This window comes from Corvus kubaryi, unplaced genomic scaffold (genome assembly GCF_017639235.1).
Source record: "Corvus kubaryi isolate FWS band 111438036 unplaced genomic scaffold, C.kubaryi_AGA036_p1.0 37266, whole genome shotgun sequence".
NCBI classification, from domain to species: Eukaryota; Metazoa; Chordata; class Aves; order Passeriformes; family Corvidae; genus Corvus; species Corvus kubaryi.
The window spans coordinates 7,393,928-7,682,285 of record NW_024581081.1 but is presented as its reverse complement, the minus strand read 5'-3'; the positions used below and the strand labels follow the sequence as shown (position 1 = coordinate 7,682,285).

The following is a 288,358-nucleotide window of genomic DNA, read 5'->3' as shown; positions in this document are numbered from 1 at the left end:
GGCCCGGTGACTCCAGCGGGGGGAGAGGGTTGCAGACCAGCCAATATGGTTGATAAGAGCAAAACTCCGTTTATTAGCAATCCAAAGGCACTTATATCGTATACCAGCTTGTTAATTCCTAAGTGGCTTAAAGCTTATCAAAGCACATTTCTACTTCTACATAATTGGACTTACATTGGCAAACTTCTTCAGTTATGTTATGATTAAAAGAATTCAGTGTTCACCCTCTTCCCTCCGGGTCTTATCTCCACAGCTGTACCTTTTCAAAACTCCCTCTTTGGTCCCAGCCCTGCTTGTTTTCTTCACACCAGAATTTTCTCATGGAGATTTTTTTCTCACACACAGGCCCTTTGCTTCCAGGCCTATTGCTTGTACAGTTCTTCTATTGATCCCATAATTCTATCAATGATCCATGCCCCGGATCCTTTAATAATTGCAACAGAGACCTCCTTCTCTTGGTTCTTTCTACCCACCATGTATGGTCTGTGCATGACTTTGAATTATGGGATGTGGTTGGTATCAGTAGGAATCAAGTACTTCTAGAACCAGGGCAAAATACCCAGGACCACAGATTTTTAAAAGCCTCAGCTTTGGGTTAACAACAGGGTAACTGCTATGGCAAGGGTTTTTTCTGTTTTAGTTTTTGAGTGTCTTTGAAAGTATGTCAAGCTCAAGAGGTGATATAATGAATTATTTGTGCCTACATTACTTTCAGGAGAAACTGAAGCACAGATTCCAGACCTCAGGAGTTTCAGAATAGTCACATTGGATTATATGATAGGTGGGGACATGTGCTAGGCTGCAGCTGGGAGTGTGCCTTTGACTGCTGTATGGCTTTTCTGAGCAATGTTCCCTGCCAAGACACCTCCCATGCTGCCATGCAGCATCCTGGTGTCCCTGCTGCTCCAGGGCTTCCCCATGCATAGTATTGCATAGTTCCAACCCCCAAGTGATGACAGGGGAGTTGGAACTAGATAATCTTTAAGGTCCATTCCAACCCAACCCCAAAGCTAGGGTTCTCTGATTCTATGCCAGATGGAGCTACTCGGCACAGCCATTGCCCTTTAGGCTGGCTGGATGCACTGTGGGGCTCTCAGAGCCAGACTGGGCTCTGTGCTGCAAGCATGTGAGAGGCTGCACGCTCAGCAAGGAGTAGGTTCAGTACCTGAGATTTGCTGGGGCCTGCATTATATTGTGCACTTTGTAGCTGAGACTAATCTGCTTGCATGAAACTGGAACAAATGGGGCAGAGTCCACCTTCTATTGCCCACAAGCAGTTCTGTTTAAGAAATGCAAAGAGCCACCCAAAGACAGGAGAAAGGTTTGTCTAATCACTATCCTGTCACATGTGATAGCCAGCTGGGGAAGCCTGGGGAGGAACATAAGAACACAGCAAGCCTGTAGTGATCCCTCCACAGAATACCCCCCAAAATCCAGGGATTTATGGCTCAGGTACTCCCTAAAAGCAATGGTGGTAACTTTGTATTCAGGAGTCCTTGATGGATTTTCATTGTGAATTTTCTGATTTTGAACATATATACACCTTTACACCTATTCCTGCTAAGATGTTTTGCAGCTTTAACCATGTATTGTATCATCGAGAATCTCTTACTTGCTTTGAACTTCTTGCCACCTGCTAATTTCATTTAATGCCCACAGTGGGAATTATACTTTGAGACCAGAAGATCCCTTGCTGAGCATGTGATGTGTACTGAAATGTGTGCTGCATGGGCAAATGGGAGTCATAAAACGGAGATGCCTTTGGTCTGTGCTTTGTGAAGGCACGTCAGACTACCACTAAAACTCCTTTTCCACTGCAGGAAGAGCTTCCAAAGAGTGACTCACTTTGTACTATCAGGTACAAAAATTTAAATCCTGAAATCTAGTGTGAAGGCTAGGGGAGGAGGTGTGGGAAAGGAATGATAAGGAAGTTTCAGATGAGACCTTGTCTTGATACATGCATTAAATATTGTAACCTAAAATCCATTTATAGTTATGTCAAAAGTTCAAAAGAAAATAAAGCACTAGAGGAAAAATACAGCAGGGATTTCCCTTACAAAAATACATCTCAAAATGTGAAACTGTCCTTGAAAATAAGAACAGTAAGATATAACAATGGAGCACAAGACTGGATACATAAGTTATTGATGGCAGCAGATGTTTAAATTGCATACAGTGGTGGGGAACACCCAGCATTGAAAGATAACACATGCATATCTGCATATTGACGCGTTCTTTTCTAAAATCTGGCCTCCTGTGTTGGTGTTTTCATTGGCAGCAGCAAAATAAATTTTGCCTGATCTGATTTTCATTCCAGATAGCATCTTCCTTTTCCAGCTGCCAGTAGTTACAAGGATATCATGCAAGAGTAGTAGCTTACTGGTATGAACTGGTGCCTTGGCCTTGCAAATCTCATAGTTCTGACTCCTGTTTTCATGAGCTGTGCAGCTGTGCTGTTTCCTTTGTAGGTTCCATACCTTCAGGTTAAAGGGCATTACCTGCATGAGTGAGGCTTATGGAGCTGAGATAGTTGTGAGTGAATGCTGTGTGCTCAAATTAAGTTTTTGTGTTAGAAAAGCATATCATTAATTCCTTCTATATCATAGTTGTGTGTGAGTGTATCTAACCCTTATTGCAATCCTAAAATCAAAAGAGAAACCACTCAGGGGCTTCTAGGATTGAGGTTTCATTATGCCTAACATTCATACATTTTTCCTTACTTACAGCCCCACACGTTTTGAAACAGAAAAGCACTGTTTTGGTGGGCTAACACATTAAACTTTGGGGTGTTTCAGTCATCACAGTGGTATGCAAGCAAATGTGGAAACATCCATTTTGAGCTGTTTTACCCATCACTTTTCTTGAATGTCATCCCTGCCAGCAGGAGTCTGAACCAGACAGCTGCTGCTAAAACAACCCAAAAAATCTTTTCTAGGATTGTAAGTGTAGGATCAGTGGATACTGTGAGAGCTTCTTGAATCCACTCCCCTTAATTGTTCTGACCAGATAATGTCTAATCTCTTCTTAAAACCTCTACTGATGGAGATTCCACATTTTCCACATACAGTCTTTGAGTGCTAAACTAACCTTCCCACTAGAAAGCTTTCATTATGTCAAATTTGCATCTGCCTTGTGCAATCAAAGCCATTAATTCTGTTCCATTGCAACAGGCAATTGGGAAGAGTCAGTTTCCTGCTTTACAGTAGCATTTTATGTACATGAAGCTTACAGTTTTCCCTCTGCCTTCTCTTTTCCAGATTAAATCTCCCCCATTCCTTTGATCATAACCTGCTGTTCTCTAGATCTCTTCCTTGAAGTGGGCTACCAAAAATGGATGCAGTAATTCAGACCTTGCTGGAACATCATTTCATGAAGCAGAAGCTTTAGAAATTTCTTTGAATGTATTTCTATAGTCTAGTATGACATTTAGCTTCATCCATCTAAGGGTAACCTTTGGCTTCTTTGTGGCAGAGTGGAACCGTAACAGGAATGGCAAACCTCTGTTGCTGAGTCACGTGTGGTCTGCAAGGGGAGCATGTATTGGGCTGTGCAGGGTACTTGGAAGCATTCCTTGTGAATGGAGCCAGAGAAATGGCTTAGACACTAGAATTTGTTCCTCAGACTGAAGTGTGGAAGACTCATTTTCAATTTGGATTGAATCCTACAGTTCTCCTTAAGAAACTGAGCTTGAAGAACTGGGATGAATGCTGCTGCCAGTTCAAGGCAGCCAAGAAGTCACCCAAGCTACCATTGTAAGACAGGGCAGTGGTTTTCCCTGATCATCCCTGCTACAAAGAGTAAAATCTAGCCAACCACTCCTCATTTGTAGTACTTGTATTTAACTACAAAAGCAGCACTGTCCAGACAGAAACTGTCTGAGCTGAAGATATCCGAAGGGACAACTTCTGCTGAGTGAAGACCATTGGTTATCACTGAGATGGAGAAACAGGAGCAAGGAATCACTGGGATCCACTTTTGTGATGCATAACACGGCAAGTATAAAACACTGTCTAGAGCTAGTCTTACATACAAAGTACTGAGCTGTGTGTTAACAATCAGCACCAGTGATCAGCACAGCTCCATGAGAAACCTGTGAGGACTGCTTGTCTTCCCAAGTACAGACATGCATTTGCAGCTGTACACAAGTGCTTCTCTATTAGTCCAACCTGTGAATGAATAAACAGTGATAAGAGACGCTGAAATGTTGTGCCTGAGCTATGTTTTGACAGCTGTTGCTTGTACTGTCTCCTTCTAGGTCTATCTTTTAATTACATCAGGTTAACACAATGTTTCATCTGTCACCCTTGGCTGATAGCAGAAAGGGACAAATTCAGCCATGGAATGAACAGGTTTAGCTTTTCTCACTGCCAGGATGCAGTGCTTGCTGCTCTCCTCTTGATTCAATCCTCTTGAATCACTCACTACCCATAGGCAGCTATCATGGTTAGAAGAAGAAATGGCCTGTCTGAGGGTTGAGCAGTGGTTCAGGGAATTGGGATGTGCTTAATGTGGCATTGTGGTCCAGCAGCTAAAGCATTTTTAGCTGAATCTGTGGCATGTGGTAGAAATCTAAATCCCAAGGGTTAACTGTATTTTCATCACTTAGAGGCATCTGAGAACTGACTAGAGAATGAAAAAAAGTAGTCTTAGCTCTTGAGCAATTACTTAAGCTATGTACATGTCTTTCCATAGCCACTTTAGTGTTGCTGGAAGTAGGAATTGCTCAAATATTCCCAGAGAATAAAATGGAGGGCCTTCAAAGTTAGTGTTCCCTCTATGTGCATCTTCTAGATGGGGGATGTAGGTAATTACCTTTAATGGCAAATTTATGAAGGCAGGATCAGTCTTCTGGGAAAGTGATTCCATATCGCACATCTTTAGTGAGTTCTGTAGTGTTGCTGGGATCTCACGTGTGAATAACAAGTCTTGGAAATACTCTTTGCAAGTGGGTTGGCTGCTGGAGAACAAACTTTGAAACCAGTTCAAAGAAAAGTATCTGCTAACAGCTTGGAATATAATATATTTTTTAAATGACCCTGGAAAATGAATTTCCTTTGGAAAATTTGTAACTGGGAAGAACTCTGAATAGACTCTTTGCTGACTGCTGCAGAACTGTATTAAGATGGAGCAAAATATAGTAAGGTACAAGTAGTAATGTTACAACTTGAATATAGAAGCTCAGAGTATTGAAAGGTTTTCCAAATACAAGAATTCTAAATTTAAGGAAGACTGGTTAGATTTTCCCTACCTTCTACCATGCACTAATGTGCACTAATAGAAAGTAATGTGCACACTTAGTAGTTTCTTTGAGATGCATCATTAAGTAAAAATAAGGACATTCATGGTAGTGATAATTCACTGGAGCTGACAATTTGTTATCCTTATGCTCCAGATTTTATTTTACCTTTGTCTCTCCCAGAAAAGGGAGAGGGTTATTTTTTAAATGAAAAATGAAAAGTAGTTCTACTTTCATGCATTCCAGCTCCAGCCAATTCTGCAAAGGCCACTACAGTGGCAGTCCTATGGCTGGCTGTCAGCCTGACACTCTTCATGCTCAGCTAGGTAGGTAATGGTGACACAGGACAGACCACACCGAGGGGCTGATGTTAAACAGGGCAATTGCAACGGACTGTCAGTGTCTTGTGTTGGCATGAAAGTCTGAGTTTCCAATTTCTGTCACACAAAACTTCACTAATTTGTTCTTACTCCTTTTCTCGTTTACATTCTAACATTCCTTCTTTGCTTTTGGGATTGTTCTGACATTGCTGAGATAGCAGACAGAACACAGGTAGTTTTTCTCAGAGAAATAATGACTCTTGTGTTTGTCTGATCTGGCAGATTCTCTCTTTTTTAAATTTTTTTTTTGGTTGTTGGTTTTTTTGTTTTTACACAATTTGTTTTGGTAGCAGATAACTTCCCCTATTCACCATCACTGCTATAACAGGTCTCCTGTTTCCATTCTGGGCTGCAATCTCTCTCATAGTCAGAGGGGAAACTGTAGATGACTGAGCATTCTCTATTCCAAGAAAAATCATGGAAGCACAGGATATTTGTAGTTGGGAGAGACCCACAAGTATCCTCTGAAGTGAATGGCCCATATGGGAATCAAACCCACAACCTTGGCATTATTAGCACCATGCTAATATCCCTAAAAGAGATTGTCCCCTCTCCTTGCTGGAAGGAGTTGTCTGCAGGTCAAATGGGTGAGTTGAAATGAATCACAGAGGAGAGAGTGAACAGTCGGTTTGGGGTCATCTTTATTCTACTTCCCTTGTCTCTTTTCTTCCATTTTCTAGTCTCATTGAAGTTAGCTCTTTCAAGATCTTTCCTGAGAGCAAAAGGAGGCAAAGAAAGCACATCTCTCTCATTTTCTCCCTAGTTGTCAGCCAAAAGCTAGTCAGACTTTAGCACCCGTGAAACTGTTGAGGAGTCATTTCTCTGCTTCTGTGCTAGTTCCTGCTCATCTTGGTGAAATGCCTCCTACCTTTCTACTTTTGTAGAAAGGAGAAGCTATCTGAAATGCTCTGCATACTGACATAAACCCAAAGCACTTTCCTGGAGTGAGAAGAGGTTTGTGATAGCATGAGTGTTATGGAACCTGTGTGTGCTGCAAATCTGAAACTTCCCAGCAACAAGAAAGGAAAGGCCGGGGTATGCAGTGTGTACTGTGGCTGCTCAGCAGACTTCAGCTTCACCTACCTGCAGCCCTGGAGCACAAGGGCTCAAGGGCCCTGTTCCAGCCAGAGGGCTGTGGCAGTCCATCGTGGCACTGGCACTGGTTTGCTCTTGCTCGCTGTTCCAAGAAGTGGTAGCCCTGCCCTTAAAAATCTTACCTGCCAGAGCTGCTTTGCTGCTGCTCTGTGCTGCAGTGGGCAATTGCAGCTGCACCTAGGTCTGGTGACATTGCTGCAAGAAGCATTAACTTTGACTGAAAAATGTCCTGGTTGTTAAAGGTAATTCTTTTTCCAGGGACTGCTGGCTGGCTTCTTGAACAGATTTCAAACTGCAGTGTAAATATGGAAGAAATTCTGCAAACTTACCAGGAATATGGGGCAAAGCTCTTTCCCATCTCATCTGTGCTTTTGTCTTGTCCTTTCTTCCAGTTTGCAGAGCCCTTTGCTCCTTTTCTCGCTGTGTAGTAGATAGGAACATTTGGCTTTTTGCAATCAAAGCAGCTGGGGGGGGGTCTCAGTGGGATTATTTTTACATGTAAGCATTGCACAAGTTCAGCTCCAGGAAAAGAGGCCAATATTTTCTTTAACACATGCTGGTATAAAATAGGAACAATTCTTCTAAAAACTTCGGAACTGAGATGGCCTTGAATTAGATCCAAGGGCCTCAGATTAATTACAAAACTAAATCAGAATGAATGTTCTTTTATAGTTCTGCTGCACAGTGGTCCCTGGACTTAGTGAACCTGGATGTCAAATATATAGATAAGGATGATCTATACTGAAGCAGAATAAAGGGCATATTTATCTTACTGTGAATTAAGGGTCCATTCTTTGTGGAATTCTGCTGTTACTTTACTGTATTTTAACAAATCTAAGAGCAAAATTAGATCTCTGCTACTGAAGAGAGGAGTTTGCAAGGCATATGCAGCTTGTTTCACTCAGTTGTGCTCCTTTGCCAGAAACTTGTCTCTTCTCTCCCAAAAATGGTGCTGTAATGTTTTGTGTGCTACAGAAACCTACAGCACATGCCACAAAGGTCATCTGTCCTCCTTCTCATTTAAAGGCTGTCAGGGTAGAGTGTCTATTAACATTGTAAGTTTTAACTTGCAGAGTGAGAACCTGAATAAATTGTAAAGAACTCCCATTGCCTTTCACAAAGAGATGAACATTCCTTTTGTGCTTTACGTAACTGCAGCATGCATTGGAAACAAGGTTACATCTATTTCAGTCTTTATGACCGAGGCAATGCAGGCAGCACTAACTGCAGGCAGGTTTCCAAGCAGAGAAAAGAGTTGGGGCCTGCAACATTTTGGGAAAGACAGCATTTGGGAATGAAGGAGCCCCAGGACCTACACTTGCCAGGAGCCACACGTTCACACAGATGCCCGGTACGCCTTGTAGGTTGATTGGCACTGTCACCCGCTGAAAAGGAAGCATCTCCTGCTGGCTTCCTACCAGCATGCAGAGTCTCTAATTTAGGAAAGCAGAGTACAGTCTTGCATGCCAGTCCTGAAAAGCTACCAACCCTGATGTGGAAACAAGGACAGGCAAATCTGTAAATCTCTAGCCAAGAATAAAAGCACACTCGCTTCTGAATGGAAACAATTTCAGCACATGGTGAGATGAAGGGACTTTGCTAAGCCTGGAGGAAACTCAGGGAGATCTGCTTGCAGCTAGAAGGGGTGAGGAGATGGAGCCAGGCTCTTCCCAGAGTTGCACAGTGACAGGCATGCAGTGGCATCAGTCACACACTGCAATGAGAAACACCAGCTTGATACAGGGACAGAAATATCACAGCCAGGGGGATGCGGCATGGGGACACATTGTCCAGGGAAGGTGAAGGGTCTCCATCCTTGGAGACCAGTAAAGCTTGCTTGACTGGACAAGGCTCTGAGCAACATGCTATCCTTTTGAAGGTGTCCCTGCAGGGACTGGAATGCTGCATGAGACAAGCTCCATACCTCAATTTTTCTTTGATTCCAAGTTGCTACTTATGTTATTTTTAAGTAAAGTGACTGTGGAAAGTCACCTTGCTCTGTTTCTCTCTGCTTCCTTACTTCCACATTGGAAATAGTATTTTACTTCCATGAAGCTTATGTCCTTCATTTTTATTGAGTTTTTTTAGTTCCAGGCTATGCTTGAAGGTGTATGACTCATAAAGAAAATGCCAATCTTTAGGAAGGCAAATACTGAAAAAAATGGCAGGCCAGTAGTTCAAATACCCTGACACTACTGTAACACTTTAAAAAAATGATAGGGATTGAAATTTTAAAGCGTATTTGTCAATTTTCCCCCTTTTAGGTCTCCAGATAAGCACCATTAAGTGGAGCAAAAATAGTGCCATCTGGTTATTCTCAGTCATGTCCACATGCACATTTGCTTGAAATGATGTAGAATTGGTCCAGTCTTAACTTACACAGAGCTTGTGGGCATTTGCAATGTGAGGCTGAATTTAAACAACAGCTGCAGGTGGAAGGCTGCATAGGACAGGATGTTCTGGTTACAGATATTGAGAGACAGTTCAATTTCCTAAAACATCAGTGATGTAAAAAAAGACTTCTCCTATGTAGCCACAACCTCATCCTTTCCCCTTAGACACTTCACCCTTAGAAAAAGCAAAGCTTTTTCCAGTAGTAATGCTGGAAATATTTCATTGGCCTTCTTGCAGGGGAAGTTTTCTCAATGTATGGATACATGAGTATGGTCAGATAATGAATGAGCCAATTGGCTGAACATCTGTAGGTGCTCTATAATGACAACAGTTAAGCTATTCTCGAGTCATTACCATATTACATTAACTTACCACAATACTATTAATTAGAATTCATGTTCTAGAAAGGAAACAGAGCAGCAATTACATTGGTATTTAATGACATGTAAAAGTAAAATATAAAAATGGTAAATTTCCTCATGTAATTAATTTAAGGCTGGAAGATGGTGGGTCAGACTGCTCCCCAGTGTAACTCCAGCCCCTTCTGTACTTTAGCAACATGAAGGATTATGATACTTGTTATGTTTTGTCTTGAAAAAATATTATTTGCATCTAAATAAAAAGCTCTTCTAAACAGCTCTTCAACAGGTGTGCCAAAAGCTGGGTATCAGGCAAAGTTCAGTTGTTCTCAGAAGTCTGAAATTTGATATGATTTTGGGAAAAAATAACCTTTGAGTAAGGTTTGTGACTAAAGCTGTCAGTCGACCTCAGCAATGTACATTTTACAGACAAGGTTTAGCAGTGATTGCTTTATTGAATAACATTTAAAGGCTTTCTCTTTACTTGTTTTCTAGCCCACCACACCTTGACAGAAGTAAATATAAGTGGTTTTGAGTTATTATTTGATACTGGAATTCTCAAATTCTGTGTCACAGTGATTTCTTCAAGGTACGTCCTTGGAAAATGAGACAGATGTGTCCTGCCTAGCTCTCTGAGGGATTATAACATCAGGGCCTGTCTGTCCTGGGGTGCAGAAGCCTTTGCAGCTGTGTGAGTTCCATGGAGCAATGGAGTTCTCTCTCCTTGTGTGCTCAGCACAGACCTGCTTGGAGCCCTGAAACAGAACTGTTCGGGTAAGCCCAACCAGTTCAGTCAGGAACCCCTGAAACAGCTCTTGCTCATTATTTTGGGCTCCCTTACAAGTGGGTACTCTGGATACCATCCAGTCATGAATCACAGCATTGTGAAACAAAGTAAAGAGAATAAGCTGGAGCAACTGGAACACTTGTGGGTTGCTATCTGTAACAGCAATAGAAACTGGGCTAGACAGCTCCTATCCATGAGCTATCATCCAGTATAGGCTGAGTCCACAGAGCACCACAGGTGCTGCTTTTGGCCTGAGGGAGCTCTGAGCCACAGCTTCTTCCAGCTCTCCTTGATGATGACTGTTACAAAAGGGATAGTTGTGATGCACATTATACTTCTGTAATGTCCATAGATCCTGGCTGCTTGTCCACACATTTTCTACTGCATGTTTTTCATGGAAAATGCAGAACCATGGCCCTGGGCATTTGCAAAAAATTATCTGGGTGAGAAGCTACTATACTTACCCAGGGATCTTCCATAACAATGCCTATTTTCAGACTGATTTTCTTCCCCTGGTGAGAGAGAAGAAACTGTGGGATTTTAATGATTCATTTTATTGAGGGACCTGAATGTTTATTGTTGTTTTAACTATAAAAACGTACAGAGGCTGGAATCTATCCAGAGAAAAGAAGGCGATTTCTTTTATTTCCTTACACTGCATGGGGCAGTTGCAGGCGAATATTTCCATCCTTATTACAATAAGAATTTTCCTGAGCAACAGTGGGGCACTGAAGTCTGCAAACTTGAAGAAAAACAGGATGACAGTCAAAAGTCAGAGATGAACGTTGTGGTGTCTTTTCTTACTTAATGTAAGTCCCTGGTTTTCTAATTTTCTATCTATGCAGTAATAGTCAAAGCCATTAAAAATACTATCTTAGCAACTCAGAACTTCAGGTTGTAGTCTCCTTTACATCTGTTTTTCTAAGGATTGATGCAAGGATTCGGAGTATTTATTTTTCATTGCAGTAAGTTATTGTATGTGTGTGTCATGTGCTTTATGTGCAACTACAGATATAACTGACATAGCCTGTATGAAATCCCAGGAAGGCAATTTCTGTTGAAATATTAAACATAGTTTAGCCTCAAGTGTTTTAAATCAGGCTTAATCCCTTTTACCTCTTAACCAGGCTATAGTACCCCATCGTTTTAAAAATAGTTTCATATACCTGAGCAGGGCAATGTAATCTTGACATGCTGCCCTAGTTGTCCTCCTAAACTTTTGAGGCAAGCTTTCAAGAGCAGAGATGGAAAAAAAGTCAGAAGGCCCATGACTCTCTTCTTGAATATATATAAAAAAGGACGATGTGGTGTTGCAAAAATGAATTAAAGGATTGTACGTAGAGGTTTGTGATACTTCAAACTAAGCCATTATAAACGTTCTGATTTGACCTTTTGCTTAATCTCTCTTGGAACTTTTCCTGTAGAATCTGTTGGAGCAGAGCTGTGAGACAAAAGTTCCTTGGTGAGGCTCTCATGTGGGGCTCAATTTCCAAAACAAATTGTGTTCTGTATTAGTATTATTTTAGTTGTTATTTCATAAAAATGGCAATGTGCTTGATCAACTTTTCCTTTTAGTATGGATGGTAGAGGCTCAAAAAATAAAATTGCTTATTGCATCTTGGGGGCTATTTGTCCAAAGCCCAATATATTTTGAAATGTGTATTAATAATTGAATCAGACCTGAATTTGTTCCTTGCAAATTTGGCACTAACTACTGTGTCCCTAATTACAGGAAGTTCCTTGTGTTACGGTGCAAAAGTTTACTGGGAAAAAGGTGTTTCAGGTTCCACCATTTGTTGTGTGGATTTTCACAGGATGCAGACAGAAATCCCAAAACTCTGCATAACACAATGGTCTCATGGTAAAATCTGCAGTGGATTCCTCATGGATGCACCTTGCCTTGGCAGGCTTGTAAATTCAGAAATATTTGGTGATGGATTCTCTGAAATCTTAATGTTATGTCCCAGGTGTCTGTCCACCTCAACAAAGCCATGCTTTTTCCTCTTACTTGCTGCTCCTGGTGATTAAACAGAGCCATCAATCCATGAGACACAAGTATGGGAAACAAAAAGCTTAAAATAATTTTTCCCTGCCACACAAGTGAGAATTTGGTGTAAGGATCTGAGCCCACACAGCATTATGGGTACTAATTTTAGACAGTCACCTTTTTGAAGCTTATCCTAACCTAATTAAGTCTCTGTTTTACCCTTAGGGTTGGCACTTTTAGTAGATGAGATAACAGCTGCATCTCTGTGAGAAGCCTTGTGAAGGGCAAAATATTTGTTAGCAGTTGCTATTTTCAGCCTTGCCAGAATAAACAAAGAACGAGGCACCTGCAGTCATTTCTTTTGAAAAGTCAGCACAATTTGTACGTGCTCTGGGGTCAGCAGAGGAAGGTGCAGGGAGGATGGGCAGGCTCACCCGTGAGGCTTCAGGAACATGCTTCTGGAGGGAGAGATGGGCTCTTCAGTTTGGAGACATATGGGACTCCTAGGTGATTAATAACTCTTGTAGCAAGGGTGAGGAATGCACAGAGGAACAGAGTGCTTTGAAATCATTAATGCATCTCAGGACAGCCCACTGTGAGATCCACACTGGCTATAAACAAGAGCTAGCACAAACAAACTGGAGGAGTTCAGTCAGAGGCGAAGAAGAAAACAAGAGATTTTATTTCTTACTCCTTTTTATAATTAACCACAACTAGTCTTTAGAACGTATCATTTTAGACCCTGATTGTCTAAACAATACATTCTCATCTTGAAAACAGTTAGGCATTGGGCTTAACATGCTTCAGAGGGTTACATAAACTAGATCCAGGATAACTCCTTACCAAAGAAAAACATTCCTGACTGTGTGGGAGAGCAGATGGCATTGATGTAAACTGTATTTGCAGGAAACCCCCCTGTGCCATGAAATGGCAAACGGCTATTGTCACTGCTGTTCCCTTGCTTGGGTTTGTGGGAAGCTATGGAAAAAAGAAGAGCTTGATAAAGTATGCCAAATGCTGTGGGGATGAAGCAGGGTGTTAATCTGCAGACAGATTATTCCAAGGGTCAGCACTGTTGTACATTTACAAGTGCCTGTGGCTGGTGTGCCACATCATACTCTATCCTGGGCAACGGGGGAGGAATTAAGGGGGATTTGTGTGCTGGCAAGGAAAGACCAGGAGTCAATGCAGCCACAGGTAGGTCTGGATGGGGAAGACGGACCTACAGCTACTCCCCATCACATGGCTGAGGGCATCTCATACTGGGAAGAGCTGTACGGATTGGGCTAAACATCTGAGACTCTTAAGCAATCTCATTTTGAAAGGTAGTAGGAAGACTATACCGACGCGTGGCTCTGAATTTTACACCAGCTGTTCCTTCTGTGGGAAGATCTATGTTGTACTGGATAAAGGTATGTGAAAGAAGAGTGTCATAGCCCTGGAGGCACTCACAGGTCTTAATGGCCCTTGTAAGTCTTACTTGGGATCACCCTGCCCATGATCCAGAGCCCCTTTTGAATCCTTGTTGTCAGTCCCTGCTCTAGTCATGTTGCAGCAGTGCTGGTCTCCATGACCCTGTTGAGGTAGGCCCATGTCCTAGCTTGTCCCTGTGGTGATAGTCAAAGTCCAGGGAAGAAGTCACTGCTTTGAGTGAAGGTAGAATGATGGGCCTGGAGTGGAGATTCAATGGATGTTTCTGTGGGTCTTAGGCTATTTACTTCTGTGTATTGCGAGAACTAGAGGAGACTAAACGGGACTGGAGTGGAGCTGATCTCTCCCAGCTACTTTGCTGGGTTGGGTTTGAAAAAAAGTTATTAGTGTCTGGTTTCTGCTGCTCTGCTCACCTCGAGACTAAATTCTTTATTAAACTTTTTTTTCTGTGATAGAATTTATGAATTAATAATTAAACCCTTGAGACTCAGTAACCATGAGAGACATTTGCCCAAGAAGTTTAATTCATCTCCCTGGCTTTGGTCCCTCATGGTCTAATGCCTTTCCCACAATAACCCTTCCGCCTTGATTTGTTGCAGTTACACAAGGGTTTGGATTATTTTTGAGCCTACTTTTGTATTATTACTATTGTTACCTGTAGTATTTTTATAGGAGGATGGGTATTTGAGGGTGGAGAATATGCAGACAAAAATGCAGTATTTGATTGTGTTGCCATGAGTGAAAAAGCTTACCAAAAGTCAGATTTTCTAGGTCAATAAATGAATATTTATTATTAAAAAATCTATTGTGAAGAGGAAGAAGTTCAGAAACAATACAAGTTATTCATCATTGTCCAGTTTTGAACTCACAGATATCGAAGGGAAAAATAAATATCTTTTTATAGAAGGGGACTAAAAGAGACTGGCAGAAACTATATATTCTGCCTATTTGTAGAACCAGTGCTAAACAAAGAAGATTTTAAAGGTCTAGTGATCTCTTTCTCCCTTCAGTTAGTTTTGCAATGTTTCACAGCCTTTCATAACTTCATAGTAGGTTGGGGCATTGTGCGAAGGTAGGGATGAAGGTGCCTGATCACTGAGCTTTCACGTTGCCAGCAGCTGTTCCAAAACCAGAGCTCTTCCAGCATGCTGTCAGTAACTCCATCTCTTCATTTGCTCAGCTCATCCATATAAATGAGCTCATCTTGCTTTCAAGAGAGCATGTTCAGCTGAGCTTGTGGAGGAGCAACTTTCCCTTTGGCTTGTACCTCATGGCCAATGCCAGTGGTAGGAACTTAGGAAAAGAATCAGTCATTTAGAAAAATAACATTAACTGAGTGCCCAATGCTTTTGGCACCCAAGAGATGGACAGAGTACCATTCTTGATCAGGCTAGAGAGCAGAAAAGGATGCTATTCACAGGCTTCCAACCTATCTTTATGTTAATCCAGCATTCATCTAAGGCCCAAAGTTCACCACAGTAGCGCTGGAAATAAAGACTGACTAACGGTTTGTGTTGATTGCCGAGAACAATTACTATAATTTAAAGGAACCTAATTTAAACTTACAATCCTTCTTAGTTGATCTGGTGTATCTTAACCATCAGGTCAGCCTTAAAGTATCTCCAGTGTTTCAAATCTAGTTAGCCTGATCTAATTTCTTTTCCAAAATTGGAACTAAAGTGTGTGCTGTGAATTATCCCTTTGCTTTTGCCATCTCTCTTTTGGTAGAAGGGCTGTGTTTCCACCACAGGTCCTTGGACAATAAAGTCAGAAGGATCTGAGAGAATCCCATATGTGCTTTCCCACAGGATAAAAGGAAGGAGCAAGGGTGTCTGGGGTGCAGCTGGCTGAAATGATTACTTTAGCACTGCAGGGATCATCAGTATGTTGTCAAGGTTGCATCATTGGGCCAATGCATCCAGCAAAGGCTGCAAGTACACTGAGGAAGGGCTATTGTACATATGACCTTTTCTTAAGAGTTTTTACTGGACCTTTAGTTACACCCAGTACAGCCTACTTTGTAAGGTCTTAGATAAAACAGCTTTTAAAACTCAGTGTATAATTATTTAAGTAAGTGGCTAGTTCCCAGTGGAAAGGTCTTTTCAGCTTATCTTTGAAAGACAGGCTTTATTGTGCTCAGGCTCTGTGATAACTTCTCCAGTTTGTCCTCTGCTGAAGGTAAATGTGTTCCATAATTTACAGCTTCTTACTCTTGAATTTGTATGCTCTGAGGGCTAACACCTTTAAATGTGGTGCATCCAAAGGAAATTAATCTAAGAATAGCTGACTTGAAAAATATGCTTATTAAATGCATTAGTGAGATGTCAGAGTCTCCATATTGTTGTCAATCTGCATCTACCCACCTCCTTGCTTGCACGAAGTAATTCCAGGACTTGCTCCTGGAATTCAATGCTACTTCTGTTGTTAAATCTGATAGGTTCCAGCTAAGAGTTGACATCAAATGAGTGTATCTCCATGCTGTAAAAGCAGGCAACTCGTCTTTTTTTGCCTAAGGGAGAGTAACACAGAAGGCAAAGCTCTTGTTTTTGCCAAGAAGCCTCCAGTCCAAGTGCTTGAGAAGTCTGACTTAGTAAAGAATTTTTTTATCTTTTGTTAACAAGTTAAAACTTCACTTTTTCTATAGTAGATTCAAGCCTGAATAATGTAATAGGAACTGTATTATAAGCTTTATATCCATGCTTAAAGCAATAGTTACTGGAATCCCAAACCATCTGAGCAAATATGCTTCAGATTTTGCTCATTGTATTTTATACTTTTGAGACCAGAAACCAAGTTTAGAGTCAAAAGTTAATTTCTTATGATGGGCTATAGAAAAAAGAGCATATCACACAAATGTATTCTGTGCTAACCCAGTCACTGTGGAATAGCTTTCTGTAGAGAAAGTATTAAGAAAAAATGTAAGAAGCTCTTTGTATCAGATCTAATGATTATGCAGGAACAGTGAAATCAAACTGAATCACAAAATGCAAAATACATTTATGGGTGGTGCTTTTTCCCTTGTGGAATAGGAATGGGCTGATAACGTTGTGGGGCAAATTTAAAGTTAAAAATTGCAGTTCCTACTCCAGTCATTACATGTTTAAGTGTGTATTTAAAGGATACATTTTGGATGGTTAAAGCAAAATTAGTTCTAAATATAGAGGTTAAGTACCTATTTGATAGATATTTTTAAAAATTCACCATGAATACAATACAGAATGATTTATTAAGCCCACTAAAGCTGGAGTCATGCATAAGCAATGAAGGAAGGCATGCTCTAGCTTTGCAAATTCTGCTGCTGGTTTTAAAGTTCATAACTTTTAAAGCTCTCTTCCTTTATTGAAATGCAAATGTCAGTCCATCTGTTGTATGCCATATGCTTTTCTTAACAATATTATTGTTTGAATGTTGGTTTATTTTTAAAAAAATCTTTAAATACTCTCTTCTTGTGCTTTGAAGACTCTTGTTTTAGTTTTTATAGATTCTACCAGTGTTTGCTGAGACATTAAACCTAACTTTTGACTTTGATCAAGCTGTCATTCAGCTTTATTCATACTGGTGCTCAATATACAGTAGTGTTTCAGACAACAATAAATTGAAAATCTTCTCCTGAAGAATTATTTTCTAGGCATGAAGGTGCCAACTGAATTGTCAAAATGAATGAATGGAAAACTCAAAAGTTTTGCAAAGCTATCTGTCTTTTGCATGAAGTGTGTGACAGTGAAGTCTTGAATCCAGTTTTAAAAGTTAAAGAAGGATGTTGCAGCTTTTTATTTGGGGAAAATATAATCTGTGTCCAGCTGTGAAAGACCATGTCAGTTTTGAAAAGAGAATGCTTAAATGTTGCTAAGAAGGTAAATGTAATAAAGAGATACACAAATGAAAGTAAGTAGTAGGGGGAGGTTCAATTCAATGATTTAACTGAACTGGTTCTACTTGGTTGAATGAAGAGCAGTTTTGGAGGTCTCAGATACAAAAAGAATAAAGACTGGAGACAGTGGGATCTGTAAGAGTGAACGTTTTAGTTTCACTTTCTGCTTTATTTTCGAAGTTCATGAGAAGAGCTGCAATATCTGCCCTTCCAGCTACATTCAAGGCTCTCTAGCACAAAACCTGGGATTGGGGGGCCCTGTCCTTTGGAGAGAAAAGATAACTTTGAGATTATGCTCTTCCCTAGGGAAAACTGGTTTATACCAATCTCTCCTAGATTGTGGACTGGAATCTGCCATAATGTGAAGAGGAAAATGCAGTTCTTGAATGGGAAAAAAGTGAGGTATGCTGCTCTACACAGGCATGCACTAAGATCTGTGGGCAAGGCTTGTAGGGATTTGGCTCCTTTTCCCTGCCCTTTCTATATGAACCATTGGATGCCTAGCCTGACCTTTTGATGTGAGCAGAGAGCAAGCAGCTACTTCCAGGCTAAACCAAAAATACAGCATTGAGATGGCACTGAGGGATTGGGTAGATACATGCTCTGAGCTTGTCCCAAATTCTCAGTAAGGTGCTTTATGCTACTTTGGGAAACCTTTTCTGTTTCCAGTCTGATCTCCAAGGCTACATGTATAATAGTAAATACAGCAGGCTGTATTTACTCTACCTTCCAACCTGTCATCAAATAGAAGATCATTTAAACATCTTCACATTCTTTTTCTTCTAGACAGGGACAGTCTTACGTGGTCTGTTTCCTGGCAGCTGGCCCAGTCCATGCTGTCCCCCAGCCCAAGCCTGCACATGTGGACAGGGCTGCTGGGTGCAACTAAAGCCCAGCTGGTGCGCTGCAGGCTGTTAAACAGCATGGCTGTGCATGTACCAGGGCACAGGGCTGTGCCCTGGGCCTGCTTAGTTTATTATTTTTGACGTAGCCCAAGTACTATGTCCCCATAACCATTTGAATTCCTTTCTGATGTGAGCTCCTCTGTTGCCAGCAAGAGCTGGTGTTTGATGCTCTTCCTGATTACACATGGAAGGAAACTTCTTCCTAAACATTGATGGTAAGAAATATGTACCGTAAGTCACTTCCAGCATACATAGAAATGCATTTTCTTTTAGTGAAAATGCAACTTCTACTCTGACTCATGTAAATATTTACCTCTCTTTAGAGCTTCTTGAACTGCATGTCTTGTTAGTGTAGTTTGATAGCAGTTAAGTTATCCTTCTCATGCAAAATTGTTCAGGCATTTGAAGGGTCTGATCATACTGCTATGGTTTCATGTTATCATTAAGTTTTTGTGTGTTCTGGTGTGGAGGGGTTTTCAGCCACTGGGAGCTGGCAGAAGGGGGTTTTACCCCTTGTGTGCCGACACAAAGAAGCCCGGAGGTCAGCGCTGAAACCCCTCTGGAAGGCAGCACTCAGTGCCCATCACACAATGAAAACGGGGTTAGAGCTCCTCACCCAAAGGGGCTGCATCCTTCTGTTGCTGTTAAGCAGGCACACAGGCGAAGGCAAAGAAGTAAAGAGAGGGGACTCTCTGTATGTGTTCCACGCAGGTTTATTCCTGTGAAAAGACAGGGACGAAGAGGCCAATTGGTGGGAGGGTCCAGGGATCTTATACTGGGTACAGAATAGGTGGGGAAAGGGATTTCAGCCAATGGGATAGAGACAAGCAGGTGGGATTGACGGGGAACCAATGGGAACAACACATAGGAGGGACTCAAGGAAGGATCCAATGGGGCGTTGAGGAACAAAGAACTTTCTAGAACTAATACATATTACAGAAGGAAAATGACTATACATAACTTCATACATAAAATAAGGAGACAAAATATTAACCAGTCAGGGGAAAACATGCAAAAGGCAAAACAAGGGAATCATGGGTTCTCACCATGACTGAAAGTTACATGCTAAACTGGGGTTGCTAACCACCACAGGTGGTTGTCTGAGTTCTCCTCAGGAGAAAGAGTAGCTGCAGCCACGTGCACCGCTACACTGGTGGGCCTAACTTAACAATGACTGAAGATGAGTAAGGGACCTAAAGGATTTCTTTAGTCTCACTTAAAGGGTTTTTTTTTCCCATTCAACTGCACTTTGTTCTACTAGAGTTTTGGTTGTTTATAGACATAAGCCACCAAAGTATGTTTTGTTCCATTATTCATAATTTGTTTTTCTGGATAGAATGTCCTTACTACCAATTACTTGCATGTTGCCTGACTGGTTTCATTTTGAAATTGGCGAGGGGAAATCCTGTAACAAATAATCACATAAACATTGTATTAGTGCTTGAAAGTTGACAAGGAAAGGAATAATGGCCAGCATGGACTTGTCAAGAGGAAATTATATCAGACTAATCTATTTTTTTCTATGACCATATAGACAGGCTGTTTTGATGGGGAGAATCAATAGATGTCACAAGTCCTGACATTAGAATGCTCTCACATTCCTGCAGATAAGCTGGGGAAACATGCTCTGGATGTGAAATTTCTCATGTGACTGGTTTTGTGTTCTCAGTCTATAGTTCTCCATGGGTCACTGATCAAATGGTGGTAAGCAGTAGTGAGGCATTTTAAGGGTCTGTTATGACTCTGGGCATACTGGAGCTTTTCATTAGAAACTAATTGATAGGAGAGGGAGCATGGGTATTATACTTGCAGATAATACTAAACAGGGAGAGACTGAAAGGTGTGAGAGTTCCTATGAGGTCCTAGAGAAACTTGCACTGGAGTAACAGTGTATAGGTTAGGGTGCTGTATTCCAAGAAAGATGTGTATGGCTCTTATTGGAAAGCAACAAGAACGACCACTGGCCTGTGAGGGAAGGCTGAAAGAGCTGTCATTGCTTGGTCCAGAGGAAAAAAAAAAGAGGAAAGACAAGTCTTAAGTATACACAAAGCTCTCCTAAGAGAAAGGGAAAAAATTGCTTTCTTTGTCTGTGGCATATAAGAGGGAAAATAATGGACTTAAATTGTATCAGAGGACACCGAGGTTTGACACTGGGAAAACCTTTTAACATTCAGGATAATTAAGCACCAGAATGTCCTGCCTCGGGAAGATGCATAATCCCTCTTACTGACTTTTTTTTTTATTTTTTTTCCCCGTAAAAACAAGCTAGACAAAAATCTGTCAGGACTGATATAGTTACAAGTTGATTTTTGCCTTAGGGGAAGGGAATGGGTTAGATGAATTCTTGATTTCTTCAAGCACTATTGCCTGTAGTTCTGTATGTCACTGCTGAATTCAGCACTTCCCTATTCACATCTAAAAGCTAGCTGAACATATAGGGAGCCTGAGTTTTCACTCAGACCTTTCCTCTGTGCTTTCCTCTAATCCATAAAATGAAGCTCAGAAGGGGTAGATCTAATTATGTTTTAGTTTAGAGGCACAAGTATTAGGGAGGCAAGAGATAAAGAATCTCGGGTGAGAAGTGCCTTGCTTTCCTAGTGACGTCCTGCCAAGTGTACTGAGTTCAGTGTTGTTATGCTCCCAAATGGCCCATCTATGATTGCCTTAGCACAAAGTATCGCCATCTGAGAGGAGTTCACATGCAGAATTTGTTGAATTAAAATTTAAGGCAATAAATGAGGGCTTAAAATGTATTGGCAACATTACCAGTAGCAAGATTGCCAGCATATTGGTGACTATGATGGATTGACTACTGGGGAATTCATTAAATTTACAAGAGTCTCCTCAAATGAATCCACTGGCTAAAATACTAATTGCTGCCCTTGGGAGCACTTTGGCCATTTAGTTTCCAAGCAGAGTGTACTCTGAGAAAAGGATTATGCTACTGATGTTTGCTTGAATTTAGGAGCAGAGTCAATTTATGTTAGCATTTTTCAACATTGACAATAGTTTCTGTTTGTACAAAGCTTGCTGCCCTACTAAACATAGAGCCTAAAAGAAATAATTTTAGAGTGAAAAATACATTATTTAACACAAAATGCTCCAAAAGCATAAATATAAACAATAACCAACGTTATATTTGTGCAATGAAGCTTAATCTAAAGGCTGTGATTGTTTGGTTGCACAGAGGATGGCAGTGATTTCTGTCTGCGCAGTCACTTTTGCTAAAAGAGAATTGCTGAAGCTTTAAAAATGAATGTAGAGAAATCCTCTGCTTCTTAAGCTGATGGACACTTCAAGGTTAATGTTGCAAAGTCAAGTGTATCTGCATATTTGTGAAAGTGCACTGGAGAAATTCTCCAAAGATTGAAATTGTAACTCTCTTCAGCAATGTGGATCTGTGGAATTTTCTTGGATTAACCCAAAGTGGAAAGGTCACAATCTGGATTTAATTTTCTTATTTGCAAATTCTGATTCTGGTTTAGACAACTGGAGAAGGTATAAGCAGAACAGACCTTCTCCAGGTGCTTGTGATTGAATCGCAAATTGGTTTATTGACTGCAAAATTGGGATCTTTAATAACTTTCATGGGTCAGTACCTGCAGAGTCAATCCCTTCAGTGGAACTAGAATTAGAACTCAACTGTAATATAGAAAAGATGAACCATTTTTGGATGAGGTGACATTTTTTTGATAGACCCTTAGTGTTATATACTAAATGTTAAAGATAGCAGTAATAAGTTACCAATGGCTGAGAGAGCACAGGAAATCTAGGGCTTGTTCATTTGGTGCTGATGGGCTGCTATTCTGGGACCCTGAAGACCCACACGTGAATGAATCACTGTCTGATAGTAAGGTGAGTGCTGGGGCAGGAGTTTTCTTACACTTTTGATCTTTCTTTCACAGCTCCAGGTAAACCCAAATGCAGGTGCAGTGGTAGCTGGAATAGTCTTATTGTTACAAATACAGTCTTTCCTTTGGGCTTTTGTTTTGCACAAGATGCAATCCTGGCATGCCAAACCTGGAGAATCAGTGACTCATCTATTGTATTGCCCTGTCCTCAGTAAATTGCAGTGTGATTCCCAATTTACCTGCCATATGGTCAGTTCTTAAAATTCCAACTGCACAAGCAATTTATGCCCAAGAAGATAGGGAAGGAGCACAATACTTATGAAGTATGTAATCAAGCAGTGTGATCCAACCCATTAACTGTGTGACATCCTTCTCTTTATCTGGACAGTTTACTGGCTCTGAGGTTTCAAGTGGGAGCTGTCACTTACACTTTCTGATAATAAAACTTAATTAAAATTTCATTCCGGTACCAGCAAGTGCCAGGTCACCAGATGGTTCCTAATAGTAACGTCCACATATTTGGTGCTGGATTGCAGCAGGCGATGTTTGTGCTAATGTTACTGGGACAATTGCTACGTGTACTTTGGAAATGTTTGATATGCATACCTTAGTGTTTAAATAATGTAAAAAGAATTGCTTCAGTATTAATCCACGTAAAGTAATAAATTCCCACAAGACCTAAACAGCTTTTTAACTTCAATAAACTAGTGAGTCCTCATTAAAAAATCGGAATTTGGGAGATTGTAAAAACTGTAATCCAATCAGGGAGGTAATTCAAGTCACACTGTCTTGTCACATCAGTATGTGCAATATAAGTAACACTTGTTCTGAGGCAAATGCTTTCCACAGTATGGGATAGGATACCCAAACTAGGAATTTAGAGTAGATGTTAACAGGAGAAACAAATGCAAGAAATCTCCTGAGTATAGCAGGTTTATGAGAAGCAAGAAAGAATACACACGGAGAGGATGTGCATCAACACACTTCATACTTCTGGAACTCTTGCTTAGGACCTTTTGGGCCCAGAAATACACTTACTGTGCTGGGCTTAGAAGTGTGTGTCATGAGCTCCAGGCCTATCCTTGGCAGAAAGGGAGGATGATCACTAAAGCTGGGTAAAATTGCCGGCATGGATTGGACCCTGCTTGCCTGCCTGCCTGTGTCCTTGGAGTTCTTTTCCCTTTTGGTCATGCACATGAAGTGCCTTTTTCTTGTCAGTTGGCCTTTTTCTTGTAGCTGATTCTGTGACTGTATGAGGGATAATGAAGGAGCAGAAGATAAAGTGGTTGCAGAAGATTCTTGTAAGAGCAGACTTGAATTTGAAGTGCCTCTGAGTAAATGGCAAGAGGGAGCTGTCATGCAGAAATGGACACAATTATTTAGGTCTCTTCAGGAGTAACAAGCATGGTACTGACAGAACCAGCTGCCTTCTTAGACATAGGAACTAAAGACAATCACAAAGACAGCTTTTGGAAAACAGAGTGTAATAATAGATGATGTGGTGATTGATGGATTTCCTTACCACTCCCTTGAGTGGGGACAGGAGGTTTCCTAGCTGATGCATGTGCTTCAAGACACAGTTTTGCACTTAACTTCTAGATGTACCTGAAACTCTTGCTGATGTTCCCTAATGCTGTCAGGAAAATAATGAAAAAAGAACAAGGAATCCCAGTCACCACTGGTGACTTTCCAGCAATTTCTAAACTTTGAGTGGCAGGGCTTTCCTCTTTGCTTCTTTGGTTGTTTTTGCTTTATTTTGTTGTCTTTAATTGGGGTATCAAAGGATGTGTGGTGATATGTGTGTTTCTGTGTGTACTGCTTGTTTTTATCCAGAACAAATCTCAAACTGAAAAGAAAGAAAAGATCAGCAAATTGTGGTGTGTTGTGCAGGAATAGTCAAAATGTCATTTCTGATATATTAGCAATTTTTATTCAGATTGTCTTAAAAGACAAATTCTTCCTTGTACAATCAGGAAGGTAATTGAGAGACCAGTTGAGATGCTTAAGTTAGCCAGGGGAGAAGCAAATGAAATTAGGTTCCATCCAAGAGGGACTCATCCCTAAAACTTACTCCCTCCTTCCTTTTATTGTCTGTCTTCATTTTAATGTCCAATGAGTCAAAATGCAAGGCCTATGGAGCTGTTCCAGAAACACATACTTTCTTTGACCAGGAGTGCAGGGATCAAACTCTTGTTACTATTGCATCAGTAAAGCTTTACTCTGCTTTCTGCTGTACATCTGATCCATAACTTTGGTATTTACTCCAGTTGAGGAACTGTTGGCAGGCCTGTGTGAAATGGCTCCAGTAAAAGCAGGACTGCTGGGATCTACACTATTGCTAAACTCAAACCAAAACAAAATGTGCATCTTCACAGTTCTTCCTGTTGAGATCAGAAGTAGAAATAATAAGTACAGTGAAGGACGCTGTTCTCAAATTATTTGGGATGTTAAGTGGAATGGGAAAGTGCTTGGAAATATTTCTCAAATGGTTTCTGTAAACATTCCTTGAATACCTTTCCTGTGTCTAGGTTTGGTATGTGTTTAAGAAGATAGGGACACTTCCTAGAAAATTAGTTTTGTCTTTCCATTTGTTTGTTAGAAATCTCATAGAGGCTGGGGAAACAAAATTTCAGTTCCATTTTAAGACTACAAAAGAAGCAAATAAAGTTTCAGAGTAACATCTGGAACTTAGCCCCCAACTTGACACACTTCTCTAAGTTTGGCCATGACTCACTGTTCTGGACATAAAAATGCGATGCCAGTAGCTGACAAGGGATGCTTCTTTGGCTGACTAACTACTGTGCTGCTAAAAGGTTTCAGAAAAACAAAAAGCAAATTTCAGTTAGGACTTTGTTGCAATAAGTGCTTCCCAAGCACTGGCTGTATCAAGGCATACTAAATTCACATGGCATGTGTGTAATTTACAGAATTTAATCAGTAGCTAAAAATTTGAAAAAAGAATGTAATTAAAAAGTGGTGTTGTAACAGTGATGAATACAAAGGAAGCATCGTATTAGTAAATCTGCTGCTCTGATTGAAAATGAGCTAAATCTCCTGTTGATAAAAGGTTTTGATAATGGTGTATGTGCTCCAATATTTTGTTATTAAAAATGGGTATGTAGGAAACGTACTGAAGTACCTTGAATTCGAGTTCTTGTCTTTTTATTGAAGGATCCTGAACCCTGATGAAGGTTGTTTTGAAGAAACCCTAAGCATCTATTCCCCTTTACAAATAAAGCCACACAATGTTTGGAGGGCTGCAGAAGCAGCAGGAGATTAAAGACCTGCAACAATCAAAAGGCTGTTAACAAACAGCTTTTCATACACACTGTAATTCTATTGCTGAATCTTGTTAGAGTTATGGATAAGAAAATTAAAACTGCATCCCATGGTACATCAGAGCTTTCCTCATACTGTGTTTGATGTTAGCAAGGTTTGACAATACATCCTAAAGAGTTTCCTTCACTACACATGCCATTAAATTTTGATCATTACCTTAGTCTTATTCCAGTGTTGACACCAGCTGTCAGGAGTAAGCATATGAAATGTTAAGGACTGAAATGTAGAGAAGATCAGACATGATCTGATGGTTTCTATCTAAAATTTTATGTCTGGCATGTTCCTGTGGACAAGAACTCTAGGCAATACAGGTACCCACAAGGCAGGAAGATCAGGGGTGATATGAAAGAAGGAAAAACAGATGTACAGCAATTTCCATATTTTTAAATTTTTTTTTTAATGGATGAAGGTAGAGTTACATAGAAATGGGTGCAGAGAAGGAAACCAAAGTTCACAGAAGGTGGAAGGGGATAAACCATGCAGAGCCCAGCAGACAATGGTCAGAACTTTAGTTTGATATCAAAGATAAGAACAAATCAGTGAAAGTGTCTGAGAAGTGTTAGGAGTTTTTCTGAATGATAAGTAGGGCAAGATGAATTCTAAAGATGGCATGAAATATGTGCTGAGAAACTGGAACAGGCAAGGCATCAAGATGAAAGCCATAATGGGGCGGGCAGGGGGAGATGTCTCTGAAATAAGGTTCTGGATATCCTCTTGGCATTGAAATTCAGGGAGGAGTCAAAGGTTATGTACTCAGTACATACGCATAAGGGACAGGAAAAATACTGACTCTGACAACAGTTAACTACAAGAGAAAAAGAGCTGGAATATCCTTGACACCAAGGGAGTTTCTTTCAATCATGATACTATTAACTTTCCAAATGCCTCTGAAAATATTTGTTGAAACATGACTTACCTTCTTTCAAAAACATTTTTGTGTTCCAAGCGATAATATGGTTAGAGTCCTCTACATGGGTTTCCACTCCACAGCCATTTTTGAGGTGACTAATTCTCATGGAATTTCAGGGGATTTGACAATTTAAATACCTTTACTTCCTTTTAAAAACCTGCTACCTTCTGTTAATAGATACATAGAGAATATGAAGGCATGAAGGAAATTTTTAGGCTAATACCCAAAATGTTTGTAAAATCTCTATGATTAGAATAAAAATAGTAATAGACATCTGAAATTGTTTTACTTAGCATTTTAGTTTTATGGAGGTTTTTTTGTTGTTTAAGGAGGGAAGGTGGGTTTGTTTGGCTTTGGGTTTTTTTATTATCTGTACCTGAATCAACTTTTAAATGTTCATTTAGTTAGGAGTAATATGTATTTCAGATGTTATTTAATCACTTCCTCTACCAAGCCATGCTATTTTAAACAATTGGTAAATGAATCACTTGCAGAGGTCTCTGCAGAATTGAAGATTAATACTGTTTTCTCCAGCATGAGACACTCAAATTTATCCTCTAGAAAACAATAGAGAACACTGACTACACTTCTGGGAATATGCAAGCAATTCTGTAAAGTCAGGGGAGGTTTGCATTACAGTTGTCATATAAAATTCAGACAAGTGAAATCATAAAAGCCAAACCAAAGCAAAAAGAGTTTAATGCAGGTGAATGTCAATGCCAAACAAGAAAAAGACAGTGAAGTTGCAGCTTGTCTGGGTGACTTCAACATAACAGAACTGCACGCATACAAGGGATTAAACATGAGGGAAGAACCTCAATGTGAACAAAACTGAAATTAGAATTGAGCAGTATACTGACTGAAAGAGAGGATGGAAAATGCAAGCAGCTATCTGGTAGCAAACATTAGTTATAGCAGATGCGATAGCCATTAGCTCTAAATGCATGTTAAATTAAAGCCAACATCTGTTCTCACAGAGATGGCCTCAGTCATCTTAGAAGAAAGGTAATTTGGAAATTAAAACTTTAGAAAAGGATTAAAGGCAGGGTTTGCTAGAGGTAGAGAAGCCTGATGGCTGCCACAGCAAATGATAACTACAGGCAAATGTTCACAGTCCTGGACAGTCGTTCTACAGCTCTGAATGAGTGGTGTTACCCAGCAGCTGGTGAAGGTACTGCATGTAGAAGTCAACAAAAAGGGTTAGGTTAAGTCACCTTTTAAGGGTGTAAATATAGGATTCAATTATTTGACTTCTTTTTAGACAATCAAAGATGAGCAAGTAGTAGATGCTGGTGACAAATGCTGATAAAAGCAAAGCAAAGTTCCAAAGATTTCTAAATGATGACTAGCATTTAACTCTGAGCACCACTTACACAAAGAGAAACAAAATTATTACAATACCAGGCATGATAAAATACTGGGACCTAGAAAATGGAAAGTAGCAAGAATGGGTCAAAAGTTCAATCACACAGTTACCAAGGCTGGATGGAATTTCAGAAAACTGAGGGAAAGAATTTCCAAAATGATGAAGGGATTACAAGTAGTAAAATAGGTGGTAGGATCTATCATTAGAGAAATCACAAACAGAGAAGAAACTGTGTCTTCCAATCAAGAGTGCTGAGAGCTGAGGATTAAAAAAAAAATGAAGTGGAGGAAACCTACCTGGCTGGGACTTCTTAGCACTGTTCTTAGCCACCAAGTAATAAGACTTGTAGGAAGTACTTAGCAGCAGGAAAATATGACAATAGAAGGGGAAAAGTGCCAGAAACGATCAATATTTGGTATCCTGCTCTTCCCATTCCATCATCAGTTACATAGTACTTTAATAAATAGTATGCTGAAATAACTGTTTAAAAAGCATTATAGCAACAGTCATAAAATCTGAATTAATGTGTAGCTCTAAGAATTTATTTCATGTTTTGGGTCTTGTTGTAAAACATTAAGTTCAATTTTATTTGGGCAGATTTAACCACCCTTAATTTAAGCAATGAAACTGTTTTTGAACACCCATCTAACTTATTTCTAAAATATCATACAGATTTAAAGCAACGTTACAAAAATAACAAGTCTAAAGTAAGAAGTTAGATGCTTTGTTTAGTGAGGATCTATAATAAGTAATTACTTCTCACCTTTTAATTTTGCTGTAGTAAAGTTTAAAGTTTAGAACAATATAAAACTTGAAGTGACTATAGTTTCCTGTTTAATAGTGTGGAGCAAGGAAATTTTTAGATGTAATGAGTCAATGAGACCATGTACTCTTAAGTATTTATGCTACTGCTGGGACAGTTACATAGAAATGGGTATAGAATTGCAGTGTATATGCTACTATTATTTGCTTCTCCCAGCATATTGTCCTATCCCCTGCACAAACATCATCCATGCAATTCAGCCCTTAAAATTTAGAAACGATGTCTTTATGAAAGAATGGTGTCATACCTCCATAAGAGAAATCTCTTATTAAACCTCTGATCTTAACTACTTGATAACAGGGGTACAGGATGCAAGTTATAATAAGAAAATTGGCTAGCTAGTATCTGTAGGTGTAGAATATTACAGGAATTGTACAAAAGGGAGTTTGTTGCTGCCATTTAAAAAATATTTTATATTGGTAGTAAATATCTGTTTTGTTCTGTTGGGTTGACATAGAGTCCTCTTGTCATTAGCAGCTATTTCTTGTCAATATATTGGTTTATGAGTTAATAATAAAGTTATTTCCCATTTTTGTTGACTGAGAGTTGCTGTTTGAATGTTAAGTAAAAATTCATTTACTCTCACAAGAAGATAGTAATATCTGAAAAGATTATTATCCCTGAGGGTAGAAACTATCTGCTAACCTCTCCATGCAATAACTACCTGGAGTCTGTATTTGAAAAGAAAAAACCAAACTAAACTATGCAAGCGTGATGCTGCAGTTTTGTTCTTGTGTAATGTCTCCTATTGTCTTCCTAGTACGCGTTTTCTGTCATTTTCATTGTTCTCCTGATAAAATTATAAATGCTATTACATAGTAAACATTAGAAATGTTATTTCAAATAAAATTAACTGAAAAGAGATTAGTTTCATTATTTAAATAAAAGAAATATTCCTCCTACCTTATTTGCTTCTGGAAATTGAAAAGTGGAGATGGAATAGGGGATAGAAAAAAGACTGGAAATTTGCCCTATGTTTCAACCCATTTAGGGTTGAAAATAAACTTCTGTTTTTAAATTAAAATTTTCTTAAGTAATGTTCTTCAAATTGTAGACTTGTAGCATTAGCAACTCATTGGTCAGCATTGTATTTTAATGATAGTTTTGCTCATGAGAAGTGCAAGACATTATTCCATCAATAAAATCATAATTACTGCCATGTATAAATGACAGTCTGAATCCATCTGTATCAAAGAAGTCCATGGCATTAGAGGAAAAAAGAAAAAAAATATTTTGGTCTAAAATTGTAGCTGATGAAAGACACCCTAAATAACATTTAGGAATTGCTCTGGCCAGAGATTCCTTTGGTATATAGGTAATTTCAGCTGCTTACCTTTAGATTAAAAATATTAGTAGTGGTGTTCTCAGAAGTCAACACTAGATACTCCAATAATCCTCACAGATGTTCATACTTTAAATAGGAGAGGTACTGTCATTCCTACAAAATAAACACATAGTAGGAGGGAAAGGAAAAAAATCCCTCCAAGATGTTAGAGTGTAAACACCGGCTCTTGCAGTAAAGTACATGGAAAATTACAGTGAGAAAGTAAAAAGTTGTGGAAAAAAGTCCGATTGTAAATTATAAAGAAAAGGGGAGTCAATAAACTTATCATTTAACCCTGAGGGTAACTGTCCTAATTCATAGTTAGGAATGTAAAGCTGACACAGGAGATGAACTACTCAAAGAGAAGAGAAAGGGGAGGGGGGGGGGGGGGGGGGAGAGGGTACATGAGACTAAAAACTAAGGCAGGAATTCAAGTTAAAAAAACATTTCTAAAATTTCTCATAGGGATATGGACTCTAGAAAAACCTCTGTAGTTAAACAGAGGACATTAAGTTCAGTGATCAAACTGGAAGCCATAAAAAGCAAACCTGAAATCAAAAGCAAACATCAGTTCAGTTATCTTAATGGCAAAGGAGACGTGGCAAATTTCTCATTACCTTGCACCTTTACATCATGACATAATATGCTCGTTTATTCCAAGTTTCTGGACTGTGGGTGCTGACCCCACCTCTTTCCCCAGAGTCAGAGAATGCAATCAGGGAGTTGTGAAGCGTTGAAGATTTACTGGGCTCTTCCCCTACTCCTTGCACCCCTTAGTCTTCAAGGTCAAGTAACTTCCATCCACTTCTTAAAGCTTTCCCAGATTATATAAATTTACTCTTACTGACCAATAATTCTTACGCTATTCTATAATAAATTGTGAAAATCTGACTTAAATGAGGAACTTCAACCTAAGGAACTCTAGAAGGGATTATCTAGTTCTGGTCACTGTATTTAGTGAGGGAACAGGCAAACAAACACATCATTATACAGACTGGCTGATAAAATTCTGTGTTGCTGCTCGCTGTGACTGTATGTTTTAAGTAACTATTTGTAATGAAAAGGAAACTTGGAAATTTTCAGGAGAAATAAAACCTTATGTTCGGTTAGCAATGAATTTTGTACTTGGCTGCTTTGGTAGCATGTTATTACTTCTACCCTGGACAACTTTTGTGGATGCTGACTGTTTTTGCTGCTTCTGTCTTCATTTCTGCTTTGACAGTAAGTTATGTTTCATGTGCTGTTTGGATTACTTTTGGGTTAAGATACTGACACTGAAATCACGCTGTAGACACCAAGTGTTAGAGATTCAAATAGTAGTTTATTTTAAAAAAATCTCGTAACTAAATTCATTGATGTAATAAATGTGCATGATAAAATCTTAAATTAACTAGCATATAGTGCAGCTAAATGTAACAGGATTAACAAAGTTTAAATATTTTATCTTAATCCAGACAGTAAAAACTTATAATTACATTGTGTATCCTGGGAGCTTGTTTATTACAAGTTCACTGATGTCTTTGTACTGATTAGGACCATGTAGTTTTTCCAGAAAATCATCTTCTTTGTCTGACATACTGTTTTCCAGGACACTAAGTTCAAGATCAGACATGTCAGATGGCAAGTAAGAGCTAACTTCAGTCACTGACTGCTTTTGTCCTGCAGAGATCTGCCCCTTTCCTATAACCAGATCAGTATCAGATTTAACCTGTTTGCTTCTCAGTGTAGATATTTCTTTAGTATGTCGATCATGCCTGTTCTCTTCCTTACTTATCTGTTGGGCTTTCTGCTCTTCATCTAATAATGATGCCTCCATCTCGGCAAGGTTAAGTGAATCAGCAGATTCAGCACTAGTTCCCTTGCTGGTTTTAAAGTCGCAGTTTCTCCTCAAAGACTGGATTGGAGATGAAGCTGAAGGAACTGGCCCAAGATCTGAAGTACTTTGAGCTCTTTGACTTGTCTTTGAAATTCTGGACCTGCTGGATTTTGGCTCTGTATCTGACCTATCTCGCTTTGGGCGTTCAAGCCACAGAGGTTCAGGACTGCTGTCAAGAACTTTCGAGTCTCTGCCTGTACACTCATCATTGGTGAAATTTTCTGAATAAACTGTGTTCTCTAGACTAGCAACAAAGTCATCTGAGTATATGAATTCAGAGTTGTTTTCAACACTCCTGCTGGGGCTTAGTTTATGACCGCTTACAACAGACACATCATCGTGCTCCATGGTTTTATGATGGATTAATTGTATTCCATCGTCGTTACTTCCTTTTGCATTAGCATCTGATGGGAACGCTGCTGGGAGTTGAGCTTTTGAATACTTTTCCTCAAGAGCAGATTTTAACAGAGTTTCCTCCAGTAAGGGGGCTGCAGTTACTTTGTATGGACATTCCTTGCTTGCAATTGAATTGTTCCTGGATAGACTTGCGATAGCCTGTTTCTGCAAGCCAGGGGAGACATCTCCTGTCACAGAAATGGTCTTTGAGAGAGCACTGTTTTCCAATGAAGTCTGAACAATTTTATCCAACTGATTATTCTTCTTTGAACTGCCTCCCATGCTACAATGCCTGCAAGACACATGCTGTTCTTCAGTGTTTCTGACCAGCTTTCTCTTGGGTAAGGGGCTTCTCTCCTTCAGCATCTCTATTTGCTTTTTCCTGTATTGCTCTCTCCTTTCATGAATTATCAGCTTATCAGGGTTGGTCTGCTGCAGCCGTAGCCTCAGTGTATTTGTCAGCCCATACAACAGTTTCTTTCTGGGAGGTCTGTTCTCCTTAGCTTTGCAGGTCCTTTCAGAGGCTGGCTGTCCCTGGGGCACAGCTTTCTTGGGTCGTCTCCCAACCCCACAAGACCCTGGTGCGCTGGCCTCCTGACAGCCTTGTATGACTTGAGGGGTTGTGGCTTCACTGCTCCTGCCAGGCCCCACAGGTGTCTCTGCAGGCCTGACGGCAGCAGAGCAACTGGGGGACTGTGAGGCCATGTCCCCACTCCCCGGGGCCTGGTAGAGCCAGGCAAGATGGGGGTGGACAGCAGCAGCAGCAGGCTCAGCGCTGCGGGTGAGCACCGACAGCTCCGCCAGCAAGGCACTGAGTAGCGGCAGCTGCACCAGGGCGTTGTGGGGCTGTCGAGGGCTGGCGGGGTGCAGCAGCGAGGGCCCAGCACTGGGACGTGGTGGGCTGTGGCCCTTGTCCCGTTCCTGCAGTCTCTGGGGCTCGACATACTCCCATTGCTCCATTGCTGCTGGCGGCCGCTGGGGCTCAGCCGGCTCACGGCTGTAATAGAGCAGCGGAGGGCAAAAGACGTTGCCTTCCAGCTCCTCACCCTCCTCCTCTTCTTTCTCCTCCTTCTCCTTCTCCTTCTCCTTCTCCTTCTCCTTCTCCTCCTCCTCCTCCTCCTCCTCCTCCTCGTCTCGCGGTTCAGGGGTGGTGGCAGGCGGTGTGGCAGCGCGGGGGCTGGCGGGATTCGCCTCACCGGCCTCCAGGCTGGTGAGGCGGTAGCCCAAGACCAGCTCTCCGACGGAGCGGCCCGCGGTGTCCCGCAGCACGAAGCGGCCGCGGCGGCCGCAGGAGGAGGGCGCCCCGGGCCGCTGCAGCAGCTCGGCGGCGGCGGGGGCCAGGGACACGGCGCAGCTGCCGAGGAGGCGGGGAGGGCCCGGGGCGAGCCCAGCGGGCAGCGCCAGGAGCAGAGCGCGGAGCGGGCGGCGGCGGAGCGCGGCGAAAAGCGAGTGCGGGCGCCAGCGGAACAGGCAGCGCTTGCCGCGGCCGAAGGGGAAGGGCTGCCCCGGCCGCAGGGGCGGCGCGGTGGCGGCGGGGCGCAGCACGAGGGTGGGGAAGTCCAAGAGGCGCAGCGCCACGGTCGGGAGCTCCGCGGGTCCCGGGAGCTCCGCGGGTCCCGGCTCCGCCACCCGTACCGCCTCCACCAGCAGCTCCAGCGCGAAGAGCGCATCCATTCCGGCCCGCGGACCCGGCTCTCGCGAGAGGCTCCTCTGGGTGCGGGGTCTAGCCGACGCGGGCGGCTCTCTCGCGAGAGTCGCGCCGCAGCACCGCTGCCCGTGCGGCGCGTCCCGGGAGCCGCGGCCTCGCAGCCCGCAGCACTGGGGAACTCCGGCCCAGGGGCCCTGAGGGGTACTCGGCCCCGGGTCCCGCGGGCAGGGGCTGTGCCTCTAGCAGCTCCGGTGTGCCTCCAGCAACCGCGTTGCCGCCTGCCCTGGCGGCTGGGTCGTAGCCCGTGAAAACCGGGTGCTCCCTGGTGTCTGCTCACAAGTGCCCTGTGTGTCGTGGCAGCAGCCGTCGTGTCCCTGCCCTCGGCTCTGAATACCGTGGTCGTGTGTTCCACACTGTAGTTCTCAAGAGACAGGAGTGGGAGCGAGATGGGCCCTGTGCTCAGGCAGCAGGAGTGGTGTTTGTGGAGGCATTGAGGGACCTTAAACTGTTTGCACCTTCACAGAATCACCGAATCAATTGGGTTGGAAAAGACCGCTGAGATCATTAAGTCCAATTTTTGACCGACCACCACTGTGTCAACCAGACCGTGGCACTGAGTGCCATGTCCAGTCTTGCCTTAAACACCTCCAGGGACGGTGATTCCATCACCTCCCTGGGCAGCCCATCCCAATATCTAATCACCCTCTATGTGAAGGAATTCTTCATAATGTCTGTCTAAACCTCCGTTGGTGCAGCTTAAGACTATGTCCTCTTGTCCTATTGATAGTTACAGCCTGTTCCTGCTCCAAGAGAAATACGGGGGTCTGTGTCAAGGGCTGTATGCTGAAAAGTCTCTCCACACTATCTTGGATAGGCATTGATAAACTCATATTTTCTCTCCTGTCTGCCTGTAAAGTGGAAGTTGAAGTGAACACACCTGTGAAGAATTTGACTCCTCAGTCTCCTGCCTGGCAAAGAGAGTGTCCTTCCCTCTCTGGCTGTCCTTCCCTTACACCAGTCTCCTTGCCACAGGCACAACAAACACTTGTTGAGATAGAAAGAAAATTGTGTTTGTTGTTTTCTTCAATTAGTAAGTTGACTCTAAAACAATGTGTCCTAAACTGAGGGCGTTGGGTTAAAATTACAGTATACCCCTCACCAGTTACCAGCAGGAAAGTAACTGAAAGAAAGACCAGTCCCCTCTCTCTTTCTGGTTATTTCCTCCTTTTTTCCACTTTCCTTCAGCTATCAATTGACAATTTTTTAGAAAAGTAGAAACCAACAGGAGGTGGTCAAAGAATCCAACTCTTCACTGTTGGTCAGGTCCCTTGCTTATTATTTAAAGGACACCTTTCATTAGCTGTTGCATCTGAGAAGAGAGTTAAGAAGTCTGACTTCTGTATTGTGATCAGGACTTAAGAATTACATAAATGAGTTCTCAGTTCCTCCACTGCCACTATTCTTAATAGTGCTTAAGCATATGAGTCTGAGAGCTGCAAGTCCTCTGCCATCAAGGCTGCCAGTGTTCACGTGTGGCATTGTACTGGCATTGCAGCAAACAAGACAAAAGGCCAGTCCATTTCACTACTGCATTCATGTCCTGCCATCTGTCACCTGCTTTCCTTGTGTTTCCTTTTCCTCCAACCAGTTCCCACATCAGGAGGGCCTGACAGTTTAGTAGACATTCTCCATAAAGGAGAAATGGCAGAAGAAAGACTTACACTGAAATTGACAGAGATTTCACAGTGGTCAAAGGTTGCCCAGAAAGACAATGGATCGGCATCTTGCCTATTTTATAGACAGACATTACTGTGACTATGAGGTTTAGTCCATGATTTCTATTCTCTTATATTTGAAACTTCCAATCTTTGTAGAGGAAGATGCATCTTTCTGTGTGGTAACTGCAGCTGGAGTTAGAGGGTGAATTATGGAGGAACCATATTCTTGTTTTAAGATGCTGAGCCTTTGCACTCTGAAGTTTTCAGTTTCATGGCCCTGAAAGTCAGATGATTCCTGTATTCTCTTCTGCACAGACAATATGAATAAAAAGTACTGAATACTTGTGTAAACTATAGATGTTAATAAGCTGTGAAAGATCAGTCAGCAAGCTAGTGACAAAACAATTATTTAAATAGAAAGGAGTAAGGAATTTTAAGTTTGTTCCAGTTGGTGTGTTTTTAAGTCAGTCCTCTGGTCATGAGAGTATATTTCTCTTCAAAATAAACAGAAAACAACATTTTTGTTTTGAGTTGCCAGTTAGGAAAAAAAAAGGTGGTTTTCTTTCCAGCAGTCTTAGTTTCTACTAACCACCATTTAAAGGATAAGAGTTGTGATAAGACTTCTTTAGATTGCATATCACCGAAGGGTGATTTAGAAAACAGTCATGCTGTGGAAGTAGGGTTATGGAGCCAAGTTTCATGACCTGTTACCACCCCAAATACCACAGGTACATATTCAGATCTACATTAGTTATATTTAATAATCTTTTTAAAATAGCTCTGCTTCTTCTCAGTCCTCCTTTCTTACAAATAGATTTTAAATCTTCTGGGTTTTTTTTCTAAAAGACTGGAAGACTGAGGAATTTTTGCTGATTCAGTGAAGTCTTTCACTGACCTTGTTTGTATGTTTGAAGTACCAACTTTCTGTCTCAAAAAATTCCAACCCGGACAATTGGTATCATTAGCAGCAACTCAGCAACTTTGGTTCAAATCTATCTTTTGAAGGCTTTGAAATGTCTTTTTTTGCCCTTAATTCCTGTACAATTTCAGATTTATCGATCTCTCTACACAAAGAGATCTATCTATACAGTTGTATGTCTGTTTATGGATTGAGACATATGACACTTAAAAAAAAATCTTGAGAAAGCATGGATTTTGCTAGATTCACAATTAAATCTGTCTATTCTGGTGTTGTTCTAAAAATTGCATTTTTTAGAGATCAAATGCTAGTGTAAAGAGCCACTGCTTACCTGGATATAAAATTGCTCTTCTCTGTGCAGAATGTACAGGGCGATGCTTGGAATTTGTGCAAATATTTAGTGTAGTGGCACTCTGATGCAGAAAGGAGTCAGACAGTCTGCTGGAATATTCAGCTGCAACATAATAGCAGTTCTTAAAATACTCCAGCTTAAAATGCCACCCAGAGAAAACTTATTTAGTCTTTTCTCAGTTGTCTGTTGAGTCAGCCACTTGTGAAAGGGCAATAAACATGAACAAATTCAGGAATTAGCTTGGCAGCCTTCGATAACTCTCTTCTTAAGTTCAGAAAAAAATGAAAATTTGTAAAATACATGAGCAAAGCATTTGAAGTTTTTGCAATATATTTAGGTTTCTCTCTTGAAGAATCTAGAAACAGTTTTGAAAAGGAATAAGGTCAAATTAAGAAAGCTAAATCTGTTCAGAAATTGCTGTTTGCATATGTTGCAGTATATTGTGCAGTGTCTTACAGGGAACTTTGCTGTTTCCTGTGTCCAGATTCTACTTCATGATCCTTAATTTTGTGCTGACCCATATCTAGTGATGTATGGAGCAGTCTAGGAACAGTTGCAATAGTATTATTGGCATAGCCATTTTGTTATCCATCAAAATGAAGGATACTGTGCTTTCGCCCCACTTCTCGGTGTGTACCCTCCTGTCCACAAAGTGCCCCATTGTTTGGGTGGTCAGAGCAGCTGGTACAGAACCTACTCAGACATACAGCTCCAAAATTCCTCCCTTGTTGCTACCCTGAAGATGCTTGTGAACTCCTCTTACTTCAGTGTGATAGCTCTCATGTTTATTTTCACTCTCTACTATCTTTAGCAGACTTTGGGAGTGCTAAAATAAACATTCTTTGCCTAGTCATGTGGCCCTTCTCCATTTGGCAAACATCCATCTGTTTCCTGTCTTTTTTAATGATTTCATTGTTGTCCTTAGTATTTTACTTTTTCAGAGTGGTGAGAGTTGGGGCTTATGGCAGAGTACTTCTGCCAAGTCAGCAGGGGTGGCACACAGGATTGGTGGGGGAAATGATTGGCCTTTGAGATGCATGTGGCTTTCACAGCCAGCTTAGAAATACAACCTGTGCCAGGTTGTCTTCTGATTCCAGATTTCTTCAGGGATTAATGGGACTGTGGCAAAACACAGCTTCTCCTTCTGTACTGAGCAGTCATCATGGTCTTTCTTACATGCAGTGAAACTCAGTCCAAGTAGACACCTAAGGGAAACATGGAAAAATCTGGCATATACTGTGAGAGCCAACAGGAAGCAGGATGTCACAAATACAGGAGCTCAGACAACTATATTGAACATGACAGTGATACATGTCCATAAGGGTTGCATCTGAGGTGATTTCCTTTATTTTAAAAAGGTTCTTATTAAAGCAAATAGACATTTTTGCTTAAAACAAAACAATAGTGAGGGGTCAACCTCAGGATTCAGCTCATTGAATATCCTTTGTATAATGCCCAGCAACATTTAAAGCCAATTTCCTTAAATATCTGGGTGTTATTAGCACATGGAGGCTTTTCTATCAGTTTCTCATTTTATATAAACCATCATAAAGTCATTTGGTATTAACAGAAATTCCATGGCTTCACATGCTGTCATTTATAATTAATTAATGTATCATTGTTTAAACTGTGTTACTTCCCATCCAATAGCTGTGAAGCTCTCAAAAGTCCTCAGAAGAATTTGATTTATTTACTTTGGCTTCATGGTTGCAGCCCATACTTGTCATGCACATATGTAGTGAATGAGGAGAGGATTCCAGGTGCTTAGCCAGCCAAAGAGAACAGCTTAATCACACAACAGAGCAGTTGCCTGGATGTGTTTGAGAAGCACAGAAAACCTGCAGCAAAAGTTTTTGTCAGGGTGTGGGGATCCTTACAATTCCTGTGGCAACTGTACAGCCAGAGAGGTCCTCAACTTCTCTCAGAGACATTGTCTTTGCAGGCAGTGATTTTTCAAACTCGTCATCTCCTAAGAGGATATGTTTACAGCATTTCTCTGGCACAAGCTGGGAACCATTGGGGGCAAATTGCAGTTCAAATATCTGACAGAGCTTCTGACAGTGAAAGCTCTTGTGAGCCTCAGGATGGTTCTTAAAGTCAATTTAATAGTTAGATGAGATTTCATTAAAATAAAAAATCGGAGATGTCTGCAAATATTTGAGTAGGAAACATTATTGTGTGCTTTGTACCATCACACTGATGACACTCATTGTTTATCTGTCATAATTACCATTGTAAAGTATGTTTTTTCAGAGCTTTTTTTCACAGTACAGCTGTTTTGTTTGCTGCACATTTTCAACTTCTGCTGTTTCCCTTTTTCCCTTTAAAAACAACTTAAAACCAATTTGACTTTTTTGAGAGCTCTCCTTTAGAGAGAGCAAAGTAAAAAGAGATAGGGATGTTGCTGTGCAGAGCTGAACCAGATCCTCCTCACTGGATGTACGTGAGGCTGAGTTATGTCCAGGTGCCTGTGCCTGGTAGGAAGGAAGGCAGGGAAATCCCATCCCACTTAGTGAATTGAATTTATGAAGCTGCTTGTTGAGGTTGCAGAAAGAGGAACCAATTAGTCCTGTATTTTTCATGTCCCTTCTTGTTTTCCAAGGAGACATGATGGAAATCCCATGGTTCAGTAAGGTGGATTGTGAGAGAGATAGCTCTCTCGTGAATGTTTGTCCCTGGCTTGCCTGACTGGGATTTCCAGTCAAAAGGTGAGGTCCTTTTCTTGGCAAACTTGTTCCAGGGATCTCAACAGTGATGTCCCTCCATCATGCTTCATCCTTTCTAGCTTCTGTCCTTACTCTTGCTTTGTCAGGCAGAAAGTGTGGAGTACTTCCCACTGGTGTCCTGCTAATGTCGGTAACTTGCTGACTCTTTCTCACTGTGGTCATGGCTGTGATGTGAAACTTAAATGTATGGACAGGGAAAAATCATGGCCCATAACATGGCTTTATTGGTTAGAAAGAAAGAATAAATTGTATTTTAGGATGATAAATGTGAGAATCTGTAGATCTAGCTTCAATTTTCTCTTTTGACATAGATTTCCTTGGGAAGATTTAGTTTCTCTGTGCTTGAATTCCTCTTAGAAGACATGACCAGTGTTTCACAGAGGTGCTGAGTGATTAAGTACCCCCTGGAAGGGAACAAATATCTGATTTGCTGAGAGCGCAGCATCCCTGCCCACCCCCCGCAGGCCCCTTTACCTGGGGAGTGATGGCAAGTGGCTATCATCTGGTTTGTTTTGCTTGCCCCTGAAATGCAGCACCACAGCGCAGTGGTGAGGCCGCCAGCCCTCCACCGGCAGCAAAGAGCAGCTGGAACCAAGCAATTCCTTATTGCAGGACCCGCCCAGCTCTTTCCCGCGTTTCCGAAGTGGCACTGCAGCACAAGGGGAGCCACTGAGAGGCCGGTGCATCGGCGAGGCTCCCTGTGTTGCCATGCAGGGCTCTTAGGCGCTGAAAATGTGGCAGCCTGCCTGAGCTCATCACCTTCCGCACTCCTGAGAGGGCTGGTCCGGGCACGGCACTGTGCTGACACAGCTGCGCTGCCGCTGCTTCCTCAGCTGGCCCGGGATGGGGATCCCAGTGCTGCGCTCTCTTGCGGAGTGTAGCTATGCCTGTAGGGACTTTTTACAGCTAGTCACAAAAGTATTCATTCACTGCAGTGCAAACAGCTAGGGAGGAAAATAGACTTGTTTCTCTTGTGCTATGCTGTGTAGTCTGTGTGGCAGGACAACAGAGTGCTGTCTGTTGTAAGCCCCTGATGCAAGCTCAGACAAAAGCTGTGCCAGTGCAGAGGCCTGGCTGGCCAAATTCCATCCTTGTGAGCTCCATTGACCTTTTGTGAGCTAATTCAGGGATGTTTTTGGCCCAGTAAGTTCAGCTAAAGCATCTCTATTGCCCTAACACAAAACTTCCTGGGTTTGCTGGTATGTATTTTAAGCTTATTGCTATTTTAGTGCAGTTTCTTGCATTTCCTATTTGCACAGTTCCTGTCGGAAGCTTGTATTGTTTGGGAAGACATGGCATTAATTACTGTGTGAATTATTTGTTGTGCGGGTACCATGGAAGAAATACATGGGACCTGTTCCAAAGAGTCTTTAATGAGTTCAGTCATCCAAGATCCTGATTTCCATCTCATAAATAATAAACTGTCCTTAATATGCTAATTTAAATTTGCCTTTAAATTGCTTGTTTTCATTTTGCAGGGGAAATAATCAAGAAGAAAAAGTTCTGAAAAATGCAGGCCTGTTCTGTTTCTGTGCTAGGTCACTGAGAGGTGCAGTGACTTGTCCTCTTCTCCATGCTCAGTCCTGAGACAGTGAACGTATGACTTGACTGGTTATGGTTTCATGTTGTGAAGAGTGAAATTTGAAATGCAGTGAATGAGAATATATATGAAATCTTTGCTCCATAGAGTGTAACCTTATGAAGTGAGCTCTTTGCCATCTCCTTTTGATGGGATCTCCAGTCTCAATTTCCACACTGCTCATTTGCTGTTCGGGCCAATGGAGGCCAAAAGTGTTGCTCTGACAATAGACCCAGCCTCTGGCAAGGTAATAAATAGTGTGTGCTCAGCAGTGACCCATCTGCTTCATCAAATACAACATCAACAGTCTTTTAGATAAGTCTCATCCAGTCTTGCAGTAGTGGGTGAAGGTTTTTCAAAAAGCCCTCTTATATTTGCAGACACTTGTTCAAGGCATGGATGTACTGGTAACCGGACTAATGATTTCTCACTGTGCTGACTATAAATAAAAACGTTTCTGCTCCAGGCAGGCAGATCATTACACTCAGAAGGTTTGGTACCAATATAACAGTTACCCGTGAGATTTTTCTGTTCTGAAAGCATCCTTTTAATTCCCTTTTTTTTTTTTTCTCCACTCAGCCTTTTAGCTTCAGTAAACACATTTCATGATTTTACATGAACCTGTGTTCTCTGGGCTGTCTGTAAGTTCAGACTAAACAGTAGTGCATAGCCTAGCAAAAATACTTCAAGAAAAGAAAAGTAAGTGTATTTTGCACATGTACTAGCTGATCACACATCATTCAGATTTGTTAAAACTCAGTACCAGATAAATAGATGGAAAGAGGTCTGGATGGCTGTGTAGACACATCTTACTGGAAATACAGTCACCAAAATTTCATTTCAAGAGCCAAACCAGTGAAAAAACCCAAAGTGGTTATTCTCTTTCCCACCCTGGAAGGAATAGCAGCTTTTTAAAACATTAATATCCTCAGTCAGGCATCACAAATACTAGTTCTCAGTTCCTTCAAAGGGTAAGAGGAGATAAAAATAGAAGCCAGTCTGAGACCTCCCAGAAGCTGACAAATGCATTAATTCATTTCCTTATAATGACATCTTTCATTAAGGCCTTAACACTGGAAATTCTCAGAGAAAGATTCCTTTCCCCCAATAACTTCTCACTTCTGTTGAAAGCTGTCTGTATCATTGCAAGCAGGCAGTGGGTAAAATACTTTCTGAAAACTCAGCTATACTTCTGTAGGCTGATCTTAAACAGGAAAAAGTCTCGTTCTGCTAAGTGCACTGAGCAGGTGGTGCTGTGAGCTGTAATGGTGTGGAGTGCCTGGCTTGACAACCCACAAGAGAGGGGATGGCTGTGTGCAATTCTTAGCAAGAGGTGAGCAGACTGAAACCCCTGCACCTCTAATCTGTGTGTGGAAAACACTGCACAAAACAGATGTCAACTTTGCAGTAGCTTTCATTTCACTCTCTGCTCTTCTCATCTGCATGTCTACCCTGTTTGTTCATCTCCGCTCTAAGGCCTGCTTAGAGGAGGCAACCTGGCCACATTAGCCCTCTGCTGAAGGGAAAGAGAGGCTCTTCCAGAAGTGTCACATCTTCACATTAGCAGACTGCCTCCCTGAGGAGCCTCCTGTTGCGTGTTGGTTGTTCAGGAGCAAAGACATGTTTAGCTGCCTTGGTTAAATATCTGCAATTGAGTGGGGTGATCTTGAACCTACACTTGGATCTTTGGTGAGGTTGGCAGACAAACAGAGCAGTAAATTGCTTTATTTTTCTTGCACTAAATTTTAAGAGTATTTTTCACAACCAGAGCATAAAGTGAAGCCCAGCACATTGATGCTGAGAGTTAGAGATGGAGCCTGAAATGGTACCGTTATTGCAGGTGGAGCTCGTCTGATCAAATGCAGGCTGAATATAGAGATGAATAGAGATGAATCCTGAAATATTCTGTTTCACTTGTTACACTATAAATGAACCCATAGCCAATAGCTATGGGGTAGTTATGTGCATCTAGGATTGCATCCACAATTCCCTGCAGAGCTCCCTCCATGGCAGTCTTTCCAGAACAAGGGATCAACCACACAGATCGACTGAAGACATAGGACTGAATGGCACCACCCAAGTTGTCCTGTCAATGTCTCTCCAAATGCAGAGAGGCATGCCGCGGATGTGCAGTTATGTGCTCTGTAGCTCATATCACCCCAGGATGCTGTACATTTCCAGGCTTCTCACTACAGACTCCAAGGCTGTGTTAGAAGACAAAATGCCACAATAATCATGTCACAGGAGGATAACAGGGGAGATCAAGGGCACTTCTAAGTCCTCCTGACTAGCAGGAGATTTGCTGGGTGACATTTGCAGATGCTTCTGGACCCCGCATTATGCTGCAGAGAAAGATAAACAAAACCCAGCAGTGTCTGTTGAGCTAATCTGAAAGGGAGTTGCTTCCCAGTTCCAAATCTGGTGATTAGCTCAGCCCTGAGCATGCAAACAAGCACAGACAGCTGATGGATGCTGATACCACAAGGAACACTGTTGAACCTTGCATCTCTCAGTGACCATGTTTACGCCCTTAACTGACCCAACATGAAGTAAAATGCTCTGTCTTAAATTCCTGTGCAAAAAAAAAATGGGATCAGGAAAAAGTATATTGTTCAAGAAAAATGCCAGCCTTAATTATTGAACTGCTCTAATTTTAGTCCTATAGTTTCCCATGTACACAAGATCTTCAGTAGGAGCTTATTTTTTCTTAATAAACAAAGGCTTTGCTTTGTAATGTACTGCAGATTGGCACAGTTGCTGTATAACATACAAAGGCAGATCTTTAAACAATGTGCTGTGTTCTTATCTGATCTCCAAGCTGGATAATATATTATCAATATAATTTGTGGCAGGATATTTGTATAGATGTGGTGAGGTGTGTTGGAAACTCCTCTGAAATCACACAGACAAGAAGGAGACAGTATAAAAGATGCTATCAGCTTTACAGCTCCATGAATATGTGTTCTTACTAGAATAGGAAATCACAGTTTGCAGATACTTAGAGCCAGCTAAGAGAAAACGCTGTTGACTATGATTTTCTGTCACTAAAATGTTGGATCACACAGGGAACCAGTAATTACCTACAGAGATTTTCAGCTGTTGTTCACAGGTTTGTATGTGGCTCTGTAGTTCCATCACTTGTATCCAAAGGCTGGTTTTGGCACCAGAGAAAGAATGACTTGAAGGGCCTGGCCCCAGAGCAGGGCGCTGCTGAAGTACTTAGTAGTTGAGAGGTGGCATTCTGCAAACAGTTGCTTCTGCCACAAACAAAATTAATTGGTTCCTCTGCTGGTATTCTTGAAAGGATGAATGGACATTGCCAGCACTGTTCAGGAGACCAAGTTAAATTGTCATAATAGACCCTTCTGGCCAAAAATTCTGTGCATCACTGAGAGGTGCTCCTTTTGTGTCAAGGGACAAGACACCTAACAGTATAATTTAGGTACCAAGTGCTGATCATGGTGTCAGTGACTCTACTCATACTATGGATGAAAATATACTTTAGCTTTTACAGCAGTAATTTCAGCCACTTGCACATACTCTGTGTTTGCTTGAAGAAAATAAGTTGTGCTATATAGTTCATAATAAAGGGTTTCTCTTTCCTGAACAGTACTTAAAGTTGTAACCTATTAAGAATACTAGGGAGGCTGGAAACATCAACTTTGCCCAGACGACCAAAACTTTTCTTTATATCGTGCCAGTGGTTGCACCTTCTGGAGCCCTGATGCTGTAATGGGAAGTGTGAAGGCTAGAGATAGAGTAAAGCTCCAGATCTGGAGCTGAAGCTTCCCCAGTGTGAGAAGTGTTGGTTATGGTTCCTGTCTAGCTGCTTTTTAAGTTGCAAAAGGTTTCCATGTCTAGTATAACACCCTGTAAAACAAGAGCATGCGCTGACTTCTCTTGTTAAAATTCCGTTCAGTTTCTTAGTTCTTTTTCCTCCCTTTATTAGTAAGGAATGGTAGAGGTCAGTGGAGCTTTGTAAAGGACCTTTTCATCAAGGGCAAAACATATTAATCATGCTGCAAATCCTGCCTGCTGGCTGATGGGGTGCTTCTTTGTGCTGGTGTACAGGCCTGTCAGAGCCCCAGGAGAGCTGTATGCACATGTGTGCACCTGATGTATGGGTTATCTTGCAGGGATGGAGAGCAGCTGAGAGTTGAAAGAGTGAAAAGCAACAGTTCTGCCAGATGCAAAAAGTAGAGTAGAAGAAAATCCAAAACTACACATTTTCTTCGTCTGGACAAGTGTGATATCCAAAATAGCCACATTGTCTTTTTTTTTTTCTTGTCCTTGACTGTATTTGTATCTTTGCATTCATTACTAGGTTTTGTCATGTTATCAGCTTCTAAGAGTGGTATCCCAAATCAGACATTTCTGCTCAAAGCAGTAAGTCTCCAAATGAGACAAATGAGTTTGATTTCTTCCCTAAAAGTTAAAAATGTCCTTGCTTGTTCCAAGGGTCCTCTTTGGACCGCTATTCGTGTTAAATTCAAGAGCTTAGTTCCGGAGTCTTTACTCCATGAGGGAGATCAGGCTTCTTCTTTGAGAGTTTGCTCCTGCCCTGAATAACAAAGGAACTGAAACAAGCGCAGGGTGAGACTAGGGAAGGTTTGCTCACTGCTGTAGCTCATTAGAGGACTTCTCTGCTTTGCTACTAAGCCTTTTGGTTCTGCCAAGTTTCTTGACAAGAGCTGCAGGACTAACAATGGAAAAGTAGGTCAGGAGTAGATCTTGTAAATCTACTCAAAGGGCCAAGAGCATAGTTTGTGTAGGAAAAGAAGAAAAGAGAAAGGAAAAAAAAAGAAAGATTTTAGGGTGAAGAGGACAGGAAGGCCAGAGGTTGGTAGGACTTCTTAAGTGAACCCTGATGCGTAATTATACATCTGATTACAGATTACTTTCTAATAGGGTCTGAAAAGTTCTTTGGTTTCTTCAGCAGGGCTTTCATTAGCACTTCAGAATCTTTTATTTTGCAATTGCTGTTAGCAGTAAGGCCAGCCTGCCTGCTTGTCTGCCGGGATTTTGTCTCTGCAGTGGGTGAGCAATGTGCTGGCCTGCTGTATACACATTCAAGTGTGTAGCTGCACCCCTACTGAGACCCACAGAAAAGCAACAGCAGAAAAACAAGAGTTTTTGCAGGATGGACACTTTCCTTTGTAATGTGGTAGGTAAGTGGCTTCTTTAAATGGAAGAAAAAAATCAATAGAAGGAGTTTCTAGGTTGGAAAAAACACCATCCCCAGTGTTGTCTTTGGGAGTGATCTTCGAAACACATCTCAGTTTAGGCAATGTGCACTGGTTATCCAGAACACACACAGCATCCACCTCAACTTTTTATTCAGCTGAACTTCTTGCCACACTGGTGAAATTTCTAATATATAGCTGGTGTCATGAGTTCTTTATACTTAGGCCTAAATTCTTAGGAGGTTTCTGTAACACACAACCCATAACACACTGAACTGTAATCTGATTTTAAGCAAAATCTGACTGTGGGTTTTCCACCACTTCCATAATTCCAGCTAGCTTCCAGCAAATATTGTATATGTCTACATTCTATATGTATTTCTTCTGCTTTATAATATAACTCTTGTTAACTGCTAGAGTTTTTGCCATCCTTTTTGGTTGTGATTGTTTTTAACTTTTTACTTTTGTTTTCCTAGCAGTTAGGATACAAGTTTAAAAAGCATGCTAATGTGATACACCATTTCAGCTGAAGTAAAAGCCCTTTAGCATACACCTTTACTCAGAGAAAGTGAGAGTGAGAGAGCAGCAGGAATTATTCTTACAAATGTCATCCTTTCATGTAGAAATTTCCCCTTAAAGATGGTTTTGCATTTGGAACAGTTTCCTGTGAATCAGGCACTTTCTGCATTTGGTTTACAAGCCAGGATGTTTGCCCACCCTCAGTCAAACTGAGTGCAGTGCTGCCTGCTGGTTTTCGCCTATCAATAATTAATACATCAGTTGATGGGCAGTGAACATTTTATAGAGGCCATTTTAACAAAACAGAAGAATGCCTTCCTTGCATCTATCAGTGAGAGACTTTTTCATCTGTCTTCCTGAAATTCTCTCATTTGCCTTCGGAATCTTGGAAGCTTCTTCCAAGAAAACACAAACAGGAGACACTTCATTATCATCGTGACACAGAATTTTGAAGGAATGCTCTCAACTTAAAAATCTACATTTCTGCCTGAAATGTTTTACCTCCTAGTGTTACAAGGACAGCATGAAATTCACTGTGAGGTTAGGGAGATAGCTTTCTCCTTGTTTTCCACTTACTTCTTCCTTCTGACAGTTTTCTCACTACCTAGCCTCAAGGTTTGCCCCCAGCCCATCACCAAGCTCCCTGTCCTTGTACAATAAGGGCACAGGCCAGTTTTAATCATAAGAGAAGATGCAGAATTCCAGTGTATGTGCAGAAATTACAGGTGTACAGCACCAAAGCTGTTTTGAAATTAGGACTGGGGTTTATTTGGTTTCTAGTTTATCTGAAAATCTTGGTGGTTACTCTTTAGACAGCTCTTTATTTATCTGGAAAATGGATTTGATGTGGTCAGGGATAGTTTTCGTCCACAAATTCCCTCCTCCTGCAACTGCACCCTGCAACATGACTTGGAGGCTTGTGAAAAGGCACAGGCATTCCAGGGAAGGCTAGGGAAGTCATACACTCCAGAGGTAGCAATCTGCAGGAGTGGTAGTGATGGATAGGAGCTATTTATGTTTTGGGAAGTGACCACAGAAGTCCACTGTGTGGAGGCCTGTGACCACTGACCGCACTTGCTTCTACACTGGAAGAGTCCCCAGGGAGTAGCATGCTATGAGTGACCTCACACAGTTGGCAGAACCAACCAGCCTTGTTGCATATTCTCATATTCTGCATATTCTCACTCTCCCTACCACAAGTGACAAAATGTATTTTTACTCTCCTGAAAAAAGGTTCTCTGCTTGGGTGAAAATTTGAAACACTAAATTTTTTCTTGGCCATCACCTGGACTTGTAACATGGCCTCAGAGGTGCTGTGTGCTCTTTTCAGATGGCTGGGGGTATTTGACCTACCTGCCAGGTTCCTTCTGTACCTGCTCCACATGCTCTTGGTGTAGGGCTGTTTATGTGTTGTTTGGTCCACTCTCAGCACTCCCATGTGCAGTGCCAGTACTTGAGCTGAGTCACAGGTTTGTAATAACTCTCACTGGCTGAGGATCTGGACCATCATGTGCTGTAGTGTCCCACCAGAAAGAGTCCAATACATGAATTGCAAGTACATAATCTGTGCTTTGCAATGAAGGGTTTAAGTCACTTATTTCTTGGCATTTTATGCTTGGTTTTTGCATGCTTTTCAAATAAAATATAACAGTTTCTGGACTACATCAGGCTCTTTTCCATTTTTGTTATGTTTCATGTCTTTTCCTCACACTATCTTTCAATGGCTGGCATTTCCCAAGTGTTTTCTAAGACAGCTGTAAAATTTTAGGATTATAATAGGTATGTAATAGTTGATGCAGTTTTACATAGCTTGCTATTTGTACTGTACATTAACTTAATGTTCCTTATGAATTATAAGATTGTCTTTAATAATGAATTATGTTCCTTACTGAGTCGGTTTTCTTTCCATGGAGCTCAATGCCAGGTTTTAGTTGAAGAAAACCTTGCGTGTCCATTGTCTTTCTCCCTCTCTTTTGTAATTATTATAATTTCTAGGTTGTTTTCAACCAAAATTATGTGGCAGGACAGTGAGGAGTTAAGATTTAGACCAGGCAGAATTGATAAACCAGCAACTATTTTGGGGATAGGCACAGAAATATTTGGAATGTTATCAAGCAGTTGTTTTGGTCTTTTAATCCTCTAGGGTGGGAGTTGCTTGGGTAGGGAGACAAAATTATTTTTCTCCCCATTAGTGGGATGATGCATGTATACAGATTACTTACAGCTGTACGAGCAGAATAATAATGATGTTACTGTGTTCTCACTGAAGTATTTCTCAAAGATTTCCCATATACCTGTATTTTGTCCCCCATCCCATTGCTCAGTGTTTTAATTAAATTTTATCCTGAATTGATTACATCTACATTTTCCCATGGGGCTGTAGATGTGAATTTGCTTTTCTTCTCCTATCTGTAATGCTTGTTGTTTAAATCTTTTCTCTCAGTCTGTTTTTTTTTTTTTAAGAAGATTTGCTGATTGCAATTTGATTACTTGTTCACCATTTTACAAATTATGTTACTCTAATTGAGGCCTAGAAATAGAAGTCCAATAGATGGCTTTATTCAGAAATGTTTGATTTTATATTATTCTATTCTGTTGATCTCAAAATTCCATGTTAGAGTAGATGATTTTTTAAAGTAGAAAGTACTAAACTAAAAAAGCCAACAAGGCAGAATACTTGCATTTATTTATTCAGTAGCTCTTCTTAGAGACTGCAAATGTGGACAGATACTGAGTCTATTGTCATTTTCAAAAAATACAACTGTTATCTTGGTGAAAACTGGGATTTTTAAAGAACGATTTTCAAAACAACTCCTTAGGAGTTTAGAGGCATGAGTTTCATTCAAAGGCAGATTTACACCAGTCAGAGATTCCTCTTACATGGAGGGGGAGGGGGCAGGGGGAAGGACGTTGTCAGAAGGATAGGCGAATTCACTTTGTGTATGTCTCTGAGTGAATTTTGCTTGTGGGCAAATCTGGCTATCTGCAGCAGAAACTTGATATTCTTCAGCGTCCCAAGCAGTCCCAAATTCTCACTTCAGCGCTAAGTTGTGCATAAACACTTGTCTGGCTGGAAAGGCTTTTCTTCACAGCATGCTTTCCCAACACAGTGGTCCCAGCAGCACCGTCCCCAGAAGCGTGTGCCCCACGTGTTTCACCCAGAGGCATTTCCATATTAACCAGGTGCTGTGGGACACCATGGAGTGGGCTGTTCCATGGCTGTTCACCTTTTGGTTCCATGCTCCTCTGCCTTCTGATGTACAGTACAGAATTCATGTACTTCGCTGCAGCTTAACTGAATTACTCTTCTGTCACCCAGGCTCTGTAATGCTGTAAAGGCTGGTTAACATATATATGAAAGCCATGGCTCACCACTGCACTTTCTGTGACACGTGCTCTTGTCAAAGGCTTTCATCACAAAAAAAAATTAAAAAGTCGTGGTTGCTACTGAAAAGATCCAGAAACAGGGCTAACAAGTAAAGAAGTCAAGAAGTACCCTACCCCCTCCTTCACTGGGTTTTGAATGGGAAGAGAAATCTCTCGGTTTAGCCACTTTTTATCTTCTGTGCTCCCTCAGTGCACAGTGATACAGCAGTTAATGCCTCACTTGGTTCACATGAAGGCCTCTTGCTGCCGAACACCTGCAATCAGTAGCTCACCGTTTGGCTGGGAAGTCAAAGGCAAGACACATGCGATGCTGAAACCACATCACTCCCTTCTCTGAATGCTGCAAAGCTGCAGGAGGGGCACCCAGCAGTGCCTTAGGGTTTGCAGTCAGCTCTAGAGCATGTGTTGGTCTTACATGTGCTCAACAGTTATGTACAGAGAGTCTCTGTGGAAAGCATTGCATCCCTCAGGATCAGAGATAGTGTGCTACATGGACAGGATGGTGATAACAGCCCTGCTGAAGCACACAGAAGGCCAATTTGTAAGATGTTGCTCCTGTTGTTCTCTTGAACAATTATTATAAGCCATGTGTGTGTAAAATGTGCTTTCTGTGGTTGTATCATTAACTGTAGCATGGTCAGTGTGCTCCCCATCTGCGCTTCCTTTATCCAGCTTGGCAGGGTTAAAGCACGGGACACACTGCAAAGGGGGAGGAGTGTTCACAGCACCAGCTTTGCTGGTGCCCGAGGAGAACAGAGAGACCTATGGATGGAGCCTGGCTGTGGAGAGGCACTTGCTTTGCTGCAGAGGGACACGGGGAGCCACTTAATCTGCTGCTGCTCAGTTGATGTGGGGGAAGGAGGATTTTCTGCCAGAGGTGTGAGTCCTAGGAAAAGGCCATATCCCTAGGAAGCGATGGTGTCCACATGGTAGTGTGGGCAGAGCAGCTGCAGCCATATGTGGGAAATACTTCTTTCCTCTTGTATTCAGCAGTGCTACTGCCAGTTAGTACCTGTGGAAGTGAGAGAGGAGACAAGCCATGTTTTCAAGGTTTTGTGCTTTTCAGTGCTGTGAATGCAAAGAGGTTGTTTTGAGGCTGTTAGCCACTTACACATATAGCAGAAATTAAAACATGCAAACTTTAGATTGTTCTGCAAAAGGTCTGCCTACAGGACTCTGACTGTATATAGAGACTTTACAAACATTTAAAATGTAACAAAAATTTTGGTTTGTAAACATAATCTTTTCTCAGAGCTCACAGTGTTGCAATGGTTATTTTTTTCACTGAAGTAGGAAAAACCTTTATACTTGTTCTCTTACCTCCAGATAAAACCCCATCAAAATGGTTTCTGTGTAAAGATGGTGACTATTTACTGTATTCAAGATGTCTAAGTATATTTAATATCTTACCTAAAGGGCTAGAGAACACTGGGTCTTTAAATGAAATCTATGTGATGCTGAGGGATTTAAGACATTACTGAGCAAATGTCTAGGCTAATAGAGTAAGAATAGGGATTGAATTGATTTGCAAAGTGCAGAAAGACTTCTTTGCTCTCAGTGTCTAGCTTGTGCTGTTAGAAAATAGTGTCCTTTCCTCAGGTGTACTCTGACAGCCTTCACTGAACTGCACAGAATCTCGCACCTCTGGCTTGGGGCTTGTCTGCAAGTGCCTGCTGGGGGATGATGAGGGTACGTGCAGCTGCTTCTTACACCATTGGTCGTAAGGATAGGCACTGGATGTTTTGGGGATTCCTTTATGCCTCTGTGGCTTTCCTTTCTTACAGCACTGAATTAGAGCTGGGAGAATGGATCTCAACCTGTCTTCCTTCCTTCCTACATTTTGGAGAATGCCTGATCTCACTGTGGGGATCTGGACAATGCAGCTCAGAGGAAGATGCCCAGCTTCATTCTCACAATGTGCTTATTTGGCCCTAATGGTTAATGGTAGCTGATGTAGTCACTGATGGTCATCTGGGATAGAAGTATTGCAGTATTGTGAGGATGGACTGCAGGCAGACTTCTGAGCACAGTGCTGCCCAGCTTCCTACTTTCACCTCTGCCTCAAGATGTTAATGATTTTCCTGTGAGCTGCTATTAACTGCTGGTTTCCTGTGCAGGGTAGCAGGCCAGGTGCTCATCTACCTACTGCCACTGGCTGGGGCGAGGGGGTGTGTGGCAAAGGGCAGGGCTGCAGCAGTTTGCCCTGATCTGGGGAAGACCCTGTCCTCTAACACTGATGTTGACATTAGTCTCAGCACAGTTTCAGTCTATTGGTTCACTCTCTTCTACCCCAAAACATGTACAAAAATAAATTGAGAAGTTTTAATTGGCCTTTCAGAAGGCCTGTCACTTAGCAGTATTGCCAGGCAGTTGACCATGGACAAGTTTGCCAGTGACCCAAAGGAGGGCAGAGTCATCTTTCTCTCTCTCTTGCCTAGCCTCCTACAGATACAGATGCTTCAGCTTTCCTGCATGGCTGTTGCAGGAGTCTGGTCACGCACTTGAGTGCAGTGCAAACTGTGAGCAGGAGGACTCAGGGCCTGGGCAAGGTGGCGTGTCTGCTTAAACCCTACCTGGTGAGCAGGCACTGGAACAGATAAGTTGTGGGTACCCCCTCCTGGGAAGTGTTTAAGGACAGGTTGGATGGAGCTCTGAGCAACCTGGTCTAGCAGAAGGTGTCCCTGCCCATGGCAGGAGTGTTGGAACTAGATGATCTTTAAGGTTACATCCAAGCCAAACCATTCTATGATTCTATGAGATTCTTAACCCCATGCTGTGTCTCTTATCAGCAGAAAAGGGATTATTGATGAGATTCTCAAGGCTGAGCTGTATAGCTGCCATTGAAATCAGTGACAGTTGCACGCCTAAACCTGCCAGCTGGCTTTGGGAACACAGCTTCCCTCTGTCTGTTTACTGGAGAGCCCTGCTATAAGAAGCTGTAAAGTAACAGAGGATGCCTTAGTATTTAGTTGCTGCAGAAGCTAAAGACAATTAGGTGCTCTTTTTTTGCCAGATTCTCCAGCTGTTGTAAACTGGCTGCTCCCTGCCAAAGTCAATAGAGCTATACCAATTTGCTCCAGCTCAGGATTTGACTCTATCAGGCTGTAGCAGAGTATGTGTCACTTCCCTTTGCAGGCAGGTGAAACAGCAGTGAATATAGAAAAAGATCTTGCAGCTAGGGGAATTTAATAAATAAAAGTATATTAACAAAAATCAATGCAGGGCTGTGCCTCTGTCAGCATTTGTTTTGTGTGTGTCTGTGTGTCTGTCCCACCCCATTCCTTCTTTGTTCACTGTGGTTGCATCTGCATCACTATGGCAACTAATGAATGATTATTTAATTTACCAATCACTGGATGCAGCAATTTAGTGTTTAAAATATTCCAGCCCTGTCTGTCATACACATATGCACAACCACATACAATCTGTCACACAGGAAATATTATAGGTGCTTGATATTCGTATTTTAAGCTAAATCTATTTATCTGTCTCTCCAAATGGGACATGAGAACTTTATCTACTCTGACGATGGTCACAAGCTAAGTAGTATGTGCAGATAATCATAGTTGTATTATTTCATGTTTGCTGTCTGTATGTGTCAGCCGACAGCCAGCACACCAGAAATAAAGGTGGCACTGTTTACATCCCAGAGGATTTCTGCCTGACTCCCAGGTCTTAAGAGTTATTTAGTGTTCACAGGAAGTTTTCAGAAGAAAAATGGCATTTTGTGGTTTTGGGAGCCTGTCTAAAACTGTAATTTTGAAGGAATGAAAGGGGAAGGGCGACTGTCGCTAGCTTTTCAAAGGGATGGTGGGTGCCTTCAGCCATTTGAAGTCTTCAAGAAAAGGATAAGTAATTGCTGGAGGAATGCTAGGGCAGCTGCATGCTCTTCTGTGGGGCTGATGTAGGTGGGCACTGGCTGGGAAAGGTTGATTAGCATCTACTTTCACTGTGTTTTCTCTCAGCTCTCTACTTACTTCAGTGCTGTGGTAAGCTGGAGATTTTCAGGAGATCCCTAGACACCCAGGTACATTTTTGCTTGAAGGGGACTTGGTTTTATTCTACCCTACAGAATTGTGCAGCTGACTTCTAATCTGCAAAGGGAATACATCCTCAGTGGAATATACTCCTGCTACAGGTGAAGCAGATAGTTTTAATAAAGTTACTGGTTTCTTTTTTTTTCTTTCTTGGACTGCTTGAGGAAATGGGTGTAAAAGAGTGAAGGGAGAGGAGTGACAATATGCACCCAGGCATGAAATCCATTTATGCCTGCTGAGTGGTTGCAGGAGAAATGACATTTCCCTCATGGAGATGATGGGACCTGAGACTTGACCATAGGTATTTTGCTCAGGGCCTGGGGAGAGAGGTTTGCCTGGGCTTGAGGAGAAGGAGGAGATTTCAGATACTCTGAGAAGAGTTATGAGAAGTTTAATGCTACACAGTCCTCCATCTCTGCTGTAGAGGGCAACCACAGTAAATTGGACTGCACATATGCTTTGTTGCCCACGAGCTGTGGAAGGTAGCCTCCTTCTTTTGTCCATCTCTTGAGCCATCCTGGAATGCTCACAGGTAAAAATTCCACACTGCAGGCAGTTGTTCCCACATCACTTAGCTGGATGTGCACATATGTGTGTATGCAGACTGTATTTGCAATGGCACAACTCAGAAACAGCTGGTTTGGATACTCGAATCTTCTGGGTAAACACCACTTTGCCTAAATCCTGGCCCTAAGAGCAGCTTTTGCCATGGTGGCTGTGCTTCATTGTGGTTTCATATCTGAAACAGCAGGACCACGGACTCCTAAATCATGTCCTGTTATTGATATATGTGTGCAGTGATCCAGGCAGATAGTTTTACTGCGGGTTACATGAAACAATAACTGGTTGTATGATGGCCCCCAGTTAACCTGTGCTAAGGTGAAAGCAGGGGCACTGGACTAGAATGAACTGTTATATCCCAAGCTTGATTTAAGGCTAAAATGGGACTGAGATTCACCCAAACTGCAAAACTGTGTGCTCACTCTACAATAAATGTTTTGTTTCATTGCCCATATCCAAAGCAGGTTGCCTTAAAAACCTGCCCTGTTCCTGAATCTGTATCCTGGCTGAGCATGAAGCAGAAGAGCCCTGGTAAACAGACTAAATACAAACCCTGCAACTTCTTAGCTCCTGCAGCTCTCTCCTTCTATGTCCATGTCTGTTCCCAAACTCCAAGGAGTTTCATTTAATCTGGGCTTGCTTTAGAAGCCCCTCCAGTTCAGGACATGTCCATTATGTGCTGCACTGCTGCTCACTTGGAAGCTATTGAGGAAATTACGGCCATCTCACAGGGATGAGTCATCTCTGACAGCTGGGTGAGAGATGATTTTCTAGTTGTACACAACTTCAAGGTTTAAAAAAACCCCAAGGCCTTTTTTGTTCCACATGGGGCTGAAACCAAGTTCCTTCTATTTTTATGGAAAAAAAATGGAGAAAAAAAAGAAAGATCCTCACTTAGCACAGCCAACAGTTCATTAATCAGCTCACATCAGGTGAAAAACATTCAACATTGCCAGCCTCCCACATTCCAGAAACGTTCTCTGACCACAGAAATATTAAGGATATTCTTCACAATGTTGTTTTTTTGTTTTTTCTTTTTAATGCTAAATGGAATGGTGCCAACCTGTGAAAGTAAGAGACTGGCTTTGGTAGGTAGCTGATAGCTCGGTGATTTATACTACCTGCCTAGTACACAGGGGTCCTAAGTTCAGGTCTGTGAGAGCCCAGGACTTTAGGCTATTGTTAGTTCTAAACCTCTCTTGGGTTTTGATCATAAATCACACCCTAGAGATGAAAAATCTTTCTGACAAAAGATTTGGCAATGCTGCTATGTTTGCCTGCAGAATGCACACTTGTTTCAGTCACTTGCCACTTTCTGGTGAAAAAACATTTCGTTGAAGACTTTATGAACTATCTCTAAGTGTTTGACAATATTGGGTCTTTCAAAGTTTTCAGAAAAATTAAATGAATTTTACTGTATTTTGGACTGCGAAGTCTTTTGGTAGATTTCCAAATACCCTTTTTTTCCAGGGTGGTCCATTTTATATGGCTTGCTAGTATTTGATATGCATTTTTGATATCTTAGCTTTTCAGAGTACTTTGGAACACAAGACCCTGGTGCACTGTGTAATAAGAAGAAATAGAATTTCTAAAGCATGAGGAAATTTACACTTACTTGTGGATGAAAAATGAGAAGGAATAGCTATTTTCTCCCCTTTTTAGTAGAGTGAATTAAGAGAAATCTAGTAGAGTATTTGATGCCACATAAGCATTTGGGTTGGCTGATTACAAAAGGTAATTTTGGTGTCCTACTGGGATTCATGGGGACAGATTAAAAATTGCATCAACTGTAAAAGCAGAGAGGCTGTTGTAGTATCTGTGGTGACCTCTGGCATAGCACAGACCTGGCTGGGAAAGGAGAAAATGGATACCATCTGAAAAAGTGTAGCTCTTTTTGCTCCTAAGCAAACTGCCCCACTTGTTTTCTCCCCCAAGAGCTCTCCTCTGCCTTCAGCAGAGGTCTGCTCAGAGGGCTCCTTTCTGGGATTTCCCAGTTCTTAAACAAATGAGAAAGGTTGATGAATCTTTAACAAATCCTTCCCTTCAACTCTTTGCCAGGCTGCAGACATAAATAACACTGGCAGCCCCATCCCAAGTGTTTTTACCCAAGACAAATCCTATCTCAGTTACTGAGAAGTGGCATTTTTCATTTTGCCCAAGAGACTCACTTAACCCATTCTTGTCTGCTGGCTGCAGCCCATTATTGGGATTTGCGTTCCTGATTTCAACACAGAGCTGACTGAGGGCTGTAAGGTGATGCTTGAGCCTTACTTTTATGAATAAGCCTAGCAAGAGAAAGCAGAAGAGAATTTAATCTGCCTGTCTGCTTGTGGATACTGTACCAATGGAGAGAAAATCAGTTTAAGTAGAACAGTGAGGGTGTAGGCAGGCTGAATCAAGGAACAAGAAAGTGTGATCTCAGCAGTGCTGACCAGAAGGATATTTCAGAAGGACTGCCTTCATGCAGTGAATTCAAGGGGAGAGCATTTCCTTCTCCCCGCACTAAGGCTGTCTCTGGGCTGAACAGCAGCAAGGTGGTGCAGAGATGTGCACTGGGCTTCTGTCAGCCAGGTGTTTTAGCACAGATGCTGTGCTCCCTGTGCGTTTGCTGGCTCTGGAGCTAGCTCGGGCATCTCTGCTCCATATCTCGACATGTCCTTGGAGTTGAAGAAAAATCCTTGGGGGACTGCATCTTGCATTGCTTAGGGGAATTGCCTGCATGTGTGCGTGAGTATATGACTGTTCTGTGTGTAACTAAACTATTTTGTGCCTTGAGATCACACCTGAAGTGTCATTTCTGTGCTATTGCTTTCTCCTTGGATTTGAGAAAGAGTGAGCTCACTAGCTTACATATTTTTGTCTTTACTTAAATATCCTTAAAATTAATCTTTTACTTAACTATCTTTGCTCAAAACTCCAGTGGTCATGACCAGAGTCAGCATTTTTAGCTAGTTTTCTACTTAGGAAGTGCTGACAAAACATGAACAAGGGCATAAGGGTCCTTTCCCCTTCTGAGCACAAGCTAGCAGAGCTAGTCTTTGTTTGTGAGCTCCTGAAGTAGCCAGGGACACAAGAGAGAGGAGTACACTTTAATGTTGTTCCTCTCAAGTGTCGCCTTGGGGCGACTTTTTGCTTATAAAACTGCTTGGGGTTCTCTCAAGCTAAGATTGCTCCAAGGCAGCAGTTTCGATCAGGCATGACAGTGAAGTGCATCCACTGAGGCAAACTGTTCTATGCGTCCTGCACAATAAGTAGCAGCTGGATACAGGGACAATCCATGGCAAATCACTATGGCTGTCACACAGCACTGCGCTCTGTCCCACGGGCATCCCACAGCAGTCAGGATGTGCTAGTGGCCTTCCCCAGTGCCAGTTGCCAAACTGGGTGCAAGTTTCAAAGACAAAAAGAGCAGTGTCCTGAAATGCTTGTTACATTTTGTCTGTCTGTTGGAGTTTCATTTATTTCTTAACACTTCAACAAGAAACAGCTTTGCTTCGCTCTTCCCTGCCCATCGCTGTCTATTGTTGCTTGGTGTGAATATTTTCAGTACTCTTTCCTTCTTCTTGCCAAGTACAGTAACAGGGGAGGAAGAGCTGGCTTAGGCTGCTAGCAGTCTCTCTGTGCCTCCACTTCTTTGCAGAATGGGGAAATTATGCTTCTTTCTTTTGCCATTTTTTGCCACATCATGTTGAATTGCTGCTCCATGCAGAGAAAAAAAAGATTAGTAATTTTCCCTTTGGCTACTGCTGGGCTGTAATACTGAAGTGTAACAGTCTGAATCTGTTTCCAAGTTGATGTGAAAAGGAATGTACTGTCCAACCAGGATGGTGTGTACTGAGCACAAGTAAGGGTTGATGTACACTTTAAACAGTATATTTAAACATGAGTTTCTGTCTGAACATCAGGAAACACTTTTTAATGTGAGAATGACTGAGCACTGCCACAGGTTGCCCAGGGAAGTAGTGGAGTCTCCATCCTTGAAGATATTCAAAAGCCATCTGGACAAGGTCCCAGGCAATCAGCTCTAGGTGGCCCTGCCTGAGCAGGGGGTTTGGACTAGGAGACCTCCAGAGGTCCCTTCCAACCTCAACCCTTCTGTGATCCTGGGTTTATGGACTTCAGGTTGTTATAGCCGTAACTCTTTCAGGTCAGAAGGGAGAAAAAGTTTGTGAGTAGAGGAGTTTTATCTTTTATAAGACCAACAATATCTTTAGAAGAAAAATGGCCAGAGCTTTAAACAGGTGCTTTCATCACATTCTGTGCACCTAAAATCTTAGGTTTTTTTTAATAAATATGGTAGATGTTTTAATAAAAGATACTGACTTTATCCACACAATTTTTTGGGCTTAGTATAAACACATATATACAATGCAGATCCTGATAGCACTCCGAATTTTGGAGAAAGGTGAATTCCTTTATAACTTAGGAATGTGATCCATGTGGACCCAGACCAGAGTGACCTCTCCCTGATCCCAGTAGCTCCTTTTTCCAAAGGAAAACCCTCAACGTTCAGATGTGGAAGTGGAAAGCCCTCAGGAAGTAAGTTTAAAAGGGGCACTGTTGCCAATCTGAGTCAGTTTATCAGACAGTTTCTTTGGGTTGATACAGTCCATTATGATGAGATATAAATGGTCTGAAGGAATAGGGAAATTTTTAGCAGAATTGTTGGCTTAGGTTTTTTGAATCAGCAAAGTAGATCCTTAGGACATACATGTGACCAGAAAGATGCTCCAGTGAACGATATGAATTACAAACATGAGGAACTTGCAAGTTCTAAGTGAGAGGCTTAGTCATGAACTTTACAAAATGCATAGCAAAGCAGGGTCTACTTTGTACTTTCCAGATCAGTGCTGCTGGAAATTGCCTCACCTAGAGCCAGCCAGTCACTGTAGTCTCCTCTTCCTTGGCCTTGCTATTTAGTCCCATACCTACCTGGTGTGTTTCTGACACATTTCCACAAAGTTTAAATAACACCACCTCTCAAATACGACCAGTTTGTCAGAAAGTGATGCTTCTCTTCAGGGAAAGCTGTGACTTGGTGCAAAAAAAGATTGATAGGAGTGAAATGTACCCAGAGATGCAGAGGTGTTGAAGACAGGAACAGAAAAAAGGTAAATAGGCTATTTTGTGGCTTGCAGATTGACTTATTTAATGACATTTTCATTAACAGTTTTTGCTGCTAAATGCCATGAGTTTGTCTCTTTAGAGCTGCCTACAATAATAATGAGTGACTCCACTGGGAAGTGATTTACATAAAACATGCTTCTCTTGTTGCAGACAGGAGCTCTGTGCTGGGCTAGAGAGGGAGGGAAAAGAAAGGTGAGTGCACTCTGTAAATGAGGGGCAGTTTTGTAAGTTGAGTCCTGAGCAGCCATGGAAAATCACCCTCCCCTCCACTACCGCCTTGGGCCGAAATGTCTCCGAGCTGAGTCACCACACTGAGGTGAATGTTTTTACGCAGGTGTGACACACAGTACTGTGGAGAAAAGGTCAGGATGAGCTGATGCAGTCTAACCATGCAGAGGAGCTGTAGACAGGAGCAAAATCAGCTTTCCCTGAAGGGCCTTTTCTGCACATATTGTATCACTTCAGCGCAAAGCCTCTGATCACAGCCTTTTGCATTTCTCCAGATTTAAGTGTCAGAGAAATAGATTCATATTTTGTGGTCTGTCAGGTTCCAGACAGACACCAATGTGAAAACATGGCAAATAGAAAACAGGAAATGAAATACCGATTTTTTTTGAACTTCATAAAAATTTATTTATTTATTTTCTTCCTTAGTAGGCCTGAGACTTTACATTATGGCTTTTTCCCGAAGTTGGATACAATGCAGTCTGGACCAGTTGTTGCTAAGTCATCCTCAACATCCTGTGTGGTTTTTTGTTGTGGATGAAATAGTTTATGTTGACTCATAAATAGAGATATACAGCTTCTTAGCTTCTTCCTCTAAAATTGCAGTAAATTAATAGAAAACATATTGCTGAGACTGTGCTCTCGAAGTGGATTCCAGTTAAAGCAGATAACAAGTGAGATCTCAGTTAAGTTGAGCTTTCTAAGAGTTACTCATCTAAGCTGGCCCGTGCATACTTTCCTAGAGGGCAAACTCCAAAATGGCTTAGGTCCTTTATCTAAGACACCTATTTTAAGATAAAATTTGTTTTCTGAGGGTTCTTATTTCTCTTCATTGACTATGGAGAAAGCTTAGTGACTTAGATCTGAAGAATTTCAAAGACTATTTTGGTAGCTTGAGATATGTTTTTTTAAGAGATGACAGAATAGTTTTGAAATGGAAGTATAGCTGCCATGAGTCTAGTTTAATTTTATATTTTAATTTATATATATATAAATAAACTATATACAAAGAAAATTTATACATGTAGCATGCTTTCAAGTTTTTTCCCCCAAAATGTCCTTGAAAAGGCAAAAATTACCATCTATTGCCTATGGTAAACATTTATGCCATTGAAATGAGGCTGTAGGCACAGCCAAACACTTTGATTTCTGAAAAAATTAACATCTCAGACCACTGGAAAGTTGCCTACGGGAAAATAAGGCATCATTTGTACATAATTAAGTAAACAGTTCCTGTTTCTCACATCCCCATGGAAATAGGCTTGCTGTTCAGATCATTAGAAATAAATATTTTGCTGGTACTTCGACCAGGAGGACTAGCCTGACGGTGCTAGTAAGAATCAGAGAAGAAATCAAAGGCTTTGGAAGGTAAGAACTTATGTTTCATGGACTCTTGTTAATTTGATAGTTGGAAGTTAAGGACTGTTGATGAAAACTTACACTGGCACCTGTATTCATCTCACATAAATTGCCAATAAAAATTCTGCTTATGCTTTTTAATGGTAGATTTTATTTCGGAGTTGTTAGAAGGGCAGTCTTGTGTTCCCAGTCATGATGTCTTCTGTGAAACTTCGTGCAGGCCAAAATGATTTGTCCACATAAGTTCATTTGCTATGTTTGGGCTTGTACTGAATACAAACTATTCTTTCAGCAGAACAAATTAGAAGAGCTGCAATTCAAATAGTTTCATATTTTGCCTTCCTTTTCTTTGCCTAATTTTTATGTCAACTAAGAACTTCAAAATCTAAAAGGTAAAGTATCCCAAATTTTCCTGGGAGATTGTGCAGATCAAAATTTCTGGGAAGTTGACTGAAATGTAATGTAAGCTTTTTATTCTTTAAATGGCCTCAATGAAATGTTCACAGTTCTTCTGTACTGTATCTGTAAAAAAGTGAGAAGATTAGATGTGAGGTTTGGCTTGAGAAAATCATATTGTTGTCTTTTAAATTAGTTCTGCTGTGGGCATGGTGCCTGTAGTTTTCTTAATCTGTTAAACCTTTTTTAGAAATTCGTATTTTGGACAATGATGAATATAAATAATTTACATCTACAGCTTTCATGTTGTATGTTCACTGAGCTGGATTTACAAAGGCATCAAGCCAGGATGTAATGCCTGGCTTTATTAGGTTATGCAATAGAATCTAGCCAGAAGATATAATGTCCTTAAGCTGTAACATCAGCAGCAACAGACAAACCTTAATGCTGCTGGACCTAATGGAATTAAATTTCATGTATGCTTAATGAATGCAAATGCCACTTAATTTTTACAGCCTGAGTTGTAATACATTGTGTGTGACACCTCTACTCCTGAAAAAAATATTCAAATATGCGATTCTTACACCCAGTGTCCAATCTCACCACTGTAAAATGTATCGTCTTAGGGAAGAGGGAGTGGAGAAACATGCCAACAATATTACTGCATAATTTAAAGCAGCCACCAAAGAGAAATGTTAAAATATGCACCAGGCAATTACAATTGTTGTATATGTTTTTATTCTCCTTTGCTGCTTTTCAACAAGGAGCAGTAAAAAGATTTAGAGCAAGTGGCAACCATAGCAACAAGGAATTTTTGGTTCAACCTGGTGCTGTATAACTTCTGGCAGAGAAATACATTTCTGGATGCTCTGGCAAGCGTTGATTCTTCCAAAGGATATGTGCAGCACTTCAGTTCTGATTCTCAGGGACAAGTCCCATGGAGATACATGAGAGCCAGTTCTGGTGCAAACCCGAGCTGAAGCAATTACGAACAGGTTACACCAGAGCTGGGTGTGATGCTTTGTTCAGTGATCCCTTGGGCTTGTTAGTTATCAATAGAGGTAAGAATTCCCATTCTGCTCCCCATGAGAGAGAAGGGAAATAGAGGTGATGTGGAAGAAGGTTTCTATCCCTTACCAGTCCCTTGCTCCATCTAGCTGTGGCTGTGAGTGGTCCCAAGCAGAGCTTTGCCCCTCTGACCTGATCACACCAACTACCCTGCTCTGAGGGGTACAAAGACCCGCTTAAACACAGCTCCTCAGGAGTGGTAACTCCCAGAGTCAGTGTGTCCTTAGGCTTTTGTGTTTGCTTGCAGACAGCCAGGTGGGCAATGACATTGAAAACAAGTAAGCAAAAATTCAGGGGACGTGGGATGGGTGGGATGCAGAACTCAATCATGTATGCAGAGAGCCCAGAAAATGTATTCAGTTGATGACAGTGTGAGAGGTTTTAAAATATAGCCGGTGTTCAGTCACTGTGCCTTTTACAAAATAAAGTGGGTGTCATAATATTGAAGATTACGGCAGACACAGTAGTTACAGAGAAGTCTAGCTACTGATTACAAACTAAGCTGTGCAAGGTCAAAAGGATCTGTGGCTCTCACTTACGTGAAAATGTTGACCTCCACAGCTATACACCAAAATTAAACATCCATCTCTTCCTGTGACTAAGAGTAAATTTGCACAGTTAATTCTGAAATGAAAATGGCAGCAAGATGACAGTACAATGAATGGTATGCAGTCTGAAAGATGAGATCGATGTTATTCCAGAGAATATGTTAGAAACAACTATAATTAAATGTCATTTTTTTCTAAATCTTTTGGAGGCAATCCTTCTACTTTACTGTATAAGATGGAACTGTTCTACAAGCTGACTTAGAGTAGGTTGAGGGCTCTTAACTCTAATTTGATGGCCCAGACACATCCTCCAGTAGATGTATTGAGGTATGTAAGCCTCTTTCATTGATAGTCTTGTTTTCCTTAACCTTTTCTTGTGGTCACCTTAAGAAGATACTTTGCATGCCCCATGTCTGCAGATCCCAGGCTGCAAGCCACTACATGATGAGGTGCCCCTTGAAAGCCCCTTAGCTAGTCAGTAATTTCTGCCACTGAATAAGTTTTACAAGTAATTTGCCCATTGCATTCTTCCAGATGTGGGGAGTTGGGGATAGATCCCAGAGACTATGCAGGTAAAATACACATCTGACCATTTTATCTAAGAGTCCTTCAAAGGTTAGTTATCACAAAAAGCTGTGATAGCACATAGATCTCCTCCACCTCATTACACCTTAATTTGGAAACCTGAGACTATAAAATCGTTTTGTAAATTACCTGGAAATAGCTATGTCTGACTTTGGATCCCAAAGGGGGAAACCTATTGCCCTTTGGCAAGACATATGAAGTTACCTATAATCAAGGCAGTACATTTTTAAACACCTTGTCTCTGTATGTGCAATCACTTTATCAAGTTGCAACAGTAGGAATTAGAAGAAAAGTATTGCCACTTAAGAATATAGATGTTTACAAAGGAGTGAATTGAGGCAGAAATCTAGGGTCTGCTACTTTCATTTTTTTTCAGTAACACCATTTCTTTGACAGCCTGGCATAAAAAAAGCAGAAGGTGGGTAGTATTATTTGAACAAAGTTCCCAGCAACTGTTGCATATGGATAGTCTTCATAGTGTGCAGATTGTTTTCCTCCACACACATTTTGTTTCTTGCACTGGAGCACTTAAAGCATATCCAGCAGAGTTATAAATCTGCATAAATATTTGATAACTCTAATTGGGCAGCCTGCACCATACTTTCACCCTTGGGCATGTAGTGCAAGTAAATGTGCATAGCACCCGTGTATAAAACATTAAGGTGATCAGGGAATGTGTGAGACTGCCTGAGGCATCAATTTAAAGCAACAGCTCTATTTGTGCTGTTTCAAAATCAAAGGAAAAATATGTTCTTATTTTATGATTAAAGAGAATTTCTGTTAAAAGATTTTACAGTATTTGTTAAATTAACATGACTATCATCAACTTCCCATTGTCACTTCAATTATAAACACGTGTCCTCCAAGGAATCTTTCACATGTGAAAGAGTCTCATCTTTAGAAATGTACACAAGATAAGAAAGATGTTTGTGGCATAGGATGGTCTAAATGCCATTTTGATTCTTAGCAAAAGCATTGTTAATCATGGATTTAGTTTATTTTGAAAAGAGATGAACTATAATTATAGCTCCTAGAAATACATACCGCAGGATATCGCTCTTTTATTTTCTGCTAAATATTAATTTTTAATTTAAAAAAATTTAAAAAGCTAGTTATATTATGAAAAAGCTGCCTCTGAATGTCTATCAGTTGACTCTGTTTTTCCTGAACCATTGACAAATTGAAATACTAATATTGAGAAAGAAAAATCTCATTTTTTCACTTCCTATCCACATCCATCTTAAATGCAGAAAATCTGAGGTGATCCTTGTGGGTGGGCATAAGACCAGAGTTCTCATCCTGTGAAAAACTCTGATACTTCTAATTTTTCTTATTCATGACTTGGAATGAAAAGTTGAGACAGTTTAGGGAAGTCCAAAACTTTCCAGCCTCACATTTAGTCATAGCACTTGTTTAACTGAAATAAAATGCTTCTTTTAGTCTTTTGCTTTTTTGTTTGTTTTACCTTCGATGTGTCCAGAAGGCTGAGAATATGAGTCTTGTGGGACTTTTCCTCCAGCTCCTCTGCTTTCAACTTTCCTCCCCAGTCTGAGTGTCTTGATTGGATTGAACCTGCTTGACCACACCACAGCCATGCACTGCCCATCTGTGTGTAATGTTCTGGCCAAAGGGGCGGCACAAGAAACTTTCCCCAAGAGAATGCTTATGTTGTGCTGCAGTCTTGTGTGTAGCCCTGCAGCAATTCAAGAGGACGCAGCTTAGTGTTGAACTGACGCTCCACAAATTCATCTGAGACATTTCTATCAAGGCTGACATGATTCAAAGACATTTCATTTCTGTGTCTAATGAAAAAGTGAAAAATTACTTGTACCCACAGAAATTTTGACTTTACGAAGAGCTGTATTTCCAGTTATAAAGACAAAGGCATTTCTCCTGAACAGCATAAATCAAAATTGTTGTCCTGTTTGCAAACATTCCAGCCTTGCCTCCGGGTTGTTCATCTGTATTTCAGTGTAACTGCCCCCCCTCAGCTGTCCTTCTCAGCTTGGTTGAGTGTAATGGGAAAGGACCTACATTAAAAAAGTAACAATACTCACTTTCTCCTTTTCAAAAATAAGAAAATGTATGTGGAGAGTGGTGCTTCTTTAGCATGTCTCAGATAATCTAGGCCAAGCCCTTGGCCTTCTGCTTGCATATCTTCCCCTTCAATGTGTCATAGTGCCTGGGGCCATTACCAGAATGAAGGTAGCAGGCACTCCCAGTGGGAGTCTTCTTGCTGCATGTGAAAGTCTCCAGTCTCCGTGAGCTGGGCTCATCACCCTGCACACCTTTTATTGTTGAGGGAAGAAATGGTCTCTTTTATGGCTCTTTGCCAGGTTCTTTGCCCTGTCCTGGCACCCATATCAGGACAGGAACAAGTGCCCTGCAAGTGTTCCTTTGCTCTGCTGTCTGTTCAGAGACTCAGGGCAGCTCTAATAAGGTCTGTGTTTTGTTAAATTAGTCAAGGAGCCTGAGAAGATACCTCCTAACTCCAGACATAAGGAAGTATGACAAGTATTTCAAAACTGGTAACAATCCATCATTATAAGTGCTTCATTGAAATTGGTTTGTTAGTTGTTACATGTTGTTACATTGACACTGTTGTACTCTTAGTAATATACTCTTAGCCTGAGAAATGTTAATTACTGTGAATAAGTGAGTTTCAGATCCAGAAACCATCAGCTTATGAAAGTTAAACATTTGCCCTCAGTTTTAACAGAGCTTTTTTGATAGTAAAAATAACTGGATATATGAGGCTACTGCTCAATATACTGGAACACTTAAGTAGTTTTGGCAAATGTCTAATTTTTAAATGGCCTGGCCTGTTTTACATTGAGGCATCCAAGACCCATCAGAGCTCTTTCACATGCATCCATAAATCTGAGAAGGTACATTTACAATCAATTATCTATTTGAGGTTGTTAAGATTCTTAATTTTCTTCGGAAGGTTAAAACCTCAGTGGCAGCTCAGTACTAAATCATACGAACTGAGGGGTTTCCAGGTTTCTGAACACACAAATGAACTTAGCAGCTAAGGAAATGTTCTTTTGTCCCTAGTGTAAAATTGGCTTTAAAATGAAGCAGAGGGAGAGATGGGTTGGCTATTGAGTCTCCTGGGATAGCTAGCAGAGATTTTTTCAGCTAGGAAACTGCCTACTTTTCTTTACTGGAAGAAACAAGATTTATGAAACTATTCAGCAATTTGCAATCATCTAGCATCATTTGAAATGCTCTGACAGTATCCTACTTAACCTCTTTCCTCTCTCTCCACTGAGCAATGGTCTCAGAAGCCCTGCATCGGATGTGACTTGGATGTCCTAGGAGGTCTGAAATGGTGCTAGATATGTCCAGAATACTTTATATCTCACCCCAACAGAAAAAATCCAAAGCTTGCTACCTGAGCCAAAGAAAGGTCTTTGTAGCACCTGTAGAATGTTCTTTTTAACCATTTGCCATCCTGCCTGATACTAGTAACTTTTTCCTGTACTAAAAGAAAAGCAATAAAAGCAAATGGCATTTCAGTTAATTTTTATACATATGAATTCTAAATCAAATATTCTGAGTGCACAAAATGTGCATTTTTTGCTTGAGAATGACAAATATATGGGAAAATGTTAGGTTTTCTCTGGCAGAGGAAGAGGGCAGACAAACCTCTGAAGTAGAACAAACCTTTAAAGGCTTTTGTTCAGTAGCACCATATTTTGCTTCCTATAAAAATTAACTGTGAGAAGTGCAGATGATAAGTAGGATGTTTCTAAAAGCATTTGGCGATGTGTTGAGGCCTAATTTGCTGGGTTAGGGTTGCAATTCAGCACTGTGCTGCACCCTGCAGTGCACTTGGGTGGTGTTTGCAGGCTGCCTGCTGCTTGCTGGGTGGGGAGGGTGAAGCAGAGGAAGGTGGAGACCAGTCCTAACTGTCTCACAGCCAGGTTTGTGATTGGAGTCAGCCAGGGTGCACTTAATGTCAGCTACATAGAAAACATTTGAAAGAAATCAGAAATTGAAATGTTTTTAATGAATTTAAATCATTGGTTCCTTGAGCACATATAGTTTAATTTTAGCAAAGCATTCCCGGGAACTGTCACTGTAAAAGGAGGAATTGTAGGGCATATATTGGAGCAGGGGTTGTGGTACATTCCTGGAATGTAAGTGACCAATCTGATTGCTGTGAGTTAAGACCAGCAGTCTCATATGGAAGTACCTGATATCAGCCCCAGTAAAGTAATATTTAGGCTGCTTTCTATATCTGACACTAAACATAGTTGTCTCCGGAGGCAGCCATGGTGCAGCCACCCTGCCTTCATAAGTGCTTATTAAGGACAGAAAGTGCTGCAGTGCCACTGTGTTTGTTGCCTTTCATCTCCAGCATTTGGATATCTTCCTCCTATCAGGAGAAGTAAAGGCTAAAGTTATGCCAACCTATGGCACCCTGACACCAAAAGCAGTGCCTGCTGCTCTGGTTAAAGATCTCTGGGGTATCTGGCAGGCAGCAGTGGATGCTTGCCCTGCCAGAGGTGCTGTGTGCTGCCTACAGACAGTGGACTATAGCTTGTTCCCAGGTTTGCTTATCCCAGTGCAATGGAGAGCAAAGGAAGTGGCAAAAACTGACACCATGCAGTCACAGAGTCATTGAGGCTGGGCAAGGCCTGAGGAGGTCATATTTTCGTTGGATATAGAGGTCTTAGTTTTGGAAAGGGGTCTTGGAAAGGGTCTACAATTTTTACATGGTTTACATAGGTGTGCCTGTGTGATTTGGATGAGTTCTGGTAGCACATGTTTAAAAGGAGGGGTCCTGATACTGGGGCCCAGGACTTTTCCTAACTTGAGCTGTCATTGCATCTTCGTCTGGATCACCAACATTCCTGCTTTTCCAGTCTTGGGTTTTCCCTCAGGTGTGTTACAGGTTGATGAATTTATGGTGGCTTAAATGCTGATGAATGACTGATTGCCAACATGAAACAGATGCTACTCATGATATTAGGCTAGAATTGGGCCCTTCTTTTGAGAGCAGAGTGAATGGATTAAGCCCTTTCATTACTTTTGCCCTCTTGAGAGGTAAAATATCTGCTTGTCTTCTGGCAGACTGGCTAGAATGTGTGACTTCTTGTGACACATTGCTCTGATTTTGTTCACCGCTGCAATCTCACGTCGCTTTGCAGAGTTTTAGGTACGTGTTGTTCTATGCTGAAAATCTATTTGATTTGGGCAGGCTGCAATAGAGGTTTACCACTGTTCTGTACTTTATTAGACAATCATTCTGGCAGGTTGCCATAGCTGCAGGTGCCAAATAATCAGACTTTTCCATTTTCCATGTAGACTTCAACTTCTTTGTCAAAAGAAAGGAAAGATGTTTTTTCTGTCGTTTGCAGCAGTAGTTTAGGTCATCATTACTGAAGTGTGTGTAGCAAGAGTGCAGGAAGTGATTCACCAGTGTGCAATACAACAGATAGAAAGAGAGTTAAGAAAACTGTCTAAATTACACAGACCAATGGAGAGGTCCAATTTTATACTGTCTTATTTTCATTCTCTATTGTTTTCAGAAAACAGTTGTGTAAAGTTGCAAGACCTTCTATTCTAATTTCTTCATACAATGTTTTTCTCCAGTTCTAAGTAGCACTAGTTTAATGAATAGTTCAGGTTTCTGATGCTCATTTTGTTCTATGGACAGTGACAGAGCCATAATGATAACAGCCTTCTTGAAATCATCACTCTGTCACAGTTGCCTCGAGGGAAACATTTCGAATCAGTGGCTAGAGAGGGAGTTTTACCATCGCATTAACCAGAAAGTCACAACTAGTTTGAATTTCCACTAATGTAAATCAGAAGCGAATCTGCTTTACACCAGTGTGATTTCATTGCCAAACACATTGTTAGTCTATGTTTCTCACATTGACTGCTCTAATAATGCTCACTTATTTTCCCGCTATAGTAAAATAAATCCACATTTCTGTAGGAAATCCTTTTGTATATACAGTTACCATGCATATTACATTAACTCATTGCATGGATAAAATCAATGGCTAGTCTTTTGCAGTTTGTTTTCCCTGAGACAGGTTATATTTTTACCAATACATTCAAGACGTGTTAAAGTAAGCGTTGTTGAGTAGATATAAGTCAAGTCTGTTCTCCAAACTAATTCAAGAGATGGGTTTTTAATCCTTGACATGGTGTACTTTATTTAAAAGCAGACATAGTGGTGGATTTTATGAGGATAGCTTTTGCTAAGGTAAGAAATAATGGAGAAAATAACTATTCAGTTTTTCCAGGGTTAGTAAAACAAACAACAGTAGAAGGACAGGTATTTTATTTTCCTTTGCTCTGTTTCACTAGTTTTAGACAGCTGACTTAGATGAAACCATCTTTTGTTAATATTTCTGAAACAACATGATCAAGCTAGATTTTCCTTGTGAAGTAAACTTCACTACTTGTAGACCAACAAAGCCAAGAGAACCTTAGTGTGGATGGTGATACAATAATCTGGCCCTGAAGAGGTTATAAAGATTAAACAACCCAAAACAAACAAACAACACAACCAAAATTCAAGTTCTCATCACACTGAAATAAGGAATAAAAAACCCTCCATGAACTGAAAGGGAAAATAATTTGCAATAACAAAGCTATTTCAGTTTCGAAAAGTTTGTTTGTTTTGAATGAGTGGTCTCATTTCTGTTTGGTGGGACATTCCTTACAGATGCATTGCTTCTCTGAGTATCTGATCACCAAGACACTCCTCTCCCACTGCCTAAACTCTAGCCTTCTCAGTGACCTGGCTACACGTGTCCTGCCCTTTGTTCAGCTGCCATCTTCCTCCAATTTCTGCCTGTAACAACTGTCTCATGCTCCCTTTGTCAGATGACTGAAACGGTACCTTTTCTCCACAAACCATCTCGTTGGTGCCAAATGCCCCTGTCTGCACACCCTAATTGTAAGTGCCACAGGCCTGTCAAGTCTTGCACATCTGAAGCTTTGCACCTTGAGAGCTCTGAAGCAGAAAGAAATGAGTCTGTTAATAATGGACTCTGCTTTCCCCTCCGGAGCTGATTCTTCTGGATGACCTACTGCAGCATTTCTCTAATCTTCCAGCTCGCCCTCATCACTAGTTTTCAGACATATGAGTCCAGTTTGACTGGTACATGTTTGAGAAACTGTGGATATTTCTCATCAAGCCCAGAAAAGAGGGCAAGGAGGCAATGAGCTGCAAGGGTATAGGGGGAGGAATTGGGAAGACATATTAATTACTTATGTTGATTAAAATGAGGGCAGGGTGTACTGTAGCAACACACCTGGTATTGTTCACAGTCTGTGTTATGAGATACAGAAATTTGCATGACAAATGTCTGCCCTGAGGCCATCAGGTGACAGCCACATCCTGGCGATCCCCTTTTTGTGTATGCATTTGCTGATAACTCCTGCTGGTGAAGGTAAAAATGGAAAGACCTAAATGCAGAGGGGACTGACTGCATAGCAACATGAACAGAGCTTCATAAATCAATCTTTCCTCGGGAAAAAAAATCTCTGGAGACTCCAGCCTGCTACGGAGGGAGCATAAATATCTTTTAAATACAGGAAGCAGATCACGTTTCTGGAAGAAGCTTTACTCTCCAGAGTTTATATGTTACAGATCTTCTTTCACATAAGTTAATGTAAAGCTGGGCTAAAATTGTTATAAGTGAGATCAGGCCCTTTGTCAGAAGCTGAGATATTTATAAACATCTTTGTCTTCAAACAATGTGGGCCACCCATCATGTGTTTTAGCCTTAGAAAGTAGTGCATGGTTCTGAGGAGAGGGACTGGAGTTTAGTTTGCTTTGAAGGAGGCAATGTTCAAGAAAAAATGTCTTCTTTGCTCAGAGAAATTGTTCTGATTTCCATGGTACCACACGGAGCATGTTCTAAGGGGATTGTTTCTCCCCATCAACCTTAGCCACTGCTGCTGCTTCATCAGCTGTGTGAGGGCTCTTATTGCCTCAAATATATTAAGCTACATATTTCTCCCTGGCAAGCCCAAGTCATCTAAGAAAACCAAAGGAATTCAGTAAGTGAAATTTTGGAAGGAAGAGTGTCATGGCCATAAGAAAAGAACTCCCTACAGAAATATACTTCCAGCAATAAACTCTGAGTGAGCTGTACGAATTATTTATTAAATGGACAAAGAAACAGTGAAAATTAGATAGTGCCATAAGGCACTTTGACTGGCAAAAATTGGTTAGAAAGTAGAAATTCAAGTATTTGAAAATTCACACTCTAAATAAGAATCAAAGTTTTGAAAGTATTTAAAAGGAAATCCCTGCTTTAAAAATAATTTGAAAATATTTAATAATCTCATTCTGGTTGTAGTGCAATAGTTTAATATGAATTATTAAATGTAATGCTTTAGTATTTCAAATAGAAAGGTAAATAATACGGTTAAATGTAAACACTTTAGCATCACAAGAACAGTTTCACATTAACTGGATGGAATAGCTGATGTAAATGCTGTGGAAATTTATTTAAGCTTTCACTTACATGAAACTTGTCCCAAATCACTGGATTCCCTTTCAGAGTTTCACTTCTGGAGAAGCTTTGTAAAAACATTTGGCCACCAAATATTTTTTGACCAACACTAGCGTAATAAGTGTGTCCCACCAGTGGGGTGTTCTTACCAGCAATCTGGCTGCTCACAATTACTCCATGAAATGGTGTTTCTTACAAATAGGCAAGTGTTAAGGCACCCTCTCACCAGTTTGAGATTCAGCCTCACAGCTGTCCCTCCAGAGCAATAAATCTCTGACCAAAATTGTTCTACTTTCTGCAAACAGTCATTTCAGGCCTTCAAAATTGTGCATGCTTGCAATAACTAGATGTCTGGCTTGGCTTGATCCTCTGTGTCAGAGCAAAACACAAGCAAACCAGCTTCCTTTCTGTTAGTTAAATTTTACTGTTTCCTATAAGTGTGACAATTAACAACACTCATAGAAAGAAATCCCTCAGGTCACTGGAACTTTAAATAGTAAATGTGATAATCCTCTTATATTTATACTTCTCTTTCTGAAAGGAAATCCTTGAACTTGTGGTACTGTTCTCATTTTCCACACAGAAAGTGCAAACGGTCAACTAACCTTAAAAGCCAGGTTTGCAGAAATGACCAAAACAGACTTTTGATGAAAGAATGGGGTAAAAAAACAGTTTGGAACCCCCTCCTTCTCACACTTGCAAGTAAGAAAACTGAAGCCCTGGGATACATCTCCTCTGCTGTTTTCTTCATGGGAACAAATAATGTGAGATGTAAAGTAAGCAGATATAATGCCACTATGTGTTCTGTTGAATATTAATATATATCTTTTCACATGGATAATTTACTCCAAGATTTTATGGAATCTGCTGTATCCATCTTTATCCTTTTTTTTTTTCTTTTTTTAGCATGCCATAAAAAGTAATTTTAAGAACTTATTGCTTTAATAGGTTTTATAGTAGCTTCTATAATAGAAATATTATTTCTTCTGTTGCTTTAGCATATTTTTATTTTCTTTTGCACTTCAACTTTATTGCCTACAAAATTAAAATAGCATGTTACCTCCTATGAAAGGCAGTATACATGGAGCAGTATAAAAGATCAAGATATTAGTGCTCTTCCTGTTTTTATCCTTTCTGACGCAAGTGTTCAGCTAAATATAAAGTGTCATGATAGATTGTTTCCATAGCCAGAGAAAATGGTAATGGAATCAAGGGTTTCTTTTAATTTCTTCTTCTCTGTCAAGCCAGAGTCTTGGTTTTTTGATGGCAGAGGGATTCCAGTTGATTGGTGCCCTTGCCTGTGGTGTTGAGCCCCTTTCCACTCAGCATGTAGGTGGAGAAGTTCCTTTGTTTTAATTTTCTTTCGGACTGTGCGCCTTGCGTTGTCCTGACTCTGAGCTGCTGTTTCTTGGCAGCCTTGTCCCTCAGCTTCTCTGTTTCTTTTCGTGTCTGTAATTGATACTCAAGCCTTTGCAAATAAAGAAAGTGTTCTGCACACATCTGTCTTTGTTTTGGGAGACCTGGGCTTGCTTGTGGGATTGAGGAGGCCTTGGACCCGCTGGCCGGCTCCATTAGGGCTGTCCTGGAGCTCCCTGAACTCTGTGGTAAGTGATGGGCAGCAATTACACCCAACCTTTACCATTGTTTTAAGATGATAATAACTATTGTGAAAAAAAATTATCAGTGACACTGCTACAGCATCTGATCACCTAATTGCATATTTCATCTCCTACTTATATAAATAGCAGCCATGAAAGAAGTATAATTAATATTGCAGCAAGGAAAATGTTCTAGCGGCTGTAATTAGGGCTGGATAAATCATTAACTGTGAATAAATAATCCAAAGCATTCTTGATCCTTTTGGTTTGTGAATCACTTAGGGAGTTCTAATTTCTCTCTTTTCCTCTTTTTCCCTTTTTTTCCCCCCTTAAATGCATCTCCTACTAACATGGCAGAAAACATCAAATTTCCATGGTGTTCCAATTGTCTATTTCATGGGGTAGAATTGCTTAGCCAAACTTCATGGTGCTGGTGTGTAAAACTTTCTGAAGAGCATAACAAATCAAAAAACACCAGTAATGGAAGGGGAAGGGTGCAAAACCTCACAAGGTGTGATTTTTGAAGGTAGCTGAAGATGTAACTTCAGATGTCATTGGTGTTTTTGCCAGCATGGAAGAGTGAGCACTGGTCCATATTCCCAGGGCTTCCCAAGCTTTGAGGTGAACGGACTCTCTTGTGAGTAAATAGCAATTAATAGCAGAGATGCGTGTGGTCAAGGTGAGCTATGTTTGGAGTTCAGGTGAGCAGCCATCATGGTGACTGATCTGGATTGCTACTGCTCTGTGTTTTATGTTAGTGTTTCTACCAGCACAGAAGGGATCCTGTATGATGTTACAAAGTAGCAGAGTAATTTTTACAAGTCTTCCTTGATGTGCATATCTCTGTAAGGTCCATGATAGTGAAGGGTTCGACTGTGCCACAACATTTTGCTTTAGGTCTGGTGTACCCAGCTAGCACACAGACACTGCACTGTGTTGGAATTTTAGACTCAGCTACTCTTTTTCTCAGAGAATCAGAATCACAGAATATTCTGAGTTGCAAGGTACCCACGAGGATCATTGAGTCCAACATTTAAGTGAATGGCCTATACAGGGATTGAATTCACAACCTTAGTGTTATTAGAACCAAGCTTTGACAAACTGAGCTGAGGAAAGGCACACAGAATGGTACTCCAAATTTACTGAAATGTACTGAAAATGTTTCCAAAATTGTTATTGTTTTACCACAGTGAACCCATCCGTCCAGTGGCTGCTCCAAGTGGGTGATTGGAACCACTTAAAAGCAGATGCTGCTTCAGACAAAATTTAGTCTGAGAATACTCAGTAAGTTATGAGTCCCTCATTTTCCCCAATTTCCCACAAATGTGAGATTTCAAGCAACCTGCGCACAGCATTGGCAGAAAAATCACAGAAGGCAGTTCAAGCTCTGGCTGTCAGTTGGGAGGACTGGCTTGTCAGCAGTGAACCTTGAATTTTACTGTTGTTCAGTACCAGTTGGTCCAGAAGAATGCAGAAGGCATGCTGAAGCATTCTGTTTGTTGTTGCAATTGCTGATATAAATTGGTTAAACCTTTAATTACCCAAATCTTGGGACTAATAATTTACATACTCTATTTTCCACTCAGTAAAATTTATTTGAGATCCAGAGGAGCACAGACTTTAGCTACTTAAACACCAATTTTGAAAGCCAGAGGCTAACTACGTGTACTTCAACATATGTGCGGGAGTGTCAGAAGCATTCGGGCTCAGCCTTGAGCTGACTACGCTGACTTTGCAATTTAGCCTAGAGCTTATCTCCTGGTTTTGGCAGAAGCAACAAAATTTATGATCTGTCCTGGTGACATTGGAAACCACCTCATGAACATGTCTGAGTTGTTTTGTTAGCTTTGCAAATTCATGGCTGAAAACATCAGGTCTCATCTTGAAGAAAGACCTGAATACATCCCATTTCCAGGTTCTGTAAAAACACCAAGAGAGTAATTATTTTTTTAATATATAAGAGACTTTAGGCAAGCTATTCTGCAGAGATAAGTAGGATATTCTCACGTGGTGGGACAGGTGATGAGAGATGCTAGTTGTATTGATCAGAGATACTGTGACAGAGGAAACCAATAGAGTGGTGTCTTTGCCTGACCTGTGTTCCTTGCTCCTTCATCTAAACCACCAGCACTGCTACATTTGGTATTCAGATATGAATGTTTATTGACTCTGACACCATTACAAGCAAGGGAGTGGTTTAAGACGTGGCCTTCGCTACAAAGGCTGCTGGGCAGTTCAGTCTGAGAGATCCATCATGTGTGCTTTTAAGCCTCAGCCGCCCTGCAACTCACAGTGAGGCAACTCAATGAAACAAATGAAAACAAAATCAAAGCAAGTGCAGAGAGGATCATTAATATCATCTTGGTTTCCTTTACATGGGCATGATTAACATTTTCACATAAACATGCATTTGTTGACATATTCTAAACAGTATCTGAAAAATATCTGCTGGGTGGGTGGCTGGCTGTGATGTGCAAATGGAGGGGTGGCAAGATGTGATGCTCACATGTCATTCATTTGTTCACCTTGTCCTTCTGAGATGTGTTGGCTTTGCCCTTACTTGTTGTGGGGGAAGTCTTTCATGTACCATCTAGCATGGCATTCCTATCAGCAGGGAACAAATTAAAAATCCCACCACAGCCGACAGTTTTTAGCCATTACTGCTACACAAATACCTAATGTGCTTTCCTGGGAAGTTTGGGGGTGTGACACCCCATACACATGTGTGAGTGTGTTGGACATAAACCTATGCAGGTAATCCGATGAGATTTTGGTCTCAGTAGTTCCTGGACTGCAATAGCATCACGGTCTGGGCTCCTACCTATTCTTTCTTCCCAATAAGTCAGACATTTCGTGAATCCATCTCATATCTTCCCAGACTAAAATTTCTTGCAGCACTTTGAAAGGAACGCATATCAGACAGTACATATGGTTTTCTGCAGAGGGACGTTGCAATGTTTGCTGATTTTTTCCTAAGTCTATGATACTGGTTTTCCTGCCTTGCTTCCAGCTTCCAAACTGAACCAAGAGAAAATATGATATGGTTGAATATTTATGACTTCTCTATATAAAAAAGTTCTGGAGATGACCTGAAAAAAGCACTCCACAGTTATGAACAGGAAGAGGCAGTTTTGCAAACTGAAGGTGAAGGAAAGGTCTTTTCACCACTGTTAAATTCCAGCCTATGCAAACAGTAGCTATATTGGAAATCAATAGCAAAACCCCCATGGACTTTGATAGAAGAACAATTAGGTCACTGCTGGTTGTCTTTGAATTCCCACACTGGATGTCTATTGTTTGCTTGGCTGGCATTGTCTTGAGAGACCAAATGGCTTTTTTTCCTTAGTTTTGGGTTGCTTATATACATTAACTGCAGCAAGTAGGCATTACAAGCCTACTTGTAATGGTCAGGAATAGACCAACTTTTAAATTGTATGGGACTTGTTTCCTGGCCCTTTTGTGGTTTGAAAGGCTGCTAGCAGAGCTAAGTGTTCATCTAACACCTTACAAAGAGTTAATAAGCACAGTTACATGAATCTTACCGTGTATTCCTGCATGATTATTGGGAAAAGAAGAAAGATAACAGCAGTTTGCTCTGAAAATATGACCCTCCCTTGAGGCACTCTTACAACTATCTGGTAGTGGTTTGTACCCACTTATGGTATCCTCGCAAGTTCCTCAGGTGTGACTAAGAATTGAAGCAAGGGTTGGGGGATTTGCTCATCTGCTGCAAAGCAGAGGGTGTGGTGACCAAGGCTGCGCTGTGTGTACCCCTGCACTCGGAGTTGGGTTGGGGAACTGAAAGAGTTGACAACTATGTTATGTTACGTTATGTTATGTTATGTTATGTTATGTTATGTTATGTTATTTTGGATCTGCCCATTCCCTTGGTTGCCCTGCAGCCAGATGATCACTAATGGCAGAGAGGAGGAGGGAGTGGGGTGTTTGTCAAGGTGGGAAGGAAGGTGGGCTCACCCCCTTTCACAGTAAAGCTCCAATAAGTTTTTTGAGATAGGTACGAGCCTGGGCACCTCATGGGAGGGTGCAGGAGGACCCTGGTCCCCAGTGGGGTGGCTCCAGCTGAAGAGAGAGCACTGCTGGGTGGGACAGAGGCTGCACGGTGGCTGCTTGGGTTGAGGAGACTCTTGCCTGCTTGGGCTCTTGCCCTGGTGGTGGGTGAGAGCTGAGACAATATATCCTCAGCTGGCCTAACTTAGGACAAAATCACTAAGTCCAGAGGAGTTGCCCCATCTCAGTGAGCCGAAGATATGCCCCTTTGTGGCTGTGTGAAACCCAGCACTGGTGAGCAGCAGGGGTAAGTGTGAGAGAGAGGGGTGATGTTCATTCTCGTGTGGGTGGAAGGCACATTTTCACACATGGGGTTCCCCTTTTGTTTACTGGTCTGGTCTAACGGGGTCCTCTGAGCAGGGGGTAAATTGCAATGCCTTCATGTTTTGCCAAGGCAAGGCTTTATGGTGGTCTCTGTGGTTCCATGGGGATGAAACTGAATGTAAGAGTGTGGGTAGGCTGCTGGGGTCTCATCCCTCTCTAATGGGCATGTATTTATTGTTTTCCTTTGTGCCTCAGGTTTCTCTCATATCCTGTGTGTTTTTTAAAGCTCACACGAAGCCTTGCTGTGGCATTGCCCTGGAATTAGGAAAGAAGATAAGAGAGGTTCCTGTTCAAAGATACAGATAATGATAAATGTGTCTTGGTGGTTTTTTCTGCACAACATCCTCTTTCTATGTGTGTACTTGGAGAAGCTGTTCTTCACTTCTCTAAAATGCTTCTGTGCAGCATTGCTGATGCAGAATGGTTGCCACATCCCCTGCAGAGGGGACTGATTGATCCCCACATACACATATATAATCTGTTGAGGGATTCTTCACAATAAGAGGCACTTTGCAGAAGTAAATTATTATTACTATTGTACCATTACTTCACTCCTTTGGAATAAGGCCATCTTCCCCCCACAAACTGTCAGCATTCCCTGCTAGACAAATAGTAGTGCAGATACTCTCAGTATGAGTCACTGGACTGCTGCAATAGAAAGGCAGCTCATCCTCAGATAAGAAACACATTACCAGTGCAATGCCTCCAGTGACACCTGACTCAGAAACTGGAATCCCCAAGGCTGCTTTTGAATCCACATTGGTATGATTGTCACTACCCTGCCTTAGCTTGCCTGAGATTGTCACTTATCATGATGTCAAAGCGGGACCTGTGTGTCTCCAGTGGATTCTGGATGACTACTCTAATCCATTATCCTTGTGAAAATAATTCCAGGGTAGGTGCTTCCAAAGCTGTGTTCATACAGAGCCACCCCCTGGGTGAAATGGCAACCTGAGAGTTATGCTAAAAAATTAATCTTGAAAGTCATACTTTTCCATCTGGTTATATAAACAAGTATTTGTCCTGAAGCTGGAGTCCCGGTAATGGGATGCCCTGGCAGCAGCTTGGTGCTCTCACCCCCAGATATCCCCTTAAGGAGTGACTTGCAGACTCATCATCAGTTGTCCCATTCTCTCAAGGATAGGCACAACTCAATTTCTGGGCCTGACTCAGAAGCTTCGCTGAAGAAGAATTCAGGTCGGTTTGGGGGTTTGTTCCTTAAGCAATCCTGTAGCAGTAATGTCTGCTTTAATGTATAGTGAGGGATATCTTTAGATCTTTACTTCCTCCTGACTTTCAATGACCAGGGCTTTCGCTGTTGTTAATTTTCAGGTACTTTTCATACTTGGGAAGACTGTGGCTTGAACTAAACTGGGAGAACAAAGGTACTTTGGCTTAAACTAAACTGGGAAAGCAAAGGATGCCTACCTTTTCCATTGTATTGTCTTTAGTCACTGTGGTATATGGGAGAGTGCACTTTTTCCTGTAGTGACAGGATTCAGTTCAGTTCAATGTGCTGTGGTGTCTAAGCTGTGTGGGGCAGTCATTGATCTGTGCCCAAAGGCCTTGGCAGACAGTGGTTTGAAGACTGAGTGCTGGTACCTGCATGTTTGCCTCCTCTGAGGTGTGATAAAGGACCATATCTCTACATCCAGAGCCTTGTACAAGTATGTAATGAAAATGAGCACAATGTACAGAACAAGCCCGTTCTGAGGAGTATGGCACACTGACTCTTGCCAACCAAACTGCAAGAAGGTTTGAAAAAACAGTTAAAACCATATTCAGAAACCAGTGATAAATATGAAACCTACTTGCCCTTAGGAATTTGGCTGATTTCACTACCTTGATTTAAGAATCAGCAATAAAAGGGAAAAGGCCAGACCTGCAAGATGGCACAAGTCAGTGCAATTTCACTGAACTAAATGGAGCTGTGGTGCAATGTGCATCACTGAGTCATACAGTTCAAGGCCTTAAAAGCTTTAAGTTGATGGATATTCCCTGCTGATGGCTGATTATTATTGGTACATTTTGGTACATTGCCTCTGAAGTGCACTACTTTATCAATTCAGCACATTACATGAGCCTCAGGCTTGCTTCACTTTTATTCAACTTTTTTTTGGGCACCAGAATTTGCTCTCATTTTATGGTGATGTAAGTTTGGAATAAAGCCACAACACACTGGCAGCACTCCTTCATGTACGGATTTGTGCAAACAAGAAGTATGTTTGTCCCAGCCTGAAAGTCCTTGCTAGTTTGATAAGTTGGATGTTTTTCAGGTTATTTTTATTTCTTTTCTTTTTCTTATTGCTCACTCGCTAGAGCAAAAGGGCTAGCCACACTTAGAGTATATAGAGATGTACATGCCTTGGCCTCGGATTCCCTGCAGCAAATGATGATAAATGTGGAGGAAAAAGAAAGATGGCTTTTAGACAACGACCTTAGGAAACAAAATCTGCAACAATAGTTGCTGTGCCTCATGTTTTGCTTTATCAGTGAATACCCAGCGAAATTAATTGAAATGCAAATGGGAAGCACATCCATACCTTTGGGTAGAAGAAACTGAATATTTTTTGTGCAGCAACTGGTCCTTTGGGGCCAGTCTTCTGGATGTATCCATGGGTTCCTCCATTGAAAGGGAAAAGAGGTCATTTCTGGAAGATATTTTAAATATCAAATGTGCAAAAACTCTTTTTTTGCCTAGTAGTACTTGTGTTTCTTATTACCTGTCAGATCTCCCCTTGGCTTCAGAAGCAAGTGTCTCCTGAGGTCAGTCTCCATCACACAGCACTTGGGTTGTTTGTTTTATTAACTATTTTCAAGATTTAAGTCTTCTTTTTCTTTCTGTGAAATACATTTACAGTATATTTGGTCTGATTGCCTTTGGCATGGATTCTGAATGGTACGTTACCCAGCAGGATGGTTGCATCACTGGACACTTATATAAAGAATTAATTTTTGTTTCATTAGTTCCACAGCCAACGTCGGGATCCTGCAGTAAACCTACTCTTGCCTTTGGGTGTTTCTTCCAGAATGTTTTTATGCATACAGTTCTGACATTCCCCTTGTCAAAAAGGAGAAATGGAAAAGTGAAATTGCTACTGACAAAAGCCCAGAAGAACATTCAGTTTGAAATCTCGCTTTTCTTTAGGAGCACAGTTTTTCAGTGAAGGTTAGCTATGCACACAGGGAGACAGTTCTGCCTTGCTCTTTAGCAGTGGAGGCAGAAACCCTTTCCTGTGCTCCTTTTGATTTCTGGTGTCACCTGAACATTTCTAATTTCTGCAAGTGCTGCCATTTTCTGACTGCATTTCTTGCTGAGGCTGAGGGTTATTTGGCAAAAGCACATTTGAACCTTATGGAAATTACAGCTTTTTCAGAACATAAAGAAGCAGGGCCTGAAAGTTATCAAGGAATCTTGAAAGTAGGAGAGGGAGAAATAGTACACAATAAAATGAAAGTTTTTTCTGATCTTTTTTAGCTTGTTTTTAGTTACTTTGGATATAGTCTTGTTTGTCATTGGTCATATAGATTGGATGCTCATCATCTTTAAATCTACATCACTTTACATGTGTCTGTAGGAAAGTAAATTCCATCTTCTAGGGAATCAATCTCAGCTTGTGCTGGGCTATGAGAAATCAATAGATGTAGTTCATAAATTATGCTAGGAAAGAGCTACTCTGAATAAGCACCTCTGAGTTAGTAACCTTAACTTCTCTTTAAAGTCAGAGAAGTGTTTTCCTTTCATGTATCCAAAACTGCTTAGATGACTCATTCCCTAAAACTATCGATTTCTCTCCAAAGCTTATGAAGAGATCCTAGCTTAGCTTAGCTCAGTTGTAAATGTATGTTGACAGATGCCTTAAGGTCTGGTGAATCCCACTCTTGATAGCTCTAAGAATGCAAAGGGGAGCTGAGGATACTTGCAGTTTGTAGGAAGTGCCAGCTCCAGATTTAGAACAAGGGAATAGCTGTTGAAATTAGATACAACTGACAAATCAGCCTTAATTCATCAAATTGCTAGTAACATCACACTCAGCACTAAAAGAACATGATGTTTCCTGCTCTCCATAGGCTTTTTTAGACATGGGAAAAATTCTGATATAGCATAAAATTGTCACAGAAGACTGCATATGGCTGATGCCTTATATAGTTTTAAAGGAAATTCCCATGACCGCATTTGACCTCTTTTTTTTAAAACACAATCACCTTCCATAAAGTTGTGCACCTGTGTATTATCATGTATTTTGCACATGATGAAGCTGCTGAGTTATGTTAAAATTGGCAGGATGCAAGTTAATATTCCCACCAAGGCAGGAGAAAAATAAGTTGTCTGTAAAAAAGCCTTCACTTTAACAAACTTGGTTCAGCTGTGGTGTAGAACTCATCAGGGTACTAAATAAAATGGTAAATCCAGTCAATACAGAAAGAGTACCAGAGTGTGTTTTTCGAAATACACACTCTCGATGCAATTCCCTTGCTTAATACTTTCTTCTGGGAAATAAACATTGTTGTACATGGTTCATTTTGCTAACAGCTCATCTCATTTATTCACCTGAGTTTCAAACAGTTCAGTTTTAATTCTGCAGGAGAAAAAGTTACCATATAAAGGATGGGCTCTAAGCTACTCTTTGACTACACAGCATATCATACAATACCTTGAATAACAGATTTTTTTTATTTTTTACTTATTGATTCTTTATACTTCAGGAAAACAGAGTAGATGACATGAACAGTTTTCCTCATTTTAGACTAGGGCCAGAATGTGCAGAACCTTGTGGGATTGAGTATCTAAGAACCAATCTGAAAAGATTCATACCCCTAATTAGCATCAGGCACTGTGCACGATCCTATTGACATCTCTGGACACAGATGCCCAGCATACAGTTAAGAAGTCTTTGGCCAGCCAGAGTTTTAGCTTCCAGGTTGATAAATGTGTTTTTTAAAAGCAGCACTGAACCCCACAAAGGCTGAGTTTTAGTTTTCTTTCAGTTCTAGATTAAGTGTTACTTCACCTGGGACATGGCTCATATCTCAGAAGGAAAGTGTGCTGTTTGACCAAATGGAGCAAATTGAATGCCCAGGATATAATATACTCTAAATACAATAAATGCTTTAAATTTAAGTAGGAATAAGTAACACGTAGGAATCAATTGGCCATTTATTTGTTTATTTACTTATTGACAGGATTGTATTTTTGGCACTGAAGAGTATAGATCCAGACAAGTGATGCTGCACTTCACTGGATTTGGCAGACATTTTATTTCTAAATGTTTTACCAAGTTTTCTTGCAGCTGCAGAATTTCTGACTGAACCCTGACAACACATCTGGTCTCAGCTGCTGCAGTTTGTAGTGTCACTGTCATAAAAGAAAGCGTGGGCAAGTACACACTGCCAGTGTCATGCTCATGTTTTGGGATCTTTAATGACATAGGATCAGGAAGGAGGATCCTAAGTAGGACGAATGACTAGAGGCAAAAGTAGGATCTGAAACTATTTCAAGGAAAATACAAATGTGATTCCAGGCCTTTGTGTAAGAGTTTCTTCCCGGGAGAAAAAGAGGATCTAATCTCACCTAATATTAGACAGGTGCAGTGTAGGTGGCTGCCTTTGGGATAATCTCATTCATAAGTGGAGTGAGGGGCCTAAGGATCGTAATTTATTTTCTCTGTCCTACCATCTGTCTTAGGATGAAATTGACCACAGCTGCACTTACAAAAGCCTGTTTGTCCATTACCTGCAGAGAGACCTTGGAGGATAGTTGAGGTGTACATGTCTACACTGCAGTCCTATACAGTTAAAGGAGGTGATTTTTACCCCTGCACCTCTGGTCCAAGACCCTTCTCTATCCTTGCAACTGAGTAAGGTAGTGATGTTCATCTGCTATGAAGTACTTCCCTAAAATTTTCCCAGTCCTTCTGCTGAATTTTCAGCCAGCAGGTGACAGGAGAACTGCTTTCAAGAGGCCCCAGTTTGAATCAGATATGTAACTTAAAGCTAGGCAAATATTGAAATTACCTGATGAACCTATGTCTCATTGACTTAGACATGACTTATTCACCTATAAGCAGACTGTGGAATAAAGCTCTCAGACCCAAACCTATCAAACACTCATATGTATAAAATACTGCATCATAGGTAGAGTCATTTTAGATTGTTGCAAGCAGTAAGTAGAAGAGAGTTTTATCTACTGTTATGGAGAAACTGGTTAAACCAATTGTTCAAAGCCTTTGTTGTAAGCACACTGCACTATTATTTTCCCTGGAGGTGATAATGAGGATGCAATAATGCAAATTCCTTTGAAAATTAAAAATAACACATAAGATCGTTGTTTCTGTGCCCTTTGGTTGCAAAGGCTAAAATAAAGATCTAACTCTTCTTCCTCTTCGGTAGTCTGTCTCTTTGCAAGCTTACTTTTATTATATCCTCAAGTTCATAAATCTCATGCAAGCAGTAAGGATTGTGAGGAGGGGAAAATCACTCTATCAGGTGAGTTTACATCCTTCCTCCTTGTTGCCCTTGTGTTCAGTTATTTTCATCCTAATGGAATTATTTTCCCTATTTACAAATCAAGCTACATACACACGCAAAATTAAGTATAGTAAAATCAGCTGCTTGCTTTTTTGCCTCATGAGGATATGCTACAGAGGTATCTGATGCTCCTAGAATCCAGGGAAAAGCACCTGAAAAAGAATTGCCATTTTGTGCAACATTTTCTTGATACTGTCTGCGCCTTCTAACTTCCATCTTTAAAAAGAGGGTCAGTATGTATTGGCCTGTATATCAGTGAGTACTTTGACCACACCAGGGGAAGATGACAGATAATAGGCCAAATTCCTTAACCTCCATGTCTCTTTCTCATCTAAGTACTTGCCTTTTAGAAGGTTCTCATGTTTCACACCAATAAGGCTTCATATTTGGAGCTACAACTATTTTGCTATAGCATTTTTCATAAGAAACTTAATGGACAATTCTAAGGAGAATGAAGACCTTAATTTATCTTTTTTACACATGAGTTTTCCACTCAATAAGTTGAGTTGGAATGTAAAGTTCTGCTTTTTGGGTAAGTGCATATGATTCCTTAAAAGAACTGGCAGGTTTTCCTACTCCACTCCATTTTACCAACCGGAATGGTGTTTCAAACTTAGCATGAGCTGTTGGTAAGCTTCCCAGTTCCCTCGTTTGAACAAGCCCAATGGTGTTTCTTACTCCTTTGATTGTAAGATTTTCCTGACCCGTTTCCTTTTCTTGTACATTTACAAGCCCTAAAAAGAGCGGGATCCTGATTCTGGCAGAGGCCCTTTTGCATTGCTATATGAACAGTAAATATTCAACTGCTGCAATCCTTCAGGTCACGACAGAGTAGGTCAAATATTTGAACTGAGGTAGGAAATATTAAATGACACATTGATTTGGAAACTATCTGATAGTCTAGAAACAGCACTGTGTTTTAACTGGTATAAGTCATAACTTTTTTGAGGTCAATGAGTCTCATCCTGATTTAACTATTACTGGCCATTTGGAATAGTTTGGAATGAATAAGACAGCTGAAGATTTCTCTACTATAGATGATACCCCTTCTACAGATCTGAAAAAAGCCAGAGCTTAGAAGGAATGAATAAGGCAGAGACCATAAAATAGCAAAATAGTTGAGAAACCAAAGCATGCATCTCAGAGGGAAAAGAAGTTGAAGCTGGAGGGCTCAGTATTTGTGCTCAGGTTTGGGATAGTCTACTTAGAGGAAGACAAAATGGCAACTGTTTAGCTGTGTGCAAATCAATGGGGTATTTTCTATACAGAGATCTTGGCAGCAGCACTCTATGAGTCAAAGAATATTTGTTTGTTTTCTAATGATTTTTAAGAAGTTAATGCTTTTTTTGCATTGCTAGTGCCTAACTATCATTGCATGCAGTTCTCTTGGGAAGGTCACTCAGCTTTGTAACTCACCAGCTTTGACTCGTTTTCTTTGGTTTGTTTATTTTAATTCTTCAATTCTTCTTCTGCTGGGGTGAACTTCATGCCTGTGCTTCTTAGTCCACAATAGTGATCTTTTATTTATGCACAGAAAGCTGTGATACTGGCCACATAGGTGCAAGCTTCTATGCTTCATCCTGGCACTTTGGTTTTGGTCACCACTTTCCAGTTATCTACACAGCCCTGTCCTCTTAAGTGATCATTTGACAGTAACAGGGAGAACCAGTTGTGACAGCATCTTGACCACTTACCTACTTTGTCTTGGATTGACACTACCAATTTATTTCGGGCAGAGCTTCATGTAGGCATGCAGTAAAAATACATTAAGTTTTATTGTTTTGAAGCTGTGACACTGGATAAAAGAATCTGTAAGCCCATATGGCCATCCATACCATTCTTCTTTGACTGAGAGGTGCTGGTACAGTCACACCAGGGAGGCTGAATTACACTGTTCTCTCTCCATGCTTTGCTGCAGCACTGATTATTTACTGCGGTAGCAAAGTTCTGAGGATAGAACACTGGACCAAGATCCAAGAGAGATGAGGTAACTCTTGCCTTGGCCACAGATGGTCCCTCTGATCTTGGAGAAGTTGTCAGTGTCTCTGTGACTGTTACAAGAACTCTGACCTGTCTCACCGGACTGTTGACAGAGAGTTAACTTGTTTGTAGCAATTAGGACCTGCTGAAATTGTGCATTGGCTGAGGTGCGGAAAACAGCAAATGAGAAGGAAGGCAGAAACTGCTGTAAGGGATAAGCTGAACACATGGGCCCAAGGCAACCAGGCTACAAGACTTGTTTTTGTAAAGAAAAATTGATTAATCCTTATGAAGTGCTGAGATATGTAAAATCCATAGAAAATCCCAAATATAAATACACTGAATAACAAAACATCTGCTTGCAGTCCTATGAAAATCCCTGCCAGTTGGGGCTTTTTTTTTCTTTTTTTTTTTTTTTGAAACTGAACCTGGTGTTTGCATCAGTTTTTTTTTTTTAATCTGTGGAATTACATAGTGCAAAATTCAGAGCTGGGAAAAAATGTTAAATTCAAATAAACCTCAGGATTGAATTTTTGGCTATGAGATAGACTGAGCTGAAACTTAACTGCATGGTTGGAAGCTAATCCAGTGGCCATTTGCAGTGGGGAGGCACATTAGGGAGTTTTTTTCCATTCACAGCTTTCTTTTCTAATATATATTCAAATGTAAGAGAAACTTCTTATTTTAGAAATACATCCAGAAATAAATCATATTTCACCAGTGCAGTAACAGAGCCAGGCCAGGGGAGTGAGGATTTACACTTTCAGTTCTCCATTTGCTGCCTTTGAAGGTGTCACCTTCACACAAAGCATCAATCTCTTCCCACTGAAGAGAACAGGATGGCCTTTGCTACCTGCAAAACGCACCACACTGCCACTGATCCCCCATTTCTGCACTGTGCACTGATTTCTCTAATTGCACAGGTGAAATTTGAATTAAAATGGATGTCTCATTAGTTCCAATCTGACTGAATTAGCCTACAACAGGATTCCCTCGGTTTTTGAAAGTGCTCAAAGTCTTTCAGACTCTTAAATGAGAGAGCCATTTTTCCGCAGGCACTCTTCAACTAGAAAGAACGGTGATGGAGTGAGGGTTGTCTGCATTTTTCTGAACATCCAGCCAGAGACATGCATGAAAAAAGTCATCTGCCTGACTAATGAGAAAAGCAACCCCCCTCACATACTTAGTTTATACTTTTATTAGTGTTTCTGGGAGGTGATGTACATAGAGCGGAACACTAATGACTTGCATCAGTGACTTAGAGCTTTGCAAATGTGCTGAAGTTTTTGTAGCATAAACAGACTTTGTAGGTGGACCCCTGGCTGCAAAGAACTTTTCAAAAGTGCTCTGAAGGTGAGAATTTCTTCATGCTGGCATACCACAAGTCAGTGCTTTTACACTAAGTAAGGACTTGGTCTGTAACCATTGTATGCCTTCAGCCTTCATAACTCAAGTAACCAAGGGTGGAATAAAAGGCCATGAAGAAAGAGGCCCTTAGTCACCCGGCAGCCTGCAGGGTGAAGCCAAGGCAGGCATGGGCCATGACCATGTGGATGTTGAAGTGGTGCCAGGGACTCCCTGATTTCATTGTGCTCTACTGGGCTCAGAAGCAAATGGGCCCCTGTTCAACCTTTCTCTCCCACCTTCCGCCTTTATTTCCCTCTTTTTCTCACCCTCTTTTTCCTTATTCTCACAAGTTTCTTCCTCATCTGCTAAAAATCCGCTTGCCTCATCATGACATCTCTTGGCAAGTCTGTGTGAACAGCACAGTTACCAGAGCACAGACACAAAATTTGGCCTTCCGAAGTGCTTTGTGGGCTTGTACTCCATGCTCATGAACTCTTGTAATGCCATTGCAGCTTGCCACCCCAGAGAGCAGAATTAAGCAGGGAATGTACTCTACTCTCAGCAGCTGTGTTTGCAGAGAGTTAGAACATGTCCAATTTTTTATCTCTTGCTCATGTATGATAATCCCATCTGCCCCATGATTTATTTCTCTATATTCAAAAAAATTCATTGTTTATGAATTCCAATTTGCAGAGACCAGAGAGCTGAATCCAAAGGACTTTCATAAAGAAATCAACGTTTGCATCAAAGGTCAAGGGAAATGATCAGACAAATCATCTGTCTTAGTCCATCATGTCCATTTTGCCTTGAGAAGATCAGATAATAACACATACTTACTTTTGAATTCAAACTGAGCTAAGATCCTAATTTCTACCTACTTACTCTCGGTAGAGAGTAATTAATTTCTTTTCTGTCACACAAAATAAACTTTAAGTACTTCGTGAAAGACTTACTGAGGGCAGATGTAAGTCCTAAGGTTTCTGGTCAATTCTGATCAGAGGAAGTAAGAGAAATACAGGTTTAAAAAGGAAAACTAACAAGCAAAAAAGGAAGCAATCGAAGAACCTCTCCTTAGAGTTACAAATCCCATTTTGATAAGATGGCATTTTACATAGATACTTGAATGCTTCTCTTTTGCACCCACCAATACATTTATTTTACTTTTTTTATTACAAAAAAAAAAATTGCTCTGCAAGTAACTCCACCTGAAACATTGGAAATATCTTTTTCCCATAGTGAGAAAGAGCCTTATCTCCATTGGAATTGGTAGCTCACACCCCATGAGCGCCTCTCACCTGGAACTGAGAAGCCTACTGCACTTACTCCCTTTATTTCTGTCCTGTTGATGGTGACAGGACAATTCCACGTGTTGTTTTTTCAGTGAAAGGAGGTCAGTTTTAATTGTCATCCTAAATGTAGTTGCAAATTCCAGTTGAACATTTGAATACCTGTTTTAGACCTTTTTTGTGAGTGAAGCAAATTTCACAGCCCCAATTTCTCCTGTTTTGACACTATCTTTTATGAAAGTGTCAGTCTCTGACTTGTAATGTAATTATTGCAGTGACACTGACACCTGTATATTGGTGCTATTAACACTTCCATTTCATATCGTCTAGATAAGAGCTGGCTCTTGGAAATCCTTCGGTTGAGTTATTTGCCTTAGGATGTGCCTGCACTGCCAAGATAAACAACCAATAGGATTTCTGGCTTTTTAAAGCTGATATTAAAATCTTAGTTGTCTTTATATGTGACACATTCAGTGCACACTAATTTTCAGTTGAAACTGCATTTTTTATAGGTGTTAGTTAATGTGGGGTGTTGATTGAGAGACACAGAGGACTAGAATAGTTCATATTAAATTCCTGCAGGAAACTCCTTTGTAAAATACAGGAATTGGTTCAGATTTTTGCAGTAGGTATAGAATTTGGCACTTTCTGGCTGACTAGCTCTACGAATTTGTATATATTATTGCTGCTCAATACAAGCAGGGGAGAGGAAGAAATGCTCTTGCCATGGAAGTTCCAAACAGAATTTCTCAGTGTCTCTAGGACACTAGTAAAACTATAGCAGCAGACATTCTCTCGAAAGCTAATTAGAAACAAAACCCACAAAAAGTTTGCATTTCACTAAGCATGGTGCTTTAAATGGTTGCTTTAATCCAAATTAAACTGTGCTGCCATTTGTGCTGCCATTTGTGCTGCCATGAGGTCATGTTCCATCTTGTAACCCTTGCTAACCACCTGTGCCTGCTGCTGCCTCTTTTGTGGTGACATGAACATTGATATGATTTATGATGAGTCAGATGGGAGAACAGATGGAACTGAAAAGTACCTCACCTGAAAATATGATCTGCTGGGTCACTTGCACATGCTTGCCCAACACTGGTGTTGGTACAAGGGAGGCACTGAGAGCAAGGAGACAGATGAAGAAACTGACTGGCCTTGGCCTTGGTTCTGCCCTACAGAAAAAAATACTTCTATCACAAATATTCTCAGAAAGAGTTCAGCTGGTCCTGCTGCAGAGAGCAGTTTGAGTACAGGCTGGTTTGTCTAGTCAGAAGAGTGGGTGAGGAAGAGTCAAGGATCCTCAAGTCCAGAATCTCATGCCGGTTCATGACTCAGATACATAGAGATGTACCAAGCTCAGCATCAAGCTCAGACTTTCTCATGGTTCTCATCACGATTCCCAGTCAGCTTAGTTCAGTCTGAATCAGAAGCAACTCTTTCATAGTCAGCAGAGTTATGCTGTCATAATACCAGCATGACAGGACAATTAAGCCTTATGTCAATAATTATCCAGTTTCTTCACTTTGAGCATTCCCAACCATTTTAGTAATGCTTTCTGCATCTTCCCCTTGTGTTGTTATCTTGTCTGGCAAACTGGGGTTGCTTGATTTTCCCCTGATGCCAGCCATTGCCTTCAACATGGCTTTTGTGGCTTTGTTTGAGGAGCAGAGGGCTGCCAGTGCTGTGAGATGGGTTGGCATCCTCCCCCTTGTGCTGTCTGGGAGAATGGATAGATGATGCGTTATCTGTGATGCAGATGAGGAATCCTGGTGCTCAGTCCCCTGCTCTGACAGGCACTCCAATGAAAGTCTTTTAATGTTCTCTCATCTGAGTTGTCCTTTTGAACTCCAATTTCACCAGTTTGGAAATGGTTTCTGCATTAATTAGTAGGTCTCTGTTCTTGAAATTTTCAAGTCAAACAATTGACAACACACAGAGAGATATAGACACAAATATATCTATGTTTATTCATTGCTATTAGTATTTAAAAAAAAAAATCCTGGGTAAACTGGTGTTTATGAACCTGCATAAGGTACCATAAAAAGAGGAAAAATTAGTAGTCCTGGTATAAATCTCTTTTGCAGCAAAGTACATTCCTTCATGCTGAGAGCTGCTGAAATGACAAGTTTTGATAAGCTTGCATCCACAATTTTTTTTTTATACATCTTCCACTTTCCACAGTGCCGGTTGTGAGGCTTATTTAACAAAATGTAGCACGTACACATTATTCTGCACTCCTTGCAGCCTCTTGGCAAAAGAGCCAATGTTCATCTCAGAAAAATCAGAGGTGCGTAATCAGAGTTGCTGAAGGGTTTGAGTCAACTTTTTTTGAGTTCATTGAACAAATATTTTATTTACCTGGAAGAACCATCAGATGCAGAATAGCAGATGGCTAGATATTAGTGCTTTGCCTATAAATATTTTAGAGACAAAATACAGTGCGTAGCTTTTCCTTAACTTTTCCTTTTTTGGGCGGCTTAAGCTACATGAGATGATTGTACCCACCGTGGCTTCCCATTGCTGCCAGATGACTGAAAAAGAAAACTTGAAGCTAAATTTGGGTGTGCTTTCTCTTTTGGAATACATTTAATATGCAGTTCCCTTTCTTTCTCAATTCAAGCATAGCTTCTAAAGCATATCCGTGAATCACTCTTAAAAGCATCAACCACAGCCATTTGAAAGCATTGCTGCTTAACAAATTCAAAGCAGATTGACCTGTTTGCCTATGCTAAAGCAGTTTAACTGACTTGTTAATTTTAGGTGATGTTTCCGGACAGTAGCTTACTTACACCCTCAAGTCAGTAATAATTTATCCTACGCATACTAACATAACATTAAGGATGAATAAGTGTGTCACCGTCAAGCCTTACGTAAAATTGTTTCAGGCTCACTCAGTACACTAAATTCTGTTCTCTCCCCATTCTCATTTCTCTATTTCCCTTTGATTTTCTGATAGTCTTATCAGTTGTTTCAACAGCATATTCTGTCCTCTAGAACGACTCTGTTACTGCTCCTTGCCTTTCCAAATCACTCCATATGGGATCTTATAGTGGTGAAACCTGTTGTCAGTCAGGTGCAAAATTTAGATACTATTAGAGAAGCAACACATGTTGGTTTTACATCACCTTGAGGTTTTTTGGTACTGGCTGATCTTCCAGTGTCCAGAGCCTACAGATGTGAGGCTGGCAGAGAGTAATGGGGGGTTGCTCATACAGAGTCACTATGATAGAAATAGAAATTGCCAAGAAACTATTTTAGGTACCGAAAACAACATAACTTAAAGAAAGAACAAAACAAAAAAGGCAGCATAGAGCTGGTCTGCTGCCTAGACCCATAGGAAGCTTCACTGGGTAGAGGATCGTGGCTCTGCAGCTTTCTGGGCCCAACGCTGCCCTCTGCACAGCCTCTGCTGAATCCCAACACTGCAGCCTGAGAGAGGGAGGAAGCAGGGAGAGACCACTGGAGACCTGTGTTCAGTTCTCAGCTGTGTCAGGGATTTACTCTCACCTTGAATATGTCCTTATCTTCTGTTACTATTTCCATCTGTAAAATAAGGAGAATGTGTTCTAACTCCTCATAGAATATTTGGGAAAGTAAATCCAGGAAAACATTCAAATACTGTTATAAGAACTAATAATGCTGATAATACTATTTATGAATGGGGTGGAACAGAAGTTCCTATTTCTACAGAGGACAAAGCTTATTCCAATTTCCTTTTATAGTAGTCTTTACTTTTCCAGAAGTGTTTCTGGTTTCCTAATTAAATATTTTCATAAAGAGAACTCTTCTCCCTTGCTAGTGCATTGTAACCCAACAGTAGAGCACTCTCAACAGGTGAAGCTCCTGGGTATCATCTATTGGTCATGGATCTCTCGTGGTTCAACTTCAGGCAAAATGTGTGTGCAGCCATTTAAAAGAAGACCATAATATGTAAATAAAAAGTTGCATTTTGGTGTCACTGAAGACTCGAAACACTACCTCTGTCCTGTGCTTGATCCTGTTCCCACTAGAGGTGATAGGACCTTTGCTGCTAATTTCACAGGGAATGGGTCTGGGGTGGGCTAACTGTGATATTTAAAGAGAAATATTGCCAGCTAAGTAATAACTCCCAGAGCACTGGGGAAGGCAAGCATGTTTTGTATGTTTCTGTCTGAAAACACAAGACTCTGACTAGTCCACACAGTCAGGGGCAGATTGCAGAATTAACATCTCCCATGCTGGGGTTTGCTAAGCCATTCTGCAAGAAGGCTTCATTCCCCTAAGGGTGCTTTTATCTTCCTCTACACTCCTTCCTTCTTCACCAGTGCAAAGCAGGTTGGCACCTGGGCTGCCACATTGCATCCAGTGAAAGGAACTGTGCTCACGGAGGTAGCCAGAGATGGCAGAGCTAAACCTGGTTTGCTATATTTAGCACTTCACAAGAGTGAGCCTCAGTTTGCATGAGGAAATATGGATCTGCTCAGGACAGATTTAGGAGTGTGCACAGAAGCATTATCTCATGTTACTATGTCTTCATTATTTCAACAGTGGCCTGTTTCAACTGGCTGTAAGACAGCACTTCATGAGGCATTAGGCATAATTAAAATTAGCTTTTTACTGCCAAAGCAAATAGCCAGACTAAACGCATTTTCCTTTCTTTTTTTTTTTTTTTTTGAGTTGTCTTTGTTCCTTTACTGAGTGGTACAGTGGTCCTTCAGAGCTGTTTTCCCAATCCTTCTCAAGTTAGAGTAATCTGAAGCAGAGAACGGATGATCACCTGCAGTATCTGGGCTCGGTTCCATCCAGATGCAAAATGAGGTGGGAGTTCCTGTTTGGGGAAAAGTGAAAAGCACAGTGCCAAAACAAAAGCCAATTTACAGCTTTTCTGTAACTCACCATGGAGGAACATTGTTTTGACAGGTGAGAGGCAGCACAGCTCACTGTGCTGTGGGAGATACTCTGAGTAGCCAGCATATCCCTTTGTAATGTGTGTGTGAAAAGGAAAGTAGGCCAGAGGAAGTCTCCTAATACAGTCATTCTTGCTCAACAAAATTAGAAGATAGTATCTACCAAAATACCAGCCTTCCAAAGCAACACTAATTAGGAGATTACCTGAGTATCACTACTTCATTTACCAAATCTGTGAAAAACTGGAAACTCAATCCACATGCCTGCTCATTTTTGGCTATTATGCTGAAAGTAATTACATTATCAACCAACCAGTCAAACAGGCAAAACCCCCCGGTGAATGCTACCATTTCAAGGATCTATTTAATGGATGAATGACCTTTCCGTTGCATCTGCATCTGACTTGTAAAGTGAAGTAAAAGCAGAAAAATTGTGAAAAAAGGGGATGGAGATGTTTGCTTTGTTCTGAGGCGCCATGCAAAGACACACTTTTGACCAAGTTTGCACTGAGAAATGCATGTGACTGAATACAGCCATGCATGGATCTCTGTGCCCTGAGAGCACCACAGCCCTGTGATTGTTACTCTACCAGACTGCACAGACCGACCCCTCAGCAGGGCTTATTTTGGGTACTGCCCTGCAAAGCGTGGCTGGCACAGCTCCTGCACTGGTGCTCAGGCAGCCTCCTCAGGTTTACACCAACTCCATGGTGATTTGTAAATGTACCCAAGCTCTGAACCAGTATGACATTTTTTATGCAAAGAGAAGAGAGAAGAAAAAGACCTATTATGTCTGATATTTGAAAGCTGTGTACCTTACCTCTCTTTCCTTTTCTGTCTACCAGACTCTCGCAGTAAGACTACAGCAGAAAACACACTAAGGAAAGCGAAAAGATTTCTACAACACCAATGAGCTTTCAATCAGGCCAAAAGAGCAAGGTTATTGTGGTTGTCTGTCTGTTCCAGTTCTCCAGTGTCCACCGTGGCAGGCTGTCAAATCTAGTAATCCACATTAAATAAGCTTCTAGCAAAAAATGGAAAAGCAACACTAACAAATGATAAAACCAAGGGGAAAAAGAAAAAAAATCTAAACCAGTTTATTTGTTCGTAAGTTTCTCAATTACATAAGTAGTTAAAGATCAAGTAGCTACAACTGAAAATATCAAGGCTCAGCTAAGGCATTGTGTGTCTGTCATAATTTCCCTGTGGTGCCCCACTGGTGGGATCAACCAGCCCAGAGAACCTCTTTTCCAGGCGTGGCAGAGTATGTGTGTCTCCTAGTGACTGGATTTTGCACACTGTGGCCACCTGAGTAGCTGTGGGTAGCAGAGCTGCTCAAACTGACATGAACAGGCTGAGCAATAAAGCTTCTGCTGTAATGTTCCCTCTTGGGCTGACTATCGCAGACTTTCATTGCTCAAGTTTGTTGTTGCCCCTGCAAAGAGAGTCTGCCCAGAACAGGCACGCAACTGAGAAAAGCTGACGTTGCCCTGGCTCTCCTGGGGTGCCAAGCCTTGCTGCCAGAGTAGTGCAAATAACTCATTGGTGCAGCAGAAAATCAGGTCTGAATCACAACTTAGGCACAAAGCAGCCAGAGGGTATTGGCAATGTTTCTTCTGTGGCCAGTTCATTTCTGAGCAGAGTGCCCAATGAATTCACAAGTTTTAATGCAGTGTCAGAAGAAACATAAAGGTAATGTTATACTACTCCAAGTGCCAGGTGCAGAGTCATAGCAGAAAAACAAACCTCACCAAACTGTTAGATGACTCATGATAGATGAGTCAGAAACTCTGTCTTTCCTGCTATACTGTTACCAATTTAGCAGGCTGCAAAAAGAGAAAATGGAGCTGTGGATGACAAAGAAGAGATAATTTGTGAAAAATGCCCACAGCTTGTGGGGTAGATGAAAGACAAGATATGGCAATTAAAAAATACCAGCAGACACACTGTGTGGGTACAGGGCGTGTCCTGGTTCTCCAAGTATTTGAGCAATTAAATCCAAGTTATCATTCTTTCCAGCTGTTTTCAATGAGCAGGAGCAGGTGCCTTCTCCAAAGACCATTAGTAGGTGCATTAGATACAAGCAGTGTCTGGTACCAAATTAAAAGCAAACATGGATTCTCTAGTGATCCCCAGTTTGCATCCTTTGTGAATTTTAGGGGCAGAAAGTGTTTTCTGCTAGAAAACTGTAGAAGACAGTGCTATCAGTGGATGTTGTAGCACTGAACAAAAGTAGAAGTTCAGAGGTTATTAGGAGGCCCAGGTTCAAAAATAGTCAGCTTTGCTTCTCTCACGTGGGCCAGATTAACCAGTGAAATGTGTTTCATGTGTACGTGATCCAAGAAAGGCTTCCTCACCTACCACATAACACCAAAGAGTTAAATACAGCTTTGGGCCATGTGAGAACCATCAAAAGTAAGTGAATTTGCATTTTGATTACACTAGGAATGTAACTAGTTTGGTGAACTAAAACAAATAACTTCTCTAAGATCTGTGATTCCTCTTGTGAATTAAAATATTCTGTATTTACACTCCAAATGGTGGTCAGCAGAACAATGCTATATAATAGGCCCACAAAATAAGTCATGATTGTTTCCTGTCATTCTACTGCTTCAAGTGGAATGCTTTAAAATGAGAATTGGGAGATGTGAGATGGAATGGGAGCTTAGATTCTAATGGCACAATCTGAGAAGTAACAAAAATGGTTCAATAGCAACTTAACAAAGATCCTTGTTTGCAGAAGGCATCTCCCTGGGGTTCTTGACAGTATGGCATCTAGCTTCTCCTACATTTCAGGAATTTAAACCAGCTCAGAGGGAAAACAATTCAGAGAAAACCCATGAAACTTATTATGGGAAATGAGAAACAGATCATAGCAGAAAACTCTCATCGCTGTATCTATTTCCTTTATAAAAGAACTGACTGAGGAGTAACACAGTTACTGTCAGTAAGTACCAGCACTGAGCACACAGCGTGAATGAACTTTTCAATATAGTGGACAAAAGTATAACAAGATACATTAGCTGAAAGGTAGACATTTCAAACTAGGAATAAGGCACACATTTTTAACAGTGAAAGTAGTTGAAACAATATAGCAAGAACTTCAGTGCATGTTCCTTTAGTGAGAATATGTATAGAACGACTGGAAATTTTTCTAGACGACACCTAATTGAAACAAAAATTAATTCACAGAAGTTCAATGACATGTCATATACAGGAGGTCAGAGTAGATTATCAAAAATGGGCCTTTAGAGCTTTAAAGTCTAGGACTTTATGGAACATTGAAAAGGTATTAACAAATTTTCTTCCAGTAGAATGTCCTTAACAAAGATCAATTTCTCTGTCTATAAATGGATTTTCCATACTTCTCAGCACTGTCTTAAGTCTTTCCCAAATAAATTAGTTTGGTGTAGTGAGATCAATAGTGATTTCACAGTGCCTTCTCTTCTTCACCCTACTTCAATTATTGAAAGAACTCTCTAGTCTAAATATATGCAATCTTTTATTCCATTTGAGAAACAACCCACCCAATTCTATCTCATTACAGCATCTGAAAATGAAAATTTAATAAACATAGTAAAACTGCCAACTAAGAAATGCCAAAACCTTAAAACTTCTGAAAAAATTAGCTCTGAAAATTTTTCTATTAAGAGCTAACTATTTTTTAAAAGTAATTTTGTTTAAAGTTTCTAATTTCGGATTTTTCTGAGTTAAGTCAAGTGCAAACGTTTTGGTCATGCCATGTGGAAAATAATCTTTACATGCTTTAATAGCTCTGCTGATTTTCTTTCATCTTTCAAAACTTGTCATGTGCTAATACCAAGTCTGAAAAATGTCAGCCCCAGAAAACAAGCTTGTCAAATTAATGGCAACAAAAAAAAAAAAAAAAAAAAAAAAGAGGACCAGTCATGTTAAAAACTGAACTCAGTGATAATTATAATGGAATTTTAGTGCATATTATCAGTTTGCCTGACCTAAGATGCAGACATTAAGAGAGCTGCCAGCAGAAGTTGCCCTGGAGATGTGCTGAAGCAGCCTGTCTTTTGATGCCTAGACTGTCTTTTCTCCCTGGCTGACTTCATTCACACACCTCGTCATGCCAATTTACTCCAGTTCTTTCCCCTCCCTCCTTCAGCAGTTGGATGTTGCAAGCTATTCACAGTGAGGAGATTCCCTTACTGGGTGAGCTTTCTGTTACCTGGCAGGAGAAATTCCTTGGGAATGAATGCAGTCTCAGTATCTGTGGAACAGCTAAGGGATTAGAGAGGTCTTTTCAAGACACTGAAGGTTTCTGATAAAGACCACAGCAGCGTTCTGCCAGAACTGCAGAACAGTACTTATCCCATAAAAATCTGTGGGAGATTTTGCAAGTAGAAACTGACCATCCATGTTAGCTATTGGTTAATACTGCTCCAGTCTCAGTGAAAAGTGGTGTATACAATGGCTGCAAATGTCACAGGCTTTATGCAAGTCTGCTCACGCTGCTGCAGGGAGTTTATACGTTACCCAGCATAACAGGGCATAAGGAATTCAGACTGGGAGTATCTAAGGTACAGGGAGATCAGAATGGTACAAGAAAAAATCACCTTTTTTCCTGCTTCTGTCTGCCTCTCTTCTTTCTCATCTATGCTCTTGAGGTTTTGTGTCCATTCAAAGACCCTCAGGGGAAAGCTGAGGTATGGAGTCAGGCACACTCTTGTCTCACTGCCACTAGAAAGAAGCCACTTGGTGACTTTCCAATAGCTCCTCAGCAGAGCAGAGCCCACAGCCGCCTTGCTCTAAAATAGTCTTAACCCTTGAAGATACATCCACTTCCAGGACACCTTGCTTTTTCTTCCTATTATATTCAGCTAGGGTGAACCTGGATTATTGTCTGAAATGCATTTCAGTGAAAAAAAAAATAAAATAAAATGTCCCATTTCAAGTGAAATAGTTTGGGAATTAGTGAAGTATTGTGGACTCAAAAGAATGGTTTCTTTCCACAGTGAATGGAAGCCAAAATGGCTGTGAATCTTGTTTCAGCATCTAGCAGAAAAGCTGCCAGCCTGGTTATAGTAAAGATGATAATATTATGTTGTTTAATCTTATCTGGATACGTCCCCTCCAGTGGTTTCCTGCTGGTAAACCACAGGGAAGAGAGGCAGTAGTAAGTAAACTAGAGGAAGTGAGATGAAATATAGCATGCTCTTTTGGTTAATAGAGGATTCATGTGAAGGATATTGCTAATTAAAACCAGTAGTATTTTCTGCCATCTGGGCTTTCAAAACCAGTTTCAGAGGATACAGAGGATGTTTTGTTTCACTGAATTGCTCGTATCTTAGGGAAGCCACTGGGATGAAATATTAGTATTGTGGTAAACTCTGCTTGTACTTTAATAGCAACGTGTAAAATAAGCACTTTACAGAGTGTGAGTACATGGTTTCACCCACATAATGTCCAAATGAAAGGGCAGCTTGGGGTTAGAAGAACAAAATCCACCGTCAGCCTACTCTGAGGTGCAATAAACTGCCAAATCATAGTGGTTACTGGAATAGGAGCTCTTGTGTTCACCAGGCTATGCATGTGTGGCTCCAGGGCTGCTGGATCTATGGAAACATGGAGTCTGGGGATTTGCCTGCAGTGCTGACCTTTGGAGCAGCCTGCGGATGGCATGGTGATTCACTGGGAGTGTGTGAAGCCAGCAGCTGCCTTGCTGCTACTGCTCACAGCTTTCCTCTGGTTGACCAGAGGGAGTTGCAGTTGCTCCAAAGACCTAGCCAGAATTCCCAAATAGAGCACCTCACCTCATTAACTGCATCACGAAACACTGAGCAACCTCAGCAAAAAGATTTGTGAGTGAGTTGACATCTTTATGCATTGGTGAGATCTTGTGCTCAGCACGCGCTTACTTCATCTGGATTCTAGGGTTGTGCCCAAGGCTGAGGAAACAAACCTAAACTTTCTTCAGCTTGCCTGTTCCTGAGTGCCTTGTGTCAGCAAAACGAGCCTCATCATGTGGCTACCGGCTGTCTTTTCCACCTCCCACACCACTTCCAAGGGTCCCGGACAGACCCGCTTCCCTAAGAACGAATGAAAAAGTCCACTTCTGTTGTTAGAGTTGTCTTTACATCACTGGAAACAAACAGTTAGTAGGCGATGTTGGAACAATTCCTTGTGTGCTAACAGTGTCTGAAGACTAGCTTCACATGTGGCTGAGCTGGGTACTTTGAAGTTAAATATGAACAGGAGAAGTGAAGAAAAGGTACTGCAGGAAAAAGTTGGCACCCATCTTAATCGGAGCTGCCCAGCCTGCAGCCTATAGGATGTCTTCTGTCTGATTTCTGCTTGCATGTTGCTTGTGTAGCTGAGCTGTTGCAATACCTTCTGGGTCCATATTGTCAAAGGCTGAACTGTCTGCTGTGATTTATCCCAAATTTGTGGTGAGTGTCCTTCACTAGGCAATTCAAATAAATAACATGCATCCTGCAAGAATTGGAACCTGAATGGAAGTCAGTGTCCTCTTTTTTCCCACCCTTTGTATGTTTATCAGTTTTTAGTTTGGGCAAGAGATTCCTCTTGCCCCATTTGCTCTTGTGCTCTTGAGGCTTGAACATTCCTTTATTATTACAAGAAGATTCTGTTTACCTCTTTTCACCTGTGTTCTGGTTTCTGGCCCTTGTTCTTCTCTTGTTGACTCCCTGAGGGTACACAGATGGTAGCCTGGAAGCCAAAAGGAATGATACTGGAGGAGTGAGAAGGAAAAGGAGTAAGAGAGAGAAAAAACATAAGAAAAATATTTTTTAAAAAAAAGAAAAAAAAAAAAAAAAGCAAAGCAGTGATCACAGCAATATTACCGACTGACCTAACAGCAAAACCCTAAAACCCTAATATGTATCAGTGTGCTAGATCTTGTCAAGATACAGGTAATGATTATTTTCAGGAATGCAACCTAAACACCATTTAGTGTGTTGGCTGTAAATGTTTAGACCTGTTAAGTAAGTAAGGTATCACAGTTCCATCACAAAGTACATTCTGTCAGCTGAGAAATATTTTTTTTTTAAATTCAAAGGCGTTACCACAGTTTGTCTGTTCTTTAATGGTGGACGTCAGCCTCAGAGGCACCACGCAGCAGAATGCCTAAGCATTTCTCACATCCAGATTAAGCCCCTTTAGACAGGACAGTATGCAGAGGGATGAATGCACCCTATGTGCAGGAAGAAGTTAATCTCACCACTGCAGTAGCCTTTTTTCAGAGGATAAGGAAATACCACGACTTACAGATAAGTTGTCAGGTATTTTTAAGTGTAGTGTTCTTTAGGATAGTAGGTGAAACACCGAAATATTCTTGGAGGAAGCTGATTTGCATCCAAAGTGCTTTATAAAACGAGGCTTTAAAAGAAAACAGAGTAAGTATATGCAAATATTATTCTTAGCATACAAAATATTACAGCTATTAGTACAATGCGCTACTGCCTTCCTGAGTTTGCACATGAAATATAGCCAAGCCTATAAAAGGGCTGTTTAGCTGCACTGACGGTGAAGGCAGGAGAAAATCAGCCGCAGCAGAGGTGGGTCAGGCGCTACGCGGGAGAGTTCAGCAAAGCGGAGCGAGAGCGCGGCCCCGGGGCGGCCCCCGCGCGGCTGCCAGAGGACACCTGGCGGCGGCGGGCGGCTCTCCCGGAGCCTCGCCCCGGCACCGCGGGGCTGGGGAGCTGCGGCGCTGCTCGTCCAGATACCCTTCCCTCGGCGCAAGAGGTGCAGCGTGCGAGAGGAGTGGCAACAAGGAGAGAAAATTCAGCAGCTGCTGCAGAGTCTGCCCTCGGAGTGAGAGGGACTCATCGGATCAAGCAGCCAGAGCCCTCTAGCACAGAGGACTTGGTCAGCAAAAAATCAGAGGCAAGCACTGCCTACCATACTCTGTGCACACTCACACCTCTCCCGATTCCCTCTGTTTCCATTTATATTTTCTGTCATTTTGTCATTTCATTCCGTTCTAAAGGAATGAACCTTCCAGGAAGGACACTGCCTATAACAGGACAAAGTGAAAAGTACACCGATCCTTTCACTTGTGGTGCTTTTTTTCTGAGGCTTTTTTTTTGGACAATAATAATATTATTTCTGTGGTCATGTCAGTACAGAGACAGTCTTCTTCCTAGCTGGACTAGTGATTTTGGGAAGAAAGGATAACATTCTAAAATAATATTTTAACCAAAAACAATAACACTCGAGCATATCCAAACCCTAAGTAATGAATGTAATGTTTGCCAGTGCTTTTAATCTTGACACCTCAAAGTTTGTTCTAATAAGCCTGCATGAACCTATGCTTGGATTTATGGTTGTGGACTGTATTTCTTGATGTAAAATGTGCATTAAAGGAACAGTTAAACACAATAAACCAAAATTTGTCTTTTGGATCTTTTGCATACACGTGGCAGTTCCTTTCTACTATAGTCTTCTGCTGTGTTTCCAGCAAAAGGTATGCAATGAGGAGAATTTTACTAGGCAGTGGAATACTGGTAAATGTCAACATTCAGCCTGCTTGCCAGAGCTGAGTGAACTGGTACAACCAGAAAGTTACTTACCTAGAAGGGGTGGGTATGGGCGGAGGGGAAAGAAAGCAAGAGAGGACAGGAAAAACATAAAAGAATCCTGGCTTGTTTCTGTAGAGTTCTGTAGGAGTAGACTTTATTCCAATGGTATTGCAGGCCTCATCATTTGGGGTAGCAGATAGGAGCAGCCACATCAGTCCTGATAACATCTTCTATTTTGCAACCTCTCTGTAGAAGTGGGGATTACAGATATGGTTCTTTGCAGAACTAGCCCTCAGAGTAGAAATAGGGAAATTCAAATTCTGAAAACAGCCTTTAGTTTGCTTACCAGAACGTGTGGGGGAGGTGGAGGAAATGTGGATACCTTGCCATGGCTTATTTGGCAGGCAAACTAACCTGTTCAGGGCTGCACAAGACAGAGGGAAAGCTCCATGCTCCTGACCATGTGAAACTTAAGAGTGGTACACAGGAGACAGAGCACACAGGGCAATTCTGAGAACTCCACTGTCGTGTGTTTCTTTGCTATAGGTATCCCCGGTTTCAAGATGTGGGTACGCGCAGACACTACCGGGATGCAGACACAGCATCCCTGCCGCAAGCCCAGAGGGTCTCAGACGGACTTCTGCTGAGGCAATGCAGAGCCTGTAGGATGACAGAGTCCCGGTCACCCTGCTGCTCGCCACTCTCCGAGCTCCCGCGGGAAGGAGCCGGGGGTCTCAGGAGCCCGAGGGCGGCAGCGGGGCAAGGACAGGGGGCTGAGCGGCCGGGCCGGGCGGCGTTGTCCAGGGTCTTGAAAGCGCAGACGAGTGCCCCTGCGGGGCAGGGGAAGGTGCCGGGCCGCTCGGCTGGGCACGGCAGCAGCTGGGGGACCCGGGCCGGCTGGAGGACAGGGCGCTCACTGGCTCCCTGCCGGGGGGGGCTCTTCCCGGGGACTGTGTCCCTCGCTGCGTCCCTCACCCCACCTGTTGCTCGCTTCCGATCCCGAGCTGGCCGCCTGTCCCCGGGGCACCCCGGGGATCCCCTCCTGCGTCCCCGCCGCGGCGGGCGAGGGGCGGCGGGGGAGGCAGTGTGAGGCTGCCGGGCGGGGCGCGGGGTTTGGGACGCGCGACAGCGCGAGTGGCCAATGCAGAGTTAGCGGTCCCCCGGGGCCGCGGCGGCGGAGCCGCTGGAGGCGGGGCCGGCGGGCGGGGCGGGGCTGCGGGCGTGCGGGGAAGGCGAGCGGGGGTGTGAGTGCCGCTGCTGCCCCCGCCCTCCCGCCGCCGCTCCGCCCTCCCGTCCGGCGGCGGAGCCGCACTCCAGACCCAGCGCCGGGCAGAGCGCGGGGGAGCGCCAGGAAGGGGTGGCGGGGGAAGGAGAGGAGGAGCAGCGGCGCCCGCGCCAGCCCGCAGCACCCCAGCGGACGCCCCCCGGTTCCGTGCAGGGCTCCGGCGCGCCGCGGGTGGCGTGTCCCGCGGGAGGGGAGCGGAGCGGAGCCCGGGTGCGCCGGGGGGGCATGGGGGTCCCGCGGCCGGAGCAGCCGGAGCGCGGGCAGCAGCGGCGGCCGCGGCAGCACCAGGTAAGGAACGGCGCCCGCCGCCGCGTCCATGCGAGTGCCTTCCCTCCCGGGAAGGACTCGGGAGCGCTTCAGGGAAGGGGGTGCCGTGAGGATAGACCCATCTCCTCCTTCCTCAGGTGCCGTTGGGAGGGAGGCTCGGCTTCTTCGGGCTCCGCGGGAGGACGGAGGTCTGGGGCGTGTGGGGAAGCGGCGGGGAGCCACGGGTCCCCCTTCCCCAGCAGCACCCCCTCCTCGCCCCGGCCGCCGCACGGTGCCCACCGGGGCGGGGTGGCTGTGGCCGGGGGGGCTCGCTCCCGCACGTCGCCTTTGTAAATAGCGATGCGATCCGCCCCGTAGCGAATGGCGGCGGGGGTGTCCGGCGGGTCGCCAGTCACCTGCGGGGTGGTTCTGCCGCCGGCTGCGGCAGCCCGGGCACGCCGCTCCCCTCTCCGAATCTCACTCCAAGAATAATGGCAATTACCGAGTAAGTTTGCCCCGATCGGACATCTCTGGGGTAGAGCCGCTGTTCAGAGCGAGGACGGTGCGGCGGGGACCGCCAAGCGCTTGGGGTAGCAGAGGGAAAGGCTCTTCAGCCCGTGGAGTTTCTTTAAATTATTTAAATGCCTTTTTTTTTTTTTTTTGGTTTGGTTTTGGTTTTTTTTTTTTTTTTTGGTCACTGGATGCAAGGCGCAAGCTGCATCCTTTTGCACTCTTTGTTACCTTGTAACACTCCGATAGCTGTTCGGGGATCCGTTCTCCAAACTTGGCGTTCGATTCGTTAAATTGTAGCCAGCTGGGCTCAACTTTGCTTTAGGTTTTATGCTGGTGGCTCCGCAGCCCTTCTGTGCTGGGCGGCAGCGCTCGGCTGCGCTGGTGAGAGCCCCTGCGAACGGGGAAGTAGCGCTACGCAGGCTTGACAAAGGCAACTCCGAAGCTGACAAATTTCAGATATGGCTGTTAAGGTTCACGAAGTAGGTCAGTAAACTACCTTAGTACTTGGTGCTGCATTATTTTAATACATCGGTAGTTTGAATACTTGCTTTCAGCCTGGCTTTTCTGGAGGAAACGAGTTTTATTTTTTTATGATGCAAAAGACATGCAAAGTTAAACAGAATTGCACATGTAAATTTTCCCGAGCTCTTTTGTGCGCAGTTTTCACTTCTGAAAGTTAACACTAGATGGCTTTCTTATATCAGCTATCCTGCAGGGAAGGAGAGCGTGTAATCTGTCTCTGCAGCCTGCTATTTCTGTATTTGTCTAATTTTTTTTTTCTTCATGTGAATAGTAAACTATCTTCTGGTCAGTTCTGCACCAATTAGACAGGAGCATATTTGAAGCTTGCTTACTAGATGACATAATTCGTTGTTTTGATCAGCTCATGTTGCTCCTTTAGACTTTATTTTACATGTGTGTTACTAATATCTAAAAGTTTGTTTAGTTGGAAGGTAACTCTGCAAAATATTTACGTTGCTTTAAAGGAAGACAGCTGGATAAGGCAGGATGTTTGAAAATGGGGAAAAGCCAATAATTCAGTCTCAGTTTTTACTTAGTTTGATGGACTTATTTTAATAAGGACCACAGTGCATTAATATTTTTTGTTCAGCTATTTTTTTCCCTCAGATTCTGTGCCTAGCTACCTTAGACTGAAACGTTTTGGAGCTGGATTCAGAAACATAGTGCTTCACACTGCTGGGTATAGGAATGCCTAAGCTTGATGCCTTATTACTCTATTTATTGTGTTTTTTCAGAACTGTGTCTTCTTTCAGTGGGAATGCATTATTTGCCCTCCATTCGCTTCTTCGGGGGTAGCTTTGAAATACTTAAATCTTAAATTTGATCTTTAAAATATCTTTTATTATTAATGTGAACATGTTAAAATCATCAAGAGCTCTAATGCACTATAGATATTTAAACATTACTTAGGGTCTACAACAGTTGATTTATAATTTATGTAGCATTCATATTAAGCTAGGTTTAGAGAGGTCTCTGAATGTATTTTCTTAGTTTTGCATGCCCAGTGGGTTAACTTAGCAGGTCATGCAGCACTTAGATGTAACAAGAAGGAATACTTGTAAGGATGCCAGACTGTTTCACCAATCCTATTGGATCAATTAAAGATCATTTCATTCATATATGCCAAGGATATAATGTGAAGCCTAGAACTAAACAAAACCTCCATTCTTTGTAGCTGGTATTTGCTTACTGTGCATATCAGAGTATTTTTAAAGGTTTATATTTCATTTTCCTGAAAGATGATAATATGGTCTTCTTTTTGTAGGCATTTACTGACATGCCATTACTCAAGTGCATTGTGAAATACTCTTGCAAATGAAGAGAGTCAAATGAGGAACTAAGCAAAGCAGTGGTCAAACAGGCAAAACCATCCCCTTTTTTGCTGTTTTTGACTTTTATGACTGAACCAAGGCAGTTCATTTTTTCACTTCCAGCTTCATACTGGGCATAGGCAGGCATTGCACTTAAGCTCTTTATCTGCAGATCACTAGTTCAAACTGCAGGAGAAAGGAAGTATTTTCTCCTTGCTTTGGCTGGAATTAGGATTATATTTAGACGGTTGGATGTTAGAATATTTCTGGTAGGTTCCTGCCTTTTACTGCTGAGAGATCCAGTTTGGTAATACAGAGGGAGAAATGCTATGCTATTATGATAATACAAGTTACAGATTGTGGAAAGAGGGTGGGGCACTGGGTTATCTAGTTTCTCACGTTAGTCATCCAAGATTACCAACAGTAGCTGTTTTGACAGCTTGAAATGAAATCAGGGTTTGACAAATGCTCTTTTCTCTTTCTATGCAATTTTTGCTTTGCAATTTAAAATGCTTTGCAATTTTAAAATGTTTGGGTAAGCTGGGTTGTGGATCAGTGAAGTGGAGATGCCTGTTTATTCTATGTATGTTGCAATACTGTCCTCAGAGTAGAATTTTTTTTTTTTTGCATTAGGCAACATAATTTATATCTGATTCTTTAAAATGTTACCTCTTGCAAAGTCAAGACCAACTTCAGTTTATCTCTTTATTTTCAAGAGAATCTTCATCCTTTTACAAACTGGACAGTTCATGAAGTTTAAGGTAGGGGTGCCCCTGACAGTCTTTTTCAACCCTGATTTTTCTACCTGAATTTTGAGAAAAGAGTGTGAAGACTGTCTACCAAATCCAAGAATCCCATAAGAAGAATTTATGAGGGAATTTGTATTTAGTAGATTGAAAAGTATGTTTCACGGTTGTTTGTATGCTTGTTTGTTAAACACTAGTTGTTCACATAAATCGCATTAAGAATAACATTAATTCTTGATGACATTCAGTGATGATGCCATATGACTGGTAAGAGTTTTAAGAACTGTCAGGATTTCACATGAATAGCTGTCTTTTTTGTTTTTTTTTAGTTTGTTGTGAAAGGGCAAACTTAATGTTAAACATCTGATTTATTCTGACAGAAGCAAATGAGAGAGAACCTGGCTTCCTTTGTAGTAAAGCACTGACCCCAGATTTAAAGCCACTTTGAGGCATAATTGAATGAGCAGAAGATTGAAAAGGATTATTATAATTGGTGATACTCTTCTAGCTTTTAGTTAGACAGGACAGCAGTAGGCAGAAATGTCATTGTGATTCGTTTGCACCATAGTTCTTAAAGGAAGATATGTAGGCTCTTATTTGGATCATGAAACTGTAATTACATCAGCAGTTAGCTACTCAAGATTTATAAGTGGATTCTTCTGGTTTTCTGGAATTTCTTAAATAATGAGCAGTGCATACATAATTAAAGGTTTTGTTTTTAAAAATGTCTTGAATCCTTATGGAGGTAATGTTCTGCACATGTAATAAATGTAAGCAGCTGCTGCTGTCCCATCTTTTTGGATATGCAAGCAAACAGCTTTATTGGATTTGATGCTTGTAAGACATTTTAAGAATAGTAGATCTTTGAAATGAAGTAGGCATTTATTTTAGTGCTGTTAACTGGGGAATCTGTGTTCCTTTGGAGAACGACCTGTAACTACTTTTTTTTTCTTTTTTTTTTTTTTTTTTTTACAGCTGTGACATGCAATGTAGAAAGATACCATAGCTATTTTTTGAAAGTGAGGGAATCTAGAAGGAAGCTAGAGGAGTGGTAGTAAATTGGCTTGTAGTAGCTGGGAGGCTGGAAGGTGGCAGTAGCTGAAGTTGTCTGGCTGCCCCTCCCCCTCAGCAGCTTCAATAGAATTCTGAGCACAGGACTTGGAGTTTTGCCATTGACTTTGAATCTTTTCTTATATAATGTCTTCATTTTTTGTTCTGGATCCTGCAAAGTCGCAAACCCAGCTCTGCAGACATTTGTGTAATGCTCCTGTCTTATTTGTTGTTTCTTCTTTCCTCCCCCTCTCCCTTTGCTGCCTGAATTCTCACTGGCACAGTGGCTGTGGATTGTGATAGTGCCTGCCTGCGTTGATGTGTATCGTGTGTCCTCTAACATAAATCCCATCAAATCATTTTTGTGTAAATTACACATGAAAAGTCATATTGTGAAATACCTATGATTTAAAGACTACCTAAAAGATTAAAGATACAAAGCTCTCATAAAACTCATCAATTTCCCCTTCCATTTCCCTTTAGGATCACCAACTTTTTTAAACGTTATAAAAACTGATGAAATTGTAGAACTGTTTTACATTTTACAGAAACAACAGATTATAATACTTAAAATGTTTTTATAAGGAAAGGTACTCTGAGAACACTAGACATTCTGTGGCAGGTTAACTTAAATGCAATAAAATGTGTTTTAATAACTTATAAAATTTTTCTAGTGGTTTGGCATTTTTTTGTGTTCTGTTTTGAATTGCCTTTTTTTTTTTTTTACACTTGTTTGTTCCATGTATATGAGATGGAAAGGAGATTCTGGGCCACCTTATATTTAATTTTGGATTTTTACAGTCACTTCAGTCAAATCTGATAAATTGTGAAAGGATGTGTCAATGAAATCGCAATTAAGGTGAGTAAGGGCAGAGTAAAACATTCTAAAGTATGTGTTATAAATGCACATACTGTTAAAATATATTTTGGTAGTTCTTTCCTTTTCATGTGGGAGAATTAAAAAAATACTGCAATTAATGCAGAGTTAGAAAAATTGTCACTGCAGAAAAGCAGCCCTATTTCCTATATTTTGCAAAGAAGGTATTTGTGAAAGGAAATTTCAGTCAGTTGGGGTTTTTCCAAGTTTGTTTTGATTTTTTTTTTTCCACCTGAGAGTTGTAAGTTATTTAATCACTCTTCTCTGGATGTTTTCATTTGTTCATTAGGCTTTCTTCTCAAAACTAATTATTTCCTACTTTTAGATACCTGAAGTGCATTCAAGAAAAAAAACACTCCTGTGCTTCTAGTGTTTTTCTGACTTCTCAGCACTGAAAATTAATACCTGATACATTTTAGCATGAAATCCCATTGTAATACTAGTGTGACACAAAGTGGAAAAAAGAAGAGAAGAGTGTGGCTGTGTCTGTGAATATGTTCTCATGCCTAATGTGCTTGTCATCTACAGTGTGTAAGCAAGTGTATGTATTTTGCTGTGCTGGTCTTGCTTATTGCAGTGGCAGCTGTTCTTGAAGAATTAGGAGCAGTTTACAGTGATCAGGTTGTCCTTAGTGTTCTGCTGTAGTAAAGTAAGCCTTGGTTTTACTTTGTAAGGTTGTCAGGACAACAGCTTATTATTCTTGCTTCTCGTGGTGTTTCCCTGTAGCAATGGAGGGAGCTGTTTCAAAGGCAGTGGCTGCCTTGCCTCACTGGGCTGCAGGATTGCCAGCTGTGATTTGGGTTAGCAGGATGCTCTGGGTTTGTCATGTAAAAATTCTAATTGATGATGAATGCAAACTCAGTGTGAGAATAATTTTTCTTCATTGGACTAATGTAAAACTACCCATTGTATTTACAAACCCATGGCCTATTTTCTCTGCAGTAGTGTCATTAAACTACTGTTTTCTTCCATCTGAGGCTCAGAGAAAACTGTTGGAAGTTTGGCAGTATGGAACCAGTGATAAGAGTTGAGACAAGGTAGGAATTAATTTAAAGCTATGTTATGTCAGTGTGCTACAGTCTGACACTGGAGCTAACAAGTGAAACTGGGGATTTCTGTTAGGTTGAGTTTGTGATGTCTTTGACAAAAACGTCAGATGAAGTTGGTGTTCAATGATAAGCCACACAGTAATTGTTGAGGTGTTGGCATTTTGAAGAGCTACTGTTCTGTTCTTGTTATGTAGTAAATTGGAAAAAGAATGCAGGTTGTTAAATACAGCAAACTAAATGACTACAAGGTCATTCTCTGAGTGTGGTCATTATATGCAAGAGGTGCAAATATTTTCAACTGCAATAACTTTTAGATTGCTGGGATGTTCAACAGGGAAGATTACATGAAGAAAGCTTTTAAATAGGGCTTTTTTATTATTATTTCATAAAATATGCTAACACACAGGACTTATTTTGGCACTTCCATAGCTTCCTTTATATTATTGTTATAGAGAGATTCCTTAGTTTGATCCAACTTCTTTGATCTGGGTTGAGCTATAGTAGTCAATTAAGAAATGTCCAGGTACTTAAAATCCTTTTATCAAAACAGTAACCTTGTATTTCAAATTCCCTTTTCAGACTACTGAAACAACAGTCCATTCACAGAGTACTTTGGCAGAGATACATAGGCATCTGCATTCAGTCCTGGAAGCTGCCTGGCAGAATTAGAAACTATTAGGATAAACCTGTCAGTGTTCAAAACATTTTCTCCCTTGTCTGGCTACCATTTTTTTGAGAACAGGCAGGTACTTCAGAGGTGGATGTCTTCCCTCCTCTCAAATCCTCTGCTGTTTCCATCCCTTCTCCCCAAAATTTTCTTAGTATCTTTGTACATGTCTTTGAATCACACAATCTTGTTTGCATAAGGAACCATTTCAAAAGATTATTTTTAAGGTTGGTGAAAGGAGATGGACTAAATGCAGTGATTGGTGTAATCTGTAGCAGCGTGTGAACAGGTTTGTTCACTTCCGCTTCTCTTTAAATGTATAATTTGACCAGTTTGTTACAAGAAGGAATCAGGATAGATGAGATTATCTAAATTGGTCAAGGGCTGTACAGGTGGTTGCTCAGAGTGCCACACCAAAAAACCTCAAATATAAATTGAGCTCCAATATTTTCCATATAGGATGAAGTTTCTACTGCTAGAGCAGAGGGGTTTACTGACTTTCTGTGCCAGGCTGCTTTACCTGGACCCCTGGAAATCATTGCTTCTGGTGCAGATTTCTGAGTGAAGGGCAAGCAGTACTTCATTAGTCTGTGAGATTGTCAGATTTGATAATTTTGCTTATGTCTGTTTCCATCACATTTGGGATGCTTTGTGCTTTTTCTCTGTGGTTGTTTAACCTTTGAAATGAAGTTTCTGTGAGCATTACTACCCTTGAAACTTTATCTATCAGATTCTGCTGAGTCAAATAGGCTCAAAAAATCATGAAGCGAAGGGAGGTGTTGCGCTGTATGACTGCATAAGCCTTGTTTCCTTAGGAAATAAAAATTGGTGGCCATTCTTTCCGTCATACTGCTCTGCAGTAAACAGACAGTACATTTGAAAAGTGTACTGTTTTTACTTTGTATTTTACTGCGATATTTCTTAAAGTATTGTCACATATATAAGATTACATTAAAACTATCAATGTACAGAGTGTGGCTTTGTGCCTGATGATGGGTATACAAACTGTGTCTTTGTATACACGGATTGCTAATTGAGTATCAGCCCTTGCTTTGTGTGGCTGAGTGTTAAAATAGAATATTTACATATATGCATAGTAATAATTCTTTCTCCTGGGGAAAATAGATGCTTAATGGTAATGTTTTTCTCTTTCTTATGTAGGCTGTACCCAACAGTATCAATATTCCTACCTCATCATTTTACAGTGTTTAGTACGCCTGTAGGTCAGAGGTGTTTAAAGTTGCAAGTTAGAGATTTTTTTTTTTCTATGTCAGCTGTCTCAATTGCATCTCTCAGTACAATTGTATTCTTTATGGCAGCTAGAGGAATCGCTGCAGGGAAAAGTAATAATAAGAAATATGTAAAATCTGTTAGATATTTCTCCTTGTGACTTAGCAAGAAGTTATAAGAATGAACAAAACAACTCCAAGATATAAACCATTCTCAGCAAGTGTTGTCTTCTGTGGGTGTGAACATTTGCTCGACTAGAAATCCCCTAAGTAGAAGTCAGTGTATCTGTGGCAGCTGTAGGTATAATACTGATCAATTAAATTGATAAAAAAGTTTCAACTTCCTTTAAGAAATTACTTGTATTGCTTTGTTTGTTATAGTGTGAAGTCTTTCCCATTTCATGATTCATGTATAAGGTGGATAGTGACTTTAGGTTTCCTTGGCTGGGCGATGAAATTAGTTTTTATTTTCATGGACTATATTTACAGATTCTGAAACTTAAACCCATTCTGTTTCATACATAAACATGTTTTTCTTTAATTATATGTTTTCTTCCTTATTAGGGAGGAATCTACTGGAGTTGTTTAGGTTTTGTGTTTAGTTTTGCTGCCTTTTTTACCCTTGAGTGGTAATTAAAATAGCCTTGTGTGAAGTTTCTGAGCATCTTTTATATACTTATTCATAGTTGTGGGACCTTTCTGTGTACTACTGAAACTGTAAATGCCATCAGATTAGATATAATATTGCTTATGGCAGTTGGACCGTCATTTATCTTGAGTTTATCCAGGCTTTTAGCATGATTGTCGTAGCACTTAATGGTTTGTATTCCACCTGGAGACCAGTAACAAGCAAAGTACTGTACTGGGACCTGTTTTGTTTAGTACCTTGATCAGTGACCTGGAGGAGGAGATGAAGTCTATCCCATCACATCTGCATGTGGCATCACATTGTGGGAGTAGCTGACACATTCGAGGACAGCACTCTGCGGCTTAGAGAGGCTGGTGGAACAGACCCTGACAAACCCCGTGACATTCCACAAGGATAAATGCATGTTCTTACCCCTTGCCACAGGACTGTGTGGGGAGTGACTTCCCAGGAAGCAGCTCTGCTGGGAAGGACCTGCACGTTCTACACACGAGTCAACATGTCAGGCTTCTCTGGCAGTGACAAATGCCAGCGGCATACTAGGCTGGATAAGCGGAAGCAGAGCCAGTGGATTGCCAATACTCAGTATTCCTTAGACCACCACACTGGATATGCCCCATCTAGTTTTGGTTCCCCAAACACATGAGAAACATTGACTAAATTGAATCTAATTCAGTGGAAAGCCAGCAAAACGAGGGGCTTGGAGGACATGAGGAGAGGCTGAGAGAAACGGCTTTGCACAGCTTGGACATCAGAAAGCACAAGAGATGCTTAATAGCTGCTTCACAAGGTGATACCTAAGAGGTCATCAAGAAGATGTAGCCAGGCCCTTTACAGGGGTACATGACAGGAGGAACAGAGACAGTGGCCACAGTCTAAAACAGGTGAGGTTCTGATTCGGCACCTGCAAATAAAAATCACCCTAAGGACACTGAGGAATTGGGATAGGTAGCATAGGTTGTCGAAACTACATCCTTTTCATTTTTTTTAAAGACTAGACTGGACAAAGCCCTAAGCAAGTTAGTCTGCATACAGTGCTGTTGTGGTTTCCAATGTGAGTTAATCTATGAAATATCACAACTTTTTTATGGTACCAGTTGCTCTAATAATTGAGAATTTTGGTTGATGTTCCAGCATACTGTGATTCCACTTTGTTATAGTACACAATTTGTACAGAATATTTCTCTATTACGATATTGTGAAGATCTTTTTACAAGACCCATTATGGTCTTGCATTATTGGCTCATATTATATGTACTTTGTTTAAACCAGTAGTCAAGAATTCCTAAATAAATTATTAGCAGTTAAGTATTTTATAACTATAGAACTTAACGATAAAATAAGTGCTTAAAGATGGTAGCATGTCCTCTCAGGTTTGGCTTCAGATATGCTTTGCTCAGCTTGTCAGTGAATTTTAAAACATGATTAGCAATACTGGAATTTGAATGTGTGAATTTCTATTGAGCAATTCCATTGAATCCCTTCCAAAAGATTGTTTTAGTGTTAAAGAGCAGAACGTGAATTTGAAATTGGCTCTCAGCAAGTCAAACTTAGATTTCTATTTGGTTCTTTTGCATTAGCTGCTAATTTTAGTACTGTGAAACTTGTGATAACCTACGCTAGAGGTACCCGTGTGTCTGGAAAAAAAAAAGCTGTTATTTGTCTGAGCATTTGAAAATACAAATTAAAATGCTTCAGTTCTGAGAACATCTTCTGTTTGCACTTTTTTAATGTTCAGCCTTAACCTCTTAGTTTCATTAGCTATAAACAAGAGCCAGCAGAACCTCAGAAGCTTGAGATGATTCCTGTTCTTGCTCATCCAGCTTCACAGTGGTTATAATTTTAAGTATTTCTGTGTTTACCAAAGCATGAACCAGACCTTCAGATCCCTGTTTTGGTTTTTAGAATCCATTTTATGAAGTGTTTAAAATTTCAGGCGTTTGTATAACATTCAACTTCAGTATGAAAGAGGTTGCAAATACATGCTGAGATAATCAAAACAAACAGGAAAGGGAATGGAAAGAATTTCCTTTAGGGTAAAATTCCTTAAAGTTGAAATAACCCTGAGAGATAGTGCTTGTCAGTTGGCAGGGAAAGTTAGGACTTGCCTTGTGAAGACTTTTATTCCGGAAGTGGAAGAACATGGAAAAGCTCAGTTAGATGCTCTTTTAAAGCCATACTTTCAGCAAAATGAATTAAAACATTAAGTCTATTAAACTGATGAATCTCCAAAATTGTTGCATTATGACTGATCATAGCTACAGATCAGCAGCCCAGGCCTGAAATCTCCTTTGCTCTGAACTGAACTACTTGTTTCTTTTATAATCCAGTCACTGTAGAAAATAACTACAATTGTCTTAACTTGTTCTCTTTTTGGTATGGTCCTGTGTCAGGTGCTTCCTTATTCCCAGGTTGTACCAAAAACAATTTTTTAAAATACTGTTGATGACCTGATCTATGAATCTTTCTACTATGTTGAGCCACAGCTCTTGAAGCAGCTTCTCCTTGATGCTTGTGGGAGTGCAGCTGAAGCAATAGTTCTTGCTGAGTTCCTAAATAGGTTGAATATGGCTTATGTACCAAGCAGTGACAGTAATTTAAAATACAATCTGCCTAGAATTTTCATAGCTATGATATGTGAGCTGCCTTCCTCTAAATTATGTTCTTTCATGGAGTCCAACTAATCTTTTGATTTTATCAAGGTCAGCACAGTTGCTAATGGAATATACAGGGGAAAGCAGATCTTCATGGAACCTAATGTCAAACCAAGTTCTTTAGCTGGCCAGCTCTCAAATGAGACAGTGTAGATTTCCTGCTTTTTGTAAGTAAATGTGTCTTATAAAACCTTCAGAACTAAATAATTCATTAGTGAGTTTAAATGCCAATGAACAGACTTTTTAATTTTCAGAGCTGGACTAAGCTTTTGAAATTAATCTCCTGATCTTTCCACTTAATATTTTGTTTGCATGATGGAGAAGTTTCAGAGAATGTAAAATATATTCCTTTGTAAGGAGACTAACCCAAATAAAATGTTGACCTTAACATAAACTGTGTTTCTAATTCTGAATGCTATACAGTGATTGAGAAATGGAAGCTAAAAAGAACACTGCTGAAGGTGATGTGCTTTACAAAAATTTAAGGTGAATATATGAGAAAAAAGCAAATAGCAAGATTAAACAATTTATGGAGTAAACACTTATTTCTCAGTATTCAGGAAGTAAATATTTTTCTAACTTGTTATGACTTGGACAGAATTATAAAAATATTGTCTTCATTTTGTCAAGCTCACTCGAATTGAGTGATTGAGATATGGTTACTCAATGGGAAGGGTACTTAAACAAAATAAACAAAACCCCCCAAAACCCCCACATTGTTAAGGAAAGTGATTGAGAGCTGTTGTTCTGCAAGTTTAAAAGCATTATATCCGCTGCACTTACTGTACTCTTTAGTTTTTTTTCAAGTTTTTTTTAAGGGTCAGGTAGAGGTGGAAAAAATACATATTCCTTAGGCTGTCCCTTCATCTATCCTCCCTTTTCTCCTCATGAAGGCAGTATAGCTGTTATATAAATTCCTAATGGAAAGATCACAGATCACTATCTTGCAATGGTGACTTTTTTCAGTGTTTCATTTTTATGGCTTTTGCTTGCTATAGTAGTTTGACTCATAGATTTGATCACATACCAGTGTTTTGGTTACATGCACCGAAATAAAAACACAGCTTGCTATATTTGCTTTGTATTTTTCTGTTTCTTTACTGTTTTTTTTTTTTCATTTAAAGTAGCTTTCAACAAAATTGCAACTAATTGCCAGTAGCCCAGTTGATTTATAGCAGCAATATAAAAATACTCATAGTCGAGCTGACCACAATAAAACCTTGCAGTTATGAGATATTATGAAACCTAAAATCTGAGCTTCTAATAAAACGTTTATGGCCTTCAACCTTTTTGGCAATAAATTTAAAAAAAGAAATCTGTTTAGAATGCATTTTTTCCTTAAACTGTAATGACATAATTTCTACTCTAATACTTTTCTCCTCCCACATACAGTCTTTCATTCTGCAGTAGAAGTTTTCGTACCCTTCACTTGTACTCTATTCTGTCTCCCACACCCCTCTATTGACTTGCCATTACCCACTTGTGGAACAAAAAATGACTTTTCTTTGTTTAAGAAGTGTAGGCCTGTGGTACAGCTGGGTAACTCACTGAAACCCTGGGTGGTTTACCGTGCCCAAAGGGACCAGTGTGTGCTTAGTCTCTCTGGGGGCTGGAGGCAGAGTGCACCTCCTGTTGAAAGACAGCTGCCTGTCAGCTCCTGGGCACCTTCTGGCTGGGAAGTGTGTGCTCAGATTTGCTTCCTACCCATAAGGTTTTGCATTTATTGCTGCCTAGAGGATGTGCTCTCAGCCCCTGTGTCGTCCAACACCACAGGTTGCCCCTTGACCACTGGCAAATTGGTGGAATTCCTTTTCCAGCTAGGGATTTTAAAAGAATGGAGTGTGGAGTAGGGGAGTACATGGAGTACGGTTTTTAGACATAGAGAATATTCTTTCCTTTCAAACAACTTGGACTTCAAATGATTTTCTGTCTCAGCAGTTAGAGGAAACAAAAACGTTGCAGGAAGTTCCGAAGACCAGAAAAGTCGGCATGTGGTTCACAAAGATGGTGGTGGAGGAGGGGGCTGGAGAGGGATTGTTTGTTTAATGGACTTTAAATGCCTAAATACTTTTCAGCATACAAATCTTGCCCTTTTTCTTCCCCCCCCCCCCCCCATTTAATACCTATGGGACTAGCACCTTCTATCATACAGATGAAGTATTAAAATGAGCAAACTGTGTGATGTTCAGGTATGGTGGCAATAAAAGCCTCTTGAGCTTCTATGTCATCAGTATTTTAAATAGTTTGACAGAAAGATTTTGCCTCATGTAGAATCAGGGGTTTTTTTCTTGTTTCAACATCTTGCCTGAAACATACTGTTAGCGTGTGTACTCTGGAAGTTGTTCATGAATTTAATGATAGCTCTGCTATCCTTGACAGAAGTAGCTTCACTTTTCTCTTCTACCATAGCCTCTGGTATGTTTTAATATTATTTTTGTAATCAAAGATGAACAATTTGTAGAACTTCCACACTACTAGTACATGGAGAAACTAAGTTAATGAGTATGACATTATCTTACTAGAAGAGTTGATAACATTCATGTTTAAGAGACAAGAAGGTGTAAGGCAATGTCTTCTGGGAACTTAATACAGTAACAACAGTTTCTCTCCACAAACTGATGGGCTGTAGAATAGGTGGATGTTTTTGCTTTCAAGTTGCTCTTGAGGGAGAGTGAGAAGACCAAGTGAATGAAAACACATGGGAAACATGAAAATATTCATTATGAATACCTCCATTAATACAAAATGCTCTAAATTTTTGTTATATTAAAAGAATTGTTCATCTGAAAGAAAATAAATCACTTCAAGCTTCATTGTTATATGTTAACCACTAGATTAGATGAATTTAGATGGTGGGTTTGGGTTTTTTTCCTTGTATGAAAAGAATCCCATTCAGTTCTTTCCTGACTGCTCTTTGATAATTGCAGATGGGAGTGCAGCTCTGTAGTTTGTGATCATTGATCTTTTGAGTAGAATATTTGAGAATTTGGGCTGTATATTAAGCAAACCTCAAGCTTGCTTTGTATGTCTTTTCCCTGTATTTTTTTCCAAGACTAATTTTCCATTATTATGTTGTAAGCAGTTTATAACAAAATGACAGCCTATTTGTGTAGCAGTGCACAAGTGAGTAACTTCTCTGAATGCCTTAACCTCATGGCCTTCACAGAACAAAAGTTGTGTCCAAAACTTAATGCTGTCTTTTGTGATTGAGGGATATATGAGAAAAAATGAAAAACTTGCAAAGTGGTTCTCTCTTTGTACAGAACTGTCACTGCTCTGTTTGGCTGATATGGATTCTTTTCAGCTGTCACTTTCAGTAGAAAAGAGACAAAGCCTGTGCCTGTACTTACTCCCACTGTCTTAGTCTGATTTTTATCTAAAGGGTTTGATGCCTGCAAGATTATTGACCATTTGTCCCATCAGAGTGCCAAGGTCTGGAATCTTGACCTTTCTGTGTTTTCTAAGTTCATGGTCAGTTTTTAAAATATGTTTGTTTCAATAATTAACACTAGATACCATTTTTCTCTTGTGGCAGGGGATAAAAAAATTGTCGCGCAAAAATATTCTGCTCTCTTCATGGTCCAAAGTATATTAGATGGTCTTTTATGTGCCTTTTTTTTTGTTGTTTCTTTTTGTCTATACTTCTTAAAAGTAGGTTAACTTGAAAATACTTTGGTTTTCTGCAAAAAGCAATTGTGTACCTGTTTTTTTCTTAAAAGCATGAGCTGCTTAAAAATCCTATCGATGATAATCATGACTGAAACCAGAAATACTATCCCTTTGTGGTAAGGGGGGAAATGTGCTGGGTGATACTGAGGATATTTGTGATAGAGGCAAGGTGTGTATACTGCAATTGAACAGTTGTCTCAAGCAGGAAAAGAAGTAAAACAAAGCAACAGTAATGATCTTGGGCTGGGGAGCAGGGAAATCTTTGCCACATGTGAGAGGGGTGAGTGACTCAGATGTGTGTGTTTGCATGCCTGTGCACACATCTGAAATGTAGAAAGAGAAATAAGACATAACTGTGAGTGACTCTTTCATTGTCTGTTCCAAGTGGGCAAAAGAAGCAAAGCTCTCAGGACTGAAGCACAGCTCTGGTAAAACTTTTGTTGTTGATCTTGGATTTATAAGTCAGCAGAAGGAAACAGTTTATTCTTGGTCTGTGATGTTTATGATTTAGAATTTTTTCTTTTGACTGCTAGATGTCTACTCCTGGTAGAAATGTTATACTGTTTGGCTGCATGATTCTATTACTCTTTCATTCTATTTCAGTCTTTAGCATGAAATAAATCATACAACCTTAAATGGGTATAAACAGTTATATAAATATATAATTTTTATTGAGATAAAACTGTTTGGTGGCAAACACAGTTTCAAAATATGTTGTAAATCAGTATTTTTCTCCAGGCTTCTTCCGAGGAGAAGGTTTATAATAGAAGATTTTGTCTTGGTTTACTTTTGATTCAGTGGCTGAGATAAAGGACGCGTTGCTAGAACTTTGACAGCCTTGAAAGTTTGTTTCAATTTAGATTAAATTCCTCGAATTTACCGAATTTTTTAACCATTTAAATTTACCGAATTTAAAAAAAACCATTTAACCGAATTTTTAAATTTTTTAAGACCAAAAGTCTGTGCTCACAACAACATGGCAGACGAAGGTGCAGGTGCAGAATGCATGAGGGAGACTTAATTTTGAGGCAGAAGCTGTGGCATGGCCTAGGGGGCAAAGCTGTGCTCAACCTTTACTAGGTATCAGAATGTACGCAGGTGCACAGCCTTGCTGTCTTCCTCAAATAAGATACCTGTACATCTGTGTATAAAAGACAGCAAGAAACTTGGTGTCTTTTTTGTCCCAGACAAAGTACACAGCCTTCATTATTTTAATTTGCATTCTCTCCTATGCATGGACTAGGAGAGTGAACCTCAAATGAGAGCTACTATAACTAATGTTTGGGGGAAAAAAAATTAAAAATTGTGGCTTAAAAAACACACGTTGAGAGAATGAGTTGCTCTCTTTGTATAAATGTGGTAATTAATTCTTTTTTTACAGAAAACTTATTTGAATATATTGATATTATCTTAATGTAGGCTCCTGATTTTATGTTTTCATTTATTTTGACTTTCTTAAATACATATGTCCAAAATCTGCTTTCTATTGTTTTATTTAGAAGTAGATTAGGTCATATCTGAATCGTGCTGAAATCTGTTAAATCTTAACAGGTGGATTGTAAGCTAAGAGTATAAATGCCTTCTTCAACACTGTTTTTATTGCTTTGATGTGTGCTGATATCTAAACTGTGTAATTGTGTGTAGAAATATGGGGAGGGGATTTGTTTCCCAGCCAACTTTTTTTTTTTTTTTTCACTGATGTCATAGGTGGCTATGACTCCAGTTTCTCAAATACTGAATATCTGTAACTACTTCACAGTTAAGGGCATTTATGTAAGTTCAGAAGAAGATGGCCTTTTAAAATATGCAAATGCAGGGTCTATCCTACTGAAGGAGAAAAATCTACTCTATATGGCACAGGGAGAAGTGAAAATGTTATCCCTGCTAATTATTCAATAATTTAGTTGTGTTGTATTTTTTTTCTTTTCTCCAGGCAGTAAAATCTAAAAAAAAATCCCTGAAAAACACTGCTTTCACATATTTCTGGTACAGCAAACAAACCTGGTTCTTAGCAATTTTTTGTTTTACAGGAGGCATGCTATTATCTGCCTTTCCTCATCTCTCTTTTCATGCAATTGTGCCTTTGGGAGGCTTCAAGTTTGATTGGCAGGCTGGCATATTTAGGCATGTCTGAAATACAAACTGTGTTTTTTGTTCAGAACCATACAAACTGTGCCATATTTGAAGTAAGTTACTGAAGCTTCATCTGCAAGAACAATGACCTTGAGAAATTAAACTGGAATTTTTCACAATCAAAATTCTCCGGTGGTTTTCTATTTTTTTTTTGTAATAGAAAAGAAAAAGTGTCTGTCAAACATAAATGGAAAAGGAATCAAAATGAGGTAATCCTGACCAGAGACTAAGCTTTAGTTTTAAGTTAGCTTTAGTTTTGCCATTCAGTAAAGAACAAAGGTCTGGGAAACAGCAGTAGAAGTGGTAATTGCAATTCCCCAAATTTAAAATGCTTTTTATTTAGTAACAGTTCAGGAATTTTGGATGATTGAAGGGTGGTGAACGAATTTTTTTTCTCTTTTTGGTCAGGCAAACGAAGTATACTCTAGGCTATAGCGTAAGTATATTGGTCTCTAGTTGCAGTGGGAATCCAAAATATAGCAAAAATGTTTCCTTAGTCAAAGGTAATCAAAGAAGAATTCATTTATAATTTTTTGAAGCATGTAAAGATCTATGGTCCCATTCCAACTTCCCAAAAGTGTTTGTTCAAATCAAAGCTGTTATACAAAATTTACACTTTAATGGGCTTCAAATTTTTTTAATATAAGGCAGCTACCATATCCAGAAACATCTGGTATTACAGCCTTCAAAAAAGGTATTCTTTCCAGGTCACTTAATGGGTGAAGCCAAATGATTTTTTTCTGTGGCAAACTTTCTTTGACTTTTGTGAAATCAGAATAAACATGTACCCAAAAATCTGTCACCAAATCCTGTTCATCTATGGGTATGGATTAATTTTCTTTGGGATGCTGAAAGTTTGGTCTGCTTCCAAATTAGTCTCTCTTGACATAAGAGGGATCATGTTCTTGTTACAGTATGTTGTAGTGTACATACCAGCTCAGGTATGTAGCTCAAGTCTTGGTATTGCTTGAAAGGATCTCCATTAGTTCTTTCTCTTCTGTTGTTTATTTGCCTTGTATATTCCTCTTTGTTTTGCATTCTGTGTGTTTAATCTGGCCTATTTCACTCTACTATTACGCCCGGTAATGAGTGTTGACTATAAAAAGCAATGGTAGTAAATTATGAGACTCTTATTCTTGGAATGAGTTTGATCACCAATTATGCTATTTTTGCCTTTGATGTTCTAAAGGAGATGGGAGACATTCAAATGCAGTTCTGGGCATTGTCAATGTTTTCAGTGTTGTTTCAGAGTTAAGGTTGAAAGAGGACTACAGAATTTTGATTAGGATTTTCAATCAAATGTGTAAGTTCAGTGTGTATGGAAAGCACTATGAGGCTATAATTGAATGAAAAATTAATTTCTAAGTTCTGAAAACTAGTTTGTTTACGTTACTGGATATTTCAGTAGGAGAGCCAGATGAAATGTTAAAGATCTTGATTTATGTTAAATATCTAATTTTTGTTCCCTAATTTCAAGAGGAATGTTGAGAAATTGGGGAGCACCAAGAAGGGTAGAAAGCCCTTGTTTGGAGCAAACAAGCTGCCAGGAGAAGCTGACAGAACTAGGCTTGCTCACTCTGACAAAGTAGCAGCTACTGAGTGACCTATGTCACTTGAGGCGCTTGAGGGTCATTCCAAAAAACGGTGGAGGTGAATTTTTTCCACTGTCGCGAGATCGGCCACAAACTCTGATATGGAGTGTTTGGGTTAGATGTGAGGAGGAACGCTACCAGGAGGCCTGTACAGGCCTGGAACAGACTGCCTGGAGAAGCAGCTGAATTTTACATCTTTGGAGGTCTTGAAGACTCAGCAAGACCAAGCCATGCCTCATCATTTCCAGTGCTGATAAGAGTCCTGCTCTGAGCAGAAGATTGAACTGCATGACTTCCAGAAGTGTCTCTCAGCCACTCCAAAACTTAAAATGATTAGGCTTTTGCTCATCCTTTAGCCCTCTTCTTTTATTACCTCATTCTAAAATGATTGTGGCTCATATGTATGTTTGAAAAAGTAAGCAATGCTGTCAAAAGGCATATCCCACAAACATTAAGGCATTTACAAATGATACTCAGAAAACCCTACTCTTGCTTTTGAGAGAATATATTGATAAAAAAAATTCCTTTTCTCTGACTGTGTTTGAAAATCATCCTACTTTTCATGCTTGATGAAAGCAGACCTGATAAAGAAATGCTTTGGGTTTTTTTCCATAGTACTTAATATCTTGCTTTCTACTCAAAAATGACAAAAAGTATTTTTTCTACCCCAGACAAATGTCAAAGATAAATAATATATTGAGCAGACCTATGGGAACAATATAAAAAAGTATTCATCTTATTTCCATGAATAGCATTCACAATACTGTGATTTAGTTATGGGTTTTTTTACACTCATTTCGTGACTTGTGAGTAATTTTTGTATCTTTCCTATTTTTAAGCTGTTGCCTTAAGTCAGTTGCCATGTTCTACTTACCTTTAATTGAAATAGCCAGGTACTGCCTCATCATTCAGTTGAATTTTTTAAAATTTGCTTTCCTGTGGATGCAGTCAATAATTTCTGCCTAATTTAGTAACTTCAGTTCCAGGCTGATAATTCTCCTTTACTGTTAATAGTTTCAGCATTCTTATTTTCATGAGGTTTCTTATTTTTTTGTGTTCAGGTGGTATCAAAAGCAGTGCAGATGTCTTACTTTTCTGCTCTGAAAATGGAGGGAAGTTAAGAGCCCCTGTCTTTCATTGTGGGGTGTGGTACTCAACTTCTCAGTGGTTATACCAGACTACTCACATTTAAGCTCTTTATCTCTTCTGTGATGAAGTCTGGCATAATAAAAAGTTAAAAATAAACAAAACAAGAAAAAAGGAAAGACTATGAGGACTAAATGTTGAGCTACTCCTGAAAATAGCTATGCTATTTAATCCCTCTCATCTATTGTATTTTCTATAATTTGTGGTCCAAACCTGTTATTTGGTAGTGCCAGAGATGATGTTGTTTCGTGCTCTCTTTGTGATCTTGCTTATTACATGCTTTTGCTGTGTTGTCAAAATGAGCTATTGCAAAGGGAGAAAGCAATGCCTGGAGCTGAACATTGTTTCATAGGAGAAAAATAAAGGTGGGAATGAAGACGGTGTTCACATTATGTGTGTGGAGTGTCATGTTGAAAATATAAATGATAAAGATTGAGCTCTTTGTGTGATACCTTTTATTAAAGATACTTACATTTCATATTAATTGCAGATTTACTGCAGGTAAAAAGATATCTATTTTAATGATAGGCATCATGGGGTGTTCTGTTAATTTCTGACAAAATCATTTTGATATAAAGCACAGATCCTTTCCCAGCTGAAAAGCAAATTCAAAAGGTAGAGCTATCTCAAGCTTACCTTTTCTGTTTTCATAATAAAGAATATTCTTTACTTGGGGTTATATTCTGAATGTGGCAGAACTCTTTCAGGTCAGAGCAGGGTTAGTGGATTTTTTTTTCATATTCAGGATGATGCTATAGTGACATTTGAATGTATGTAAGAAAATTCTGATGGCCTAAGGATAGGTCTATTTATGCTGCTACTTATATTAGAGAGTGTGTCAGTAGTGTATATGTACTCTTCACCTTATGTGTTTCTTAGCAAGTGCTTTTTGTTATCTTTCTCAGAGAAAGGACCATCCAAAGTTGCAGGTTCTATAAACAATTCTTCTCAGCAGTCAGACTGAGACTTAAGCAAACAAAAGATGAATGGATATTGCTTTTCAAATTAGTGCTGCTGTGTAATTAATTGTGCTTAATTAGCAAATCTTTCTTTAAGCATCCACACTGCAATGATGTAATTTGTTTTCCCAGGTAACTGATCACAAAGTATGGAAAGCTCCTTTTAACAAACTCCAAGTAATTGCACATTTCACTGGAAGTGTTTTGATTGAACAGTGGTGATTTATCTGATGACCTTCAATCTGTCTTGGGTCCATCCAGTCCTTCCAGCTGGCTTGCTGTTGCTTTAAGATATGAAATGGGTGTTTGGGCAGCGCACTCCCTGATAAATTAATGTTGTTCCCTGTGCTACTCAGCTAGAACAGTTTGGAAGTGCATCCACTGGGAAGGCATCCCTCCTTTGCTGCCTGTGCTGAGACTGGTATGTAGAACTAGGAACAGTGTTTACTGTGATGGTGAAGGATCTGCAATCTGACCTGTAGCTGGTGAGGTTCAGCCAGCCTGGATCAAATAAGGTATCCTTTCCACAGAGAGGCAAATATAACCTTGTGATAATATTTTTAGATTTTATATAATTTTATACTGTGACAGCATTCGTGATAGGTGTGCTGTGATATTATGTGATAAAGTTCTCAATTTCCTTTTGAACTGAGTGATATGTGTGGCCTACAAGAGGATTAGTGCCCTCATGTGCTTGACTTCTTTTAGAAGTTGAATTTTCTACACGCCACTGGGCAATAGAGAATTGCAGATCTTAGAGATGAATGTAATTCTTACTATGATGGATGTTGGTATTTCTGAAACTCAAAAACAAGTGTACAAACTGAGATGCCATACATCCAGAATGAACACAAGTTATTTTTCATTGTCCTTGTGGCTTTTGTTTAGAATAGGGAGTTTGAGAAAGATCTGTTACTGGGGAATTCCATTTTGGGTTTTAAATAGACATTGTAGCATTGTGGCCAACATTGGTATTAAAATCAACGATCTTGTCAAATAAGAGAGGAGTTTGGTATTGTTGTTGTTTGTGTTATTTTGGAGTTTTGTTTTTGGGGGGGTTTTGGTAGTTTTTCTTTTTTGTTGTTTTTGGTTTTTGTGGTTTGTTTTGTTGGTTTGTTTTTTTTTTTTGACAAAAGTACCTGGAACACTGATCTCTACACCTTTATCTGGGCTGCAAAAAATTAAGAAAGAACTTACGGATTTAGAAGGAAAACCCTGTTTACAAGTCAATGTGTGAAATAATTGTGTTGTCCAAAGCTGGGGATTTCACAAGTTTTATAGCAATGGTTATTGTATATCTTTGTTTTGTTTCACAGTAAAGCATGCTGCTACTTCCTTAACCTTATTGTTTTCTATTTCTCAGTCTGTATTTCAAAAAGAAGCAGCATGTTTTCTCTCTGAAATGAAGAATTAAAAGAGATTTCTTGTATGAAACACCTGCACAGTAGGAAGTGAAACAGAGCTTTTTAGCTCTCACTATTTTATGGCAAGATTTCTGTTCCCTTTCCTTCCTGTAAACAAAAGGAGTCACTTAGAGAGTGGGAAATAAGCTATTTACAGGACATTTTCTGTATGAAAGGAAGGAAAAGGCCTTTACAGAGATCAGTCTATTGTGTTGGGAATATGTAAAGTTATACGGAGTTAAATTGAGTTTAGTTCTTGGAGAGGAAATACATGGCAAAATACATGTAATCACTTCAGTCTTGACCCTGTAAAGTGCTAGATGCCCCCATTAGTTGCTGAAATCAAAGCAGAAGCTAGGACATGGAGTGCTGTGGTTTGATCCCAAATCTTATGTGTAACCTGTCATCACTGTAAGAACTAGATCAGAGAGAGACTACACTTTAAAGTAAAACTAAGAGCTTGTGCAGTGTGGCTTTTATTTATAAACAAGCACTTTCGATACTTGTACTTTTAGATAGATGTTCAAGTCACTTTTGCACATCTGTTTTCCATCTGTCTCTTTGAAATACAGTTGTCTTTGCTAGACAAGTGTCATAGTTGGATTTTTCATGGAAGTAATGGTTTCCAATGTACTTGTAGAGTGTGTATATTTTCAAAGTTCTGCTTCACATATGAAATACATTAACTACTATTCTGATGTGAACCAGGTGATCTTATTCTTGCCTGTGTTATAAAATTAATTTCTGTGAATAGCTACTTGATTTTCATTTACCTTCTGTAGCACCAGCAAGAGGCTTTATCACCAGTAAGAATTGTGGGTTAGGTATTTAACTCTAAATTCTGCCTGAGCATTATGGAATAATGTAGCTTTCTTGAAACCTTGGGTGTATAAGATGATAGGACTGACAATAGCTTTGCCAATAAAATTGAGCAGGTAGAGAAAAATCTTATTATTAATTGTATCACTTTTATCTGCAGTTCTTGTACTTAAGTCATACTTGAAAATGGAAATTTATTGTAGCAGTTTTTGTCATTTCTTTTGCTCAATATATTAAGTTCAAGATTCCTAATACTTGAATATCATGAATAGGCAATTGTAAGTATGGGCAAGAGGAAAGTAAAGAATTTAACTTAATAGATACTGAACTCCATTTTTGTTTCAAAAGGGGTACTTAAATACAAAAAGCTTTAATAGCAGTGTTAGCTGTTAAAGAAATGATGGGGTTTTTTCTTGCATGGTGGGTTCAGTTCCTCACACAGAAATCCTAATGTCTGGGTGTTTCAGCCTAGGTTGGCAGATAAGGCTGCAGTATGTGCATGTGTGTTTGTAAAAGGCAGCTGAGAGTGGTGTATCTTCTGGCATGTCTTGGTGAAAGGAGAATGTGCCCTGTCTTTGTCCTGGCAGAAGAAAAGAATGATTCCCTTGCTGCCTGTATTTGGGTTTGTGTTCTTCTAGACCAGAATTGTTTGTCTGCTTGTTTGCTTTCTCTCTGTAGTTTTCTAATTCTTTTTTCAAGACAGGGTATTACCGAAAGGGCTACTGGATGAATGAGACTTGGTCTAGGTGTAGAGGAAAGTGTAAGGTTTCTTCTTGGAAGTTTGGTGTATGACACTTCATCGTGCCATAAATCGAGTCTCTCCTGATGGGAGAGGATTTGCTGAAAGTCCTTGCAAGGCGCTTAAAAGATAAAGTGAGACGTCTTCTGTAGTTTCAATGCTTCTAGATAGTTGTTTATTAAGTCTTATCAGAGAAACTGAGCCACTAGCGTGACCCAGGTAAAGCATGGAAGGAGGAAAAGTAGGAGTGAGAGCAATTATCAAAATTTACACAGCCTTTTTAAAAACATTTTAACCAATAGTTACTAAAAACATACATTATTTTTACTTTCTTACCAATTATTCAGTAACACGACTAGGAACTGCAGAATTTTCTATCCAGTCATTCCAAACTACTTTTACTGCAAAATATGGAGTGGTAGGAGAAGTGGAAGAAGGTTTAGAGAACAACAGCAATCCTCCATTTTGGTATTTTTTGCTCTTATCTATATACTATAAGGAGAAGCCTAAAACCTCTAAAATTTTCACCCTGTGACAATCTTACATAGTAGTCTATAACTTAATTCACACCACTGTATTTTCTAGCTGTTGTCTGACTGTTGGTAATTTTTTCCAAGGTTTAAAGCTATACCAGTGGTGTCCAGGGGGGTAAAAACCCTTAAAAACAGGCAGAGAAATATTCTCGGCACTCTGGGTTCCTACAAAGTGTTGAAGGCACAAATGTCGATAGTATCCCACAATCTAGAGCAAATGACTTGACAAGGCATTAGCTAGCCTTCATGGTCCTATGTGGAATTTGTTTTTTTCCTTGGATATGCCATCAAAAATACATCTCCTACAATGTAAATCGAGTGCATCCAGGGTACCTCAGAGTTACCAGGTAGATTGACTGCATCAGGCTGATATTCTGGACATACTGAACTTCTGTGGAGCTTATCTCTGCAGTGACCATCTGTACAGTGTTTTGGTGCGCTAGGAAGCTGCTTGGAGCAAGGCTTTCCTGATGAGGATGCTGCTTCTTTGCCCATTCTTTCTGGAATCAATTTCTTCTGCATAGCCGAAACTTTTGGGTAGAGAAAGAAAACTTGCCCAAGGAAAATGAGAGATCTTGTACTAATATTATTCTATCTTTCTGCTTTTCCCACAACAACAAAATAGGAATAGAAAATATTAAAAGATTGGAACATAAATAATACCATATATTCATGCAGAAAAGTAATTTTTTTGTGGCTGAAAATGACGTGCAGTATATGGCAGGCCGCAGTTACGAATGTCTGACTTTTAGCTAAACAGGGCTACTAACAAGGATCGACTTTGCTATGCAGGAATTCTTTCTACCTGCATTTCAGGTATCTTTCGATGTGAACTCTTCTTTGCCTTGTCTTTGGCCAAACTGACTTCCTCAATGACAATTCCTGTAGAAACAAGGTATTAGTTTTCAATTCCAGTGGACATTCAGATAAAGATTAAGAAACCAGCAAATGAAACCCATGTGTTACTTCCTGGAGAATAAAGAAACCCAGAGGTGACTCCATAAGTAGTTAAACATGAGACGTCCAGGACAAACAGATCTGTGATGCACAGCAGTGTTATGATGTCCAATACTACAAATAAGTTTTGAAGCACATGAAAGAAAATAGGCACCATTATTTCTGTTTTGTAATTTGTTACTTTATGTGAGTTTAAAGCATTACTTGAAATTCTGAGGGATTTTTTTTCCATTTGTAGACCTTCATGAATGTATGGGCAAGATGTTATGAAGAAAACTTTCGAATGCTGGTGAAATAATAAATTATTTTTGAAATATATACCATTATTTTTATTCTAAATTTCTTAAATTCTTTTCCTGATTTGGTGTTCTGTATAAGAACTTTGGATTAAAGAAAAAAATTAGTATGTGGGCAAGGCCTAGTGTTTTCCCATTTGGCTGCCTCACAAAAGAGCAACATAATCCTCTAAATCCTACTTTACTCTGAGGATCAATTGATTCCACTTTCTGCTCCCATAAGCAGACAATCTAAAAATTGTCTTTGAGACAGATATTTTGACGCTTGCTCTTCCAGTGATCTGAATATATGATTACTTTTTTTTTTGTGAGAAGGACAATGTTAATAATGATAATATTCTCATAAACTTATTTATAGAAACTGGAAGCAGTTTCTTTTGGAAAATGGACCAGATTCCATAGCCATTCTAAAAAAAATTGGCTTTCATTTATGCAGTTGCTTTCTTCTCGTGTTTTTACTTTTGACTTTTAGTACTTACTATGCTTTAGTTTCAGATTTTACTGGAGTGAGCTTTATGTGTGAAATTTGTCTTCATCAGATGTCATTTTTAGGTTAGGAATGAGAAATTTCTGTTTAATATCCTGGGGGTTTTTAATTGTGTCTTCTGCTGGCAAACAGATTAGTTATCTAATGATACTGGTCCACACTACTACTGATAGAATTTAGGGCTTTTTTTAGCTCTCCCATGAAAACTGCACTGGTGAATGTGTTTGCTCAAGTTTTAGGTTGTAACTACACCAGGAGTTGGGGTTTTTATGCAACTGTGAGCATACTGGTAAAAGTAGACTAAAGTGATTGCCTATTTTTGACTAGACCTAGAAGGAGGATAGTAGTAAACTGTCCTGCATCCCATCTGCCGGTGTCCATAATACCTAGATATGCAGCTGACGTAGGATTTTCAGGCTTTGTGTTCTTTTCCATTGTATGCACTATTCTGTAAAATACCTATTAGAATTATATTTATCCCTATGGTGGTGATTTAGTACAGGAAATAACATCTGTTCCTGCTGTGTGTGTGTGTTCTTTTTCCTTTCTTTCAGTATGAATATAATATTGTGTATTTTCAAGCTAAATTTTACTATCTGAGATCATGGAATGCCTTTTGAAACTTTGTTAGCTCAGATATAAAATAGCCAAATTGCCTTATTGGTACATGACAGTTTTATGATTTATCTCTCTCTAATGTTGATCAGATAGACCTAGCTAAAATATTTTTATTTTACATATGCTTTTATTTACCTTCATTCAGAAGCAAATGTAAAATTGTCACATGTAAATTTTGTGGTGTTAGATACTTTCTTCACTGTAAGTCATCCCACAGAATCTCAGAGCATGTATCTAAACTTTTTGGATCAACTCCCTACTCTTTTCTCTCAAAACATTTTATGGAACTTCATGACTTTTTCTCATTCTTGTAATTGAAGATATTATTAAGCTACTTGCTTTTTACAATACAGTTCTAAGAATAGCTGTGGACCCTTTATCATGACCTTTGAAGCAGAGCCGTAATGAAACAGTCTGTTGGTTCAGCACGTACTGTCTCATGACCTTTTGCCCTAGCAACGCTTTTTTTCCAGTTATTGCCAGGAGCTTCCATAGATAACACCTTTAACTTCTCTGTTGCAACATATACATATGGCACTATGCTGAATTTTAAAGCTAGCGAGTTGTTCTTGATAATTTATTTGCATGTAGAAATTAGTAGATTTTCATTTTACACAAATGTTTATTTAAGTTTTGGGTTTTTTTTTTTACTTATCCCTTAATACCATAACGGGACATGTTCACCTAAAACCAAAACCAATGAACCTTTCTTATTTGACTTGCAGGTATCTCCATTTTGTTGATATCAGAAAAAGAGTGGCTCAAGTTGACATCCTTTGTGAACTCTTCTAGCCAAAGGTAAATTTCTAACTGGTGGCAAATATGTTTTTACTATGCTTGTAGTACTGCCCTACCTTTTAAATAAAAAGGCAGCTGTGCTGCTGTCTTCCTTAATGTTTGACACCTCACAGACTGTATTTCCTTGAGATACCTAAAGCACCCTAAAAAACCCCTAAGAGAATCATTTAGATGGCTCAGCATACAAGTGAATAACAGAATCATAGAATGGTTTGGGCTGGAAGGGACCTTTAAGATAATCTCATTCCAATCTCCCCATTATGGGCAGGACACCTTCCACTAGCTCCCTTCAACCTGGTCTTTCACAACTTCTCAGGGCAGCCTGTTCCAGTGTTTGACCATCCTCACAGTAAAGAATTTCTTCCTAATATCCTACCAAAACCTGCTCTCTTTCAGTTTGAAGCCATTCCCCCTTGTTCTATCATTGCATGCCCTTGTAAAAGTCCCTCTCTGGCACTCTTGTTGTCCCCTTTGGATACTGGAAGGCTGCTATAAGGTGTCCCCAGAGCCTTCTCTTCTTCAGGCTGAACAAAACCTGTCTTCAGAGGAAGTTCAGCCTTTTTTTTGAAATCTGTAACTTTGCAGATTGCCTCTCATTAATATTAAAGTGTATGGTACAATCAATATTATACAGCTGTTACTATACAGAAGGACTATTGTGTTCCTTAATGCATCAGATAAACCAAAAATAAAATCATGGTTTTGGTGATTTGGAAATTCTTAGCTTGGTTGTCTTCTCGAGAAGAGCTACTATGACCAGAAATAGACACTAGCATAGTGGGATGAAAGAATGTCCTTTGTAAGTGCTAATTTAGCTGCTTGTAGACAATCCCGAGCCTCCAGTCACCAAAAATCATGACATCTACATGTTTTCTGCACCAGGAATCAGGAGTTGCCGTTATCATTCTATGCCTCCTATCTCTACAAACTCATTGATCTAGTTCAACTGGATTGGTTTTAGTTCTAGGGTATGGCTCAGGCTTAGAAATACTTCGTGTTGGCTGAACACAGTCTGTCATCTAAGGACATTCAGTATAGTAGTTTTCTGTCTCTATCATATTTCTGACACCAGTAAAACTTTTAACTTTCATTTCCAACTACATATTGTTTCAAGGAGGAAAAAGAAGTCTGAAACAAGAATTAAAATATATCTCAAATTGATTATGCGTTCAGAGATTTGTAAGAAGTAAGATAACTACTTTTTGTCAATATATTCAAAGAACCATAGATTTAGGAGCCTGAATAATTGATCCTCCTTGCCATGTTTGCCATGTGCTTTCATGCAGGAGAAAAATTGAACCTTCTCTCCAGCCACCTGAGCCCCTCAGCCCTCTGTGTGCTACAGCAGTTAAACTAGGTGGATGCTCAATAGATGTGTTGCTGTTTATCAGATTTTAAGTGGCTCCCTTTGCTCACATCAGGTTAATAGTCTTTTTCCCCTTCTCACCTGAGACTCCATTTTTTCAATAAATGGTCAGTTCTGTAATACAAAATAAGATCACCACACTCCTGTGTTACTGAGCCTGATGAAGCTCTGCTTTATTAATGGCAGCGTAGAACATATCTCTGAAAATCTTATCTACTACTTTTCTTATAAACAATGTGTTTTGTTTTGGAAATAGACTGAGAGGACAATATTGTAGCATATTTTGCATTATGTGTTGTCAATAATATCTTCATTTGAATAATGCTACTGTAGTAAAAGAGAACTTTACACTAGTACTTCTAGTCTAGAATTGTGTGCTAACCACTTCTAGTATTGCATTTGCTTTATCTTTTGGCTGTACAGTTGGCCAATGCATAGCAGATGTTAAAAGAGATCTGGAAGAAGCTATTTTGGTTCCTAAAGGCAGGGAGCCAAAAAAATATCTGTGCTATGTTATGTTTCTCTTCACTGTGCTACACCAAGCCTGTAGTTCTGGAAAGATTTATTGATTTATTTGGATCTTTCTATTTAGCTTACTGGAGCTTGGAAAGAAGTAGGACTCACTCACCTCTTCAAACGCTATATCACTCTAAATAATAAAGAGATAACAGTAAGAAGCACAAGTTGACTACTTGTGAAAGCATTAGTGAGGTCCTCCAAAATAGAAGTCAAAGTAAAATAGCATGCGTGTTAATAAAATGGAAGAGCTTACTAATGTGCATTTTGGGGTAGCTGTTTTGGAGAGGGAATAGGAGGGAAAAAAGAGGGAGTGTTGGCAGGTTGGGTAGGATAGTTAGGATCAAGAACTGTAGAGTGATAAGTCTTAGAAGAAAAAGAGGCAGCTAATTAAAAAAAATATGGGAGAAGCTAGTATTCAACTTTCTTTCCCTAGCCCTCAGCAAAAGTAGGACGTATTTTCTCTTTGAGGAAGAGGCTGATGTGCCACTGGTGTTTACTAAACAGATGTAAGAACAACAAATGCCTTAATAATCAAACAAAAAGAATTGAAAGAAAGTTGTTGGGAGGGAGGGGTTAAAGGATGCATTCCATCCTGATTCCTTAATTAATGTAACCTAATTTATTTCAGTAAAATGATTTGTGTATTATTGTTTTATACAAAGTAAAGGATTACAGTAAATTATCTTAATTGAAATCCTTTGTTTCTGGCTCATGCAGAAAAAGACTTCTATAAAATATTTGAAATAATTAAGAATTAATGCAAATACTTTTGAAGACAAACTGCAGAATGGGTCAAAAATATCCTATGAGTTTGTTTCTGGTTAGTGCTGCAACTGTGCAGGATGAGTGAGAAACTTGGAAAAAAGAGTTATGCATTTGTGAAGGAGAGACTTCTCAGAAAATTGGAGAAACAGAGCATGGAACAACATGGCTAAATGAGAAATCAAAAAAGTTCAAGAATTTGAAAATGGTTCAGGGAGAGCTAAACCATTCTGGAATTAAAGCTGGTGAAGAATGTGAAGGGTAACAAAAAGCCTGTTGGAAGTACATAAGGAGTAGAAGGAATGCTAGGGAAAACGTGAGCCCACTGATAGTGGGGTAGGGGATCTGGTGACAACAGATCCCGAAAAGCCTGAAGTGTTCAACACAGTTTTCACTTCAGCCCTCACTGGTAAGACCGCCCTTCCAGAATCCCAGACAGTGTGGAGCAAGGAAGACTTACCCTCAGTGGAGGGTGAATAAATTAAGGGATATTTAAACAAACTGTGCATAAAGCAGTCCATGGGACTTGATAGAATGCACCCATGAATACTGATGGAGCTGACTGATGTCAGTGTGAGGGCACTCTTGATTTTCTTCAAAAGGTCATGTGGAGAGGTTCCTGAGGACTGGAAAAAAATCTGTGTCCAAGGAGAGTCTGGGGAAGTACAGATAAAGAAACCTTGCTTGTCCCTGTGAAGGTGATAGAGCAAGTGATCCTGGAAGGTATTTCCAGATACATGGAGGACAAGAATGTGACTGGGAGTAGTGAGCATGAATTTAGGCGTGGTAAGTCCTGCTTAACCCATCTGATACCCTTCTATGATGAAATGGCTGGCTTGGTGGATGAAAGGAGATGGCCTTGATAGATGAACAGTGAGATAGACTGAAAGATGGCTCAGCTGCCAGGCTTAGAGGGTTGTGATCAGCAGCACTAGCTCCAGTGGCTCGCCAGTGGTATACCATAGGGACCAATACTAGGTTCAACACTGTCCAATGTGTTTGTTCAGTGACCCTGTTTCTGGGACTAAGCACACCCTCAGCAAGTTTCCTGATGATACAAAACCAGGAGGAGTGTTTGATATCCCAGGTTGTTGGGGTGCCGTCCAGAGGGACCTCAACAAGATGAAGATTGGGCAGACGACAACATTCCTAGTTTAAAAAAGGACAATGCCAGTTCCTGCAGCTGAGGAGAAATGACCCCAAGAACCAGCATGTACTGGAGGTCAGCCACCTGCAAAGAGCACTGCAGAAAAAGACCTGGAGATTTGGGAGGACAGCAAGCTGAGCATGAGCCAGCAAAGTGTCCTTGTGGCAGCACTGGCAAGGCCACACCTGGAAAGCTGTGTGCAGTTCTGGGTTTCCCAGTACAAGAGAGATAAGGACATATTGGAGAGCATCCAGTGTAGGTCACAAAGAAGGTTAAGGGATTGGAGCATTTTTCATACAGTGAGATGCTCAGTGAGCTGGAACTATTTGGCCTAGAGAAGGCTCAGGAGGATCTCATCAGTGTATAAATTCTTGAAGGGAGGGTGAAAAGTGGATGGAGCCAGGCTCTTTTCATTGGTGCCCAGTGAGAGGACAAGAGGCCATGAGTGTAATTTGAAATACACAGAATTCCATCTGAACACGAGAAAAGGCTTCTACTATGAGGATGGTTGGGGTCTGGAACCATCTCACAGGAGAGGTTGTGGATTCTCCATCTTTGAAGATATTTAAAACCCGACTGGACATAGCCATGAGCAGCTAATCTATCTGAACCAGTCTGAGCAGGGGAGTTGGGGTGGAAAATCTCCAGTGGTCCCTTCCAATCTCAAAGACTGTGATTCTGAGAACATAGGAAATGGGAAGAAATTGATGTATGTTTTGCAAGCAGGAAAAAAGCTTGAACGTATTGATAAATTTCATTAATTAAAAGACTAAGTCAAGGTCACCTGCAGCTCTTTCTTAATCAAGTTGTCGAGAAAATGCTCAGGTCGTTCATTCCTTGGTTAGTGACCTTAGGTAGCAGGGCAATAGACATCAGAATATTTTTCAGGCTCAGTTAATCAGGAGGGGAAAAGATTTAATGAGGTTTTAGAAGCATTTTTCATGGTCAAAACTGATGGTCTAAAAAAATCTATGAGAGCTTTGAATATTGTGAAACTTACTATGCTGTAATATTTTCTATCCTGTCTATCCAAGGTCTAAATTTTTGTATTCAATAATCAAACTCAGTAAATTTGAGTCAAATTCAGTAAAAATTGTACTCAAATTCAGTAAATTTGAGTCTTAAAATATTGATAATATGATACAGATGACCTCTTGCTATATTTGATCTTCTCTTGGGTAGCCTGTCACATCCACTCCTATCTAAAAAATGCAGACAGCTTAAAATAATCTCTTGCAGGCTGACCTGGTCTGGTTATTAACCCAAAACACTCTGAGCCCTGTCTGTTTGCAGAGTTGAGGGAGGAGGAGGGGGCAAGAGGCGAGGAAGCATCTAGTTTCAAAAATAGAAACCTCACAAGTACTCTAATTATCTTTTATGGTCCTCTAAAAAGCTATTCATTTGCTGTGAGTATCATTCAAATACTTTGTAGTTCTTAGCTGTTAGGGCTTTTTTTTTTTTGCAATTTTTTTCTTTTGTTTTGCCATCTCACTCCTGTCATTTAGCCTAGTAACCTGGTTTGCTGCCTTGTCAAATTCTTCCCTGTGAATGGAGTGTCTACTCTCTCTTGTATGGCAGCCTGTGAAGAGAGGGAAGGAGGAATACAAACTTTTCCCAGGTCCTCCACTTCATCTAGTGTCTGCTTGTATAACAGGTTTTCTGTTTTATCTTACTGCAAGTATGGGAAAGTGAAATAGATGGGAAGAAATCATACTTTAAAAATAAATAAAAAGAAAATTTTTTTTCCTGAAATTTCTTGAGGTTTTTTGGTCATATTTAAGACCAGGGATGTTAACTGCTTTGAACAGCTTCAGGAAGGGTGGGGCTATATGCCATCAAATGCTGAAGATCAAAGTCAACTGCAGCAGCAAAGTTTTCTCAAAAATATAAACTAAATTTGTAAACATTTTTTGAAGTGGTTATTTCTAAGGGGGATGGGAACACATATTTCCAGTTCATGTACGGTTTGTTAAGCATATACACTAACTCCTTAGAAGAAAAGAGAAGTTGAGACATTTCTGTATGTGACATCCTTCCTTTTGTCATTTGCCTCTTGGAGATTATAGAAAAGTCATCTTTGTTATTGTTAATGATGATAACAGCTAATTATGTTTAGGTGACTGACAGATTAGATAGACTATTTCTACTTTGCTTTTTTTTATTTTTCAGTTGGCTCCAAATCACCATCCACAGACATTTACTTAATTTCCCTTACTTAGGGATGGATGTTATTGCTTATCCTGTTCAGAAACCAGAAAGAAAGAATGTGACTTTGATTTTTGGCTCTATTTTTATCTTTCCCTAAAGTGGGATTACTTTTTTTTTTTTTTTTTAAGAAGAGAATGTTTAGAAATTTCTTCCTGCATAATTTTGGAATTTAGAATACACTTGTAAATTGATTTCTTTGGGGTTTTTTTTTTGCCTGGTTTTTTCTCTTTGGCAAGCCTTCTTTTAAGAATTTTGAAGGTTGGAGTGGGCTGCAGGTTTAAGTCAAAACTATTTTCTAAGTACAGATAAACTGAGGGTATAGTCCAGCCCTTTTGCTTTACATATGCTAATTATTAGATAACATTTGGCAGTTGGTAGCTTTGTCTAAGCAGGAGGAAGAGTGTGGATTATATGACAGCTGAATGCATTTCAACTAACTTTGTCTCTAGGGCAGCTGGAATTTACAGTACTTTTAGATTTAGTAAGGTAAACTAAGGTTCTCTCTTACTTTGCATTTGATACAGTTTGGCTTAGAAACAGTGTTCTTAAACTAGAAAAAAATAATTGAAATACTTTGTTTTTCTCAACTGAGTTAGTGTTTGCAAACATGATAGATTTCAAAATAATGTAGTATGGTATTACTGGATGAAGTAGGAAGGAAATTTGCTCTATCATAGGATTATTACCACTATCAGGAGTTGTTGGAATGACATTTTGTGTAGCCAAAAAGTTAAAATGGAGTTTATTTTTTAATTGATTTTTTGGGGGGGTTTTAGCAGAGTATCTCTTTAAAGAAGTAATTGTAAAAATATAAAAATTGACAAACTGCATACTGAAATTATATTGTAGTTGACAAGTGTGTTTAATGAAGATGATTTTTGCCTTGAACCTCCATGTTTGTATTCCTGTTGCCCTTGTATTTTTTTGGTGTTAAGTTCACACAGGAAACTAAAATAGAGTTCTCCATTGTTTTAGGTGTGTGTGTGTACTATGAGGTTGTGTGCATAGCCTCTAGAACTGTGTTCTAAAGCAATTGTTTCATTGTTGGACGCTTCGGGTTTCCTGGTCTCTAATCTCTTTTCTTTGTGAATATCAAGGTGAAGTGGGTGATGTAGTCTTAATGCTCCGCTCCTCTGGCTGATTTGAAATTATTTTGGTTTTTTTTTTTTTCATCTTTTACTGTAGTGCTGCGTGAAAAAATCTTGACTAAACTGGGTTGCATTATTTATTTGTTTGTTTATTTGTTTGTTTAGCTTTCTTTTGAGATAAAAATCAGTTTCTCATACTAACCCCTCAGTGCTGGCCATAAGATCAATGGATGGGTGATGAGGTGGAGAGAAGGTTTTCCCCAACTTCTTCCAGCTCTGTGCCTCAAATATTAACATACAGCTTAGGTTTTCTAACTGACAGATTTAGTTTTTTAAATTACTCTTATTGACTTCTAAGTGTTAGCTGGGACTGGAATATACTTCCTGTCTCCTTTCAATCCTTGATAAGCATGCTGATTTGCATGCAAACAGCAACCCCCATTTCTTAGATTCAGTTGTTACCACCCTGATGCTCTGTCCTTTTTACATGGTGCGTTTCCTTAAGTATTCAGCCCAGAAACTGCCCAACTATGTTTCGTATGCTGGTCAGTGAAGATTTTACTAAAATCCCTTTTTTACTTGTCTTCTCTAGGTAGCAGAAGCAGAGCTTAGTACAGTGTAAACAGATGTTTCTCTATTTATGTTTAAATTACAGAATGTTGTCAAATTATCTTGTCTCATAGCACTGGAAAGACACAGGCTCTGGAAAAAAGGCCTTAGTGGTATCCCATACCTTCTGTGAAGGCTGTCTGTATAATGGATTGGGGGTGAGTGGTTGGGGGTTTTTTAAGCACTTTTAGTTTGTGTCACCTTATAAAAACTGTCTTTACAAAACCAGGACAGAGGCGTCCACATGTATTCTATGGATGAATCTCTGTAGGGTATCATTCATACTTGCTTTATTCTGTAACATGCTACCTTCTTTATTCAACTGTTATGAAATCTGCTCATTAATTGAATCAGAAGACATCTGGTTTTGATACTGACTCATGTTTAAAAAAATCTTTCGTTTGACCATATATGTGGTCTGTCAAGTGGTATTCATTCCGTCTCTGGAAGCAAAGATTTCCAGTAAAGTGCGTCCTACATGTCCATTGCCCAGACTCAGGATCTGCTTCTATTATCTTGTCTGTAATTATTAGATGTTGATTATAGCTAGAGCTGTGAAGATTTTTGGTTTTCCTATTTCGTGAATAATTTAGTTTCTAAGTGTTCCTGTATTTGGTGAGGGTGGAGGATGCAAACTTTTGTCTAGATGCCTTCCCACTTCATACTAGCCAGTTGCTCCATAGTTTCAGTATTTCACTGGCACATAGATTGCTGAGGTTCCATTTAGTAGATATTTTTGCACTAAGATTTAATTTACTTTCCTATGTTAAATAGAGATGTTAGAGCTTATTTCTTGTGGGAATCTAGATGATATTGCAACAAAACAGGAATGCATAGTTAAAAATGTTACTTAGAAGGCAAGCTGTATACTGAACAGACTGTACTCATGTTTAATTAATAAAATAACCTTTTTTCTAAAAACGAAAGTCAAATGCCCCTCCCCCCCAAAAAAGCAAACCAACCAACCCACAAACAAAAAGACCCAACACAAAACCTGACCCAAACAGTAACAAAACGAATCAAACTCAAATTGGTATCCTTCTCTGAGTATTTCAGGCTAGGGAGATGCTGACTGTGTTGTACTGTGTAGCAATATTGGATAATTTTTTCTGTATTTGTAACTTCGTTCTACAGTTTCCACAAAGCTGCTTTTCTCCAGTGGACTCAGAATTTTTATGTTAATGTGTACTCTTTCCCCAGTTACTTCACACTGTCTCTGGGGTTCTGTGGAGTTCAATGGAAATAATGCCTATCTTGTTTAGCTTAAGCACAGTATGCTACTATAGTAGTTTCACCCAACTTTTTTTTTATGTGCAAAGCAGTTTGCATCATGCATTGACTCCTTTCTCATTCGAATGTGGAGAGTTACTGTGTGTGTAGGAACAATTAATTGTACATCAGCAAATTGAATTCAATTTTTGTGTGTTTAATAACGTGCTTTTTTCTAACTTCGTTACAAATGTTGCTGATATCTGCTCGAAAAACTAGGTTTATTAAAATTTATTTAAAATTAAGAGATTCAGCAAATGCTCCCTAGAGTTATAACTTGTTTGAGAACCAAATGTAAAAAGAACTCTTACATTAAGATGCTTTCTCCAGCCTCTGGAGTAGGGGGAAACACAGTGATGAAGGATGAGGAAAAAGCTGAGGTACTTAATGCCTTCTTTGCCTCACTCTTTAATAGCAAGACCAGTTGTTCTTTGGGTACCCTGAAGAACAGAGAGAAGCTTGAAGACATAGATGGGGAACAGCATGAAGCCCCTGTAATCCAAGGGAAAATGGTCACACAGTTTTCAAGGAGGATGTGGCAAAATAATCTGCCATTTTCATTTTAGCTTCAAGATGAGTTCTGGCATTAATGAAATACTTCAGTCAACAGCAGGTATTTGTTATTCTTGATACAAGTGTTTTGGGGTTGTTTTTCCTTGTACATGTTCCCTTTGTTTGAGTTATTTCATGGCTTTGATATGTATCTTTGAAGTTTCTAAGTAGCAGCCTGTGTTTAAACTCAAATATTAACACCTTCAAGTAGCTTTAACGAGTTTATGAGGGTATTTAATTATTAGCTTTTTTTAAAGCAAAGGTTATACATTTGTTATATTTCTTCTAAGAAGAATAGCTGAAAAATGAAAAAGACTATTAAAAAATAATTCTAGTTTTAAAAAGTATTATGTAGTACCACAAAGGCTACTATGTATTCTGTCTCCCTTTTTATCATCTTGTCTTAGTTTATCAATACTAAAATAATTTGTGATCTTTAGGATCTTATTTGTTTACTTATTTTTGTAATTGACAGGGTTGATGACAGAGTATTCTCTGAAGGGTTTTGTTCATTGGAATCTTCTCTAGGCTATTGTTTGAGCTAGATAATTTGCTGACTTTAAGAACATATTGAAGTACATATTTGTTTTGCCTTGGTTTTGACAGGAGGTGGAGGAATGGATTATCACCTAAGAGTAACACATGGTATTAACTGTTGAGCGTAGGTACAGACCCTTCTTATTCAGAGGAAAAGAAGCATCTAAATAGTCATAGAGCACAGTGAACATTTAAAGAGAAATCCCATAGCTTTCCTAGTCTCCTGGGAAGGATAAAGGAAACCGAGGTAACTGATACTAGTACTGTTGTACAGTGTCTCAGCTGACTGACTTGGATACCAAAGAGATGTGTCTTGGGAGAAAAGAAAGGACTGATGATACTTTGGGAAGATACTAAGGAGAAGGAAAAATATTGAGATAAAGGAAGTGACAGTAGAGGAGCAATAGTGATATCAAAAAGGACAAAACATTCAGAGAGGGAATGAATAGTAAAATGGCAGAATTCAATAAACCCTGAAGTATTTCTAGATAAGAAGGCTACAGCAAAGATGTGCTTTTAAAGTCAGATGAACTTAAATGGTGTGTTGGAAAGCTGGACTTTTGTCAGACTAGCTGACCTTGGAAAGGACAAGGAAAAGGATATTTATAAAAGAGGAAGAAATGGGCTTGGATGAAGACAATGATATAGGATGTTTCTTTTCCTTTCATGATGGTTTAGGAGTCTGAACTTGCCAGGACCAAACAGACCACTCCTTGACAACAGACTATTTTGAACAAGTGTTTGGTTTAATTCTGATTTTTTTCTGGATGGTTTTAGGAGTCAGTGAGCAGAAACCAATTGATTTGGGTGAAAAACAGAAAGAAGATAGAGTGGAAGCTTTTGGCTGGTGATTAGCTAAGCTGCTGGCTTTTGCCATCTCTGTAAGTGCCTGCAAATTAAATAAATGGTTGATGACAACCATTACCATCCTAACTTTGCCTAGCATCACAGTTTACCTTATTGGCCTGTTTTCATTCTGCCCAGCTATGCCTGAATGAAGGTTGTCTGTGAGCACTCTCATTCCACACCAAAGGGTGTCATGAGCCTGACACATATTCACTTGTCTGGTTTGTGCTCCTTGAGTGGAGGATGATAAACATATGGATTGAGATGGAAAATATTGCATGAATTGGGTATGATTTGGTGAATATATGGCACCTAGTGTATTGGAAATAGAGAAAAGAGGAAGTGAAGGAACACACTGGAATAAATATGGGTGGGAACCACACCATGAGAGGCAAAGAATTCCTGGTGTTATGCGCCTAACATGGCATGTAGATGTACACTATCCTTGAATGGAAAGAGAACTATATCCATACTATTTGGTTCTGAAATATAAATATGCATTAAAAAATCTTCCCAGTGAAATGGGCACAGCCTGGTTAATGGTGCTATGTGCTGAAATAGCAATTAATGAGACTTTGGCATTGGGTTTTTTTGCTCAAGACTTGGCAGGTTTTTTATCCTCATGTACATTCATTGAGTTTAGAAAAGCTAGCTGAGCAGATTCTGTAGAATATTATTTAAAATTAGTCACATTATGAATTGCCATAGGTAAGGATATTTTTCTTAAAGGGTCATACATAATGTTGGCATGAATAGCTGTGACCTTTTGTGAGCAATTCATAATTTGTTGACAAATATGCAGTCAGTCATAAAGGTTATTAGGTTATAAAGAAAATAATATTTATTTGATAATGATCTGTGTTTTGTGGAAAAATAATCTGTGGGTTTTACCGGTAAGTAGTTGAGTGTGTATAGGGAAAGAGAGGGAATGCCATTCAGGTAATTTATATGTCAAATGTGTAGCTTCTTTTATAATCTAATATGAGCTTTCTAAGAGTCAGAAACATAGCAAATGTGATTGTTCCTTTCTAAATTTGGATTTCAAAATAAATCTGTAGTTTCTATCATGCAAATATGTTGCAAAAAAGAGGGAGATATGCACTGACAGCAAGTAAAAACACAGTTCCAGAAATGTGTGGTCTGTATAAATGATATACAGTTTGTTGGCTGACCCAAACTTTGTGCTAAATCGAAGCCAATAATGAAATTCAGAGGCAGATTTTTTACAATGCCTACACTGCATTACTATGCCTGTGTGTGAACACTTTGGATCAGTTAATTATACCCTCCTATTTGAACGTTTTCATTTACATAAGGAGCAGAACTTGATAAATCAAATATAAAATTCAGTGTCTGATTTATTGGATGGGGCGTTATGTAATCAGAATTTTAAAAGCAAAAGTTAAAACAAAATTGGCCCTATAAAAGCAATTCATTCCAGATGAATATGAATTTAAAATTAACATTCCCCATGCTTCCCAAAAGTGGACCATGGTTATGTTTTTCATGGTTCCTAATAGTGCTATTTCTTAGTGTGCTCAGAGACCTATTTAAAGGTAAATTACTGATTATTGAACATTTCAGTAATTCACCTTAAAGCAAGACTTAATTTTCAAAAATTTTTGCCTTTTAGCTCTTTATCATAAAGCAGTAAAATTAGGGAGATGATGTCATCCTTATGGTGGCTTGCAGCTAAGAATCAAGAAAGGCTTATAGATATTTTCTCTAATGTGTCTCTAACATGAAGGAATACAATATTAAATCTGCATTCCTAACCCCAGTCATGATGATGACTTTGTCTGGAAAATGCATAAATACAATAAGGAGTCTTCTTTCCAATCTAGAAAAATGAGATCTTGCCTCTCTGAGTCAGAATACTTGAAAGATGTGTTTCCACACTGTGTTTTTGAAGACAGGTTTGGGGTTTTTTCTGTTTAAAATGAAAATATGTAGCATATTTCCTCAGCAGGACAGCTCCCGAAAGTTCTCAGACATGCGCTTTAACTTAGTAGACTAAAGCAAAACTATAGGTCAATGATTACACTATCTTATTGTCTGGGGTGGGTTTGGTTGTTTTTGTGTTCTGTTGTTTGTTGTTTTTTGAATTTGAGGGAGAAGCAGAAGAAGGTGTTCCATAAAGTTGACATAAAGCTTTAACGAAATTATTTTCAATTATAGCCCTCTTAAGTCTCATTGAGCACAAGCTTTTTAGCTTAACAGCAATTTGTTCCTAGATAGGATATCAAATGATCACTGAACAGATGGCAGTGACATTTTATTGCTATCAAGTTGTGCCAAATTTGAGTGGACTGATGAAAAATGAAGAACAATATTCTGCTAACAACTCCCTCACTCCAGCTACTGTTCTTTTGTTTATATCTAGAATTATGTAAAAAGATTTTACTCACTGGAAAAAGAACTGTTACTCTACAAAGCTGTGGAACAACCAGCCTAGAGGGTGGCTGTCTCAGAGAGGCACTTGTTTGCCCAAGCTGTATTGTTCAGTGCCAGGTGTTCCAGGCCAAACTGCATGTGCTTGGAAATGTCATGTGGACACAAGTTACCAAGTTATTTGGTAACTGCCAAAATATTTTTGTGTATTTTTAATATTACTAAGTCTGTTTTCCAAATTTACAGTGTAAAATTAAGGACAAATTTGTTTTTGAGTAGACAGACTATATGAATCAAGAGCATTATGGCCACCATAGATTTCCATGTATTTTCGTTCTATATGGAACTCCTGCTCTTTTGTTTCAGAGGGGAAGGATAGAAAAAAGTGAAATCTCTGTTCTCAAATTATACCTTTTAGAAAAGGTCTTGATCAGTGATGTGAAGTGACACTTTATAGCTCTACAGTGATGCAGAAGTACCTGAGAAGTTACTTGCTGACATCTGAAACTGCAGATCCTCAGTCACTTTGAAGCTAAGGTTCCAAAAACTGGCCAGTAATATTATCAGTTTATGCTACCTCACAATTCCTGCCAGTTGATAAAGAATCAAGGTCAAACTAAAACAGTTTCCATAAAAAACAATAAAGACTCATGCTCACGTTTCCTTTTCTTTAAAACTTATTTTACTTTTAATTAACCACTTCCTTCATTAATACTAAAAATAATTCAGAACTGTGATATCAGAGCCACTCTACTGCCAAATGACATGACAGAAAACCTACTTCCTGTTTTACTTTCTTGAAAACATAAGAAAGATAAATATTAGCTTTGTTTCTCTTTTTTTCTGTAGAATGTGCTTCTGTACTTTCTTCTTGGTGAACAGTTAAGATCTCTTATCTAGAACACTAGAATATTTTGAGTTGTCACAGGCAGTGGTTTTGGATGTTTTTTGTTGCTGTGAACTTTTGCAATGGGAGAGGTTGTTCAAATTCTCCTTTGCTTTAGCAATGAAGTGGACTCAAGCCCTTTTTTCCTCTAGAAATGAACTAACCTGAGCTTCTAAAATTGCATTTATCTGCTTTCTGATCCCCTCTTGGCCCAGATGTTGCAACGTGTTAGAAAGACTGGTGTTAGCTTTGTGTGACCCTTTCTAATAGAAAGATTCCAACAGAAATTGAAGTCCCTTGGTAGACAAACTTGAGTATCATCATAGTGTTATTGCAGGAAAACTCACAAAGAACACGGACATATCTTTGATATTTGGGGGGAAATATGAGGACATAGGTAAACAAAATGTGTTTAGAAAAGTTTCTCAAATCTTATTTTAATCATTGCAGGTTTTGCTCAAATTTCTATGTGCAACAGGAAATTAGATAAAATAGTATATTTAACAAAACATTGTAATTTTGTAGGCACTGAGTATTAGTGTCATATCCATATATTCCAAGGTACTGAAAGTTTTATACAGCTGATGGATATTTGAAAGATTATCTGTAAAATATATATTTTTCTACATGTGGTTTAAATGTAAAAATCTGGGGGAGGCAGCAAGGTCTGATGCAAGTAAGTATATGGAAACCTGTTGGATGACATACACATTTCTCATGAGCATGAGCAGAATGACAGTTTAACCTTTTATCGCTTATTTTAAATCCTTACACTTTATACCGCTAAAATGCCTTTTGAATGCCGGTTCCCATTGGGTAATAAAAGTCTTATTGATGGTAATGTGTCAAAACAGAAGATTTTTGGAATGAAATAGTGAGTTTTCAAGCTGTTCTGTACCTGTGACCAAAATCTATGCACCCTCTTTGACTGTCTCATTTGTTGATGGATGTACTGAGTGTGCCTTTGCTTTTGGGAGGCTCTTTCTTCCTACTTCAAAAAATTAGATGCCTTTAAAAGCTGTACGCATTGGAGAGAGTATTTCTGGTAGAAGTAGCATTAGTATTGTAAGTGGTTTGCTGTTTGGAGGGGTTTGGTGATCTCTGGAGGTAAGCCCAATGTATGGGCTTGTAAGGCCATACCATGGCATCCCAGCGAGTGCTCAGGTCTGACACCACCAATGTGAACGTGGCAGGCTTAATCCGTGCTCCTGCCTGAAGAGCATTTTTACTGTGAAACGCAGTTATGATAGAAATATGGAAAAGAACTTTCTTGTTCTGGCTAAAATTGGCTTTGTACATTTGAAAAGCTTTCTAAAGTAGTGTCAGCATCTGAAACCTCCTTCGTGGAATGGGCGGCCTCGGCTGTTTAATGGATGTATTGTTTCATCTTTCCACTGAGTGGCTGAAAAAGCTCTAATTTGGGCCTTACTGTACTAGACTTATGAAAAGTGGAATTGCCTCATGAATTTTTGTGACATACTGACTTTGAAAAGCCAAAGCTTGCAATCTTGTTCTCTCTTTCTGAACAATATCTCCTTCTGCAGTACTTGACTCCTTATTCAACCTCAGTGCAGCTTCTGAACCTGCTTCCAAATTTCTACCTCAGAATCTGAAGTAACAGTCAAAATGTTAGCACATCCCTACTTTCCTATCAACTTTTAATTAAAATCCATTTCTTCAGATAGGTAAGGAGGTGCCAACTCTAGTATTCCTACTGTTTTTCGGAATAATCAAAAGCAGTTGTATGCACTGTGTGGGAACAGCCTTACATACGTATCCCAAAAGTGTCAGATAATTTCTGTAGAAAACACAGTGCTAGTGCATTCAGTCAGAAATTTATCTGAGCATATTTTTCAGTTAGAAATCTGTGTGTATCCATGAAGTTTTAAATTTTGAAGATTGATAATTAAGGTAATGATGTCATACAACTACTTCTAGTTTTTCAATCCCATCATTCCATCTGTAGCAATTCGTTATATATTTTAAGGACAAAACTTCTTAGTGTGATTTTTCTTTTTTTTTTTTTTCATGGAATGGACAAGACATTTCTTAATATTAAGTGGGTTGCTTCTTATGGGTTTTTCCCTCTGGTTTTCTCTATGCCTGCTCTTGGCCAGAATGCTTTTCAATTGGAATTTCAATAATCATTTTGTCTGCTGATCTAGAGTTAGAAGAAATAATTTCTGATGTGACTAAGTCTGGGAAAAGGTAGAATATGTTCTTTTCTTTGTTTTAAAGTAATGCAGTACTCTTCTAAATTGCTGAGTTGCTTTTTGTTTCTGCCAGTATTTTATAAGAACTGCATAAAAGACAGCATTTGTAGTATCTGTAAATGTTTATTAAAAACTTGAAGGTAAAAAGTTTGTTTTGAAATGGAGCACATGTATACTCCCTTCTCAACATACAAATATGAATATGCTCCTTTCTGCACACTCTTCTGCCAGTCAGTTTACAGGTGCTGTATTTCTCTTTCAGTGTTCTCCCAATGCACATACAATTAGTTGTCCTTTTCATTGTCTTCGAATAATGCAAGCAGGCTGCACGAGTCCTGTCTTTATCTTTCTAAGCTTTGCCTCTGACAGTGGCTTGGTCCACTTGTTGTTTACCAAGTGGATTATCATAGTATTTCGCATCCTGTACAGTGGAGTCATCGTATGAGGACACTGTTCCAACAGGACACAGGAGCAGTCCCTGCCTTGTGGATTATGCAATTTAAATGAGAATACATGCATTCAAGCAGGAAGGGCCAATTCAAGAATCAGTGGACTTTTGATAATTTCTGAGCCTGTAGACAGTACTGTTTCTACTGAGGTTTCAGATGTTGTCCAGCTTGCTTGAGAAGACCATTGAAAATTACTTTTTTTTTGGTTGCTTTTGAGTGGAACTTGCTTCAATGCAGTGTTTCTGTATTATAACTGAAAATGAGTCATCTTTACCCTTTCAGAATAATTCATGCTTTGTCTAATGTGAACTCCTTTATTGAATAGGTTCTACTGGCTGAGGAAAAGTACATGTCGTGCAAACAGATTTTTGGTCCCTTCTTTCTAAGATCTTGAACTACACTGAATATATAAAGTATTATGCAAAGTTTATTTGGGTTTATCTGCTGACTGATATTTGTTTGTATGAATCTTGTTTATGACATTCCTGTATCATTATGTGAAGACTCTTCATTCTCAAAGATGAAACTAGAATTAAAATTCTGCTTCATCAGTATTTTAAGGATAAATCTATTTTTGAGGAAATTGTAATTACTGTGAAATGTTGGAGGAACAGGCATAAGTACTTCTAACTTCTTGAAAGCAGGGAAATGTCTTAGAATCATCCAGTCTGACATACTATGTAAATTACATTCTGAATGTCTTTTTAGTCTCCAAGTAGAGACCAGATTATTTAATACTTATTAAGTAGGGTTCTTTTTTTGTTATTCTTGCCCTTTGACACCTAGGTTCTTGAATGGAAAGAATGAAAGGAAACAAAGAGAGTTTGGGCTATGTGGGTTTTTTTAAAATTTTCATTGATATCAGAATTTGACTGATATGTATATAACTTCTATTTGCAATTGTTAAAGACTGCCCAAAAAATGGTATTGGTTAACAATAATAATAATTTATGGGGAATTTGGTGCCTTCCTCCTGCCTATCCCTTACCCCTGGAATAATTCGTGGTCAGTGCTTCTTTTCAACCCTTTCCTGGAACAATTCTTTGGTCTAGGACTTCCTGTTAAAATGTTTCCTTTATACTTCATTAATTAAGTTATGTTGTAGGCTTTACTGTATTTTAAGTTTCATAATTTCAGTTAAAAGTAACTGAACTGAATTGGAAGAATGCAAATGAAAGATACTCAGTGTGTTTGTCAGTGGCAGTTTTGCTATTGTTTAAACTCTGGTACTTTACATGGTTCAACCTGAATAAGGTACAGCTTCATTTCCATTTTCTTAGTTGAACTGTGCATAACAGCTGTAAGAATAGGAGGGTATCCAGTTGGTTCTGGAAATCGAATTAGCCTTAATGCATCTCTGTCAAATCTTGCGTTAATGGAGCAATAGAATATTGGTATTAATATTCTAAGAAAATGCAGTGCCGAAACAGTCACAAATTTATCTAAACGTATTTTTTAGTAACAGAAGGTGATTTCTAACAGGAAGTTTAAAATCAATAACAGTAAAGCTATGGTCAGTAATAGTTCTGTATAAATAATAGCTCTCACTGTCGTTCACTGAGAGATAACCTCGGTTGCTTGATGAAAAACTTAAGCAGTGTTTTCTAACTCAACAAAGCATGCATTGAGATAAAATGTGTAGGACCAAACGTTCAGGAAAACTAATAGAAGATAAGCTAAAGGGAAGCTGCTGGAACTTTGTAGATATTCTTTGGTATAATGAGTTACACCTAAGAAAGTGTATCTTTTGTAATGGCTCTTTCTCTGAATGGATGCAGTATGTTTAGAACTAACCAAGCTGACACATAGCATTGAGTTTTGTATTTAGCAGTTGGAAGGTAAGATTTATTAAAATATTTTCTCTGGAAATGCCAACATGACAGGTGGGGAATCTTGACCATAAGATAAACAAGTCTAGCATTTTTAATGGGTCTACTTACTGCTACATCTTACACAATTATTTCTCTAGGTGGTCAGATTTTTCTCAGCCTGTTAGTGGAGGAGGACAGTTATGGTTGGAGAGGTCTCTCCCTTAAAAGTAAGACAGCTTTCATTGAACAGCACCAAACAGATGTGGAATTTAAAGTTCTGTTGCATCTCTGTCTCAATATTTATATGCATCTGCCATTTTCTTTGTTGGAGAGGGGAACCACGTTTGAAGAACAGAGTATGGTTTTTTATTTGTATTTCTTTTTTACCCAAAATCTTGAACCAGTTCAAAACTAGCGCAATTCCACTGTTTTGATAAGAAAAGTGATGGTCTTATACCAACACTGAGAATCATGTAGGCTGTTGTCACTCTTAGCTATAGCTCCTTCCCTCCCACTCCCCGTGATTGTTTGTGGATACATTTCTGTAACTACATTATTTCAATAAAGGATTTTCTCAGTTTCTACTCTGAATTTTCTCTCGCAGAGACTATAAATGTAACGAAATACAGCATAGCTAGGGAAATGTGCAACACATATTCACTACACAGCAGCTCATCTGTATTTCCATTTGTCAAATGAGGGTCTTCTCATCATTCTTCTGCCTCTTTTCTATGTCTGCATGTTAATCAAGTGTCTGAAATATGCATATGTGAAGTAACCATTTATACTGTAGTAGTTATAGCTTTAGTTTTAAATTTGATGTATAACAATTTGAACCACTTTTTTTCATAAGCTCTGCTCATAATTTGTTCATTGTATTATTTCCAATCCATTTTCCACAGCTGCAATCTGAATAAGTGGCTCAATTATAGTTTAGTGTTATTCTTTAATATTCACTGAGCCCTATGGAAAACTTTGAAAGAAATATTTTATTTAAAGACAATTATGCTTAAATATCATCGTTTTCTAAAGACATTTGCATGAAAAAAAGGCAAAACTATGAAGAACTAATTTTTCTTTTTCATACTACTGTCTGCAGTAATAATTCTCCTGTGTGACATCATAATTAACTGTCACATGATATGATATCACAGTTTAGTGTGATCAGAATTCTCTGACTTGAACACACAAATAGCATTGCTCGAAAACCAGACATAGCTGTCACTTTGTTCTGAAAATTGGATAGTTCTTTTAGGAACCATTAACAATATTAAGAAATCATTAAGAAATAGGTGCTGTTAATAGATATATTAAAATATGTAAATCTAAGAATGCTTGCTAATGTAATCTGTTTTTAAAAATAAACAAGTTTGAACTTTAAATAAAAAACTTTTTTCCATTATTTTGTCATTTTTCAGAAATAACTTCTTTTTTGTCTGGTGGCAATCTTAGTTTTAGGAAATAATACCTCGTGACAGATTTGTTCAGTGAGTTATCTGTTCTAGAAACTGTAAAAATATAGGCAGCTTAGAAATCGTGTTCATTTGTCCTTTGCACTCTTCTTTTTCATTGCACTTGAAAGCATGCGCAGAATTTTCTTGCAAACTTTAGATTCCCATGAAGTGGCCATTGTGTAGCTGCTGCTCTGCTGTACTGGCCAAATACATAACACTAGTACCCCACTATGTGTTTCTTTGAAGACTGGAAACTAACTGGAGGGAGACACAGAAAATGCTGTGTAGAACCAATTGAATGCAAATTAAATGTCTGATCTTCAGCTTTTGGCATATTATTAGTGCCTATACTCCTGTTTTATCAAATTGCACTTCCCGTTTTTTTAAGATTAGTAGAGCTTGAGAGTCATGGTGTATAGAATTGTCATCTTGATAAATAGTAGAGATTAATGCTTTCATCCAAATTATGCATTCTTTTTAGGATGATAGCATTACATAATAATAGGGGCAGATTTCCAAAGTCTTGATCAACAAAATGATCACAGAGCGACTTCTTAAATAATTCATTTCCATCTATCAAGGCTGACATGAGGCAGCGTTACCAAACAACCTCCTTTTGACAGGGTAGTCCAATAGTACAGTTCTTATTCATTGCTCCGCTACTGGCACAGGAACACTTGTGGGCACATATCCAGGTCCCCAGGAAACTTGGAATCATTCCACGTTAAGGAACTGTAACTGTAGCTAACAAACCAGCTGCTGTATTGAGCTCAGAAGGAAGTCTTTGTAGCTGTGTGGAAGGAACTTAAGTTATTTGCATAACATCCAGCAGTCTTGGTGGGAAGGGTTGGCAGGAGCACAACAGCAGGGTAGGCATCCAGCTTTTCTTTTTTGACCTTATCTGTCACTGATTCCATTCTTCAGTGCTAGGGTAAGATGAAAAGAGAGGGAAGTCAAGAACTTGACCAAAAGAGCTGTACAGGTCTGAAGAGAAGAGTACTCATGGTCATATTGACAGCGTTCTTTGTGGAAGTAATAGTTTATTAAATTCAACAAAAAATATTGGTTTATAATAAATAGTATCAACATCAGTGCAGTATTTGTGAGTTGGTAAACTCTTACTGTGGAGAGAGAAAATCCTTAACAACAGATAAATGAGACTAAATGAGACTAAATGCTATCCATCAGCATAAGTCAGCTGTCAGCCAGAACATGCTGTTGTACTGAGTTACAGAAATTTACAGAAAGGGTCAATCATGTTAAAAACAGGCAGATTTTTTTTCAATTAGGCCAATTTCAGATTAGGAAAAAAAAATAAACAATATCTCTTAAATATATTGCATCACTTCTTCAAACATTACTATTCCCAATAAAATATCGATCTACCTTTCCAAATAGGTGTTTCTTTAGTTCTGTCACACCAGCTTTGCACTGTAAAGAAAACAAATTCTCTATTTAAGTACTGTCTTTTGCAATGTACCTCTGTTAGAACACTCAGGCCATACTTCATCAAGTATTTAAGCTACCACCACCACCAGAGGGAAAAAAATGCCTTGCTTTCCCGTGGCCTTCAGGCTCTCTGCTGCCTTCCACAAATACAGATGTTTGTGAGGCCAAACAGTAAGTCACATTGTGGATTTGGATTGAAAATAAGTAGGGTGCCAGTGTCCATCTGTTGCTCTTTCCTTCTGCCTCCCACCACCTCGCCTCCAGTTTCATTTCAACTTTCATTATGGTCCTGGTCCAATTCACTACTTTTGCACAAATGCTTATGATAGAAAAAGGGCTGACACAAGAGAAAAATGGAATTCTTGCAAGATAGCCTTTTCTTACCTTATATATATATTTTTTCCTATTTTTAAGAGATTAATTTTTACTTAAAAATGCATAAACTAATGACTTCTATGAATGCTTTTTATGTAGGAAAGGGCAGGAAGGCTAGAAAATGTAATTCACCATAATTTCAAAGAAAATTGAATTAACCTTTAATAAGAAGTTAAATATCTATCCCAGTACTTGAAATTAAACTTACTCTGCTCTCTTCTATATTCTGTCAGAAACAGAAAAGATGATTCTGGAATAGTTTAGTTTTCCTTCAGAGTGTGTATTTAGCAAAGGTTTCTTCCACTTCTATGATTGTATAAAGAACAGTCTAAGAGATGATTAAAGAGCTGCCAGCTGTTCATGTTAATTCGCACAGAACTTCCTGGTACTCAAACTTTGCAATATTACTTGTGCTCCAAAAATGTTGAGCATATTGACAGATCTGAGAGCAGTCCTGCAAAGAAAGGCTTTGGGTTATTGGTGAATGAAAAGCTGGACATGAGCCAGCAATGAATGCTTGCAGCTCAGAAAGCCAAGCACATCCTGGGCTGCATCCAAAGCAGCGCGGCCAGCAGGGTGAGGGAGGGGATTCTGCCCCTCTGCTCTGCTCTGGTGAGACCCCACCTGGAACCCTGCAGCCAGCTCTGGGGTCCCAGCACAGGAAGGACACTGACGTGTTGGAGTAGGTCCAGAGGAGGCCATGAAGATTATCAGAGGAGTGGAACATGTCCTGTGAGGAAAGGCTGAGAGAGTTCGGTTGTTCTGCCTGGAGAAGAGGTGGCTCCAAGGAAACCTAATTCTGGCCTTCCAATACCTAAAAAGGGCCTACAAGAGAGCTGGAAAGGAACTTTTTACAGGGCATGTAGTGACTGGATGAGGATTAACTGTCTGAAACTAAAAGAGATTAGATATTAGGAAGAAATTCTTTGATATGAGGGTGGTGAGACTCTGGAACAGGTTGCTCAGGGAAGCTGTGGATCCCCCATCCCTGGAAAATGTTCAAGGCCAGGTTGGATGTGGCTCTGAGCAACCTGGTCTGGTGGGTGTCCCTGTCCATGCCAGGGGAGTTGGAAGTAGATGATCTTTAAGGTCCCTTGCAACCCAAACTATTCTATGATTCTTTGACCAATATTTTTTTTTGTGTAGTATTTTCATAAGTCAGTGTTTAAAAATCCTACTTGCCACATTTCAAATGCTTTTTCTCTGAACATGTCAGTTGTTTAAATAATCTTTTGGACTCCTGTAAGGAACCCAAGACTTTGTTTTTAATTGTCTTCATTGGCTGTCAAGGAATTTGTATGGAGTAAAAGTAAGCTGCAGTGATACATTGTTATTGTCAGCAATTTCTACTACCAGTCACATAGAAACCATAGCCATTATGAGAGTGCTGAAGTCTAACTTGTGTTTGTTGCCTCGTTACTACAGAAGTCTTCTAAAGTTTGCTGCATCAAACACAATTTTTGTTGATTTCTGACAAGCAGAAGGAAATAAGGTGTCATATTTTAATTTATATTATTCCTTTGGCCCTCATCCTTCCTCCCCATCCTCCAAGGAATTTTTGTCACATTAAATATAGGAGAAAAAACACTCATCTTCTGAACTCCTCTTACTCCCTCATATCTTCATTGAAATCAAGAGAGAATTTATATTTCAAGCTAATTTAACCTGACTTCTTTTTAGTTTCTGGTAAAGGCATATTATCCTTATTTGCAGCATTTTAAAAGTTCATTATGTTGGCATTTTTGTTTGAGGAATAAAATCTGAAGAAGTGCACAACATTCTGTCTTGTCTCTTGTTTTAGTCTGCTTTTATGAATGGATTAATGGATGGGCTCTGCCTGCAAATGAATCTTCACAGCATGAGTCATGGTCATTCTTAAGACTATTGAAGAGTATTTTATATCCTAACAGTTCCAATTTTGTAATAAAATTGAGGCTTATCAATAGAGCTACTATCTTTTCTTATTTACAGAAGAAAACAGACAGGTTCTTTATCACAATAACTGAGTTAACAGTCTAGTTTGCAACCAGAGGAATATAATATAACAGAAACAACTGTAACTCTTTTCCACAGCTAAATAATAGTTTGCACTCCAAAGAAAGGAATGTAAGTAAACCTCCCTTTGGGAAGAGAGGGGGAAGGAAATGAAATACATTAATTCACTGAATTAATCATAGTGGAACAATTACTTTTAAATGTTCTTTTAAATGGGGCAAAACACATTTCTCTGTAGAATGTGCTATCTGCTCCATGTATTTTACCTACCAGTCTTGCCCAGCACTCCTGTGCGCATTTACCATTTTCAGGAAAGCTTGGAAAAAAGCATCTTAGATATTACGTAGACAAACCCCAGTGATTAGACAGAGAATAGGCATCTAAGTTGCTGACAGTATTGCAGGGAATGCATAGAGAATTGTCTGTGGCTATTCTGCTTGTGCATGTATTGGGGAGGCCATGAGAGATGCAGGTTCAAGCTGATCACATCCTGTGGAATCACATGAAAAACTGGAACTGTTACATTTGCTGGGTTTTAAGAAGTCCAAGGATAGAAAATGATACAGAGCAAGTCACTTTAGGTCCATCCAGTTTCATGGGGTGTTTTATATATATACAAGCAACAGTGGAAACTTACTGTTATTAACTACAAATATTTTAATACACTTTCTTTTTATTTTTTTTTCCTTATGAACAGATTTAAGAAATTTGTCTGGATTAATACTGAACTGAATGCATCGGAACTGAAGGAAATGTTTTGAGATTAATCTGACAGAAGTCTTGCAAAAATGGTACACTGAGGTCCCTGCCTGCCCCTGTGGGAAGACTGTGACTGTATTTTTATATTGCAGTTTATTGGCCCATAAAAGACAATGTAATAACAAATGTAACAGTAAATTTATGCAATAGTAGTGGTTCCCCTCCCACTGACTGGATATGAGTGATCAAAGGTCTTTGCCAGAAGATAAGCACAAGGTTAGCAGAACTTCCTCCAAGTTCAGGGAGTCTTCGAGAAGCATGCAATCTGATGATTATTTCGCTAGAAAACTTAAAGCCTTGAACGGTAGCATGGGTCCTCCTGTTTCTTCAAATGCCTCTAGCAAAGCTGAAAATAATCAAACAAATGGTACACCAGCCGTGCCTAAAATGGGTGTTCGAGCAAGGGTATCTGAGTGGCCTCCTAAAAAGGATTGCTCTAAGGAACTGAGTAAAGCTGCGTGGGAAAACAGACCTCCAGCCACTTATGAAGGTGTTGGCTCAGTACTTCCAAATGGACAAAATGACCAAAGCGATGAACAGCAAGAAGAGCTAGAACTGGAATTTACAGAGGGAAAGTATTCAATTGGAGACCTTTTTGTTCATTCACCTCAAAGAGGACTTCATCCCATAAGGCAACGAAGCAACAGTGATGTGACAATAAGTGATATTGATGCTGAAGATGTGTTAGACCAAAATGCTGTTAACCCAAATACTGGAGCAGCTCTTCACAGAGAATATGGCAGTACTTCTTCAATTGATAGACAAGGCTTGTCTGGAGAAAATTTTTTTGCAATGCTGAGAGGATACAGAGTGGAAAATTTTGAACATAAAACCCTTGCTCCTTTTGGATTTTCTGAGTTTTTCCACTGTGATCCCACAGTTTCTCCAAGTCTACATGCTGCTGCACAGATTTCCAGAGGAGAATTTGTCAGGATTTCTGGGCTGGATTATATGGATAGTGCCCTACTTATTGGTCGAGACAGGGAGAAATCTTTCAAGAGGAGACTTAAATCAGAAGCAGTAGAAACATCCCTGTTTAGAAAACTGCGAGCTGTTAAAAGTGAGCACGAAACCTTTAAGTTTTCGTCAGACCTGGATGATAGGCTTGACAGAAACGTTCGTTCTTGGAACTGTCAGAAATGTTTTGCACATTATGATGTTCAGAGCGTTTTGTTTAACATAAATGAAGCAATGGCTACCAGAGTAAATGTAGGAAAAAGAAAAAATATAACTACTGGGGCTTCAGCTGCGTCACAAACTCAGATGCCCGCAGGCCAGACTGGAAACTGTGAATCTCCTTTGGGAAGCAAAGAGGACCTCAATTCAAAAGAGAATTTAGATGCTGATGAGGGTGATGGGAAAAGCAATGATTTAGTATTGAGTTGCCCTTACTTCAGGAATGAAACTGGTGGGGAAGGAGATAGACGGATTGCACTTTCTAGGGCAAATTCAGCATCTTTTTCTTCAGGTGAAAGTTGTTCTTTTGAGTCCTCTCTGAGTTCCCATTGCACAAATGCTGGTGTTTCAGTACTGGAAGTACCAAGAGAAAACCAGTCCATTCACAGAGAGAAAGTGAAGCGTTACATCATAGAGCACATTGATCTTGGAGCATATTATTACCGCAAGTTCTTCTATGGAAAAGGTAAATTTTTCTAAACTGTTCTGACATATCCATGCATTAGATTTAAATTGTTTAGTAAAGATTAGTTTTTGTTTTCCTTCTTCTCTATAGAGAGACTTAGGTATTCCAGAGGATCCTGAAACTCTTTGTTAAAATTAAACCTGTTATTTTTGCTCTCTCAGGGCAAAGAAGTGGGTTATGTATGGTTGTGCAATACCTGTGTGAGTTCGTTAAGTGATTTTATGAGAGGTCATATAAAATAGCATGTAAGCTAACTTCTCCAACCCAAACTTTCTTGATCAGCAGGAGAAAAAGATGTCATTTATATCCAGTAAATGCATTGGAAATACTGATACCCAGAGTGGAAATAATTGTTTCCTAAAAGGTGACTCCAAAAGGGAATGTTTTATTATTGAGGCTTCCAACTCTTCTAGATTCGACTGTCTTCAAGTGTGTCTTGAGGCCTTTCATATTGTATGCACATGTACATGCTCCTTAAATAGAGAGCTTCTGATGTTATTTAGTTTTCCAGCTTAAAGAAGGATGTTTTATGCATTTCTCCTAGCCTTATACTCCTTTCTTTTAGGATATGATCAGTCTGCAAAAATGCCAGCATACTCTTGTCAGCAGAGTAATTATCTTGGCTTGAATCGTTATTCAGATAAACTATTTCCACTCTGTGATCAGCTTTGATAGTTTGCATTCAGTACTGGCTTGTGCAATGAGTATGAAATCCCTGGTTTTGTGGGAGAACCCCAAAATACCTGTCTCTGTCCTTTCTGTATTATGAATTACAGCTTTTATTAAAAGAAAAGGAAAAAAAAGTCTGCTTTTGTTTTTAAAAAACTGTTCCAGACCAATTCTTTTTGTTCTTCTTGAAGTCATACTTCCTCTGCTTTCTAACTATATTTGAACATCAGGAAATAAGCACTGTACTGTTACTCCTTCCTGCTGTAACCCTTTAAAAGGGACTCAAAAGAGGATCCACATCAGTGCTGGGCACAATACAATAGACACTGAGAACATATTAACTGTAAAAAACCTGTATTTAAAAGGCAAGGAAGAGAAGAATTTGGATCTGTGATGAAAGAGGAATACGAAGACCCACAGCTAAGCAAGGAACAGGCAGCAAATCCACAGGTTCAAAACGGATTTCAAGCTGGACAGGTTGTAAAGTATATAAAAAGTGTTGATGAAGTCAGAGTTCAAGAGAATGAGGGGAAACTTGTAACAAAAGGGTGGCATATTTTTTGAGGGGCAGAGAGAAGAAAAGATTGGCACACACGAAAATGAAAGGAAGACTGTCAATAGACAAAGGTGGTGGCAGGATAGGTGGAGGGGGGAGGACAAGAATTGAGCCAAATGAAAGAGAACTTGTTTGTGAAGTGCTTTGATCTTGGATGAGTTACAAATGCTGAAGTGCAGAACACTTCTGTGAAGAAAAATCTTGTCAGAGAAATTATAAAAAGAAAATGCAGATGGATACTCAAAGCCACTTTAAATAATATATTATAAACAAACCTAATGACCTTTCTGGAAAATTGATGTGAATGTAATTAGTTTTAATTAACTTCTGTTCTGAAATAGTATCATAGTTTCTCAGAGTTTTATCCCACCTAGTTTAATACTAGGAAACTTGAATTGCAACTAATTGTTCCCTAGGTAGAGTTCTTCAAAAATAAATATGGTGTGATATATTTAATATCCAGTAAAAAATTGCTACCTTCTCACCTTTCCAGTGATATGTAAGCCATGGCCTGTTGTGCATTATCTTTTTATAGAGCTGTAACAGATATTACATGAGGGAAATCTGTATTTAATGGCTCTTATGATGCAGCAAGTCAGGGCCAACAAGCTAATGAAACAAAAATCTTAATTTTTAACATCTACCATCTTAAGGTTTCATGCACATAAGGAATCTCCACATTAATTTCAATTGAATACAGTTCTCACCTAAGCAAAACTTCTTGTGGGTAGAGGAAATAATCCAGACATTTTGTGTTGGGCACCAACATGTGTTGCTGCTGGCCTGAACTTCCATATAAAAAAAATTGACATTTATGTTCATACTGGGTCTGCGTGATGTTCTTCCATGACAGTGAGCTCTCCTAGCTGATTTTTCATTGATTTGTAGATTTAGTTGTGCAGTTTAATTTTACCAAAATCTTTACAGGAGGATGAATTAAAACTTTAGCAAACAAAGGTTACTTGTACATACTGCCACAGATTTTCTTTGCCTTTAAGAAAATATATATGAAAAAGAAATAGCTTTCTGAATATTTGATTTTGTTCACAGTCTTATAATTGGCACTTGTCAGCATACCAGTTTTATTTCTGTTTTAAGATGCATGGAAGAAACACCCTGGCATGTGTAGCACTAATTATTCCATTCCCCTTCAAGAAATATGAGATTAGGGATTCAGTGTTTTCTGAAATGAGTTGTAGTTTTATACTGCATATTTATAAGCTTTGTAACTATTGTTAAAATCAAATCCAACACAACTGATATAAAATATGTTATGTTTATTGAATATATCATCTCAGTTTTCAGCTGAGATTTGTAAAAGCTAGAATATATTGTTTTATCTCATGGTTTTGATAATCATTGATTTGTCCTTTTCCCTTTGTGCAATTATCCTCATAATTCCTCGAGACTTGTTTACTATTACCATGCTTTTTATTTGAGGGATGCTTGCAACCATTTAATGTTACTGTGTCTATCTGCTGATATGGGACTGCAAAAATGTCCTAAAAGAAGTGTACAGGCTTAGAAAGCTATTGGTATTAACTCAGTATTGTACAAGTAAGACCTTTGTGTTTGAAGAAAAATTGACAACTATTCCTCAAAATGAAAAAGTAAAAAATGAAAAATATTGTTTTTTCAAAACATCCCTCTAGATCTCAGCTAGAAAATAGCACTTATTTTCTTCTTTTCTCCCCGGCTGATTCTTTTAAACCAACATAAATACATTTAAACAAGCTCAATGAGTTTGTACTTTTTGAAATTAAAAAAAAGATGATGCCTTTAATTAAAAATGTTTTCCCCAAATCCCAGAAGATTAGTAGCCATGCTATTCTTCAATTTACTTCAGTTTCCTTACTTTCCTTTTCTGAAACTGGTTTATCTATTTTATTTTTAATGCATATAAATAGTGTATTTGGTTTTCTGTCTTTCATGTTGTACAAGAAATTAGTAGGTATATTCTGCAGACACTTGCATTATTCTGCTCAATAGTACTGCAGCCAAGAAATCTAGTAACTGTGTAATACCCTTTTCTAGATTTACATCAAAATGGACAGCTCTAGACTTCCAGCTGAGGAGTTTACCTTATGTCAAAGCCTGAATTATGCAGCTGTGGGGAGTTTTATGTTATTGGAAGTGTTTGACCTCTGAACTTCTCTTTCTCTCCTGCTCTCAGTCTTTGTGAACTCCAGTTCCACTTGATAAAATTGCCCACCCAGGCTCAAAGTTTTAATTTAACACTGGGAACTCCGTAAGGTACATTATTTATCCATGGAGATAGAATGCTCGGACTGGGAAAGGAATGGAGTTGGAGAGCATGAGCAAATACTTTAATGTTTGTGCCTCTTTGATTCCAGGTGTTCCTTCCAAAAAAAGTTGTAATGTGCTGCTGCTCATTTTCTTTCCATTGGGAGATGGATTGTAACCACCTACACACTTCATAGATAGATTTTTGAAAGACTACTGGAAACCTAATTTAAACTTGATTTGAGAAATAAGACTGTCATTTATGTAGAGATGAATTCATTCTTTCTATTAATTCTGAGAGTATGGATAACTTCTTAGTGAAAGACATTTTGCAAAAAACTTCTTTACTCACGTCTATAAATATGTCATTTCAAAAATGTATCAAACTAGCTCCGAAATGCTAGCAAAATATTTTTTAATCCAGACAATCTCTAAGGGGAAATTAATCAATCAATTGCTATTTAAAATTTGGGATCATGGCATGAATTCAATTGGAAGAAATTTCTGGAGGCCATCCAGTCTATTTCCCACTTTAAAGCTCCCTTTAAATATAGGTTCTGAATAGGTTGCTCAAAACCTGTTTCCTTTTAGCTGTCCCTTTAGCTTTTTTACTGTCTCTAATTCTCCTGGCAACCTGTTTGCGTTGGATTCCCCTCACTGAGAGGCTGCATGTTCTGATGGTTGCATCTTGTTCTTTCACTTTGTACCTTTGAGAAGAGACTGTTTCTCCTTTCTCTACAACCTCCCATCACTCATGGGATCCAGCAGCTTTTTCCTCCTTTAATCTGCTCTTCTCCAGCTGCAAAAGCCCATTTCTTTTAGCCTTTCCTCATCTTTTATGTTCTCCAGCCCTCTAATTGTCTTCATAGTTGTCTGTTGGCCTTGTCCCACTCTGTCCAAAACTGGACGCTGCTTCTTACATGGCCTCAAAAGTACCAAACAGAAAGGCATAGTGTTCTCCTGAGCTGCCGGAATACTCTTGGCCAGAGTGTGGTTGCCCTTCCTCTCTGCTGGGAGGTTCTGCTGGCTGCTGGGCAGCCTGTGCTCACAGGGTACCCAGTGCTTTTCCCCAGAGAGGTTCCTGAGACAGTTGGTCCCCAGACTGTGCTGTTGTATGAGCTTGTTCTGTTCTACATGCAGGTCTGTGTTGGTCTTCATAAGGCTTTTTCAGTCCATTTTCTTGGATTGTAAAAATGGGAGTTTGTTTTAAAGTGTCAGGTTGAAAACTTCAGATGGTTTAGGATTTGCTTCACATGAAGCTCACCTGTGACAGCTCAGCAGTAGCTGCCTCCAGGGGAAGGGGAGAGTGGGAGGTGAAGCACAGACACCCTACAGCTGTAGAACTCAGCTTGTGTGGCTTTGCCCTTGCCTGCTTTGTTAAAAGTGCAAGGATTATGCATTTCCATGTCTGCCCCGTGCACATATTCCTGATTTTTCAAAAGCCTGCTGGTTATTCCCCTTCACCTGGTGCACCCATCTGCAGTCCTAACCTCCAATACATGAACAATATATTCTCTTTGAGCTTGGTCACGGACATCAACTTGTTGGGGATGCACTCCATTCCATCATTTAGATAATGTAAAACCCTATTAAACAGTAACAGCTCCACTATCAAATGCTGATAAACATTTTAGTAACTGGCCACTAATTGTAATTTGTATTACTGATCACAGTCCATTAAGGCCAACTGTCTAGCCAGTTTCCATCCACCTTGTAATTTGCATGTCCAAAGCATGTCTTTTCAGTTTAGCTGCACAGATACACTATGGGAGACTGTGTGAAAAGCATTACTAAAGTACAAGTGGGTGACATTCATTGCTCCTTCCTCATCCGTAAAGCCAGTCACATCACTGTAGAAAACAACTGGATTGGTCATGCATGATTTGCATTTTTTAAGTCTGTGCAGGCAGTTTCCAAGCATCTATTTGTCCTTCATGTGCCTGGAAATGTCTTCCATGAGAATTTATTCCTTAATCTCCCTGGGAACTAAGATTTATGGTGACTGTTCTATGGCTTCCCAGACCCTCTTGCTCCTTTTTAAAGGTGACTGTAACTACTCACTATGAACTTTTAAAGGTGGTAAGCAGGAGCCTCAACATGGGTCCTGTTTGGTCACAATGATTTGAGTATGTCTGGTCTCCCTAAATGGTCTCTAATGTGATCTTTCTCTTCAGTTGATAGTGCTTTACTCTCCCAGACTGGACCAGTTGGCTCAAGGATGAATTTAACTATTCATCAGACATTGAAGAGTTACTAGACTCAGTTTTCCCTTGTTGAGGCTGAGTTGCTGCTTTGAATGGAAAGGTGTGAATAAGAATAAGAATAAGAATAAATCTTATTTGTTCAAAGACTCTTAGCTTTTATTCAAGATTATATGTAGATACAGTTTCTCCAAACTAGTTTCATACAGCATCAAGCAAAAAGATTAATTTCATTGTAAAAAAAAGAAAAGAAAATTTCATAGTAGCAGCAGTTGCAGTAATTTATGTGAGTGACCACTCCTCTCATCAAAATTAGCATTTTGTGATTTATGTACTCATTGTACAGTTCAGAAGATCATAAGCTGTTGTATTCACAGACCTCATTGTTCAATTAAAAATAATATTTTTTCTTGCTGCAGAAATTTTTTTTTTTAGGTTTGATGAACATTTTCTAGGAGACTCATACTTTACTATTCTCTTATCTCTTCATTCATTCCTGTGCAAAAGAGCATCAGAACTACTTTGGAATAGATGAAAATCTTGGACCTGTAGCAGTCAGCATCCGGAGGGAAAAGGTTGAAGATGCTAAGGAGAAAGAAGGATCTCAGTTCAACTATCGTATAGTTTTCAGGACAAGTGAGGTAATGTTCATTCAGTAATTCTGCAAAGGAATGGGAAAGTTGACTGAGAGCTTAGGATACTCATTATTTGTCTGTGGGTATGTTGCTAACTTTGAAAGTAAATCTGTTAATGGGAAAGGTTGTTTCCTGTACCATTAGTAAATGTTGTTGCTCCTGAACAAAGTTTTCCTTTTCTGTACCACATAAATTTTTTGTCTTTTTGAGTGAGCACCCAAAAGGTAAGTTGGCTGAAGAGAACTGCAAGGTGCAAGCAAGGCTAGAGATCTTTAACATAGTTAAAGATATGTGTGGATCAGGCTGCTTGATATTATGTTTCTAATGATAGAAATAAAAGATTAAGAAATGTAGGGATAAAGGGAGCTGTAAAGTATGAAAACTAGTGTAATGACATTTGTATTTTTTTGTTTTGTTTCAAAATACTTTCTCAGAAGCTTTTTTTGTGAGATGTTTCTATGTACTTCTACATGCATGATTTGCAGAAGGAATACTAATATATTCATAAAATAATGGTTTTATTTGAATGAAGAATTTGCTTGTGGTTGTTGTGTGCGAAGTCTCATAACTTCTATTTTAAGCAATTTAATATCTCTTGGTAACTAATTTCTTTGTCACAGCAACTACCTTAGATTTGTATGAAAACACACAGTGTTATTATTGCAGCAAACAACTGTAAATTTTTGGAATCCTTAGGACTATTGGTTTTTATTTTGATTAGGATAAAGAGATGTGTTAACTAGACCTCCTGATATCACTGGACTCTTGTGCTTTTGCAAACAGATGTAAAAACAGGTACAGATAGATAGATAGATTTTTTTTTTCCAGTCCAGGGTTTTTTAATAGCCAGAAAAGCGGTGTCCATGTATGTATGTGTGGAGAGGTGATCCAGGTGACTAAGTTCTAAGAAATTACTCTCTTTTTGTTAAATCAAATGAAGATAAAGCAGCATGGATTAAATAATAGGTGAATGGGTTAAGTGAAAGTTCAATTAGCTATAGCTTATCTCGTGTCCAGCCTCACATTTGACTACTGTGTTTGCTAGGGTAGTATGCAAAAATAACTAGTTTTAGTTTTCCTTGTGTCTTTAACACTTTTCCCTCCCCCAAAAAAGGAATATTCTTAGTAATTGGAATAAATTGATAACATGCTTCATGAATTTCTTTAAGCAAAAAATGTATTTGTCACTTAGACAGTGAAAGCTTATCTGGTCTTTAAAAGTTACTTAGTAATGTTTCTACAGGTTAAAAAAAATAAAATAGGGATGTTTTTCTTTCCATTTCTTTTTTCCATGCTTTTGCTAAAACCTGAGGTTTTTATCTGTAGGGTGTAGAGTATTAGAGCTAAAAATGTTTTGTGTGTTTTACCTTTACTGCAGCTAACGACACTTAGAGGAGCAATTTTAGAAGATGCTATACCATCCACTGCTCGTCATGGCACGGCAAGAGGTCTGCCTCTCAAAGAGGTGCTGGAGTATGTAATACCAGAGCTGAGCATTCAGTGCCTGAGACAGGCTTCCAACTCACCCAAAGTACCTGAGCAACTGCTTAAACTGGATGAACAAGGGGTATGTAGCACATGGCCTTTCTTTAAAGACTATTCCTTAGATAAATAGACGAAAAAAATTATTAAATATTTTGCAGACAGTGCTAATTAACATGGATCTGTAATGCAAACTGTTGACTTTCTTGGTTTTAGAGAAACTGGTCTGTTTTCACTGACAAAATAAGGCTTGGTTTTCTAAGCAAATTCTTCTTAAAATGCATTTCAGCTGAAGGAAATAAATATTGGCCTACGGAGATTGTCTTTCAATGGCTGAGTGAGAGAAGGATTATTAAGTTTTAACATCAGTAAGAAGGGATTTTCACAATCTGTATTTGCACGTTAATGTGTACAAATGTTGAATGCAAATGAAAATACATCTAACACTTCATTAATATTTTGTATGGATAAGGAAGAAAAAGCATGTTGTGTCTTAAGCCTCTGCATCTAAAATTTATGGTTATTTTTTACAATACCGTTTGATGATTAACTTGCTGTATTCTTACTAGAATAGAATAATTCTGTGTTCATACAACTGACACTGTGATTGAGACTAATGAATTAACTACATGGCAATGAAGTACTTGTATGGCTTAAATTTTGAGATAAAATGGTGAGGTTTATTAGGTTCAATAAAAGTGTATCTGCTTCATTCAAAGCTAGTAGTTAAATTTATAGTTTCTGAATACTTTGTGAAAGACAGGCTTATGATGGGTTTTAAATCATAGTTTTAAAAAAAATGTTCATTTGAACTGAAGATTTTACTTCCTAGGTGAAAGTCAGTATATATCTGTTGAAGTCCAATCCAATGATTGAATCAGTTGATTATGATGGTGCTATTATCAATGTTTTCTTGCTAACTCAGTTTCAAATGTAGTGATGGTATTTAACATTGGTGGCGTCCACCAGAATTCTTCTGTCCTTCCTTATGCCCGTAATGATTGCTCAAAACAAAGTACATGTAGTCAGAGGAACAGAATTGGCTTTTTTTGGATGGATTATTAAACTAGTTTTTGTATGTTAATTTTAGCACTTTTGCTCACACTGGTCTTTGAGGAGGACTTTTAATTAAAAATTAATTTTGCCAAATGTTGTTATTTTCTTCTGCATTTGTCAGTTTTTTGGGTAAAACCATACAGGGAATTCAGAAGCACTGAATTCTGAATCCAAGGTTTCCTAATGTGCTCTTGCTCTCTGCTGTTTGACCTTCAGAGAGAGTTAGGTTAATTTAGTAAATAATATTCACTCTGAGGGTCAGTATGTTCAACGCAGTATTGAATATGACTGTGTTTGACCTGATCTGAATATTTCCCAAACTCACTAACAGTATTTCCCAAAAATTGGAAATGGAGATTATCCACTGAACTGACCGAAATGATTCTTTAATCATCAGGTCTTCATTTTGAGAAACAGCAATATATAGCACTTCCTTTTATTTTGTGTGATCAGTTCTGAAAATTCAGTCCTATTATTAAATGGGCTGTCACCTGACAAAATGTAATATTAATATATCGTATGTACTGCTTATTGCAAGGTAATTACTTGAACATAGACAGAAAGCTGTGCAAAGAACTGGAATGAGATCCATTCTTGTTTTTAATCCTCTTAGGTACTTAATGCTTTCAGTCTATTAATCAAGTAAATACAAAAAGAGTTATGCTTGGCAACTGAAGGTGATGACTGGTGGAAATACCATGAATTTAAAATATATGAATTATGATCTAGAAGATTAGTACTGTCACCAGAGTGACAGTAGAATTTTGTCTAACAGAGTTTAAATGTTTTCATAGTTCCGTAGCCAACTGAAGACTACTTTGATGTTTTGATTTAATTTTCTACCTGTTTGATAATTTTTCTGTGAAATCTAATATGGATTATGGAGGAAAAATGTGGCTAAATTTTGTCTCTAAAAATGACAGTGGAAACTAGATGTAAATTGGATGGTTGACCTAATTTTAATATATGAAGAACTTACCTTTTCCCAATTTATTCTGCCATACTATGCTGATCATTAAATTTGGCTGTAAATTTGCAAGAAAATTCAACTGTTTATCTGCTACTGTTGTTTTTTTAACCTTTCTCCAACTTCCCCCTAGTTTCCCTTTGTAATTTCTGCTAATGGTTTTTTATTGTATATGCTTTTTGGTTCCCCTCACATCCCCCTAGGGATGTTCACTTCTCTCTAAGCTATAGGATGAAGTTTAAAAAAGACCAAAGAAATTAAGATTGGTTGCAGTGATATTTAGTGGCTACTGTGTGTCTAATCTCTTGATACTCTTTTACAGAAAAAAAATCTAAAATCTTCACATGATGAAAGTCAACAAGTTGTTGTTACATGATAAATAATCTGTGCAAAAAGTTGACAAGATGCCAAGATTCAGTAGTGAAGGATTCTGACAAGAACACAATCCTTTTGAGTCAGGAAGACTGCTATGCACCTTCAATATGTATCACATACCCAAGTAGCTAAATGGGTTTAGAAGTTATTTTGTGATGTCACGTTATTAAATTGTTCTCAGTGTAAAATATAACTGAATGTAAAATTTCTGTTTTGGAAATAATGAAATCAGAACCATGTCTGCAATTATTTACTTTAAAAGATTTGAATAAGCATGTGCTACCATTTCAAAACCGGCAAACTTTATCAGTTTTAAATATTCTGATAGTTCTTCATGCCAGTTGAACGTATGACATAAGAAGATCCTCCCAAAGCTCATTGAGTTATTTCTTTTTTAGGCATTGACATTCTAAATGTACCTTGATCTCTGCTTCTGCACAGCCACCATGATCTTGGCTGAGAGTTCTTTTACTCAGGTCTTCTAACTTCATAGTTGTGAAGGGTTCTAGCACAGGGGTAGGAGGTTCAGATTACTGCAAATGAGCTTGCAGCTCGTATAGCAATAGTGGTATTGACAGAATTGACTTCGTACACAATTGTGTAGCATTTACGGCACTTGTCTGTCCATGAAGTCAAATCCCAGGATTAATTCATGTCTTGGGCTGGTGAGTTTCACATCCTCCTTTTCAAATACCTTTTACCTCAATGTTTAAACTACGAGGTGTTAGATTGCTTAAGATAGATGTATACTTCATTCCTGTTTGGAATATTATTGATATTTATGAACAAATGCAGGAATGACTGGTGTCCACAGAATAAAGAAGTGTGACTAGACTGAATGTTTTGCCCAGGTGCCTCTTTACTCCTAGTCCTTGTTCCTATTGTTGGTGGCTCAATTTAGCATTTAATTTCTCTACTTGTCAATTCTGGTGTGAAGTCAAGGAAATCAACTTAAATCCCCTGTGGCTGAAGTTAAACTATTTGACACAGGGTTGGTGTAGAGGTGGCAGGATGGTCACCATCATTTTAAGTCTCTGCTGGGATATGTCAAGTAACAGTGCTGTTTCCTATAATCTAATGTTTATATGATCAGTTATCTTGCAGTTTCCTCCATGAATAGTTCATGCTATTTTACTGCTGAATAAAAGGCACCAGTGTGCAATCTGGAACCTTTTGTTAAATACCTAACTCTCCTTAAAATGAGGTCAAGCAAGGAAGCACTCTGGATGGGGATAGCATCTAATGCCAGTCAAAAGGAAATGACGGGAGCAAGCCAGTATCTTAACCCTGCCCTGCTCTACGGTTCATTGGTCTGACTCAGGCAGCTCCTACAGTGCATCCAGAACCCAGAACCCCGCTTTATCTCAGATGGTCATCCCTCCCATTCCACATCAAACTTTGGCACAGCTTCTAGCTCTTCTGTGTTCTAGGCTGGCCAGGTGAAACCTTATTCCTCATTCCTGTCCTTATGAAGCCTGTCCTTTGCTCCTGACAGCTCTCTGGTCAGCGGCATTCTGCCAGAGCAGGTTCCACAAGGGCTCATCCCTACACAAAGCAGTTATCTCCTTACGACTAAGGGGAAGCAGACTGTTGTTGTCACCTTTGCTCTAACAGAAGTACATACAGCCTGTTCATAACATGCATTTTGGACACTAATCCTGAGGTTTGATTAAGAGAGGTCTACAGCCAGAGAGTTGATTTGAGTCATGAATATAGATAAATCTCTGAAGGGAATCTGGTGTGACTGATGGTCTCTGTCAGTTTGTGAAGCTCTAGAAGGTGTCAGTTAAGAATAATGAGACTAATCCATTCATGTGGAGGTTTCCTCTTTGTCAGCTTAAGTGTGCATAAAAGCTAAGAAGACAACAGTCTGCTCAAGGAGTAATGATATCTCCTTATACCTAATGCTTTATAGTTTTTGTACTTTATTTTTGAATAGATGTGATTTATCTGTTTAATGTTCCGTAACTGAGAATCTGTTTAACAAAACTATTTGACTGCAATCTGATTTCTTGCTTTAAGTATACTTTTGAAAATGGGAAATAGTTTTTAATGGTGCATGATTTTATGAGGAAGGCAAAAGCTTACATATAATAGAAATTACTTTTCTGAGGGCTTTTTTTAACTGAACTACAGTGAACTTTAAAGGGTAAAAATGAGGGATGATAAACTCACCTTCTTCTAAATTTGAGAAAAAAGACCAATATACAAATATTGTCAATTCAATTTTTCATACTGTAGCATGAAGTAGAGTGTGCTTTTATAGTTAACAAAGTGAGAAGTCTTTGTACTGCTTTTATCTGTGTTTGAATAGTGCAAATCCAGTTTTCTTTCTAGAGTTGGAGGGTGTTTTTTGTGGGGTTTTTTTGGTTGGTTTTTTTCTGTGCTGACTAAATTTCCCAAATCAGAACACTTATTTTTTCACTTTCAGATGCCTTCTCTCAGAGGTTATAACAGTGTTATATTTTAATTGTTAATATTTGTTCTAATACTGACTTTCCTTTGCTTCTGTAAATTTTCCTTTTCTTTTTTTATTCAATTTTTAATTTCAGCTGAGTTTTCAACATAAGATTGGTATCCTTTACTGCAAAGCGGGCCAAAGCACAGAAGAAGAAATGTATAACAACGAGATGGCAGGACCAGCTTTTGAAGAGTTCCTTGACCTACTGGGCCAGAGAGTACGGCTAAAAGGATTCAGTAAATACAGGGCTCAGCTAGATAATAAAAGTAAGTTATGTTTCAAGCTATGGGAGAAAGGGTAATTATCCAGCTGATCTTCTAATTGTGTTATCTTTTCATGCTCTTGACTGTGGGTTTTGATTAGTAAGATTATATGGTAAATTAGGAAGATGAGGCATATGGTAAGAGCATGTATCAAACCTTTTCTGAAAGGTCATTTAGTTTTTCTGTGGCATTAGTAGAACTGAAAATCAAAGCAACTTATTTCATTTGTTTGCATTTAGTTAAAATCATACTATGTGAGTAATATTTCCCCAGGTACACTTTAACATCTTGTTCTTTAAAAGCCAATAAAAATATATGTATTTCAAAATATGGAGTAGTTTTCCTTATTTCAGCTAAATTTTCATCCTTACTTTTACCCAACACACATATTTATGTTTGTATTTGAGGAGCAGTCATGTTTTCTAGTTTCTCACACATGCACAGTAAGCGTGTCATCATTCATCAGCTGATAATTATTCATCTACCTCAGTGCTGTGTTCATACTGCCATTTCTCCAGGTCTTTCAGTTTCCCTTAGTGCAGTAGTATAAAAATTTAATTGTATTGGTTGGGTTTTGTAGCAAAAATAGGAACTGAAGCATTTGTGTTAAAAAAAGTCAGTGATATGTTAACATGCTTCTTTATTAGCAATGTTTTCACTGCCCTTAAATTTAACTTAACTCATTCTTAGTATAATGATGTTTTAACAAGATTTTGACAGCTGATCATATGAGCCATGATCTAAGGATATTTTGTTATTCATTTACTTCATTTTGTCATATTGTCAAGCTGTCTAAGTACCACATTTATTTCCAATCATGTTACTGGCTTTTGCTTAAATCCATGCTTGCTTCACTTTATTAATTCAGGATTTTAGAGACTATTGCATCCTATTTCAGAACAGAATGATAACAAAGCATTTTTCAAATTAATTTGTAGAAATACATATTAACCTGCTGTGGATGTCAGACTTCTGGAATGAATTGATAAATAGGGGTGAAAAATTGAAAAGCGTAGGGGGCGTTTGGGTTTTCCATCTTTTCCCCCAATCAGAGCATGACTGAATTCCACCTAGTAAGTTGTACATATGAAAATAAATGCTGGTCTGTCAGGAAATTCAGTTTCTGTATTTGCTGTGCTTCAGTATGAATTTACATTGCTGATTAGCATTGTGTATGTATCAGTCAGTAACACGATTTTAATGTTTGATGAAGTCTGTGTGCCATTAACTATATTGTCCTGTCATAGTATGTTCTCATAGTTTGCAACAGGCAGAATGGAATTAAGAGTTCAAACCAAAATAGTCTTCAGTATTATATTAAATGTGAAGTACTGACCTAAGGATCTATTGTTTTTAAATGTAATGATGCAACAAGTATTACTGTGTGTCATATTTAGACTTAGATAATATATTATTCAGACTGCCTGCAGGTTCAGAAGAGTGGAATAATTTAGACTCTGTGAGCTATATTTTTGGCAGCCACTATGTTTCAGTAATAAATCTTGCTTAGTTCTCAGGAGTCAAATTTATTAAGTTTTTATATTCTCAAATGCTTGACTAACTGTGGGGTTTTTCTCTAAAAAGTTTTTTTAAAATTTGTTTATTTAATATTTGGATAATTAATTGGTCCATTTCTCATGTAATAAAGTAGCATATTGTGATGGGTTGACCTGTCTGAAAAATAAGCCCCCACCTCTTGTGTGCTCACTCACCCGCCAGTTTGGGAGTTGAGATTAAGAGAGTTTGATGAGCGACGGGAAGAAAGGAAAACACACCACCCCCAAAAAAACTCCCAAACAAACAAAAACTCTCAAACAAACAAAAAAACCCCAAACAACAAAAACCCACAACCCACCCCTACATCAATCAGCCAACAATACAAGTGATGCAAAGGCAGTGACGTGCCACCTCCCATTAGCTGACTGATGCCCAGCCAGTCTCTGAGCGACAGGTACCGTGACAAAGCTCTCCCTGCCCCAGTTTTCCTGCAGAACATGACTTTATAGGGTATGGGATGTGTTTCTGGTCAATTTGACAGGCTGTCCTGGCTGTCTCCTTCCAAACTCTTGGCCACCCCAGCACAGCTGCCAGGGTAGGGGACAGTGTGAGGGGCAGAGAAGCCCTGATGCTGTGTGAGCACTGTTAAGGCACAGCTAAAACATTGGTGTGTTACCAACACTGCTTGGATCACACGGGGAAAACACAGCACCATATGGGGTGCTGTGGAGAATTTTAGCTGCATCCAAGCCACACCCAGTGCAAATGTCAAGAGCATATGGAATATATTAACTATAAACTCTTTTCTGCCCTTCTGCAGTGCAGTTTTAGTGCCATGCAATTCCAAACCCCAAGATAAAGAAATAAGAAAATTAAATGAAACTTTACCAATTCAATACTATATAATTTGTTTAGTGTATGTTTTAAAACATATCAATCTACTAGAAATGAGAAAAAAAAAGTATTATTATTGGAACATATTTTGTCTTTCTATCTCTTCAAAACTTTCTAAAATGCCACTGAAAGGTTGAAATGGAATTAGATTTTCAGCTAAGATTTTGAAATAGAAGAGTGCAATAAGATTCCCTTTTTAAAGCAATATTTAAGTAACAAACTTCAGTGGAAATTATGCTTTCTATTTCTTGTGCAACTGTAATATCTGTTACATAGATATTAATAAATAAAGTTAATTTAATCTCATACAGACATAACCGATGCACCCAGTTATTATATGAATGTGCTCCTAATTGTATACACACAAATATTTTTAGATTTAGGACTGCAGATAAAGAAGTGTATATTTATATACTCTTATATACTTTTAACTGGAGAATTAGCATGGCTAATTGATTCCTTTTTGGAATATAGCTACTGTTTAAAACAAAGCAAAACCCCAAAACCTTAAACAGTGTGTTAAAGAGTGTACTGGAGAATGTTTATTGGTGCAGATAACATAAAATTATCTTAAAAAATAAGTGAACATGGAAAAAGAGAAGAAAAATTGGTAGTTGTCTTGACTCAGTAGGGTTTCCAATAGATATAAATCTTAAACTTTTTAGAAGTTCATTGTACTTACTTAAATAGTCTGTACAAATTGAAGAAAAGGAATAAAAAAGATTAACTTAAAACTACAGTGTGAAACTCATTTACTGTAAACATCACAAAATGCTAACTATTAATAAACTTTCTAAACAAAAGAAATAAAATATTAATTTATATCATATATGAAATGTATTTTAATAATTTTCCAATATATGTATTATGCACATGTTTTATGTTTTAAAAATGTCTGATCTGCAACATGTGTTTTAATGTTGGATTTGAAATAGCCAGTTCATTTTTGGTAAAGTATGGGCTTAGTCAGTTGTCTTTATTAATGTTTAAATAATGAAAACACATATTATATAAAACATCACACAATTAGCTAAGTGTTTAGGGTTTTTCATGCTATGCCAATATATTCAAAATTAGTTTATTTAGGTCTCAGAGACAGTAAACTCTGGGTTTTTTTCTGCAGGACCCCTCTATGTCATAATATGAAACTGAAGAGTAGATTTCTAGCTGATGGAAACGTTTTTGTTCAATTGAAAAAAAAGATATAAATTGCTTAAATAGATTTAAATCATAGCATGCTCTTTTAGGACACTGCTCTTTAGCAGTGTCCTAAAAAGTAGTACAAATGTTCTAATTTACTGACCTTCTTGCAATTAAATTAAATTTCAGCTGATTCAACAGGAACTCATTCCCTCTATACTACCTATAAAGATTATGAATTAATGTTTCATGTATCAACAATGCTACCATACATGCCCAGTAACAGGCAACAGGTATGTTTTTTTAGCTTTTCATTGTAATTTTACATCAGAAATGTTTGACATTGAGTGTTGGGTTTTTTTAATAGTATTGGTTGAAAACTGAATTGTTTTAAAAGAAGTATGACTCAATTATATTTTTTCTTCTTGAAATATTGTAAGACATTAGAAATCTTGTAGGATTTTTATTCTATATAATTCAGGAACTTATCCCATGTACCCTATTTCATTATATTATTAAAGGGCAATATTGCCTCTGGTGGATGAGTTATTTTCAATTTGGACTGAATTCACATCTTATGTATGTTTTAAACATTGAATGGAATGAATCTTGAAAATAGTCTTGTGGCTAAAATATGCATGTAATAAGGTTTTTAAAACTATTCCACTTAATCCTTGTATTCCAGATATTGAAATGTTTATTAATGTGTGACCTTAGTAATAAATTTTAACTGTATGCTTCAAGATATCTGTGAAAACAGAAAACTGCAGTGTATTTTTCTTATTTCTAGAGAATTCTCTTTGCTTATATAATAATTCAGAATGTCTTCAAAGCATTAAGGATGGCTAAAAACCAGCACAGCATCCAAAGTGTGCAGTGCACCAGTAAGGTTACTCTGTCTTGCCTGTCTAAGATATTTCTTGCGACTTAATTAAAACATACAAACACATTTGGTATAATATATCAGTATTAATGCTTAAAAGAAAGCAGTGGAAGAGCTCATAGATTAGACTGATGGTAGTTTGTAACTTTCTGTGCTGCTACTCTGTGTTCTTCCAGGTATGCAGAAGTAAGTGTTGATTTATTTAGTTAGTTTTGCAATATTCTCACCCTGCCATGCAAGTTACAATAATTTCAGCCGTTGTGGAAGGTTATCATAAAATAAGGATGCTATCTCACTTTGGTTTTGAACAGCACATGAAAGGTGCTTACTGATTGATTGTTGAACCATATGGGAGTTGTATCTTTCGTGTCTATCCTTCGTGTCTATCCTATCAATAGATCTTGTGTGAGGAAAAAGAGATGAGTCAAGGCAGCAAGAAAAAGATAAAAGAAAAGTATTGAAATTATTCAGAAGGGATAAATAAAAATAAAAATGGAAGAAAGTATATAATATATTTATGTATTTTAAATAATCAGTGCATAAAGCTCTGACCAGTTTGAAAAGCTGTTTCAAGTGAAGAGTTAAGACATTACACTTAGGATTTGGTTTAAAGATGTGGTTTAAAGAAACTAAATTAGGAATCAAAAGACAAACTTTTCACCATATGAATAATACAAAGTTTAGATGACTCACTTCTTAAAATGTGTGGCTTTCAGGAGACAGAATGTTCAGCTACATCAGACACTCAACTGTGACATAGCTAGTAATCTAGGAATTGGATCTTTCAGTTGCACCTTATTACAAAACAGGATTAATTTAGTAAATACACTAGGAGTTGTTCTGTCTGTAATCAGTCATAACAATTTTTGACTGGAAAGTTCACGTAAATAGGGAAAACTGTACCCTATTAAGAAGATATAATACACTGAATGAGCTTGCCTTAAAAGAATAAAAGTAATATTTTCATGGCAAATCACAGGCACTGACAGTAAATATGGCCTTACTTGGAGTTTATTACTTCTGTTGTCTTTCGTGAATTTTCCTTGTTTGTGAGAACAGGACATCCTCTTGCCATGATCCATTAATTTTCATCGTTTTTTGCTGTTTGTCAGCTTCACTGCTGTGTTGCTCAGCCACCCCCTGTTATTGTCCTTTCACTTCTTCCTGTGCCTTCCTTTCATTCTTGTCATTTCCTTATGTGTCTTCCTTTATAGTCAGGTGCTGATTCTTGTGTACAGCAAAACCTTTCAATTTTAACTCCATGGTTTTCCCTAGCAACAAACACTCCTTTCCACAGTGTTTTAGTAAGTTCTCATCATTGTCCCTTTAACAGATTCAATATTTAGCAGAAGCACTATGTTGTTATTCATGGCTTTCTTGGGATCAAAATAATGTGGCAGTTTTCCAAGTTCAAGCTGTATGCCTATCTGAAGACCCACCACATTATTTTTCAGGTGATGAGATCTATCCGCGTTTGCACAGCATGTACACTGTCTTAATGAAACGTGACGAGTGCACCCAAATTACCAGAATTTAGCCAGCCTTAATGTGCAAAACAGATCTATAATAACTGTTTATTTTTTTTTTTCTCTTACTGTTTAGTTCCAAAACACATAATGAAGTCTCTTCAGGGTTTGGCTCACTGCATACCCAAATGAGGGGAAGTTAGAGGCTACGGTAATTTTCCCTTTAGGTTATGTTAGGAATGAAGCTCCCCATTCAATACTTATTTTCTGCTAGCATATTATGTATGTACTGGCTGAGGTTGTTGCATCCTTTCCCTATGTCCCTTGTTTGGTAATGACTGGGCAAGGTATTCAGCCACTCCTCATAATGTACAACAGTAACCTTCAATGAGCAAGCACTGAGCATTGCTTGTGTTCCAAAGACCTGTGAGCCAAAAATAGGCCGCGCCAGAACTGTTTGTTGCTTCTTCCAGGATATAACTACGCCCTGCTTGGTCCCTGATCAGGACATCCCTCTAGTTTTAGAACCAGCAGGAGATCCAAAGAGCAAGGTAATTTTTATTTTGGCTGCAACATAGGCTGGGAACTTTGAAGTCAGCTGCTCCTCCCCTAGGACAGAGAAGATTACCAGCCCTGGTGTGGCCAGTTCCTTTTCCTTTATTGGCCTTTTCTTCAAAGCAGTTCAAGGCTTTCCCCTTTAAACTTTACCTTTGCAGTGTCCCTTTCCAAATCATTCCCTTGCAAGTTACCCATTCACACATTTGCAGTCTGCTTGTGTACACGTGGTCAGACCTGATTAATCCAAATCAGTTCAAATAATCAGTTTTCACCTGGTTTTATGAAAACTTATAAATGAAACAGATATGCAATAATGAAATAAGCTTGTTGCATTTAAACTGCTGTTAAAATAGTTGGGTAACAAGACCTATGGTTATACCGAACTCAGTTTAACCAGACCTGTCGAAAGATCTTTTGCCATTCATTTCTGGTTTTGGTACTGGCTAAGAACACAAATTGAAAATAAAACTTTTGGAAGCACTTATTTTAGAAATGTACTAAAATAAGTTTTACATTTTTCTTGTTTGACTCTTAACACTTTATCATTTAATTGAATGAGGAGTATATTTCACTGCTATTTCAACAAGAATTCCTTGTTGTTTTGCAGTTTGACAAAGCAATTCTACAGAAGTGGGTAGATTTTTAAGGCTGAGCAAAAGCTGTAAATATGCTAAGTTTTAAGACAGTTTATTCCTTCAGAGATGCATATCTGAAAATTAAGAATTGAGTCACCAAAATTTGAGAATTAATATAATAACTATCATTTAATGCAAATAATTTTAATCGAATGGATTCTGCTCTTCTAACATATTTTCATTACTGGACTCCCCTTTTGTCTCTTGTACTCTTACATAACACTTCACTGATTTCCTTTTGGCTGCCTATCATACTTGATTAGGTTTATTTTCAAATTCTAACATGACAATGATGCCTCCTTACTGTAAGTAATTCTCTGTGATCTCTGCACCCAGTTGAGATTTCCTATTGTGCTTGACATTGTCATGAGACTCTTGAGAGTATGTTAGAAAGGCAGATTAAAAAACATAATTGTACAACATCCAAAAACCCCAAACCTGAGCAGACCTCAAAATGAGAGAGGAAGGGGAAACTGAGAACCTGAAAAAAACCCAAGCAAACTAGGAGGTAAAAATCTAGGTTTTAAAATGGAAACTAGAAAAGGGTTTCTCATAGGTCATTTTGCTTAGTTCTGGTTTCCTTCAATTCCTTTTTCATTTTCAGTATGCCATCCTTATCTCACATTTCCCAGACAAGTATGCATTCCCTCCTTCTTCTCCATTCAATACTTTATTCTTTTCCTGTTCCTTTATCCTATCCAGAGCACTTCTTTCCATGTTCCAGATCACCCCAGTTTAATTCTCCCCCCTTTAGAAGTTCTTTGCATTATGATCCTCTGTACACAGCCACAATTGTGCTTTGCCTTTGCATTGTGTTGAAGTTGACTGACCACTTTTGCATGACAGCTATTTATAAGTGTTACACTGGCTTTACTTTAAATTGAAGAAGTCACTAAGATCTCTACAATCTTGGTAAGGTTCTTAAAAATAATGAGCTGTCTTCCTATTTCTGTTTTTGTGCCTTCTAGAGGTTTCCACTCTTGAAAAATATCCTAGGGATAGGATATGGGAACTGCCATACTTTTGAAAAGTTGTTTGCTAGTAACATTTCAAACACTTCTAAAGCTTACCTCCAATTAAATGAATGTTATTCTTGCTTAAGCTATGTATGATGGCAAGTAGAACCTCCTAAAGGGGTCTACAAAAGCAGAAAATATACTTGAAAACAGTGATTGTCTTGAGAAATAAATATAACTTTAAAGAGGATTGCATTCTCATTTTTATAATCTGCTCTGTAGAAATGTCTAGGCATATACCACTATAGCCAGAAAGAGTAATTGAGTGGTATAAGAAGGGCAGAAATTAATCACCTTGTACTTCATAATTGGAAGGTTGCTTACAAATTTAACTCAGTTGTAAATTCCAACCTGTGAGGTAGTAATAATTTCCAAACATTAACTTGTGCTGCCCTACTATGATCTAATTGTATGGCTCACTAGATAAGCAAATTAAAGTATCCCTGACACAATTCTGTGATCAGTTCCTCGTAGTGTACTTCTGTATGCTACAGGTTGTATATCTTAAATGGCTAAAATAACCAGTTATTTTCATTTTAGTCTTAAAAACCTGAAAACTTGACTGAGCCACAGGGCTTACTGAATACTGTTTTTTGTTCCTTTGTCTGTTGTAAAGTTTCATAAGAAGTCTTATTTCTTTACCTGTGCTTGAGATATTGTTTATGTTTAAATTAATATGGATATACTGAGTGTTTTAAAATTGTGGCTTTGGCCCTTCTTACTACCTTCAGGATATCATCCTTTATGTTATTTTAAGAGCTATAATGAAACATACTTATGGGTTCCAGGCTTTAGCATGTGCAACTTTGCTTTTTATTGTTGGTAGCTGAAATACTAACTTTTAGTGGAACTGGGAAAATGCAGCAAAATACCCTTATTAGAAAGATTCTGTTCCATGAAATCACCTTGATAGAGAAATTTTTACTTGCTCTCTCATAAAGTTTTCAAATAAATTTATTCTTATATCCTTTTTAGTTACACATGAGCTAAGGTACACTTAAAGTGTTTGTGTGCTATTAGTTGACAATTCAAGATCTTTGGCAGATTTTGGGTAAATATTTTAAATGTAGCACATAGTAGACTACTTTTTTTTGTCTGTTAATATACAAAATTTGAAAGTTACAATATACTTCCATAAGGAAAGTGAACTTCATTTTACTGTGTCGTTTTGTTGAGTTTTTTTAGGAGAAAGAGTAGTATCCCTTATTGACAGATATAGTCTGTAATTCTTACTAAATTTTAGCCTATAAAAATGATTTAGTACTTTAAATTAGTTCTTAAATATATTTTGATGATAAAAGCTACTGATTACAAGAATAAGTTTTTAATTAAAGACTTCCCAATAGCTGTTGTTTCTCTGTGAGTCTTGGCTCTGTTCCTCAAGCATGCAGTTGTTAACATTTGTGATGAGTATTCATGATAATAGGTTTTTTTAAAATAAGATCATAATATTAAGGGCAATATTTAATAGTATTGCAACCCGGAAAATAAAGTTTTATTAAGACATAGAAGCATATTTTTGATGTACAGACAAACATTACACTGTAAAGAGGGGACTGATGTACAGTTTTCTGGACAGTGAGAAATGTCAAGTGATGCAACGCTTTTTTATTACTGAAGTGATGCATTGGTAAGAATAAGACAAATACATTTTTCTCATATAATAAAATAGAAATGAGCAGAAAGTATGGAGAACTAGTGTGGGGGTGTGAGAGAATTCACTAGTGTTTTTGTGAACTTAGCCCAATTTCTTTTCTCTGTATTTTTGCAGTTCTGATATCCTTTATATGTTGTTATCCATGATACAATAAAACTTATTTCTGAAAAGTTATGCTTTATTTTTATTGGTTTCACTTGTTTGGGTTTTTTTCTAAGATGATGAAATTGTGATTTTTTAAAAAATTAACTAATTTTTCAATGCATGTTTCTTGTCTAGCTGCTAAGGAAAAGGCATATAGGAAATGACATAGTTACGATTGTCTTCCAAGAGCCAGGAGCACTTCCTTTTACTCCAAAAAATATTCGTTCCCACTTTCAACATGTATTTGTCATAGTCAAAGTGCATAATCCTTGCACTGAAAATGTGTGTTATAGGTGAGTATAGCCTTATAACTATTTAAGTTTGTTACTGAGACTACAATGGAACTGTGTTTTCTCGCTGTTTTGTGTTTCTTATAGATATTATGTGCACAATTTTAAAATTTCTGCTGCAGTTCCTGTGAATTTGAAACCCCAGTGTCTCCCTTGCACACATCTAGAGTTATGGATCTGCAGTTTGCAGAACTCCATGTTGCTGATTTATGGCCACAAAATGTGGATATAACAAGTTAATAAAAATAAGATTTGCAGACAGACCAATAAAATTAATTTAGAATTTGTATTGCGCGTTTCCTTTTTTTGAAGAAAGTAATTTAAAGTATTTCAGAAGGCCATTGACCTGTATGAATCCCTGAGTATGACAATATGACACCAGGATGAGTCATAGCCTTTAAGCACATGCATGAGGACTTTTGGAGTATGGAAAACCATTATAAATTTCAGATGATTTTAACTCTCACATTGAAGTCACTGCATCATGAATTTTAGCCAGATAACCAAGGTGGAAACACAGTTGTGAATTAGTTGGGAATTGTGCAAATAGTGATAAAGACATGAAACATTATGACGCAAGTTTATGCATAAATGTTATTTATTCGTTGTATAGAATGAAATTAAAATACATCATGAGAGTGGGTCATATTACTATCTTTTAGCTACCTACTAGAACTTAAACTGTATTTTAGAACTTGAGTTTGTTTTGGTAAGTGTTTTGTGTTGATTAATACATACATTTCCTAAGTTATATTTTTCTTACTATTAAACTATATCTGTCATCCCAAATGTGACTGTATTTCAGTCAAACAAATAGTAGTTCTACGTACTGTGTACAGTATTTTGAAATATTTTTCTGTTGAAATGTGTTACGTATATCTCAATTAGAGGTATAATTGTATCAATTAGGAAATATTCCTATTCTCTTACATTTTGCTGTGAACTGTCTAGATCAAGAATTGCAAGTGTCTTCCAATTTTATGAACATAGAGTAGGCAGCTTAAACAGGTGGAGAATGCTCCATTATAGTCACATTTGACACCAATATTTTTTCACTGAATTCACACTTCATTGTAGAAAAAGATTTGAGGATAAAAATTAATTCTGTTTCTATTTATAAATTTCTTAGTTTTAAGATGATGCAACTGAGTGACAGCTGAAAATTATAGACTTACTTAAAAATAATTTTTAAAAATACTTCTCTCATTTATTTCTCACAATGCCTTTTTATATTTATTCCATTAAGGAAGGGAGACATTGACATCCTAAGAAGTTGTCTTTGATATTTTTTGTTTTAATAAGATACATTCATAATGTCCTTTATATATTTAAAAGAAGAAAGCCTTTTCAAAACAGACAACCCAATCAATTTTCTTTGATGTGTCTGAAATGTCTGCAAAATTGGCATGTCAAAGCTGTACTCAATTGTGTAAATGGATTGCAGAGATCATAGTTCTGCTTATCATCTGATTTTTTTTTTCCTGGGGAATTAATAATTTTGTTGTGGTTTTTTGTTTTGTTTTTTCTATTTCCAGTGTTGGTGTTTCACGATCAAAAGATGTTCCCTCATTTGGTCCACCCATTCCCAAAGGAGTAACTTTCCCCAAGTCTGCAGTCTTTAGGGACTTCCTTTTAGCCAAAGTTATTAATGCTGAAAATGCGGCACATAAGTCGGAAAAATTTCGAGCCATGGCCACAAGGACACGTCAAGAGTACTTAAAAGATCTGGCAGAAAACTTTGTTACCACAGCTACAGTGGATACTTCAGCCAAGTTCAGCTTTATTACTTTAGGGGCAAAAAAGAAGGAAAAAGTGAAACCAAGGAAAGATGCACATCTATTCAGTGTTGGAGCAATTATGTGGAATGTGATTGCCCGAGATTTTGGCCAGTCTGCTGACATTGAATGTCTCCTTGGAATCTCCAATGAGTTTATCATGTTGATTGAAAAGGAATCAAAAAATGTTGTGTTTAACTGCTCCTGCAGAGATGTTATTGGATGGACATCTGGATTAATGAGCATCAAAATATTTTATGAAAGAGGAGAATGTATTCTTCTGTCTGTAGCAGATAATTGTACTGAAGACATCAGAGAAATTGTTCAAAGACTTGAAGTAAGTACAGTTTCTAAACTGGAATTCTAGTTTCTTTTATGAACAGTTATTTGTCTACATCTCCTTTGAGATATAATTAAAAATGTTCTATGTTTATAGTTCAGGAGTGTTTTCAGTCTTCAGAGAGCATTACAAATAGTAATCTTCAAAACAGCATGTGAGGTAAATGTTATCAACCTGTTTTTCAGGGGTAAGGATTCAGATACCATTAATCTGATTACTTGCCCAAGGCCATGGATGGTCCCAGAGTTGAAATCAGGACTGAAAAGCTTTTGCCACCTCTTGCTGTAGCCTGTTCTCAAATCACACCCTTGTAGGTAGAAATATCATTAATTAAAAAATAAATAAAATCTTAATGTGTAAAATGTACTTTGACTTTTTGTAATAATGTGTGAGAACATTAGTGGAAAATATTTTGTAAGTGATTCTGCTGATTTATTCCTCTGTACTGAGAAAGTGCAGGAAGTAAAGGAAACCAGACCAAGTAATGCCAGTTTTAACAGCTGACTGGATAAAGTTTTTCAGGCACTTGATGACCCTGTCAGTACTACTGTCGTGCAGTCAGTACAGATGAAATGACAGGAGCTCCAAAGCAAAAGTGCTGATGCATGTAGTGGTTGCAGTTCACTCTTTGATCTTAATTTAAGTGATTTAGATCGTCTTAGGGTTCTCTTCTACTAGAAAGCTCAGCACTGAAAAGAAATCCCTCTGCTTACAGTTTTCACGCTGGAACAGATGGATTGCAGCTGATGATTTAGGGCCTCTCTAGTACTGCAGTCACATTTAGCATTGCTCAATATCGTTGCCTAAATAATAACTTTCTTCCAAAGTACAATTACTGTTTCAAGAGGTGAATGTCTTTAAACTCTTCTTGCCACTGCTATATTATCCTTTTCAATTGAAGCCTTCAGTTTCACGTTCCTTAGACAGATATTTCCCTTCTAGAAAATAGTGCTCCCATTAGGTCTTGTTAACCGAACAATATAAATTTCCTAACACAAATGGAAAACAAGATTTAAAGTTCTAGTGAAAACTGCTCCTGTCATCAGTGACAATTTTTTCTGCTGTTTTTCGCTTACTCGGTTTTGCAAAACATGGAAATAGTGCATGTTGCCGAAGACGGATCTTTAAGATTTGGTAATTAAAAACACAAAATTAAAAGTTTATCTATGTTTACTTGAAGATTTTCTCTTTTTGTAGTCAGATTTGGGGTTAAATAATGAGAAATTGGTTTCAAGCCTAAAAGTTTGCATCAGATATTATGAAATTTACCTGAATATTATCTTCAAGTATCTATTCCCATGAACTCTGACTGCCTTCTTTATCCCTGCCACCTATCCAACCTTCACTCTAATTAAAAGAGTTAACTATTTATTTTAGAACAATTTTTGTCCCTGTTTCTTGCCTCATCTTTTTCTCCTTTTCCACTGCTTCTTCCTCTCTTTTGAAAGCTGGATATTGATATTATTTTCTGGTTGTTTTATAACATTGAATGCTTTCTACAGTCCTTACATACATTTGTATGTATACATTAGAACCACTAAAAATTATTTAAAACTCTGATGCCACACTTTATGCGCATACTTTAAAAACCTTACAAGTGTCTCAGAACACATCTAAGGTTAACAACCACATGTGCCAGCAGATGCTAAACATGAAAGCTCAAACTCCATTGTAATATCAATCTTCAGTGGCCAGATGATTAACCCTTTTCAGTCATGAGTTAAAGCATTTCCTAAAACCAGTGAGCAGAACATTGTAATTACTAAATGAAATTGTCAAAGAAATTACTAGACTTTATTGCCTGGACTTAAATCATGCAGGTAAAAAGGACACCTATCTGAATATCCAGATTAAGAAAAGTTGTAAAAAGCTAGCTGACAGCATGATTTTAGTTTGAACTGAAACAATTGTTCCAGGACTGAAAAGAGAGCTGTGACTTGTCAGTCTAGACAAATTTGTATTTGTGGGGAGAGTATCTAGTTATAGAAAGCAGAAAGAGCAGCAAACTATAGATTAACTTGGAGGGTTGTGTTGGAGGGCAGGAAAAGCAGTGGTTTTGAGCTTTAGGATAACAGAGAATGGCAGAGTGATAAAAGATGAAATGGGAACACTGAATGGATCTTTAGACGAGAATCTGAGTTGACAAAATTTCCTTAGTATCCCGTATTTTAAAAAAACCTCTTCACCTTCTTCATGGCACTTAGAGGATCTCTGTCTTTTAACTTTATCTGTTTTAAGTGCATTTAGAGAATCCAGCTCTTAGTTCATTTGTGGTCACAAGATCAGTGAAGCTGCAACCAAGTCAGCAGAATGCCATGTTTTGAAGTGGAGCAGCACTGTGTTTAATGTGACATTACTATGTAATATGCAGTGTTACCTTTTAGGAATATACACTTGGGGAAGACTAGATCTCCTGAAATACTTCCCACTGGGAATAGACGAGTCTTTGGCAGGAATCTTTATCTTTCTTATCTTTTAACTTTTAAATATTTAACTAACTTGAAGAAGAGATTTTGAGTGCTTTGAGTTGGGGAAATCCATACACTTTGCTGGTGCATTCATTTTGCAGTATTCTATAATTGTGACATAATGATAAAGAGGTGTCAGCCCCCAAAAAAGAGTATTATGTAGCTTAATAAGGATAAAATTCCATCCCTCAGCTGGGCTGAAGACTGTAATAGCATGTTCTTTTCACTGCATGACTAAACGTGTATTTTAAAAATTTGTGACAGAAGTATAGCTAACAAAGAGCTGAAAATTTCCTTTTCACTTATCTAGTTCACAAGTTATGAAAGTCTTATTGAAATTTAGTCATGACTGAAGGGTTGAAAATAAAAGAGCTAGGTTAACAATATGTTAAAGTTTTCAGTATGTTATATGCACAGTTATAAACACAGTGGAAAGTTCTATTTAAAAAGGAAAGTTTCTAAAATATACCAAAATCTCAGAGCAGAAAAATGACAAAGGAAACAGGTGCTTTGTTTTTGTTATGAAAACCCAGAACCTGACTTTGTAAACAAGGCCTCCAGAGTACATTTTGGACATCTCAAGAATGACTTTCACATTGTAGTTTTGAAACCTACATCTGGAGAAGTAACTGGAAAGATTATGAATCAAAGTGCTGCAGTTCAACTCACCTAAATTTTCCAAGCAATAATTCTCAGAATATCAGATCCTTGCAGTATCTTCAGTATTTCACAGTTCACAGAAGATTATCCCTTAATGAATGAGGGCTAGTTGTATTTCATTACCTCACAGGTTAAAAGCATGAGCATACACCAGCTTCCTCAGATCAGCAAAGTTAAAATAACTCATAGGTTTGTGGAACTTGGGTCTCATGTGTGCAAATCCTAATTATTTCTGCTGAGTGACAGATACCCATATAGAAGTATTCTGTAAAGAAAACAGCACTTTGAAACTTACTAAGGTACCAAATCTTGTGACATTCAGTCATGACCAAGTTGCAGGCATGACCAAGTTGCAGGCACAAAGACTAGAAAGTATTTCCAGTCAGCCATTGGACTGGAAAGGGAGTAAATATTAGGACTTTCATCCCTGACTCTATAATAATTGTGGGCAACAGATCAATCTAAACAGGAAAAGTGCAAAAAAGGAAGCTACAAAAGTATGCTTTGCTATGTGTGAAGTTCCTTTGTCAGTGATGGAGGCATGCTTTTGTAATTATTACCAGTGAAGGAGACAGTCCCATCCATTCCTTGCCTGCCACCTCTTTGGAACACTGTTTTGAAAAGCACCCTGATTTTTCAGCTGTACCTTATCCTGCTCTGTCTGCATGGCTGCACAAGTGCTATTGCAATACAGGGGACAGCACAGGGGCAGTGGTGTCTTGTGTCAGTTTAAACCTTCTGTGAAACCTCATCGAGTCAACTGCCTCTGACTCGGGTGCTGGAAGGAGTGGTTTTGTGACAGCTGTACCCCGCCACAGTGCAACATCTCATGAGCTATACAGTCCTGCTCCCTCATCATGCAGCCCTGAATCAGGTTAAGCCATTCTGCTGTGGCAAGCACACTATAAACTAGTAAGCTAGCCTGCCTGGATTCTGGCTCAAGCTGGCAATGGAGAGCAAGAGTGACTTTTCCAAAATAGCCTCCTGAATAAAGCTATAAAACAACCTTTGCAGAGATTTATCTGGCACAGCTGACAGTAAAGGACACTAGCCTCCTATCTTAAGCTCCTTTAATTAAATGCCCAAAAAGGGTAACTAAATGCTCAAACTGTGTGTTTTTGTGATGCACACTAAACCCAGCCATAAACAGCATGAACACCTTTGTGGAACAAGGTATGGTGTGCCATGGAACTGCTCTTTGTGTAGCATGACCTTGGGAAGATCCCTTGATCTGTATTGTAACATATGCATCTCTAAAAGGCAGGTATTTGCCTTGGTGGAGTGTTTGTGGGAGATCTTTGATATGCACTACAAAGATCTTTCATATGCACTACAAAGATCTTTGATAATGTTTCATAGTGGTTAAGATTGTGTTCTAATTGTCCTAATGAAGCTAAGTACATACTGGTTTTGTGACACCGACAAAAGGGAAGGCTGGGGTAACTCTCAAACTTCCTTGTAATACAGGCTTGAATTTTGTCTTCTGCGTGTGGTGCAGTATCCCAGCTTACTTGTTGTATGATCGTGTTTTACATGAAAAAACTGTTGAGAACTTGTTTCACAGTCTATAGAAATGAACCTGCTTAGCAAAATCTGAATTTGAAGGGTTTTGGTTACTCTGTATAAAAACAAAACTTCTTTTCATTGAATATGAGGAAAGTAATTTTTTTGTATTCTAAGTTTTCCAGTGACAAGAAAACTCTCATCCCATTTTAGTAATATCCTCATCTGGAGATGATGGTAGTTAATCTGCCTATGAAGCAAAATAAATTAATACTTTCTTCATTGCTATTTTCCTGAGGAAAACAAGCTGCTAGAACTGAAGCACTTCACTCAATTTGGCTCATGTTATAGCTCGTGTTTAATACTGTTTAATACTGAGTAAAAAATTCTTGCATTCCTGCAGTCAGCCAAAAAGAACGAAGTAATTGACAGGGTTGTTTTGTATTTTGAAATATTTTTAGCGTCATGAAATTTTTTATTCCTTTTGTTTTATGTAGAAACCTTCATTCAAACATAAATGTTAAAATAATTTCATTTTAGTGTATTAAAGATACTTAATATCCAGCCATACATGACCTTATAGTGTTTGTAAACAGATGTGTCTGTGTGCCCTGACAATCGCGTTAACGATCTGGTGCTTCTTTAGATAGTGACCAGAGGATGTGAAACCACGGAAATGACCCTGCGGAGGAATGGGTTGGGCCAGCTTGGATTCCACGTGAACTTTGAAGGGATAGTGGCAGACGTGGAGCCCTTTGGTTTTGCATGGAAAGCAGGCCTACGGCAAGGGAGCCGCCTGGTTGAGATCTGCAAAGTGGCTGTGGCAACTCTGACTCACGAGCAAATGATCGACCTTTTACGCACATCGGTGACAGTAAAAGTGGTGATTATTCAACCACACGAGGATGGAGCGCCCAGAAGGTAACCAGCAGCCTTCTCAACGCAACATTTGTATCTGGGTTTTTTTCCTCTGCTCCTGCTTAAATGATGGCTTTTATTGGAGGCCTTCAGTAAATGGATATTGTCTGTCGTGTTGGGTGATAGTATTATTGAGGGTCTTAAAGCAATCTTATCCCCAAACCCCATATTGACTTGTTACAAAAGATAAAATAAGATCCTACAAGAAATTTAATGGAAAATTTAGTTTTGTATTACTTTAAAAGGGCAGGAAGTAAACTTTAGTGTGTCATGACCAAGCTGTTCTGAAAGCTGATGTTACTTCTTTTCTTCCATAGGAGAGTTTTATGTTTATGCTGAATTTAAAAATGTGGAATCCTTCTTATAAAATTGTACCTTGTCTTTGTGATTTCTCCAATTCCTGACTATTGAAAAATATTTGTTTTACTTTTTTCTTCTATTGAAATTTAACGAAAATAGTGAATTACTGGGTTCTGGACATCTATGGTACCAAGTACCAAGTCCTACTCACTTTCTACAGAAATCTAATTTCTTCACATTAAACAGTGAATTCCATCAATGGGTTTATCATTTAAAGCAGAGAAATCTTGTTGCAACTTGAAATATATGCTCACGCTCAGGGAAAGACAGTAAAAAAAATCATTACAGTGACTGTGTCAGTGTTTTCAGGAATGAGATGCATTTTACTTTCATCAGTGTTCCTTTTTTGGTGACAAAATACATTTTTCTCCATCTTTAATATCATGAGGCAGAGAAGTAGGAAAAAATCAAAACTTTGTAACAGTGTGACTTTATTTCTCACTCTCCTTGCCTAGTCAGTGTTAATTTGGCTCATTCTAAATGAGAACAGTATCAGAGTATATTTAATTACTTCTCTTCTTGTAGCAGGCCAACTTTAAATCTCTTGTTGATTTTTAATTCAACAGAAAAAACATTAGATGTGTTGCTTTTGGCAAGACAACAAGCAATAAAATTTTACGTAGCGTGCAGCACTGTGAAGTCAATGCCAACTGTATGCGAATGCTGTTTAATTGGTGGCAATTCTCCAAGCAGTCATTGGCTTGATGTATGACACACAAGGGCTGTCCCCTGCCTCAACCTGCATGTTGATGCCTCCCTTTCAGAACAAAATGCCTGTGAATGTAGAATACCACCGTTTTGCTTAGTTGGATAGAAATTTGCAATTAAGCCTCTCTTTGCTTAGCTTTGCTATTCTCACCATCTGCTTCTGGGTATGAATTTTCACTGACTTGTTTGGTATACGTTTCCAAGCTGTTTACAGAATATGAGCCTAATGAGCTGATCCTACTATATTGAAGGTAGAAATGTGTATTTTATAGGCCCTGATAGAAAAATACATACTGTATGAACTGTTTATATTGTCTTTGATATAAATCTTCTTCTAGAGGTAAAATGTTTAAATCCCAGATCAGTGTGATACATAGCACTCAAGTCTGTGTAGGAGGAGTTTGAACTGAGTGTTAGCACACTGGGAAAAATCTGCAAAAGCTGCTCCTCTTTATAATTTTGAGCATTTTTAAAACTGTGACTAATTACTAAGAAAAATGAATTTTTTTTAAAACTATGTGTCTGTTCTAAAATTTTTTAAAAAGCATGTTTTAAGTTCTTTTTAGCTTTACCTTTCTAGTATATATATATTAAAAAGAAATGTCTCTCTGTCTCAAATACCAATTTCCCACTGAAACAGAGAGCTGCTCATTTTCCTGTTTATATCCCTAAAAATACAATTAGTGACTTCGATTGTCCAGTCTCTGGAGGGTTTTGAGCTTGCCTTTTTGCAATGTTTATAATCTAAACAGAGCAGACAGAACACCATTGTAGGTGTTGTGTGACAAGTCTGAGAATTTCAGTTGACAAATATGATCTATGACATCGTAAAATATATTAATGAATGAGGGGAAAGAGGAGAGGGCAGAAAGCGATAAATTATATAAATTTGGGGAAAAAAAGATAGCCTATCACTGCTACTTACTAGTTAAAACTTGTGCAAATCCATCTCCCTGTTTGCTACTCAATTGCTTCTCTTAGCCTTCTGCAGGTTCTTGTCACAGAAACAGAGAATAGTTGAGGTTGGAAAGGATCTCTGCAGCTTTTTGAGTCGAGCCCCATTGCTCAAAGCAAGGTCAGCTAGAGCAGACTGCTGATGGACATGTTCACTGGGTTTTGTATATCTCCAAGGATGGAGATTCAACCATTCAATATTTCAATTTCAGTATGCAATCATCCTTTCAGTAAGAAAAGTTTTTATGTTTACTTACATGGAATTTCCTGTACTTCAGTTTTGCACCTTGCCTTCTGTGTTCTCACTGGATACAACTCTTAAGTCTGTCATCTTTTTTCCTTACCACCCCATTAGATATTTTATACACATTGATAAAATCCCTCCTGAGCCTTTTCTTTCCCTGGCTGAATGATCCCAGCCCTCAGCCTCTCCTTATGATTCAGATACTCTCAGCCCTTAATTGTCTTTGATCCTTTGCTGGATTTGCTCCATATGTTCGTGTCTCTCTTGTACTCTGGTATCAGGTTTACTGAGAAATTTACAGGCAGTAGTTCTGGACATAAAAGGGGAGTATCTGGAGAACTAAAATCTATTTCACCTTCATTTGACAAGAAATGTCACTGTCCATGGAGAGTCTATGCATGGCCAAATAGGATAGAATCAAGCCTCTGTGAGTGATAGCAAACACATACCTGTGATAAACATTTAAGGCAGGTGTGACAGTTCATCAGGAGAGAACTTTTTTGTATCAAGTAACTGTAATAATTATCAAATAACACTCAAAGCTGACATACAGATATTCCTGTTACATTTGGGGGTCCATCCATCCTTGACCCATACATTACACGTGTCTAGGGGAATGATGGTTAAAAAGCAGGAGAAAGCTTTACATCTATGCTACAGTAATTATTGCTTTTATTCACAGCTGGGTTTAGAGGTTTCCTGCTAAGAAATGATGCATCAGAGTATCTGATATATGTAGGAAAAAATATCTGGAGGCTGAAATAAGTCCCTTGAAAGTTTTTCTCATCCTACAGAGTATATGATCTTTTGGCAGTTGGGTAGGCTTTTCTTCTCTGTATTTCAACCTGATTTCTCAGAGTACATACTGGTGGTTTGTTCTTTCAGGTTTTTTGGGGTTTTTTGTTTTTTAACCTAAATACCATAATCTAGGGTTTCAAGTTCAGCCACTAAGATTTTTCCCCCAGTGCATGGACATAAAAATACATTCATCCTTGTTTCTAAAAGAATCAGTTACATTAAAATTTTACACACATTTACAAGAATAGAAAAATAATTTTAGAAAAAAAATCCAGAGTTTCATGAAAACATCCATATGTATCATTTTATTAATGCCTGTCTTTAATTTTCTGAGATAATCAGCTGATTTTCACTTCTTGAAAGACTAGCTTCTGTTTAGCTTTGTCTGCTGGGTTTTATGAATACAAAGCAAAGAGGAATTTTTCTTTGCATTGCTTACTAGCACTGGTTCCTTGCTGGGATCAAATTCTGAAGTGAGTTTACACAGATTGGATGTGAGTGCCATGGAGTGTCTTGGGAATTGTACCCTTCAAGTGAAAATTAGTTTCAAGTGTATAAGGGTATTTCCAAAGCAGTCCCTTGAAAAAACATCAGCCAAAGTGGAGATCTTTAATCAAGTTCTTGACTTCATTTTTGTTTTGTCTGTTAGCTTACCCACAAATAATCTTCAATCCATCATTTTAAAAGAAAACCAACAAAATAGGTGTGCACCCCCCGAGAATAAACTATTAGCAATAAACTATTAACAAGGATTTTTTTTTTCTGCATACCATCTTGCATTCATTTATTTCAGCATGAAAATAAATTATTTGAATGTTGAAGGTGCTTACAAAGGAATGTTACAGACTGATTAGGAAATTACAGAGGAAAATTCTGCTCAATAAATGTCTTCCTTTACTTAATGTAGATCCTTCTACTAAAGTCTTGATAGTAGTATATGCAAAAGCAATCATGGAATAAGGCCTTTCATTTATTATTCTATAGAATTAATGGACTTGAGACAAAGCTCCTGCTGTTTTCAGTTTGCTCCAGCAATTAAATAATCATGCACAAATTGATGCAGAAATCAAAATTATTTGTGTGGCATCAGGCTGATATTTAGATAGGAAGAAGATTGCTCTTTAAAACATAAGTTCTTTAAATTACAAAGCAGTATTAGAACAAACATATTAGTCATTGTTTTCAGATCTGAATAAGTATTCTTGTGTCGTATTTGTTTCTGTGCTAGGTCTGTCCCTTCAGAATTGTTGGTTTGTTCTTGTTGTTGCCAATATTCCGTGGTACTGCAGCGCAGTAGCTGGGATTGTGTGCATTTGAGCAGGAGAATAATGGTGTTCATTCTGATTTGCTCTCGCTGGTGGTGTTACAGCAGTGCTCAAGGACACTATACCCTTAATCAGCCAAATCCAATCAAGGAATTCAAGCACTTCTAGATCTATTTTGAACTGTAGATTTTGTTAGATTCTTTTTTGCTACGTTTTACCTATGTGTCTGTCTTAGTTCAACTGCCATTATATATATATATATAAAAAACTGCTTGAGAGCTGGTTAAGAAACAATTTCTAGGAAATTTAGAAATCAAAAAAAACTTAAAGCAAAATTTCTGGGGCTGAGCTATAAACAGAAACTGGTGAGCTGTAGCAGCAGTAGTTTCCACTGTTGGTCTGAACAAGCAAGAGACTCTTTTTCTGCTGTTGTAGGTAGTTTTGAAAATGGAAATGTTTTAGTAACTATGACTGAAACTGCCTGTGGGCCATTTTTAAGTATTACTGCAATTCTTTTGAGGTTGTTTTATTCTCGTGAACCTTGCAAACTCTTTCTTACAAATAAAATAGATGTAATGACTTATTTTTCAGTCCTGATGCCTTTTCCCCTTAAATGGTTGTGATTTCTTTCAACAAATTGTCTTTCTGGGGCTTTTTTTTAAAGAAGATAACCAGATAGATAACCAGCAGAGTATAAAGTGTTTGGGCAAATGCTTTTATGAAGAGGTTACCGTGTGGTGGAGTTTGAATATTGCCAAGGGGTGTATGCCATAAGCTGGTGGAATAGTTCATAGGGCCTTCAGATTCTTAAAATTTATTTACTTATTTAATAAATTAAGCTACCTAAGATAGAAAGAAACCAGGTCTAACACGACCTGGGGCAGGTTGAAGCAACAGAACTTGAAACTGAATGTTTGGTTGTAGAAGTAGAATTTGGATGTACCAAATCTTTACATTACCACCCCTGCTACTAGTTTAAGAAGGCTGAAAATACCTGAAAACTCTAGATTCTGATGTTTTGTAGAAGTAACTGAAAGAACTACCATTAAGAAAATGTGATGATACTAACTGGAAGCTGTACTACTTGCAAAAGTTAATCCTCTCTTCCCAACAAAAAGTAAAATGGTAGAAAATGCTTAGCTGTATTTCTTACCCAAGTAAAGTCATTGATTTTTTTCTTACTGAGTTATGAATGAACTTATAGCAGGAGTTAATTATAATTGCTAAAGTTAATTATGTGTACAGTTGTTACAGTCAAGCAGAAAAAAACTCAAAAATGACTGGCAAAGCTCTGCTTGTCTCTATGGAGAGATGTAAAGAAGTGTTCCAGACTCTTTTTTCCCCCCGCTTTTTTCTTTTCTTTCTTCTCTCTATTCATGGAATCCTAGTAGAATCATGTGGGTTGGAAAGGACCTTACAGATCATCTGGTTCCTGTCTGTATTTCTCTTTTTCATGTAACAATACAGATGTAGAGGCTCTTTAGGAGGCCTCTGAATTGCTTGTCAACTCATCATCATGAGGGTTCTTTTTAAAACTGAATAGTAGTCAAGATCAGAAGGACAATGATGAGTTTATCTTCAAGAAGGAGGGATTGGCAGCTTCAACTCTTTAACTCCATGGAGGGACTGCCAGAGTTATCACTTGCCTTAAACCAAAGTGATGGGGTGGGCAGCAGCCTTGTCCGAGGTTGGTGTAAACAATCTCATACATCTGTTGTGGTATGAAATTATTTTAAAATAAAATTGAATTACTTTTTTGCAATGGCTTTTTTAGATGATGTGTGTGTAAACCTGTAAATAGATTTCTGAGATGTCAGAACTTGACATTTTTGTCTTGACTTTTTGATCAAAATTCTCTTAGACCATTTCAGTATTATGCAGTGTCTTGGACTTGTGCTGTAGCTGATATAGGGAGTCTGTGGAGTTGAGATATTACCTCCAAAAGGTACTTCACAGTGTCAGGGAAGGGAAAATCTATGTATGTCTTAACTAACTACATCATGAGTCCAAGCAAAACTAAGCTACTAAATTCCGCTTTTCAATTAAGTCCCTATAATTACCTGAAGTGAATCTGTGTTTTATTATGTGGATTTAATAGATTGCATGATGAGTCCTCAGTCTCATTGTGTCACTATGGGCACTACTATAGTGTAAGAACAAACATGCACTGTAATAGAACTGGTTGTTTTCAAAAACAAAGTTTGAGTTAGCAGAATGCAGTTACTTATTGTACTGCTAGATAAAGACTCTTTATTGAGCAGGATTAAATGTTTGGTATTGAAATGGTGGTGGTAAGGGATAACTTATCAGTGCAATAAACTGATGCACACCAGGGATTGTTTCTCTATCCATGCATCTCCCTGCAATACAGTGAACTGAAGTTAAATTGTAACCAAGTCATACCCAGTAGCTGATAGTCATAGGATGTAGCAGAAAAGAAGGCTTTTGTGCAGCTATCAAGGTGACAGGCTGCTGATCATGGTGCACAGGAACTTCCTAACTTTTCCACAGAGAAGGATGTTTACTGAGTTTAACCAGCATCCCTGCCCAATATAGGTCCTTCACAGAGCCAATTACAGAGCCTTTATATAGTATCTGAAACTAATATTGCAAGGTTTGGTTAATGTAGTTTGAAAAATTTAATGGACTTCTTGATAAATCTTTCAGAACATAATGCTCCTTGCAGGGGCATTTGAATATTGCAAACTTTTATAGTGGACTCTTAAATTTTATTATTCTGTCATGACCTGCAAGCTGTATCCTAGAGTCATGCTCTCTGAAATTGCAGAGTAGGTTTTATTAACCAAAATTTTAATAGGATAATATGGCTCTTGAACCCAAGGTATTAGTAAGAGTCTGTGCTTTATGATGAAGGATTGATTTAATTAATACCAGACTCTAGTGAAGGGCAGGAAGTGCTATAATTTCTGATGTGTGGTTAAGATATGGTCACATTTGCTTGTTAAATATCTTGAGTCTGTTTTTCAAATGCTGTATTGAATATAATTGCGATAGACGTTTGATATCTTATACTTGTTTAACATAAATTTAAATATCTTTTCAAAACCATAAAATAGAGATTTGTCTTTATGTATCCTTTAAAGTGAATTTTAATAAAATATATATAAAATTTAAATTTAAAAGCTATCATTCAATACCAGTGCCAACGTATATTATTGCACTACTGGAATAAGTAACAAAATTATGACTAAAAGTTAGATAAAGGTCAAATTACATATTTAAGAGGAAAATGCATTTATTTTTTGTGGGTTTTTTTTTCATGCAAGATAACTTACAATTTGATCCATGGTGGGGAGTGGAGATGGGGATTGCAGGCATGAAGTAATTCCTTCTCTTTCACCCTGATATAGGAGTTAGCTACAATTATGACTTTACCTATCTCAGAATACTGCAGTATCTGTTCTTTAGGCAGTGCTTGTGAAGCAGTGAAGCATATTTTTTCCTGTAAATGTTGAAATGATTGGTTTGGTACTTTTAAATCAGAATTTAAAAGTCTTATGTGACAAAAGAAGCTATCTGAAACCATGGAAATTCTTTTTTGACCCAGTTAAAACAAACATTCCAGGGCTCTGTTTTGAATTCATAAGGAACACTGCAGAATTTTTAAAGTGATTTGAAACAGGGTTGTTTTGTAAGCCTTTTTCTGCAGAAACTGTGCCCTCAATTTTTTTTTCTCATTTTTTGGAAGAATATGTTTTGAAGCAAACAAACACAAAATTTTACAAAATTTTCAGTTCTTCCTCAGTGTGGGAAAGCTTTTTGTTTACTATTATTATATCATGCTTTTGTTAATTAGTCAGCAAGCTAAGTCAAACTAAATAGTAGTAACAGTCCCTTTTGCTTTTAAAACCCATAGCTATTTTTACAGCATTTGGAGTACTTTATGGGGAGTATCTAATGAGGGATACGATCACAATTACATGCTGTAACTTTCTCAATTACCAAGATGAACTGTGAAATTGATGTCTTAATAACAAAAGCTGGGGAGGGGGTGGTTTGTTTCTAAGTTTTAAAGCCCATAGGAATGAAGAAGGGGGTGAAACAATAGTAAGAAATTAGCAGAAGGGAGATAGAAATTTTTAGCCTACATATTTGTTCAACTTCATCCTCAAATAATGGAAAACTGTGTATATATTGCCACAATGGAAAGTTATGCTGTGCACCAAACTAATATTAACCTTGCTATGTCATCTCTGCATTCTTTGGTCTGTTTGTTTTGTATGTAAAACTTCTTATAAGAAAAGAAAAAAAGGATCATGGTTGCATTGCTGGAGGCTGTTGTCTCCTACACCTTCTTGGTTGAAGGCAATGAATGAGGCAGGGACTTGTATGAAGGGAAGAATGATCTTGGAATATAAGCAGTTGATAATTGCCCTGGAGAAGTGTATTCTATATATGCTTCAGCAGTAGAAGGGTTTGCACAGTTCTGTGCAATTCACTTAACTTGACCTTTTCATGGTGTTCATCACTTTAAGAGCCCACCATGTGATTCTCAGAAGTATGAAAAAAGTTTTAAAAATCGATACCTGGACTGAGGCAGTTTGAAGTGGTGTTCTGAGTAACTGTGGCACTTTCAGGGTGAGGGAAAGGCTAGAGATATATCAAATTGACCCTCTGAAATGATGTGATAATTTTATAACAGTGATTTCTCTGTAGCACCATTCCATGTCTGTGAGAAGAGATTATTAGAGTGGTTTTACCTCCTTAGGGAAGCTCAAACCAGAAAATCATGATTGTGAAATGCTGTGATGCCTCCAGTGTGTCCAACTATGATTTGTCAGCAGAGGTTACACATGTCAAATTTTATTGGTGCATCTTACAGTGATATTTCCCATAAAAGAATAACCTTGAAAAACCAGGAATTCTGAGTTCTGCTTTGGAACATTCTAACTCATCCGCTCATCTTCATCAAGGTGTCTTTCATCCTATATTGACTATTAATCTCCATTCTCAATACTTTTATCCTCTATATTTTTAAGTTCTTTAGCTTTTTCATATGTTTGAGTGCCACCGGGGCAGAGATTAAATGCTACAGAAGAAACTTGCCTATTTGCTACTAAAAAATTCAGCAGAAATATTTGAAATATTTGGCTGGATCAGACTGGGCATATACAGAGTATCTAGAATGTAATTGCTACAGTTGCTCATGGGTCTTCTCTTCAACAACCTTGAATAAGACAGTTTGTGTTTTTCTAACTTTTTTTTTTAAATCTGTTTAGCAGAACACTGGTAATGAAAATATTCTTGGGGGGGGTTGATTCAGAAGCTTTAATGCACAGTAATTTAACATGTGAGAATTTATACAATTTACTTGCACTGCACATTTGTGTTAAGTCATTTATGCCAAGATATTTTCAGGATTAAGACTGTAAACTCTTTACACTCTATTACACTTTCTCTAAGTGATTTTAATTTAGTTGCAAATGGTAAATGTTGGGTTTTCAACAAAAGCAAAGGTTGATCAAGGCTCAGCTCAGGGAATGGAGCAGAATTGTACTTGAGACAGAGGAGTAAATTTTCACTATTTCTTACTTAACCTTAATGTGTTGCTTTAGAAGTATTTAGGGTGTTTTCTTTATAGATATTGATTTAGTACACACTGCCTATCAGACAAATAATGGAGATGGAATGTTGAGAATATAAAATATCTCCAGTGATAATCAGTGCTGACTTAAAGGGTGTGTGAAGCTTCTATTAACCAATTTCTGAAACAGTAACCCTTAATTATTGAATATAGTCTGAGTCTACAGCAAATATCCCACAGGAACACTGATCTCTGTGGAACACTATCAGTACTTTTACCAGAGTTCAGACTGTCTGTGAATACTGTTAGTATTTAACCACACTGTAAACTTCAAGCAGAGGTGGTAAGCCAGACTGTTTCTGATCTTTCTCTTCCTTCCAATTCCCCATCTCTTCCAGGCATACAAATCCCCAGGAAAAGAGACATTAGAAATACACTTTGAAAACACAGGGAGAAATATTTAGGTTCCAGTTAATCATTTGCATTGTATTCTATGTGCTCTGTCATTTGGTGGGGTCAAGGTGGGATTCTAAAGGAGAGTTCTCAACCCCACTAAGAAATGTTTAGTTTGCTGCAAAGCAACAAACCTATTTCTGAAATTTAAACAAACCAAAGCTGGTTTAGAAAAACTTGATGCTTTATGACTTCTAAATTGTTTCTAAAAGTTTTTGTTATGTAAAATTCAAGCTGCAGATTAATTTATAAAAGTTTAGTATGTTCCCTGTTCTGAAGGGTGAGGAGAGAGTTCAAAGATCTTTGAACACATGACAGCAAATCTTTTATTTTGAAATGTTTTCTACCTGCTTGGTGTGACAATTTTGAAGTGTTTAAAGTACAGTGCTGTATGAACACCTTTGGGCACCTGGAATCAAAATGTGCACATACTTCTGACTGTGAATGCAAGATTCCTCTCTCTGTTCTCTCCTGTGAGACTGATGAGCGTTTTTATTTGCCCCACAGGGGTTGTTCAGAACTTTGTCGTATACCCATGGTGGAATACAAACTTGACAGTGAAGGCACCCCATGTGAGTATAAAACCCCTTTCAGAAGGAATACCACTTGGCATCGGGTGCCGACTCCCGCTGGGCAGCCTCTCTCTCGTGCCTCTCCAATCCTAGGAACATCTGACAGACTGCAGTGCCAGCAGCTTCTCCAGCAGGCTCAGACAGCCATTCCTCGTAGCACTTCCTTTGATAGAAAACTGCCAGATGGTGCAAGGTAATACACTCTCTGGTTAATGCCTGTCATATTCCTAATGTGGATTACTTTTGAAATCTCTGTTTTCTAGAACTTCGGTGTCTTATTTTTTAAACCTCATTTTATTGAGTTTTGACAGTAATTTTAATTCTGAGGTTGTATTAAATAGCATTCACTGCAGCAGTCTGCTTGAAACAAGTGACTTTTGGTGTTTGTGATGGAAGTGGGCTGTACTCAGGATCCTACTGCTGAGGACAGCTGACCTTTCCCTTTTATCCCAAATCAGTGAAGTGGGAAACTGCCTTGTGACTTCTGCATCTTAATAATGTCCTGTTCCCCACCTTTTGGAAGACTATTTAAACAAATATTGAGTGTAAATAAAATGAACTCATTCCTTTAAAAATTAATTATTTAATCTCATTACCAAGCTATTGGCATAGTTTCAAAGGGTTCTGTAACTCATTACCAGCCCTTATGCTTTGCTTTGCTTTTAATTAAACAAAGCAGAGCTTGTGATTTGAATATGTAACACCTCTTAGATGATGGGATGGTATCCTTAAATGTTAGCTCTGTTCTAATTTTATCATAATTCTTCATAAGATGAAACTTCTTTTTTAAACATAAAAATTTGCAAATACATTTGACCTTTGAATTATTTAGGAACACCATATGTCTTGAGCAGAACTCTGCCCTTTATTGTTTACAATTATTTCCTCTTATGCCCTTATCTATGGGATGATGTAGTTCTAATTTCCAATGAAATAATTACTGCATGTTGAAAAGATCTAATTGATATAAAAATCTGAAATACTAGTCTTAAATGGGCTTTAAAAAATTCTGGATGAAATCATGAAGTACCACTATCACTACATTGACGGCCTTATTTAGTAGAAAAGAATTAATGACTTTTTACATTGAAATGTACACAAGTAATAGCAGTACATATTTGAAAATATGTCTATTTCATGGTCTGGGGAAGGAACACGCCCAGTTATGACCATTTGATCATTTGCGTTCTTCTTCTCCCCTATCCCCCTCTTCACCCCCTGAAAAATTGAGAGGTGTGTTTCTGTAAGAATTTTTGTGCCATTATAGAACTTAAGCTTTTCCTAATGTCTTGTTGATTAAATTCTTGATAACATCTAGCGTAAGGAAACAATGTATCAAATGTCTAGAAATACTTCATCATCTATGAAGCTTTATTAAGCATACTGTATGCCTATACAGAAAAGAAATTAAAGTTTTCTGACATGCTACTCATTTCCAAGAAGACTTCACAAGCATAAGTTGTACTTCTCGTAACACTCTGCAAAGCATGTGAAAAAATGCTTAGACTGAGTCTGCTCTTATCGTGAAGAAATTCCTGTAGCACTTAAACAAAACATGTGCAGTGCAGAAGTGCTATTATGGGGAAGACATGATAAAGAGTATAAATAATGAAAAGATAGGAAAATTATGGATTCTGGCATATAGGTCCTGAAACATGTAAAGAAAGGTACCTAATTGGCAAGGCCTTTCCACATGGGAGGAGGCATAGTTGATGATTTGGCAGAGAGATGAGCCTAAAATACAAGTGTGCAGTAAGTTGGATGAGTGCTTCTAAGTAGTCTTGCAAGGATGAAAGTGTATACTCAGGCTAGGAAAATGATGAAGAGATTTTAGAGAGTCAGAGACCCAGTATCAGTTTAAGAGTACAAGAGGGGAGAAGCAGGTTGATAAAAAAGGGAAGGTTTAACAGCTGATCTGAAAATGAGATAAGGGGGAAGTCAGCAATAAAATTGATTGAGAGATAAAAAAAGGAAGAAGCAAAAGAAATGTGGACTAGATATAGTAGAAGACTTAAGCAGCAAAAATCCAAGTACCGTGACATATAATTTTTAGGTGCCCAATCCCTGGAGTGAAATTAAAAACTGAGAGCTGAACGCTTATGCTACAGTTTAATTCTACAGTTAATTCTACAGTTCCTGAGAATTAAACGCTTTGAGAAGTCGATCCAAGTATTTTTGTGTTTTTCAAGGAATTTCCTCTAATTACTCACTAAGAAATACAAAGATATCCTTGAGCTCTACTCCTGTTTTCACAAAGTGGCTAATTCTGTGACAGCTTTTCATAACATGTGCCTAAGTGAAGCTTCAGTCAGACTCACTCTTCTGATTTTTGCACCAAGAAGTCTCTGCATACTTTAGTCCCTGAATCACACTTGTAGGCAATGCATCCTATCACCTGGAGTCTGGAATCCATTCCTGAGAGCAGATGGCTGGAATTTTTGTGTGAAGGAACTGCGTGAGGCAGTCATTGATGGCATTTCTGTGGTTCTCCTTTTGTAGCCACTCTTTGTTTACTAGGCTAAAGGCTTCACACTTGTCCAGCAAATGGGAGGTAGACATATTTCAGCCTTGGAACAGGACAAAGCAATGTCCTGGTTTTGAGGACAATGTCCTAAACATCAGTCTGGAGGCTGGGAACACATGGGATCATAACTTACTCGTTCCTTACTGCCGGGTCACTTAATCTGTGCACAAAATGCGTAATTCTTGGTGGTAAGAACAAGTACATGGAACTGAATCAGGCTGTGGCCTACTGACTACTTCACTTAATTGAGAGAGGTTCAGTCCTGTCAATACTTCTCAGAGTCAGACATGCTGAGAAATTAGGTACTACACTATTTATTTTACATTGGCTATTAGACAAAATATAATACCTACTGTCTTGAAAATGCAAAATATAATAGCTAATGTCTTTAAAATTTTCAAGCTGAACAGTAAAGTTGCTTATTGAAGGTCATGTCCTTGGGAAAGTGTTGTGCAAAAGAAAAAACAACCTCTTCATTTCCTCCCTGAGTACATACATTCATTTCCACGTGTAAAAAAATGGGGGGAGAGAAAAGAAAAAAGGATAAATACAGGGAATTGAGTTCAAGATAGTGTCATTGAACAAAATTATGTTGTAGTTATGGAATGATGTGCACAGAAGTGAAGGAAAGGGTAGTCATAAAAATAAAATTCAAGCATTAAATTTCAACTGTCTGGAAATCTAACAAAACTGCTTAGAGACATTGTTAAGACATGAGGTTCAAAAGTTTAAATAATAAGTACAAAATAATACTCTTCCTAAAAATGCTTTTTTGTTGCTTTTCTATGTCAAAGGATTAATGAAATAAAATTTTTAAAAGTATTAGAATTACCTCTTCCAAATTTACTATCTTTAAAATTGGAATTAGTGCCGTGGAACTAACAATCATTTCTGATGCACTATGAGAGCTTCCCACACATGTATTTAGAGACCTAATCCAGCTGCTCTGACTCCTGAGTAATCCCACTTGTTCAGAACTAAAGGCAGATCTAAGGAAAATAGGATTTGGCACTTAGTCTTTCTCTTTTTGTGCCTTTTTTATATATTCAGTTGGAAATATTTTATTAGTGGATAAATACTATACATTTAAAATTCTCGTTAAAGTTCTATGAAACTGAGATAAACCTCTTAAATTCCCCAAATGAATGTAACCAGGTGTTTGTACTGCATCTGTATTATCTGTGAAAATGGATGTATTTGATAAAAGAAGCACAGCCCAGTTCAAATCTGTAACCCCGCAAATACCTCAGTGCACTGTTAATGACTCTAATCCACATTACAGAAGTTCTCCAAGCAACCAGTCCTCATCCAGTGACCCAGGACCCAGCGGGAGCAGCCACTGGAGACAGCAAGTGGGATATGACGGGTATTGGTGGTTTTTAAAAGCTTTTGTTTAAATCTTGCCTTAGCTCCCATGCATCTTCTTTCTTAAGCAAAATTTATATGGGTGTTCTAGATTTTGTTTTCAAACACTGTTAGTATCTTTTAAGATGTACAGGTTTACTGATGTTTGATGTAACATGCATGCAACTACAATTTTAAGGTCATTCTAATTTAACTCTTTAGGATCATATTTTTAAATTCAGTTAGATAAGAAATGGTTCTTAGGTTTATTTTCCCAGTAATAGGCCAGAAATCAGCTAGTAACTCAGAACTAGAATAAATAATAATAGTTCCTCTTCCTGCTTCAGGAGGAAGGTGTTTAGCTAAAAAATCTTTATGGTCTTCGAAGGTTTTATTTCCTGCTATGTTTGTTTCAGTGACACCCATTCCCTAGCATATGTCCTCAAAAAAGTAGGAATTTCAGAGGCCTCTTCTCCCTAAAAGGCTGTACATAGATGGTCCTTTCACATCCCTGTTAATCCCTTGGTACTGAAATTTCAGAAGTTAGCTATCTGTATATAAAAGGCCACCCTAATATAACTCGTGTTATAAGAATATTATGTGAGACATCTGTTCTAAACTACTTTAGATTTATGACTTTGTTGTATATATACAGCTGCCGAAAACATTACAAAATGTTGAGCTATGGCAGTATCTACAATAGAGTAATATAAAAGCATTCCAGACTTGCCAAGTGGCTTTCAGAAGCTACTTTTCAGGAAAAAAAAGTGAATATTGAAAGCATCAGCTTGACTCCTTGAAGTTTATTAATGCTTTGGCATGATTGATTGTGGATAAGGTATTCTGTGTAGCAGATATATATGCAGTATCTTGTAGACTCTTCAAGGAATTTCACATAACTCAGTGAAATCTCTGGCAGCTAAACAGATGCTAATAATTCAAATAAAAAAGTAGCTTTTTTTTTTTTTTGACAGTCAACTCATCAAAATGCATCTTGTGTCATTTTTTCCAGCACAGTTATTTCTGACAGCATTCTAGGTTTTAGTTTGTTGCTTTGTGAAATGTTTAAACTTTTGCAGTATAATGCAAAGCAGTGCATCTGGTACTAGCTTACATATTCTCAGTGTGAAACCTTGCAAAACTACAATTACTCTCTGTGGGGCTTAGATCACAAAGAGGTTAAGCATATATTATCATGGTTCTTCACTATAAAAGCTTTGGAGTATATAGCCCCAAGAATGCATTTCTTCTTAAAGTTCATTGTCTTCTTGGCATGTTTGTACTTCAGGTGCAATGGTGTGCTTTTGAAAAAATTGCATGTAAATATTTCTGTGCAGAGTTTCAAAATGTTTGGGAATGATGATTAATTGAAAAAGTCACAAAATACTTTTAAGAGTAAAAAGTGGTGTCGTTCATCATGTAACTGATCTTGCAGGATGCAAACCTTAACAGCTTAATTTTCTGCTTACATTAACAGGTGCCAGTCCCCATTACTCCATGAACATCACCCAGGTTCAGGCTCACTGGAGTGTGAAGGAGGCAGAGAACGAGAGGAAACTTTGGAAGGAACGAGACATTCTGGTAATAAAACCCACTGTATCTTTAAAGTACATGTTCTTTGCAATGCGGTGCCTGTTGAAATGCAGCCACCTCCCCATGTGGAGGTTTGACTCACCAAGAGCATGTGATGTGACAGTGAAAGCAGGGACTGTTATGATGTTCTGTGAAGATGCATGTGTCTGATTCCAAAGTGTGCAGGTCTGAAACCTGATGCTGAGTCCTGTGCCTTTCTCCATTATTTTTGACAGAAGCCAAGTGGCATGCACCATCAACCAAAGTCCTGAGCTCCTACAAAGACCGAGCTTTACAGAAAGAAGGCAGTGGCAAGGAGTCGCCAAACAAGCTTTCACACGTAAGTCTTTTACTTGGATCTCATTCAGAATGCTAATAACAAACAAACCCCACAGCAGCAACAAAAAACTACTCTGGACTTACAGAAATAAATCTTAAAAATACACTTTAGTAATTTATGAAGACCACGTGATTTATGAATTTATGATGTGTGTTTTAGGAGGCAAAGATAATGCTCACCTAGATGTGGGTTGAATCAAATATGCTTAATCTGTATTTACATACTCAGAATTCCAAGAGGGCTTGGGTCTGGGGCATTGAGGAGATAAAACTAGTATAGTCTCCACTCAGCTGTGAATTTACAGCTTCATTTATACTGGCTTGTTTAATCTGTGGAGTATTTAATTACCCTTTAAAAGAAAATAAAATTATATTTACCATACTGCTTTTCATCTTGTGTGAAATACCCATGGAGTGTAATTATCAATAAGCACTATAAAAATGTAGCTTGTATGTTGGGAATGCTGAACAGATTTTCTAGTCTACCTAGTTTAGTAGCTTGTTTTCAGTAATGGCAAAATCCTCAACAGCCTAGTGATGGAAAGTATGATAACGCTTGTTATGTAGAAAGTCCTGCTATATGTAGGAGGAGTCTGTACACTAGTTTGTAAATTTATATTTTATGTGTGAGCAAGAGCATCTCCTAGCATCTGCTAGGAGAGGGATCTCATAAAAAGGTTACTCACCCTTCCCATTTATATCCTACCTAATAGAGGTCTGTTTGCCCAAGTAGAAGTACATCTGCCTTTATTCTGGCTACTCTGTCACAGAGATAAGTTAATCCAACGCTCTATAAAATTTATTTTAAAAGGTAAATAACAAATTCCCCCAACTTTATTGGCACAAATGTCTGACATAATTATTCCACTTCAATAGCCATGCTTAGTTTAGGGCCTTATGACTTAAGTGGCTTTCATCTGGTACACATACATCACAATTGGCTTCAATTTAACTAGCCACACATCCAATTGGATTTGATCCAATGAGCTGCATATTTCAGCCACACTGAGAAAAAAGCCAACAATAATTCGGTCTTTGGCTTTTTTCAGATTTGCAGAAGAGCTTGTTTAAACAAATAATTACCAAAGCTTCTAGCTTTAACAAATGCTTATTTTAACTGTTCAGAAATGCAATTTTATGGATGTTAAGCAGGCCCTATAATCAGAAAATTCAATTCTGATCTTAAGATTTGTGATAGAAGATGGAACTAGAGCCTTTTTATTTGCAGAGAAATCAACCTTTAATGTGTCTAGCCAGCTGTGCAATTCATTTCACAGAAACTGGTGGTATAATTGGCTCTTTTCATACTTTGCAGTTATATGATAGCATACTGTAAAAAAATAATAAAATGGTCTTTGAATGGTACAAATGCAGTAATTTATATGAAAATAGATCTCTTACTATTTAATTTGAGGGGAGTCTTTTTTGGTTTGTTTTCTTGTTGTTAAGATTGGGGACAAAAGCTGTTCAAGCCACTCAAGCAGTAACACCCTATCCAGTAATACATCCAGTAACAGTGATGAAAAACACTTTGGTTCTGGAGATCTGATGGATCCTGAGCTGCTCGGATTAACGTATATAAAGGGGGCTTCCACTGACAGCGGGATCGATACCGCTCCCTGCATGCCGGCTCCGCTCCTGGCCCCTCTGCACCTTGCTGGCAGCAGGTCTGGAGTGCACTGTCGCACGGAGCAGTGGGCCGAGCCTTCGGATCCTGCCGGGCCGGACGATGATCCAGCTAAAATCTATGCTGTTCATAGCTATGCCTCTGCTATTTCGACCAGTCATACGGCTGAAGGCAGTATGGGAGACCTAAGTGAAATCTCCTCTCATTCCAGGTATGCGTTTTCTTACAAATCAGGGGCTATGGATTATAGATTGACATACGGATAACTCTTTGGTGTTGTTTTTATTCTGTTTGTCTTTCTTTGAAACGGAACTTAAAAGATTTTGATATTTTTGTTGTATTCAAATGCCTATATGAGCAGTTTTCAAGTAATTTTTGATGAGTCTGCCTGAAAAGCGTAGCCAGACCTCCTTCCACATCTGATGGAGGCTTTATATGTGACCCTTGCAAGTTGCTTAGGTTTTTAAAATTGGGAAGCATCCCTGAGTAAAAGAGAAGTTTGCACCTAGAACTTATTTCACATACTTTTGGTTTTTTTAGTACACTGCAACAAATTACCTTGGAGTTAATGCTGAGGGAAATCAGAAAAATTGGACAATGGACAATCTTCACATATAGAGAAACTGCATTGCATATCATCCCCCCTAATTTACATTATTCTGATGTACGCTTTACAGTTTTTCTTGTTGAGCTGCATTTCTGATTGATTTTCAACTTTTCTCTTTGTTACCAATGAAATGTGTGCATGGTACATCTGTTGTAAAGCAAGCCTTGAAAGTACACTTTTACAGCTCGTTGCCTTTATCTTCCAGTTCCCATTTTATGGTGACTTTGAAGTTGAAGCTTTGGTCTATGTGTTAAGGTTTTTACTCTGTAAAGGATAGAAGGAAATTGTTTGTTCTTCTTTCCCTCTGATTTTCCTGTTTTCAATGTCAGTCAGTACAGGAAAATAACCAAATAATACCTTGTATCCTGATTTCCTTATATGCTTAACATGAGTGAATTTGTCTTGTATGGTTATTCTGAAGAAATTTATTCTTCAAGGAAGTGTTTGTTTTAGTTTATTTGAAATGGGGTTTAGTGTCTTCACTAAAAGGTTTTCTTAGTGCCTACTAGTGCTATTATTTATAATAAAAGGGGCTGTTAAAATTATCCAGAGGACTGTTTTGTTGAACTGAAATTTACATCTGTTAAATTTGCTGATAATTTAATATTAGTGTGTCTGATTGAAAGGCACAGCCTAATCTTGCATCAACTGGCAAAATCATTGTGAAGTGGAAAAGCACATAGGTTTTATGATTAGGGAGATATTTGAGTAATTCCCCACGTAGTTTTTATGTAAATGTGTGAGTACATATTTACTTAAAATTGCACAAACAAATTGAATATCTTGAACTTGGGCTTTTAGTTTTGATTCACATCAGTTTACATTGGCATTTCAGCAATCTGAATTCCCTGCATTGCTTGTTCTAGAAACTCATCACAATTCTGTTCTCAAAGAGCTTTAATGTATACGCAGTTGGTGTGTAGAAAATTACTGTGCCAATTTTGCTTCATTGATTTTAACCTTGAGAAAAACTTAACTGTGAGAATTATTGCTGCATACCAGGCAAAGCATTCCTGATTTGTTGTTGCATAGCATATTAAATTTTTCCTTTTGTGTGTTTCGTTCACTTTTCCAGTGGGTCACATCATTCAGGAAGCCCATCAACACACTGCTCCAAAAAGAGTGGCTCCCTAGATACCTCCAAAGTTTATATAGTGTCTCAGAATAGTAGTCAACAGATGTCTGGGTCGATTTCAAAACCATACCACAGACAAGGAGCAGTGAGTAAATATGTCATTGGATGGAAAAAATCAGAAGGAAGTCCTACACCCGAAGAATCGGAAGTTTCAGAATGTCATGAGTAAGCACTTTGTTTTACTTCATTTGGGGAAGAATTGTAGTGAAAAGAAATTTTAAAACAGGATAGGAAAAAATTACAAATTCTGTTTTGCCTTTAAATGTTTGGGGTTCATTTTCTGTACTTTTATGTATCTAATGAAGCTTAACACTTCTTAATAGTCCATGAGAAATGTGTTGTTCTTAGGTGGAAAAATAAGGCTTGAACTCAGAGGAAAACATGCAGTACCTCAAATATAGAGAGATAATGCTTTCACAGTGGTGCATCCGTAATAAGTAATGTTTGAATCTCCTGTTTAAAACTAACCTTGAAATTCCTGCTGGCTTCAAAATTATCTTCATGGATAATGTTCTTGCTTTCTTTTTGTGCACAAGCTATTTGGTTCTCGATAAACCATAGTCAGCCCCTGTCTATCTCAAGAAATTGACAAGATGACATGCAGTACCTGATTTTCAAATGTTTAATTGGGATTACTCTTTGTTTTATGGGAATGGGTTATTTTTACCTAAAACCTAATCTTGCATATGTGCGTGTGTTTATGGCAAGAGTCATATTTAAAAATATATTCTGGAATATATATGCTATGAAATATGAATCTGAAGTTAAGCTCTTAAATTCCTAATTTTCAAAAGTAGAAGATGTTACTACCCTCCTGTCCTGGTTATTTATGTTTCTTTGTGTTAACGTAGAGGTGATTTCATTTCTCCCCGCAATGTTTTAATTGCATAATTTGTTTGTTCATAGTAGTATTTAAATTATAATGTGGTAACTTCAGGGTTTCCCACAAATTTTGGATTTTGAAATCAATGAACTATTGAAACTCTGTCTCCTTATTTTGAATGGCAGCCTTAAAATAAAATTGCTTAATGAATCGGAGTATTTAGACTGAAACAATGGCAATTTAGAAAATTATCTTCAAGAGATAGTTCTCTTCAAGAACTATTAATTGACTGCGACAACACTCCATATACCAAAAAATATTTTCAGATTTTTCCATGGCACACAGCATTGCCTTGCCTCTTTCTTTCTAGGAAAGCTCTCAGTATGACAGAGAGGAAATATCTCTCTGAGGATAATTATGTTGAAATAAAATAGCATCTCTAATTACAAGTGATGATGAATATCAGGTCAATTGCTGAATGTTGTGCCACTATAGGTTATAATTCACTGAGAATTGCACTTTACCATAGCAAAGCTTATTTCCTCTGTGCTGAAGACAGTCACTGATGAGGCTGCACTTGGCAGTAAGCAATGGCTTCCAGCGTGTGTTCTGTGTGACTCGCAATCTTCAGTTCTTTCGATTACATTCTCAGAGTAAACCTGTTAAAATCCTGTGTTTCCTTTCTCACTGGAAGGAACTGGAGGTTAATAATTCAGTTTGACAGTCTGTTGTTGACTGTAACTAGATTTTTATGTGCTGATAATTAAAGAAGGCACCTGTTTAATTTATCTAAATAGCTTTATGAAATTGCTGATAATAAAATATACTTAGCACACTGGGAAATTGATTGTCAATACACTTCAAACATTGCTGTGATGACCACAGTAATTTTGCTAGATTGTGAAGCTGGATGCAATATTGTACTGTAAAATATTGATTTTTTTTATTTGCTATGGAGGTAAAAGTTAAAGTATTTTGTGATGAACCTTTGGAAATGTTGAAATAAATATAACTTTTGTACTGATAGAGAAGTGTGCTGTGTAAAAAAGAGAGAGGCAAGCTAAGAGAAACAATGGTTATCCTTTTTTAAATTGTTCTTTAGAATTCCTAAACTCTGCTTCTCAGTGGTTTAAGAATGTCATTTTGTACCCACAAACAGTTTCATAAAGGTAAAGTGATCAAAAAAATTTTATAAACAGAGTGCGCTGTGTCAGGAGATAATTCCAGCAATTTTCACTTTGACAGAAAATGATTGTAGTCTTTCAAATCTAATTTCTTGCTAAAACCACCAATTTTCTCAACAGAGTGTATGATGATATTGATGCTGTGTCCGCATCGAGTCCGCTCCAAACTTCTGTGAGGAATGCCATTGTTGAAAGCCAGCAAGTCTTGTCTAAAGAAGATTTTCTGAAGTTGATGCTGCCAGACAGCCTCTCTATGGAGGAAGGGAGAAGAAAGGTTGGCTACTTTCTTTGGCTCTATGTGTTTCAGTCACAGTTACCTTAGAAATGGGTTTCTGGTATGTCCATAATTGCTACACAGAACGCAATATTGTTTTGTACAAGCTGATTTTATTCTATGGGGATGACTCTAAGTCCCAAAATATAACTTCCTTCAAGGATGGGAAAGGTTTGTTAGATGATTATGTATAAAATCAAGTGTTTGTTTAAGTATGTCTTTGCTTAGCTTGACCAGAGGTGGGTGCAGATTGAGCAACTTCATTATAATTTGAAAGGTTAAAAGTGACATTTTAAAGGAAGGCTGCCTAAATTCGTACATCTTGTATGTTATTAAAGCACATGAATAGAAGTAGCCAACTTTCCTCCGCCCTGTAATAGTCCGTACCAACAATTCTGCTAGAAATCCAAGTACAGTTTCATGTAAGTGTCAGTGTCAGCTGCTCAGAAGGCATAATTGTCAGTGCTACCGGAGAGCCAGGATCTAATCTTTATAGTATGATGATAGTTGGTAATGTTTAATAGTTCACAATAAGTGGACAGTGAACTTAAAATTTGCTACTCCCCTTAAGTATAATGGTTCTGAATTCCGTGCTTAATGTGAAATAAAGAACAAAGCAATTAAATTACTTGAGATAATTGTCACACTTCCATATTAACTCAATGCTCTCTTAACCCACTGTGTTTATACAGTATGCTAAATAGCATAATCGTCATGTCTGAACAAAAGTAACACATGGGAACCCTCTAAGTGCAGAGCTGAATTTAAAATTCAGATCACATATATTTTTTAACATGTGGTATGTTAAGTGTGCATTATATGTGCTTGAATTTTTGTGGGTCATGTCCTAGAAGTTTTTAAGATTTATGATTGATACAATAATTGGAGGGGTTTTGTGCAGGTTTCTAGAACTGCCAGTGTTTCTGGCTACCTAAATAAGAATCAACAAAGAGTGAGGAGGTGTGGCTGAGATAAATGACTACTATCCCCTTCCCCTCCAAGGCACCTAAACAAAAGTTAAGTAAGTGAGATCATGGGCCCTGACTCATAAGAAACCCTAGCCACAGGAGCTGGCAGTATACAATCTTTGGTTGTGCCTTCACAGAGGGTAGTAATCTTGATATTGGCAAGCCAGTTACCTTTGACAGCGAAGTCAGAAACGAATTTCCTGAATACATGAGATTCTATTCACTGTTTTCAAAAGCTATTCCTCTTAAATATTTGTTCTGGATAGGGAACATGCAACACATAATTAATTACAAAGAAAACTAGGCATTTAATTGTTGTATGCAGGACAAACCAGTAAAATAATTAAGGCATTAACTGTCCTTTGTAGTTGTAAAGAAAACTGGGTTTGCAGTCCTGAAAAATGATTTACAAAGTGCAATGGTCAAACTTTACAATACAGTAATATCTTGTTTTACTGTAGATATTTGGCTTGTGGTCTACATAACCTTTTGAAATGCATAAGCCGTTTTCACTGAACTCTGTTATCTTCTCTTCTAAGCCTATTTTGTGATATCCGGAGAGACATCGTGTCTCAAGTCACTTTTATAATCCAATGAATTATGTGGCAGCATATATCAGTTCAGAATGTTTAGCATTAAAGCATGGTCGTTTCAGATTAAAATCAAACAGTTCTATGTATAGTCTTGCATTCATGTTGCCAGAGTTGGTAACCTTATATACATTTCTGTAAAACATTGCTGTCATAAGGCTATGAAGTTTTCATTCACATTTCAGAATAAATAAAACTGCATAGTATCTGATTAATTCACAGTGATATGTTCCAAAATATTGAGAGGAAGTCTGAATATCCAATTGAGTAACTCTTTTGAGGCCCCAGTAGATCTGATATGGTAGAAAAATCTCTGATCCTTCTGTATTAGTTCAAGAATTCCAGAGTGCTTGTCCAGAAAAACATTCCCAAGAACCGATGATGGGATATGATTGTATGAATCACTTCAACCAGCAATATGGGTTCTTATTTTTATCTTTAGTTTTCATTTTATGGAAGCCTTTCCCCACGGAGGACACTTTATCGCACACTCTCTGATGAAAGTATATGTAGCAATCGAAGAGGATCTTCCTATGCCAGCTCTCGAAGTTCAATGATAGACCAGGCCTTGCCAAATGATATCTTGTTCAGCACTACTCCACCATATCACAGCACATTGCCTCCCAGAATGAGCCTGACTCCTGGAATGGGAAATCTGAGAAGTAAGTGATTGTCACTGTCATTGCTGAGTTTGGAATATTTGTAGTAAACTCAAACTAATCACCAAGTATTAAGTGAGATTTCACTTTCAAGGTGAAATTAAGAAATGTCAAACAATGTTCTAGTTGTCCTAGTAAAAGAATATTTGGCCAACAGTACGTGCTCACGCTTGCCATTAGTTTTCAATTCATATTTATCATGTTTGGAGACAGCATTCACGTTACTTCCCAAAGAATTTTCATGAGACCAGTGATAGGAAAAAACTTTGTCTGAAGATATTTCTAGTTATCATTTTATTTTTCAGTGGTGACCTAATTAAGCCAAGCTGACCTGGTTTGGTTTTTTTTTTTTAATTTTATGTGCACTCAAATTATTGAAATATTTGCAAATATATTTGAAATAACAGCTAAGTGGAACAGCTTTCATTTAGATGATCCTTTTAGTAGCATCGTAAAAGGAAATGGGCAATAAATGTTGACTTTGACTTCAATTTCCAAATTGAATTTGCTGATACTTTTTTTTAACCTATTAGTAAAAGTTTTACAAATGACACCTCATTTTTAACGGCAGCAAAAGAGTAGTCTGAGGTGCTAAGTTAAAACTATTTTATGAATGTGGTTTTTTTACTTGTGAGGTTTTCATAAGTGAGACCTTTACTGTATGCTTAGCTTGCAATAATTCCAGGATGAGCTATGACGTTTGTAGTAATTTTTTTTTTTTTTAATGGAATGAAAAGCCCAAATCTACACAGACAGATATGCAAATTTAGATTACATATCTATATTTGTTTATTTAATAAGAGTGAATTGTTTTTTCAAAAATGCTGAATATATATGCTTCTCAGTTAGTTTAGGCTGACATATAGTGGACACCTGGGGTTGACACGCAATCTGGAAAAAACCCCTCTTTTCTTTAGCTACTCTAATATTGCATCACAGCTGACTGCAATTTAAAAAAAAAAAAGTGGACTCTGAAGTCCACAGTTAAGAAGCTGTGGGTGAATTTCTTGAAAGCTTTAAGGACATTTTAGGCCCATGTCTGAGGTGAACGCAACCAGATGATTTAAAAGAAGTAGCAATAAAAAGGGCTTCGTCATTCATCATGTCCTTCAGGAACTAGCAGTCATTTCCTAACTTTGAGAAATAAGCTTCATGTACAAAACACTTTTCTAGTTAGAGTGGCCTCAGGTATGAGACTGAGTTTTGGTCGCTAACCACTGGTTAGTTTTAAACTGGTATCTCAAATGAGTGCTAAACTGCCTCACATGGGAATGCATGCTTGGTGTACCTTTTGGCATTCTAAAGATATTCTTCTATCAAAGTGAAACTCTTTACTATAAATTTAATCTGAGATGATCCTATTCTTTTGCACATAGAAAATGGAGATCCATTTTGTTTCACTGGAGATGAATTAAGTAGATTTTTGTAGTCTATGAAGGAGCTAGGCATCCTGATTGTGTTTTCTTTTTTTGTTTTCCATTATGTTAGGCCTTGTTTTTTAGAGCCATTTCTTGTGAATGTAAACATGCAATGGGATCAAATCTACAGCTTGCTTTTCTTCAGGAGATTGGCACAAGGCAATTAACTGTGTACATCCAAGCTTTATACTGCTCCTCCAGCAGTGATATTTTAGCGCATTTTGTATTAGTTCTGTCTTAGACACCTAATATTTCATTCTTGCTGCTTCTTAGATACAGAAAGTTATATATATACATAGCTGGAAAAAACCCCCATGAAATCGGTATCCTGTCAGTCAAAAACTGATCCAAGGCAATTCATGCTGTTTTCATATGCAACCTCTATTTTCTGCTTCAGATTCTGTATTTTAAAAGTGCTTACCAATGCCAGCTATATCGAATCTTTTGTGGTGTTTGTTTCAAGGAAGATTTAATTGGTTATCTGTAATTACACTCTGAAAAAAAACACATAATGGCTTGCCCACCTATGTTTCAAAAATAAGGTTAGTCAGTATCTCCATATAAGAAGCTAACTTTGGGTCTTTTTAGGAAGGTTTTTTGTAGTCAGTGCCTAGTAGGTATTTACACTCTACAGCAGTGATGTGGTATAATTTTAACATGAGGTTGTAGTTTCAGATATCAGGATTCATATCCTATCATAGGAATGTCTTTTGTATGTGATCTCAAGCATTTTAATTTTACTGATATTTAATGTTCATAGAAACCAGTGGAAATAGCATGGCTTTGGCTGAAATTAATTTTAGAAAGGTATATTCTTGCACGTTATATCCAACATGAAATACTGTGGCAGCACCAAATCTCATGAGACCCCTCTAACATGGAAAAGAGTGTGATTAATAGGTAAGCAAGGCAGCACCAAAACCAAAGAGTAATAGGTGACCCTGAAGGGTTTCAGTTTACTGGGAAATTAGAATCATGAGACAGAATGACCATGCAAATATAGAAATAGGAAGTTTATCTATGTGTGATGTTGACTGTAAGAAGATGATGGGAAAAGTGAAGCTACAGGACTTTTTAATTATTGTTTTATCACTGGGGGAAGTGATGTGAAAAAAGATTTGCTTTCAGTAAAGCCTGAAATGCAGTCTGATGGTCAAGGGCTGTTGATTGCAAAGAGTACACAAACGTAGAAATATCACTTAATTTTATCTTATTTTTAACTTAAACCAAGAAGGAGAATTCATGTAGCTAAGAACTCTTGAATTTTACCTTGGGGACATTAAGGATTCCCGGACTGTGACAGTGCTGCTCATGCTGAGTGATTCTAACATGCAGGTGCAGGCGCAAATCTATGCCCTTCTTGCAAATTCATGGCAGGTGAATGAGCAGGGAAGGAATGAAAACTATGAGAACCACTGATACTGAGCTAGTGTAGTAACATAAGTCAGGATCCCATGGAGACAATCTGATTGACATTGCGGGCACCATGATCCGCTCTATTATGAAGCACAAAAAGAGAGGGGAAAAAAAATGCCCTAAGTGAAAAACTGGCAGGATGTTCCTGTGCTATGAGGGAAGGATTAAGGTGCAGGATAGTTCCAGTGAAGAGGGTCATAAGGAAGTGAATATTTTACAATGATACACTGACAAATTCTGAAAGTTCTCAGACTGTACATGTCATAGGGAAAAGGCTGCCAGAAGTGCAGGAACTGTCTCTGCAACTCTGTTCATAGACGGAAGTCTTGTCTTCTAACTGCCTTACTACCCATGTTAGCTTCAATCCACAACTAAACTTGTTGATAAGGAGCACTATTAAAATGAAAGAGCATCACTGTGTGTTGGTGGTGTGCAATGGTAGCAATTTGGAAATCAGTTTTTCAGTAAGCAGATAAAGGCTGTTGATTAATTCACGCAACCGAAGGAGAACATGTTTGCTGTTACCTGTTCTCACAGTGAATAGTTCACCTTATTAGAACATGCAACTATCTTCAATAACAGAAGGGAAGGAAACAGTGCTTATCAGGAGCACATGTCCACAAGAGCCTATGAGCAGGCTGGCATCTTTGAAGGGGGACTTTGGGCAACCCTAGGCAATACTAAAGAAGGGAAGGGTTCAGCAGGCAGAAGCTGTTGCTTAAGAGGACTATAGAGATGTAATTACTGATTACAGGAAAGAAAAACCGACATCCCACAGAGAGTGGGATTCACATTTGCATGAGATTTGATATATTTCTTCACCTGCAGCTGCTTTGGAGAGAATCTACTTGTTAAATGACATGTCTAGTTTGAGCACAGTAAGCAAGCAGTACTTAGCAGATAGTTTTTTCATGATCTCCAATCTCTGCATAACAGTAGCAGTTCCAGCTGAAGCAGGATAATTGTCTTGGAAGTAAAAGAGGTTAAGTTGGGTGAATCTTCCTTCTTTCTGCATAACTATTTGCTCTTTGAATACAGATGTATGTAGGACCAATAACCATCAATTTCAGGAGCTGTGTTGGAAACTGAACTGACCACGTAATTTTGGTGAAAATAGGGACTCTTGAAAATGCTTTATACTTTTATGCATCAATAATAAAAAAAAATAAAATTCCTAAATGTAGGAAGTGACACAACTGAAAGAAGCAGAAACTACAAGATAAATTATTTTGTGCCAAAAGGAGTACAGCAAATAAAATAATCTTTAAAACTGAAGATAACACTGAAAATGTTTCCTCAGAGGAAACTGTGTTGCTTCAAAAGTCAATCTTGTGTGCAGTAAAGTAGTGGCCTGCTAGATTAGGCATATCCTCCTAATACAGATATTAGGACACACGGAGGTGGGCATGCTTAAGCATCACTTGCCACCTTTGCACAAATCAAAAAGGGAAACAGGCAACAGCTGCTGATGTGGCAGTCATACACAGACAGAGTGAGGCAAGAGCAACGTAAGAGAAGCAGGGAAGAAATGCAAATACAGGAGGCTAGAAATAATTTATCTCACCTGGAGCATTCCTGGAATACAGACAATATTCTCTGAAATTCAAAGGCCTCTGTCAGTGGAGTTCCTGTTTGGTATTTTTATTCTTTTTCTTCTTCCCCCTCTTTTCCCTGCCCCATTGCAGAAGAACACAATTTATGTCTGGAAAATGAATTATTCTGTGGTGGCATACTCTCACTTGTTCAGTTATTCCACTTAGAATTTCAGCCATCAGCATGAGCACTTGCATTTTCAGACCTATCAATATTCAAATCTCTACTCTGGCAGGCTTTCTGCAGTTGAGTGGCTCTGTCAGGGCTGAATAGGGTCCAGCCTAAGGTGAACTGAGGTTCTCACAGAGACAATGCATAATGAAGGATGACTACTGGTGAATACATCACTCCTACACTTTAATTTGGAAAGCCAGCAGAATCGCGCTGGGAGCAGGCTTCTTCCTGACAGGTTTCACAATCAGCCTCTGTAGGCTGATCAGACAAAAGCAAGGACTGTCCCTTAGGGCCTGCCTGCTGGTCTAGAACCAAAAGCTGGCTTGCCAGTCTTTCAAGTAAGGTATTCTGTCTATTTTCCACAACAGGGATGTATGAAACATTTGTACTTGCATAAATAAGGTTCTTACAATTCCCAAGTCATATACAAAAGTTCAGAAACTGCTCTGACTTCAGCTGTCAGTATACTTGCACAAAGGCAGCGTTAGGTAAGGCTTTATGTCTGTTTATAAGGAACTGAAAATAAAATCTTAGTACAGATATACAAGTAGAATATATGTCTGGATTGTATTTTCCATTTCATATAGCAACCATTTTTACATCCGGAGAGAGGTATTGAGAAGGACATTTCTACAGAGTTTTGTCAAGCCACTTCCAAGTGTAATGTAACAATACTGCATCTTTCATATAAGTGTAACAAGATAAATTCTACAGTAAAGAGAATTTCCACCTCTTCTGCAGGGACTCCTAATTTTTGACAGAGGATTGTAAGCCTCCTTCACTTTCCTTTTCCTCATATTTTGTATTCTTTTTAAGCAAGGTTTATGCAAAGCATAGAGCATATCATATGCTTTAATCATTCCTCTATCCAGTAGAATGCTTTGTAACAACCTACACTCTTTGGATTTTTAGGTCAGAATCTTTAAGTCAAAGGGACATTAATATCAGGAAAATGACAGCATGCCATTTCCTTAAACAGTAATGTATCTTCCACTTGTATGAATGCATTTCTTCCTTCATTGTTTTTTGCGTTTGGCCTTTTCCTGGAAAAAAATACTCGTCTTACATATTATAGTTTAAATCACTGGAATAACTAGATGGAAACTTCCTCCTGAAATATTTGAGGAAAAAATTACTATGTTGACCTTTTTGTTTAATTGGAGTGGATATGTTTGAAGCAAAAATTATCTTTGCCTGACTATACTATGTGATAAAATTATTATATTCCATTTCTGGCTTTATGGTTAAGATGAAATGTGATTGCAAATAATAGTTTTGGTTTATGATCAGTTTTAAGAAACTGTATCTGTTCAGTATTCTTTTTAACATGTTTACATTGCTCAGCGTGAAGATTGCTTTAGACAGATTAGGAAAATGTAAAACTATTCAAGGAAATTATGAAAATTAGCATCTCCTCTACTAAAATGTACATTTGTGGTACATTCTAGAAGTCTGCATAGCTGAAAGGTTTGTTTGAACAATTTATAGTGTATACATTTCATTTAATATATGATCTGTGTACAATATATGTGTGACAGCTCACTCTGATATCACACACAAGTCTTACATCCTCAGAGATACAGCTACAAATGTGAAACTAATAGAGTAATATTTTCAATGTCCAAGGGAGTTTTGGATATAGGCTAGAATTTACAAATGCATTAAAAGAAAAGCAGATGATTCTTTTTAATTGCTTCTGGAACAGGAATACTTTCCATTTCAGAGTAAAACTGTGCAAGTAAATACCTTGCATGTTGTTTCACAAATATAACTTTGTGTATCTAGCAACTTTTGTGCTCAGTGCCCAGGTTTAATATGCTATGCTTTAGAATGGATGTTGCCTACTCACACAGTGTCCGTACGAAAATGTGAGGGACATGTCATGTGCAAAGTGGCACCAAAAAAACCCCTTTAAAACCTTCCCATCTTACTTTGCCAGCATTTAGAAATTGTTCCACGCATACTGAGTATTGAACAGGAAAAGACAGACACAAGAGAAATGAAGCTAAGCACTTTTTGCTTATACATTTTTTACAGATCATTATAGTAGCTTCAAAATTAATTGCTCATAATTGTTATAGGACGACTAATTATTTTGTTTATTGTTTAGATGAATTCTGGTTCTCAGATGGGTCCTTATCTGATAAAGCCAAATTCAATGATCCTGGCCTGATGCCCCTGCCAGACACTGCCACAGGGCTAGACTGGTCTCACCTGGTAGATGCTGCACGAGCGTTTGAAGGTAACAGGAAAATTTGAATAAAGATCAATGTTCAGTACACAAACATGTTTTGTTTTTTTTTTTTAATATATATTGTATAGCCACATTCTGAATTACAAAAATCCAGTGTTTGCCTCTGTAGCCCTTTAGTTCTTTTGGCAGTATCAATTCTCAGTGTGGAAGATTGTCCCTGAAATTTTGGGTCTTCATGTTACTCTCTATATCCATTTTAGATGCAATTCCTCCACTTTAGTGATGAGTTCCTTCTGTAATGAATTGAAAAATCAATTCTTTGAAGGAGAGATTCAAAGCATTCAAGTTAGATGTTTAAAATGAAATGGGGAGTAACACTTCCCTGGGTTTGTTTTGTTGTGTTTATAAACCGGCATGTGTAGTCCAAACAGTGTTGCAGTCCCTCTCAGTTTTCATAAGCCCTTGAAGACCAGGAGAAATGTACAGTATATTTTCCAGTAGCAGGACTTGAGATGCAGGATATAGACCAGGTTTGCTTTATTAAATTATGGAACCAGATTAACCATGGAAAAAACCTCATCCGCCTCCGGGAGCTAAACTTACACTTAATGTCTAAACAGAGAAAATGGATACTGGTTTCAGTGTTTATATGAATATACGCGGTTGAGTGTGTTCTCTTGTTTGAGAGGTGTTTTTTTAGGTTGCTGTGCTGTCCTAAAATGTCTGATGTTTCTTAACTGGTGTTGCTTGCGTTACTGAATGTAATCTGTGAATAAGGATGACATTACCACAGTCATCATTGTATAAGATACAGGTCTTAACTTTGTGAAAACCGGTTGTCAAGTTAGTGATTTGGGTCTTTTTTAAAATGATTTGGGTATTTTTAAACTTTTTTAAACCCTGGAAATCAGTTTTCTGGTTCCTGGTGCCTTCCCACAGTATGAAGTGATAAAAGTTCACTTTCACCAAAAGCTCTTCAGAACTGCTTGTTATACTAATTTAAGTGGCATTGTGAAAACCCAAACCAACAGCAATGATTAGGAATTTGAAGAACTGTATCATTTCTTGACCTGATTAATTGTATGTGAATTCATTACTATTCAATACTACTCAAACATGGCTGTGGTAGCTGGCAGGAAATACTGTGACACTGAGAATCTTGACAGCTCTTCCCATGCATTCCTACGTTTGATTGCTCAGGGAACACCCTGATATTTGTTACTGACATCTTAAACTACTGAAAAAAGATTTGAATCAGTAAATGACTAGCTCTGCAACTTTGTACTTGAAGAATATTTCTAAATGCTATTAAAAATTTTGAGTTCAGTTGAAAGATCATTCTGTACCAGCTATGCTCCTGTATTTTTAGCTGTCTTTGAGAACTAATAGATTTTCATTCCTTTTACTACCTAGTATCATGATGAAAATAATTTCACTTTGGTAAGTGTTTTGTAAGTGTAATTACATTTGAATTTGAGAATGAGAAGTAGAACAAGATAGCTAACCCACAGTGCTCTATCCTAGGGAGGAAAGGTATTCACTTGTTGGGTTTTAATTGCAGATAACTTAGATAATCTGTAGATAATGCTGAAGAACTGGCGGTCTGAGTTGTAAGATAGGAAGCTGCTTATTGGATTGTAAGAATTTGAGTAGTAAATATTAATCTATTTTTGTATGAAGGAATATAATTCTTTTGTGTTCAAGACTCTACAGTAGAGACATCTGTGTATATGTTAGACGATTTATACAATGTTTTGACTAAATTCATAGGGCTGCAATTAGAAACTTTTGCAAGAAGTGGAATTTTTAAACCCTTACTCAACTTTATCCTGTCTTGCAATTTGAAAGTTATTTTAAAAAGAATAACTGATAGGCATTTCATAAAAGATCACTGAAAGGGAATGTGTTGGATATGAATTAACAGTGCAGTTTCCATAAGTATTTTAATGTTGTTGACTTAGAAGCTGCTTCAACTTTCTATTTAAAGATAGCTTGGAACTACTATTCTGCATTCCATCAATGTGAAAAAGAGAGTGGATGATTCTAAAGTTTGTCCACTTCTGAATATAAAGCTGCTTTTATCTTTTTTTTAAACTGGGTGGAAATGGGATCACATTTCATATAGGTCCATATAAAAAACGTCAAAAGTAAGCAAACACCTGCTCCCCCACTTTCACTGGAAAGGACCACTAAAAAAATAATAACTTTTTAATACTGAATCTGTGAAATTAGAGTTTTTCCTCTAGACTGACTTTGCCAGCCTGATATTTTGAAGTTGTGTTCTCTTCTAGAACCTAGATACTAGACTTAATTTTAATTTTTTCTTTGTACAATGTCTCTTCTATCAGTTTATTAGGATTACCAATCTGATTCCAAGGTCAGAGTTTTTCTCTTGTGATCTCTCCAGATTCTGTGTTGACAATTTATATAATTTGATCAGTTCAACATCCCTAATGTGGGCCTTTCATCTGTCTGTCTTAAAAAGCAATTCTATCTCGATTAATGTTAGATGTAGACTTTTTAGGTGCTTATATTGTTGCCATCAGTTGGATTAAGAATCAAATTCAGTAGCAAGATTTTTGCTGCCATCATCCATACTCAGAGTTTACTTATGGGTGTAACAAGAGCAGTAGTTTTTTTCACTTTCTTCCTCGTCTCAGAAGAAGAGTGGACAAGGTTGTTTATTAGTGTTAGCTTTTACTCAACTGAAGCCTTGGTCCCATGTGGAACAGCAGTTTTTAAACTGTGGTCCATGAGGGTGGAAGAAGCTATTATTTTCTTTTTTATTTATTTCTTTTGTTTTGCTTTTACTTGAAAGTAGGGTGACAATGCTTTTCACTATGTCAGGATTTAATTTTACTGCATTTGCTTGACAAGAGCCTTTGTGGGAAGCTGAATATTTACTTCAAACTTTTTCTGAAAATCTTCTGTTATTCCTAAAACGGGTCTTCACAGTGTAATGGGGAGCTGTGCATGCACTAACTCCACAGGCTCCAGAAGCTGCATCAGGGAAGGGTTTTTGCTTGAGCTGCCTCTGTGGAGGGTCAGCACCTGTAAGCTGGAGCGCAGTGGAGCATTATTTTAACACTCTGCACTGCCTTCCTTAGCAAGACATAGTTTTGACTCTGGTATTTCTCCAGAGAGGATATTTTGCATGCATGCTAACATCAGTCCAGTCAGTAGCAAGGGGAGTCCTTCCATTTCTGTCATACATGGATAGACTACTTCCAGTTCCCTTCTCTTATTTTGTTGGGAACTGCAGAGAGACAGTAACCAGGGAGCAGCTGATGTGATGGAAATCACTCTGTTGTAATGTTTTTGTATCCACCCCTGAAGCAAACAATAAAAAATTGTTTTAAATTAAACAGTCTTTTTTTAAATAAAAAAAGACTGTATGAGTGTACAGCAAAAGAAGGAGGACAGTAGGGGTGCAAAAGCAGAATTTAAAGAACTGGAAAGAAAAATTAAAGAAGCAAAAAAAGAAAGTATGTTCAACTGAGTAAAGATATGGGGATTTATAGAATAAATTGGAAAGCCAAATTTGAGAAAGGAGAAATCCCAGAAAAGACGAAGGGAAAATAAGAGAATTAATGTTTGTATTCTCTTTTTGTAGTATTTTTCAAATAGATCTCCAAGTTAGGGAAGAAGGACTCGCCTTCAACATATGTATTATGTTGCTGATGACATTTTAGATCTTTTCCATGTTTTGGGGACCAAAAGAAGAAGCATTTTTGGATGTCCATACCTGCTACTGTAATTACAAAAGGGAACTGACACAAATACAATATTGAATATTGTTATTAATAGAACATTGTACTATTTGTTCTACTTCAAACTGGGTTTATTATGCTTTAAAAAAGCTGTTTAGTGTTCGATAAATCATATTGTGAGCACTAATAGCCTAAGATAGTCCTTCTGATGTCCCTGTTCATTAAAATTGGTGGTTTCAATTCCTGATTTGTTTCCAGGTGATTTTTATGAACGTCTACTGGTGCCAATCAACATGCAGTGTTTCTTAATGCAAATTTATCTTTGCAGAAACATCTGTGCTATTATAAGTAATGTAATTTTAATACTTTGATTTAAAATCTTCATAGCTAAATGTAATGCTACACATAATATAATGAGAAATAAGTGAATCATTTAGCATGACAGATAATTATTTTAACCAAAGTAGTGTGTTAGACTGCTAGAAAAAGAAAAAATGACAATATATAGTTAACGTTTGGTTATTTGTAGGGCATGCATGCCTCTTTTTGCTTCAATGCATATGTCAGTGAATGTTTGTGGGTAGACTTTACCTTAACAATGACAGAGTGACTTAATGCTCTATACCTATTTTAGCCTTTTCTGCTTTCCAGTACATCAAAATTGCCTGAAGTTTTTTCTGGCCTCTGTTAGCAGTCTGGAACAATGAAAATCGAGATTCAAATTCTCAGTGGTTACACTGTACAACTCTGTTACTGTGAATAAGAACAATTTAAAATTTTAAAAAATTGTCTCATCTTTGGTCTTACTAAGTCAATTGTTTAAATTTTTGATGCAAAGACCAATATATTTTTTGCAAATAGTTTTCTATGGGTGGGCTCTATTTGGAGTTTGCCAGGGACATCTCAGTCAAAAATAAGAGCTCTGAGATTGACATGTATTTTCTTCTGTTTAGTATGTACGTATTGCTTCAGTTGAATAGGAGGGGTCCCTGTAATTTGGAGGAAGCAGAATGTAGGTCCACAACACCATACCACAAATACACTTTTCTTTATAAAAACCAGCTGTTGTAATGAAAAAGTTAATAGTATGAAGTTGAAATCAATAATTATCTACTTCAGACTGCTTGTTTACACTGTCTTGTTTCTGGCCTGCATAGTGCGTTTGATCTGGGAAACTAATTTTAATTTATCCCTACTAAGTAAATCTATTTAACTTAGTAGGTTTCAAATCTGTAAATGATATCATTGATTATGCATTTAAAATTATATTCTTACCTTATTGTCAGCACATATGGAAAAGTCATGTTCATATTTGCTGAGATGCATCGGTAGTCAGAAATCAGGCTAAAAGCAGAGGAAATGAGCTGCAGTCTTTGAAATTGGACAGAATAAGGCATGCAACTTTTGTTCATTGTATTATAGAATGAATTGACAATCTATGCTATGCTGAAGGGATTTTTTAAATTGACAAAGAGCTTTTTAGTGATTTCCTATTTTTGTTTGGTAGGACTTTTCCTTCCTATTTGAAGACATCTGGCCTGTATTCACTGTTTGTGTCCTTAAGAATTTGAAGGATTGTCCTCTCATGTACCCTGCCAAGTTGCCATGCTGTGTCTCAATACTGGGTGTTGCTGTTAGAGACGTGGGGTGTGACACCTCGTGCTTACTGTAATGTTGGTGTTGTGTAGAAATGGCCTGGCAGGGCTGGGAGTGAGTGCCAGCAGGAATTGCACGGGGAACATCCCACTGTGTGCGCTGCCACAAGGGCCACAGCTGCTCCAGTGGAGATGGACTGTCTTGTTTATAGGAACATTCTAAATCTTATTCCAGGTTTTGACTCAGATGAAGAATTTGGGCCGTTCTGTCATCACACGCCGTTTCTAGGTGATGGTCTGGGATTGATGACTTTTTCCTTTTGTAAACTTTTTTTAATACTTCCTATGTTTGCACGTTTGCATGATAATGCAAGCTTTGGGCCTGGGGGGGTGGCAGAGCAAGGGGAGAAAGGGCAAGGCAGGCATGTTGTCACCAGAATTCATACAAGCCTACAGACATGGATTTTGTTTGGCAGAAATAAGCTAAATCAATCTCCACAGAATATGGATTTTGGTGTTGTTTTTTTTTTAAAGAAGACAAATTAAATCCTAATGAATGCATCATTTACTCCTGTTCTGTGCAATGATGATCTGCATGGCATACTTCTATTATGTGGTGACTGATGTATTTTGGCAACCACACTGTATATCCATAGGTAATTACATCTGTGCTTGTTAGATTATTTTCTAGTGAAATTCACTCCAGATAATAGAGTGCCGTAGTAATACCTATAATAAAAACTCAATTGATAAAAATAGTGTGAATTTATTGGTTTTCAAGTATGCAGATTACCATCAGCTTCTGCAAATGCTTGAGATAGTAAAGCTGTCTGAAATGAACAGCGAAGATTTCTGAGGAATCTTCCATGGGCTTTAAGTCCATGGAAAAACTGCAAATCTTTTTGCTGAATTATTATTGTCATTCTAAAATGGTATTCTGCATGTTTCATTAAGACCAATTTACTGTTCATATCAGCATTATGTGGTCCAGACAAAACTGTCATACTGCTGATAGACATAAAAAATTGCTTTGGGGTTGCCTTTGGATGCAGGTGTGGGGAAGCCAGCTAGTTGGTACATACATCTGCTGATTATCCTCAAAGCTGAGATGTAGAAGCCTACATCCATTTCGCTAACTGAACCAGGATAATGGCTGTAATATAGCCTTTCATTTTGTCCAGTTTTAGATGTATCCTTATGTTACTTTTTTACAGATCAGAGAGTAGCGTCTTTTTGCACCTTGAATGATATGCAGCAAGCTCAGGGCTTGGAAGGAACACAAGAGTTACCTTTGGATGAGAGTCCCCCAGATGGAAAAGATTTTCTTGAGGATGCTGGGTATGTCAGAATTAAAGCATATTTCCTACAAAGGTATTTTAAGGAAAGGTTTTCTCTTAATGTTGCAAATCAAATTGCCTGTATGCATGCTTCACAGCTGTTTGATGGCAGACTTGCCTTGACTGATAATTTCTTTAATTCTGAAAAATGTTGTTTCTTCAAATCAATTTCTGAGAAGCTTTATCTTGAAAATATGTAGTATAGTCAGAGAAAGCTCTCTCACTTTAATAGGTCTGTAGTGCAGATCAAGGTTAGATGCAGAGTTTCAGATAATCAAATTTCTCACTGTATTCCTCTACAATAATAATTTTTGTTACATTTATTTCTGTTTTCATTTAATAAAACTAATAACAGGAGCTCAACTCTGTAGGATGCAATAACCTGATCTGCAGCAAATGTCTCAAACCTTGGAACGGGGTCTATCCTACCTTTGCAACCATTTGCTCTTTGCAAACCCATAATTTTTCTTTTATACAGAGGTAAATTAATCAAGATAATCTGTAATGGAGGACTGTAGAATTTATGCCAAACTACCCAATTCTTCAAATTCTTCCCAGCACCCTGGGACAATTTTTGTTTTTCCCTCTCCACATATCCTGCTGTACGGAGTCTGCTTGTTAATTTAAAGATTATTCTTGTTATACAGATTCAGCACTATAATCTGCCCACCACCATTCTTTAATAGAAAACACATCTTTGATTAGTTTTGCTCTTCAGTTGCAGGAATGGAAGAATGGGAAATGGAGGGAAAAGTCTTCTTGCTTGTTAGATGATCGCATTTTAATTTCAACCAATTTTACACAAATTAGCTTGCTTACATGGTAAAGCACATTTATTGTAATGACTTCTAAGTCCACATCTTTCCCCAGGCTAATGATCAGTAAGCATTGCAAAAGACTCTTAAAGATGTTCCCCTTTCAGCCACAGCAAACCCGTCAGATTCGTGCAATTGCATGAAGCAGCTGATTCAGCTTTGTATGTAAAGCCCCTCTCTTCACCTTCTCTCTTTTAGACACAATTACTCACGTGGTGGCTAATTGCATCTATAATGTACATGAGACTGTCTGCCACAGTGCTCATTGTCATTCAGGAAATAGAAGCTGTTCACTGTATTTTCCTTCAGTCATGCATTTGATTAACCTGTGGCAATATTTTATGTGTTTTGACCTTTAAACAAAATATTTGTCTCCATTAAGCCATAGGTTTATCCTTTACTGAAAATGACACTACTGCACAACAGACAAAAGAACTCTTTACAGCTCTTTTGGTTTGCAGTAATTGTTGCTGCATCTTGCTTGAGATTAGTACAGTCCTTATCAGAAAGCAGCTTGTTAACCAACGTGCCTGCACACCATGGATCAGTGAGTGTGACTTGCACTGTGAGGGTATGCGCAAATCATTCCTAAAACATTCCTTCTTAAAATCATTGTAACTTCTGCCTGATCTGCATGAGAAGCAGTGTCATATTTCAGATATTGCAGGATTGGATTTATGTTCTAGTAATAGTCTTTTACTGATGCTGGTTTTGTCTCTATTTTCCTAACTATGCCTAAACTGATTGGTTTCCTTTACTATTACTAAAGCTGTAACTCTGCTAAAGCTGGGAAGAAAATGTTTTTCACTGACTCAGAGTGAAGGTAGTGGTTTACTTTACAGGGAACATGCTCCAAGTACTCTGACTGGAAAAGTCAACCAGCTGGAAGTCATCCTCCGGCAGCTACAAACTGACCTGAGAAAGGTAAGAGACCATTAGCACCATAACCTCTCCCCAGTTTTAGTAGTTTTATTTTTGCACACAGATCATCAAGGGCTTGAAAGAAGTACATCAGCTAAACAAGACAGTAGAGCTCAGTGGCTGGTCAGAACGCTGAGGTGCAGAAGGTCCTGTGGGAAGAGTTATGTGAGGAAATTGGCCAGAGGCTAAGTAGTTTATAGGCCTTTACTCCAGAACAACTCTCCTACAAATAATCATACCCCAGAAAAAAGGAAACACTTTATCTTCATTTATGGTTCTTTGGATTTAGGAAAGGATAGGGATATGGACATGGGCACCATTACTAAGTAGTTAGCACTCTGGTTTTGTCATCCTTGTTGTCTTATCTTGGTCACTTAGCAATGACTTGATGTGTGCCTCATTTGTTGTCAAAATTCTGAGCTGGAGACAATGCCAGGATAACAGAAATGAGGCTGCTTTTGCTAAGAAAATAATCACGTAAGGAAAAGTCTTGAAAGTAGGTATTTTTCTTCCTTAAACATATGCTTGAAATCAATTACTTACAACTTGGGCTCTCACGTATGATTTATTATAGCTAAAAGCTTCTTATGCTTTTAATGCTTGATTTATTTTTTTTGTTAAATGGAGTAAACGTCTTTAATTTTTCTATTAAAGTAACGTCTAGTTTTCTTTTTAGCTTGCAGTATTTTCTTGGAATGAATGAGGTAGTTGGAGCATATTTGGGGAATTAACTTTCAGTTAACAGTTGTCAGAATGAATTAGGGAGCTCAGCAAAATATAGCTGTTATGACTTGCATAGAAATATTAACAACAAAAATAAACGTTGTCATCACAACTACTCACTTTGCTCAACTTGTATCTTTGTCAACCAGGAAAAACAGGACAAGGCAGTTCTCCAAGCAGAGGTACAGCACCTGAGACAAGATAACATGAGACTTCAGGAGGAGTCTCAAACTGCAGCCGCTCAACTGAGGAAATTTACAGAATGGTTTTTTAATACGATAGACAAAAAATCCTAATGGCTGGGGCCCTGCAAAATGCTTATTTGAACAACGTAACAGCTGTATCTTTGGAATTAGTGGGGTAATAATTTCACTGTGTTCACAATCCATTTTAGGTGTTTCTGCTACATTCTCTATCCAGCTTTATTCATTTGAAAAGGAGAGAGAATTGTGGCAATCGAACTTTAAATTCATATGAAGAAAGCAGAGAATAGCAGATATTTGTTTGTGTGCAGATGAATGTAAAAAATCCTTAGTGTCATTTTAGACATTTTTAGAAGTTGCTCTGGCTGGGGCTTGCCTGAAGAGGAATATTTGGGGTTTTAGTTCCTGCATTTCAGGTGCGCTGGTGAAGATGTTAAAGCAATTTAAATTAGCTTGGGCTTCAGTATTGTAAGATAAAAAGAATAACCAGACATATACTTTAATGTTTAAAAGGTGCTCTATTTTTTTGTATGTACAGTAGTTTTATTTCCACAGTCCACATTGTCATAGCAATAAGAATGGAGGTATAGTGAATAGTCACAGAGCTGTGTTTATAAAATGTTAGCACTGATGTGTTTAACACTAGTTTGGATGCAGATGCATTAGAGATTATTTATTTGCAGGAACAAATGGTGCCTGAATATAAACAGTGTTCTGATTTTCTAAAAATACACATGCCTTGTAAATGGCTCACTGGGGTTAGCCCACTCCCAACTTCACTTACTTTTGTATAGTTGATGTTCAGCTAAACAGTCACACTGCTTAACTATTGAAATCATGTATGGTGTGAGCCAGCCAATCAGTTGTACAATGCCAAATTTGTTTATCTTTGTACAGAAGCTTTGATCAAGTGTCTTGTATTTAACACCTTATTTAAGCTTATTTAACCTTAAATTGTTGTTTTTATAAAGTTTGTTTTATCTGCACTATGGTGAGGTCAGTTGGTTGCAAGTTGTAATATTTTGAGCTTGCCAAGACTGTACTGAGGAGTTCTAGAAAATTCTAACAATTGGATGCTGCTAGTACACAATTGATTTGTTTGTATGCTTTAACATTTTTAACTGTTTAATTTGAAATGAACATACATCCTGCTTTTTTAATAAATGTTAAAAATCTAAACCTGAATTATTTTATCTTGTATTATCTGTAATCATTCTTACCACTAATAGCTCAGGTTTCCGTTCAGCCCAGTTTCTGGGCTCTCCATCCAGAGACAGTCCAACACCTCAGAGCTGTCAGGATCCCTTGTTACCAAGGAAGGGTTGCCACCATTATCACAGTTAATTTCTTTGGTGCATCCAGTCCTGGAACCCAGGAGGTGGCTTCACCAGTCTGAACAAAAGCTGTCTGGGCTGTTCATAGGCATTGATTAGTGGCCTAGGAAAAAAAAATCCTTCTTTACTGACAAATACATCCTAGAGAAAATTTTCGAAAGAGGTCTAGTTCCTTCATATTACCTTATGTTAGTTGTAGCAGGAAATAATTTGCCATCTTCTCGTGCCAGTGACTGCGGATTTGATTGCAGTGTTAGCGTATGTGAGATGTTTTGTGTACAGTACTGAGCTTTAAGACTACACCAAAAAAGGACACCTTTGCAAAATGAAATTAAGCTAATGAGCATATTTGAGTAACCCTGAGGAAAAAGACATTTCAAGATCATAGCTATATCCCAGTTTCCTCTTGACCGCTGAATGCATTCAGGCAAACCTATAGAAAATTGGTGAATAATTTAAAAATGCATTCAACTCATGCAACTAAAATTCCATGTCCATTGTTAGTGCACATTGGCTGAGGAATGTTTTATAAATTGAACAAATGTCTGTAACTGCTGTAACAATTGTTCTGAGAGACTCTTCTTAGGAAAGGTTGTATATAGGCAGATAATCAAGTCTTTGGTATCCTTACACTGAAATTAAAAAGACCATTTTGTATTGTACTTTTCATCAAAAACTCTGACTTTTACATACCAAACAGTATCCATTAAGCTGTATTAACAGGGTAATTAAACATGGCAGTCATGTGTTACACTAACTTCTGATTTAAGCACCTTACAGAAGTCATTAGCAAACCCATCTGGCTGGAGACCTTGCCAAATAGCAGTGCTGAACAACTTGGGCAATTTGTCTGTGAACACGTTTCTCTGCGGATTGGTCTGTTCCCCTTGAAAAGCTGTGCTAACTGAAATGAACTTGAGGGTAAGCTGGCTCTGAAGGGACACTATTAGGTTTGTATAAGAGTTTATAGTCCAATATTCATTTTAGTTCTTTATCTCAGTTATTGAAAACCAGCAGTTACAACTATGCGCACAAAAAAGGACTTTCAGTAGTAATTTTTTCTGGTTTTCCCATCCAACGGAAAATATTTGATTTCCAAAAGTGACAGAAAACTTTGATTACAGATCTCCTATTTCTTTTGCTGACCAAAGCAGTTGTGTTGGGGGCACATGGTTCTTCCTTAATTAACCTTTACCATGGGGAAAGATTTTTAGTCTGGCTTTTAGTGTTTTTATGACATGGAAATACAATGTTTATCAGAGACCATAATACAGCTTTGGCATAGGTAAAGGACATTTAATTGGGTATTTTAATTAACTGGGTTTTTAAAGAATAATCCTCTTGGAAGCATTTTGCTCACAAAAAATGCCTGGTTTAGACACATGAAGGCAAAGACTACATTTAGGTGAGCAACAAGTATGGAGCACTAGGAAAATTCAGGATGTTGCTGACCCAGGTTTTGGGCATCTTTCAGGCTCTTCCGTGTCCAGTTCTGTGACTGGATGCTTTTTAGTGGCTGAAATCATGTTAGGTTGGCTCTGTCTGAAGGCTCTGTGCTCTAAGACCATTCTGTATGATCTGAAGCCGAGTAAGTGGGGGTTATTGGGAAATTGACTTCAAAGATGTGTTTGTGATCTGAATTAAAACAGTAATATGGAAGTGTTCAAAATGTCAACAAAGTGCTCCCAGCACCACAAGCCATGCTGTGCAGTGCTGAGGTGCCAAAATCAAATATGGACCAATGCAGATGTTTACATCTGTAAGAGGGAAAGACACTAACCATAGCAAAATTACAAAATGTTCTGCTTCTGCCCAAGAAGTGACATACCAAGATTTATATGCAGATCTTTACTGAAGGGATCCTTACTGAGACACTTATCACAATGTGCACTGTATTTTATTATGCAGAGGTTTTTTTCTGAGACCACTATTACAAACATAAGGGATAATTTCTAGTATTTTTCTGTTCCTGAGAGGGTAGTCATATTTGGTTTAGGCATGTGATAGCTTTATAAAGAAGCTGTTTAAGTCCTCTGTGTGTTATTCGATATAAATTCTCTAAATAGTTCATCTTTTTTTGTGCCTAAAATCCAGTAATGTGGGAAAATGTTTAGAATATTTGTAATGTAAACTAGCCAATTGTAGAGCAGTTGTTTAGGAAAACAATTTTCAGTATGGAAAAAAAGAGAATTGCTATGTACATTATGTTGTTGCAGCACTTCTTGAACTCTGTGCTGACTGATTCTAATATATAAGGAAGTCAGTAAAACTCAGGAATTTGTACTGTACAGTTTGAAGCCATCAGAGCCATTAATTATTGCCAAAACAAGTTATTCTTTATCCCATCGTCTTTCTTCCACAGCAAAGACTATAATGTCTTTCAACTCAAAAGCAAATATAAATCTTGGTCTCAGCGCTTTTCTCCATGCACACAGCTTGTATTTTTCCTTTGATTCCTTGCACTTCCTTTATTTTTCTCTTTCAATATGTTGCCTTTATTCTCTCTCATGGATAATCCAATGGCAGAAGGAAAAGTTCTGTAATAGGTGCCTGGTCTGGCCAGCCATAGAGTGGCAGGGCCTAAGCATTTTGCTGTGTTTCCTCCAGTGGCCACAGAAGAGAAAGTAAGGCTGGTACAATTTCATCCAGTCTTGCCAATGTAAATCTTCGCATTTTTGCAGACTTTGAAGTCAATTGCTGTCTTACACAGTGCTAGCTTTCTGAAGACATTTTAGACTCATGGGTAAAACAACCAATCAAGAATACGTATTTCCATAATAACTGTATCTAGCAGATTTCCAAAGCTTTCATCAGGGATGCAATTAAAAAAAAAAGGGGGGAGGGGGAGGGGAAGGGGTAGGAGGGGAAGATAGGGGTTTTTTTTAGGTTTTATTTTGATTCTCCTTTCAGAAAGACAACCAACATCTCTGGATGTTACACTGTCTTAAAAGGTCATAGCAGAACCAAGGAATGGAATGACGAGACCAAATTGCTCATAGCGTTCTAGTTTAGAAATCACTGGAAGGCTTCAAAGATAGTGATGGAATCCCATTTATTTTATTGCGTTCTCGAGGGAAATTGTATTATATCCTTTGTTTCATTTTTTATTTTCCCTCACTAACCATGGCTATTTAAAGGCTTCTTAGCTACACAGCATCACAGAATTACTCTAGGAGTGGTCATTGTTAAGGAAACTTCCCAGTCTGCCCATTCATGAGAATCCCTGGCAGTCACACTCCCAAGGACAGTGACTTTCACTGCTGGGACCGAAGCCCCTTCAAAAGGGTGGCTCGAGGGAGCTGACAGATGCCCCACTTGGCTCCCCACACGTCCCACTCACAGTCAGACCAGGTTTCCTCACCAGTTCAGCCCCAGCTTTCCCATGGCAGAGTCTCAGATGTCTCATTCCATGAAGTCATTTATTCACAGTGCAGCAACACAGACACAGCTTGAGCTGCTGCCTCTGAGGAGGGACCCCCAACGATGGGCCCCCTGAGCTTTTATCCCCTCACAGTCTACCTGGGCACAAGTCTTGCAGTTCCTCCCTAGTCTTTGGCTCCTGCCTCCCTCTCCATGTCCATCCATCTCACTGGCTCACCAGTCTTCACCTCCTTTTTTATCCAAAAGGTCAGCAATTCCTGCTCCTGCTGTGTTTCTCAGTGTCCTATCACCTGGCTGGTGTCACTGGCCTTCATGGGATAACAACCTTTGTTATCCTAGAGGTTGGCTGTGCCTGGCCTCTTGTCCCAGGGTCTTGCGCAGAGCTCAACCCACATTTCAGACCTCAGTCTGCAGCTGCCTGGGCCGGGTGGGCTCCTCAACAGTCATATTGACCTTGTCCTCTTTGGAGCAATCTGGGGCTCATAGAGGAAGGACACTCATGTGTTTGCAGAAATGCTGTACATCTATTTCATGTTTTCCTGTGTTCCTCCTATACGATGATAAATCGTTAAATCTCAAAAGCTAAAAAACAGCAGATGAGCGTTTTCTGACCAAAGTCATTAATTTTTTTAAAAAAATTTAAAATTACTGACTATGCTGTTGATACCAATTCAGGTGCCCTTGTGTCTAGACAAGATAGCTGGAGGTGTTTAAAATAATTCTGAGGAGTGATTATGGGAAAGTAAGGAGGCAAAACCATGCCATGTCAGGGAGTGGGATGTGTGAAGTGCAGCAGTAGTAATCATGGGAAATATATTGACTGATGACTCTATGTCCAAAGACTTGAATTTCAAAAGAATAGGAAATTTTCACAACCTGTTTTATGTTTTCCAACTCCACTCTTTGGAACCCAGAAAACAATTGTGAGCTTACCATGAGAAAACCCATGTGTTAGCCCTGACCAGAGACCTGGGAGCAGGTTTGCAGAACTCAGATAGTTGTGACTGAATTTAAGCTGTGGGGGCTTGGTTATACCGAACACAAATTTAAAGTGTTAGAAACTCATTCCTTTTTAAATTTGATTCCTATTTTGAGATGGATGAAAATGTATGATTATTTGGGTGACAAGACCGGTTAATAATAGAATAAATGAATGACCCCAGGGCTGTCCAGTAGCAAATAGTAGTCTGGTCATCTGAGATTCTTGTTACCACTAATACTGTGCTTTCAGCTTGCTTTCAACTCAGGCACAACTTTGATAGATAATATTTTCGGAAAGAATTTTTCGGTGGAAACCTGAGGTATCTGCATTCTTGTCAGTGCTGTGTTTCTGCCTCTGCATAGACATTCTATTCAAGATGACGGATATTCCTTTCCCAAATCCAAAGCACAGTGTTTCTTTGCAACAAGCAATGTTTCTCCTGTGTGTAAAACCAGAGCTTCAGGAAGTATATTCTAGCACTAGTGCGACTTTAAGCTGTTTATGTTCAAGGTTGACGGTCTGTCTTCTGCCGCACAGCTTCTGGATTGTTGGTCTTCCTTTTGTTTGCTAAGAACTGAGTTTCTCAGTAGGGGGTTCAGTAAAAACAAGCACAAAACAAAAAGCTCCTTCAGACTTGCAATGTCTTCATTTTTTAGGAAATACATAGGGTTCTGTAAAGGTACAAATATTGTATGCTGATCCTTTCTGTCGCTTCTCTTGTCAGAAAGCTTAGAAAGGGTGGCTCAATATTTGAACAAGTCAAAGCCTGTTTGCGAAATGCTTGTGTATGAGTAGGGGATCTTCAACATAAGCTCCAATTAATATACAAATATGTTCAGCGTGCTTTTAGCCTGTATATAGACCAGAGGCAACCTTGTTTCCAGTGGGGGAAATGCCATTCCATCAGTTGCAGTCTATGTAGCTTGGACAATGAGGAATGAGTAATCTGCCATTCAAAGGAGAAAGCAAACAATGGGCTCATTCCTACATATTTTTATGTCACATAGCCAACAGAAACTGTATATCATGTAGCCAGAAAAGCTCCAAATGGCACCATTAAATCGAGCCGTGCTTTGTAAGCTGGGTTGCTGATTTCCTTAAAAAATATCAGAAAATGTATTCAGTTCCTCTGGTGCAAATCAGATTTAATATAATAGAAATTACTGAAGAGAGCAAAACTGGGAAGAGAATCAGTCTCTTTGTGTGGAATGGTGAATTACATCCAGACCATATTTTAAAATGAGGTCAAGTGATTAGACCAAAAACAGGATATGAAAATAAAATTGAAGTCGTTCTTTATTAACCGTGACCTCAGTAGTCCACAGTGGTTTGGCTTATTGATTTCTAATGTTAATGTGGTTTAAACTTCTTAGTAAGCTCTGAAGAATGTTCTTTCAACAGAACCATATCTATTAAATGAGTCATTTGCTCTTTAAAACTAGATAGCTTTACAGCACAGCACGCCATAAGCCTCCTAACGTCTCGCCAATTGTCCAGCAGGATTGTTGATATTTATACAGAGAAAGTTTAAAGGGATGCTGACAGGAGAGTTTCATCATCTGTAAACAGCCTTATTAAGGTTCATGCATAAAATCCTCTTGGATTTTTTTAACTGTGAATTCTTGCTATGACTGCGTGTCAGTACCTTCCTTCCCAGCCTGTCCTAGTTTGTTATTGCAGAACAACCCAGTGTTGTTCAGCCGCTGATTATGTTTAGTTTGTTTGGGTTTTTTTTAATAAATCAAACATGAACTAGAAGAGAGTCTGAAAGAAACCTAAGGAGAGAGAGTGAAATCAATCTGCAGACTAACACAGAGGAGCATCCTTTTAAAATGTTTTTATAATGTCACAGACATGCTTTCATAATCCTCTTAGAGTGAAGAAGAGAGAAATTACTAGGCTTGCATATGTAACAGGCCAGTCTATAATTCCTGAATGCACCACAGTTTCTCTGTCACACCACGTGTACAACAAACTCCATTGCAGTGAATGGCTACAGTATGGTAATAATGATTTGTCCACGTTTTACAAGAAACACTACAAATTCCCTCCATAAAAATCCCTATTTTTCATCTCTAGGAAAGTTATCAGAAATACCCAAGCTGCATTTTTTAGAGTGAAGTGGAAATATTCTCTTACTGTTGATGGCATGAATCCCTTAGTCAGTGTTGTGAATGAGAGTGAGCATTCTAAGCTCATTCTAAGCTGTGCTGACACTAAATGCAGATGCTCAAAGGCATCAGACTTGCACATATACATGCACCTTCTCCGTAAAGGGAATATGCCAGAAATATCAAAAGGCTGTCTAGTGTCTAATACTTGATTTGGTCAGAATACAGATGAGAGCAAGGTGGTTGCTGACAGAGATACTCTGGTCTTCTGATGGAGACAGGTTGTTTTTACCCAATGTTCACAATCAAATCTTTCGTCCCCACCTATGAGGGCTGTTTTTTACCTCTTGCTCCTGTTGCGGAGCTTTGACCAGCTTCCTAAATTGCATGGTCCCATCTGGCACCTGAGAAAAGTGTCATTTTCCCTAGCATCTTGCAGATTATTTTGTGAGTCCTTTTGTTACAGAAAAATCTCCCATTCCTCTTATGAGTCCCCGGCTGGCCTACAGGCTCCCTGCTCTCTTTTACTCCCCTTCCTCCACTGGCTTCATCTGGCCCATGTGCTGCAGCTGCTTACCTGCACACTGGAGTAAAGCAGCCCCTGTGCTGTCCTCCTTTAGCCTTTCAAACTGTCCGCAACACACAGCACACATACAGTCAACAGTGGTCAAACACCAGGTGCCACATCCAGACCATGCTTTTGCCAAGACAGGTTGGAGCAGATGATCCTTGAGGTCACATCTAACCTGGTATCCTGTGAAATACAAGAGGTAATGTCCTCCCCACTTACCTAAGTGCTTTTGAAACATTTGCTTGTGGTCATATAATGATAACTCTGGACAGTCTGATGTTACCAGTACTGAGCACGAACTGTGGATCGCAGCTGGAAATGCAGGAAATAAAGTGGGTTTGAAAAAATGTAAACAGCTTTATCTCATTAAAGTCATCTAAAGGGAGAAATGGCGCAAGAAACTTCAGATATTTTGAGGAAGGGCTTATTTCTTGGCCACATGATCTTCACTGGTTAAATCTGATTTTTTTGTTCGTTCTTTTTTTATGTATGTTTTTAGTTTTAAACAAGCTTTTGCAGAAGCCACGAGATTATTCAAACTCGACTGTAGAACTTTTTCTAGTGGCAGACAAATGAACTCAGGGTTCCTAGGTTATTTTGGAAGTAACCATAGGAGCTATATCTATATTTAAAGTGCATGAAATATTGTTTCTAAAGTCCAATGCCTTGGCCCGTACAGCAGAATAGCTATCCCTTTGAAAGTATATATAACTCCCAGTATATATTAGGTATTTTACTGTCTAAAAGTGCCCTTCTCTAAGAACCTTTGGGGCTTTATGTTCCAGCTCTGAGCAGGAAGTATGGAGAATTCTGGTTTTTAATGAGGCTACTTTTTGTTCTCTTAAAATAATCTGATGACCTTAAACTTGCTAAAGCAACATTTCCAGAAAAGTGAGCACTCTCTTTCATCTCCAAGTGCATCTTCATCATTTGGTCTGTATGGATTTGGAAGGTTCAGAGTCCGTTTTTTCATACAGGCAGAGATATTTTTTCCTCCCCTGTGAGGAACCACATTTCCTTTTGAAGCTGTTTCATTTACTTTCAATTAACAGGACTTATAATTTGTGACAGAAATTTTGGCTGGAAGGAATATCTGGAGGTCATCATGTCCAACCTCCTGAACCAGCGCTGCCACTTTACCAGGTTAGGTATGGCTTTGTCCAGCTAAGTCTCACAAATCTCCAAGGACAGAGGTTCCACAACCTCCCTGAGTACCCTGTACTATCTCTAAACTAAAGCTGGAGGTTTATTCTAACGTCTATCCCAGCCACAATCTGTGGATTGTCCCCCTTGCGATCAGCTGGCAGTACCAAAATTTTGGCTTGTTTCATTTGTGTGAATACCCCAAAAAATACTTGTAGACTACTACCCAATCATCCCTTAGTCTCTTCTTTATCAGATTAAACAAGATTAAACGATTCAATTCTCTCAGCTGCCACTTTTTGCCTTAAGGCTCCTGACCTTCTTAGCAGTTCTCTGATGCTCTCTCTCGAATTTATTATCATCTATCTCATACTGGGGGTCCAAAACTGAACACAGTATTCCAAGTGAAGCTTTACCAGACAGTTATTCACCTCAATTTTCCAGGGACATGCAGCATAACTGTAGTTTCTGCCCCGTTCCTTCTCTTTCCTACCAATCCCAATGCTCTTTGGAAATGCAACAATTTTTTTTTCCCTTTTGTTATATCTGAGATTTTTTCTGGCTATGGTTTGGGGAAAGGAGATGCTTTGCTATTGATGTCATCTGTGGAGGTGCCCACAAGGTCACCTCTGCAGAGACACACATACTGCTGATAGACACAGTCAAAAAGGTTGGTGTTGGGAAGAAGTTGAAGTAAAAACCACATATGTACACCTTTTGTGGGATCCACGTTTGCTGAAACTCCCCAGAGGAGTGTGGTTACTGAAAGGAAAATAAACTTCTCTAGTTTAAGGCTGTTTCCGAACATGCTGTTGCTATTTGTTGCAAATCCAAGAAGGATGCTTGGCAGCAACCCTCTTGCTTGTGTTTCTGCTACAGATTCTCAGGGAAGATCTGTCCGGATGAAGCCTCCTACATCTGAACTCATCATGTACATTTTCTTAATAGCTGGAGAAGGAAAACAAGAGCTTGCAGAAGGTGGTTCAGCTGGACGATATCCCAGAGCTCCTCTGAAGTGAGTTACCCACTGACAGTTCCTTTCTCTCTCCCTTCAATACAAGAAGAGCACCAGAAAAGGAGCACAGGTGTGGAGTTCAGCAGTATAGTATGTTTTATGGAGTATTTAATTGTTCATTGCATTGATGCCTTTGATGTTTAAATGAATGTTATGAAATTCCTGAACAAAATGCAAAACACCCTGACCTGCTTTAGCTACAAACTAGATCAGTGTTTGGATTATTTGAAGTCAGCCCTGTTTTGTGTTTGACACAAGGTATTGTCCCTTGAAGGTGAGTTTTCATTTTGAGTAAATGAGAACAGGAGATGTGAGATACACTCTTCCAACTTATCTTAGCTGAAACAAGTTTGAAGTATGATTGGATGCCTCAGTAAATGATATATGATCATCTGAAAACAGGTTTTTATAAACCAGGTTTTCTATCCTTTTTGGACGTGTTATTCTGAGAAGCAGAGTTCAGCTGGATTCCAAGCTGGTGTTAAAGTAAAATCTAGTGGAGGCTCTAAGAGAGTATCTAATAAACAAAGTGACTTTGAGCTTGGTCTACTAGTCTGTTTTTCTAGTTTACTTCTAGAGTAACTCAATTCACTTAACCTTGCTATAATTTATATTAGCTTCAAACTATAGCTGCTCTTTGTTGAATCAAGTCTTGTGTTTTGATCAAGATACAGAGAACTGTATTTTTAAAAGTGCTGAAGTCTTTGTTTGTTTTGGAAGATGTTAAAACATGTTAAAGAAAATTAGTTCTAGGCTGAATATTTGTATGACAAGTTCTGCCTACAGCAAAACTCTATGACTGAGCTGCAGATCTCTCAAAATGAGATTTCAAATTGGAATGTTTATGCAAGTCTTAACTCTTATGGTACCAGAATGTGTTGCCATAATAATAAGTGGAGTAACAGAGTGTTGTCACACTGCAATGAATTTCTGACCTCTGTTTCATCTTGTGGGACAAATTGATCCTCGAACATTAAAGCCATAAAGGATTATCTGAGGAAAAATGTTTTCTGGGTACTTGTAGTGAAACTCAGTATGCTACATGGTTCAAGTAAACAGCAAATTAATTCATTGTTGTGACCAGTTTGTAAATGAGAGTGCAAAAGCAAAGTGCAAAGCAGAAGCACCACCGAACAAAAAAATAGGCAATAACAGGGATTTTTTACCTCTGCCTTTGTCTTACACTCCACAGATAAAAATTTCCAGAGAGCAAAATGATACAAAACTCAATAACTCTGTGTTGAAATTAAATTCTCTGGTTATTTCTAACACACAGCAATGTGAAACAATGGAACATTTCTGGGTTTGCCCTCTCCAAAGTGAGCCACCTGCAGCCAAATACAGCAGTTGTAGAAAATATGTTAGGGAGAGTTGTGCTGTCTTTGTCACTGCAAGGCAGGCTGGTGCTCAGCATCCCTCTGGCTGTGCAGGAACTGGAGAGAAGGGGAGCTACTGAGATACACCATTGCTTTTGTGCCTCCGTAGCACCAACATACTGAATCATCTCTGGATCTTTTTCGTACTTGGTTGATCATGTTACTGGAGTAGTTTGGATCATTCTTCAAGGTAATGGAAATTATGTTGGGGAACAGAGCCAGGATCACAAGAGCCAGGGCAGCTGAAAGAGCAACAGCTCTGCTTGCCTTCCCCTCTTCATGCCCTGGGCTTCCTTGCTGCAGCCTGGGATATGTGCCATGGACTGGAATCCCAGCAGGCTGGAGTGACTCACCCACCAACATGTCGAGAGGTTAAAGCTCACCCTCCCTCCCATTTATACCTATGGAAGATTTTGGCTGGGAATGTAGTTATTTTGACTTACTAAAATGGGGCTGTGCTGAGGCAGGCCAGGCTGCTGCAGTTTAGTCTCCTTTCTTCAGAGTCTGGCGAGAACTACGTGCATTCCCTAAATAGAAACAGGCATCAAAAAGCACTGCCTTCAATCTGGAAGGAAACACCATCATGCTTTTGATGTAAACTGGTGCTGTGGCAGGAAAACTTGTCCAGCTCTGTGGAGCCTTTCTGTCACTCCCTCCAGAAAACAGAGGGCAGAGCATCTTTGTTATTGCTGATAGAGCCCATTACCCCAGAGGTGAATGTGCTGGTGCCAGGCACAAATGACCCATAATCCAACAGCCAGTATGGAAACAGTGTGTATGAAATCCCCTGTGAAGAGACCATATTTGTTTCTCCAAAATTAGTTGCTTTTTGCAAGACTACTTTTAGCCTATAAAGTATTTCTTCTTTTATAAGTATTTCTCCAGTGGCTTACCCAGAGCTGGGTTTATGAGTGAATGCAGCAATTTATATGTCAAACCTCACAGGAGAATCTCCTTTTGGAACTATCCTGTATTTCATATCATTTGACCTTCTTCCCATGTTCTCCACTGTTTCAGAGATGAAGGCCCTTTTGAACTTACAGTGATCTCAGTGCCTAGATCTGATAACCAATGTAGGGAGGGTAACCTTGCATTAGGTGAATGTCTTCAGGGAAAACTTACATCATTTTAAGCAACTACAACTCAATGAGCTGCTAAAAGAACCAGGGGTTCTGTTGCTCTCAGTTTTCTCCAAAAATGTCTGGGACAGAGTTGGGAGTTTCAAAACTGAAGGAGTCTTTCTTTGCTGGTTCTGCTCACCACTTCCCAGAAAAACTTTCGCCTTTTGTCCTTACCCCTCAAGTTAAATCCCTGCACTCTTGGTCAGGTGATCTACTTTGATTCACTTGCAAAATGAAATCAATAATCTCATTTAAAAGACTTGCTGAAGGCAGGGAATCTCCCTCATATTGGACATGCTATCAGAGAAGAATCTTCCATTCTGGATGCAACCTGACCTCCATCCTGTAAGGATAACTAGCCTGAGAGAGCATGAGGGATTTAGAGGCAAAATCAAATGCGTGAAGAGATTGTGATAAGAGCTCTGTGCTATTACTGAGGAATTATTAGGATTATACCACATTTCAGCTTTTCAGTCACACATTTTTTCCACAGGTTTTCTAAATAATTGTGTTTGAGCCAATATACACAGGGTGATGTAAGGTACAGATGGATGAATGTGTTGATACACTGAAAGCATACATAGCAAAAGACATGGTGTTTCTATTGCTTGCCTCATTACACACAGATGACAGACAAAGTCACAGTGTCTCTGTGAAATCATGACTTTCTTTGATTATAACTGAGAAAATGTCCGTTTCCCTTTTTCAGAAAGCTGTTTCAGGCACTGCTTCAGGAGAAACCAGCTGAAAGCCTGAATGTCATATTTTGGGTTCCTAGTGCAGAAACCTGTGTCGTTCTCCCCCACCCCCACCCATTTTGTTGTTAAGTACTAATATACACTGCAAGTCTCATGGTAGAGGGGACCTGTTTTGAGAATGGGAAGTCACACTGTACCTGACTTCTAGTCTGTATCAGGTTCCAATCTTTTAGGGAAGAAATACAACAATTTTCCAAGGCTAGATTTGGGACCAGACATGTATATTTTATAATAATCCCTAGCAATATATCAAATGTCCTTTTAGATTTAGAGAGTGTAGAATTTCACAGAGTGGCTTCATCTCCTGAGGCCTTAAGAAGGGCAGTCTTGGAGTAAGCTGCACCACTGCTGAGGGAAATATGACACTCAAAGATAAAGGAGAGTGCAAGGAGAAAAAAACCAACTCTGCTCTGTGAATCTGTAAACAATCAGATTTACTGAGGTGCCACCTCCACCTCTCCAGTTATTATCTTGTGGGAGGGTGCAGGGTCCCATCCACACCCCATGCTGCATTTGCAGCCACACAATCCAAGTGGCCCCTGACAAGTAACTCTTTCACATTCATCAGCTACCAGATCTGAGTAGCCCTGTGCTGATCCTGAGAAGTCACCTGAAGCCTCATTGCACCTGATACAGCAAGAGCATTTGAACTCTGTGGTCCTCCTTGTCTAACCCCCACTGACTGTAGTGGAACTGGGTTTCCTGTTTGCTGTGACTTTGAGGTCCTTCATAAATAACATCGGTCAGGCTGGCAGCTGATGTAAGACCAGTAGAGCCACTGATGGGCAATGAAAGCAGATTCCTCAGTACAGAGTCATGGTTACATGTTCTCTGGATCTTCTGCAATGCAAACAGTCTGCCTTCATTTTGCCTGTTTGTAGGATGTTCATCTGGTCTTTTTTACTGAGCTGACGTTGACTTCATCATTTAAGCCACCTGCAAGAGTTGTGCACACGTGGGAAGGTCAGGGGAGCTTCAAAGGCAGCTGACTGTGAATGTCTAGAATTTTTTCAAAAATAGAAGGTAAAGGCTGGGGAATGCAAGTACAGCTACACAACAGGGAGGCAATGGAGAGCATGAGAGTGACAGGTTCTGTTCAGTTTTTCCTCCTGGAGCTCTGGCCTTATGTGTTTTTACAAACCAACCTCCCTGTTGGGAGTCCCATGTGGCTTCCCATCCCAGGTGGATCAGGCTGCGGCACCTCCCAGGAGCACCCGAAATGCAGATTGTCTTAGCCAGAGGTGACACAAGCACCATCACTGTGCATAAAGGCATACCAATTGTTGTTTTAAGAATGAAAAAGCAGTGACATGACTCATTAACACCAGACACCCAGCTGGTTCCCAGAGTTATACCTCTTTCCTCAACAGCTGATTTCTGCTGCTTGAAGCTGCAGACAGCTGGGGTAGTGATAGTCTTTACATGAGTGCTGTCTCAGTGTTTTCTCTGCTTGTGCCAGAGCCCTAGACAGCCAGACCTGGGAGGGGAAATTGGATTAAACTGAGCAGGAGGTGGGGAGACCATCCTGCAGGCCAGAGCCACTGCCATCCCCATCATATATTCTGTTGACAGCCTGCTTCAAGCCTGAGGGCTCTCTCTCGACCCTGAAGAAGCCCTGAGTCAGATCTGGATAGTTCTGTTGGTCTGTTGTTGAACCTCAACCTGTTAACAGGTTCAGTGGCACTATGATATGAATTGGAGCCAGGGAAATGTTATATTGAAATCTGTTTATTTCTTTTCTATGATGATAAAAGATGAACAATGCATAAAGCTTTGTTCCCTCTCTAGTGCAGGAGGTTAACAACAAACTCAATTTCACCCAAGATCAGCCAAGAAGAAGTGGATTTTTTCCTTTGAAGCCTAAACATTGATCATGAAATAAATGATACTATTACTTTCTTCAGGTGCATGGAGGGAGTCTTTGTAGCCACAACGTAAGAGATGTCCTATTTTTTCTTGGTTAGTTCATGTTGTACAAAGCAACTACTCCTATTTATAGCGCGTGAAATATTATAGCCACTGGAGTTTTCTGCCTGGCTGATTCTGCATTAATTTACAATGAACATTAGTCTTGTGATTTACGGACTGCCAGATTCCCTGAGTAAAATAACTTCCTTGAAGAAAGCTTCTCACCCACAGGATGGCTCAGACAGACAGTTTCACTTGTCTCTGCCAGCTCCAGCCTGGGATCTTGAAAGAAGAAAAGGGGCAGGCAGGATGTGGCAGGTGAAACAGCAATTTTTGCACAGCAGACGGCATTTGCTTTGGGTAAAAAGTCTAGCATGGGCTCACCCTTCTGTCTTGTTACTTCCAGGTGCCTCCCTTGGATGCATGGGGTCTGTCCAGCCCCAAAGAGAAACTACAGGTCTGTATTTATGTCTTCTGAAATTTTTGTATGGGAAAATTCATCAAATGGTTTGCACTTTATAGCTCAAGTGTTTGTGCCTGCTCTTCTTAGGAACTGGGGTGGAATGTCTCCAGTTGGGAGCTGGGATCTGAGCTCACTCAGGCATTACTGTTGATTTACACAGGGATATAAAAACAGAGTCAGATTCCACAACTTGCAAATCCTAGGGAACTAGTTCTCTTATTTGGTTACTTGGTGTGGTGTCAGCATTGTGCTTTAAGGAGACAATAGCTTCAGAGGAGCATCACCCAAAGGAACTCCCTCTTCAGTGAACAATTTGGCAGGCACAACACCTTTGAAGACTTAATATTGTGCTCAGAAAGACAGTAACTACTTCTGGCTTGAGAATAAAGCACAGGGAAAGAGGAGAATTCAGGAGTTTGGTTGTACCTTACGTGCTTAGAGCAACAGTCCTGCCCCACTCTCTGCACTCCTCCCTGAGCTGCAGGGAGCAAAGAAAGCAGCAGGGGTTTTGGCAGCCTGGATATGGTGAGGCAATATATTGCCATTCTCCAACTAGTCACTTAGAAATGCCTCTACAAGGTATCCATGTCACAACTGATGCTAGTTGGCACTTATGTTGTCAGTCTTGAAAGAGGCTAAAAGCTGAGTTACAGACAGGAGATAACCCAAAAGTGCTTGTCCAGTTCAGACGTGAGATGTGATCGTTGCACAGAGTGAGGGAATTCCTACTCTGGCTGCTCAAGCTCCACATGTCCTGTGTGACTGTGCACAGTGCTGCTGTGTCAGGGCTGGCACTGGGGAGGCTCTCATGAGCTCCAGGTCCATGTCAGTAAAACAAAAAAACCCCCTAAGGTTTCTGGTGAGTTTACCTGCTTGAATTACCATAGCAGTGGGAACTGAAGGCTCCAATGTTTACAGTAGTTCATTGTAAGTGCATGTAGAGAGGTGAACATCACATGTGGCAGGAGAGATTATCTGGGGTGGCTTCTCTTACTAATACTGCTGGATGCAATCAGCTCATGAAAGCAAAGCAAATTCCAAAGCAAATTTCCAGGGTTCACACAATTATTTTGTGGATGAAAAGACCTTGCCATTTAAACACTTCAGGAAATGATCTCACTTCCTCCTGGAAATTTTCAAAGACTGAAGAGCAGTTATATTTTTTGGCCACTTACATGTTCTCCATTTCCAGGTGTTTGAACATCACACAAGACTCAGCTGTATGGCCTGTCCAGCTCCTTCTTGGGAAAAAATTGTTCATGGTGGTCTTTTGCCAGGTTCATTAAAACTTGAGGTCTGAGAAAACATGGTTATAGACCTGGATGTTGATCAGGGGAGGGGCTAAAATGGAAGGACACCAAAATGGGAGGCAGAGAAACTGAGAATATTCTTACTGTTGTGTTACTCAAATCAGGCAAAAAAAATGCTGTGAATCTTGGAGGAAATTTTATTTACAGCACTTTTTCTAAACCAAGGTGGTGGGCATATCTGGAAAGAATTTAGTGGCCAAATTCCTAGGAACCAACCTCTAGGAATCACACCCATTGCTTTATCTTGTGCTTTAACTGTGTTTTCATTGTCTGGTCAAGTTTAATATCCCAGAAACTAGGACTCATTAGAGTAACTGCCTCATCCCTATGCATCATCTCTTGTCCGTGGATTGGGCTTTGATAAACATAAGAAATATGCTATTTTATAGGAGAGGCCCAAAGACACTTCTCGCATTGCCTATTGCTAGGAATTTTTTTTTCCCAAGTGCCAATTATGAATTTATTTTCATTAGTGTAAGAATGTCTTGGTTAAAAAAGAGTTTTTAGACCGGGCTCTTCTCCCAGCTGAGGTAGCACCAAATGAACAGGTCTGTGCAAAAGTGCCCTTTTTTGAGCCTGTTTGTATGAAGCATCCAGAGGTTTGAAACAAAGCAATCAGTCACACACATAAGCCTGTTCTGGTGGACTTCAGCCAGGTCATTAACATAACAAAGAAAATATGTGCTTATTCAGATTCTATTTATTATCCATATTTCATAACTTCTAGAGAGGGAATTGCTTGAATAATGGCAGTAATAATATATTAGTAAAGTTGCTTGTTTTAATCTTCGATGCGATCTGACAGCAGAAAAATAGTCCAGTGTCTTAAAGTGTGTGTTTGTATGTGTTGGGGGGGGATATGAAGAAAGGTGTATCTGTCTCAAATGTCATAGGAGCACTTACTAAAAATACTGTTAAGTGCTCAGTGATGTAGAGCTCACAAGAATATTTTCCCTTTTTTTTTTTCCTTTCTTTTGCTTCTCTTTCCTTTTTTTGGCCTTCTTCACTGTCAGCCTGAAGAGCTCCTCTCCAGTTTTCTAGTTCAGCGCTGTGGTCTCTGGCCTCAGGCATCTTTGCAACAATGAAAGCCCTGTAGAACACTTGAGGGTTTTGCCAGCACCCACCTAGGAGTGCAGCCTGTATAGGGTTTGTGTGGATTGCTGCCCACCAGTTAATGCACAGGCATGGAGGTAACTCAAGAAAGGCTATTGAGAAAAGCCAGTGGGCTGCAGTAAGAAAGATTCAAATCTACATGGAAGTGCCCTGGAATAATGTCTGTATGCCAGCAAAGACACCACTTTCACTAGCTTGACTTGTATTTCTTTAAAAATAAATATCCAATAACTTTTTACTGACAGGTTTTTGTATCATTCTTCTACAGGTACTGGAAACACAGGAGCTCAAGTAAAGCAAGAGTTCTGTGAGGTGCTTTCCTCTTCATTTTTCTAAGTTTTCTATAAATAGTACAGCTTGGGGATTGCTGATGCCTAATTAAATAGCTGGGCTGCTGCAGTTTTCCTATACAAGAGATTATATTTTTTTAAGGATTTCTTTTTCTGTAATTGCCCATAGCAGATGGTTAGAATTTGGCATCTGGAGAGATGTTGATCTACAGATATACCTTGTCTTCACCCACAACAGTCTGTTCTAGAATTAGCTCACTTATAAACTGCTACAGATGTTATTTTCCTTCATTAACCTTCTCCAAAGTTGGCAGCATCCCAAAATAATATGGGAACATGGCCATGGCTAGGTGCAGGTTTCAACACCTGCAGATACAAAGGGTGGTGAAGGATGGAGAGAGAGCTAAAGCCTGCACGCACCTCTCAAACCTTCCAGGCAGCTGGGTTGGGGTTTGGCCATCTGGGCTGACTTCCAGAGGCAGCAGCCCTTGCAGAAGAGGGGCACTGCTGTCCATGGGCTGGTCTGGAGAGCACCACTCTGCCTCTGATCACAGGAGCCCAGCCCCACAGAGGCACACAAGGGTGTGAGAGAGAAGGCTCACTACTGTCTAGTGGAAAAAATTGTTTGAACACTCTTCTGCTTGAAAAGGTTGGTTCTGCCCTCTTGAAGATGGGGGTACATTGCAGTCACATATGGTTTTGTCCCAGGACCTTTGCCTCCTGCAGTACAGTGGCCGGCCAGATAAAAGTGCAGAAATAACATAGCTAAGGACAGGCTCTGTATTTTTGTTTGATTTTTAATGACTTTGTTGTACAACACAAACTATTGTCTTCAAAATGACTAGACAGCACGCAGTATGGTAAAGTGGATGAAACTATCAGAATAACTTCAGAAATAATAATATCACAAGTAACTTCTTGTACCATACCCGAAGGGATGCTGGTGAGATAATAGCAATAATCAATGTGAGTACCTTACAGGTACAATTTATCCTGCACATATAAATGTAAATACAAATGTAAAGGCCTTATTTTTGTTCTTTCACTGATTCAGAACATTATTTTCTTTATCTATGGGAAGTTATTCACCCTCTCATCTTGTGTTTCTCAGATTGGCCAGGATCCAGGGACTAGGTCTTTTGCTGTACCAGGAATGCTTCCCCAGGAAACTCAATATGTTTTAGCTTGTACTAGATCCTACTTAGGATCTTCTCAATTGTCCCTTTGTAAGAGAGGGAAGGGTAGAGTGTAGGATTTGGGGTGGTGTTTGAAACAGGGGTCCAAGTAGGGATTATTAAGACACCGACTTAAAAACACCAGTTTAGAACCTGAAACACCCCAAAGTAAAAAGCAAGATACTGTTTTCAGGGCGCTGGTGGCCATGCTGCTTTGCCACCTTGTGTAATGGACACACAAGGACATATGAGAAAAAGTGTGCCTGACTAAGGGATCCTTGCTTTATTTTAGGAGGGAAGTGGTGAACACAACATAAACAGGTACAAGATCAGCTGTGCTGGTCTTTGGCTCTGATTCAATCCTACCATGGATTACAGAGGCAGAAAACACTGTAGATATAGACACACTGTAAGGTCTGGCATTTCTCCTTAGGAGCATCCAGACAACAACCTCTGGTGAACTAAGGGCTTTCCACAGTACAGCACTTGCAGCATCTCCATCAGGACATCTGTATTCTCAGCAAGAGTGAATCATCTCTTATGAGTCACTTATGTTGCTCTTCCTTTGCAGACTGACCAGGTCTGGCTCTCCTTAGGGAGAGCTGATTCATAAATGGTGAGACTCAAGTGGAGCACGGCAGCTGCCACATTTGACCTCTGGGTCAAGCAGGGCCAAAGAGTTTCTCCTGCCTCAGGTCCAATGAGCTGTGGTCAGTTTAAGCCTCTGCTGTTCTTACAGGCTGAGATGATATGACCATGTCTTTTCCAAATTTGTACAGGCATCTTCAGTTTCTGATTGTGGTACGACAAAGCATGTTTATGTATGATGAGGCTTGCAAAGCGGGCAGAAGTGCTCCAAGTATGATGCTTGAAGGCATGCTCCATCCACAGCAATTACTTAATTACTAGGTACATGTCTCCCAAGTCCATGTGACACACACTGAAAACTGGCTCGATTTGAGCCATAAATAATATAACCAAGTCCATTTGATGAGACAGAAACAAAAGTAATGGAAAAAAAATTGAGTCATATATTAAAAATGCTACCTTGGGTGTAATACATTTCATCAGAAAACACAGAGCGCAGATGATAATCATTGCTGCTCTGGAAAGACCAAAAAATTCTGTTCACTCAGGGTGTTGATAAAGGGAACTCAAAACTCATAAGGCCATGTTCTGGGCTGGCTATTTTTCAGGAAGACAATAATTTCTTTTTGGTCCTACCTGAATTTAACGAAGAACGGGTTCAGAAACACAATTTAGATTATCCTTCCACTATGTAGTTTGTATTAGGGTTATACATTGCTGCTATTACTCAGTTCTCTGAATATTGCAGTTGACTGAGCACATTAGACAATGAGAAGCATTGCATTCCAGGAGCCTGTTGTTCTTATCCAAATTCAAATGGATTATGGAATATTACAACATTCTTCAAGGCAAAGATAATGGGAAGGATTAAAATGTTTAGTTACTGCAGCCTCAGTTGTGAAGCACCAGGACACAAAAGTAACCAGTTTTTTGTATCTTCTAGGAAGCTCCTTGGGTCATCGGCTGTGGAGCTGACGCTCCTGTGCAGGTGGGAAAGGGAGAGCTGGGCAGGTGAGTGATCAACTCCACTTGGCCAAACTCCTGCAATGGAAAATGAAGAAGATCTGGCATCCGTTTGCCAACGTAATGAGAAATAAAGGGCTGGGCCCAACTTTTCCAGAAGGAAAAAGTATCCAGTTTGCATAAGAAAAACAGATCTATGTCTAAACCAAGTATCTCCCCAAAGAGAAGGTCTGGATTTATTCAACCATTCCCAAAAGGCAGAATAGCTGGTCACACAGGTATGCAGCAGTCCCTAAACCTGATCTCTGCTGAGGTCAGCAGTCAACAGGGTGGGGTCAAGGCTTTCTGGTGGTATCTTTCTAGTGGTATTGGGTAAATATATCTCCATATGATGACTAGTGACCAACAGACAATAACCAAGTGTATATTTTTATTGACTAATTAATTAATTACATGGCTCTCACTTAGAGGAGCGCTCAGGCTGAGTATGTGAGCAGGCTGGCATGTACATTTGAGCTGGCTGAGGTTTGCACTGTGGCAGCTGCAGCAGCATGCTGATGCCTGCGTTACTTTCCTCACACCCTGCACGTACCTTCTCCCAATCCAAGTACTTTGACATTCCAGCGTGCTGCCTCAAAGCCAACCAAGCTGACAGTGTTGACAAGATGGTTGTGTTTGACCCCACTGGCTGCAGGACATGCACCACCCCAGGTATGGAGAGGCTTTCATTTCCATACTCCTGCATTCCTCCTTGTACACCCAGAGTGAGGGCCTGGCATAAGAGCCTTTGCTCAATCAAAATTGATTCAGAGCACAGTGTGGACTGAAAATTAATTCCTTGAAGTCTCTGATTTAAGGCCAATATAAATCAGGTGTATTTTTAATAAGAAGAAGATTATGGAAATAACCAAATATTTGTGCTTGGTACCTGAGTGCTTTGCACTTTATAAGCACAGTTGTGGTAATTGTATACAGAAAGGAGCTGCCATACACAAATATGTTGGACCACGGTCGTGTTTTAGCTCTCTGTTAACCTTCTGGATTTACAATGATGCTGTCCTTGTCACTTTTTGCTGACAAATGGGGCCAGAGATATAGTATCAGAGCCATCAGCTCAGGCTGTGGCTGTACATCTGACTGCAGACAGCTCAGATTGACATTAGCCCCATCAGTGCACCCGGCAAGATGTGTGTTGTGCAAACAGGTCGAACAAGTCAAATTTTTAAATAGGCAAGCAGGAATGGAGCCCCAGTCCCTGTAGTGGTGGGCAGGAGCTTGAATCCCACCTAGCACTAATTGGCACTTTTCATCTTTCACAGTCTCTCCTCAATCTGCCCCCCATCTCTGTGATAGTGAAGCACTGATTAATGACCCCAGTGGAAGTGTGGGACCTTGTGTGGTGTGGAACTGAATGCTTGGGAGAGCCCCTGGGTTTCTGAGCTGAGGCAATGCTGAAGGTGGTTTTCTGCTGCCCTTGGACCCTTTGATAAACAAAAATGTTGTTCTTCGAGTCTCTTGAGTGGGATGTCTGTGTGTACATATGCAAATAAGTTGATAAGAACTAATCATCAGCCACTTTTTGACTTTAGCAATAAAGGAGAGTATGTGCATTGCATGTGAGGCTGGTACCTGCTGAGACAACTGTCTTGGTTTTTGTATTTCTTAGGAATTTTTGATGTCTCCTGCTGATAGCGTTAAAAAATCAGAAGGGAATTACACAGGCAGTGCTGCCAGACATACAAATGGAGATGTTACTTTGCAGGAAAAATGTGTGATGCTGGGGTACATTTGCACATTCTGTCAGTCATTTTGTCCACCTTCACATGCAATACTAACCACGTAAAGGATTGCACATGGAGGAAAATAGAGGTTGAAAGAGATATGAATGACAGCAAATTGTGGTGGTGGGGAGAGATCACCTACTTGGACGTTAGGACTGTCATTCAGAGGGACTTCAACAATCAAAGAAAATGGAATGATAAAAGCCTACACAGAGCTGCACGTAGAACAGAACAAGCTCATAAAACAGCACAGTCTGGGGACCAACTGTCTCAGGAGCCTCTCTGGGGAAAAGCACTGGGTACCCTGTGAGCACAGGCTGCCCAGCAGCCAGCAGAACCTCCCAGCAGAGAGGAAGGGCAACCACACTCTGGGCAAGAGCATTGCAGCAGCTCAGGAGAACACTATGCCTTTCTATGAGGCACTTTTGAGTCTGCATAAGGAGCAGTGTCCAGTTTTGGACAGAGTGAGACAAAGCCAGAAGATGACTATGAAGACAATTAGGGGTTGGAACACATAACAAATGAGGAGAGGCTAAAAGAGTTGGGCAATGGGCTTATGCAGCCTGGCTAAGAGCAGTTAAGATGGATAAATAACTACAGGATCCCATGAGCTGATGGAAGTTATAGAGAAGGAGGAGCCAGACTCTTTTACAAGGTACAGAAAAGACAAGATGCAACCATCACAAGATGCAACCAGCAATATCTGGGTTAAGTGTCATGAAAAAAAATTGCAGTGACAGTAGTTCATCACTGCAACAGGCTGCCCCTTGAGGTGGCTGGATGTCCTTCTCTGGTGGAATTCATGGAATGGCTTGGGTTGGAAGAGACCTTCATGATCATCTTCGTGGCCCTCCTCTGAACCCACTCCAACACCTCCATGTTGTTTCTTGTGCTGCAGATCCCAGAGCTGGAGGCAGCACTCCACTTGGGGTCTCAGCAGAATGGAGAAGAGGGTCAGAATCCCCTCCCTCAACCTGCCGTCCATGCTGCTTTTGTTTCAGTCCATGATAGACTGTGAATGCACGCTTGGCTCATGTCCAGCTTTTCATCCACAAGAGCCCCCAAGTCCTTCTCCACAGGGCTGTTGTCAAAGGGTTTTTCTCCCCCTCTGAACTCATGTCTGTGGCTGTGCTTACCCGGGTATAATACCTTGCTGAGGTACAACACTTGAACAGGTTGAGTCTCATTAAGTTCATGGGCCCACTTCACAAGCTTGTCCAGGTCCTCTGGGATGTCATCCCTTCCTTCTGTTGTGCCAGCTGCACATGTTGAACTGAGATGTTCAGAGGGCAGCTTGTCAAGGCTCTGAGCAACCTGCTCTTACACTGAATTTGGGCCTCTTTGAGAGGTGGGTGAACTCCAGAGGCTCCTTCCACAAAAAGTTATTCCATGGGTGCGTTGTTTGGACTGTCACTTCCCATTCCACTTCCCACTGTAGCCTGCATAACTCAGTCTTTTCTCCTTCCTTGAGCTCACCCTTCATGTGCCAGGGGTACCATTTGTATGCCTTGGCCTTGGGATGAAAAATTCTGTTTAGTCTTCAGTCAGGTCTGCCTCTTCACAATACTGCACGTCTGGTCAGACATTTGCATGGAGAGGTCATATGGTTCTATCCAATTTCCACTATTACTGCAAGGATAACTTTAATTGAGAAGCTGTTTCTGACAGCTGGATTGCAGTCATTGATGGAAACCTGGTACTAGTGGGGGAGCTGGATCTTCGAGTTGCTTACAGAAACTGCTGTGACTTATAAAATATGATTGATTTCAATCACTTCGCCCCTCAGAAAGTGTCAACGGCTGTTCACAAAGCCCAGGTTTTCATTTCAAGTAGATTAATATGGTTTTCTGTCATCTTCAAGATAATATCAATAAATCAGGATTGGGCCACTCTGGCAGAAAAGATAACAAATATTCCTGCTGTCTTTCCAAATAGAATGTCAGCTACTGTTTAAATTGTTATTGTTTTGCTTCAAAATTGCTATTGCCTATCCTTCTTCAGTCTAACAGTGCTTTCTTCTCTCACAGCATCTGTACAAACCCTCACTCTCCCTTGGTTGCCAAAGACATTTCAATGACATCCACTATGGGATGAAGATGCACATAAATATACATATAAAAGCATGCACAAAGAGTGCACTATCACTCCCTGGCTACTCCAGCTGCTGTCAAGCTTTGACCATCAGCTGAGCCACAAAACTGCTGGGTTCTGGGAGAAGAAAGCAGTGACACTTACAGTAGCATTAACCATGTCCCAGGCCTTCCCTGAACAAGATTTGAGTCTCTCCTAAAAGAAAAAAGAGAGGTATAAATGTTGGAGGGTCAGGGAAGGCAAACCTGAAGTTTGCCCCACTGCCCTGTCATGGTGACACCACACAGGTGTTGCCATTTCCTCAGGCCCAGCCCACCCCAGGAAGCCAACACAGCTGCACTCACCCCTGTCCTTGGGAGTGCACACAGCCCACTCACAAAGGTGCTTGTTCAGCTGTAGGAGAAGGCTGCAATAGCCAAGAGTGTGAAGCTCATTAACAGAGGACAAAGATATTGACATTAGTAGAGACCTGAATATTTCAAATGCAGTGCTACAGGGGCACCAAATACCATTTAAACACAGTGTGAGAAAATGTTGGCTTTTCCCAAGCTCTTCTCTCTCCTTCCCACTGACCCTACCCCTGCAGAGGTGCCAGGCACCTTCTGGGTCAGTGCTTCTGCTCTCCACTTGGTGTTTTCTCAGCTATTTCTTTGAAGCAAGACCCAGAGGAACCTCTCTCCTCAGGCCTGATGGCTGGGCTGTCACTCACAGCTTTGCTTTCTTGTCTGTCTCTCCTCTGTGAAACCCTCTTGTCCCCTGAGAGCTTTCAAGCACAGCTTGTTGCTCTCCCCTGGAAAGCACAGCAGCTGTTTGTGCTCATAAGGAAACAGCACTTCTAAATGCAGCAAAGATAGTCCTCGGGAAAGGGATGAGGCAGAGTGCTAATTCAGCAGTCTGGGGACCTGGGCAGGCTCTCTGCTTTAACCTCTGCACCAGGGGCAAGGAGTGGGTGAGCATGACTGGGGCTCTTCAGGGGATCCTTGAAACATTTGAAGGAACTTCCATGATCCAGAGCTGAAGGTACAGGCAGAGTTAACTGTCCTTGGGCAGAGCTAACACCACCATGGCAAGTCAGGCTCTGTCTCTGCGATTGTAGATGTCCTGGAAGCAGCAAAAAAAGGGTAAAGCTTTCCCCAGTTACTTTCTTTGAAATCATCTTTAACAGACTATTCCACCCAATAAGTTGTTTACTCAGTTTTCCTACTCATCTCGGGGACAAGGAAGTCCTGCTGGGAGCCAAAGGCTGTCTGCTCACAGTTGTAGCCTGCCTGCACCTTCCTGCATGGGGCGAGTGGGGAAACACTGCACCTGTCCTCCGGAATGCTGCCCCTTCCTTGCCATCCTCCCCTCCAGGGACATTCCCACAGCCAGCACTTATCCCAAGCTCTGTTGTGGTGAGCTCACCTTTCATTTACAATGTTAAAAGCTTTCTAAATCTGGGTGGGTATTTTTTTCTTTGCAGCTTCCCCTAAGGTAAACACCTCAATTTCTGTCTGAGTCATATCTCCTTGCACCACCTGTCTGACGTGCTGAGGTAAGTGGTGTGTAGTGCCTGTCTCTGGCTGGATGCTGCAGCCCAGCATCTCACAAGTGTGAGACCCATAAAACTGACATAACTGCTCAGGAGCTGAAGATATCCAGTATTTTTAAGACTGAGATGCAGACAACAGCTCATCACTAGAGATGAGAAGGCTCTGGGGAGAACTTACTGCAGCCTTTCACAAAGAGAGATGGAGACAAACTTTTTGGCAGGGCCTGTTGTGATAGGAAAGGGGTAATGGTTTTAAACTGAAGGAAGGTTTATTGAAATTCGATGTAAGGAGGAAGCTTTTTACAATGAGGGTGGTAAAACACTGGAAGAGGTTTCTCAGAGAAGCTGTGGATGTCCCATCCCTGGAAACATTCAAGGTCAGGCTGGACAAGGCTCTGAGCAACATGATCTAGTCAAAGATGTCGCTGCTCATTGCAATGAGATTGGACTAGATGACCTCTAAAGGTCCCTTTCAACCCAAACTATTCTATGATAAGCATTGCAGTGATGGAGAAATGCCACGGTGGCTTCCATAATGCCACAGAGCAAGGACCGGTCTCTCCCTGCTCTTTCTGCCTGACAGTGAGGACATCACTCACAGGGTTTCCCTTTTATGCAGTAACATCTGCTGTAACTGCTTTATGGGAATACTGGCAGCCCACAATAAGCTGTAGCAGCCTTCAGGTAGCTGTGCCTTCTGCCAGGGTATTGCTTTTGTCTTGGCAGCATGGGATCAAGGGTGCACAGGTCAGGTGGCTTCTGTCTGTGGCATAAACTTTTCTTGCTCCTCTCTATTTCACTGGTTTTTTCCCACCATCAGCTCTTCCTTACTTGTTTTCTTTTGTTTCAACCTATCTGTCTTAGACAAAAAGCTGTTCCCTGCAAAATCACCCTATAACTGTGTTGCACTCTCAAGGGGAAGTGCCCAGGACACAGGAAGTGCCCTGAGAGCAGTCCCGCCGAGGATGTTGGGACATAGCACCTGCTCCTCCCATTGGAGGAAAAGCCCAAGTGTCCTGCACCGCTTACCCTTAGGAGGGTTCGGAAGAGGGAAACTCCCAGTGAGAGCAAAGCAAAGGGGAGGGAAGGCCATGTCACCACCAAGAAAGCCAATTGGCCTTTTGTGCGTAGATGTCTACGCTCAGTGATGGTTCAGTGAGAGAAAAACTTGATACAACTGAACTGTGCTATAAAGTGAGTATCAGGAGTACAGAGTCAGAGAAGAATGTGAAGGAGAATCTTATTCTGCCTTGCCACCTTCCAGGTGACAAGAATTTACTTCCTCTGTGAACTCAAAGCCTCGATTTTCTCATCTCTGATTCCAGAGCCAGCTCTTCCAAGGAGCACCTTGATGGTGTGCAGACCAGGAGCTGGTCCATGTTCTGCCTTGTGACAGCTGTGGGTTCACATCAGCTATTTCCAGACCCATGCAGAGCCATTCTGGCTATAGGCTCAGGAACAGCAATAGTATTACATTAGATCGGTATCATAGAGATTAACTCTGTTCCAAAGTTATTATTTAGAGAAGGATTGAGAACCTGGATTGTGTTTCTCGCGGCTGATCCCTCACAGTCTGGTGTTTCTCTGGAATTCTTTGCTTTCCTTGTGCAGCTGCCAGGTTTTCTGAGCTACCTCAGAAGCTAATTGGCTCGGATTTTGCCTTTCTCCCCTTAAGCAGAATTACTGATGACTTTCTTCTGTGCATGCCAGTGTCACTGCAGTAGCAAAGCTAAGGTCTCACATGTTGCTCTTATAAGTTTGTCTGCTGTGTGATGCCATTTTTCCAAGGCAAGTAGAAAACATTTTGGTCTGTCACTAATGCAACAGGCATCCCTGAGGTTTCTAGCGAGCAGAACAGATGGAAACCTCTTCTCTTTTCATTGATATTTATTTGATTTTTCCAGTCATTTAATTGTTCTTCCTTAATTCAGAGGAGGTGAAGAAGAGAGTCCAATAAAGAGAGCTCATTTTGTTACTGTACACTCATATTCTCATGATACTGCTGGTGGTCAAAGACAAACCGAAGGTCTGAAAGATATAGCTCATGTTTGATCTTCTTTTATCTACAGAGGTCCTTTAGCTTCTTGGATCTATTTTCTGAAGCTTATTCTCTCATCAGCCCACCCAGGGTCATCTTCATCAAATAGGTTGTCAAAATAGGTGGCATATATTGACTTTTACAAGTCATTGTCTGTTGTTCTCCCACAGCTGTTAAGGGCACCCATGCAGACTGAACCTTAAACCCCTAAAAGAAGAAAGGTGAATTCCAGCCTCAAGTGCTGAAACCTGAATGTTGCTCCTAGCCCAAGGAGAGGTGGCTGTGCTACCTCCAAGGCATTGGGGGAAATACAGAATCAGGCAGAGCTGGTGGGGGACTGATGTTCACCCCCCTCACCCTTTTGTCCCCATTTGGCGACCCTACCACTCCTTCCTTTGCTGTACTACTGGATATGTAACCTCAGGGGAGCTGTAGCCTGGAAGCTGGATGCTTGAAAACCTTTCAGCCCAAGGAGCCTGCTTTCCTGTCAGGAGTCACATGGCAGAAATCCTAAATAACTCCTAATTAAAAGAGTTATAGGCTGCGGTACCATGTCCTTCCAGCCTTCCAGCAATCTCGGATCTTTTTGTAGCTGGGCACTAGAAAAACTAGATAGTCATTTGATTCTGTGAGAGTCCAGTGGTGTTTTGTCTGAGACACAAGGAGTAGCACCATTATCCAAACAGCGGATTTACAGCCTGTTTATTGAGTTATGCACATCAGATACTTGCTGAGCCACTATTTTGCATATTAAACGCTTGGCCTTGGGCTTGTCCTGGGCCACAACTTGACTCAGTTTCCACACCCCCAGCGAGAAACTTGGTGGTCCCATGGGGTGCTCAGTGGCTAGCAGTGTGTCCCAGGAGCCCTGTGCAAGTGTGGGGCCATGGAGGCAGGTTGTGGGTGCTGGAAGTCTGATCCCTGCAGCAGGAAGGCACTGCTCAGGCCACACAGCAGATGTAAAATAGAACCGAAATCTGGATAGTGAAAAATAAATAAGGAAAATGAAACAAAAAGCTCATCCTAAGGAGGTGTCCTGATAGCACTGATTTTACTCATTTTTTCTCTTATGCTTTTCTATGTAACAGTTCACTTCCTTTGTCCTTACCCTGCCAGGACTGGAAGAGATGCATTTTCCATGCAGTGGCTCCTGTGGGGATTGGAAACATACCCTGTTTCTCTGCTCCATCCCTGCCTCTCAACACTTCCCATGGGCCTGAGCCTGTACCATGATGTGCATCTGGGATGAAAGACAGGGTCCCTTCCTGAGTAGCAGCAAGACAGTGCAGAAATATTGATGCATACCTTTAATGAGATAGAAGTAGCACTTGCTAGGAACAGCCTTGTGAGGCAGATTTCTGGTGTATATTTGGTTCATATTTGGTACAATGGTTTAATAGATATCACTGCACACCCTGGTTCATTGAGGGTCTATTTAATGGCTGTACCTGTAAGGATGGTGCTGTCTAGATCCTGCCACTTCCCTAGCAAAACTGAAAAGAAAAAGGCAAGAGGTGCAGAATCTCCTTACATTGCACTGTGCGAGACCAACCTTCCTGCAAAGACAGACAAAAGCAAATCTTCTTTTCTCCCTTCTCTCTGGCATTAAAGGATCTCACTTGCCCTGCCTAACTTCCGTGTCTGCCTGTCTCTCTGTTGGCTTAAAGGCATATAGTTTTCCTGGTTAAAAACCATGCTATAATAGAATCTCTCGGAGGATCAGTAAGCACAGCTGGATCCTGCCAGTGTTTTATGCACAGCCAAATGTACACATTTGCCTGGCTGTGTTTGGGAATGTGGTCTCCTCTTGAGACTTTTTTTTGCCACGTTCCCATTCTCACCACCCTCTCACATGAGACATGTGACACATGAGAGGACCAGCACTTAATTACATGATGGAAACCCCCTCACATCAGCTCATCTTCTGCTGTTTTAACTTAAAAACTCCTTTAATACCGTGTTGGGCAAAGGGGGGAAGTGATGTCATTTTTGTATGAGACACATGAGTTTCAGTCTGTAACTAAAAGAGCGATCGCACATGTGGCATTTGCACATGACCTAACCCAGAGTTTCTCTATTTTGCCAAAACAGGCTTTGCTGTGACTGATGTTCTCAGCTGCTGTTTTGTTTCCTTAAAAATCTCAGTCCGGGCAATGTGTTTCAGTCCATTTGGGAGCTGCCAAGGGTCAGTTTGAGAAATGTGTGGAAGCTAGTTAGGGTGGCAGGGGTGGGGTGAGGGTTTTGTTTAAACATCTTTGGGCCAATATTTCCAAAAGCATTTAGAAACCTAAGGGTTTAGAGCAGGTAGGCGCCTAGTGGATTTTCAAGAAAACCCGTACTTCTTATCTGCAAATTGCAATATTTAAGTATTTCTGAAAATCCACCCGTTAGTCATGAGCAGGTGAAAGCAGCGCCATTTACGTAAGGCATTGTCAGAATTCTTGGTGATGCCTGGGTGCAGCACTGGAATGAACGCCAGCAATTTTTTTTCCCTGTGGAGTCGCACAGCTGACTGTGCTTTGGCTTGCCAGGATAAAACACCACACCAAGGCAGGCAGAGAGTGAGGAACTGCAAGGGAAGGGTTTTTGTTGATAATCTCTGGGTCAGGTCAGAGCTGTTGTGTTCCTTGACATCAGACCGCACGGGAAGGGCAGCTGTGTATTTTTAAAGATAAACAGCCATGTCACCAATTAAGCTGGTATCTTAGCAGAGCAAGCACAGCTGTCTGTAGGTGGTTGCTTGAGAGCATTGAGATCCCTGCAAGGGGAGGGAGAGCCCTGCCTCCCACTGCTGTTTTCCTGGTTTCACTGTGGAGGGAAGGCAGATCTCTCTGCTTGACAGTCTCATTCCTCTCAGATCTGTAATAGGCCACTGTATGCAACCCAAAAAACATGGGAGCCTCTCTCATTGCTGGATTCATACATTGCTACTGAAAACCTGATGCTTGGCAGGCTCTCTCCCCTTCTGCTTAGTACCCTTGCCCATATTGCAATATTCCCAAATCCCCTCCCACCTGATGTGTCCCACTAAGGTGTAGCTCCTGGTGGTGTCTTTCCTTTCTAATTTTTGTGGGAAGGGCCAGCAGCTCCTTGCGTGCCCCAGCTTACTCTCCTCTTCAGTGCAATAGCTCTCACACACTGAAATCTGGGAACTGCAGATGAAATGTGGTTTCCACTTTAAAGCATGCTCAGGCTCATGAAAAGCCTCCCTGGTTGTTTGTCTGGGGCTTTGTTTGGAGGAGGCTCTTGGGATGAGCATGGGAAAAAATAATGGCCTCAGGTGTTACATGAAGAGCCCTGAGCTGGGCTGCACACTCAGCATGCACTCCACAAAATGGAAAATTATTTGGATATTATTATCATTCCCAAATCCTGGACTTGCCATCTCCTCAAGCTGGAGAGGGATTGCAAAGCACTTGTTGCCCTGGATTGGATCTTTCTGGCATGAGTATGCTCCTGTTGCCAGTGTACTATGGGCTGAACGAGGAGAGGGAGCTGCTCTCCACAGCCCAAGCATGAGGGCAGGCAGGCTGCAGGGAACTGGGGGAAACAATGAAGTTCTGCTTTGCTGGTGCAACAGCTTGAGAGTGGTGGAGAGGAAATGTTTTGATGACAAGGGCAGGGTGAGCCAGAGGCCAGAGGGCATGTTTTTCGTGCTGTGAGGCCTTTTTGGTGTCAGCACTGCTTCTGCATAATAAAGCTCAGCATAAGGCAATGCTTGGCAGTGCCCCTCAGTGTGGGGGGAGCCAGGAGGGTTCCCAGTTTGGGAACTGGGGAAGACTGCAGGAAAAAAAGCCTTAGGAGTTGTCCCTGAGAAGGGACAAGCAGTCTCTGTGAGAGGTGGCAGTGCTGCCTCCTTGTGCAAATCTGAGCTGGAGACAAATAGTCCCAGAAGTATCTTCCAGCAGAGGGAAAGAGGCACTGATGAAGCCCTGCTGCAGGTCTGCAGCTGCATTCAGTGTCTATCTCAAAATCTGACTCCTGGTGAAGCACTTCAGAGGAACTAAATTCTTTAGAAACTCTAGCAATTAATTACAATCACCCAGCTCCTTCAGCTCTGCCCTTACTGAGCCTTTAACTTCCTCACCCTGCTCACGGTAGTATTATGAGGCTGAAATGGTTGATGTTTATAGCGTGCTTTGAAGATAGAAAGTGATGTTAAATTTTACTAGGCCAAGCTCTCATTTAATTTTTGTCAAGATATCAAACTCAAATCTCACTCCAGGGGTTTCCTGCATGCTGCTTTTAAGTGGCACATGGATCTGCCCTGGTTCCCGTGCCCACCCTGCCCTGCTGCAGCCTCGTGCCCTGCCAGCTGTCCCATCACAACTCTGTACCTGTCTGGCTGTAAGCCAGAGTGCTAATATGATCCAGGTTATAACACTTCAGGACTACAGATTCACTGAAACAAAAAGAGAAAACGGGGCGCAAAGAGGAAACTACACATGAGGGAGAAGACTGGCATGAGGTTTGTGTACATGCTTATATTACCCCAGTCATCTGAGACATGCATAGAATCATAGAATCATAGAATCATATACTATTCCAAGTTGGAAGGAACCCACATGGACCACTGAAGTCTAATTTCTGGCCCCACACCGTACATACCACACCAGAATCACACCAGAAGTAATCTTTGAAACTTGTTTTTAGCTGAGCCCCCCATTGTGCTCAGAGTCATCCCCTGCCCCATCCCTGCCCCAAAGTGGTAGACAAGGCAAACGATGGATCTGAATATGAGAGGGAGAGGAAGAAGAGAAAAGCTTGGCAAGCAAGCCAGGAGCCTAGAGAACCACTCTCCTTATCATTGTCAAATTTCCTGCAGGCATTGCAAGGAAGAGAAATTTTAAATTGCTTTTACACACCCCTGCCTGCTTGAGTGCACAGAAAAGACAGAAGTGGTCTCAGAAGGAAGACTGCTATTTTGTGCAGTACATGGCCCAGTGCCTTATTTGCAGATTGCTGTGTAAGCACTGTTGTCAAATGGGAGCTATTTGCTTCCTCCAGGCTTTTCTATGGGACTCATCAGTATGACACGGGAGGACTTCAGACATCAATTAAATTCTTTCCAGAACAACTCTATGAGACTGAGGAACAGGAAACAAAAGGAAATTTTTGTGGCTCTGAAGGCTCATCTCTGCTGCAAACCGGCCCAAATTTCAAGTTAGGCACGTGGAAAACATGAAAAAATGATGACCTTTGCTTTGTGTGGGAACCTTGTGGCAAAGGCCGTGTTAAGGTCTAGTGCTCCTAGGCAATATTCAGAGCAGTTAACCACCACAAAATTGCTCCTTCTCCTCTTGCAGTCCCTTCCCTCACTCATTCACTACACAACTTCTTCACCAAAGGAGACTCCCTCTCTATCCAGCCATGATGCATCCACAAGGTGTCTGTATACTGTGTGCTTCAGGGGCCGAATCAATGGCTCTAAAGATTGTGTGCTATTAATGAGCAAACAAAACTGAAAAACTAGGTTTGTTCAGGCATATTCTAGTCTCTGAGTACCTGGAATTTGTGCTCTAAATCCCCTTTTCTGCACTGAGAGATGTATGTGGGGTGTATGGTGGGGAACAGGTGCGGTAGATTGTTCAACTGTTTTCATTTTTCTGCCTTTCCTGCTTCTCCGAAGCAGGGCTTTTCCTTGACCATTTTGCCTGGAGTTGGGCAGCACCCTCACACTGCCTACACTCATCAGTGACACCACTGAAGTTTCAGCAATGCAGCCTGTGGTCATTCCCCTGTGCCTGAGGCTGAGAGATGCAGCAGAGCTTGCATTGCCCACCAAAGGTTTTTCTTCTGCCATCAGGAAGGCTTGAAAGGGTTATCTGCCACAGCCCAGCCATCTGTTTCGCCTTGCAGCTCCAAGGATGTATTGAGGTCTGCGAGGAACCACGGGGTCTTGCAAGCTCTTCCGGAGTCTCAGAGGTGCAGAGGTTCAGCACCAAAACCTGCTGTGCAGGAGCTCTGCCCCATCAGCCCCTCTGAGGCCACATGGAGGGGGGCAGGGGACTCGGCATGGGGCACGATACTGGCGTAAGGCAGCCAGATGTTCTGGGGGAGGGCAGGGCTCTGCTGCTGCCACAGCTGCTGTAAGCACAGAACAACCACTGTGGGAATGTCACGCTCTCCCTGGGCCAGACCCTCCCACAGCTAACCAAGACCCAGCAGTCCATAACGAGCTTCATCAAACTGACATTATGGTCAAATTGAGGCAGCTTTGGATGGGAACGATAAAATGAAAATTGTCCCTCACAAAAGGCAGCTCCTGCTGCAGGTTTCAGGCTTTGACTTTGAACTAGGATGCTGTGGGTTCTTTAAACCAAACCCCAAATAGGTAATTTTTTAGAGGAAGATATTTGCTTGGCTATGCTCTTGTGGGTTTTAGAGGTTTTTTTAAAAAACAGAGAAGACCTTTTGGCAGAATCTCTCCTTCACTGTGGAAAGGACACTGGAGCGTGGAAATTTTAAGGACCTAAAGCGTTTGTCAAAGTTTTAAGCAGCAGACAAAAAAGGCTTATACCATGAAGCATAAGTCTCAACAATAAATAATTCTACCAGTTCAGCTTAAAATACATCTAAAATATTTTTTTAAGGCCTCAAATACTCTGCTAGATTAAGTTGCTACAGCACTAATGTACTTCACCTCTCAGAGAAGTGTGTGGGCTTCTGGCAGCAGAGGAAGCAAGAGTTAGCAGGAGAGGACGTGAAAGAAGAGCTCAACGCCTTCTTGCTTTTCAGTCAGCCAGTTCTTTATGGTCCCTGCATCTGCCAAGAACTTTTGTATGACAATAGCACTAGTACAAAACCTGTTAAATATAGATTCAACTGAATTTAAATTGAGGAGAAGCATCTATAGTAATCAAGGTTTGTTGGATGTGTCTTGAATACGGTGTTGTTCTTAATTATTGAGCTCTGCACACTGGCTGCAAACATATTAAAAAAAGTTTTCCAGCCTGCTGCTGCTTACTAAGTGAAATGAAGGCATGACAGTGTGGTTTTGCCTTTAAAAACTCAAGACAGTAAAACTTTACCAGTTCTGTTTCTAGCCTTTTTCTTTCCAAGTGCACAGGTCTCTAACATACTTCAGACTTTTTCACTTTGTCTTTAAAAAACCTTTACTGATGGGGGCGGGGGGGGGGGGGTGCACCACATCTTATCAAGATGCTCATGAGCTGTGACCATACAGGCTGAAAACTAGAGCTGAATAGGTCTGAGAAAAGCCAGACTCTTTGTGTGATTTGGCAAACAGTAGCTACAGACAATACTCCTGGCAGGGCTGTGTGCATGCTTGAAACCCTTTCCTGGGGCTTTTCAAAGACCCCCACAATGTGCTGAGGAGCTCCAGCAGTGGTGTTGGGTCTCCACACAAGGGGCAGTTCATGGATATGCTGGAGGATGGAGGGATGGAAATCTGCATCATGGTGTGCCTCTTCCACTTGTGTGACAGTTGCATCATAAGCTCTTCCTTTCCTCAGGAAGGGGGAAGGTGACCACACCTGGCCACCATGGCCACATCTACTAGAGATAACCCTGCTCTCACCTTTGGTGTCAGGAGTCTGGTGTGGGGCTACTCACAGTGCACTCCTGCAATACCTGGCTGGGGCAGGCAGCACAGTTTAGCGTGCAACTCCTGAACCAGGCTGGTTTAAGCAGCTTATAGCAGTGGTAATTGTGTAGATACAGTGGTACAGTGCTTGGTGCTGGTCAGATCAGACCACAGAGACATCTGTTGCATGACAGCAGTGCAGATACACTCTTCAGGAGTAACCCATAAATACATTTCAGAGGAAAAAAACCCAAACAGAAGTAAAATATGCTGAAAAGCAAAGGTTTACAGTAAGGTGTTTTCTCCAGAATGTCTCTGAAATAGCTCAAGGTAGCATGACAGGAACATGGAATTGTCACTCCTTCCATTGCCAGAGTTACTGTGCAAAAAACACAGAGTAAAATGGAGCAGTGCTGTTAGTAAAAAAAAACTGCTCTGAGAATGCCCAGGCCTGAAGCCATCTTTGAATGCATGCCTTGTTTCACTGGATGGTGATGAGTATGGAATGGCTTTTCTTCTTCTCCCCGCCCCCCTTTTTTTTTTCTTTTCAGTCTGTGGCTGACAGTAACCACACTGTCTGCGTATTTATAGAAGCATATATGTACCTCAGTGCATGGACACTTCCCTTAGGAAATAGTTCCCTTACCTTAGACTGCAATGGGGGTGAATCTGGTTTCAGCCATCACACAGCCAGGCACCATGATTGCTCCTGCAGCTCCATCACTTGGTGATGGGACAGGGACATGAGCCTTTACCACGCTGCCACAAAGGAAAAAGTCCTGGAGGGTGACTGTGCTGAACGTGCCTACCTTTCTGATTCTTGGCTCCTGAGCCTGCCACACAGGTGGGCCAGGGGAGCAGTGGGAAGGGGGTGGAGAAGTGTTGAGTAATGTGTTGACACTGCCTACAGCAGTCAGCATTGCTGATCTTGGTAGCAGGGCGGAGCAGAGGGGAAAGCCCTCACCACCTGGCCAAGGACAGCTACAGAATGGGTCCTCCAGGGATTAGAGATAACTAGGGAGTCGACTGTGCCCTGAGGCATTTCCTCATTCAGAATAGCACCTTATTTGCCCCACAGCCCAGGGGGAATCAGAAGTGATGCCTGTGCCTCGAAGCAGGAAGGAAGAAAAATGCCATCAGTGACTGCTTTCAGCCCAGTATCCTACTTCTATTTTATCCATGCAGCAGACTTTTCACCTGTGACTTCCTCTTTTATTTCCATCTTTATGCCAGATAATTTTTTATTTTATATCCATATGGTGCTAACAATGTGGGATTCATGGGGAGAGCTGATGGGCAATGCAGAGTTACAATACAAATATATCATAGTGGCAGTGTGAGAAACTGCAAAGGTCTCTGCTTTGTCAAGTGAGGAATGAGTACAGCAAAACGATTTGGTAATTCCAGGTTATTTACAGGTACTGCTGGAAAGCTTGTGCTGGGCTGTGTTGTTAACCTGTTTGGATGCACTTATGGAGGAGAAATATGAAGCCAGAGGCTGACACAGCTGTAATTGTCTGATTTCTGTGTGCAGTTCCTGGAAACAGGGGAGCTGAAATTCGTGTTTGTGAGTACCCCATTTATGGTACGTGTGCCCCTCAGTGCTGCAAAGCTTCACATATTTACTTTCATCGTGGACACTGAAGGGCAATGAAGTGTGCAATGTATAGACTTTTCCACAAGTTAAAAGGAAAGGTGGTGACCTCCCTGTTCTTCTTTATGATGATCCTGTTCTCTGAGTCCCATAGGAAAAAAATGCATGAAAGAAGAAATTATTTGCAATTACCATCACTGAACACAAAGTGAAGCTCTCGAAGACAGTGGACTAGACAAAAGTCACCCAAGACAAAATGCCATTGCAGCCACCAGTGGTGGAGCTGAACATCAGCTTTTGTTTCTCAGCCTGAAGTCAGGAATAAAACCATCTGAAGGAAGTTCCCAGGGTGGCTCTCAGCAGAAAGATCCTCTGAAGCCTGAACCATTGAATGACAGTATCAAACTTGCCCATTGTCCATTTCAGAGCAGGCTAGATGCTGGAAAAGGTGTGGCAGGTTCAGATCCTTTACGAACTATGACCCCTTGGTGCCTTCCTTGTCCTCCTTCCTGTTTTTCTCTCCTCTCCATCCACCCACACTTCCTGCAGGGCAACAGAAGGGGTGGAGGGAGTGTCACTCCTCTTGAAACCTGGCTATCAAAGGCCATGATTAATCCACAGCCCTGTCCCTGTCCTGTTCCTAGTGGAACATTTGACGTTGTTGATTATTAACAGCATGTTATGCAAGGCCTAAAATCCTGCCTCCCAGGACCAAGCTCGTATGCCTACAAAACAGCGCAGACAGTGAGGGCTTCTCGCCCTGTACGAGCGTGACTTGGCTGACCTATGGATATTTCTGACACGTAGCTGGATGTTGAGCCAGCCAAACAATGAGACTTACTGTCCTGTTGTTTTGCTTCATTTCAGAGAAGAAAGATTTGCAAAGACGTACAAAGAACTTAGAGCTGTTGTTGTAGTGACATTTTATTCCACTAAGCGAAGCAAAATGAGGGGCTCCTCCCTAGAGCCAGGCTTTTAAAAGCCTTGGGATTAGAAATTTATGTTACTCCTAACCCCTCATGTTGTTACATTCTGTGACCCTGGATAGTTTAATAAGGCTTTAAAAGAGTGGCTCCACTCTCCACTCCATCAGAAGGCTACCCAAGTGAGATGGGGAGGCAGGATTCAGTCCCAGGCCTCATGTTTGCTGCCAACAGCAGTGGCAGGCAGCTGGGGTCACTGCCCTTAGGCTGTCAGGGAGCTAGTGCTCAGCTCTGCTCGGCTCTTGCCTGTCTCCCAGCTCAGCTCTGGCCAGCACATCCATCAGTGCCCTTGAAACTGCTTGGCAGTGGATGAGCCTCTGGGGAGCTTGTTTGTGCCCTCACAGTGACTCCAAACCTGCTGGGAGCTCTGTGCTCTTGGCTCAGGGGATGCAGCTGGACCATGGTGGGCATCAATCGAGGCTTCATCCACTGTGGGCTCTCTGGTCAACTGGGATGGGCAGTGCTGCCCTACTCAGCATGTGTGAGCTGCTAAGTGACCTGGCAGCCCACAGCTAACCCAGCTTTTACAGAGTTTACATGGGTTTGGCATCCCCCAATAGAACCTTGCTTTACAGGACCATCCTGGGCCGATATTAGTTAAGCATCTTTTTTGTGGTGCTAAACAGTTGTTCAAGTCTATCAAGCTTTTCAAAGTTATCTTTAGAGGGAAGAGGACTAGAAATGTACTGGGTTTTGTCTCATGTATATCTTTCAGTGGAAATAAGATGCATTTTTTTTCTAGCATTTGATATTAAACACATTTAACAAGGTGTTGCCGTTCTCTGTCGCACATGATGCTCTTTGCAGCACATCCCTTATCCCCTCCTGCCAGCTCACAGTCTGACAGCAGTCACCCAACAGCATCACCCAAATGGCACAGGAGGAAAAACTGGACTGCTAACCATGCTTGTGTTTCTCATTGCAAAGCCTGAGACTTGGGTATTACTGTTCCTTTTCTCTGGTATGAACATTTCCTGCCCTCCCCAGCTTCAACACAAACTGATGTTGCCTTCCAGGGAGCAAATCAGCCTCACTTAAATCACAGTCACCTTGCACAGCCATCCATCCCAAGGCACAATGCTGAGTTGTGGGGAATCGGCTGAGCTCTGCAGGAAGTAAAGGTCTGAGTGTATTGCTGTGGCAGAAGAATACCAAATGCAATGATTTAAGGAGAAAAGATGAGTTCTGACATGTGATCTGAACTCAGGCAGTGAGTCAGACTCTCCTGCCACTGTGGAGGCTCAGCACTATATGAACAAAATCAGTGTTCTGAATTTTGTGATATGGTTATTGGGATTATTAAGATGACTGTATTTGCCCATTGGAGTGTACAGGATGAAACATATGGTACTAAACAAGCCAGCAAAGCAGTCAAGGGGCTGCTACACAAAGGGATTTGTACATAAACATAACGGGGCAAGGCAAAAGCCATGCTCCTGTAAGTTAATTTAGCCACGTTTGCTGTAATGACAATGTAATTATACGAGTGCAATTCAGGAGATTTATCTTTTTAATTAGTAAACTCCCATGTCCTTCAAAAATCTCCTTGCACAGCTACAGAGCCACCTGCGTCAAAGTGCAGCGGGGAGCCCTTGCTTACTCACGACTCCTGTGCTCCGGCTCGCCCCACGCTGCAGAACTGCCACAGCTCCAAGCAGATGGTCCCGCATCAAGCGTTTCCTTCCCATGTCACTTACCATTAATAAATTGGATCATTGTTAGTATACATTATAATCTCCTTGGACATTTTCCTCATGGCAGTATATTTCCTTTCAGTGGTACCTTAAATACATGCACATATAAACCTATAGAGCCTGGCAGCAGAAGTTTCCTGATGGTAATTTCAGTTGAAAAGATTTTTTTTGCCTGGAAAAACCTCAGTGCATTAGAAGTGCTCCCTGAGCTTGCTGTGCAGAAGCAAGCCAATCTCTAGGAACTTTGCCAAGAACCAGAGCCCACTCCTACAAAAGGCAAGTTGTGCCCAAGCAGTACATAGCTGCTCTCACAGAGAAGTGGCTGCTCTCAGACCAGCACTGTCACACATATACAGGGGAAGCCAAGTGTATATGAGCCCTATCCTGGCCATTTTTTGTGACCCTATATGTTCTTTCTTGTTTCCCTGATGTTGGTTTAACTACATTATGTGGAACCTGCTGGAAGAAAAGCCTAACAAAGCCCTCAGAAGTAGCATAATGTTCTTATTTCATTTTCAAATAGTGGTTATAAACTTTTCTTCTCTTGGAGTTACAAAAGAGTAAAGGTTTTTGACTGCATCCTTGATGTGTTTCAGGTAGCACCCATACCCAGGGCACCAGCCAGGGCTCCAGTGAAGCCAGTGTTGAGTGTGTGCATGCAATGAAGGATCCAGCTCAGTGGCTGTATCATAAGAAGCTAACAACAGGGATGGCAGTAAAACTTGATACCAATGCAGAACTGCCTCAGTTAAAAACATGGTGCTGTTGTTTTCCTTCTTTTTAAGTGCTGGGATGGGGGAAGGAACTCCACCATTCACCAAGGCCCAAGGAAACTGTGGGTCTGTGCTGGGGCAAAGCATCAGTCACCTGCCCTTGGGGAGCAAGGGACCTGGACAGTTTGCATAAAGCACACATTGTCCTCATGCTCAGCCCTCTTGGGAGATCTCAGGTTCAGGTTTGGATTTGGATTTGGCATGTCACAGCTGGCAGCTGCAGGGTCCCTTGGAATGTAGGCAATCACCGGCATCCCACATCTTCCTGTGTGGCCGCTCAAGCCACATTTCCCATGTTGGAAGGAAAAACACCTGGACTGGAAGGTAGGGAAAGGTACATGAGCTGGAGTGAGTGAAGCAATTGCTTTGCCTGGCTTCACCAATTGCCAGTCTGCCTGTGTCCCTACCACCATCCACAGTCAAAAAAGAAATGTGTACAAATGCTTCCTGACAGTAACACTTTCTCTGGGGCATTGCTGGAGGTGTCCTACCACTGCCAGCCTGCTGACAGCACTGGGCCCACAGAGGCTGTCAGAACGAAAGCATTGTTGAGGTGTTGCCAGCACTCAGGCAGTCCCTGGGCTGGCAGTGGGAGAGCACAACAAACTGTGAAGATGAAGACAGAGCAGGAAAAAAGACACTCCTCAGACCAAATCAACTTTCAGGGAAAACTTCTGCCCCTCAACACACAGAGATTGCAACACGAAAAATGCAAATGATAGACCAATCCAGAAAGCTCTTTTGTTCTTCTTCTAGCAATGATTTTACTTACGTCTGAGATCTCAAGGCAAGCAGAAGTGATAACATGAACTCTTATGGGGAATGAGTATATTAGGGTATGCCAAAAGAGAAACATTGCTTTTTAAGTAATGCAAGATTTTCACTTCTGCTGAGTTTAGCACTGGTTTGAGCACAGTATTTCCTCTAAAACTTGATCACACAGAGCCACATCAGAACAAAGGGTGGGTGAGCTAACATGACCTTAGATATACCTGCTAATTTCCCACTCTTCAGGAACCTCAAAGCCATTTACAAGAGGAGGGAGCAGAGGAGTGGATGAATTAAGTCTTGCAAAACCTTTGGGAGATGGAGACAGGCAACAGTATTTTCGCGTTTTGAAGGTGGCAATAAAAGCAGTAGCCTGTCACCAATGGTTTGTTTCAAAGGTGTCAACACACAGAAGGAGTGGAAGCTTAGCTAACCTAACAGGGATCCTTCCCTCCCTGGATCGTAAAGCGAGTTAAGGGCAACTGACTCAGATGTATCCAGCTCCAGCAATTTTTTGTTGATTTTGTATCATGGCCCAAAACAGCAGCAAGATGGGAAAAGGCCAATTTCATAAACACCCCTTTCAGTTTTGATTAGAAAAACATGCTTCCAGGCCTGACTGGGTGATAACAATTATGCATGAAGTGACCCATGGGTTTTGGTGTTTGTAATTAAATAGATCTGCTCCTTGGGGGACACCAGCTTACCGGCCAGGTGGGAGCTGTGGTCCCAAGTGTGTCTGTGGTCCATCCACCTTGGTGCTTGTAGCTCTCCAACTGAGTGTTGCACCGCTGGCTCATGTATCGTCAGCAGCAGCACAAATTCTCTCTCTGAACCACATAAGCTGAAGGTAGAAGTGCAAGACCCACCCAGCACCTTCATCATCTTCTGAGACATGATATTAAAGGGGCTGGTATCCCAGGTTTCTTCTTGGAGTAAAGTCCTCAGATCTGTGTTGGAGAAGGTGAATGACGGAAAAGCAGAGACACAGCCCAGGGTCATGTTTCCTAATTGACAGCTTTTTTGGTTTGCTTGTGCTGTTAAGAGTTGCTGTTTTGTTCTTCCCCAACAGCCCCAGTTCCTACTAGAACATGGATATACCTTTCATCAGAAACATGGCCAATCTCAATGTTACGCCTGAATTAGACATAAGTATCTCTTGTTGACCAGCATCTATTTGAAATTATATTTGAGCTATAGCCTATGATTACTGCATGTTTTTAAAAAGGCCTTCAAATCAAATGATACTTAAATTTAGTCTGCTTTTGATTTGGATAGGAATCCAGATTTTATCTCTTTTTTTTTTTTTCTTTCTATGTAAATTGGACTTGCAGTAACAAAATTCTGTTTTGGGGCAGTACCTTGCTTTATGCCTAGCTCTCAGCAAGACTCAGTGAGCAAATATTTATTTTAAATGTGAAATTCCTGAGGTCTGTGCACATTTAGTAGCTAGAATGATTTGCAGTATACTGGATCACTGCATGACACTGAGAAAGACCTTATTCATTGCTTCCAAAAAGCTATTAAAAATATCCCATAAGAAGATAAGTTGCTTAGAAGGTGTCTGTGTAGCAGAAGATTAAACCTACCTCAGTCAGACAATGTTTCATGGTTAGACCACCAGGCACTGCTCTTCTCTTCATAAACCCCATTCCACTATATCATTTCTTCTTTAATGTACTCTACCTGCCTTCCTGCTGAGAATGATCTATGTGCTTTGTGAAAGCAGAAACTAATATTATTCTGGGGAAGGGAATAGGAAATAGAACTTAAGCTGATTATTCAATTTTCGTCCAGGAAATTTTGAAGACTGAGCAGCTTTTTTTTTTCCTGAAGAAATTGTGGCTTTTTCTCTTTACTTTTACTGAGAACATGATAAATACAAATTTTCTAAGCTATATTTTGCATAAGGGGATATATCCAAGGCTAAAACCCAATGAACCAAATTTGCTTCTGGGAAGGCCATGGGTAACTCCAGGAAAGTATGTGGAGATAAAATAAACCTGTGGTTAAATTATCTGTGGAGAGGCTTGAAGTGCTCACTGGAATCAATGAAGCAGCCTTTTACAGCAGGAGAGGCTGTGGTCTGCAGGCTGCTAAGTGAATCATACAGCTATTTGCGGGCAGAGAGGCAAAGGAGCTCCATTGCCAGGGTATCACAGGTGCTTTTACCTTGGCACCGCACTGGGTGGGAACCAGAGAAATGTGGTGGTCAGTCTGTCCTCTGTGGCTTGCACCTTCCTCGCCTTTCCTGGGAGCAGGTGGGGTTCAGGAAAACAGCAATAAGGAGAGGCACTGGGAGCATACTGGGGACCTGGCCAAGGTGACAACAGGGAGCAATGACATCAGCCCGGAGGCACAAGCCCAGCCACCACCAGCAGTGTTCTGCAGCTCATGGCAGGAAGATTACGGGACAGAGTTTCAGGCCTGCAGACCTCCCTACAGGGAGTTAAATTTCTCAGTGCCTTTAATTGCATAAAGTCAGGAGTGCCTAACTCTTCCCTCAGTCTTTTTTATCCCTGCTATTTTAAAAACAAATAAATAAAAAAAGCCGAACAAAAAACCAAACCAAACCAAACCCCCAAAACAAGCAAACAAACAAACAAACAAACAAAAAAACCCAAATCAAAAACATCCCCCAAACAAACAGAAAAATCCCACATCATGAAAAGAAACCATTTCTCTAAAAAGAAGTTCAGGCACATGAAAAAGAAGAATGAGGTCTAGAAGAGTAAATGCTCACTGTGCTTAATTTATTTACCAAGGCTAGAGACCTGTTCCTAGACTCTGTCTGTGGTCAGAAAGGTGAGAGGATTTCCTCAAAAAAGAGATCCAAATCCTGCCCACTAGCTGTCTGCAGCCAGACTGTGTGATCATCCTGAGGCGGGTCAGCTCCCAGCTCTGTACCATGTCCATGGACCGCATTGACAGCACCTACTGCATGTTCCCTTCCCTTCCCTTCCCTTCCCTTCCCTTCCCTTCCCTTCCCTTCCCTTCCCTTCCCTTCCCTTCCCTTCCCTTCCTTTCCCTTCCCTCTCCCAGCATGCAGAGCACTCTTTGGGGGTTTAAGGATCTGGGTTTAGGTGGGACACATCAGAGCTCTCTGATCTATCAGGCATTGTTATTCCTGTGTATCACCAAAATAAAAGTCTTTCCAGGCCACCTGCATCCTTACCAGGCCATAATGAAAATTGTCACTGTTTTGGCCACTGTGGTTTAAGAACCCAGGTGAGCAAAGGGATAGACTTTTTCTAGCCTGCCCAGTCCTGCATGGGGTAGTCCTGCTGCACCTCTGTTGGACTTCTATACAGTCTCCATTTTAGGTGCTGTCTAGCTCATCTCCCCTTTCACTGATGTGGGGCGAGCATGTCTCATTTATAACAAGTATTTCCACTCAGGGTCAGAAAGTTATCACACCAAGATTATTTTTCAACTGAAAATTGGTTTCTTCTTTTTGGGGGAAGGAGGATAAGGAGTGAGGAAAAAAGAGAAGGCGCCAAAGAGACAGAGAATGATGGGCAGCTGGTAGATAAGGGAGGCAGCGAAGTGGAAATGAAAGCTTCCATATCATTGCAAACGTATAAATTCATGCACTGCACTAGGATGTCACAGGCTGTAATCATAAAAAGAATCAGAGATACATAATAGCACCATTACTGGAAAATATGAGAAAGACTTGAAATATAAGGTATCATCAAAACTCTCTTACACTGAATATTTTGCCTCTGTTTTGTGCAAAAATAGTCAGGGAAATTGTTCTTTCTGCCCCCTATTATAGGCAAGTTATCACCCTTTCTCCACATATCCTCCAGTTTAAAGCACAAATAAAGGCAGTACCTAAGAAAAAACTATATGACAAATGAAGTCATAAAACACCATACCAAAAGTCCAATATTAGATGAACATTTAGGTTTTCAAGGCGGCAAAGCCAGCTGAAGGGAAATGACTGTGATAAAGTTGCCTTTGGAGTTTTTACACCAGTAACCCTGCACATGTGTGTGCATGTACCCAATACAAACACAGATTTCACTTCACCCACGCATAATTGTTTCATCAGAACCTTTACCTCTTCCTTTGCAAGGATGGACACTGTGTAGCTGTGCAATGAACAGTGTACCTGTTCTGGTTTTCTTTTTAGCCTTATCAGAAAATGCATAGCCTGGTGTCTCATGCAGAGCCTGATGAAATGTCTGCATCAGTCATCAGGAATTTCTGTGTAGCCTTGAACATGTCCCAGATCATGTCCTCTGTTTCTATCCCGGGAGTTTCCATCCACCTTCCAGCACCTGAGGCTCCTTAAAGAACTATATACGTAAGTCTGTTTCCCCCATTTTCCAGCCACAGAACTAAGAAGAGAGATAAAGCAACTTGCTCAGATCTGCCACATCTCAGCCAGAAAGTTCAACAACTGAGAAAGATTTCAGCAAGTAATATGATTTTTTTTTTAACAGAGATGCACCCCGGCAGCACTTCCAGCAATGTAGAAAACTGTACATGTAGGTACTCATATATGTGCAACTCTGTGTGCATAGGTGTTTCTCTGTAATTATACACACACCACAAAATCCTGGCAAATGGGAAGAGAGACTTCTGGAATAGAGGACAGTTAATAAACAAGATAAACCAGCAGCAAAAATAGGGGATTATCTGTGTCCATAATCCTCCCACATTTAGCAACATACGTGCTTGCATGGAGTGGATCTACTTTTCCACAGCAATAAAGCTTTTCTGTATTGACAGATTTAGTGAATTAGGTTTTAGCTGAGAGTTATTAAAACAACTCTGACAGATTTACTAACTCCTGGGATTCTTGTGGATGGGTAGAAATGCTGAACAGGAATGAACCTTTCACTTTTGCTTCATTCCTTTCCAAAATCCAGATCTTTAAAGTAACTTTGGTCTCTGAATAAGTTATCTCTCTGATGGGCTGATTTTTAACCCTCAGCAAAGATCTGTGGTATTCTTGGGGTCACAAGAAGCTGAAATCAGAAATGCTTGGCCAGAAGCCCCTTCCTTTCCTCACCAGTGATCCAGGGTCGCTTCCTGACTTTAAAGACCTCTCTGTGAAACAGGGCTAACAACCTGATGGAGAAGCCAGATGGCTGGCTGGGTCTCTCCAGCATTTTCCAATTAAGGTAAGGATGAACCATGTCCTTGACTCTTCTTTCAGCTCGAGGTCTGTTTCCTCCCTGAAGGGATGGAGTCAAGAGGAGTAAGAAGCAGGATGGCTCCCATGGACCATCTGCAGTCAAGTCCTTGAGGCAGGAGCTCCAGCAGAGCTGGGGATGCATGGTGTGGAGTTGAAGGTCAGTGGCCTAGGCAGCAGACGGGGTCATAACCCCCAGGCATGGGAAAGGGCATTCCTATTTCAGGCTTTCACCGCTTTGTGACTTCCCAGAGATATGAAACCAAGTGACACGGCAGACATCGCCTGTGTCCCAGACATACCCTCAAGGCTCCACTTTGGTTGCTGCAAAATGCTGGTGCAGAAGATGACTGTTTCCCCACAGCAAAAATCCTATAACAGATAAATAGTGAGGAAACAGTTAACAGTGTAGAGAACAAAAGCTAGTGTTTCAGAAACTGGAGGCTAAATGACAGGTAAGGAGGATGTTTGATTTCTACTTTCTAGATAACAAACATGTAATCTAGAAATGCGGCCCACAGCTCACATCACGAAAAGTAGTGTGGGTTTGGCAGTGGATAGTTATAATTTCAGAAAGCTCAGCTCTCTATTCAGACTCAAAGACTTCCAAAAAGAATAAGGCCTGGAATAATGTCCCTGGCTGATGTATTGCAAAGTATTCTAATGACAGTCCCTGGGATGGCATTAAAGGGAGTGTGTTTAATACCATGTGCTGCACACTGCTGTGGGTTGGGTGCATTTCCTTCATTATGCTTCTCATGAGGACATGTCACAAACAAGCAAGCGCCGGTGGGAAATGATCATGATGATTCATGCCGAAGTACTAAACCAGTAAAGCCAGGGGCAAGAGGGATCCCTGTGTGGCTGGTGTTGCAGTTTGTCAGTGGAGCTGTAGGGCAGTGGTGTGGGAAGCATCATTACTGGTACTCTGGCACACATCATAGCAGTGCAACTCTTTGTCATGGAGACCCAACTGCATTCTCCAGAGATCTCACTGTAAAATCATGTAAGATTGCTTCTGTGCCCCTGCCACCATCTCGATTTCCTACCCCTCTCCCTGCCTGGAGGGCTGTAAAAGGTTAGTCAAATCTGTCTTAGAGAGAACTACTGTGGATTTTCAGTGAGGTGACGTTAAACAGCTCAGAGCTACCCCCAAGAAAAGAGCATGAGGAGTGCCAATCATTGCTATTTCAGTTCCTAGGAAGGTACCAAAAAGGGCCTTATTTGTGCTAATCTGACCTGCCCTGCCCTAATACTGAAGCCATAGTAGGAAATCTGTAAATCCATGTCCTCATTCACTCTTCTGTTTCTCCCTGGGCTTGACCTTTGGGATAAAATACTTGGCTGGGCTTTTTTTCACTGACCAAAAAAAGAGGACCCCAGTGTCTCCTAGAATAACCTGTCATGCAACAGGATGCATAGGGACTGTATGGCCCAAGTGAGCAGGAGCACAGCTGGCTGCATTGCCACAGTGCTTTAAGTCCCCCACAGAGATGTAGCAAACAGGAGAACCTGTACAATGCTGGAAGCAGAGGAGCAGCTTTATTTGTGGCTCCTCTCTCCTCCTTAATGCAAGTGTCTGCAGCTTTTATGGTCCTCCCCGTTATATTGAGCAATTTGGGCTTTGCTGTATAACCATATATTATAATACTCTGTTCAGAACTTCTCAGCCACTTCGAAAGGAATTCTGCCTGGAAAAAAAAGGTGTTAAAGAGGGTTTGGTCAGAGAGAGATCATGATTGCAATTATGTATCCCCCTAACTGCAACCCGCCCACAGTAGGATAAAAAGTGATGCCTTTGAAAGCAAGCTGCCTTCAATTCTTTTTATCACTTCTTAAACTAAAAGACCTTGCACACATGGTAAGAGCTGCCAACATCTCTGCACTTAAGGTTGTGTCAGCAGCACTGGTGTTATAAAGCCTCCTTTTCCCCACGAGCCTACAGCTCAGCTGTGAAAATTCCTCCAGGCTCAAGGTTTCTTTTAAAGTGCAAGCTAGAAAGTGATTTTATTCTCATTGATTTTGACTATTTTTACAAAGTAAGCAGGAAGGTAAGTGTATGTAAATTATACTAGAAGGCTGAAAAAGAAAGGCACATGCTTTTATTCAACCAATTTTGTTTTTCTCTCTTTCTCACACTTTGTAATATTTACATTTAAAATAATATGCCACAGCAGTTGATCACGTGTAATGAGGTCTTGTCTTTAATCTCCTTGTGAAAAAAAGATAAAAATCTGAAAGGCTAGGTCCAATTCTGATCTCATAGATCTGATTTCAAATATTTGACTTAGCAGGGGTCCAGAGTTTTCTGTCTTGCAGAAAACACTGGCTCTCTTTTACGTAGCATATTTAACCTGCAGCCCTTAATTGGTCTAATGATTAAGTACCACATTATTTTTCAGACACCCAAGCTCTTACAGATAAATCTCAAAGAGACATTATTTGATTTAAAATCACTATTAGTGATTTGATGGCTAATGACTTGCTGTTAAGTTCCACTGGCACCAAGACAACACAACGTACCTCAGTAGCAAAGCATCAAATATGAGTGTCTCATAGACTTCTAATTATGATTATCAATCTTCTTTTCTATCTCATTTTTTTCCTCAAGTCCACATGTTAATCTGTATGTTGCTCTCCAAATAATTGGACAAAATCAGGTCTCGTCCTAAGGAAGCTGCTGTAATTTTCCACAAGGCAAAGGATCTCAGAAATCCTGCAAAGCAAAATATCTTCCTGTGAGTCCTGGTGATTAAAAGACAAGATGTGAAGTAGGATATTTCCTGGGTGTTTTGTGGATTTCTTCTGTTCTCTTTACCTTTCATTCTTTTCTTCTGGCCAATTGCTTTCTCTCCCAGTTGCACTCACAGGTACTTTTCATAGAGAGAGAATAACTACAGTTGTTAAAAATTCATTGGTAAAACATATGTGCATCAGAATAGCATTAATTTGCACTTAACCAGTAGATGCTGCAAATTAGGAAGTGACTAAATGCAATATAAGAGCAAAAATCATGCATTATAAAACATACTCTTTTCATTTATTTGGACAGTTGTAGTTCAGTTTTTAATTATTAATGGTAATACTTCTCAATGTGCTAGTAAATGTGCTGGTTTATATTTAGTAAAAAATGAAGTCTTAGTAAAACATGAAGTCATTACAGCACTCAGCTGTTAATTATTGCTTAGGGATAGAAGGAAGATTACAAATTTTGTTCAGGTTAATGAAGCATGAATCAGCTGCCTCCTACTGCAAGGAAGAGCTGAATATCTTACGTGCTACCGCAGACACACTCATTCTGCAGTCTCTTTGTTTTTACACTGGCTTGAACACCAGCACCTGAGATCAAGCCTTCAGAGATGCATTTCAGAACTGTGAAAGGCTGTTGATAGCTGGGAAAAGTCTGAATTGATCCAGCTTCCACAGAATTCAGAGAGACTTCATTGGAGATTTTGCAGTGTCTGGGTCAGGACACTGTAAGAGTCACTGACATCGCTTGTGCTCTTTGGAAAAGTAAGAAGTGTGGACTGTCTGCATTGAATCCAGTCAGTTTTACCAGGAGGACTGCTGAAGTGCTGTGAAACTGCCTCCTCCACATTTGTGTGCAGCTGTGGGGGAGTGTGGCCAGCCATCAAGAGCTCTATGAATTGGAGCAACAATTTTGGATCCCTTCTGCTGACCCATTCCCTCCTCAGGTAGTGGGCAGAAAGGCTGGAGGGATGCTCACTTTGCAATGCTATCTAAAGCTACTGCAAAATATTTTGAGAACACACCTAACTTGGCCCTCTGCTTGGACAGGTTTTGCATACGGCCTCTTTGACAGTATTTCCTCTGCCATACAACATGCCACATTTTGTTTAGTTTGGCAAGAGAGACCCTTTGGTTAATACAACCAACGAGTATTCAAAAATGCCTGTAAAAATAAAAGCTGCTGACTCACACGGCTGGTGCCTCTAGTCCCTTTTATTACCTTTTACAGGCATGAATGGGTTCTGACTTGCAGAATTACTGTAGAAACCAAGTGTCATAAATACCAGCAGTCAAAGAAAGCTGTGCCCGCACAACACTCCTGGGTCTATTTTTTAAAAACCTCTGACAATCATGGTAGATACACTGAACAATTTTAAGTGGGAGAGAATGCAAGTCCTAGTTACAATTCCTTGATTGTCCCAACCAAAGAACTTGGATGGCAGCTTTGGTCACAGCTTGCACAGCAAAAGACTTCTAATGCTCAGAGATATTAACTCTAAAACAAATCCTGAACTAATGCAAACTCTTGTAAGAAAACACATGCTTGTAAAAGGCAGTTCCTCTTTGTAGACTCTTCGTGAATGAAACAAAAAGTTGTGTTCATTATATAGATTAGTAACAGTAAATAATTGAAGGTGCTCCAGTCCTGAGAGTTCATGTTAGAGGGAGTGAATTCTGACTGTGCAGGAAGCTACCCTGGAATCTTAACTGGCAGCATAGGTCTGGAGGTAAAAAAAGGAGGTGAGAAGCCTCCCCTCCTCCAGCACAAAGAGGTAGCTTAGGGTGGGTAGGAGGACCACCCTTCTGGAAGGTTTGGTGGCAAAAGCTCTGTGCTCACCTCCATACAGTAGGGTTCTCTGCTACTGAGAGGCACCTTTCAGCTCTTTGCTATTCTATCAAACCAGACTGTTCACTGAAGGTTAAACATTTCTTTGTGTACTTAGCTGGCACAGAAAGAAAGCTTATCACAGGAAGTTTTGCCACAGGAAGGTTTACCCCTTGTTAACTTGGTCTCTTCACCTGAGTCACTGGTAGTGAGGTTTGCACAGAAAGACAAACTGCTTTTCATTATTTGCTTTGTTAGCTGGCAATATTACCACTAGACCTTGATTTGAATAGAAATCAAACAATTTTTTTCCAAATTTTCTGCATGCTTTTTTTTTCCATGTAGAATTAAAAAATTTTAGGAGGGGTAGTACCTCAGAAGAGAGGGCGAAATCAAGCTGGAATGGTTAAATATGTTAATCACTCATCAGCTGGCATTTTCGTAATATTTTCCTGCTCTGTGAATGTGGTGGAATGACATTTCCTATAGACAGAGGGATGCTATGAGAAACCTAAACTGCAATGACTGAGGCCCTTCAGGCCAGCCTGAACCTGTAGCTGGGCCACACCCCTCATGCATGGCAGGACCCTCACAAGCTGGCAGCACCCTTGTCCCATCACCTGAACACCCTTTGACCACCAAGGAGAGATGTAGCCTCTGAGGGCTGCGTCTGCCCCAGCAGCGATTCTCACTGTGATTCCTGTAAAGGATTTTGTTGGGATTTGTGCCCTGCAAAGACTCAGCTCCTGCCAGGATGGGAACAGCCTGGCTTCCCTCTTCTCCCTGCTTTTCTGCTTTTGGGTATGCAGGAAACCAGCCCTTGTGATCTGGGACAGAGCTGAGAAAGCGATGACGGTGTGAGTCAAAACAAGGTGTTCCTGAGGTTCTGTATTTAATCTGGCCTCTCCAGGAACACCACCTCTCGTACACCATGTGTCTGCTTTCTCCTGAGGATTATGGAGTCATGTTAGACAAAAACATGCTAAAATGGTACCTTTTTATGCTCTCTCCCAAGCAGCCATCTGGCAGCCATCAGTCATGGAGACACAATGCATCTGGAACACAATCTTGAGTAATCATCTGGGGTCTCATTGCAAAGCTTTCCACAGGTTTGACAATATCCATCACCAGATAAAAGTCTGGCATCACTTTCTAAGTGAAAAGCAAAGTAAAACCTGAGTAAGAGCACCTGTGTTGGACATGACTGTGATTATCAACCAAACTACTTATGAATTCTTTGTACCACATGAAAGAGGGACTTAATGCAGAGGTGAGACAGACAATGAGAAAAGAATACATGACTCTGGTTTTACACAGTTTATGTACCCAAAGTATGACAGAGTATGGTTGGGACTTACGGGATCCTAAAGATGGGAGCTAGCGGCGAATTTGCTGTGGGAGTCATTGCAGAGGCTGCCTTCACAAATGAGAAAAGGTAGGGAAACATTTGTCTGGAATGTGTTCAGGAAGAGACACAATGACAAAACAAGGTTTCTTCCCCCATCATTACCTCTGCCTCAGCTGAGTAGGCAGGGTGTTGTCTGTGCCGCCTGCCACTGGTGAGCAGAATCTAATTCATCAGCCTCACTGCAGATGGTGCCATCCCCTGGGACCTCAGCCGGCTCATGATCCATGCCAGCATCCTCACAGGGAGAGGGGAGGGAAGCAGAGAGCCTGGGAGAAAGCAGCCTCTGGGAAACTGGGGACACCACGTCCTGCTGTGGTACATCTTTGCCTTTTCTCCACGCAGCTGAAAAGGGCAAAGGCAATGATGCCATTCCCAAAGACTGTGAGAGCAGCTGGGCTTTAAAATTAAAGTGAACTTTTAGAAAGCTGTTGCCCTGCCTTCCTCAGAGCAAGGAGGTGCTCTGGTGAGGGAGCAGCAAGCCTAGGTGTTGTATCCACTTCTCATTTGCTAAAACCTTTGTCCTCTCTGGCAGCCCAGGCAGCAATTGCAACAGCACCTGGCTGTGGGAAAGCAAAGTATTCCACTCCAGTGACCACTGGCCTGTAGGATCTAGGACAGCAGTGGCCATGCTGCCAGCTGATGGTCTGGGCACTGCTTGGTGAGGCAGGCATTTCCCTTTCATACTTACGCTGTATCAAGGAAAGGCTTATCTTTTATTTGCTCTTACAAGCCGGACTGAGAGTCAATAGATGTATTAGAAATAAATCCAGATGCAAACAGCAAAAGTAGACAGTGGAGACTGTTACACAGATTTTCATGGACCTAATACCACTGGCAGATTTCTGGGTGTTGCAGAAGATTGGGGGCATTGTGGGGGATCAGTTCCTACCAAGGCTCTGCCATCCTGTCCAGAGAACACACTTCCTCAGAATACACACGGTTCATACTGTACACAAAATTGAAATATGTATGAGCAAAGAAGTAGTCCCAAGTTTGCTTCCCTTATAAGCTCCCATGGGGAAAAAACACTGTGAAAAGAAAAGGAAGAAAGTTTCAAGTAAGTTATTATATTTATGGGGAAAAAAGGGCATGCCTTATCCTTGTAAAGAAATATTTCCTCCACCCCTTTCTTGCCTTTGAAAGGAATCAAATAGCTATTAAAAAGTACCTTCCTTTTAAAAAGGACAATGAACATTTTGATTAAAAAGAGCTTTAAAGTATTTATATGATTGCCTCTTTTGTCCCCCTGGCGGCATCTGTCTTGTTGACTGCTCAGCATCTGGCATGTGCTGCCTCATGTCAAGAAGGCCCTGATTTCTCATTCAGACAGGGGGTGGGTGAGAGAACAGATGTATGGATACATGGAGAGGCTTGTGCCAAAGGAATAAGGCCATTTCCCTGACTGCTACTGCTGCTGGTTGTTTGGCCACAGTACTCCTGGAGCACAACACCCCTTTCTTCCCACCGCAGCATGCTGTGTGTACCAGATGGCTGGCTCGTCAGGTTCAGCTCTCCATCAGCGCTTCTGTGGGCAGTGTGGCCAGGCAGGGCGTTTTAGGTCAGTATTCCCAAAATTTCATCTACTTATGGAGAAGATGCCTTTTTTACTCTTCCAGGCTTCCTTGTTTTTCCACAGGTCATGGCGGGACATCCAAAGCACTCAGCTTTGGCTTGGCAGTCAGTGTTTTCCCTCTCGAGGCAGCAGGCTGGAGCAGGCTATCATGGGGCGCTCGAGAAAATCCCAGAACTCTGTTTGATGTACTCACATCCACCCCACACATGGCAAGAGATCTTTGAAATTTGCAGGATCAGCCTTATTTTGTGCATATTCATTTCTCTAAAACTATCTTTGGTAACACGATCGATGACTCACACAAACATTAGTCATACTTTGCCCTGCATATAATACCTTGCCTTGCAGAATTTCAAAGAGTGTTTCAAAGGTGATTTAAAATATCCGCAATCCATGAAAGGTGAAGTGGAATAAGTCCATCTCAAATGTAGCTTCTTAGTGAAGGCTGAGAGAGCAGTGATTTGCCCAAGTAAGACAAAAGGCAACTGCCAAGGCTTGAGTCCTAAATCTCCAGTCGCTGGGTGATAAGAACTCTCCTTTTGCATTGAGTCTCTTCCTAATTTCAAGATGCATGTACCAGCAACCCTACTTAGAAGTCAGAAAGATAGTAACAGAAACCGTTTTGACTCCTACTCCATCATCCCCATGCTTATGCAGCATTGCTTCCAAACTGAGAACTGCACTTCTACGTGTTTTCCCGCTGCCAAATCCCCAAGTGAAGAAACTGGTCGTTGTGGCGTTGGTTGTGCTTTCTTGTGTGGAACAGGCAGCAACATTCTTGAATCACCCTTCAATGTACATAGAGTACATTGTTTCGTTAATTCTCATTATTCTCATTATTAAGCCTTGCTTCTACTGGCTTCCTCAAGATTTGAAAAGAACCCAGTTACATGCTGAAATACAATAGATTTTCTTGTTCTGAGTGGGACACAGGCTTTGACCTGTAACAAACTATAGAAGCCTGTGGCCTGAAGGAATGGACAGCTAACAAGATAACAAGTCAAAGTAGAAATATTTTGTCTGGCCCACTACTGTGTGACTCTTCCACCTGACTGGAGACCCATGTAACCTTGGTTGTATCTGTTGCAGCCCAACATTTTGAACTCTTTTCTACTTTCACACAACGGGCCAATTAACAAGCAACAGCCAGAGATGGTCTCTGAGCTTTGCAGTAGCCCCGGTGTGTGAAAGAAAATAGAAGGAAACTCTTGGAGGGTCCAGCTGGTGTAGGAACAGGTGACAAAGCTAATGCCTTGGGTGTCATTCACTGACCGTGCTGTAGTGGATACTTCAGCTGGAGACTGTCGGGTTTTTTTTAACTGGGAGTTTGCAAGACAGTTTAGGGTTCATTCTATTTTATTACAGAGCAAAACTACTGAAAGCATAAGGAAGAAAACCTTGGGTCAGACTTGAAAAACAGCTTCAAATGAGGGAGAGTTGTTATTTTTTAGAATATCCTTGGTACTTTTTATTTGGTTTTCTTTTTTTTTTCTTTGTATAGCCTACTCAGATCATGCTTTCTCACTCTTGTTTTCTGCATGACTAGAAGCATAAAATTCTGGTTTATATTAAAAAAAAAGGAAGGTGGTATTCTCATTTGCTTTCAGTGCCTAAGGCTTCAAGAAAGAGAACATGCTGTGAGACGCCAGCATAAGATACAAGCAATTGGCAATATTGTATCAGTGATTTAGATGTCTCCTCTCATTTTACCTGCTGTATTAGACAGCCGTGATCCACCCATCAGAACAAATGGCACAGCTTGAAAACAAGTAACAAAGTGATTTTATTTTACTGCGGTGAGGAACAGCCTCTCTCTTCAAATAATGTGCAGTCATTAGCCTTCCCATTACAGTGCAACTTAGGGAGGGATTACTTTAACCTCATTTTACTCATTTAGAAATTAAGCATCTGACCTAAGTTAGTTGCCTAATTCTTTCTGCAGTCAATGGAGGTGGTGCCAGACAATGATTCATCCCACCTACCCATGTACCTGGAATAAAAGGGGATGAATCAGCCAGAGCTGCCTCCCTCCATTGCCGCTGGCTACAGAGGTGGTACAGACACCAGTTCAGCTGAGAGACTTCACTTCTGGCCAGGTACATTTGGGTGAGGTGAAGCCCTTCGTGTGCCGGCTGAGGGACCAGACTCCCCCTGGCTCATGGGAACACCTTCCTGGGATCCTTGAGCCGGGGTGTCTCCTCTGACTAAAGCAGAAGCAGAGGGAGCTGAGCCAACCCATTTGTTCACCTAATGTGTAGGCTGGTGTGTCTCCCTGTGACACATTGGGCCAATTCCCTACATGTCTGGGAAACAGAACTGGATCCTGAAATAAAAAGCAAAATAGGCTTGAGTGTATTTCCCAGGGGAAGCATAAGCCACCTGGGAGCAGAAGCCACATGAGGCTGTAGACAGAGAAGCACAGCACTGCTGATTAATACAGGCAAGCTGTCCCCACACCATCCAAGCCTGGAGGTCCTCAGTCACAAAGGATACCATCATCTTTACCCTCTGGGATTCAGGCACAATGGGGGCAGTACTTGTGCTCTGTGATTGAACTGTAGCTACTCATAATGGAACTTATCCACAGAAACACAAACCTGTGTATCCCTGCTTTAAAAAATCCAAACTTTGGTAACTTTGAGTTGTTTTATTGTCCATGTACACATATAGAATATTTTTCTTTAAAAATCAAGGTATCATGTGACTAGATATCTATCAGGTTATTGTGCATATTGTATAATTAAGGCTTTGTTCAGCAACTTCAGATGTCCTATGCATCCCATATCCTGGAAAACTAAAGAGAAACAGCTGGTTTGTGTTCTGGTTTTCCTTAACTATTAGCTAAATTATATTCCTACCAAATCTGTACCCTGATGATGAGATTTACCAGTACCTCTCTTTGAGTAACTGCAATGAGATATCTGTGAAAACAAGTATTTTCTGGAACAAGGACATGTAAGAGTATTGGTACTAACTCTCTCTGCTCCTCTGTGTAGGAATCTGCACCCCAATTTTACATTTTGGTTGTCACTGAACCTTGTTGTCTTCTCCCTTCCTGGGATTTCAGAGTGTTTCAAGTTAACAGTAGTTTGCTCCATTTTACTAATGCAGCTGCTAACTGCACCTCTGGAGACTTCTTAGCCAAATGCAAGGTAGACTTTTTTCAATTTCCATCACTCTTTAGACTGGAAGAAAGTTATCTATTGGAGAGAACAACAGCAGGTTGGAAACAGAATATAAAACAGATCTTAAAAAATATGCAGAGAATATAATGGAGAAGTCAAACAAAGTGGTTGCAGAG

General features: G+C 39.7%; 2 protein-coding genes and 2 long non-coding RNA genes across 10 annotated transcripts in view; 2 read left to right on the top strand and 2 right to left on the bottom strand.

The window, feature by feature from the left end:
• The window catches only part of LOC121663222, a 32,454-nt gene extending 25,268 nt beyond the window's left edge, over nt 1–7,186 (bottom strand). Inside the window, exon 1 of the long non-coding RNA XR_006015570.1 lies at nt 7,041–7,186. This is a non-coding gene — a long non-coding RNA (uncharacterized LOC121663222). The remainder of the gene's footprint in view (nt 1–7,040) is intronic.
• A 24,173-nt stretch (nt 7,187–31,359) lies between these two features.
• Nucleotides 31,360–34,042, bottom strand: MAP10 (microtubule associated protein 10). Its single transcript, XM_042025251.1, has one exon. It carries the CDS (start codon nt 34,002–34,004, stop codon nt 31,530–31,532), a length of 2,475 nt encoding a protein of 824 aa, XP_041881185.1. The 5' UTR covers nt 34,005–34,042; the 3' UTR covers nt 31,360–31,529.
• A 70,553-nt stretch (nt 34,043–104,595) lies between these two features.
• SIPA1L2 (signal induced proliferation associated 1 like 2) lies at nt 104,596–231,138 on the top strand. 6 transcript variants are annotated; one of them, XM_042025245.1, is made up of 24 exons: nt 104,596–104,859; nt 132,157–132,229; nt 156,853–158,556; nt 164,734–164,867; nt 166,240–166,428; nt 171,294–171,468; nt 175,186–175,289; nt 177,819–177,896; nt 181,491–181,648; nt 183,181–183,757; nt 189,038–189,312; nt 200,144–200,401; nt 204,015–204,098; nt 205,554–205,657; nt 205,885–205,988; nt 207,437–207,825; nt 209,297–209,521; nt 211,484–211,637; nt 213,638–213,857; nt 220,566–220,697; nt 226,190–226,243; nt 227,169–227,292; nt 228,949–229,030; nt 229,900–231,138. In XM_042025245.1, exons 3-24 carry the CDS (start codon nt 157,092–157,094, stop codon nt 230,044–230,046), a joined length of 5,232 nt encoding a protein of 1,743 aa, XP_041881179.1. In that variant the 5' UTR covers nt 104,596–104,859; nt 132,157–132,229; nt 156,853–157,091; the 3' UTR covers nt 230,047–231,138. The 6 variants fall into 6 exon arrangements, with proteins under 6 accessions (XP_041881179.1, XP_041881183.1, XP_041881180.1 ...); XM_042025249.1 differs by lacking the exon at nt 220,566–220,697; XM_042025246.1 differs by lacking the exon at nt 226,190–226,243.
• Nucleotides 231,139–238,996: 7,858 nt separating this feature from the next.
• On the top strand, nt 238,997–253,168 carry LOC121663219. Of its 2 annotated transcripts, XR_006015569.1 has the most exons (5): nt 238,997–246,110; nt 248,808–248,851; nt 251,536–251,603; nt 252,180–252,266; nt 252,875–253,168. It is a non-coding gene; the product is annotated as an uncharacterized LOC121663219 (long non-coding RNA). The 2 variants fall into 2 exon arrangements; XR_006015568.1 differs by having other exon boundaries at nt 251,536–252,266.
• The last annotated feature ends 35,190 nt before the right edge of the window (nt 253,169–288,358 follow it).

Coding starts and splice junctions, on each gene's coding strand:
- MAP10 (XM_042025251.1), bottom strand. CDS start 34,004: ATGGATGCGCTCTTCGCGCTGGAGCTGCTGGTGGAGGCGGTACGGGTG.
- SIPA1L2 (XM_042025245.1), top strand. CDS start 157,092: ATGAGTGATCAAAGGTCTTTGCCAGAAGATAAGCACAAGGTTAGCAGA. Junction 183,758..189,037: donor AAATTGTTCAAAGACTTGAA/GTAAGTACAGTT, acceptor GTGCTTCTTTAG/ATAGTGACCAGAGGATGTGA. Junction 226,244..227,168: donor TCATCACACGCCGTTTCTAG/GTGATGGTCTGG, acceptor ACTTTTTTACAG/ATCAGAGAGTAGCGTCTTTT.